Source organism: Dreissena polymorpha, chromosome 11, assembly GCF_020536995.1.
Source record: "Dreissena polymorpha isolate Duluth1 chromosome 11, UMN_Dpol_1.0, whole genome shotgun sequence".
Lineage (NCBI taxonomy): Eukaryota > Metazoa > Mollusca > Bivalvia > Myida > Dreissenidae > Dreissena > Dreissena polymorpha.
The window spans coordinates 35,938,691-36,200,370 of record NC_068365.1 but is presented as its reverse complement, the minus strand read 5'-3'; the positions used below and the strand labels follow the sequence as shown (position 1 = coordinate 36,200,370).

The following is a 261,680-nucleotide window of genomic DNA, read 5'->3' as shown; positions in this document are numbered from 1 at the left end:
GTTGCAAGCTTTAATGCAAAAATAAATTTAGTGTTTAAAGTTGCGTTTATTCAAAGTTATCCTTCAAATGTCTCTGTAATTGAACAAAAATTGTAGATGTCAAGCATAGAAAGATAAATATTCCTAAACAATAAAACATTGATATGGTTTTGGAATCATAATATATAAATCATGTTCACACATCCTAACATTTTATTTATTTATCCTAAGAGCACACTTTAGATATGTAGCATTTATTTAATGATTTTCACCTTTTATCCAAATAAAGAATACACCAAAAATAATTCCAAGCATTATGAAAAAAGTATTTTTTTTGTTTATCGCACGTTCCCAAGCCCTTTAAAGAGAATTGAAATGATGAATGCAAGACATTCATATATATTTCCTTATTTCGGTGATTGTTATTATCATAGCAAGGAATTATTTAATGCATCGGATAGATCGAGGTAACACGACGCAAAACCCTGTATTAACACTCGTATTGGTTAAGACATGAAGCTTGATATTTTGTGGTTGTTTTCGTTCAGGCGCATTTTTATGGATATGTTCCTACCGATGATCATATTGTATCGAAAGATGTCAACACTAATTCGCTGCTGGCTGATTTTATCATTATTACTTTTGATACTCATATAGAGAATACTAGGTTAGCGTTGAATACAGAGAAGTTTATGTTGCGAGGCTTAGAACGCCGGAAGCGCGAGCCTTGGCGAGCGCTTTCGGTGTTCGAGCCGAGCAACATAAACTTCTCTGTATTCAACGCTAATCCTAGTATTCTATTTATCCCATTTGATTTTTTCAACGTGACATTTAACATATATAGATCTAATAACCTTAACATAAATTTTAATTCAGTCATAAAAGCGCTTAAAATCTAACAAATGTAACCATGCGTAGTGATATACATGTATTTGTTCTGGTACGCAAAATAGTCTTTAAAAAATTCACACACAAACTGTAAAACAAGTAAAAATATCACCATATGCCTACATTCAATTTTACGCAGTTTGCGAATTTTAATACATTACGACCGCGAAAAGATGATTTTACTTTACTATAATTCATTTTATTTTCGAAAGAAAATGATCAAAATCCAATATGGCGGCGATTGCTCCTGACAAAATGCTGTCGATGTCAACATTTATGTACACCATCGACGACCTAGTTCTGGCTACCATAACTTTAAATGTCACTTTTTATGATATTTGACTGGCGCGACTTTGTACAGGTCTGTCAATACTAAATAAACTGTACGCTGAAGTTTCTTTAGCTATCGACGACCTTGACAATTTTGACGAGTAAACAGACCATTGCAGCGACTGACACTTCATTTGACAAAATATACAGGGCAATACGTTTTCCGACTTCGAACGACGAATTTAAGGGCGCGCAGAACGTGTTTTTTATATAATGTTATAGGTATGCCGTGTGTGATCCGATGCATCAATTGCGCCCATGTTAAAATCATTTCCCCGAGAACAGGGAACGACAAAAGTACAAACAAAAATCAAAACACGTAAGACTAAGAACTAGTATCTTACCTTTAATTATCCTTTAAAATCCATCTATTAATCCATTTAACTCAATAATTGACGATATTGCATCTAGGGTCTTTAGTTATTATTTTAGCATACTTAAATAAAGACCCTTATGCCATTCTATCACTTAATTCAAATGAGTTTATGAACGCGATAAACTTTCTTCTTCGTCACACGCTACGTCATACATTACTGCTGTTCAAATGAACCGGAGCAGTTTATCTAATAATAGCCGTTGGTAAATTCGGTTGCATTTGCAGATTTCTGCATACAAACATAATTATGTTTAAACTTGCACAATGTTTTATTTATCTATGGTAAATGCCCTTGTTGTACGAAAAAATAATTTAATATATAAATACACAAAGAATGGAAAACATTCCAGTACACAACAGATAAATGAGTAGAAAATACCCGTATACAAAATGGGACGTTCCCAATTCCAGTGTGGTGCTATTTTTACCATCTTATACTTTACACAGCTCTATGCCTAACGTGAATTAAATAGGAAAGCAAACATAGCAGATTATTCATGAACTGTGCGATATGTGTATGGCTTGTTGTACATTCTTAATATTTAAGTTAAATGTCAAAAGTAGATCTATATGCTTTGGTTATAAACAATGCACATTACACGAAATAAGTCAAATGTGATCAATTGACAATTCAGATATGTCGACATACAGTACATGAAGAAAACATGTGAAATAAGTCGCGTTTATAATAAATCGTCAAAAAAAAATGGGGAAAATGACGCAATAAGTATGTCATTTTATGACGCCATCAATCAGCTGATTCATTATACGGATGGCGAAAAATTATGTCATATGACTAGATTTAAAGGTTGAAGGTCGTATAATTTTGAAGCTTAAGTTTTGTCGACTTTGTTTCTTATGAAAAATCATTCAGTGGTAAATTAAATATAAATAAAAAAATAACAAAACAAAAATTGTGTAATTTTATATTTTATTTCAACATTTCTTTTGGTGAATGTGTCATATATATTTTTTTCTGCAAAATATGCACATTTTCTTCTAATGGGTGACCTAAAAATTCGACCAATGAACCAAACAATATCGACTAATTTTAGCGCATATCGCATGACGTCATTTAAAAAGTAGTCCGTGCACGCGACAGGTATATTCCACAGTGTTGAATACAAGCAAGTATATTCCACAACGTGTTATACTGTCAATGTCGCGGTGAAAATGGGATAAATTGGCATCTCTCAACTCCCGTTTAAGTACTAACAGGCTCTCAGCATTATATCATTTATTGTAAAACAGTTATGGTATTTGTTACATAATAGGCACGAGATCTATTCTACATTAAGGTTCATGGAGTACTCCGGATGCTAATGGACACATCGCGTGTGTATGTTTTGGCTTTGTGGTCTATGTAGACGTGATATATAAGTTGATTCTAGCCCGGATTTTGCAACACTGAATAAATCGTTTAGTTAATCTAATGACATTAGTACTAAGTTATTTTCATAAATAAATGACTAGCTGTGTGTATTATAATCGCAGAGATAACTTACATCGGATTACAACAAAATTACAATATTGACATCGCGTTCTATGTATATATTACGTAAAGTACGCTTAATGTTTCATAATCTAATTCGCAGAAGTAATGCGCTGAGGGCGATTGTTGGACCCCAAAATACACTAACGTGGTACATTTAATCATATAAAGAACCTTCTCATGTGTATGATGTAAAACATAAGGCGTATAATGCTACACATAAGATTGAGCAGGTAATCCAAAACAAATCGCGCGCTTTTGAAAAGTCCCTTATTAGCGAGATCAGATAATGTTCTCTGTCTACTATTTGCATACAGTTTTCATCTGTTAACCAGCGTTTATGGACCCACTTTTATTTACTACACATGCTGTTAATAATTAACTAAAAATAAAAAGCCCCCAAAATGATTTCATGTGAGCATTTCGAAAGTATCTTATTTAAGGCAAGATACAAATTGTCTTTAAACTATTGGGCAATAAATGTAACAACATTTAACCGAGTTCCGAATTTAACACGTATCAACAAAATAAGAAAAAGGTAATCGTTTGCAATTGACAGTAAAATCTGCATCGTTCATGTGCATTAAAAGTTCTTAAATGTTACGAAATTAATAATAAGGTCATATCGTGTACAGTGAGCCTCATAGCAGTTAGCTATATAACATTTTAAAAATCAAATAACTGTATATTAGCAGTACGCCTAATAATTAGGCTTGACGCCAATTGTATAAATTATTTGTTAGTTTGTTGTGCACATGTTTGTTGTGTCGTGTACATTTATTTTGTCGTTTCACTGTTTTGGAATAGTCGGCTTGCCATCAAGAAGGGCAACATGTTATGATATACCTGTAGTTCTTCTGGTGTCGAAGCTGAAGTTTAGCTTCATTAATTTTGAACGACTATCAGTTATCATGCTGCCGGGAACGGGAATCGAACCCGGGTCGCATAGGTGAGAAGCTAGTGTACCAACCACTGCGCTAGCATAACAGCCGCGACAAACAGGTTTGAACTTTCAATGTTTCTGAAACAATTGTAAACACAAAATCAACATTGAAATAAAACTGCAAAATAGGTTAATGTATTTAATAGATTCATTGACAAGTGATCGACTGAAAAGGAATTGTCAGCAAATGAATGTCTTTTGAAGAAGGCTTTAGAAGGGCGACATGTGCTTATTCGGGTTATATTACACACAAACCATCAACATTCAAATAATGCTTAAATGTGATAATAAGTTTACAGAATTGCATGTTATTTAGTTAATGAATTCTGTATTCATAATGATGCAGTAAAATATAATATTTATAAAAGATAACAATTATATTTTACTTTTTCATATATGTAACATATATATTATATACATATGTATTTCATTAAATTATCATTCATCATTCTTATAATGTGAACGTCAAATTTTGTATCGCTTTGATTGCGCCTGAGTGCAATTTATTGTGTATTGCCCGTTCGGCTTTTAATCGACAATTTCCATAATTTTCAAGTCAAGTGCAAACTTATCTTTCATAAAAGGTCATTAGAATATATACTTTGTTGAAACTAGACTCATTGCTGATTTGCAAAAACCTTTTTATTAAGCCCCGCATACAATATGCTTATAATAACATTATTAATATTGTCTTCGTAATTCTTTACTTACATTATTTTTCATTGTGTATAAGATAAAAAGGGTATTTAAGAACTCTGTGTACAATACTCTTGGTATTTGTGTACACGTAAACAGCTGGCACGCTCACTAAGGACTCGCCTCGCCTAATATGGTATGTCAACTGAAATCGCCCTTATTATCACCGCATTTTTAGCATCGCTGTTACATAACCATATATTATATATAAAACATGTTGTTACGAAAGTATTCTGCATTAATAGTTTATTTCATTTAACGAGATTTAGTTAGTAGATTCACGCATAAGTATGTTCAGAAAAACAGAAAACTTTTTTGTAATGAAACTTTTAAACTCCGTTATCAACTTTAATACCTAGAATGTCAAAAAGATGTATTTTGTAAAAGATAACTGCATGTCGACTGTATTAGAATTTATTTTAAAATGCAGAACATTCCTCGATGATATGATCGGTGTCTTTTGTATTCACGTAATAACCAATCGTGATGGTATTTTTGTCGGGATGATCTGTCATATAATTATATCCGCCATTGCCCCATCCATGTACGCAGTCTGGTGCAGCAACATCGTTCGCGTCAGGAATGACCTTGGCATACACAACTGAACCATAAACGAAGACGGCGTCCGATCATTTCTTAGCCAATTCATTTTTGGTCGCATGGGAAACCGAATGTGCTTTCTTAAGCGCTTCATTGCTGTTCATTTCACCACCTCTTAAAGAGTTTGCTGACTTTAAAGACCGTCGTTCTAGTGAAATGCTAGTCACGCCCGATATGGTATTTAATCTCGAGGTCAAAGCATCGGTAATTTTCCATGGCGGCTTTCCAGGAGTCCGTGGTGGTCCATTTGGGAATTCTTAGTGTGCCGCCTGTGCTCCATATCGGAGTCTTAGGAGCGTCTTCGTCGCTTACCGTGTAACCACTGTTGATGAACCTTAAATTATCAAACGGAATTTTTTTGCATGATCAAGTGTGCAAACACGAATTTTCTGTTTGGTTAAAGTTGTGACAACAAAACCATGTTTCGTATGCAATTTTGATTTGATGTCAGACACGTAAAAACTGAAATGTTCATGTATTATAAGGCATGACAGGTATTTACAAAGCATCTTAATTAAGTATTTAGTCTTTTTCTTTGTCGATATTTGTTCATTGTGTATGATATTAACTTTTTGACCTTGCTATTTATAAGAATGACACAAAAAAGGAAAGCATTTGCATCCTTTAAGTAAAAGCAGTCCTTAATCTTCTTTTGATCGAATCTGTCATGTTTTTGTTTTTAAATTAAAAACGTATTCAGTCCATTTGTGTTAAGTTAAATGTTTGGTATTACTGTTTTATAATTGTTGTTCTGTTAAAGTGAAACAAGTGAGGCCCAAATTTATATTTGTTTTATTTGTTTTATTTTTCCCAAAGATGAACTTATTTCATTCATATTTTACATTTTGTATATTCTTAAATGATAAGTTTTTCTTAATAAAATGTTTTATTAATTTTTTGAATTTTTTGAATTAAGTTTGTTTACATTTTAACGACGTAAGCAACATTCCACGCCTACAAGAGAGTAGTTCTCAGTATGGGCGGACTAAGCAAACATTGAACGCTACACATGGGGATGATGGACTCAAATGTGGGCGGAGTTAAAAAATTATATTGATGGGCGGAGCTTAAAAGCGTCATCGAATGGGGTATCCGATAATAATTTAAAATATCAGGAAACTCATGTAGATTTGTGTTTGTGCTTATGTTTTTATAAAGAAATTTATATCAAATACATTTTAAAATAAACCATTTAAATCGAGTTTTCCTTCCAATTTGTTTTAATGAAATTTGATAATTTTAATAAATCTTTATATGGACGAGTTCATATGTTTAAATGTTTGAATGGACAGCCACGTATGATTGTTCAAACACAATACGTGTAAATACCCTACTTGTTTATATACTGGCGATGGCAACTTCATTTATAAAACAAAACACCAACATCATATTAGTAACGCTTGTATTTCACCGAATTAAAAACAAACAGTTGTTTTACACTAAAAAAGCATTGGTTACGGTTTCATTACAACACAATTGTTAATTAATGGTTGTATTAAATCAGCATTATATCCGGAACAGTTGTTTGTCTCCAAAATATTAGCAGAAACATTTATTTTTTAACCAAAATATATCAGTACTGGCTGTTTTTCCCAGATAAAATAATTAACGGTTGTATTTCAATACAATAAATCCGCAACGGTTTTTTTCACCAAAATAATATCAGTGACGGTTGTATTACACAAAAATAATACTGTTACTTAAATAGAGATTAACATGTTACTGCATGATAGTAATGAAATATATAAGGCGAGGCTTAGAACTAAAATTAATGGCGAGGCTTGCCGAGTCGTTATTTTATTCCTGCCGAGCCTAATATATATATTTTTTTCTGTTTATGTTGCTTTTTGTGTATTATATATATTTCATCTTGGTATCTAATTGTTTGTTTTGTTGAATCTGATTCAATGTTACTTGAAATGACGGCTTTATAATTCGTTCCGAGCATTATGAACTACCTCCAAACATTAACTGATATAACTAGTTCCTGTTGAACAGATATAGAAAATAATTATCATGCCACGTTGTTTCAGACATATATCAACGTAGCGGTATGATAAAATATACTACAGTGACACATGAAACGTCTAGTAAGATATAGAACATATGCAATATTTCAATATTTAACTTCCGTTTGTTTGTGAATATAATCTTTATAATTATCAGTTTACTTCGTTTGTTCTGTTTTTAAGATATCGTAGAAGCTAAACACTTTTAAACAGAACAATTATTATGTAAATCCTTTCGGGATCAGATAATTTTAGAAAGTGTTTCATCACGTTTGCTAAAGCACTTCTGCAAATGAATCTACACGTTTAAGCCCTCCATACGCATACACTGTGGAAGGCTTTAATTCTAGCTGAAAGAATGAGTTGGAATTTCATATCCATGGTTAACAAAATTCGACCCTTAAACCCCCAATGACGTGTATAATCATTAAATGTACGTAGCTTGCATATTTGTGTTTTACTTGCAATTCAACTTTTCCACAGACAAACGTTTCGGAAAGTCTACAAATTAATGGAATGTTAGAGACAGTTAAGTATGTTCATGTGCAAGTCCATTTATAGGTAGCAATAAACAATCAACAATAGTTATTCCTCAAAACCAAACATTTTAGCGACTTCAATTGAAACACAATATATAACTTCCGTGACTCATTTTCGTCGTTTTTAAGGTGTGGTTCAACAAATACAGACACGGATGTAAAGTGAACAATCGATGCTGTTTAACAATTTATGGTGTTTGTGTTCAAATGATGCATAGTGTCATACTTTTATCTAGGCCACAGCAATTTCAAAATTTGTAAATGCATTATATTTCGAACACATACGCATGTAAATAGGTATTGCGGTGCAAATCAAAAACACGGCATTGTATATGATTTTTTATCACACATGACATTGTACGTGAGGATTTACATCGACATGTTTTGTCTGGAAATGCATAACGATAAACATGAAGTAAAACACATTAATACGCACTAACTGTCCCTTACTAGATTTTTAATTTCCTGCCAATAAAGACAAAAACAAAGGTTACGAGTAAGTAGCAAAGAAGGACATTATTGAATGGATGGCGCTTTTTTGCACTGAAGTCCTCTGTCTTTTATGTTTGAACTGACATGATTTGTGTACATGACAGTACGTGGAATGTCTAAAGCAGCAAGCGTGTTTATATTTATGTATGTACATGTATACTTATGCAAACCTGATTGTAATGAACAGTTTTATTTTATCAAGGTATAAAAAATACATGTGTATTTGATAAACATTTATCCATATATGCATACACTATTATTGTTTACTGTTTTTGTTATTCTATACTTTTTTATAGTTTCAATTTGTTGAGGTATTTATTAATTATTCATTCGTACGATAACAGTCGTGATCGCATGCACACTTGGTAGATCGATTCTAAATATAAGATAAGGACTTGCTACTGTTATTAAAAAGGCGTTGTAGCAGCACGTTGTATATATGTTCATAAACCTATACATAGGAGTAAAAAACATAAACATGAACATCAAAGAATAACACACATTGATTAATCGACGCAAAAATATTTGTCTTACTCATTTGTCTACTTCGGTTACGTAATAAAAGGAAATACATTATCGTTATGTTTCTTAAGTCAGTCATTCCGTGTTCGATATCGAGTGTAATAAAAATGACAACTCAAGCCTTATGATATTTCTCCGTGTTCCTAAAGACACATTTATTTTACGCAACAGTAACCAATTATGGTAAAACACGCGCTAGTTATGTTACAAACACAAGTTATGCATTTAAGATGTCTTTTATGGGTTGTCACAAAGCTCTGATTGAAAAAGACGGGATCAAAGATTAATATTATGTTTTCGAGGAAGAAGAGATTGAAACCGAAATGTTGTGTCCCTGACAATGACACATTTGTTTCTTTCAAGTGATATCTCAATTCAGACCATGCTGCAAACCATGACGATGTGAAGGTTGCAGTGAACCTATCTCACTTAGCAACGTTCACTCTAATTTCTTTCACACCGGAAGTAACATGGTTTGAATCGTTACAGCACCACAAATGTGTCTGGGAGTACAAAACCACATGCGCGAAGCAAATTTAGTTCATATTTAAATTTAAAAATGACTATAAGGAAAAATATTTTTTTAACAAATTAAGCCCAAAGACTCAACGTGTTTCAGCATTATTGTAACTTTGCATTGAATATTCCAATGTGGTTAGATACTTTGTAATAATTGTTATTTGTTATATTGTATTCCCGATTGTATTTCCTCTTTGGTAAAGGCGATTGTGCACTTATCTTAAATAAAGGAAGTTTGGATTGTGCCGTGATTATGACACCTGGGGAGGAAGATGGGGGTTTCAATATCAATTTGATAGTTTTTCGATTTAGGAGCACAGCAGCTCCGTTTGATATGCGGCTGAATACAAATCATGTACTTTGTCACCTTATATAATAATAAATATTTACATTATTTCCAGTTAACATTTTATGTTTAAATAACCGTGGAAATAATTGTGTTTAGGATCATGTTTAACAGTATAATTCTGTTTTTATTAGCAATTTCGGTATTATAGAAATTCATTATATGTGATTGTGGACCGACACAAACATCCTTCGTTATGTCATAAATGTATGTCAGCATGTGAAAGATGTATAACGAAATAGCTTAAATCTTCACCTTTTGGGTTGTTTTACAGTCTTAAATTAAAACAAGATCATCAACTGTTTAATACTATTATGTACTGGCCCTGTTTTCAAAATTAATCAACCTCTCTTATGGTTACAATGCTAAAGACTTAATTAAGGTCTAAAAGGTTGTACATTAAATGTACAAATCATAACACTCACTAGGACAAAACAACAAAAACTGTCACGTGTCCCCAAAAAGTAAACGTCAGTAGGCGTTTTATGATGGAGAACAGCCGCGCCAGGTATAGTTTGTGTCAATATCTTTGCTTATCGTCCTCTAGTTTCCATACGACATAGTGCAGGCAATAAGGTATGAATAAATATTGCGATCGGTATATAACGCGTTGCTTTGGTTTTCAAAAAAGCTTCGAAACAAATTTCCATGGTTGAAGCAAACGTCAGTAGTAAAACATACAATAAGTCCGTGTTCACACAAATAAACGATAGCAGAACTGTCTATGCGTTACCGGACGAACATATTATTAAATATTATTTTCATCCATAAACAAACGCAAGTATATACCGGATAATAAACATACGTTTCAAGAGTAGAAACAAATATGGCAAACGTCAGTAATAGGTATAAGAATGGCAAATTTCAGTAGCAAAATGCAAACGGTAGTTGACAAATATATGCAGGCGTTCCTTTTACTTTTTAGGCATATCCATTTCTATGTTAACTAATTTAATTGCGTTTACTTTGACACGTATTATATATCTGTACCTAACAGTACGATTTAGAAGCTTGATAGTATTTATTACCACGCACGCATACGAACTGCAGCTGTACTGTGCTAATCAAAACGAACAAAAAGTGAAAACGTTCCGTTGAAATTGGAAGTTTGTGAACGAATATGGTAACTTATATGGTGCGAGCGCGACACGCATGTATGTGTTGTGCATGTTAATTGTCCTTAAAGTCATCGCCAGCTGTTATAAATAATAAATATATGCCATACAATCGTATAATTTACGTTGAATGATGTTCGAGCGCATGGTACTAATATATTCCTATTCAACACACCTTTTTGGATCCTAAAACACATCGAAAGCGATAGATACACTTGAGCGATTATTTAGCCAAATGCGTGAATGGCGCTTGCAAATCTAACAGTTCAATGTTTATTGCGGGTTGAAAGCGCAATTTCTAACTCAAAAGCCAAGCTCAGTTGTTGTTGTTGTTTGTATGTTTTTAAATTATGTTGCAATATTTATATTTTATGTGGCAGTAATATATATATTGAATACAATATCGCGCCCACCAATGAATCTCCTGTAGACACAGGTTCTATGGTGGTTGTGTATTGCTGATCGACATTCATCATCATCATTTACAGTTATTCGATTTTTTCAAATGTTCTATAGCTAACTGTGCATGAGACTACCCGTACACGATATTACATTACTAGTAATTGCTTAACAATTAAGAACGTTTAAATGCACATTGTCGATGGAGATTTTTTTTGTCAATTGCAAACGATTTACTTATTAGTATTGTGTTGATTATTATTAAGTTCGGTACTCGGTGTAATATTGTTACATTTATTGCCCAGTTTTGTAAAGACAACACATATTTTGCCTTTAATACAATACTTTCGAATTGCTCACATGAAAAAAATTTGTTTTGTTTTCATTTCTAGTTACTTATTTTTAACTGCATGTGTAGTAAATAAAAGTGGGTCCATAAATGCCAACGCTATTAAACAGTTTAAAACCGTATTATAATAATAGACAGAGTGCATTATCTTGATTTCGATATTAAGGGACTTTTCAAAAGCGCGTGATTTGTATTGGATTACTTACTCAATCTTATGTGTAATGTTTAACATCGTACGCGTGGGAAGGTGCTTAATATTATAATATGTGCGTCGTTAGTGTATGTCGGGGTCAAACTATCGCCCCTCGACGCATTACTTCTGCGAAATTGATTATAAAACAAATAGCATGTGTACTTTGCGTACTATTGACATAGAGCGCGATGGCACATATTAATTTTGTTGTAATCCGTTGTTATCTTCTTCAATTATAACACAAAACAACTAGTAATTCTTTGATTTAAAGAACTTAGAACTAATGTCATTAGATTCAATAACCGAACAATGCAGTACTCGGGATAGTATATAGCTAATATCAAACGCCTATATAGACCAGAAAGCCCGAAATATGCACGCAATGTGTCTATTAGCAACCGGAGTACCCTATGCACATTTATGCACAATATATTTCGTAACTATTAAGTAAAAAGAACCATTACTGTTTGATCATTAATGTTAGAATGTTGAGAATCTGTTGGTTCTTTAAATGTAGAGATGCCAGTATGAGCATGACAAGTACAAATGATAAAATCAGCCATCAGCGACTTAATGTTAACATTAGTCGATACATTATGATCATCGATATAAACTTTTCCATTTAAAAAACTCCCGACCGACAACAACCACAAAATATCAAGTTCCATGTCTTAACGAATACGAGTGTTTAAAACGAGGCTTTTCATCGTGTTACTTCAATTTATCTGATGCATTAAATTAATTCCTTGTAATGATACTAACAATCACCGGAATAAGGAAAAGATATATGAATGTCATTTAGTCATTATTTCAGTACTGTTAAAAAGTTTTGGGAACGTCAGATAAACAAACAAAAAATGTGTTCATAATGTTTGGAATTATTTTTTGTGTATTCTTTATTTGGATAAAAGGTGAAACTAATTAAATAAACATGTGTTACATCTTTACGTTACGCTTCATAAACAAAACGTCAGGATGTGTAAAAACTATTAATATTTACTGATCCTAAAGCAATGTCCATAATTTATTTTTTGGAAATATTCATCTTTTTATGCTTGATATTAACAATTTGTATTCAATTACAGGGGCATTTCAATGACAATTTTAGATAAACACAAGTTTAAACACTTAAATTGATTTTTGCATTCAAGATTGCAACACTTAGAACTGCAAGAAGAACATTTGGCTATAAATTCTATCTAAAACAAAAGACTAAAATGTAAACTACAATAAACTTTACTTATGCCAGCAGGACATAAACATTTTGATACCTTCGATGTCAACATATTATATAAACAGACACAACAAAACAAATCAATAGCATCATAATCATCAGCATACCCTTGATCGATCTTGCCGCAGGACGTCGACCTCCCTCTAGCATGATCATAGAGGACAATCTTGCACAGACATTTAAGCCTGGTGACGTGTCCAAACAAAACCATATTTGTCGTTTGACGGTCGCCAGTAGGGGTTCTTGTGGACCAACAAGTGTTGCAGTCATGTTCCTAATATACTCGTAGGTTTTTGCTCTGTGTATGATATATAGAACACTCTTCTCGGACATAATCCTGCATTATCTTCTCAAGGAAAAGGTTAAACAGGACGGTAGCATACATCCATGACGGACGCCCACTGATATCCTGAAAATGCCCCCCCCCCCCCCCTGCTTTCCATTAAGAAGTAATGCGCTGCTATCGTTTCCGTAGAGTTCTTGGATGATTTGAACTAGCCCTTCGTCAGTGTTGATTCCTCTCATACCAGACCATTAGCCATCAGGCCACACGCGAGCAAAACTTGTTTTAAGTCGATGAATTTTTGGAGCTGACGTTGATGTTGCAGATGTTTCTCAATTAAGATTTCAGTTAATGATCTCTTCCACTGTGCTCCGCTCAGTTCTTAATCCAGATTGCTCTTTTGAAAGCAGTTCCTCAAGCTTACTATTCAGACGATTGAGGATGATGCGTAGCATGACTTTGCTAGGCTGACTGATAAGGCTAATGGTGCGGTTATTCTTGCACAATTTGAGGTTGCCCTTCTTCAGTAGGGGGTTTACAAATGACTTGGTCCACTCCTTTGGCAACTCGTTTTCCTGTCATATATTTTGGAATAGTGTCGTCATTGTTGAAGTAATTGCCTCTCCTCCTTGATTAAACATCTCGGAAAGAAAGTTGTCCACACCCGGCAATTTGTCTGCCTTACGACTATATCCTTCCTCCTTCACCTCTTCCTTAAGTATGGACGGACTTCCGTCGGCAAAGAAATAACGCTGCAGCAGTGGCATTTAAATGATCAAGGCAAAAGATAGGTTGACACTTAACCTCGTTAAAAATTATTCACGAAATCAAAACATATAAAATAGGTAATAAACAGTTTAGTACAATCAACATTACAATAATTATACACAAAACTCAATGTGTTTAATTTGTAAATTGTCATGTTAAAATCAAATTTTAACTAAGTTTTAATAATTGTCTTTTGAAGGTGTCTTTATAAGTTCGTCAGATGGCGTTGTGCTTACACTGACTCCGTGCCAGAGAGTGTGCACTGTTATTGCTGGGTCAGCTTTTAATATCACGTGTCAACGTACAGACGCTGCTGTGGCATGGTTCACGTGGTCCCTTGAAAATGGTCATACACGTGATAGCTCTAACGCGCTAACCAAAACCCAGGCATCACCAACAAAGGGCGTCAACAGTACCCTTAGTTTTTTTCCTGAAAGAAAACACCATGATTGGAACCTTTACTGTTCAGTACATACAATAGAGGGTGAACGCCATTTTTATTCAGAGAAGACACGACTACAAGTGTTATGTAAGTATACCTTCGTGTTATTGGTCAGCTAAGCAAGCCATCTAGCTAGAAATATTGATTTAGCAATCAATTTGCTGCATGCAATTCTGTGCTACGAAAAACAAAACTTGTACATTTTGTCATACAGTTAAATTGTTTAAAACGCCTGCACAGAAATGTACAAAGTGCGTAACAATAGATGTCAATTTTATAAATTGCACGGGTTTTCAGATGGACCAGACAAACCCATTTTCAAAGTAGGAGTACAATACATGAACTATACCACTGTAAATATAATAGAAGGAAAAAACATCTCCGTAGAGTGCTGCGGAAACAGCAACCCCTTGGCCGCAGTAACTTGGTACAATAAACGTTCACAAACAAATGGGGCTTGGCTTAACTTTACGAACATTAGCCGCAATAGCGATGGAATATTCACATGTACATTGGAAAATCAAATGAAAGCCTCAGACAACAACGAGCGATATGGGAAAAACGAAAGTGATCTAAATTTGGAAATTCTCAGTAAGATTTATTTATATTTGTACTTTTTGAAAGGAAAGTATTTTTATTACCTACTTTATTTTATAAGTTTTGTTTGACAATATATTGTTATGCATCTGTGTTGGAAACGTATATTTTTATTATAACACATGTATAATAACTATTTATATTTTAACATAATTATGTATTAGCACCACCAACGGCACCTACCATAAGTTACAGCGGTAATCACATTCTAAAGAGTATCAACATCATCGAGGGAAAAGACTATGACTTTTACTGTACTAGTTCAGGAAAACCATCACCTCAGATTGATTGGAAACTGTTGAATAGTACGACAGAACATGTCGTATTGCAAATCCGTAAAGTTGGCGCATTACACAACACGACAATCACCTGCTGCGCCAAGAACCACATGATACCAGCAGTTGGTGTTCCGGAGCATGGGTTGGAGTGCACACATCTAAATCTGAATGTTTTACGTAAGTTATTTCTTAATCAACATTCCATTGTAGATTTACTATTTGCTTTACTATTGACGAAAAAGTATTATCACTTAAATTTCAGAATCCAAGACTACCTTAATGACATTTCTTCGTCATCATGTCAATCTGATAAGACTAACACGGATGCAATATGATTGTTGCTTAGATGATGTCGACATTAATATTTCTTTAATTAATAAAGATAAACTATGGTTTACTTATGTTTCCAGATAAGCCAACGTTTGCTTTCAATGACACGTATGATGTCAAGGAGAACGATTCGTTCAACGTAACATGTACACAGCAAAACATGAACACGGTGGTCACGTGGGTGAGGCAAGGAGACGACAAGTGGTCAGAGAGCAACAACACAATATACTGGACAGATGTCAGAAGGGAGCAATCTGGCAATTATACATGCAAATTACGATATTCGATCACGGATTCATTTAAGAATTTCAGCAGCGGTGACTCTGAACATTCATTCCATTTAAATGTTGAATGTAAGTGATTCATGTTAATCTAAAATAATTGCATGATTTATTTCTGTATTTTGTAAATGGGACGAAGATTAAATAAATATGTTTTGAATTTACTGCTACTATATTAATATTGCTATTTACATAATGATTTTTAATACAACATTTAGTTTCTATGACCAAAGCCCGATATGCGCTTAGTGCACTAATACAGATTAATATATGTTTAACTTTGGTATGTAGCAATTCAAACAGTGTAGATGTTTGTATATATTAAATAGTAAGCAAACACATAAACGACAAATGTCAAAACAGTTTGCTTTAATTTATGTATAATATATACACCTTAAATTAAGCTCGATTGTATTTATACAAGTTCAGAAGATGACTCATTTTATTTGAAATCTACTTGCCTTTTCTTTAAATTTTGGCTACGCTCTTTGAGAAAGGGGTTAACTACATATGCTTGTAGTGACGTATCAGAATAACCTGTGCAGGCTGCAGAGGCTTAACAGGGACGACACTGTCCACTTTAATGATATGTTTCGTTTTTCGTTTACAGAAGGTCTCTTCTAACCACAGGCTTATCTAGGACGACAGTTAACGCAAATGCATGAAACCTCCTTTTTACAGACGGCGACATATTTTTATGTCAATAGCATAACCTTGACATAAGTCTGATAAACAATATGTACATATACACGTTTTTTTATTTGTTAACCTTTTTGTACGGTACGAAGATAAGCAGACATGAAGCAAAGTTTGTTTATTGAAAATTATTAGATTCATATAGTGTCAGTCCATGTTTCATTAAACAAACTTTTTTCCGAATAACACTGTAGATCCGGCGAGTGTTATTACCTTTGAGGCTGTGAGACACAGTGACTCTATCGTTGTAAATGAGAAAGAAAGCGTGACCTTCAGATGTAATGCCACGGGAAACCCTAGTCCAAAGATACAAATAAAGAACACCAATCGTGTACAAAAGCAACGAAATGCGGTTTCTCTCAGATATACGGAAAACATGACATGCACACACACGGGCAAATACTCGTGCTATGCCAGGAATATCATAAACGAAGAAGAGTCAAAATCTAAAGACATCGACGTTGTCGTTAAATGTATGATTTTGTTTTTTAAGTTGCCATATACATTAATATACATGCACATTATAATTATACAACTTGTATGTACGATCTTAATGATATATTAAGTAAAGTCATGTTTAAAATCACCCTTAATTGTGAAAGTTTTTATCTATATCCCATTTGTGTATGTCGATGGTTTTCTTTAAGGCTCCCCGCGACCTGCTTCAAACATGCCTTCAGAGCTCAACTTCACGACTACCCTACATTCAATTGTTATACTGAACTTCACAGTGATTGCGTATCCAGAACCACAACCTTCAGACTATGTTTGGAAGAAATGTGATGTTGAAGAATCGAATGGACATTTACAATGCTTCCCACTTGTTGATGAAGGGCACTTTAACGTCTCAATAGTTGATTTAACGTCGTATCTAACGATTTCAGATTTCATTCAGCATGATATTGGGCGATATGTGTTGACTGTGCAAAATGGTGTTGGTAACGCATGGAATCAGACGTTCCTCGTCGTGATCAAAGGTACACATTACGTTAGTTCAATATTCTCATGATACCTAAATATTTAAAACGGATTTAGTTTATTTGTTTTCAGGATAAGTCTAGAACTACCATCATAAACACATACAACCAACGAAAATCATCCATAATTGGCATTCCTTTCGTTTTACTAACCTTAACCTGAAAACAAAGAAATTGTCTTTGAACTGCGTACTTCCATATTTGGTTATGTATTTTTTGTCGCTTCAGATAAGCCTGAAGCACCGCTGTTGTTTTATGAAAGCACAGCTCCGCATTCCGTCATTCTAACAACGACTGCAGGCTATAGCGGTGGCATCTCACAGTCAATAATACTCCTTTACAAAAACATACACGCTTCGGAATGGATCAAAGTAGATGCGATAAGTGATGTTCCCACAAACTATACCTTTTCGTGCACATTAACTGGGTTAGATTCCAATATGAACTACAGTGCAATGACATATGCTAGCAACGAATTAGGGAATTCCACAACTGTGTCGATATACTTCACACTTGCGGTACTCGAAAAATCATGTAAGCTAAATAACATGTAGACGCTGTTTTAGTAAAACAATGTGATCTTATTTGCGACGATGACGAAAATCGTCAATATTGTAACTAAAAAAATGATTTTTAACAACTTGTAACTACTATTATAAACACATACAACCAACGAATATCATCCCTAATTGGCATTGCTTTCGTTTTACTAACCTTATCCTGAAAAGAAATATATTGTCTTTGAACTGATTACTTCCATATTTGGTTATGTAGTCTTTGTCGCATCAGATAAGCCCGAAGCACCGCTGTTGTTTTATGAAAGCACAGCTCCGCATTCCGTCATTCTAACAACGACTGCAGGCTATAGCGGTGGCATCTCACAGTCAATAATACTCCTTTACAAAAACATACACGCTTCGGAATGGATCAAAGTAGATGCGATAAGTGATGTTCCCACAAACTATACCTTTTCGTGCACATTGACTGGGTTAGATTCCAACATAAACTACACTGCAATTACATATGCCAGCAATGAATTAGGGAATTCCACAACTGTGTCGATATACTTTACACCTGCGGTACTCGAAAAAAAATGTATGCTAAGTAACATGTAGACGCTGTTTTAGTAAAACAATGTGATGTTATTTTGTGAAGGTGAAGGACATATTAAATATTGTTTCTACAAACACTTAATGATGTTGAACATCTTGTCGTTTATGTTATCATCGATTAACAAGCAGGCTGTTGTATTAATCATATATGACCAGAAAATTTATAGGGCTGGTAAAACACATTTGCTGAGATTTTCATGACTTTCAATAAGTTTAAACCCCAATGCTTTTAGTTGGTCCTTCAAATGTTTAATGTTGTGTTGATTGTATTGCTCAGTTATGTACAGGACATTGTCAAGTGTTAAATAAATAAATAAAATACAAGCGGATGGATAACATTAACAAAGCTCTTCTGCAATACGTGTTTTGCAATGTTGTTTCAGCACTGACGTATTCACTTGCTGGCGGCGGTATTGGTTTGTTGGTCTGTATTGTTGTGGCATTTGTGGTTTACAAGTTCAAATGTCGTCATCATAGCGGAGTTATCAAAATCAAAGCGGACAGGGGTAAGTTTTGACCAAGGCTGACTGATTAAATTTGCTCGTTCAAGCATCGTTCTAAAGTTAATTATTTGCAATTCGTTAAAATATCATAACCGTTCTTATGAGAGTAAATGACGTTAATTGTCCTTAAGTATTTTGTGGTATGAATGCAATTAGTTATGTTTCGGTTCAAAATCACTGGTGGTAATGAAATATATAAAGTATACATATTTCGTACGAACGGATTGTAATTCCTCTATATAGTCCTGCGTCATCACATGTGTATCACAAGTGGAAAATTTATAAGATTGTTTATTAACATTTTTTTTAATTAGTTCTTAAATTCGTGTGCGTGTTTTGTATTTGGTATATGCGAAAACAATCAGTTTGGTACTTTAAAACAAAATTTGTGTGACTCGTTTATTTTTTACCACTTTAATTTTAATATTTAAATTACGATTATGTCACACCGCATAATTATTAATCATGTGTGTTTGTTTTTGAACATTAGATGAGGTCGTTGAGAACCCAATGTATATTCCTGCTGGCGATTCTTTCTTGTACCAAGTTTCCCTAATTATTCCAGGTACTGTTTTTAATTTATAATACAACCTTTTCCCGGCCTAGTGTGACACATAAACAGTCGTGCATTTTCGAAATGAGTAAAAGCAGTGTTTTTAAACGCGACAAAATGACGTCATTGTGTTTATTTACATGGCGTCACAACACGTTTATTGGTGTTTCTAGACACTATGTCCATTTTATTTTGTTTATTTGCAAAATAAATTGCTCCGCACTGAAACACGATCACTACCCAATCAACAAGGCTGGTTTTCTAAGCTTCTGTAAATAAACGTGTCTCTATCTAACACTAAATTAGTAAGTTATTAATAAACATTGCAAAATGACAATGACCCAATGTATACTTGCCACCTAACTTAAATTCATAAAGGTATTATATGTGTTCCTAAGAATTAATGTGAACAGGTTTAAATTGTGCTTTAATGCCTTTCAGAATTACCTCATCCTTCGGCGGATGATGCAACAATATACAGCTCTCCATACTCTTATGGGGTATTTATAATTCCTTGTTCAAACGTTCAGTTCGTTAGTATTGTCGTTTAACAAAAACTTTAAACACGAGTGCCTTTCATTATATTTCAACGTAATCAAACAAAATGTGTCGCTATAAAATCGTAATTAGTCTTAATTTATCTTAAATGAGGTTATACTCTTGTGGTTTTAGAAAGAAGCACCGTACAATGCAGAGAAAAATGTTTCGGAAAACATTTACCATAACGTTTATGATGATGTTCAATGTGGCGAGTTTGAGGAAGACGAATTCTGGTCTGACTTTAGTGATGAAGATTGCGAGGTCAACCCTTCTGAAGTCGGACAATCAGTCACAACACTTTAAAGTCAAACAATTAATTTATGATAATTGAATACTTATGTTCAAAATGCAATGTGTTAAACGAAACTTAGATAATACGTTGTATCAAAAATATTGTAAGCTATATTATACTGGCAAAATATATGTATACAAAAAAGAAACACGAGATGTGTTTGCCAGAAACACAATGCCCCCTAATGGGCCACTTTGTAGCCATATATTTGACCTTTGACTTTGAAGGATGAACTTGACCTTTCACCACTCAAAATGTGCAGCTCCATGAGAAGTAAGATATTGAAAGCAGAAATGAATTAATTTTTTTTTGACCTTTTACCTTGAAGGCTGACAATGACCTTGATCAAATATCAAGTTGTTATCTTCAATATTTAAATAGTTATGGCCAATGTTAAAGTTTTCGGACGGACGAAATATGTGACATTTGACCTTGAAGGATGACCTTGACCTTCACCTTTCACCACTCAAAATCTTTAGCTCAAGGAGATACAGATGCATGCCAAATATCAAGCTGCAATCTTCAATAGTGAAAAAGTTATGGCCAATTTTAAAGTTTTCGGACGGACGGACAGACGCCATATATTAGACATTTGACCTTGAAGGATAACATTGACCTTGACCTATCACCACTCAAAATGTGCAGCTCTATGAGATGCACATGCATGCCAAATATCAAATTGCGACGTTAAATATTGAAAAAGTTATGACCATTAAAGGGGCCTTTTCACAGATTTCGGCATGTTTGAAGTTTGTCATTAAATGCTTTATATTGATAAATGTAAACATTACATTTTAAAAGCTCCAGTAAAAAATCAAAAATAAAATAAAAAAGGGGGAAAAAAAGTAGCATGCAGCAGGGCTCGAACCAGAGACCCCCGGAATCCTGAAGTTAAAACGCATTGGCCAACTGAGCTATCCTGCCAAGCACACATAAGCTGCGTATTGTATACCTTATATAAGCAATCTTCGTAGTTTCTCAAATTTAAACGACAACAACAGAACTTTCCAAATTATTCAATCGTTTCGCGTTGCAACGCTTTATAATTTTTAGGTTTTTAAATCGTCAAAAGATGCATATATTTGCTATATTAGACCATGGCAAATGTTCAGTAATACTATTTTCTCACAAATACCATAACTAAACCGAAAATTTGCGAATCTGAAACAACAGTTTTCAATTTTGTCAATTTACCAAACCGTGAAAAGATCCCTTTAAAGTTTTTGGACAGACGGACAGATTGACATACTGACTGACTGACGAACAGTTCAACTGCTATATGCCACCCTACCGGGGGCATAAAAAACACATAATAACATTCAAGTAAAATGTAATTAACGAATTAATGTCCACATAAAATAGATGGTCAAATCACAACACATTTTAATCCAAATCCTTCTGTATTGCTTAAATGTTTGTTTAGAGCTGGTTCATCGTGATGAAGTACAATGGTGCATAACCATCTTGTCATATGTAAACGGACCTTAATATGCGTGTCAGGTCGTTGCTGTTGCATTTATTATTAACCCGTTTTACACTTTTGTATGTAACACTTACTTATACTGTTTTATGTATACTTGTTGCACACATTTCTCCTTGCAAGTACTACTTTCAAACGATAGTGTCTATGGTTTTATGAAGCTCTTTTTTTAATAAAGCACTAAAACAGAAGTCTTAAACGTTAACTATCTTAGTCTTATTGAAGCCAATATTAAATAGAAATATATTATTTATTATATAAGAGATTTATTTCGTAAATGATATATTTAAATGAGTGAGCTAATTAATGGAATGGTAAACCGTTGGGTATTATATACGACCGGTTGTTTTATATGGAATACGTCAACTGAAACATACCGACAATTATTTTATGTCAGGTGTAAAATTCTATAATTTAAATGTCAAACATGTAAACATAAGTATTATCCTAACAAAAGGGAACTACGTTTTCGCACAATACGTTAAATGTTAGCAGTCATTTATCACTGCATGTTTCTGTGATATTTCGTTTTTATATGTGCACTATATACAGTTTTAGAGCCATTTGTTTTTATATTAATCGCATATTTCAATACTGTATGTAAACATATAAGTCAGTCTGTCTTTATATATATTGCATGTTCCGTTCTGGTCTGGTCTCTAGTGTCATGCCGATTGAGAAGATAGCACGCCGTCGATTTCTAACCCATTACGTTTGTAATAGGATGAATATCATTAGCTTAAATCAAATCCATTGATTCAATAATTCTGAGTGATTTTTTTATATTCATCTTATACATGTATTCCTTAATTTCTGAAAAATTCTAAAATGAACATGTTTTGTTGAATACCAACGTGAATTGCAATATTAAAGTTTTTTGGCCTCTGATTCTGTATCCGTGCATATGGTACAACTTTATACGTTCCGGTACTTAATTCTCGGTTCTTTTTATTATACATGTTTGTATTGGAAGTAGTGTACTCACAAGGTTAAGAAAAGAAAACACAAGAAAGGGAAAATAATTTAAGTAAGTTATTTTGATTGTGACTGTCATCTTTTTAGATAAAAATCATTCAAGGTTTCTTATCGTGTTCAAACTCCATTATGTTCAAGTGTATGTCAAATTATATCGTACACTCAACAATCAACACTGTTTAAACCTAAAACAATGACTTTAGTAGACTTCACATAGAAGAAAGATATTTCCACAATCCTTATTTTATTGCGTGGTCAGATGAAACAAACACAGACACGGATGTAAAGTGTACAATCGTCGTATTTGTAATATTTATCCTGTTGCTATTCGAAACAATGACCTAGAAAATCTTTGAACGTATAACGTGTTTATATTCGGTCGTAGATCATGTGACTCTTGTAACATGTTTTCCATCTGTGTATCTGTGATGATCAAAGCTTGCCTCCGAAAGGAGAGATCTTCCAAGGATCAGATCGCAACCCTGTTCAACATTCTGTAACATTTCCTAGCGTAACATTCGCCTCTGTGAGTCCAATTCATCGACTATCAGAAGGCGTCCGACAGCATTGAACTTTAGTCGCTCTGGAGACTACTCAGACTATTGGGAGCGATAAAAATATCACCGATATCACCAGAAAGTCATTCAAAAGGATGTCCTTGAGAATCGTTTATGGAAGACACATTACTTTTCTGCTTCTGCTTGCCTTACACTGGGCCATGAAGACTTCGACGGACCAAGAGCAGAACGGAATCCAGTGAACACCCTGGAAACAGTTAGACGACCTTGTCTTTTCCGATGATCTGGCTCTTCGTTGACACACCGTACAATATAAGCAGGAAAAGACCAACATGGTAGCGGATAGCGAAAATAAAATGTTCAAGATAGACGCATCTAATGACACACCATTCACAGACTAAGCGAGGTGCTGGATGAGATGGACAGCTTTCCTTATATCGGTATCATCCTTGACGGAGAGGGAGGAACAGGATGCAGACGTCGAAGCTCGAATTGGTAAAGCACAGTCTTCCATACGCCGAATAACATCTGGAAATCCAGCGCGGACATCATCACCACTAAGATCAGGCTATTCAATACCATCGTGCGGCTAATACGTCTCTATGGAGCAGAAACCTGGAGAACCATCGTCACAACCATAAAGTAAATCCAGGTGTTTATTAACATCTGTCTTAGGATGATTTCGAGATCCATTGGGTAGACAAATTCACCAACGAAGAATTATGGGGAAGACCAACACTGAAGCCCATTGACGAAGACATCCTTCAGAGACCTTGGTGATAGATAGGCTACACCCATCGCGTGCTTGCGTCAAATACAACAAGACATCTGGAACCACCACGGGGATTGCAATAAAGGGCGGCCTAGAAACACTTGGCGGCGAGACCTTGATGCAGATGCAGTTCCGCTCGCACAGGACCGAGACGCGTTGAGTGAGCTGTTCAGAGGAACCATAGGCGAAGATGAGATGAAATCATGCGACTTTGATGTAAAATCAATGGACAGTATTAAGATACGTTAACCTCTTTATTGAATGAGACATATGATAAAGCTACTGATAAATTTATTGAAATATCCAATATAATACAAAGCAGAGATTGCAAATGCAATCTTTTATCAATACTACACCACGTAGAAGATAATAAAACGCATTATCAGCCCTAGAATGTTTCTAAGTTGTTGATTTGTTTTTCGTTATTCTAATTTAGCTACACGCAAGAGCAAAATTATTAATTGCTGCCAAGTGACATAACCTACGGTCTATTTGAAAAGTTCACATATTGATCACATTAGATAAACATATACACATATATTTGAAGACACTTGTCCGATTTGTTTAATCATATGAATTTGTATCGAGTCAATAACACATACAATTCTGCAGTGCGAGATCAGTGAACTAGATGTAATCTCCATTTTATGTTTTTTGGTGGTGTTTCGTTATACAAATATTGAATTAGAACAAACATTTCTGCCCTGATTTAGTTTCTTAAGTTTCAATGTTTTTAATATTCAATACAACAATAGTTTGATTTGTGCAGTGTGGCTGCATTTAAACGTATCCTCGTACATATCTTCAATCGGATTATATTTCCGTTTTCGGAGGCTGTCAGCAGTAGAGCTTATTAAGTGGATCGAACATATTAGTGATCTTTCTTACACCTTGTGTGTTTGACACATTTCTGTAGATAAATTGCTGATAGTTAAACAATATCTAGATAGATATGGACAAAACTTCGTTGTATACTATTATTCTTAAAAACGTTACCAAAAATTGTCACAATAGATATCCGATACTTATCCCATTAGAAGACTAACAGTGTAATATTTGATTCTTAACGAATAAGAGCAAGCTTTTCTATCCGTATACCGTTTAGCTTCTTTAGTGTCATTTATTGTTATGTTGATCCGATATCTAACACGCGCTTGTGATATATGATTTATGATAAACTAACACTAAAACGAGTATGTTCTCATGTTTATGATGGGACACATTAAGACAAACAGTTTTATATATAACTAAGTTAATCAAGTTCTGATTTCCCGTCATTTTTTTTGGAGCGAAAAACACGAGCTCTGTTTTCCCGTCTTTTTTTTGCAGACGGGAAAACATGACTTGTGTTTTCCGCTCCCCCTAAAAAATTGGGAAAACACAAGTTCTGTTTTGCCGAGTACCAAAAAAATTAACTCGTGAAAACCGACTTATTTTGTGTTACCCTGATTTTTGTTTTTTACCCGACTGTTTTGTTTTTGGAGCGGTGATATCACCTTAGTGCCACCGTAGTATCCTGTTGATTATCATAACGCTTTTAAATACAGCTTCTTAAACTTGTTGTTCAACATGCAATTTTCATTTGATGCACCAAGACCGAATTTGTTATCGTTTAGAAGGTCATGTGAACGTAACTTGTTGTATGATGCATTTAAATCTTAATAATGTTTACAATTTATTTTTCTTATATTGTTTGGTTTACAACCGCAAGAAAAACGTGTGCAAATTATAAACGTATAAGGGTTAATATTTTCTGCTTACATAGTTCTTCATAATATACAAATTTAATTCAAACTGGGATAGTGAGCGTTAGACAGAAGCTTAAAGAGAAACACATGCCGACTTGTTCTGGTACAATATAATCACACTTTGTGGCCGAAACTGGAAAAGGGGAAGTAAAATGTCATTATGAGATACGAAACCGTTTGTTTGTGGTGAAACATCATGTGCCACTTTATCACACGTACACTTTCTTTGATTCTGTATACAGTTTAATTGGTTCACATCTTTCTTATTGGTGGGTCAAGTTTCCTTGACCGTTATCTTTCAATTTGTCTATACAACAGTTTTGAACATACAGATTTTTATGTAAAAACATTTCCTCATTGGTAATACGAACATTATTTTATTTTAAATTTTTTTAGTTAATCTGAAAATTTTAAAATGAATGCTTAAATTGATGTGTACAAACTGGATCAGTCTCACCAAATCAAAGGTGTTCAACATATTTGTTCTAAGTGATAAACATTTTGTTTGTCATGTTAAGTGTCAGGTTATGAATGCCCAATATAGCCCAAAGACATTATAAGGAGATTAATGGTTGTTAACCTCCAGTATCATTATGTTTAAGGCATTAAACAAATAGCCTAGTATACGATAGAGAACAATAAATTCAACACAAACAGCAAACACAAAACAATCCATAAAACATGGTTCATTGCCTTCGGATGTCAATGCAAACCATTATGGCTAGCCTTACCGAATACATAGCCAAGAATGTATCCCAAAACACACGCGTGAATGATCATACACATTAAACTCATAGCAGCGTGTAATTCATATTACAAAGCAATAACATAAAATAATAATTTGATAAGCTTTCGACAGCATGACCTAGTGGTTAAATCACACCAGAGCAACAGCGTTGCTACTTTTTTGAGGCACGGTGAAATGACACAAGTATACAAATTCTACGATAAATTCAATTTTGACATCAATCAAGCATCATTAAGTACAAATGTCAGATCAACGAAATGTATATCAGGCAGAAGTAGTAAAACAATCTGTTAAATACCCCCATTATGTAATAAGCAATACTCGTAGTATCCCAAAAGAAAACGACAACAACAGAACTTTCCAAATTATTCAATCGTTTCGCGTCGCACGACTCTTAATAATTTTCAGGTTTTCAAATCATCAAAAGATGCATATAATAGATATTTAAAAGCATGGTAAATGGTCAGTATTACTATTTTCTCAAAAATATCATAACTAAAACGAAAATTTGCGAATCTGAAAAACCTTTTTTTCAATTTTGTCAATTTACCAAAAAGGGAAATCTGTTGGGCGGTCCCTTTAAGTCTGTTTCAACTATACAGGTTGTGCACGAAATTCGTGCATTCCGAATGTTTAAACACCATGGTTTCCTCTATATTCATTGCTTTATATCTTGCCTCTTGAACTTGTTCAACACGCAAATTCATTTGATGCACCAAGACCGAATGTGTTATTGTTCAGAAGGTCATGTGAACGTAACTTGTTGTATTTTCCAAAACTGGAAGAGTGGAAGTAAAATGTAATTATGGAATACGAAACCTATTGTTTGTGGTGAAACATCATGTTCCACTTGATCACTCTGTGTGATTGTATGAACAGTTTAAGTGGTGCCCATCGTTTTAATTGGTGGGTCATGTTTTATTGACCGTTTCCATTAAATTTGTCCAAACAACCATTTTGAACAGACAATTTTTATATGTAAAAACATACGCATTCAGAATAAATTAAATATTAAAATGTGAGCATAACGATTCTCTATAATGATGCCAACTTACTTGAGGAGGGATATTTTCAATCGCTCTTTCGGGTTTATCTAAATGGATGTGACGCAGTAAGAAAATGACTTTTATGTCACTTTCTTATTCCTGTGACTGTTACAATTAATAAATTATAGTAATATTAGTTTTATTTCCTATTTGTTAATACTAAAATTATTTAATTTTAAAACAGTTGCGTTATTCTGAACATTTAAAAACAAATGCTTAAATCGACCGTACCAACTGCTGCAGTCTCACCAAATCAAAGGTGTTCAACATCTTTTTTCTTAGTGATAAGCATTTTGCTTGTCATGTTAAGTTTCAGGTTTGGAATGCCCAATATAGTCCAGAGGAATTATAAGGAGATAAATTGTTGTTAATCTCCAGTTTTGATATATTTAAGTCATTAAACAAATAGCCTGGCATACGATAGAGGACACAAAATTCAACACGAACATCAAACACAAAGCAATGATTTAAACTTCGAACGGTCAATGCAAAACATTATAGCTCGCCTTATCGAATAAATAGCCCAGAATCTATCTTAAAACACACGCGCGAACGATCATAAGCATTAACCATATAGCATCATGTTTTAATTTATATTCATATTACAAAGCAATACAATAAAATAATAATTTGATGAGATTCCGACAGCATGACTCAGTGGTTTAATCACACCAGGGCAACAGCGTTTGCTACATTTTTGAGGAACGGTGAAATGACATGAGTATAAAAACGCTGCGGTAAATTCATACTTGACATCAATCAAGCATCAGTAAGTACAAATGTCAGATCATCGAAATGCATATCAGACAGAAGAAGTAAAAAATGGTGTAAAAACTCATTTTGTCGTTTGGATAAATGTACGCAATGTATGCAACTCTGAACTACTGTTCTGTCTTCATTAGACCTAGTATCAGTTGAAGCAGCAATTGACCGAAAAACGCATATCTGATCTGCGCAATTTTCCTTAATACATAAGAACGTTCATCTATTAGTAAACTAGTTGGTAATTCATTCGATCCATTACATAATAATTAAAACGTGTATTAACTGAAAAAGAAAAGGCAAAGACTTATTCGTATCACGTTTTGAAATTGTTTTTGTTTCTTTTAACAGGGAAAATTAGTAATTTTATAAAATCATTGAACTATTATTAAATCTCCAACTTTGTGCTGAAAGTTTTGCATTTTGCTTTGATATTTCTGTTCCATTATATTTTGATCGTTTAGTTCTTAGATATATATATATTCTATATATATATATATATACAATATTCGCACATGACAATACCGTTAGTAAATGTGTATGTACATGTCCCTTAATAAAATATTAGGTTTGTTTCGTTCAGTCATTTTTGTTCTGTCAAATCAGCAAACTAAACAGAATATTCTCTAGAGTATTTATGCGATTCGTAACTTGCGTAAAATAATACGATTGAATTAGTGAAAGGAAGATAATTATATAGAATCATATGTCGTTATAAAATAGTTACATGCTCTGATACTGTCATCGCTATCAGAACCGGATACTCGGTTAATTGTAAGACATATTTCTTCCTTATTTAGAATTGGACGTTTATGTTTTAGTTTGTTAAGCTTTAGGAAACAAAAACACGATAAGCACATGAAGACATATCATGAACGACCGTGTATTATTGCTGAGACACTTGCCCATTAAGAGAATCGATAAGTTTAGATCTTGCGTTCATTCTTTATGATATTCAAGTGCATGTCCATTTATTCTCGAACGAAAAACACTCAAAAATTTATTGTAAAACCTCAAAACCTGACTATGGTACAAATTAATTTAAAAACACATATTTTAATTGCTTAATTGTCATTGTGTATATGGTCTAATTAATCAAACATCGACAAGGATGCAAAGTGAACAATCGGTACTTGTGTTATATATAGGCTTTGTTTGTTTTTAATGTGCACAGTGTCAAACCAATTATTTATAAAATTTGTAAAATGCATAATTTAAGACATCAGCAAATAATTAAGTAGTGCGGTGCAGGAACATAGCATTATATTCAATTTTAAGTGTCCATTCATTGACATTGCAAGTAAGTTTGCTATCTACCCTAGTAAAGGTAGATAGCAAAATTTTCCGTCTTGTAATGCAGTTCTATAATCATTTTGTGAAACACAACATGTTTAGGCTCTTTGCATAACGATAAAATACTTGATTTATATATATTTATAACTAATATAGTTGTATTAGAAGTGAAACACAACATGTTTAGGCTCTTTGCATAACGATAAAATACTTGATTTATATATATATATATATATATATATATACATATATATATATATATATATATATATATATATATATATATATAACACTGAACTAATATAGTTGTATTAGAAGTAACATGCATACGCATTAACTCCTCCGGTTGATTTAATTTCCTGTCATTAAAACAGGCATAATTGATATGAGTAAGCAAAGAGGGAAATTTTCAATGCAAAAATGGGTTCCGCCCTTTTGCACTGAAGCCCTCTGTATTATATACTTATGATACTACGCTTATAGGAACATATATTTCTTCCTCAAGTGCTAACATCGGTAACTCAAGAAAAGGGCGTTACTTATAAAGTCGTACATGCCGTGTTCTACGTCGGATGTAATAAATAAGCCTAGGCAATACAATTTCTCCGTTTTCCTAGAGTATTGGTAACATTTCCATGTGAATTAAATAAAGGATAATCATGTTTAAAAAAAAACTATGACGTCATCAGAAAACCACACTTTTGCCAGATATAATTTGAAATGTATGTACATGTAGAATCTAGTTCTAGTTTAAACTCATGTATAAAAATGCTAAAAGTATAACCATTTATTTGTCAGAGCCACCTCCGGCAGCGATATTTAGTCATTCAGATTAACAAATTCTCAAACGACGACTTTATTGCAAACCAGTCATTGTGGCCTTCACCCTTTAAGAATCAGGAAATCCATTTCCAGAAATATTGGTCAATAATTGCAATGCTGTAAACAAAGAATGGAACGGAACTACTTCAGCCATGTAAGCTTAGTATTTTACGTGTATGTACGCATGGACATACGTTTGTTATGCGAGTAACACACTTAATTCAGAGATTGTGTGATTAAAACGCGGTGAAGTAATAGTTAGATGTAAGATTGTTTATTGGAATTAGTATTACATATTACTTATAAGCTCGCGTTTGCGTTAAAGCATATTCCCGAAAGCTGATCCTACTAACGTGTATGTTTGAATGGATATAATGCCATCAAGCAGGCTACGTCAATTTTCCAACAAACTAATCAAGCTCGAAAGAAGAGAAAATGCCTGTAACACCGACGGCTTTATTACAAGGTTTGTAAAGAATAGTGTAATTTGTTTAAAAAATGATGGCGAATAGATGTTTAAATGAATGTTGTACGAGATGGTATTAAGTACAATAATCGAAATGATGATTTCTGCTTAAAGGCTTACCTTGGTCAAATTATAAAATGCCTAAACATCTTGAGAAGATTTTCTATACGCAAATGTCATACCGAACTTCACAGCAATTGCGTTTACTTTACATGGTTGTGATCGAGAATTGCGAACGAAACCATCGATAACTTTTAGAATAATCAAATCCCAAGCACCACAACCAGCAAAATAAATCGGAACACTTAAAATGAGACTAGATAGAAAAAAAGGTTAAATTCCACATATAGCCAACGCCATGTTTTCACATAGAAAACATTATAGAGAAGCCGGTACATGACAAGCAATTGGCCTCACGCCTTTTATAAAAGACCTGTGCATGTCAACAAGAATATTACAAAAGATAATGCATCTTGAGATTCAGTATTTCTATATTTAGAAATCATGTCATTTCCTCACGAGGTAGCATATGGAATAAAAACGATATAGTGAAATATAATAAAATCTTACTCATTTATTTTTTATACCATTCACCTACGGTCGAATATTGCTATTTTTATTTTAATCATTATCACGTTTGCTCTATAATGTTTTCTATGTGAAAACATGGCGTTGGCTATATGTGGAATTTAACCTTTTTTTCTTTCTTTCATGTCATTTCCTCACGAGTCGTACCATATGGAATAAAAACGATATAGTGAATCAACCACAGAAGCAACGTTTTCTTAAATATATTCTTTTGACACCAATGAGTGAACCATGAGAGTTTAACTATTATTAGAACGGCGCCGTTTCTACGATTTTACATATTTTAAAGGGGCCTTTTCACGGTTTGGTAAATTTACAAAATTTTAAAAAGTTGGTTCAGATTCGCAAATTTTCGATTTGGTGATGATATTTGTGAGAAAACCTGAAAATTATAATGTGATGCAACGCGAAACGATTGAATAATTTGGAGAGTTCTGTTGTTGTCGTTTTATATTGTGGAACTACGAGGATTGCATACATATAATATAAAATACATCTTTCATTGCACGCGGAAGGATAGCCGAGGGGTTTAAGTGGTAGACTTTTTACTCCAGGGGTAAGTGGTTCGAGCCCTGTTGAGGGTTACATTAATTTTTTTTTTAATCTTATTCTTTATGTTTCACTGGAGGTTTTTAGAGCAATTTTTTTTTACAATTATCAATAGAAAGCATTTAATGACACACTTCAAAACATGCCCAAATCTGCGAAAAGGCCCATTCATATTGCCGCAGAACTGACGTGCGAAATCAGTTAAATTATCGCACGGAAAAGTGACGTTCAAATTTGCCCGATTTTTTTAGCACGAGAGCCTGACGCACAATGCACTGATGCCGCACGTGCTTCGTAAAGAGAGACCGGAAGTTAACAACACTGAGATCACAAGATTTCCGTACAACAATTGTATGTAGTATATTAACAAAAAAACATATGTATGCAAATGTGAATAATACGTTATAACAATTGAACATTTGAAATCAAACATAAGTCTGTTAGTACACGGAAGTTTTATTAATATATAATTTCCAGAAAGTATATCTAGTTAATACAGACAAGCAGGGCTCCTAAGTACTAGGTACTTCGTTGACGATATGGAAAACGCGTTGGGTATTCTATTTTGGATTCTAGCATACAGTGTTGAGCCTGGAGGTAATGAATAATATTATAGCAATTAAATTCTGCAGTGTTTTGTTGTTGATGATGTTTGTTTCTGATGGCGATCATGATGCTTAGAAGTGTGATTACATGTATAACCATCATTATCATCAATAACATTATGCCATCGGTTGTGCTTGTTTCGTTGAAATAAATGTTCACTTTCACAGGGGCAGCCCTAGACTTGCTAATGAGGCCATGCTATGATGTCTGCAATGATCAGGGTGATGCTACCACTGCAAAATTTTGTGATGCGCTCTTATTGTTTTACTTTATAAAATAACGTGCAGTCTGTATATTTCCCACTTTAAAATATAAAATATTATGTAACCTTAAAACCTGTTATCGAGTAACTTGTGTTTGAATAATATTAAACTGAATCTTTGTCCCCTAGATAAAATACGTACATGCTTCTTTATAACACAACATTTTTTACTGGCTAATCCATTCCCGTGTGCATAAAATAACTTGAAAAGTTGCTCGTTTGGGACAAACATTTTTGAATCGTTGTAAAAAGATCAGTGTTTTAATTAAGTTTAATTAACAGTGATCCTGCATGATAAAGTAATTTCGTAGTTCATACGTATGTATATCTAAATTTGGTCTTAATATGCGTTTTCAACCTATTGGCTTCTATTAATCAATTTTCTACTTGTGAGTTTTGATTCACATAAAACGAGCATGCATGCAATGTTAGTGTATATGTTATTGATCCCGGCCTTTCGAGTACTAATATAATATTTTTGAACAATGCAGTTTTTGAAAAGAGATTTCTGCTTAATTCAGTTTCGATTATCATCACGTTAAAGAGATAATTAGAATGTTACAAATTAAACATAGTTTACTTTACAGATCCACCGACAGTTCCGGAATTAATATATGACGGTGCAGTTATTGAGACTTTAGTTGTCAAAGTGATTTACCAACGTCCAATCGTAATTGAGTGTAGAAGTTCAGGCAAACCTGCCCCGTCAATACACTGGGAATATCATTCTAATTCTATTGTCTATTATTCAAGACTCGAATTTAATGATAAGTCCGGTATCATCAAGTGTGTGGCAACAAACCTGATGCCTGTTTTTTATTTTAATCAGTACATACTAGGAAGATGTGAGAAGTCCATTTATGTAGATGTTTTACGTACATATACCGGTTTATAAAGGAAACTTAAAGTTTTAAATGTACTAATACAATGTTTGCACTGTCACAACAGACCCTGCAAATTAATGAATTTATGACTTTTTATGGATATATTTTAAACATTAAAACTGATTCGTAGGTAAGTTTTTTTTTACGGTTTTATTAAACTAAATTGTGTAAATCAGAGAAGTCGCTAACCATAGAGACGTTATGTAAGTATGAATAATATACTCAAACGATTTATTTCAAAATGTAATAATGCATTAATGACAACACTAGCCTAGTATAAATTATTTTCATTTTCCAATAGAGCTACGAAATCATTCGTAGACGTTCTGTAATAGTTCCGTATCCTAATTTGCCTGACAACATGACAAGCTCTACTTCAATACTGTTGGCAAGGCGAGCTAAAATTCGCTTTTTAAATCATATAAAACACAAGATTAACAGCTCGTTTAGACTTGTTTGCACGAATAAACATAACCAATGTGTTAAAAAGGTTCACGGTTTTTTAAAACACGATTGGATATGCACTGAGGCACTAAAGTACTTTTTTACTCTTTTTCCCCGAACAATCACGTGTGTTTTTTTAATCCCACAAAACATCCAGTACAATGTTAATCATATGTTTCCAGCTAATGAAATCAATAAAATAGCATATCTAAAAATAATTTTCTATGTGGGCACTGAAGGTTGGGTTACACTGTTTCATATTCCGTAGGGTCCCATTATATAAGTACCAGCGTTTAAAGTTTTTTTTCCTTTCCGATGTATATAATTTTGCATTTTAAAGATATATCTGTCCTCTTTCAATAATTGCAATCAACAAGGTGCAACTTCTAAGAAAGTAAAATTCGCCCGGTGAGTTGTATCGCACGTATACATTTTTTGAGCATATACCACAGTATTGATTTATACCACTTATTATATCTGTATTTACCACAATTGGAAATGATCTTGAAAATTTGAAATCGGTACATTCGCAAATAAAACCACATGCCATATAAAAACTTCATGAGTAATTCGCACGACGCATATAATCTTTGCGTATATAAAAATAAAACGTTACGGAAATGTACGATACATAACCTAAAATAAGTCCGCTTTACAAGCCGTTTATTATGGGATTTCATACTGTGAAGTACCGATTCCCATTCCAGCAACTATTATATAGTGAACTATTATTTAATAAAGAACTTGTATAGGTAAACCAAAATATATTGTCCAACGATATTTTACTTTAACTAAACACGTATAAAACCGACTTTATTGTAAAAACAACAACACATGTTTAAATATTTAATTGTTATCGTCTATGCTGGCATGCATTTGTATATTAGCAACAGTAAAAGCCGTTTCAAAATGTCCCAATCAATAATGCAGTTCCACCGACTGAACTTGCTCTATCCATGGACGGGGGTCGTCTTGACAGTACAACACTAAGCGTTGTGAATGCAAATAACGTGTCCATAGAGTGCACAAGCGACGGCTACCCACCTCCAACCATACGCTGGGAATATGGGTTAAATATATACAATGGAATCTTGCTAACCCTTACCAACATCCAAGCGACCGATGCGGGAATATATATTTGCGTTGTTGAAAACACGATGACCCCTACGTTTGGACCAGAAACTATCGGGCGGTCTAACCTATCGATACAGTTAGTCGTACAAGGTAAATATATTTGCCACTGATTTATCATTGTAAATGCTTTGCAGATGGTGTGAATCAATTTTATTTTAATAAGTCAAAACGTTCATAGGATTGTAGCCTGGTATACATTATGTATTGTGTTTTGTTTGTGTTGTGTTTGTGAAATGGTTTATTGTTGTTTGCCATTAATAATGCACCCAAGGGCTATTATACGGTTTCTCTCTTTCTAGTGCAGCTGATGTTTCACTTGTTGTTTGAGTTTATATTAAGTGATAGACGAATTTGAGAAATTTAATGTACGGACTAAATAATAAGAACTATACATAAAGTATACATTAATTTATATATCTCTGCATACAATATAAAGAACATCGGTGTTATTGCACATAGGTGTGAACACGCGTGTATATCTATTGTATAGATGCCCGTTCTATCTCTCTCTACCAACCTGGGATCTTCTGTTTTCGCTAATTGGTGCTGGCTGTGGATTGTTGTTGCTCGCAGCAATAGTACTTGCATTCGTTTGCAGAACACGGAAAATACGAGGTATGTGTAATGAATAGAACAACCATCGTTATATTGGGATGTGCTTGGCACAAACTGTTCCACTTCGATCATTGTATGAATTGTATAATCGTGTCATTATGTGTATCTTTCTGCGAAGGTAAATATATGTTGCATGAACAAGTCTACTCTTTAAATCGTTTATACATGTTTTATTTATTTTCAGAAATCCCAGTGGCGAACAAAAGGTGACTTGTATTATTGTTATTGTATTTACATTAAACTAAACTTTAAAGGTTAAGCAATCCATTTAACGTTAACTAAACGTACGCACTGCAAAGACACCACATTCACCCTACAAAGATATATGGAACGGATCTTTTAATTAATCCAATAAAAGCAGTCTGTTGGAATGTAATCGTTTGTTTTATTTGCAAATATAGCACTGTATCTATGTTTCAGAAATGTTGAATTACAACCATGGAAAGAACGGAAACGAGTGGAAGGTTATACTTCTAATGATTACTGTTGATGCTGTGTGTGTATATAAATGATTAGTTAGTAGCTACGTGTTACGCTCGAAGCGTCATTCAACCGGTTTAAGCCCCCAAAGCTTCGCATTGACTGTTTTGTGGCGGTGATCTGACCCTTAATTATCTTTTAATGTTATGTATTGTAAGTATTGTCCTGTATTGTTAACTATATTGTTCACTTACCTTTAATTAAAGACTAACGGATGTTTGTAAAAATTTGCTTTAGTAATGTTTCAACAGTTTTTTTAATTATTATATGTTCTTGCACATATGCAGCGTACTTTATTATGTAAAACCTAATCAATATAATATATATGTGTTTTAAACAAAACAATATATTTTGCTAGATTTTGACGACGTTGTGGAGAATCCGATGTACATTTCTGCAGACGATGTTTTGGCGCATGAGCATTCATCGTCTCAGGGTAAAACTGTACATTGCTGTGCGAATGAATTTAATGAGTCACTTTTATTCAATAAATAATTTATTGTATAAACATGCTTTAAAATAGATTCAGTTTTATTGGTATGTTTCGTTTAAGAAAATGTTAGAATATTAAGAAAATGTTGATCTAATTACCGCCGATAGACGATGATGTGGAGAACCCCATGTACATTTCTGCGGATGATATTGGACAGAGGAAAGTTGCACAACAAGCAAACGGTATGTGTTTATTATTGTTATCTGAGTTAAGTTAGCCTGTATCAGAAGTTTGTTTTAAGTTGCACTCCAATAACTGAAACAATTTGTTGTTGTTTTTTGCAGCGAACGGTCAAGTGGGACAAACCAAAATTTACAGTATTCCATATGATGTTCATAAGGTTTGCAATTTTTCTTTCAAAGTATCACAAGTCTATCCATTCCTTAATATTAACGAACAAAATAACCATGCTTCCATCGTTGCTGGTATATAAAGTCTACAATATTTTGTATTGTATGCATACGTGTTTGAAACGCTCGTTTTTATATAAATTAATGTATATTGATATAATAGAAATAACGAAATAAGTTTATACAATAGTATTATGCAAATGATTTTTTCTCTGTTAAATACTTTCAAGTTTGCTACTTTTAAGTTGTGCAATATTCTTCTAAGGTCGACACTGTTGTTGATGAAGTTTATAACCATTATGCAGAGATAATCGACTAGTTGGACGTACCTAAGACAACCTCAAAATCATCGCAGCGGCTAGTTCTCCGTAACCACAAGTTGCAATGTTAACCGTCACCAAATGTGTATCGTTCGTTTGTTACCACAAGCATATCAGCTGGACGTTACCACAATTGGGTTCCCGCAAGCACTTACGTATTCGTTTCCCGTAAAAAAAAACAAGTCAGTTATTAGCAATCACAGGTGCATCAGTATTTGAAGCAGATCGGATATCTGTAACCACAGGTCTTCTTTTTGTTTTCTGTAACCACAAGTAACATCATCCATGATCCGGAATGATTTGTGTTTGTAACGTAATACACCGTAATTCGACTGGGTGTATTTTTTTACGTTATAATACTGTTTACATACATTTTGTTTACTCAAAAATAATAATAAAAAAGCAACAAATGGATTGCATACGTGTATATTAATATAACTTTTGTTCAACTATCACCATCAAGGTTAGGAGGTATGTAGCAGATTCAATATTCGGAACATGTTACATCTATACGCAGAAATTTGGTCATACTTTTTCTGTTGTATGTGAATCTAAGAGTATTACCAAGTGTTGCTATGGTATCAAACGATTCGAGAAATTTCAATGGAAAAAATTGTTTGCGCTTGTCGATTTTTCCAAACATTATTGCTGACAGGTATACACTTAAGCACTGAAATTATCATAATAATGTAAATATTGTATCACAGTTTTTTATGAAATGGACAATGATTAGCATGAGTAAACTGTTTTAAAGCAATTAATTTTTGGAACAAAAATACTGACATAATTTGTTAACGTAGATACACATTGGTATTTCGTGACAGTGAAAATATATTGTATGTACAAGAATCATTCATAACTATTTCGCAGCATGATGAGACTAATATGTGTCTCCTAAGACAGGTGTTGAACTCGAGTTTAGCGGTAATTTTTTTGTTTGTTTTTGTTATTAGAAGTTTGACATATTTTGTACAAAAGTTCTAATACTGACTAGGTTTTTGAACAATTTTAAAGCATTTGAGTTGATATCAAAATGACAATTTCATTAGCAGCAACAATTGAACTATTTTATTAAGACTTAAACAATGACCCCGTCAAATGTATAGCAATGTTGCAATTTACGGGTTGGAAAGTTATTTACATTCTAAAGTTAATATCTGCGCGTCACGTCTGCCTTATGGTGGATTTGTAATGTTCATAGTAAAAATTGTGACATTATTCACGATTTTTGAAAAAAAAATCTAACCAATATGAAACAGTATAATATCAAATTTGATGAAGCTTTTATTTCATTTTTATAATTGTTCACAAACGCCTTTTAATGCCGTGAATAAATTATAGATGAAGAGTAATACAAACTCTAAAAAGACAGCTTCTGTCTATAGCTAACGCGCGGCTTTGTTTATTCTAATGCATTTAATTTGTGTATTTATTAATTTGTTATTAACTTGTGGTCCCGCGCAACGATTTAATGTGACTTTTTATAATTGAACTTAATAATAATTTCGTTAGTCGGTCACCTTTCTTAGAGTCGTGTTTGTTGTAAGAAATGTTGTTCATAAAGTTTGTGTATATGTGTGCCAAGTTCTATATCGCACTGATGTTGTCATAAGTAAGGAACGCGTGTTACAATGTGGTATTCTTTTTGCTGAATCTGCTAAGGGTTCACTCTGTTGTTGCTGTTTTTTGTAATTCGTCGGAATGTATTTTTCTTATTAGACGCACATAAAAACACTAGTTACATTATGCATGGTTCACATAATATATTACTTACTATTACTAGTTCTAAATATATTTGATTGGTTGCTAATCACTTTCATATGCCCCTACTTTATTTTGGAACCAAGTTAATTGTGTTCCATTTGCCTTACAATTATTGAATACTAGTAATTCAATTATGAGGTAATTGTCAGTTATGGAAATTTGACATAGTATATGATCGCATTATTTAATATTAAGATGTAAATCATGATGGAGTTATAATAAACTAAATAAATAAAATATGGATAATGGAGTCTAGTGTTGTGGAATTCGTGTGAATAGCTGGGGGCAACAATCGGGATCCCAGAAGACGCATAATCAATGATCTTCGTCCTGCAGTTGTTTATTATGATGTCAGTATTAATGTCAACGCAATGTCTTCGCTTTCTTTCTTTTTAGAAGACATTTCTTGCTTTATGTAAAGTTATGTTTATACCTAACTATACAGGATACTTAAAACTTGTCGCGAATAGTCATTTCAAACCACAGTTTATTACATTACACGGAAATTTTATTAATCATTCTCGTCCTAGACCAGTTAATGACTAAATTTTAGCAGTCGTTTTTATGAACAAAAACTTCCAGTATTTCAAAAAGAAACATGGATATTTATAAGTTTGTATAATGACTTTGACATTATAATTTATCTACATTTATTTATCTGAAATAATAGCATGCGATTGGACCTAAATAACTTTTGAATTTCACGGGAAACAAATTATCATCGTCGTCATCTTTTCTTGTGCACAAAGGCCAAATGCCCATCCACAAATATGCACTCAGATCAAATAGGCGAATCACGTGACTTAGAAACCTCCATTTATAACAAAATTAACAAAATTACATTGTCCTAAGAGCACTGGTTATATACAACATACATACAAGAAACAATTTGACAGTTAATTTAAACATGAAAGATATTACTCTCTTATCCTTGGAATAAAAAAAAATATACTAAGTCACATTACGAATAATTTGCACACATTCGGACGACATTAAGTAAAGGAAATGTAGTTGATGTCAAAGTGACGTTTGTATTATTATCAACAATATAAGCCTAATATTTGATGCTTAGGCCATTGTACAAATAACATATCAACAACAAAATTGCATTCATCCTTTATGTATACTGCACAGAACGAGCGTGTAAACATATACAGAAAACCAGAGCTATCATTCATGGCATTTACTAAATTTATAAACTTCTTTGGATACCTTTGTCTTGATATTCGATGTCTAAGTATGTGTCGACTTGAAAGTAACCATGACATCAAGGCAAAAATTGTCTCATTAAGGTTGGAAGAAGGACAAACTGCAAGACATCCATCCTAAATCTGTTCCACGTATAACATTATGTCACGAACTTTACTAATTTAACCGAAAAAAATGTCCGAGAAGCCTTCGGCAATATAGGATATTATGTTAGTGTCATTGTGCATATTGTTCGTCAACTGTTTTAATTCCATGAAAATCTGCCACTCCGTAAAACAAATCAAACACAGATGAGACGTTTCGTGTAAATCAAATAAAAAAGAATAAAACTATTAAAGACACAATTTCAACGCAGATGGCTGAAAGATGTTCATGTTTAATTTAATATAATAAGCATCCATGTAATACTGATCTTTATTAAAATAGAATGCCATGTAAACCTAACATAGTTCGAAGGACATTAACTGATTCTGGACCAAAAGACAATCAACATAATTTATAACAAGTTTGGTGAATCTTGCTTTATTTGATTATATTACAATTATTTGAACATTGATTTCCTTCATGCATGTAATGTACCAAATACGTGAAAACGAAATCTTTTTAGCAAGCTCACGATAGCTGTTACAATAAAAACAGGCTAATTTAATAATTGGTTGTTGCGTATGAAATATTCAACTGTATGAATGTGTTTTTCATTGTTAATCAAAATTCACGGTGAAAACAATATAATTAGTTTACTTATTTTACAAAATAACAATTGATTCTGTAAAAATTAAAACATAAAAAACTGCTTGGCCAATTCGACAAATTATTGGGGTATCTGGTACATAAGTCACATCGTGAATGATTTATCGTAATACGAGCTTTAATGATCTTATTCAGTTATTTTATCCGACATGGCGTAAAACAAATCAATTAAAATGTTTGAAAAATTACATTTAAAGGGGCCTTTTCACAGATTTTGGCATATATTGAAGTTTGTCATTAAATGCTTTATATTGATAAATGTAAACATTGGATCTTAAAAGCTCCAGTAAAAAATCAAGAATACAATTAAAAAAATTAAAACAGTAGCCGGTACCAGGGCTCGAACCAGTGACCCCCGGAGTCCTGGAGTAAGTCTGAAGTAAAAACGCATTAGCCCTCTCGGCTATTCCGCAAGGTTTACACAAGTTAAGTATTTTATACCTTATATAAGCAATCTTCGTAGTTTCGTAAATTTAAACGACAACAACAGAACTCTCAAAATTATTCAATGGTTTCGCGTTGCAACGCTTTATAATTTTTAGGTTTTCAAATCGTCAAAAGATACATATAATTGCTATATTGGACTATGGTTAATATTCAGTAATACTATTTCCTCACAAATATCATAACTAAAACGAAAATTTGCGAATCTGAAACAACTTTTTTTTTGTCAACTTACCAAACCGTGAAAAGATCCCTTTAAACTTCACATCTCATATTTGATGTGTAATGATTTTCATATAAAGTAACCTTTTAAGAAAATGTCGTTTAACTTTGCTATGATTATAAACGTAATAAAGTTACATAATTTTTAGATTGATGTTTGGCTACTCAGTATTTGTATACAATACTAAATTAAAATTTGTAGCAGTGATAAACATGCAGCCACGACAGGTTTTCGATAATTTACATGTACAAAATATGGAAAGAAACGCGATAGTTGTGATGTGTCGTCATGTGTTATAAATGAATGCAAATATGGAGATGAAACGGTAAGTTTAAATCGGGTACATTTAGGTTACTTTTTTACGATTGAAAGACATACATAAGCCTTCAAAAGAAAATGTTTGCTAAATCTGCAACACAGATATTTTAAGTTTATAAATGAAAGAAAGCTAAGTTTGACTTAGCATTTTGGACGTCTTTACATCTTGCATTCACTGCTCTTCAAAAACATGTCAGTTATACATTCCGTTAATCAAGTAGTCCAACTTGCTGTAATGGCGTCTCTGCCAACCATCAAATAGTCGCTTTCCAAGCACAACCATGAGAACAAAGGTCAGGAAGATCCTGATGGACAAAACAACAATCACGCCTGCAGACATCTGGACTGAATCCTTCATCATATTACCAGAGTGCGAATAATGACCGGCCCACGTATTGTGTTCGGTATCGCTGCTTGCAGGTGGTGTTCCTGAAAGTATGGAATGGATAAAACTGTAGAAACATTACAACAAAAACAATACTTTTTAACATCAGCCTCTAAATTCGATTAAATTGCAATATATTTACTCAATGGTTTAATATATAACACAGCAACAGAATAACTACTTTTTGATGCACGAAATGAGGTCGTAAAGAGACTTACATCTGATGTAGCGTGTTATTTACGGGTATTTAGTCTGTGTCATGGAAACATTAAATGTTTAGTTATTCTTTGCAATGAAGATACATAACTCTCATTTCAGGCTTATTGAGTTTTATTTAGGACGAATCGACAAAGCAGCTTGGTATCAAATAATCTTCCAAACAGATTATATGCCATTTATAATCGAACACAATGTATTATGATTGAATGACATTAAAATAAAGTATTCTTATACCGGTATATTCTAAATCAAAACATGCAAGTTTACCCAATGGTAAAAATCGCAGACATTATCGTATCGCTTTCGTATTCAATATATGAGATTGTGGTCGTTGTGGTTTGATCAGAGGATGAAGTTTTCGTCGTGGAATCTAATGTGGTTGACCCACTTGGCCGGTGAGTATTTTTTCCTTACAATCCAAACGTCTATGCATGGTTAAATTACAAAAAATAATATGTTAATATATTAAAATGACATGTAAGGCTCAAAGCTCATCACCCGATTTATTACTTATTTCATAAAAGACACGTATTTCAGAGAAAGAATGGAATGTTAAACACAACTTAAATACTACCAAAAATGCTGGAATCGTTATTTGATAAATAATGTAACGTGTCGTTTTCGAAAGCCAAATGTGTCAGAAGATGTAGTCGTACGTTCCGTTGATTATAAAACCGATATTGTCCCAGATTGCACGACATTTTTACCGTGTTACCATATAAAACCGTTTCATTATGTGCAACATTACCAGGTGAGAGTTGTTTGTTCATCGCACATTTCCAAGCCTTATTAGAAGTTTTATAACAATTAGTTTCATATAGCTTGTCCGTATTCCGTTCATTTGTATTATCATTTAAGGAATAAATTAATAACCAATTCATCCATTGGTATTTTAGTTAGGGAACAAAACTCAGTGTACTGTTGATACCCTCGGTCGCCAATTCCTGTGTTTGGTTAAGCACTTTAAAACGCTCACCATAAGAACCATTTTCAAGGTACAACGTGAAAGATGCCGCTGCATTGTCTGAGCATTGGCCGTTAATGGTAAAGAATGACCCAGCAAAAACAGTACATCGTCTGAGGCAAGGAGTCAGTGTAAGCTTTCCGCCATCTGACGAACTAATTATGATACATCTAACGCTTGGATGATTGCATTGGAACGTCGATGCAAATCAAAAAAAGTTTTAAGTTGATGGATAGCATAATTGAATACTTAGACGAGAATTTATCGCAAATCACACAACAAACATAAGCATTAACCCCATAGCATCGTTATTCATATTAAGAAGCATTAAAAGAAAAATAATAATTTGATTAACTTGTACTAGTATTTCTCAGTGGCTAAGATAAAAAAGAGCAACATAGTTGCTACCTTTGTGTAGGAGCGATGTTATGAAATAAGTATAAATGCATTAAATGAATATCTTTTTTAAACAACCAAACATCATATTATACACAGTTCAAATCATCGTAAAGTATATCATACAGAAGTAGTAAAATATGGTTAAAATCCCGCATTACGTTGTTTGGATAAAATTACAAGTATGCAACTCTAACCTATTGTTCTGCATATTAAATACACATCATATCAAATTAAGCATCCATTGATCAGGAAACGTATCAGATCTGCGCATTTTTGTTCAATGGTTGTGAAAGATCATCTATTAGTAAACCAGTTGGTATTTTATTCGATCAGTTGTATAATAACAAATTCGCCATCAGGCGAAACGGGTATTAACTGCAAAAAAGACTAAGACTTAATCGTTATCAAGTTTTCATGTCTCTTAATAAAATGTTATTTCGCATACGTTCACGCGGTTCTGTTCTGTCAAATAAGCAGATAAACTGAACAAAATTTCAAGCAATTATTGTAGTAATTAGGATGATTTCGTTTAACAATCAAATAATTGAATTGAATCAAAATAATTGAAATATTTTTGTCGTATGTGTAATTTAAGAGGCAAAATTCATACGCATTAACTCCTCCGGGCGATATATTTAATTTCCTTCCAGTAAAACGAAGACAATTTCTATATATTAGTTTCCGAAAAAAAGGAAATATTCAATTTCCTTACGGATATCGATTTGTTGCACTGAAGCTCTGTGTCTTAGATGTCTAAACGGCATCAATTGTGGTGTACATGAAAGTTCAGGCGGAAACTTAAGCAGCCAGTTTTGTTTTAACTTACATGTAGACTAATCAACTTCTGATCCTAATGACAACTGTGTGTCTAGGTTTCTTATAATATTTATATTTGGTTATCAGCTATCCATTTATGAACAATTATATGCAGCACATTATTTTGTATTCTTGGTATTCTTTTTTTCAATTGTACCAGCTTTGCTCGGGAATTTATAAATTTCAGAATATTCATGTTATTCCAATCACGATCGCAAACACAGTTATTAGATCGACTGTAAATATATAACAGGGGCTAGTAAGTCTAATTAAGTGGGCGATTTAACAACGTTCGTATTTATTACGATATTTTATGTAAGTGTCTAGACATACATCTTTGTATTTTGTTCATATCTTGAATATAACCCACGATGATGAGATATGCAAACCAAGTATATATATCTATTATAAATAACGAAATAATTAGTTATAAAAATGCGGTTTGCCGCACATTTTTCCATTCAGTCGATCATGCATATATAATGAAAACTCGACCCAAACATATATAATATATTTTCTTCCTCAAGCTTGAACATCTGTTACGTAATAAATGGGATAAGTTATATTTATGTTGCGACAATCAGTCATGTCGTTTATTCTGTATTATTGAGAAAGAAGCAACTGAAAGCATAAAAAAATGACAATAACGCATGTTTCTTGAATTTATTTATCGATGCTGGCGTTGCTGCAATTAACGTTTGGGTTCATGCAATGTTCGATACCTTTATAAATGTTGAAGACGACTGCAAATCTTATAAACTTAGAACATATGTGTGGCCAAACGTACAGCAACTATGTCGTGACCTTCATTTCTACAAACTATTTTCAGTAACAATTCGATGGTTGTTAATTTAAGACATACCTGAAGTAGTTTTATTATTTAAAACGTATAGCGACTCGGATTTAAGGTTAATATATGCATGTGCAGAAATGCATATACGTGTACGAAACTAGTGAAAATAATAAATACAAGAAATATATCGTATAATACATTTTTATAAGGTTTTGGTTTCATATTCTCAAAACAAGCTGTGCAGATCAGATTAATTTCATGAAAACTACTTTTTACAAGGATGAGTGTACATTTTTCAAAACAAAACATGTAAACAAAACCAGTTTATTCCGAATTAAATTTCCTCTTTGTCATGGTTTCCATACATTCAATAGAAATTTTAATTTCTATTAAATGTATGCAGAACAGACGAGGGAAATAAGTTAAATCATGGCACGGACATGTTGAAATTTCACCTGATAGATCTTATCGCACGGGAGCCTCTCGCACTTTGCACGGATGCGCACGTGCTCTGTACCATCGTATCGAAAGTAAAATCGTAAGCCAACCACAAGGAAATCACAGGATTCCAGTTTAACAATGATTTATAGTCTATGTGTATACAATTATAGATTTAAGTAAGATATTGTGTTATCAGTCGTTAAAACAATTGCACATTTTAAATGAAACACACGCCTCTTCGTACACGGAAGATTTTATGAATATATTATTTCCAGAAATAATATATATTTTATACTAACATGCAGGGCTCGTAAGTAAGATACATGGTAAAAGTGACGTTATGGAAAGCGCGTGGGTTGTTCTGTTTTGGATTGTGGCTTACGGTGTTAAATCTAAAGGTAATAAGAAATGTATTTCACAGTAAACAACTTCGTCATTAGCTTATTTAAAATAATACCGAGAACTAGGTTCATTTTAATAGCAACTATACAGTATACAAAATATTTGTTGTTGCTGTTGTTGATCATGTTGTAACTGATAATAGTCATGATGTTATTACGAGTGTGATTGTATTCATCATTATCATTTTGGTCATGATATCGTCGGTTTTTCTTTTGTCGTTGAAATAAACATTCGATTTCAATGAGGCAGCCATGAAATTGGTTATGGAGCCATGCACAGATGTTTGAAATGTTCAGGCTGGTGCTTTTATAAATATTACATGTTCACTACTGAATCGCGTGATGGCTTTAAGGTTTCAGTGGTGTTTACGTAACGGACCAAAACAAATCGTGCTCAAAACAGAAATAAATCAGGACTTTAAAAAAAAACCTACACTAAGTTCGCTGCGGGATCAGGCCAGTAGAGAACATCATGGCTTGAATTTTTAATGCACAGCTCATACAACACGAGGTTATCTCGAATTTAAGTCAACACTCAACGTGTAAATATATGAAGAGTAAATTTAATATTAAATAATTTAAATAACGGACATAACATTACATATATGTACACAAATATTTTTAGCAAACAATTATGAAATCAAATGTTTTAATTAATTTAAATGAATGTGTCAAGAAAATTAATGTATATGAATATACAGAAAAAGATGTTGTATTTAAGAGCACAAACACACTAATTTAGAGACATTCTGTTAACAGATCCCCTGCCAGGCCTCAGTTCTGAGTCGATAAAAATGTAATGATTGATAACCATTTTAATGCAATTGATGATCGCAAAGTTGTCGTTGAATGCGATGTCGACAGAAATCCCCCGTCAGAAGAACTCTGGAACCACAATTCAACAAAAACAAAACTCTAGTTCTTCATAACGCCAAACGAAACGATAATGCATATGTATGTTTTGCGAGAAATACGGTACGACTTACCTCTGGAGAAACAAGTTATCGAAATTCAAGCAAAAGTCTGCACATCAAATTTTGGTGTATCTGTTGTAACTGTTTTAAGTTTTTGTTTTATACTTTTTATTTTTGATTTACTTGATGACACCCTATAATGCACGATGCAATAGAATACATGACCATGGACACCGTTTGAAAACTGAGTAATTATAATTACTTCAACAACTGTGAGGTGCGTGAAGTTGGCACTGACATCGACAATCGACATTCCAAATTCGATAATCGAGCTGGGGCAAATACCCAATATCCAATATCGAGCTGGGGCGAATGTCGAGCCACGTCTGACATCGATATTCGGCAAAAGTCCCCAATATTGAGCTGGAGCGAATGTCGAGCGAGCTCTGACATCGACATTCGGCACTAGTCTTGAATATCGAGCTGGGATGAATGTCGAGCCAGCTCTGACATCGACATTCGACAAAAGTCCCGAATATCGAGCTGGGGCGAATGTCGAGCCAGGTCTGCTATTGACATTCGGCAAAAGTCTCGAATATCGAGCTGGGGCGAATGTCGAGCCAGCTGTGACATCGACATTCGGCAAATGTCCCGAATATCGAGCTGGGGCAAATGTTGAACCAGCTCTGACATCGATATTCGGTACTTGTCCTGAAAACCGAGCTGAGACGAATGTCGTTCTAGCTCTGATATCGACATCCCGAATATCGAGCTTTTGCAAATGTCGAGCCAGCTCTGACATCGACAATCGGCACTAATCCCGAATTTCGAGCTGGGGCGAATGTCGTGCCAGCTCTGACGTCTACATTTTGCAAGTCCCGAATTTTGTGCTTGGGCGAATGACGAGCAAGCTCTGACATCGACATTCGGCACTAGTCCCGAATATCGAGCTGGAGCGAATGTCGAGCCAGCTCTGACATCGACATTCGAAACAAGTCACGAATATCAAGTTGAGGCGAATGTCGAGCCAGCTCTGACATATACATTTTGCAAAAGTCCGAATATCGAGCCGGTTCGTATGTCGAGTCAACTCTGACATCGACATTCGGCACTTGTCCCGAGTATCGAGCTTGGATGAATGTCGAGCCAGCTATGATATCGACACTTGGCAAAAGTCCCGAATATCGAGCTGAGGTGAATATCGAGCCAGCTGTGTCTTATACATTCGGCAAAAGTGCCGAATATCGCGCTTGGACGAATGATGAGCCAGCTTTGACATCGACAGTCGGCACTTGTCCCGAATAACGAGCTGGAGTGAATATCGAGCCAGCTCTGACATTAATCAGGTAGGAAATCGACATTCGACAAAAGTCCCGAATCGAGCTGGGGCGAATGTCGAACAAGCTTTGACATCGACATTCTCCAAAATTCCTGAATATCGAACTGGGGCGAATGTCAAACCAGCTGTGACATCGTCATTCGACAAAAGTCCCGAAGATCGAGCTGGGGCGAAAGTCGAGCCAGCTCTGACATCGACATTCGACAATAGTCCCGGATATCGAGCTGGGGCGAAGGTTGAGCCAGCTCTGACATCGAGACATTTAGCACTAGTCCTGAATATCTAGCTGGGGCGAATGTCGAGGCAGCTCTGACATCGGCATTCGGCAAGTCCCGAATATCGAGCTGGAGCGAATGTCGAGCCAGCTCTTACATCGACATTCGGCAATTGTCCTGAATATCGAGCTGGGACGAATATCGTGCAGCTCTGACATCCACATTCGGCAAGTCCCGAATACGAGCTGGGGCGAATGTCGAGCCAGCTCTGTTATCAACATTCGTTAAAAGTCCCGAATATCGAGCTGGGGTAAATATCGAGAAAGCCCTGACATCTACATTCGGCAAAAGTTCCGAATATCAAGCTGGGACGAATATCGAGCCAGCTCTGACATCGACGTTTGACACTAGTCCCGAATATCCAGCTGGGGCGAATGTCGAGCTGTGACTCCTTAACATTCATTAGGTACGAAAAGGAATTTGGCCTAATATCGCAGGCAAACAGAGCCTTTACTAATTTACACACAGGCTTTGCTCTTCCAAATTTTAGTATGACAAATGAAAGTAATGAAATACAATAATCAATTTTGTAATTTAAATCAATGAAATAAATACGTTAACATAAGCAACAGGTAGTCTTTTTGCATCCGGCCATGTCACAACGCACTTTCGGGTTGAACCCCAAAGTATGATTCGTAATTTGGGGTCAAGTTTCAACCCTGAAGTGCTTTGCACAGATTCATGTGAAATTTTATTCTCACTCACACGACCGAACTTTGGGGTTTCATAAACAAGAAGAAGTAAATTTAAGGGATATTTATAGGGCATACCTTATAACTGAGGCAGATGCTTGGATTTATTGTTTGTTAAAAAATGATAATGCCTGTTAAAAAAATGCCGGAAATATTTTTATAGTATTAACTAGTATCATTAACGCAGATATTTCTTTATTTAATTTTGTTAACTTAAAAAAAAGAACTTATATATAAATTTGTATACAAGCCAAACAAGAACCATTTTTATAAAAATAAGAGCACTACAGGAGTTATTGTTACATCTCTATAATATACATGTAGAAACAAAGTAGATGAGGTCCATTCAATACAAGAGGCACGCTCATCAAACACATTCGCCCCAGCTCGATATTCTGGACTTTTTCCGAATGTCGATGTCAGAGCTTGCTCGAAATTTGTCATAGCTCGATATTCGGAACTAGTGTCGAATGTCTATGTCAGAGCTGGCTCGATATTTGCTCCAGCTTGATATTCGGGACTAGTGCCGAATTTCGATGTCAGAGCTGGCTTGACATTCGCCAAAGCTCAATTTCGGGACAGGTGCCGAATGTCGATGTCAGCGCTGGCTCGATATTCGCCCCAACTTGATATTCGGGACTTTTGCCCCGAATGTCGATGTCAGAGCTAGTTCGATATTTTCCGTAGCTCGATATTCGGGACTAGTGCCAAATGTGGATGTCAAAGCTGGCTCTATATTCGCCCCAGCTCGATATTCGGGAAATTTGCCGAATGTCGTTGTCAGAGCTGGCACGAAATTCGCCCTTTCTCGATATTCAGGACAAGTGCCGAATGGCGATGCCAGAGCTGGCTAAATATTCGCCCAGCTCAATAATCGGGACTTTTGCCAAATGTCGATGTCAGAGCTGACTCGACATTCACCCAAGCTCAATATTCGGGACTTTATCCGAATGTCGATGTAACATCTGGCTCGCCATTCGCGCCAGCTCGATATTCGGGACAAGTGCCGAATGTCGATGTCAGAGCTGGCTCGACATTCGCCCCAGCTTGATATTCAGGACAAGTGCGGAATGTCGATGTCAAGATGGCTCGATATTCGCCGTAGCTCGATATTCGGGACTAGTGCCGAATGTCGATGTCAGAGCTGACTCAGCTTTCGTCCCAGCTCGATATTCGGGACTTTATCCGAATGTCGATGTCAGATTTGGTTTGACATTCGCCCCAGATTGATATTCGGGACAAGTGCCGAATGTCGATGTCAGAGCTGGCTCGACATTCGCCCCAGCTCGATATTCAATACAAGTGCGGAATGTCGATGTCAAGATGTTTCGATATTCGCCGTAGCTCGATATTCGGGACTTGTGCCGAATATCGATGTCAGAGCTGGCTCAGCTTTCGACCCAGCTCAATATTCGGGACTTTATCCGAATGTTGATTTCAGATCGTGCTCGTCATTCGCCCCAGCTCGATATTCGGGACAAGTACCAAATGTCGATGTCAGAGCTGGCTCGACATACGTCCCTGCTCGATATTCAGGACAAGTGCCGAATGTCGATGTCAAAGATGGCTCGATATTCGCCGTAGCTCGATATTCGGGACTAGTGCCGAATGTCGATGTCAGAGCTGGCTCGATATCCGCCCCAGCTCGATATTCGAGACATTTGCCGAATGTCGATGTCAGAGCTGGCTCAATATTTGCCTCAGCTCAATAATCGGAACTTTTCCCGAATATCGATGTCAGAGCTGGATCGACATTCGCCCCAGCTCTATATTCAGGACAAGTGCGGAATGTCGATGTCAAGATGGCTCGATATTCGCCGTAGCTCGATTTTCGGGACTAGTGCCGAATGTCGATGTCAGAGCTGGCTCAGCTTTCGCCCCAGCTCGATATTCGGGACTTTATCCGAATGTCGATGTCAAATTTGGCTCGACATTCGCCCCAGATCGATATTCGGGACAAGTGCCGAATGTCGATGTCAGAGCTGGCTCGACATTCGCCCCAGCTCGATATTCAGGACAAGTGCGGAATGTCGATGTCAAGATGGCGCGATATTCGCCGTAGCTCGATATTCGGAACTAGAGCCGAATATCGATGTCAGAGCTGGCTCAGCTTTCGCCCCAGCTCAATATTCGGGACTTTATCCGAATGTCGATTTCAGATCTGGCTCGACATTCGCCCCAGCTCGATATTCGGGTCAAGTGCCGAATGTCGATGTCAGAGCTAGCTCCACATACGTCCCAGATCGATATTCAGGACAAGTGCCGAATGTCGTTGTCAAAGATGGCTCGATATTCGCCGTAGCTCGATATTCGGGACTAGTGCCGAATGTCGATGTCAGAGCTGGCTCGATTTTCGCCCCAGCTCGATATACGGGACTTTTGCCGAATGTCGATGTCAGAGCTGGCTCAATATTCACCTAAGCTCAATAATCGGGACTTTTGACGAATATCGATGTCAGAGCTGGATCGACATTCGCCCCAGCTCGATATTCAGGACTCGTTCGGAATGTCGATGTCAAGATGGCTCGATATTCGCCGTAGCTCGATATTCGGGACTAGTGCCGAATATCGATGTCAGAGCTGGCTCAGCTTTTGCCCAAGCTCAATATTCGGGACTTTATCCGAATGTCGATTTCAGATCTGGCTCGACATTCGCCCCAGCTCGATATTCGGGACAAGTGCCGAATGTCGATGTCAGAGCTAGCTCGACATACGTTCCAGCTCGATATTCAGGACAAGTGCCGAATGTCGATGTCAAAGATGGCACGATATTCGCCGTAGCTCGATATTCGGGACTAGTGCCGAATGTCGATGTCAGAGCTGGCTTGATATTCGCCCCAGCTCGATATTCGGGACTTTTGCCGAATGTCGATGTCAGAGCTGGCTCAATATTCGCCTCAGCTCAATAATCGGAATTTTTCCCAAATATCGATGTCAGAGCTGGATCGACATTCGCCCCAACTCGATATTCAGGACACGTTCGGAATGTCGATGTCAAGATGGCTCGATATTCGCCGTAGCTCGATATTCGGGACTAGTGCCGAATGTCGATGTCAGAGCTGGCTCAGCTTTCGCTCCAGCTCGATATTCGGGACTTTATCCGAATGTCGATGTCAGATCTGGCTCGACATTCGCCCAAGATCGATATTCGGGACAAGTGCCGAATATCGATGTCAGAGCTGGATCGACATTCGCCTCAGCTCGATATTCAGGACAAGTGCCGAATGTCGATGTCAAGATGGCTCGATATTCGCCGTAGCTCGATATTCGGGACTAGTGCCGAATATCGATGTCAGAGCTGGCTCAGCTTTCGCCCCAGCTCGATATTCGGGACTTTATCCGAATGTCGATTTCAGATCTGGCTCGACATTCGCCCCAGCTCGATATTCGGGACAAGTGCCGAATTTGGATATAAGAGCTGGCTCGACATACGTCCAAGCTCGATATTCAGGACCAGTGCCGAATGTCGATTTCAAAGATGGTTTGATATTCGCCGTAGCTCGATATTCGGGACTAATGCCGAATGTCGATGTCAGAGCTGGCTCGATATTCGCCCCAGCTCGATATTCGGGACTTTTGCCGAATGTCGATATCAGAGCTGGCTCGACATTCGCCCAAGCTCGATATTCGGGACTTTTGCCGAATGTCGATGTCAGAGCTGACTCAATATTCGCCTCACCTCAATAATCGGGACTTTTCCCGAATATGGATATCAGAGCTGGATCGACATTCGCCCCAGCTCGATATTCGAGACAAGTGCCGAATGTCAATGTCGGAGCTGGCTCGACATTCGGGACTAGTGCCGAATGTCGATGTCAGAGCTGGCTCGACATTCGTACCAGCTCCATATTCGGGACATGTGCCGAATGGCGATGTCAGAGCTTGCTCGACATTGGCTCCAGTTCGATATTCGGGACTAGTGCCGAAAAAATTTGTCGATGTCTGAGGTGGCTCGACATTCGCCCCAGCTCGATATTCAGGACTTTTGTCGAATGTCGATGTCAGAGCTGACTTGACATTCGTCCCAGCTTGATATTCGGGATTTTTGCCGAATGTCGATGTCAGAGCTTGCTCGACATTCGCTCCACCTCGATATTCGGGAGTTTGGCCGAATGTCGATATCAGAGCTGGGTTGACATTCGCCCCAGCTCGGTATTCGGGTCTTTAGCCATATGTCGATTTCAGAGCTGGCTCAACATTCGTTCCAGCTCGATATTCGTGACTTTTGCTGAATTTCGATGTCAGAGCTGGCTCGACATTCGCCCTAGCTCGATATTCAAATAAACCTTTATCATTCCACATGTCTAAGCCGCCCTGATTAAAATGCATCTAGTGTATTTTGTTTTAAATATAAGTCACGAATGTTACGTCGCTTTACACAGGCATTAGACTTACGCTACCGAATAGAAGTGAAACTTTTATTTAAAAAATAATAAAGTACAGTCTAACTCTCGTTATCTCGACATCGGATATCTCGATGTTCTCGATATGTCGAAGAAAGCTCAATGTCCCAATTTTTTTCCATCTTGATCTATAACAATAAATATCGCATATCTCGATTTTCGTTATGTCGAATAATTCAATATCTCGATATAAAAATTTGTCCCGAGTCCCGATTTTACATGTATTTACTGTGGTTTATCTCGAAGTGCGAATAACTGTCCCAGTGTTGGCAAAGGTGAGAAATTTGCTCTTTGATACTTCACCGTCCCGCTTCGCCCGACTGCTCCCGATACTGTGCCGTACATAATTGATCCGTTAATTACATCAATGACCACACGTGTGTAATGTCTTTAGCCATTAACACTTGAGTAAGACCTGTCACTTAAACTGTCACTTTAACTGCAATTAATACACATTCTGCCGAAAGGCCGAAAGACTTATTGTTTTTACATACAACATTCCAAAATGCATTGAGTTATATTTTTGCGTAATTAAACCGTCGCAAATTTGCAGAATGTTGTTCTATCCTTGAACTCAAACAGTCATTATCATGGCTAACTTGAAAATCTAATCGATTGAACTTTGCATTTCAAACTACAAAATGTACATGTTCAGTTCAGTATTCAGGAACGTGATTTACGCATGTTCAGATCGAAAACCCTAGTCTTGATTGGACGTCAATTGCATCATAACTTTAAATAGCAACATTACCGGATGTTTACTCGACAGTTTAGAAAAATGATAATCGCATGTGTTTTAATGCAATTCTGTAACACTTAAAACGTCATTTTAAGCATTTAAATAGCAATTTTAATCTTGCCTCGTATACACGCGTATATATCAGGTAATAGATATGGTAGTAGAGAGTATTATGCCACATGGTGACGGCTTTAGTTAGACCACTTAGCAGGTATTAAGATGTTAAAAACAAGGCAAATTTTCGTCTATTTTTTTCGATGAAAACGCCTAATCGGATATCTCGAACTCTCGTTATCTCGATATTTTTTCTTGGTCCAGCCGACTACGATATAACGAGAGCAGACTGTAAATTATTAATGAGGTAAACATACTTATTTATAGGTCTTTGATTTAAATAACTAAATTGTCAAATGAACAAAAACTGCGGTTTTTGTTCACTAATACGGTGTTTCTTTTTAAAATGTTCAGATTTATTGTATTACCTTTGCCAGTTATACACTTGTTTTGTTTAACATGGTGTTATAACTGCTAATAGTTATGAGGTTAACATATTACTTATATATTACCCCCCTGAATCGTAAATACCTTTAGTTGCGTTTTTCGAGGCGAAACAAGACTGTCCATTTATATTTTTGTAATGCATAATTCATCTTAAACGCTATATCAAAACAATTCTAGATGGTTGACAACATATGGCAGTCTCATTCTAATCCTAAGGTCCATTAAGTTGATGATGTTGCCCCCAAGCTTTGAAATATGGATAGGGGGTAAATAGATTGGATTAATCCGCAAAATGTTATCATTTCAACACCCCCGGCCAATGACATTATCGTGTGCGTTTACACTTCTATAATATCATCATTTATTCCGCACATCACATTTCGGGCAAAAAACACGCACCCACGCGAAACATCATTCCTTTGGTTTTTATTGATCATCTTTTATTTTCTTTTATTTCTACTTCATCAACATTTATTCTACATCGAAGTATAGTTATTTGACAAAAAAGCTGAAATTAGGCATATAATCATAGGAAATAATGCTACTCATGACAGTGATCTAAGTAAAGAAATACAAGTCAAAGATTGGATTGATATTGCATGGTTAAACCAGACTTTAAATATGAATACAGAGAATGTTAGCTTAAATAAAATATTATCCTTGACACCTATCCACTATTGATAAAATAATTTAATATTTTTTTGTTTTGTATGACCACCAAATCATTTCCTTTAGGTATGTAATTTGGTTTTGCATCCCACACTACTCGTACGCGAGTTTAATTTTGTCTTACTCTTTCTATCAATATAAAACCAAATTCACCGCGTAAACAATACATGATTTGAGATGTTGATTAATGTTCTGTGCTTTGTAATTGTTAATATATCAATGCTATATGTCATTCAAAAAAAAATGTTTAAAGGGGTTTTCGATTAAATGTGGTTTTCTAGAGATTCGTATTGACTACTTGGTTTAGATTTTCAGCAGCTTCTATGACAATATAAATTTCGCATTATACGCCATTTGCAATTCTTAGAAATTAAAACATGAAAAATAATATTATAGCGTTATAAAATGGATAATAATTATAACAAAATCAAAACAGATCAGAACTTAAATAACCTCTCATGAATACCAGTATGCAGTATGAAGAAGAATATACATGTATTTACACAAACATCATGGAGTAGGTGTTTCATGGTTAACCATGTTTATGTTGTGAGTATTGTGAGTATACATTTGAGCCGTGCTCTGTGAAAAAGGGGTTTAATGCGAGTGCGTAAAGTGTCATCCCAGATTATCCTGAGCAGTCCGCACAGGCTTATCAGGGACGACACTCCGCAAAACGTTATTTTTGCTAAGAATAGACTTTCTTGAAATGAAAAATATTATAAAAGCCGAAAGTATCGTCCCTGATTAGCCTGAGCGGACTGCACATGCTTATCTAGGACGGCAATTTATGCACATGCATTTAACCCCCTTCACAGAGCACGGCCCATTTTTATAAGAACAATCATACTTTAATTCCAAAATAAATTTAGAAAAAGTGTAATTATGTATGAATACCACTTTGTTTGCAACGCTAAATGTCACTATAAATGAAAACTCCTACGGCACATGTTTTTCTCAAACAGGCTTACCATCTCAGTGTTAAATATTTTGTTTAAGGCATTGACAATAGTATCTGTTTTTTTAGAAATACAAATTGTGTCATAGCGCTGTATGCAGTCAATGGACACTGGTAATTTTAGTATGATTAAAGCACCTTATAATGAGCGAGTTTTTAAGTTCAGTGTATCTTGCTCCTGTAATGACCGAACCTCCCTTCGTGCTGGCTTCTACCCGCGTTAAAGTCAATCTTGTAGGAGTTCATATGTTTCAATTGTAAGACGGCAGTACGCATATGTAAGGGTTGCAATAATATAGTCCTAAAATGTTAGTTTTGTGTTTGCCAATTAATAAAAAATGACTATAATTGTGTAATAAAAGTCCATCAGTTAAGAAATTATTCAGTTATTCATCAAACATATCAGTAAAGAAATGAATGTATTCATATATATTTGAATGTGCCTTATATTTATACGTTATAAAGTTCTATTTAATTTAGCGCGATTTCACAGAAATCCTTATCCTTAGAAAATATACGAATACTGAACTCCCATGTCCTGTCAATATGGAAATTCTCGAAACGTAAACTTCATTTTATTAACCGTCTTTATGCATGTCCGACCGTCCGTGTGTCTGTTTACCTGTCTGACTGTCGGTACATACAGAAAGGCATAGAAGCGAACAAAATATATTTGCTTCTCCGTATATACGTCTGTCCGTGTTAACGTCGGCTGTCTCTGTTTCCGCTTGTATGCCTTTCTATATGCGTGCCTGGTCGGCAATCGTAAGCTCATCTTCCCGCCAACCGATCTACCTAGCCGAACGACTTTCCGCATGTCCGAACGTCTGTCTACGAGTATTTAACTTGTTTGTCTGTCTGTCTGTTTGTCTGTCCATCTTACACAGTATTTTATACATTACTAATAATTTTACAGTTCAAAACGCTGCTCCAGTTTTCTCAAAACCCCAGACAAATGACCAACAGACTTCATGCTTTGAAAACATTGGCTTATCATTGAGCATATACCGCGTGTCCGCAAGTGACGCTGATGGAGATACTGTTACTGTGGGATTCCACAGCCAGAATCCACCAGAGCCGCCATTCCAATTAACGAAAGCAATTATTGGATGGAATCTGATGACTCCAGCATCGACCACGATCGACCGAGAAACTACACCAACATTTAGATTTGTATTTAGGTATTTGATACTATACCGGTTGGAACAAATGTTGAATACCGTAAACAAAATTTTATAATTATAACGGCCCATATATTGTGTATAAATATAGCAGAATACCGTAAATATAAGCATAGTTTGTATGGAACTTGGTCGTTTAAAATTATTATTTACATCATCGGACTTAATTTTAATCAAATAAATATGCTGTGAGAGTTCAGTGTTGAACGATGGACAATAGATAGATAGAGGGAAAGAAATACCATTTTGATTTGATCAAAGTCTTTAAATCTCGCTTACCAAATTCTAACCCGCAAACGCCATCTTGAATTCATCAGATATAACATTTGTTCAATAGTATGCATATTTTAATTTCAAGTGTACAACCCTTTACAAACCAAATTAACGATAGCTATTACACCGCAATACATATAAGAGTTTAAACAAATTTTGACAAGTTTACGCATCATACTGTTTGAGATTACCGTAGCTCAATCAATGTCTCAATCTCGCTGTTTGCAAAACTGGTTATAAGGCATTTGCGTAAAGTATCGTCCCAGATTAGCCTGTGCAATCCGCATAGTCTGATCAGGGACGATACTTTCCGCTTTTAGGACTTTTTATTTCAGGGAAGTCTCTTCTAAACGAACATTCAGACTAGGTGGAACGTGCCGTCCCTGATTAGCCTTTGCGGATTGTATTCGCTTATCATGAATGTCAAGTTATCCTAGAACTAGACTCATTATATATTTATGAAGGAAGTTTTATATAGAAATCATGCAACACCAGAAAGGTTATAAAATATAACCACAAAAATGTAGAGACAATATTATTTTCATAGCATCCGCAAATCCGCCATTGATTTATGATCTCTACAGCGCAGAAAAACACATACACCATAACATTACTTTTTAAACAAACACAAATTGACCGTTGCTTAGAACGGATACAACATTCCAAATACCTTTTTTAAAATTATATATTATGCAAAAGACTTTGTTTACAGTTCGTATGTATAAATTTCAATTTTGTATTGATATGTTTCTCTCTCTATTGTTTTCTTTTGCTTTCATTCAACAGTGCCACCGATGGTACTAATACTGTACAAAGCGTTGAGCTGACTTTGATTTTAACGGACCAGAACGACAACAGCCCCCAGTTCACCGCCACCTCGTACTCAGCTTCTGTCTACGATACAGCGTCTGCTGGTATGCTAATATAGGCCTCGTTCTAGAAACACTGGACTAAGTGCATGTTCGTAGAGTGTGATCCCAGAGTAACATGCACAGTCGGCAAAGGCTAATCAGGATTAGTGGCGACACTTTCCGCTTTTATGGAATGTGTCGTTGAAGGAAAGTCTCCTCTTAACGAACATCTAGACGACTCAGAAGCATTGTCCCTTATTAGCCTGTGCGAACTGCAAAGACTTATATTGGATACCAATTTGCGCACATGCACTAAGCCAAGTCACGCGGCTAAAATTTTCGACGAGAAGCTGCCGTTGTATGTTGTAATGAATCGGTTTACTTACTGCTGGTACTTTTAAATCGTCCACGAGAGTTTGCTGTTGCGCATGCTATTAAAATGATAGTTCATAATCCGTGTCAATTTGAGTGTTCATTTAAGAAATACTTTTTGATTACGTATGAATTTGTTGTTTTTGTTTAAAACTTCAAGAGAATAAAATTTCTGCTAACTTTTTCATTATTAGAATTATACATTTATGTTTGATGCACAATATAACGCTTATGTTGTTCGGAAGCTGGCGCGTACAATATATTGGAGCCTCTTTCCTGAATACACGGACATGATGCATGTGCGTTAAGTGTTCTCTCTGTATAAGAATGCGCAGTCCGCACAGGCTAATCAGGAATGACACTTTCCGCCTAATACGAGCTTCCTTTTAACGAAAAAAAGCAAAAAACGCGGAAAGTGTCGACACTGATAAGCATGTTCAACTGCACAGACTAATCTAGGACGACACTTGACGCATATACATTAACCCCGTTTTCCTAGAGCGAGGCTTATTTTTGTTCATTCAATAGGTGCAGTCATATTAACAATACACGCCACGGATGCAGATGTTTCTGCATCTAGTACGTACACAATAACAGGTATGACCTATCAATACTAGCATAACTTACCGGGTCTCGCAAAATACACTTAGGCCAAGTAAAAGCCATATCGGCGATTTTCCCCATTTTATCTAAACATGTATTAAAACACTGCATTTTCCCTTTAAATAAGCCTCTGTGCATCTAGTAATAATTTTTTATACAAATTACGAACACGATCAAGTCGAATGGGCATTTTCATTACATTATATGTGGTTGTTTTGAATTATACTAATGGTAGATAAGGAAACTCGTGTATTTTACAAAAGAGTAATTGTTTTATCTGTGTTGTCTATGTGTGCGGTTAATACAAAAGAGAAGCTTTTGATACATAAAGATAGTTCAGTGATCGAAAAATTGATTTCGGACATAATGACTCACATCATTTTAAGTTGTTTTTATGACATTTTTATATAATAACGCAAACTACTTGTCTACCGATTTCATTCTGTGCCGTATGTTTGAGCGTTTTCAAACAAGCTTCTATGACGCATTGCTATATTAACTTGAAAATGTATTGAGCTTTCTATAAAGCCAGTATTTCCACGGCATTAGGATTGAAGAGAAATGGCATAGTATGTGTAATTTAACACATCCATTCTTAATAAGGGATAAAACAGTCTTGAATAATGAAATTAACTCGCAAATCGGTTCGTCTGAAATTGTTTGGCAGCTGTCTACTCGTACACATATGTTACCGTGTTGTACTCAACACTGTTGAATAAACTTATCGTATTACATGATACAGAGGGAAATGTCGCAGGAACATTTTCCATAGCGTCAGAAACTGGAGAACTGAAACTTGACACACCTGGCAACCTCAACTCAGCCACCACAGCCACATATAGCCTTACCGTAGAGGTCAGTGACGGTACAAATACCAACGCCACTACAGTGACCATACATGTTTTAGGTAAGTAAAACGATTGTTATATATGTTTTCAGCAATTTTTTCCTTCTTTAAAAAGTACCGAAAAACGGTACTTTGCCCTTTGGGAAAAAAACTACAAATTTCCCAATTGCTGTCCGAAAAATTCCAAATTCAAGGTTTCCCTAAAAATCTAAGTTAATTAAATATTGACAACTTGACAACACTTGCTTATCAATTTTTTAAGTATTTGAGAGCAAAAAAAAAAACCAATATTTTTCCCATTTTCATGTTTTTTCGTGCAATGTTTTCTCAATTGGGATAAACAAATCGCTGGTTATTGACATCGCAAAGTAAATATTATATATGTATTGACGTTTAAATGTGTACAGGTAATATACGTGATTGATTGAAAACGCTGTCACAGTAAACGTGTTTTCGTTAACAACGTTAATATTTAATTATGTACTCTTTTTGAAAAAATGAGTTATTATTATTATCCATGAATGTTTTGTTTAGCGGCTTTTTGTTTTGGCACGCGCAACACATAAATCAAGAGACATTGTTATATGTACAACATGTCTTAAAATATATACTTTATTCTGAACTCAAATGAACCTTTTCTTGAAAAAAGAGTTTGACAGAAACACATTGCCCCCTACTGCACCGCTTTAAAGCAATATATTTGACCTTTGACCTTGAATGATGACCTTGACCATTCAACACTCAAAACGTGCAGCTTCATGAGATACACATGCATGCCAAATGTCAAGTTACTATCTTTAATATTGCAAAAGTTATGACCAAGGTTAAAGTTTTAGGACAGAATAACAGAATGACAGACAAACACATACAATGACGAACAGACAGGCCAAAAACAATATACCCCGATCATTCGATCAGGGGGCATAAAAACAGGCTTTAATGAATGTGCGTAGTTTAATCCCAGATCAGTATACACAAGATAATCATGGACGACCACTTATATGGTAGCCTGTGAGACAATTTACATACATGATTTAAGGCCTGTTTTCCCAGACTCAACTGATCCTTTTTCATAATAAACTGGGTACTGTGATGCACTTATGTTTTTTAAATATGTGTATGTTAACAAAATATTTTAGAGTTCTTAAGTTCGCATGACAATACATAACTTCGATGTCAATGTCAGAGCTGGCTCGATATTCGCCCAAGCTCATTATTCGGGACTTTTGCCGAATGTCGATGCCAGAACTGGCTCAATATTCGCCCCAGCTCAATAATTGGGACTTTTACCGAATGTCGATGTAAGAGCTGACTCGACATTCGCCCCAGCTTGATATTCGAGACTATTGCCGAACGTCGATGTCAAAGCTGGGTCAGCATTCGCCACAGCTCGATAATCGGGACTTTTGGCCAATGTCGTTGTCAGATTTGGCTCGACATTCGCCCCTTCTCGATATTCGGGACTAGTGCAGAATGTCGATGCCAGAGCTGGCACGACATTCGCGCCAGTTCGATATTCGTTTCTTTTACCGAATGTCGATGTCAGAGATGGCTCGACATTCGCCCCAGCTTGATATTCGGGACTAGAGCCGATTGTCGATGTCAGAGCTGGCTCGACATTCGCCACAGATGGATATTCGGGATTTTTGCCGAATGTCGATGTCAGAGCTGTATCGACATACGCCCAAGCTCGATATTCGGACCTTTTGAAGAATGTCGATGTCAGAGATGGCTCGACATTCACCCCAGCTCGATATTCGGGACTAGTGTCGAATGTCAATGTCAGAACTGGCTCGACATTTGCCCAAGCTCGATATTCGGGACTAGTGCCGAATGTCGATGTCAGAGCTGGCTCGACATTCTCCCCAGCTCGATATTCGGGACTTGCCGAATGTCGATGTCAGAGCTGGCACGACATTCGCCCCAGCTCGATATTCAGGACTAGTGTTGAATGTCGCTGCAGAGCTGGATCGACATTCGCTCTAGCTCGATATTTGGGATAAGTGTCGAATGTCGATGTCAGACCTTAGCCCCAGCTCGATATTCGGTATTTTTGACGAATGTCGAGCCAATTCTGACATCGACATTCGCCCCAGCTCGATTATCGGGACTTTTGCCAAACGATGTCAGATTTGGCACGACATTCGTCCCAGCATGATTTTCGGGACTTTTGCCGAATGTCAATGTCAGAGCTGAACGGACATTCGTCCCAGCTTGATATTCGGGACTTTTAACGAATGCCAATGTCAGCTCTGACATCGACATTCGCCCCAGCTCGATATTCGGGACTTTTGCCGAATGTCGATGTCAGAGCTGACTCAACATTCGTCCGAGCTCTATATTTGGGATTTTTGGCCGAATGATGATATCACAGCTGGCTCGACATTCGTCCATGCCCGATATTCGGAACGTTTGCCGAATGACGATGTTGAAGCTGGCTCGACATTCACCTCAGCTCGCAATTCGGGTCAGAGCTGGCTCGACATTCGCCCCAGCTCAATATTCAAGACTTTTGCCGAATTTCGAGGTCAGACCTTGCTCGACATTTGCCCCAGCTCGATATTCGAGTCTTTGGCCGAATATCAATGTCAGAGCTGGCTGGACATTCGCTCCAGCTCGATATTCAGGACTTTTGACGAATGTCGATGTCAGAGCTGGCTCGACATTCGTCCCAGCTTGATATTCGGGACTTTTGCCGAATCTCGATGTCACAGCTGGCTCGACATTTGTCCCAGCTCGATATCCAAGACCTTTGCCGAATGTCGATTTCAGAGATGGCTCGACATTTGCCCCAGCTCGATATTCGGGACTTTCGCCGAATGTCGGTGTCTGAGTTGACTCGACATTCGTCCCAGCTCGATATTCGGGACATTTGCCGAATGTCGATGTCAGAGCTTGCTCGACATTCGACCCATATGGATATTCGAGACTAGTGTCGAATGTAGATGTCAGAGCTGGCTCGACAATCGACCCAGCTCGATATTTGGGACTTTTTCCAAATGTCGATTTCAGAGCTGGCTCGACATTCGCCCCAGGTCGATATTCGGGACAAGTGCCGAATGCCGATGTCAGAGCTGGCTTGAAATTCGCCCCAGCTCAATATTCGGGACTTTCGCCGAATGTCGATGTCAGAGCTGGCTCGACATTCGCCCCAGCTCTTTATTCGGTACTTTTGCCGAATATCAATGTCAGAGCTGGCTCGAATTTCACCCCAGCTTGATATTCGAGACTTTTGCCGAATGACGATGTCACAGCTGTTTCGTCATTCGTCCCAGCTCGATTTTTGGACTTTTGCCGAATGTCGATGTCACAGCTGGCTTGACATTCGCCCCAGCTCGATATTCGGGACTTTTGCCGATTGTCGATGTTAGATCTTACACTACTTTCGTCCCAGCTCAATATTTGGAACAAGTGCCAATTATCAATGTCAGAGCTTGCTCGACATTCGTCTCAGCTCGATATTCGGGACAAGTGCCGAATATCAATGTCAGATCTGGATCGACATTCGCCCCAGCTCGATATTCGGGATTTTTACCGAATATCAATGTCAGAGCTGGTTCGACATTCGCCCCAGTTCGATATTCGGGACTTTTGCCGAATGTCGATGACAGAGCTGGCTCGACATTCGTCCCGGCTCGATATTCGGGACAAGTGCCGAATGTCGATGTCAGAGCTGGTTCGACATTCGTCCCAGCTCGATATTCGTGACTTTTGCCGAATATCGATGTCACAGCTGGTTCGACATTCGCCACAGCTCGATATTCTGGACTTTTGCCAAATGTCGATGTCAGAGCTGGCTCGACATTCGTCACAGCTCGATATTCGGGACTTTTGCCGAATGTCGATGTCAGAGCTGGCTGGATATTTGCCCCAGCTCGATATTCGAATGTCGATTGTCGATGTCAGTGCCAACTTCACGCACCTACAACTGTGTATTTACATATTTTTTTACTGCGTTAAATAACGTCAAAACTGTATTTTTGTCACTATAAAATAAAATGTATTACGCAATCTGAACACCTATTATTGAATGACCGGTACTTTGGTTAATATCACAAGAGTTTTCATAGGCTGTTTCATTCTCATGTAAACTACATAACTGGAAAATCGTTCTTTTGAGACCAATGGTTTTTTATCGTTGCCAAGTAGGTCAGTGTTTTAAATGAGTTAAATCAACACTGATCCTACATGATACAGTTACTGGTCATTTCCGTAGCCTATTTATTCTAATTTTCGACTTCGCTTTAGACTTGACATATGATGTCAAGAATGTATGAATGCTTGCTTACCTATTTGCTTCTGTTCTCCATTTTTGTATTGTGAGTTTAGATTCTCATCAAAACGGGTATGTTTAGCAATTTTAATCGTAAACATTAATTATTGACATCGGCCTTTCGGGTACGAATATGACATTTTACTTTGTTCGGTTTCCATAAACATAACAGCAACGCAAAAATGGCAAAAGGACATAGTCACACTTCTCTACATGTATTGATATAAAGATGTATTTACTTTACAGTTACACCGACAGTTCCCGAAGTTACATATGACGGAAGAGTTATTGACAGCAAAGTTTTAAATGTCATTTACAAACGCTCAATCGAGCTTATGTGTAAAAGTTATGACAAACCTACTCCGTCAATATACTGGCTAGATTGTCATAATGCTTTTGTCCATTCCACAACACTAAAAATAACCGATCCAACGTCCGGTATCTACACGTGTGTGGCAGTAAAACGGATGCAACCATCATATGACCAGTTCATACGTGGACAGTCTGAGAAGTACATTCCCGTATATGTATTGCGTACGTATATCGGTTGATAAAGGCACATTACAGTTTTAAGTGTCCTGACATGATGTTTGCAATAATTCAATCAATAATTGAATAACTTTATCGTGTATCTATTTTAACAATAGGCTAATCCTTAATTATTTCTATTTCCCCTCGAGCTGCAAAAGGTTTCCAATAAACAGAAGACAGTGTTTAAGATTTAATTTGCAAACTTAATTTAAATATATTCTCTTGACTATTACGTACATTTTTATCAAATATGCAAATGTAAATGAACATTTAAATATGAAGCAGTTCCTTACTTTAACGAATTTAATTCTACAACTGAAGTCCGCAAAATGTGTCCCCTGTACAACATTTCATATAAATAAAACGCATTATACCGCGTGTTTATCAAAACCCTCATTTAATATCAAGCAGTAATTTAATAATGACGAAGTAAAGTACCAATACTTAAAATGTAAATATACATTTGGAAAATCAATACTTCATGGTTTGTGTCAGTGATAAGATTGCAACAAGCATTGTGATCTGACAATTACGACGTATGTACTCGCAAACATCTATTTTTGCGGACATTCGCATTTTACAACAATATAATTCTTTTTGAAATTGACTCAATAAATAAATGCAGTTCCACCGACTGAACCCATTTTATCCATGGACGGAAGTCGAGTTGACAATACTACACTGAGTATTATGAGTGGAAACAACGTGTCCATAGAGTGCGCAAGCGATGGCTACCCTAGTCCAACTGTTCGCTGGGAACATGGGTTTAATATTTACAATGGCAGCTTTCTAAACCTTACCAACATCAAAGAGACCGATGCAGGAACGTATATGTGCGTTGTTGAAAACACGATGAACCCTACGTTTGGACTTGAAACAATCGGGCGGTCTAATCTGTCCTTACAATTAATCGTACAAAGTAAATAAATATGTATATATGCCACTAAAATTGGATTTGAATACTTTAGATATAGTTTAAATAATTTTTATTTAACTTATTTAAACCGTTCCAAGGCCTTAGCCTGTGTTTTATACATCATGTTTTGTTGTGTTTTTGTTCATATTGCTTTTGTGATGTGTCAAACGGTTTATCGCTGCTTACCGTTTATAATGAACTAATGTCTACTATATAGTTTATTTCTTGCGGATGCAGTTAAAGTTTCAATTTATTGTACGATTTCATATTGAGAGATAGACGAATAGAAGTAATACACTGTATGGAATACAAAATAAAATCTACAAACACGACTATAAATATTTGACCATGTATTGTATACAGTATTTTAAATATCTCTATATGCAATATATAGAAAAGCATTTGCTATTTCAAATCGATTGTACAAACATGTATATCTATTTATAGCCGCCCGTTCTGGCTACTCACACAACTTGGATCCGCGTCTTCCGCTTGCCCGTTCTGGCTACTCACACAACTTGGATCCGCGTCTTCCGCTTATTGGTTCTGGCTGTGGCACGTTGTTGTTGCTCGCAGCAACGGTACTTGTATGCCTTTGCAGAAAACGGAAAATGTTAGGTAAGTGTTATATATGAAACAACCATTATTTACATTTGCAAATATTGCCAGGCGCTCTGAAGAAACGGTTTTAATTTGATCACGGTGTGTATTGGAACATTTAGTAATATTTTCTGTAATTACTAGTATGTTGCGCGAACAAGTCCACCCCATAAATCGATGTACATACATTAACATTTGCTTTCAGAAAACTCAGGGGCGAAGAAAAGGTATTTTGTTTTATTGTTGTTGTATTTACATTTTATTAACTGTTAAGGTTAAGCATGGTATATATTGTTTAATAAACGTACGCACTGTGAAGACACTACGTTCATATTACATACAAATATGGAACGGATCTTTCAATTAAGCAAATAAAAACCGGCTGTTGGGATATTATCGATTGTTTTATTTGCTATTATTGAACCGTATCTATTTTTCAGATTTGTTGAACTTCAAGCACGGAAAGGAAAGCAACGAAAGGAAGGTAATTCTTCTAGCAATTACTGGGTGAACTAATAAAGATGTTGTGTGTGAATGAAAGTGATTAAATCTTGGATACGCGTGAGGCGTGACGCGTCATTTAACCGGTTTAAATCCCCAATGCTTCGCATTGACTGTTGCAACGCGGCGATCACAGCCTTAATTATTTTTTAATGGTATATCTTATATTCATTTATTGTCCTGTATTGTATGGCCAATTGGTCATTTGCCTTATATTAAAAACAAGCGGATGTTAACAAAACTTTGCTCTTGTGAATGTATGCGGAGATTTTTATCCTTATTTATTCTTTAACATATACAGCGTTCTTTATTAGGTTAAACCTAATCAATATTATATATTGTGTATGCGTTTAAAATTAAACAAAATATATTGCTAGATTTTGACGAGAATGTGGAGAATCCAATGTACATTTCTGCAGACGATGTTTTGGCGTATGAACCCTCAGAGTCTCAAGGTAAAGCTGTTATCGTTTTGCCAATTAATTTAGTTAGTCACTTTTATTCAATAATTAATGTATTGAATAAATATATGATTAACACAATACACACATGCTTTAAAATAGATCCAGTTTTACTGTTATGTTTCATGGAAGAACATGTAAGAATTTTAAGAAAATGTTGATCTTATTACCACCGATAGACGATGTTGTGGAGAACCCCATGTGCATTTCTGCGGAGGATATTGGACAGAAGAAAGTTGCAAAACAAGCAAACGGTATGTATTTATTTTTGTTATCTGAGTGAGTTAAGTAAGCATGTACCAAACGTTTGTTTCAAGTAGAACTCCAATTGTTGAAACTATTTGTATTTTTTCAGCAAAAAGTCAAGTGGGACAAACCAAAATTTACAGTATTCGATATGATGTTCATAAGGTTTGCAATTTCTATTTCAAATTATCCCAAATCTATATATGCCTGAATATTAACAAACACATTAACCATGTTTCCATCGTTGCTAAGATATAAATTTTACAATATGCTGTATTGTATGCATACTGTTGGAAACGCTCCTTTTTATATACATTAATGTCTATTGATATAATAGAAATAACGAAATAAGTTTATACAATAGTATTACGCAAATGAATGTGTCTCTGTTTAATATACAACATATACTTCCAAGTTTGCTACTTTAAGTTGTGCAATATTCTTCCAAGGTCGACACTGTTGTTTATGGAGAGGATAACCACTATGCGGAGATAATCCACTAGTTGGACGCACCTAAGGCAACCTCAAAATCATCGCAGCGGCTAGTTCTCCGTAACCACAAGTTGCAATGTTATCCGTCACCAAATCTTTATCGTTCGTTTGTTACCACAAGCATATCAGCTGGTCGTTACGACAATTGGCTTCCAGTAATCGATAATGTATTAATTTTTTAAAACCAAAAGTCTATCAGTTATTAGCAACCACATGTTTTTTTTTTGTTTTCCGTAACCACAAGTAAAATCATCCCTGATCTGGAATGATTTTTGTTTGAACCGTAATACACCGTAATTCGACTCGGTGTATTTCTTAACGTAATAATACTGTTTACATACATTTTGTTTGCTCAAAAATGACATTAAAAGAAAGCAACAAATGGATAACATGCATGTATATTAATAAAACTTTTTTTTTCAATCGTCACCATCAGTGTTAGTAGGGATGTAGCAGATTCAATGCTCGGAACATGTTATATCTATAAGCAGAGATTTGGTCATACTGTTTCTGTTGTATAAGTGAATCTAAGAGTTATTACCAAGTGTTGCTATGGTATCAAACGATTCGAAAAATAAATAGAAAAAGATTGGCGAGCTTGTCTCTTTTTCCAAACATTATTGCTGACAGGTATACGCTTAAGCACTGAAATTATCATAATAATGTAAATATTTTATCACAGTTTTTTATGTAATTGACAATGATTAGCATGAGTATAGTGTTTTAAAGCAATTTATGTATTGAACAAAAATATCTGACATCATTGGTAAACGTAGATCCACACTGGTATTTCGTAATCGTGAAAATATAGTGTATGTACAAGAATCATTTATAACTATTTCGCAGGCATGATGAGTTTTTCTTAGCATTTGTCGCCTAAGACAGGTGTTTAACTAGAGTTAAGCGGTAATTTGTTTGTTTTTTATCAGAAGTTCAATTTTTGACATATTTTGTACATAAATTATAATACTGACTAGGTTTTTGAACAATTTTTACGCATTTGAGTTGATATCAAAATGACAATTCTTTAGCAGCAACAATTTAACTATTTTATTAAGCCTTAAACAATGACCACGTCAAATGTATAGCAATTTTGCAATTTACGGGTTGGAAAGTAGTTTACATTGTACAGTTAATATCTACGCGACACGTCTGCTTTATGGTGGATTTGTAATGTTTATAGTAAAAAATTTGATATTATTAACGATTTTTCGAATGTTTTTTCTTACCAATATGAAACAGTATAGCAAATTTGATGAAGCTTTTATTTCCTTTTTATAATTGTTCACAAATGCTATTTCACGTCTTTTAATACCGTGAATAAATTATAGATGAAGAGTAATACAAACTCTAAAAAGACAGCTTCTGTCTATAGCTAACGCGCGGCTTTGTTTATTCAAAAGCATTTAATTAGTGTATGTATTAAATTGTAATTAACTTGTTGTCCCGCGCAACGATTTATTAGGACTTTTTATAATTGAACTTAATAACAATTTCGTTAGTCGAACACCTTTCTTTCTTCTGTTGTTCATGAAGTTTGTGCATATGTGTGCCTAGTTCTATGTCGCACTGATGTTGCCATAAATAAGGAACACGTGTTACAATGCGGTATTCTTAGTGTTGATTCTGCTAAGGTTTCACTCTGTTGTTGTTGTTTTTTGTAATTCGTCAGAATATATTTTTCTTATTAGACGCACATAATAACACTATTTTCATTATGCATGATTCACATAATATATTACTTACTATAACTAGATCTAAATATATTTGATTGGTTGCTTATCATTTTCGTATGCCATTACTTTATTTTGTAACCATGTTAATTGTGTTCCATTTGCCTCACAATTATTTAATTAGTAATTCAGTTAAGAGGTTATTGTCAAGTGACGGAAATATGACAAAGTATATGATCGCATCATTTAATATAAGGATATTAATCATGATGTAGTTATTAGGAAATAAAATATGGATCATGGCGTCAAGTGTTGTGAAATTCGTGTAAATAGCTAGAGGGGCAACAATCGGGATCCCACAAGACACGTAATCAATGATGTTTGTCATGCAGTTGTTTTTAATGGAAAAAATGATGTCAGTATTAATGGAAACGCAATGCCTTCGCTTTCTTTCTTTTTCGTTTTAAAAGACATTTCTTGTTTAATATAAAGTTATTATTATCCTTAACTATACAGGATACTTAAAACTTGTCTTGAATAGTCATTGCAAACCATATTTTATTACATTACACGGAAATTGTATTAAGCATTCTCATCCTTGACTAGTTAATGACTACAGTTTAGCAATCGTTTTTATGAAAAGAAAAACCTCAAGTATTTACTTAAGAACATGGATATTTCCGATAAGATTTAATACTGACTTTGGCATTATTATGTATCTAAATGTATTTATCTGAAATAATAGCATGCGATTGGAACTAAATAACTATTGAATTTCACGGGAAACAATTTATCATAGTCGTCATCTTTTCTTGCGCAAGAAGACCAAAGGCCCGTTCACACATATCAATTCCGATCAAATATGCGAATCAACATTCATAAGTTACTCGGAGACCAACATTCATTGCAAAATAATATTGTCCTAAGAGCACTTGTAGTATACAACATATATAAAACAATTAATTTAACAGTCAATTAAAACGTGAAATATATTTCCCTCGCATCATTGATATATAGAAAAATACACGTAGTCACATTACGAATAATTTGCATTAATTCAGACGACATTTCGTGAAGGTAATGTTGTTTGTGTCAAAGTGATGCATTGTTGTCAAAATATAAGGTATATATTTAATGCGTATGCTTTGTTAAAATAGCATATCAACAACGATCTGAAAATCACCCTTTATGTATACTGCACAGAACGGGCATTTAAACATATACAGTAAACCAGAGCTATCACTTATGACGTTAAATAAGCTTATAAACCTCTGTCAAAACCTTCCTTTTGACATTCGATGTCAAAATTTGTGTCGACTTGAAGGTAACTAACCGATCAAACCAATAAATTGTCTCATAAAGGTTGGAATAAGGACGAACTGCAAGACATCCATCCTAAATCTGATCCACGTAACTATACCATTATGTCACGAGCTTTACTTATTTAACCGAATAAGATGTATGAAAAGACCTCAGCCATTTTGAATATTATGTTATCGTCATTGTTCATATTATTCGTCAACTGTATTAAGTTCCATGGAAATCTGCCACTCCACAAAACAAATCAAAGACAGCGACAAGTCGGCCAAATTGAATTTTATCAAAATAAACATTATGTCACACACTACGATTCCTCCTTTCATGTTTAATTTAATATAATAAGCTTTCATGTAATACTGATTTTTATTAAAATAGAATGCCATGTAAATCTAACATAGTTCGAATGACATTAACTGCTTCTGGACTAAAGGCCAATGAGCATAATTTATAACAATTTTGGTGCTTCTTGGTTTATTTGATTTCATTACAATTATTTAAACATAGAATTCCTTATTGTATGTTATGTACCCAAATACGTGAAAACATTTTTTTCGCAAGCTTAAGATGGCTATTACAATAACAATAATCGGTTGTTGCGTATGAATTATTCAACTGAATGAATGTGTAAAAATATAATAAGTTAACTTATTTTACAAAAGAACATTGATTCTGTAAAATTTAAAACATATAAAACCTGCTTGGCCAAATCGACATATTATTGGGGTATCGGGTACAATAGTCACATCGTGAATGATTTATACGAGCTTTAATGACCTTATTCAGTTATGTATCAGACAAGGCGTAACATACATCAATTAAAATGTTTGAAACATTTACACTTCACATATCATATTTGCTGTGTGATGATTTTCATAAAAAGTAACCTTTTAAGAAAATGTCGTTTAAATTGGTCATCATTATAAACGTAATGAAGTTAAATAATGTTATATTGATTTTCGGTTGGTCAGTATTTGTATACCATACTGATTAAATTTTGTCGCAGTGATAAACATGAGGTTTTCGATGATATACAAAATATGGAAAGAAAAGCAATAGTTGTGATATGTCTTCATATGTTATAAATAAAAGCAAATATGGAGATGAACGGTAAGTTTATTACAGAAAAGGTACATTTAAGTGACTTTCTTACGATTGAAAGACTTAAATAGGCCTTCAATAGAAATGTTTGACAAATCTGCAACGCAAATATTTGTAAGCCTATGAATGAAAAAAAAGCTAATTATGACTTAGCATTTTGGACGCCTTTACATCTTGCATTCACTGCGCTTCAAACAAATGTCAGTTATACATTCCGTTAATCAAGAAGTCCAACTTGCTGTAATGGCATCTCTGCCAACCATCAAATAGTCGCTTTCCAAGCACAACCATGAGAACAAAGGTCAGGAAGATCCCGATGGACAAAACAACAATCAGGCCTGCAGACATCTGGACTGAATCCCTCATCTAACTACCAGAGTGCGAATCATTACCGCCAAACGTATTGTCTTCGACATCGCTACTTGCAGGTGGTGTTCCTGAAAGTAATGAATGGATTAATATGCTTGTCGTGCATTAATAAAATCGCTGATTAATGGTGTTCATGAACACATATGAACACGAACATATGTAGAAATAATGAAACTATAGAAACAATACCAGGAAAACAATTCGTTTCAACATCAGCCTTACAATTCGATTAAATTGCAATATAATTACTCAATGGTTTAATATGTAATACAGCAACATACAACTACTATTTGATGCAGGAAACGAGGTCGTAAAGAGACTTCATCTATGTAGCGTTTTATTCACGGGTATTAAGGCTGCGTCATGGAAACATGTAGTGTTTCTGCATTCTTTGCAATGAAGATATATAACTCGCATTTAGGCTTAATGAGTTTTATTAAAGGGATCTTTTCACGCTTTGGTAAATTGACAAAATTGAAAAAAGTTGTTTCAGATTCGCAAATTTTCGTTATAGTTATGATATTTGTGAGGAAACAGTAATACTGAACATTTACCATGGTCTAATATAGCCATTATATGCATCTTTTGACGATTTTAAAACCTTAAAATTATAAAGCGTTGCAACGCGAAACGATTGAATAATTTGGAGAGTTCTGTTTTTGTCGTTACATTTTGTGAAACTACGAAGATTGCTTATATAACGTATAAAAAACATCATGTATATGTACACGGCGGAATAGCTCAGTAGGCATGACAAACATCATTGATTACGTGTCTTGTGGGATCCCGATTGTTGCCCCTCTAGCTATTTACACGAATGACCTGAAAAGAAAGAAATTGTCTTTGAACTGTGTACTTCCCTATTGGGTTATGTATTCTTTGTCGCATCAGATAAGCCCGAAGCACCGCTGTTGTTTTATGAAAGCACAGCTTTGCATTCCGTCATTCTAACAACGACTGCAGGTTATAGCGGTGGCATCTCACAGTCAATAATACTCCTTTACAAAAACATACACGCTTCGGAATGGATCAAAGTAGATGCGATTAGTGATGTTCCCACAAACTATACATTTTCGTGCACATTGACTGGGTTGGATTCCAACATAAACTACACTGCAATTACATATGCCAGCAATGAATTAGGGAATTCCACAACTGTGTCGATATACTTCACACCTGCGTTACTCGAAAAATCATGTAAGCTAAATAACATGTAGACGCTGTTTCAGTAAAACAATGTGATCTTATTTGCGAAGATGACAAAAATCGTCAATATTATAACTACAAAAAATGATTTTTAACAACTTGTAACTACTATTATAAACACAAACAACCAACGAAAATCATCCATAATTGGCATTTTCTTTCGTTTTACTAACCTTAACCTGAAAAGAAAGAAATTGTCTTTGAACTGTGTACTTCCATATTGGGTTATGTATTCTTTGTCGCATCAGATAAGCCCGAAGCACCGCTGTTGTTTTATGAAAGCACAGCTCCGCATTCCGTCATTCTAACAACGACTGCAGGATATAGCGGTGGCATCTCACAGTCAATAATACTCCTTTACAAAAACATACACGCTTCGGAATGGATCAAAGTAGATGAGATTAGTGATGTTCCCACAAACTATACATTTTCGTGCACATTGACTGGGTTAGATTCCAACATAAACTACACTGCAATTACATATGCCAGCAATGAATTAGGGAATTCCACAACTGTGTCGATATACTTCACACCTGCGGTACTCGAAAAATCATGTAAGCTAATTAACATGTAGACGCTGTTTCAGTAAAACAATGGATCAAAGGTACTAGGTTGCTCAATGTTTAAATATTGTTTTTATGTGTATGTATCAACTTTTAAGCGAACGCATACATGATCACTATGAAACATTTTGCCTTAATTTATGTATGATATTTACACCTTAAATGAAGCTCGAGATTATTTATACGACTTCACGAGATGGCTCATTTTATTTAAAACGTACTTTTTATCACATTTATATTGCAAAAGCATAAGCTTAACAGAAGTCTGAGAAACAATATTTACATATACCCGTACTTTTTATTTGATAACCGTTATTACCGTACGTAGAAAAGCAGACAATTATAAAAGTTAAATGTATGACAATACATTGATTGATTCCAATATGTGTTTCATTAAAAAAATATATTTATGAATAACAATGTAGATCCAGCGAGTGTAATTCAATTTGCGGCTTGTCATTATAATGTAGCGAGGGTAATTATAAGCTTTCTCTTTTGCTGGTTCTGTTGAGTTTCATTTTGATATCTTATTCTTATTGATAGATAGATGAATAGAAGAAACGCATTTAACTGACTACAGAATAGAACATACAAGACAACTAACCATATTGTGCATTGTATTGTATACATTAATTTATATTTCTCTACATAAAATATATAAAACAACTTTAAATATTGCAAGAAGGTGTGAAAAAACTTGTAAATATATTAAATAGCTGCCCGTTCTGTCTCCACACTCAATGCGGATGTGCTGCTTCCGCTAATTGGTGCTGGCTGTGGCGCGTTACTGTTCCTAGCAACAACGGTACTCGTATGCGTTTGCAGAAAACGGAAAATGCGAGGTATTTGTAATGTACTTATTACATTAATAAGTACTAAATATTTTAAAATGGTCCGCATAAAGAGTTCCAATCTTAAAATAAAGCTTATACTACAAACATGTAACGGTATTATGTTGTGATGTATGGCTGTATTTCGTTCTCCACGCCGTTAAATACTTTGTTTCAGGAACACGTCCATCCTATAAATCGTTGTTTACTTATTTTCATTTTTCAGAAAACTCTGTGGCGAACAAAAGGTATTATTCCTGCTGTATTTTCATAATCATTAAATATTGAGGTTAACCATGCTATATACCTTTTAAGAAAAGTATATTTCAATTAAGCCAATTAAAACGTGTATTTTTATAGTATGTGTTATTTGAAACTGTTGTACCGCATGTATGTTTCAGAAATGTTTCACTACTAGTATGTAAACGAAGGACACGAAATGAAGGTAATACTTTTGATTACTGGTTGATGCATTGTTATTGATGGAGTATGTAAGTGATAAATTCTGGGCTACGTGTGAGGGTCGACATATCATTTAACCATTTTAAACCTACAGCTCTTTTAATTGACCATTTCAAGGTGGTGACCGCAACCTTAATAATGTTTTATGTGTTATTATTGTTTTGTATTGTAGGGCAATTAGTCACTTTCCTTAAGTAACATACTAGAGAGGACTTCTATGAATTTCTTTTCCTATAATACTTATGGATTTTGTTTATGTGTATATATTCTTAAACATATGCATCGTTATTTACAGTGTAAAATCGCATTGATAGTTTGCATAAACACATTGTTTAATTGAAAAGTGTGGTATTATGTATGTCTTTTAAACTCGGCAAAATATATCCATAGATCAGATGTACATTACTGCAGTCGGAGTTTTGGAACACGAACCCCCTACAGCGTCTCAAGGTTAGGTTGTATATCGTATAGTTTTACTTTTGTCTATGAAATAGTTCAACTTTTGTTAATGAATTCAGTTTGCTACGTTCATGTAGTACATTATATATAGTATATATATATTAATGTTAAACTCAGCAAAACATATTCATAGATCAGATGTACATTACTGCAGTCGGAGTTTTGAAACATGAACCCCCTACAGCATCTCAAGGTTAGGCTGTAAATCGAATAGTTTCACTTTTGTCTATGAAAGAGTTCAACTTTTGTTAATGACTTCAGTTTGCTACTTTCATGGAGTAACTTATATATAGAAAATTCCTTTTGAGATTAACTTCATAGACGCATATATTAGAATCGTTAAACATTTTAGAACAAGCGGTATACGAGGTTGAGATTGTCCATATCAGATGTCTGTTTGATGTTTTACTTAGATTGTTGAAACATTTTGTTCTTTATCAGGAAATTGTCAAGTTGGGCAAAGCGACACTAGCAGCGTTTCAAATGCTGTTCATAAGGTTTGATATTTTGTATTACAGTAAAGACACGTCTTGTAGTTCTTAAGTATTTACTAACATTTTAATCATGTTACGTTCATCGTGGCTCGTATATAAAATCTAGAGTGTTTTTATTCCACCTGCAGGTAATTATACAGTTTATAAATGCATGCAATTTCAAATGTGTAAATGCATGTTTTTTCATATGTGTAAAGGCATATTCACATAATATAAATCATGAAATTCGTTTATGAAATAGTATTTGACATCAAATATATTATTTCTTCCATATATTTGTTTAAATGATTTATATACTAATGACTTACTTTCAAGTTTTCAACATTCAAAGTTCTTCAAGATTCTTCAGAGGTCGAAACAGTTGTGGGGAAAGAGGATAAACACTATGCTGAGATAATTGACTTGTTGGTCGCACCTACAACAACACCAAACTCATTTTAGCGATTTGTTCTCAGTAACTTCAAGTTTATCAGTTATACGTTACACGTTAATCGTTATACGGTGATTTGTAAAAACTTGTCTGTCGGTTACCAGTTACCATACGTCCGTAAACCACTAGTTCATCTATTACATTCAACCTCAAGTCTTTCAGTAGTATCCAGCTATAAGTCTATCAATGATCTGCAACCACAAGTTTATCAGTAATATGTTACATAAAGAATGTCGGTTACCAGTTACAATATGTCCATCGGTTATCCGTAACAATAACTATGTGTAATCACATGTTTAGCGGCTATCCGTTGCCACGAGTTTATCCTTGTTCTGATACTATAAGTTTATCGTTTAGCCGTGACCGCACGTATATCGGTTATGTGTACACACAAGCAAATTTATTCTTGAATTGAATATTTGTAAACCCAGTGCATTTTCTGTACGTAATTTGACTTTGTATATTATGTGTAGTAGGCAAAAATAATTGAAAAAACACAAACAAAAACCGTACATAGTAATGAAATATATTTATTCGACCATTAGCACTTGTGTTTGCAGATATATTTAAGAGCTATGCTCGGAACCGGTGATATCTGTATGCAGAGATTTCGGCATACTAATTATGATGAGCATAAGATGTGAATAAACGTGCAATTTTCAATTGTTTATATTGTAACATTCGCTAAGAAAAACTAAAACAAAAGCTCCGGTGTGAATGCCGTTTATTTTAAACAACATAGCTGACAGGTAATTAAATTAAGTAGCAACTGACTGTGTAATTAAAGTAACAGTAATAATTATATATCAATGCTAATATTGTTTCACATTTATTTATGTTATTCTGCACGAAACTCATGTAGATTTATGCTTGTGCTCATGTTTTTATAAAGAAATTTCTAACAAATACATTTTAAAATTAACCATTTAAATCAAGTTGTCCTTCCAATTTGTTTTAATAAAACGGTCATTTGATAATTTTTAATCAATCTTTATATGGACGAGTTCATATGTTTAAATGTTTGAATGGACACACACGTATGATTGTACAAACACAATACGTGTAAATACCCTACTTGTTTATATACTGGTGATGGCAACTTCATTTATAAAAAAATTCACCAATATCATATTAGTTACGCTTGTATTCCACCGAATTAAAAACAAACAGTTGTTGTACACTAAAAAATCATTGGTGACGGTTTCATTACAACACAATTGTTAATTAATGGTGTATCAAATCAACATAATATCCGGAACAGTTGTTTGTCTCCAAAAAATTAGCAGAAACATTTATTTTTTAACCAAAATATATCAGTACTGGCTGTTTATCCCAGATAAAATAATTAACGGTTGTATTTCAATACAATAAATCCGCAACGGTTTTATTTCACCAAAATAATATCAGTGACAGTTGTATTACACAAAAATTATATTGTTACTATAAATATAGAATAACATGTTAGTGCATGATAGTAATGTAATATATCAGGCGAGGCTTAGAACTCAAATTAATGGTGAGGCTGGCCGAGCCGTTATTTTATTCCTGCCGAGCCTGATATATTGTGGTTTTTTTTGCTGTTTATGTTGCTTTTTGTGTATTAAATATAGAACATCTTGGTATCTAATTGTTTGTTTTGTTGAATCTGATTCAATTTTACTTGAAATGACGGCTTTATATTTCGTTCCGAGCAATATGAACTATCTCCAAACATTGACTGATATAACTAGTTCCTGTTGAACAGATATAGAAAATAAGTATCATGCCACGTTGTTTCAGACATATATCAACGTAGCGGTATGATAAAATATACTACAGTGACACATGAAACGTCTAGTAAGATAAAGAACATATGCAATATTTCAGTATTTAAATTCCGTTTGTTTGTGAATATAATCTTTATAATTATAAGTTTACTTCGTTTTTTCTGCTTTTAAGATATCGTAGAAGCTAATAATTTTTAAACAAAACAATTATTATGTAAATCCTTTCGGTATCAGATAATTTTAGGAAGTGTTTCATCACGTTTGCTAAAGCACTTCTGCAAATGAATCTACACGTTTAAGCCGACCATACGCATACACTGTGGAAGGCTTTAATTCTAGCTGAAAGTATCAGTTGGCTTTTCATATCCATTGTTAACAAAATTCGACCCTTAAACCCCCAATGACGTGTATAATCATTAAATGTACGTAGCTTGCATATTTGTTTTTTACTTGCAATTCAACCTTACCACAGACAAACGTTTCGGAAAGTCTACAAATGAATGGAATGTTAGAGACAGTTAAGTATGTTCATGTACAAGTCCATTTATAGGTAGCAATAAACAATCAACAATAGTTATTCCTCAAAACCAAACATTTTAGCGACTTCAATTGAAACAATATATAACTTCCGTGACTCATTTTCATCGTATATAAGGTGTGATTCAACAATGCAGACACGGATGTAAAGTGAACAATCGATGCTGTTTAACAATTGATTGTGTTTGTGTTCAAATGATGCATAGTGTCATACTTTTATCTAGGCCACAGCAATTTCAAAATTTGTAAATGCATTATTATTTCGAACACAAACGCATGTAAATAGGTATTGCGATGCAAATCAAGAACACGGCATTGTATATGAGTTTTATCACTCATGACATTGTCGAGAGGATATACATCGCCATGTTTTGTCTTGAAATGCATAACGATAAACATGAAGTAAAACACATTAATACGCACTAACTGTCACTTACTAGATTTTTAATTTCCTGCCAATACAGAAACAAACAAAGGTTACAAGTAAGTTTGCAAAGAAGGACATTATTGAATGGATGGCGCCTTTTGCACCGAAGTCCTCTGTCTTTTATGTTTGAACTGACATGATTTGTGTAGATGGCAGTACGTGGAATGTCTAAAGCAGCAAGCGTGTTTATATTTATGTATGTACATGTATACTTATGCAATACTGATTGTAATGAACACATTTATTTTATCAAGGTATAAAAACTATATGTGTATTTGATAAATATTTATCCATATATGCATACATTATTATTGTGTATTATTTTTGTTATTCTATACTTTTTATAGTTTTAATTTTGTTGAGGAATTTATTAATTAGTCATTCGTACGATAACAATCGTGATCGCATGCACACTTGGTAGATCGATTCTAAATATAAGATAAGGACTTGTTACTGTTATTAAAAGGCGTTGTAGCAGCACGTTATATATAGGTTCATATACCTATACATTGTAGAAGAAACATAAACATGAACATCAAAGAATAACAAGCAAAAATATTTGTCTTACTCATTTGTCTACTTCGGTTAAGTAATAAAAGGAAATACATTATCGTTATGTTACTTAAGTCAGTCTTTCCGTGTTCGATATCGAGTGTAATAAAAATGACAATTCAAGCCTTATGATATTTCTTTGTGTTCCTAAAGACACATTTATTTTACGCAACAGTAACCATTTATGGTCAAACAAGCGCTAATTATGTTACAGCACAAGTTATGCATTTAAGATGTCTTTTATGGTTGTCACAAAGCTCTGATTGAAAAAGACGCGATCAAAGATTAATATTATGTTTTCGAGGAAGAAGAAATTGATAGCGAAATGTTGCGTCCCTGACAATGGCACATTTGTTTCTTTCAAGTGATATCTCAATTCAGACCATGCTGCAAACTATGACGATGTGAAGGTTGCAGTAAACCTATTTCACTTATCAACGTTCACTCTAATTTCCTTCACAACGGAAGTAGCATAGTTAAAATCGTTACAGCACCACAATATTTTCTGACAGAAATGCAGCACTCCCATCTGAGAGTACAAAACTACACGTGCCGAGCAAATATAATTCATATTTAATTTAGAAATGATAATAAGGAACAATATTATTTAAAGAAATTTAGCCAAAGACTCCACTTCTTTCAGCATTATTGTGTCAGTGGTATAATTATCATTTCACTCATGTCTCATACGAATTATTGTTTTAAAATTAAGGGGATTGTATGCGGTTAGACATGATTTAAGACGTTTAAAAACCATTTTGAATTGAATATTCCAATGTGATAACACAAGTTGTAATAATTGTTATTTGTTATATTGTATTCGCTATTGTATTTCATCTTTGGTAAAGACAATTGTGCACTTATCTTAAACAAAGTAAGTTTGGATTGTGCCGTAATTATGAGACCAGGGGATGAATATGGGGTTTCAATATAAATTTGATTGTTTTTCTATTAAGGAGCACAGCAGCTCCATTTGATATGCGGCTGAACACAATACATGTACGTTGTAACCTTATATAATAATAAATATTAACATTATTTCCACTAAACATTTCATATTTAAATAGCAGTCGAAATAATTGTGTTTAGGATGATGTTTAACTGTATAATTCTGTATTTCTATACAATTGCGGTTTTATAAAAAATTCATTATATGTGTTTGTGTACGGACACAAACAGCGTTCATTATGTCATACATTTATGGCAGCGTATGAAAGATTTAAAACGAAACAGCCTAAATTTTCACCCTTCGGGTTGTTTTACAGTCTATAATTAAACCAAGATCATCAACTGTTTTATACTTTTATGTACTGGCGCTGTTTGCAAAAATAATCAACCTCTCTTATGGTTACAATACTTAATACTTACTTAAGGTCTAAAAGGGTGCACATAAAATGTACAAGTCATATCACTCATTAAGGTAAACAAACACTGTAACAAGACCACAAAAAATAAAAGGTCAGTAGGCTTTTTATGATGGAGAACAGCCACGCCAGGTAGGGTTTGTGTCAAAATCTTTGCTAATCGTACTCTAGATTTCGTACGACATAATGCAGGCAATAAGGCATGCATAAAGATTGCGATCGGTAAATAACGCGTAGCTTTGGTTTTTGATAAAGCTTCGACAAAAAAAATCAATTGTTGAAGCAAACGTCAGTGTTAAAGCATACAATGAGTCCGTGTTCACAAAAATCAATGATAACATAACTGTATATGCGTTACCGGACGAACTTATTATTAAATATTATTTCCATGCATAAACAAACGAAAGCATATACCGGATAATACATATACGTTTCAAGAGTAGAAACAAATATGACAAACGTCAGTAGAAGGTATAATAATGGCACACGTCAGTAGCAAAAAATGCAAACGTCAGTTGACGAATATATGTAGGCGTTCCTTCTACTTTTGAGAAACATACATAACTATGTTAACTAATATAATTGCATTTTCTTTAACAAGTATTATATATCTGTTCCTAAAAGCACGATTTACCAGCGTGATAGTATTTATTACCACGCACACATGCGAGCTGCAAATGTACTGTGTAAATCAATATGTATGGAAATTTAAAACGTTCCGTTGAAATTGGACGTTTGTGAACGAAAATGGCAAATTATATGGTGCGATCGCGACACGCATGTATGTGTCGTGCATGTTAATTGTCCTAAAAGCCATCGCCAGCGGTTATAAATAATAAATATTTGCCATCTAATCGTATAATTCATTTTGAATGATGTTGGTACGCATTGTACTAATATAATCCTAATCAACGCACCTTTTTTGATCCTAAAACCATGAACACATCGAAGGCGATATATACACTTGAGCAATTATTTAGTCAAATGCGTGAATGGTGCTTGCCAATCTAACAGTTCAATGTTCATTGCGGGTTAAAAGCGCAAGTTCTAACTCAAAAGCCAAGCTCAGTTGTTGTTGTTGTTGTTTGTATGTTTTTTTTTAAATTTATGTTGCAATATGTATATTTTATGTGTGAGTTATATATATATATTATTTTTCAACACCAAACTTTTTCATTTTTTTTTTCATTGTTTAAGTTGAAAACAATATCGCACCCACCCATGAATCTCCTGATGACTCTACAGGATGGAGTCCCTCCGTCGTCAATGTTTCGCCCCTGAACCATTGATATCTCGGGAGGGTGGGGCCATCATAGGTTCTGTGTGAATGTCGATAGCTTTACTTCTTCCAAGCTGCATCATCTCGCCTCAGCTTCAGCCAGCTGGACGACCGCTCTGCAGCTAAGCTTTGTTTCTGGATAGTCCGCCGCCTATCCCTGCAAGTAGACCCGACTGTTGACATCAGTCGGCACACGGATTGTGCACAGAACCCTCTAGCTCCTACTTCTATGGGGAACAACCAAGTACGCCAGCCTCTTTGGTTGCAAGCTTCTAGCAGCTCTGTATATTTGGATTTCTTCCTCTCGTAAGCCTCATCGCATCTGGTTTCCTGAGGTACAATAAACTCGATTATGATGAGTCGTTTCCCTGCCTCTGATCACAACACGATGTCGGTCCTTAGGTTTATCTGCCCGATACTTGGGAAGACCAGCTTGTTGTCAAGGTTAATCTTCATGCTCCATCCAGTTGCTCCGTTGAGGATTGAGGTTTTCTGTGTCGGCTGTTTTTGTGCAGTTTCATCTGGCTTCACGAAGTTGATCAAATGTCGTCGCGGTGTGAGGACATTTTCGTGGCGCCAATTGTATCTTCCTTGTGGCAGAGCTGTAGGGCAGCAAGAAAGGACATGCTCTAGAGTGCCGAGACGGTCACACAGTTGACACTTTGGGTCTGGTACGAGTCCCCAACAGCAGAGGTTTGCGGGTGATAATATCTACTTATATCACATATATTTTATTTTCATAATATCTACTTCTATAACATTTGTTGTGAAAAACAATTCTTTGGCACAAATTAAATAGAATTAGATATTATGAAAATAAAATATATTATGGTGTTGATGAATTACATCGGCTTTCATCCTTTAAAAGCCTTTTCGTATGGAAGTAAATAGTCTTCATAATAAATTAATTTACTTGCGACAACTTGTATGGAACTGATTTAAAATATACGTATAGATATTTCAAGCCTGATTCTCAGGAGCACTGCTTATTTACAGTTATTCGATTTTTGACGATGCTGCTTCAGCGAAGCAGCTCGTCTAAGTTATCATACCATGAAAGAAATCTTCATAATGGCAACCTATGTAAAAGACCGAGCCAGTCCGATTGAGATATTTCTAATCGGTTACCTCGATTATTATCATTGGTAACATTCTCCTAGCAGAGTTGTCGTTCGTGCCTAAACATACAACAATGGTCGCGCCCATGAGAGAATGTTGACACTCGTGTCAAAACTTTCTTACAGCAATAATCGGCTTGTTTGGCTATTTAGAAACTGTCATTTAGGATATTTGAGTTATTTATTCACTAAATCTCCGCTTATGACAACAATTGATGGAATTCGAAGGATATATTCGATGTGAATGAAGAACTTTCTGGATCTTGACAGCTTGACACGGAAAAACTGGCATACTGGTATTTTTTCCGTTATCAATTTAAGTCTCATTTTGCTTTATAAATTGTATTCGAGCATTTTGCGACTTATTGAATAACTATGATACCCGATATCAACATATCATAGGGGATTTGCAGATCACCAAGCTGTCCTGAAATTCAACATTGAAAACAAAATCTTTACTGGTTTGTACTGTTTCTTGTTTCTATGTTAGTACCTTATATCATTTTAAAGTGTCACAGTAAAAGAGGCATTAAGGCGATTGTGGCCAGTTTGGATCCAGATCAGCCTGCGGTCGATTGAAAGCTGTTTCCTTAAAAGCGGTTTTCTGACAATAACAAATAGTTTAATTCGATACTGATTGGACTGCGCTTTTTCTGTGACCTGGCTCTAATAATAGAATTAGCATTAATCAAATGATTTTATTTCGAAGATTAATCACGTGTTTTTTTTCTGGTCCCTTGGGATCAATGACTCCAGCACTTTCCTGTTGATATTTCAATACTGCTTAAGGCGATGCTAGGGGGCGTGAGAGATGTTGCACCTTCCATTATCGCTCGATTGGTCATTGTCGGCTACATGTAAGTATACGTAAGTACTACCCGAGACAAAAATGACCAATCGAGCACCATTATCTCTCATGAACCGACTCAATAAAACCGAGTCTGCAATATTTGACTTAATTTTTGTTTTTTTTTTGGTTTGGTTTCTCTGGAGGGATCCGAAAATTTCAGAATCTTCCTAGTGGTAGAGTGTCGACTTTGATTGAAGGAGGTTGCGCTGCGGGTTTGATCCCCAGAAGCGACATTGAACAGTAGCCAACTTTGTTATCTAAAAGGCTGCTACACCTGATCTACTATGATAATGTGAATTTTCTCACTCATGATGGTCATCAGTTATACTATATAAAAACTCACAGCAGTAGTAAACAATTGGACAATTATTAATGAACGCATCTTTAATTTGTCTTTGACACTTTGATTTTGACATGGCCTAGATTTAAATATGTGACTTGACTTTACCAGCACTATTGTAACAGAGCTTAAGTTTAAATGTACCATTGGAGATAACATAAATCCTGATTTGCTATTATAGAAGTGTGGAAAGTTTTAAGGGTGTGACAAATAAGCAAAAATGGGTCATTACCGAGAGGTCACAACTGATATATGACTGTTTTAAAACAAGGAAAATCAGTTCCTGATTTAGATTTCCTTACATATCGATAAAAACTAATTTCAGAAGCATGGTAATAGTTTAAAGTTTATGGTACCAATGTGTCAGACTAGGGCATTGATTTTGAAATCTAGGACATGCATGGTCAAGTCTTCATGAAATCAGGACAAACACTTGTATTTTAAGTCCTTAATTGACCTGGCTATAGTTCTCAGATTAGTATAAGCTCAATCAGTATATTTATTATTATTTTTGCTTTGTGTATTCTAAACATATACACAATCATGCAGTTACACGATAACAATAAATAATAACAAAGCTTCCTATACTATAAAGGTCATTGACAAAGCCTATGGTAAAAATATGAACACATTGAATGTAATCGCCCTCTCGTGCCAGCAAAAACAACTCGTTGACAGGTTGTCATTTTTGACAGTTCTACTTTCATTTTCATATTGTGATATCAAACTAATAACAATTTTGTGGCTAAGAAAAATATCGCCATTGCTTATTTAATATATTTTCTGCTTATTTCTTCAAAAAACTTACACCAATACACGATTTTCTTTGTTAATGCAAACATTCATGACAGGCTACCGCTTTGTTTACATATTTCGCTTACATTTTGACGCGCATAGGTAGGCCCGCATTTCCGCTTCCGAATTGTGTATTTATACTATTGCCTTCGAGGTACTTATCCGATGTTTGTCGGAAAGGGCCGAAAATGTACGATTGTGGGTCAAGTTCCCCTAAGGTACTACTTCCCCGTTCCCCCATTTTTTTCCGTAACCAAAAATGTTTCGTACCCAATTTTTGTTCGTACCCAAATTTATTTTCGTACCCAAATTTGTATCGTACCCAAATTTGTGTTCGTACCCAATTTTTTTGTACCAACATTTTGTTTCGTACCCCAATTTTTTGTTGGCATATTTTTTTCGTTCCCAAAATTGTTGTACCCAAATTATTTTTTTTTGTACCCACATACACAATTGTGGTGATGTAGATAAACTTAAATTGATGCTTTTATATCAATCCTATTCAAAAGCATCGTCACACCAGTACTGTCAGTACTTTGATTTCTAATGTTCTATAGCTAACTGCGCATGCGACTACCCGTACACGATATTACATTACTATTAATTGCTTAACAATTAAGAACTTTTAAATGCACATTGTCGATGGAGATTTTTGTGTCAATTGCAAACGATTACTATTATTGTGTTGATTATTGTTAAGTTCGGTTCTCGGTGTAATATTGTAACATTGATTGCCTAGTTTTGTAAAGACAACACGTATCTTGCCTTTAATACAATACTTAATACATGTACTTTCAAATTGCTCCCATGAAAACATTTTATTTTCATTTTTAGTTACTTATTTTAACTGCATGTGAAGTAAATAAAGTGGGTCTATAAATGTCAACGCTATTAAACAGTTTTGAACCGTATGCTAATACTAGACAGAGTACACTATCTTGTTTCGCGAATAAGGGACCTTTCAAAAGCGCGTGATTCGTATTGGATTACTTACTCAATCCTATGTGTAATCTTAAACATCGTACGCGTGGGAAGGAGCTAAATATGATAATAGAACATAGAACGCGATGTCACAATTGTAATTTTGTTGTTATCCGTTGTTATCTCCTTCAATTATAACACACAACAACTAGTAACGCTTTGAATAAAAGAACTTAGTACTAATGTCATTAGATTTAATAACCGAATAATGCAGTGTTTAAATACTCGGGATAGTATACAGCCAATATCAAACGTCTATATAGACAAGAAAGCCCAAAATACACACGCACTGTGTCCATTAGCAACCGGGGTACCCCATGAACCTTTATGCACAAGATATGTCTCGACTATAAAGTAAAAATAACCATTACTGTTTGATCATTAATGTTATAATGTTGAGAGTCTGTTGGTACTTTAAATGGAGAGATGCCTGTGTGAGTATGAAAGTACAAATGATAAAATCAGCCAACAGCGACTTAATGGTAACATCAGTCGATACAATATGATCATCGATATAAACTTTTCCATTTAAAAAACGCCCGACCGACAACAACCACAAAATATCAAGCTCCATGTCTTAAATAATACGAGTGTTTATACAGGGGTTTTGCATCGGGTTACTTCGATCTAGTTGATGCATTAAATTAATTCCTTGTAATGATAATAACAATCACCGGAATAAGGAAAGATATATGCCTGTCATTTAGTCATTATTTCAGTACTGTAAAAAAGTTTTGGGAAGGTGGGATAAACAAAAAAATGTTTTCATAATGTTTGGAATTATGTTTTGTGTATTCTTTATTTGGATAAAAGGTGAAACTAATAAAATAAAGATGTGTTACATCTTTACTTTACGCTACATAAATAAAACGTCAGGATATGTAAAAATTATTAATATTTACTGATCCCAAAGCAATGTCCATAATGTATTTTTTAGTAATATTCATCTTTCTATGTTTGACATTAACAATTTGTATTCAATTACAGGGACATATCAATGACAATTTTAGATAAACACAACTTTAAACACTAACATTGATTTTTGCATTAAAGATTGCAACACTTAGAACTGAAGGAAGAACACTTGGCTATGAATTCCTTTATTAAATCTTTTATCTAAAACAAAAACACTAAAATGCAAAATACAATGAACTTAACTTATACCAGCAGGACATAAATATTCTGATAAATTCGATATCAACATATACAAACAGACACAACAAAACAAATCAATAGCATTATCATCATCATCATTCCCTCTACCGGTCTTGCCGCAGAACGTCGACCTCCCTCTAGCATGCTCATGGAAAACAATCTTGCACAGAGATTCGTGCCTGGTGACGTGTCCAAACCAGACCATATTTTGTCGTTTGACGGTCGCCAGTAGGGGTTCTGATGGACCAACAAGTGTTGCAGTCATTCTCTAAATGTACGCGTAGATTTTTTTGCGCCGTGTAGGAGATATAGAGCACTCTTCTCGGACATTATCCTGCATTATCTTCTCAAGGAAAAGGTTAAACAGGACGTTAGCAGACATCCATGCAGGACTCCCACTGATATCCTGAAAAAGTCCCCCCCGTCTGCTTTCCATTAATAAGTACTGCGCTGCTGTCGTTTCCGTAGAGTTCTTGGATGATTTGAACTAGCCCTTCGTCAGTGTTGATTCCTCTCATACCAGACCATAAGCCATCATGCCACACGCGAGCAAAAGATTTCTTTAAGTCGATGAATTTTTGATAGAGCTCACATTGATGTTGCAGATGTTTCTCAATGAAGAGTTCAGTAGATGATCAGTTCCACTATGCTCCGCTCATGTCTTAATCCAGATTGATCTTTTTAAGCAGTTCCTCGAGCTTACTTTTCAATCGATTGAGGATGATGCGTAGCATGACTTTGCTTGGATGACTGATGCTGCGGTAATTCACGCACAATTTAATGTTGCCCTTGTTCAGTAGGGGGTTTACCAGTGACTGGGTCCACTCCTTGGGTCACTTGTTTTCCTCCAATATATTTTGGCATAGTGCCGTCATTGTTGAAGTTCTTGCCTCTCCTCCGTGATTAAACAGCTCGGAAAGGACCTTGTCCACACATGGCGATTTTTCCGCCTTACGACTATGCACTTCCTCCGTCACCTCTTCCTTAAGTATGGACGGACTTTCGTCGTCAAAGCAATAACGCTTCAGCAGTGGCATTTGAATGGTCAAGGCAAAAATAGGTTGACACTGTACCTCGTTCAAAATAATTCACGAAATCATAACATATAAAATAAGTAATAAACAATATAGTACAATCAACATTAAAATAGTTATACAAAAACAGTGTGTTTCATTTGTAAATTGTCATGTTAAAATCAAATGTAAACAAAGTTTAAATAATTGTCTTTTGAAGGTGTCTTTATAAGTTCGTCAGATGGCGTTGTGCTTACACTTACTCCGTGCCAGGGACGATGCACTGTTATTGCTGGGTCAGCTTTCAATATCACGTGTCAACGTTCAGATAATGCTAAGGCCTTGTTCAGGTGGACCCTTGAAAATGGTCATACACGTGATCGCTCTAACGCGCTTACCCAAACACAGGCATCAGTAACAGAGGACTTAAACAGTACACTTAGTTTTGTTCCCGAAAGAAAACACAATGGATGGGACCTTTACTGTTCGGCATATTTAATTGAGGATAGAAGCCATTTTTATTCAGAGAGGACACGACTACAAGTGTTATGTAAGTATGCCTTCGTGTTAATGATCAACTAAGCAAGCCATCTAGCTAAAACTTTTGATTTAGCAGCATTCAATTGGCTGCAATCAACGCTGTACTTCGAAAAATTAAACTTGTATATTTTGTCAGAGAGTTAAATTGTTAAAACGCGATTATTCAAACCTTGTCCGCACACAAATGCCCCAAGTGCGTAACAATAGATGTCATTTGTTAAAACTGCACGGGTTTTCAGATGGACCAGACAAACCCGTTTTCAAAGTAGAAGGACAATACATGAACACAACCACTGTCAGTATAATAAAAGGAAAAAACATCTCCGTAGAGTGTTGCGGAGACAGCAACCCGTTGGCCGCAGTAACTTGGTATAATGAACGTTCACAACCAAATGGGGCGTGGCTGAACTTTACGAACATTAGCAATAGCGATGGGATATTCACATGTACTTTGGAAAATCAAATGAAAGCCTCAGACAACAACGAGCGATATGGGAGAAACGAAAGTTATCTAAATTTGGAAATTCTCAGTAAGATTTATTTTCATTTCAATACTTCTTGAAAGGAAAGTATTTTGACTACGTACTTTATGTTTTAAGTTTAGTTGACATTATTTTGTTATGCATGTGTGTTGGAAACGTATATTTTATTATAACACATGTATAAGGAATATTTATATTTTAACATAATTATGTTTTAGCACCACCAACTGCACCTACCATAAGTTACAGCAGTTATCACATTCAAAACAGTATCACCATCATCGAGGGACAAGATTATGACTTTCGCTGTACTAGTTCAGGAAAACCATCACCTAAGATTGATTGGAGACTGTTTGATAGTACGACAGAACATCAAGTATTGCAAATTCGTAACGTTGGCGCATTACAAAACACGACAATCACCTGCTGCGCCAAGAACCTCATGATACCATCCGTTGGTGTTCCGAAGCAAGGATTGGAGTGCACACATCTAAATCTGACTGTTTTACGTAAGTTATATATAAAATTACATTTGAGCTTTAATATTTGCTTTAGTTTTGACGTAAAAGAATTATTCCTAAAATTTAAATCTTAGACTAACTGAATGACATTTCTACATCGGCATAATCTTGTAAATCTGGTAAAACTAAAATATAGGAAATTTGACCACTCGTTAAATGATGTTGGCATAATAATTTCTTTAATATTTTTTTCATAATATAATTAATAAAGATAATCTAAATAAGTGTAATGCTTCCAGATAAAGCAACGTTCGCTTTCAATGACGCGTATGATGTCAAGGAGAACGATTCATTCAACGTAACATGTACACAGCAAAACATAAACACGGTGATCGCGTGGGTGAGGCAAGGAGACAACGATTGGTCAGAAAGACACAACACAATATACTGGAAAGAAGTCAGAAGGGAGAACGCTAGCAATTATACCTGCAAATTACGATATTCGATCACGGATTCGTTTAATCATTACATCAGCAATGACTCTGAACATTCATTCCATTTAAATGTTGAATGTAAGTGATAAGTGTCAAATATTATTGCATCATTTACTTCTGTATTTGTTCTTAATGGAACGTCGATTAAAGTCGTATGTTTAAAGTTAATGGCATGTAACAAGGCACACATTGTAGATATGTATAATATATACTTCTCAAAGTAAGCTCGAGCTCATTTATACGAGTTCGCGAGAGAAATCATTTTATTTGCGAAGTAGTTGTCTTGTCTTTTCATTACATTTTCTCGCTCTGTGGAAAGGGAATTTAATGCATGTGCGTAAAGTGTCGTTCCAGATTAGCCTGTACAGTCTGCACAGGCTAATCAGGGTCGACACTTTGCACCTTAACTTGATTTTTGCTAAAACTATACTCTCTTTAAACGAAAAATATCATTTAAGCGGAAATTGTGCGGACTGCTTAGGCTAATCTTGGACGACACTTTGTGCACATGCTTTGAACCCCCTTTTCACAGAGCGATGCTCATTTATATGTCAAAAGCATAAGCTTGACATAAGTCTGGGAAACAATATGCATATATACACGTATGTTTTATTTTATAACTTTATTACGGTACGTAAATAAAAAGAAAAGTAGGAAAGTTTACTTTATGAAAATGTATTGGTTCCCATAGTTTTAATCATTTTAAATTAAAAACATATTTATGAATAACACTGTAGATCCAGCGAGTGTTATTAACTTTGAGGCTGTGGGACACAGTGAATCTGTCGTTGTAAATGAGAACAAAGGCGTGACCTTCAGATGTAACGCCACAGGGAATCCTAGTCCAACTATACGAATAAAGAACAACAATCGTGTACTAAAGCAACGAAATGCGATTTTTCTCGGAAATAAGGAAATCATGACATGCGCACACACGGGAAAATATTCGTGCTATGCCAGGAATATCATAAACGAAGAAGAGTCAACATCTAAAGACATCGACGTTTTCGTTATGTGTATGATTTTGTTTTTTTAAGTTGCCATATACATTAATATATATGCACATTATAATTATACAACTTGTATGTGAGATCTTAATAATATATTTAGTAAAGTCATGTTTAAATTCACCCATTATTGTGAAATTTTTTATATATATCCCATTTGTGTATGTCGATGGTTTTCTTTTAGGCTCACCTCGACCTGCTTCAAACATGCTTTCAGAGTTTAACTTCACGACTACTCTACATTCAACTGTAATACTGAACTTCACAGTAATTGCGTATCCAGAACCAAAGCCTTCAGATTATGTTTGGAAGAAATGTGATGTTGAAGAATCGAATGGAACTTTTCAATGCGTCCCACTTGTTGACGAAAGGCACTTTAACGTCTCGATAGTTAATTTAACCTCGTATCTAACGATTTCTGATTTCACTCAGCATGATATTGGTCGCTATATGTTGTCTGTAGAAAATGGTGTTGGTGACGCATGGAATCAGACGTTCCTCGTCGTGATCAAAGGTATACAATAAGTTAGTTCAATGTTATCATGACATCTAAATATTCAAACGGATTTAGTTTATTTGTTTTCAGGATAAGTCTAGAACTACTATTATAAAAACATACAACCAACGAAAATCATCCATAATTGGCATTCCTTTCGTTTTACTAACCTTAACCTGAAAAGAAAGAAATTGTCTTTGAACTGTGTACTTCCATATTGGGTTATGTATTCTTTGTCGCATCAGATAAGCCCGAAGCACCGCTGTTGTTTTATGAAAGCACAGCTCCGCATTCCGTCATTCTAACAACGACTGCAGGCTATAGCGGTGGCATCTCACAGTCAATAATACTCCTTTACAAAAACATACACGCTTCGGAATGGATCAAAGTAGATGAGATAAGTGATGTTCCAACAAACTATACCTTTTCGTGCACATTGACTGGGTTAGATTCCAACATAAACTACACTGCAATTACATATGCCAGCAATGAATTAGGCAATTCCACAACTGTGTCGATATGCTTTACACCTGCGGTACTCGAAAAATCATGTAAGCTAAGTAACATGTAGACGCTGTTTTAGTAAAACAATGTGATGTTATTTTGTGAAGGTGAAAAACGTATTACATATTGTTTCTACAAACACTTAATGATGTTGAACATCTTGTCGTTTATGTTATAATCGATTAAAAAGCAGGCTGTTGTATTAATCATATATGACCAGAAAATGTATAGGGCTGGTAAAACACATTTGCTGAGATTTTCATGACTTTCAATAAGTTTAAACCCCAATGCTTTTAGTTGGTCCTTCAAATGTTTAATGTTGTGTTGATTGTATTACTCAGTTCTGTACATGACATTGTCAAGTGTTAAATAAATAAATAAAATACAAGCGGATGGATGACATTAACAAACCTCTCCTGATAGTTCATTGCAATACGTGTTTTGCAATGTTGTTACAGCACTGACGTATTCACTTGCTGGCGGCGGTATTGGTTTGTTGGTCTGTATTGTTGTGGCATTTGTGGTTTACAAGTTCAAATGTCGTCAGCATAGCGGTGTTATCAAAATCAAAGCGGACAGGGGTAAGTTTTGACCAAGGCTGACTGATTAAATTTGCTCGTTCAAGCATCGTTCTAAAGTTAATTGTTTGCAATTCGTTAAAATATCATAACCGTTCTTATGAGAGTAAATGACGTTAATTGTCCTTAAGTATTTTGATGTATGAATGCAATTAGTTATGTTTCGGTTCAAAATCACTGGTGGTAATGAAATATATAAAGTATACATATTTCGTACGAACGGATTGTAATTCCTCTATATAGTCCTGAGTCATCACATGTGTATCACAAGTGGACAATTTATAAGATTGTTTATTAACAATTTTTTTAATTAGTTCTTAAATTCGTGTGCGTGTTTTGTATTTGGTATATGCGAAAACAATCAGTTTGGTACTTTAAAACAAAATTTGTGTGACTCGTTTATTGTTTACCACTTTAATTTTAATATTTAAATTACGATTTTGTCACACCGCATAATTATTAATCATGTGTGTTTGTTTTTGAACATTAGATGAGGTCGTTGAGAACCCAATGTATATTCCTGCTGGCGATTCTTTCTTGTACCAAGTTTCCAGAATTATTCCAGGTACTATTTTTAATTCATAATACAACCTTTTCCCGGCCTAGTGTGACACATAAACAGTCGTGCATTTTCGAAATACAAGCAAGGTGAGTAAAAGCAGTGTTTTCAAACGCGACAAAACGACGTCATTGTGTTTTTTTACATGGCGTCACAACACGTTTATTGGTGTTTCTAGACACTATGTCCATTTTATTTTGTTTATTTGCAAAATTATTTTTTTTAAATGGTTCGATTATTAGACCACCAGTTAATTTTCGAACACAAATAATTTCAATTGCTCCGCACTGAAACACGAACACTACGCAATCAACAAGGCTGGTTTTCTAAGCTTCTGTAAATAAACGTGTCTCTATCTAACACTAAATTAGTAAGTTATTAATAAACATTGCAAAATGACAATAACCCAATGTATACTTGCCACCTGACTTACATTCATAAAAGTATTATATGTGTTCCTAAGAATTAATGTGAACAGGTTTGAATTGTGCTTTAATGCCTTTCAGAATTACCTCATCCTTCGGCGGATGATGCAACAATAAACAGCTCTCCATACTCTTATGGGGTATTTATAATTCCTTGTTCAAACGTTCAGTTCGTTAGTATTGTCGTTTAACAAAAACTTTAAACACGAGTGCCTTTCATTATATTTCAACGTAATCAAACAAAATGTGTCGCTATAAAATCGTAATTAGTCTTAATTTATCTTAAATGAGGTTATACTCGTGTGGTTTTAGAAAGAAGCACCGTACGATGCAGAGAAAAATGTTTCGGAAAACATTTACCATAACGGTTATGATGATGTTCAATGTGGCGAGTTTGAGGAAGACGAATTCTGGTCTGACTTTAGTGATGAAGATTGCGAGGTCAACCCTTCTGAAGTCGGACAATCAGTCTCAACACTTTAAAGTCAAACAATTAATTTATGATAATTAAAGACTTATGTTCAAAATGCAATGTGTTAAACGAAACTGTCTTAGATAATGCGTTGTATCAAAAATATTGTAAGCTATATTATACTGGCAAAGTATATGTATACAAAAAAGAAACACGAGATGTGTTTGCCAGAAACACAATGCCCCCTAATGGGCCACTTTGTAGCCATATATTTGACCTTTGACTTTGAAGGATGACCTTGACCTTTCACCACTCAAAATGTGCAGCTCCACGAGAAGTAAGAGATTGAAAGCAGAAATGAATTTTAAAAAATTGACCTTTTACCTTGAAGGCTGACATTGACCTTGATCTTTCACCACTCAAAATATTCAGCTCCAAGAGATACACATGCATGCCAAATATCAAGTTGTTATCTTCAATATTTAAATAGTTATGGCCAATGTTAAAGTTTTCGGACGGACGGAATATTTGACATTTGACCTTGAAGGATGACCTTGACCTTCACCTTTCACCACTCAAAATCTTTAGCTCTATGAGATACAGATGCATGCCAAATATCAAGCTGCTATCTTCAATAGTGAAAAAGTTATGGCCAATTTTAAAGTTTTCGGACGGACGGACAGACGCCATATATTAGACATTTGACCTTGAAGGATGACCTTGACCTTGACCTATCACCACTCAAAATGTGCAGCTGGTTTATCGTGATGATGTACAATGGTGCATAACCATCTTGTCATATGTAAACGGACCTTAATATGCGTGTCAGGTCGTTGCTGTTGCATTTATTATTAACCCGTTTTACACTTTTGTATGTAACACTTACTTATACTGTTTTATGTATACTTGTTGCACACATTTCTCCTTGCAAGTACTACTTTCAAACGATAGTGTCTATGGTTTTATGAAGCTCTTTTTTTGATAAAGCACTAAAACAGAAGTCTTAAACGTTAACTATCTTAGTCTTATTGAAGCCAATATCAAATAAAAATATATTATTTATTATATAAGAGATTTTTTTCGTAAATGATATATTTAAATGAGTAATGGAATAGTAAACCGTTGGGTATTATATACGACCGGTTGTTTTATATGGAATACGTCAACTGAAACATACCGGCAATTATTTTATGTCAGGTGTAAAATTCTATAATTTAAATTACAAACATGTAAACATAAGTATTATCCTAACAAAAGGGAACTACGTTTTCGCATAATACGTTAAATGTTAGCAGTCATTTATCACTGCATGTTTCTGTGATATTTCGTTTTTATATGTGCACTATAAACAGTTTTAGAGCCATTTGTTTTTATATTAATCGCATATTTCAATACTGTATGTAAACATTTAAGTCAGTCTGTCTTTATATATATTGCATGTTCCGTTCTGGTCTGGTCTCTAGTGTCATGCCAATTGAGCAGATAGCACGCCGGCGATTTCTAACCCATTACGTATGTAATAGGATGAATATCATTAGCTTAAATCAAATCCATTGATTCAATAATTCTGAGTGATTTTTTTAAATTCTTCTTATACATGTATTCCTTAATTTCTGAAAAATTATAAAATGAACATGTTTTGTTGAATACCAACGTGAATTGCAATATTAAAGTTTTTTGGCCTCTGATTCTGTATCCGTGCATATGGTACAACTTTATACGTTCCGGTACTTAATTCTTGGTTCTTTTCATTATACATGTTTGTATTGGAAGTAGTGTACTCACAAGGTTGAGAAAAGAAAACACAAGAAAGGGAAAATAATTTAAGTAAGTTATTTTGATTGTGACTGTCATCTTTTTAGATAAAAATCATTCAAGGTTTCTTATCGTGTTCAAACTCCATTATGTTCAAGTGTATGTCAAATTATATCGTACACTCAACAATCAACACTGTTTAAACCTAAACAATGACTTTAGTAGACTTCACATAGAAGAAAGATATTTCCACAATCCTTATTTTATTGCGTGGTCAGATGAAACAAACACAGACACGGATGTAAAGTGTACAATCGTCGTATTTGTAATATTTATCCTGTTGCTATTCGAAACAATGACCTAGAAAATCTTTGAACGTATAACGTGTTTATATTCGGTCGTAGATCATGTGACTCTTGTAACATGTTTTCCATCTGTGTATCTGAGATGAGCAAAGCTTGCCTCCGAAAGGAGAGATCTTCCAAGGATCAGAACGCAACCCTGTTCAACATTCTGTAACATTTCCTAGCGTAACATTCGCCTCTGTGAGTCCAATTCATCGACTATCAGAAGGCGTCCGACAGCATTGAACTTTAGTCGCTCTGGAGACTACTCAGACTATTGAGAGCGATAAAAAATATCACCGATATCACCAGAAAGTCTTTCAAAAAGATGACCTTGAGAATCGTTTATGGAAGACACATTACTGTTCTGCTCCTGCTTGCCTTACACTGGGCCATAAAGATTTCGACGGACCAAGAGCAGATCGGAATCCAGTGAACACCCTGGAAAGAGTTAGACGACCTTGTCTTTTCCGATGATCTGGCTCTTTGTTGACACACCGTACAATATAAGCAGGAAAAGACCAACATGGTAGCGGATAGCGAAAATAAAATGTTCAAGATAGACGCATCTAATGACACACCCTTCACAGACTAAGCGAGGTGCTGGATGAGATGGACAGCTTTCCTTATATCGGTATCACCCTTGACGGAGAGGGAGGAACAGGATGCAGACGTCGAAGCTCGAATTGGTAAAGCACAGTCTTCCATACGCCGAATAACATCTGGAAATCCAGCGCGGACATCATCACCACTAAGATCAGGCTATTCAATACCACCGTGCGGCCAATACGTCTCTATGGAGCAGAGACCTGGAGAACCATCGTCACAACCATTAAGTAAATCCAGGTGTTTATTAACATCTGCCTTAGGATGATTTCGAGATCCATTGGCCAGACAAAATCACCAACGAAGAATTATGAGGAAGACCAACACTGAAGCCCATTGACGAAGACATCCTTCAGAGACCTTGGTGATAGATAGGCTACACCCATCGCGTGCTTGCATCAAATACAACAAGACATCTGGATCCACCACGGAGATCGCAATAAAGGGCGGCCTAGAAACACTTGGCGGCGAGACCTTGATGCAGATGCAGTTCCGCTCGCACAGGACCGAGACGCGTTGAGTGAGCTGTTCAGAGGAACCATAGGCGAAGATGAGATGATATCATGCGACTGTGATGTCAAATCAATGGATAGTATTAAGATACGTTTACCTCTTTATTGAATGAGACATAAAATAAAAGCTATTGATAAATTTATTGAAATATCCAATATAATACAAAGCAGAGATTGCAAATGTCATCTTTTATCAATACTACACCACGTAGAAGATAATAAAACGCATTATCAGCCCTAGAATATGTTTCTAAGTTGTTGATTTGTTTTTCGTTATTCTAATTTAGCTACACGCAAGAGCAAAATTATTAATTGCTGCCAAGTGACATAACCTACGGTCTATTTGAAAAGTTCGCATATTGATCACATTAGATAAACATATACACACATCAATATATTTGAAGACACTTGTCCGATTTGTTTAATCATATGAATTTGTATCGAGTCAATAACACATACAATTGTGCAGTGCGAGATCAGTGAACTAGATGTAATCTCCATTTTATGTTTTTTGGTGGTGTTTCGTTATACAAGTATTGAATTAGAACAAACATTTCTGCCCTGATTTAGTTTCTTAAGTTTCAATGTTTTTAATATTCAATACAACAATAGTTTGATTTGTGCAGTGTGGCTGCATTTAAACGTATCCTCGTACATATCTTCAATCGCATTATATTTCCGTTTTCGGAGGCTGTCAGCAGTAGAGCTTATTAAGTGAATCGAACATATTAGTGATCTTTCTTACACCTTGTGTGTTTGACACATTTCTGTCGATACATTGCTAATAGTTAAACAATATCTTGATAGATATGGACAAAACTTCGTTGTATACTATTACTCTTAAAATCGTTACCAAAAAGTGTTCCAATAGATATCCGATACTTATCCCATTAGAAGACTAACAGTGTAATATTTGATTCGTAACGAATAAGAGCAAGACATTCTATCCATATACCGTTTAGCTTCTTTAGTGTCATTTATTGCTATGTTGATCCGATATCTAACACGCGCTTGTGATATATGATTTATGATAAACTAACACTAAAACGAGTATGTTCTCATGTTTATGATGGGACACATTAAGACAAACAGTTTTATATATAACTAAGTAAATCAAGTTCTGATTTCCCGTCATTTTTTTTGGAGCGAAAAGCACGAGTTCTGCTTTCCCGTCTTGTTTTTGCAGACGGGAAAACATAACTTGTGTTTTCCGCTCCCCCTACAAAATCGGAAAAACACAAGTGCTGTTTTGCCGAGTACCAAAAAAAATTAACTCGTGAAAACCGACTTATTTTGTGTTTCCCTGATTTATGTTTTTACCCGACTTTTTTGTTTTTGGAGCGGTGATATCACTTTAGTGCCACCGTAGTATCCTGTTGATTATCATAACGCTTTTAAATACAGCTTCTTAAACTTGTTGTTCAACATGCAAATTCATTTGATGCACCAAGACCGAACTTGTTATCGTTTAGAAGATCATGTGAACGTAACTTGTTGTATGATGCATTTAAATCTTAAAAATGTTAACAATTTATTTTTCTTATATTGTTTGGTTTACAACCGCAAGAAAAACTTGTGCAAATTATAAACGTATACGGGTTAATATTTTATGCTTACATAGTTCTTCATAATATACAAATTTAATTCAAACTGGGATAGTGAGCGTTAGACAGAAGCTTAAAGAGAAACACATGCCGACGTGTTCTGGTACAATATAATCACACGTTGTGGCCGAAACTGGAAAAGGGGAAGTAAAATGTCATTATGAGATACGAAACCGTTTGTTTGTGGTGAAACATCATGTGCCACTTTATCACACGTTCATTTTCTATGATTCTGTATACAGTTTAATTGGTTCACATCTTTCTTATTGGTGGGTCAAGTTTCCTTGACCGTTATCTTTCAATTTGTCTATACAACAGTTTTGAACATACAGATTTTTATGTAAAAACATACATATTCAAATTATAATATAAGAAACATTTCCTTATTGGTAATACGAAAATTATTATTTTTTTAAACAGTTTAGTTAATCTGAAAATTTAAAAATGAATGCTTAAATTGATGTGTACAAACTGGACCAGTCTCACCAAATCAAAGGTGTTCAACATATTTGTTCTAAGTGATAAACATTTTGTTTGTCATGTTAAGTGTCAGGTTATGAATGCCCAATATAGCCCAAAGACATTATAAGGAGATTAATTGTTGTTAACCTCCAGTATCATTATGTTTAAGGCATTAAACAAATAGCCTGGTATACGATAGAGAACACTAAATTCAACACAAACAGGAAACACAAAACAATCCATAAAACATGGTTCATTGCCTTCGAATGTCAATGCAAACCATTATGGCTAGCCTTACCGAATACATAGCCAAGAATGTATCCCAAAACACACGCGTGAATGATCATAAACATTAAAGTCATAGAAGCGTGTAATTCATATTCATATTACAAAGCAATAACATAAAATAATAATTTGATAAGCTTTCGACAGCATGACTCAGTGGTTAAATCACACCAGAGCAACAGCGTTGCTACTTTTTTGAGGCACGGTGAAATGACACAAGTATACAAACGCTACGATAAATTCATCCTTGACATCAATCAAGCATCATTAAGTACAAATGTCAGATCAACGAACTGCATATCAGGCAGAAGTAGTAAAACACTCTGTTAAATACCCCCATTATGTAATAAGCAATCCTCGTAGTATCCCAAAAGAAAACGACAACAACAGAACTTTCCAAATTATTCAATCGTTTCGCGTCGCACGACGCTTAATAATTTTCAGGTTTTCAAATCATCAAAAGATGCATATAATAGATATTTAAAAGCATGGTAAATGGTCAGTATTACTATTTTCTCAAAAATATAACTAAAACGAAAATTTGCGAATCTGAAAAACCTTTTTTCAATTTTGTCTATTTACCAAAAAGGGAAATCTGTTGGGCGGTCCCTTTAAGTCTGTTTCAACTATACAGGTTGTGCACGAAATTCGTGCATTCCGAATGTTTAAACACCATGGTTTCCTCTATATTCATTGCTTTAGATCTTGCCTCTTGAACTTGTTCAACACGCAAATTCATTTGATGCACCAAGACTGAATGTGTTATTGTTCAGAAGGTCATGTGAACGTACTTTGTTGTATTTTCCAAAACTGGAAGAGTGGAAGTAAAATGTAATTGTGAAATACGAAACCTATTGTTTGTGGTGAAACATCATGTTCCACTTGATCACTTGTACACTCTGTGTGATTGTATGAACAGTTTAAGTGGTGCCCATCGTTTTAATTGGTGGGTCATGTTTTATTGACCGTTTCCATTAAATTTGTCCAAACAACCATTTTGAACAGACAGTTTTTATATGTAAAAACATGCGCATTCAGAATAAATTAAATATTAAAATGTGAGCATAACGATTCTCTATAATGATGCCAACTTACTTGAGTAGGGATATTTTCAATCGCTCTTTCGGTTTTATCTAAACGGATGTGACGCAGTAAGAAAATTACTTTTATGTCACTTTCTTATTCCTGTGACTGTTACAATTAATAAATTATGGTAATATTAGTTTTATTTCCTATTTGTTTATACTAAAATTATTTAATTTTAAAACAGTTGCGTTAATCTGAACATTTAAAAACAAATGCTTAAATCGACTGTACCAACTGCTGCAGTCTAACCAAATCAAAGGTGTTCAACATCTTTTTTCTTAGTGATAAGCATTTTGCTTGTCATGTTAAGTTTCATGTTTGGAATGCCCAATATAGTCCAGAGGAATTATAAGGAGATAAATTGTTGTTAACCTCCAGTATTGATATATTTAAGTCATTAAACAAATAGCCTGGCATACGATAGATGACACAAAATTCAACGCAAACATCAAACACAAAGCAATGATTTAAACTTCGAACGGTCAATGCAAAACATTATGGCTCGCCTTATCGAATAAATAGCCCAGAATCTATCTCAAAACACACGCGCGAACGATCATAAGCATTAACCATATATCATCATGTTTTAATTCATATTCATATTACAAAGCAATACAATAAAATAATAATTTGATGAGCTTCCGACAGCATGACTCAGTGGTTAAATCACACCAGGGCAACAGCGTTGCTACTTTTTTGAGGAACGGTGAAATGATATGAGTATAAAAACGCTGCAGTAAATTCATACTTGACAATCAAGCATCAGTAAGTACAAATGTCAGATCATCGAAATGCATATCAAACAGAAGTAGTAAAAAATGGTGTAAAAACTCATTTTGTCGTTTGGATAAATGTACGCAATGTATGCAACTCTGAACTACTGTTCTGTCTTCATTAGACCTAGTATCAGTTGAAGCAGCCATTGACCGGAAAACGCATATCTGATCTGCGCAATTTTCCTTAATACATAAGAACGGTCATCTATTAGTAAACTAGTTGGTAATTCATTCGACCCATTACATAATAATTAAAACGTGTATTAACTGAAAAAGAAAAGGCAAAGACTTATTCGTATCACGTTTTGAAATTGTTTTTGTTTCTTTTAACAGGGAAAATTAGTAATTTTATAAAATCATTGAACTATTATTAAATCTCCAACTTTGTGATAAAAGTTTTGCATTTTGCTTTGATATTTCTGTTCCATTATATTTTGATCGCTTAGTTCTTAGATATATGTTCTATATATATACAATATTCGCACATGACAATACCGTTAGTAAATGTGTATGTACATGTCCCTTAATAAAATATTAGGTTTGTTTCGTTCAGTCATTTTTGTTTTGTCAAATCAGCAAACTAAACATAATATTCTCTAGAGTATTTATGCGATTCGTAACTTGCTAAAAATAACACGATTGAATTAGTGAAAGGAAGATAATTATATTGAATCATATGTCGTTATAAAATAGTTACATGCTCTGATACTGTCATCGCTATCAGAACCGGATACTCGGTTAATTGTAAGACATATTTCTTCCTTATTTAGAATTGGACGTTTATGTTTTAGTTTGTTAAGCTTAAAGAAACAAAATCACGATAAGCACATGAAGACATATCATGAACGATCGTGTATTATTGCTGAGACACTTGCCCATTAAGAGAATCGATAAGTTAAGATCTTGCGTTCACTCTCCATGATATTCAAGTGCATGTCCATTTATTCTCGAACGAAAAACACTCAATTTATTGTAAAAACTCAAAACATGACTATGGTACAAATTAATTTAAAAACACATATTTTAATTGCTTAATTGTCATTGTGTATATGTTCTAATTAATCAAACATCGACATGGATGCAAAGTGAACAATCGGTACTTGTGTAATATATAGGTTTTATTTGTTTTTAATGTGCACAGTGTCAAACCAATTATTTATAAAATTTGTAAAATGCATCATTTAAGACATCAGCAAATAATTAAGTAGTGCGGTGCAGGAACATAGCATTATATTCAATTTTAAGTGTCCATGCATTGACATTGTAAGTAAAGGTAGATAGCAAAATTTTCCGTCTTGTAATGCAGTTCTATAATCATTTTGTGAAACACAACATGTTTAGGCTCTTTGCATAACGATAAAATACTTGATTTATATATACATATATATATATATATATATATATATATATATATATATATATATATATATATATATATATATATATATATATATACTGAACACTGAACTAATATAGTTGTATTAGAAGTAACATGCATACGCATTAAATCCTCCGGTTGATTTAATTTCCTGTCATTATAACAGGCATAATTGATATGAGTAAGCAAAGAGGGAAATTTTCAATGCAAAAATGGTTTCCGCCCTTTTTCACTGAAGCCCTCTGTATTATATACTTATGATACTACGCTAATAGGAACATTTATTTCTTCCTCAAGTGCCAACATCGGTTACTCAAGAAAAGGGCGTTACTTAGAAAGTCGTGCATGCCGTGTTCTACGTCGGATGTAATAAATAAGCCTATGCAATACAATTTCTCCGTTTTCCTAGAGTATTGGTAAAATTTCAATGTGAATTAAATAAAGGATAATCATGTCTTAAAAAACTATGACGTCATCAGAAAACCACACTTTTGCCAGAAATAATTTGAAATGTATGTACATGTAGTTGTAGTTTAAACTCATGTATGAAAATGCTAAAAGGATAACCATTTATTTGTCAGAGCCACCTCCGGCAGCGATATTTAGTCATTCAGGTTAACAAATTCTCAAACGACCACTTTATTGCAAACCAGTCATTGTGGCCTTCACCATTTAAGAATCAGGAAATCCATTTCCAGAAATATTGGTCAATAATTGCAATGCTGTAAACAAAGAATGGAACGGAACTACTTCAGCCATGTAATCTTAGTATTTTACGTGTATGCACGCATGGACATACGTTTGTTATGCGAGTAACACACTTAATTCAGAGATTGTGTGATTAAAACGCGGTGAAGTAATAGTTAGATGTAAGATTGTTTTACGATTGGAATTAGTATTACATATTACTTATAAGCTCGCGTTTGCGTTAAAGCATATTCCCGAAAGATGATTCTACTAACGTGTATGTTTGAATGGATATAATGCCATCAAGCAGGATACCTCAATTTTCCAACAAACTAATCAAGCTCGAAAGAAGAGAAAATGCCTGTAACACCGACGGCTTTATTACAAGGTTTGTAAAGAATAGTGTAATTTGGTTAAAAAATGACGGCGAATAGATGTTTAAATGAATGTTGTACGAGATGGTATTAAATACAATAATCGAAATGATGATTTCTGCTTAAAGGCTTACCTTGGTCAAATTATAAAATGCCTAAACATCTTGAGAAGATTTTCTATACGCAAATGTCATACCGAACTTCACAGCAATTGCGTTTACTTTACATGGTTGTGATCGAGAAGAATTAGAAACAATAAAATCTTACTCATTTATTTTTTATACCATTCACCTACGGTCGAATATTGCTATTTATATTTTAATCATTATCACGTTTGCTCTTTAATGTTTTCTATGTGAAAACATGGCGTTGGCTATATGTGGAATTTAACCTTTTTTTCTTTCTAGTCTCATTTTAAGTGTTCCGATTTATTTTGCTGGTTGTGGTGCTTGGGATTTGATTATTCTAAAAGTTATCGATGGTTTCGTTCGCAAATATCGATACAAATGCATAGGTAAACAGCGTTAATGAAGCATGGCTGAAAATTACCTCAGATTAATAAAGTATCAGATGTTCGATCTAAACGTATTTTCTTACCAATGGGATAATATGACTTTTAACACTCCAATTTAAAACAAAAAATAGCCGGTACAGGACAAGCAATTGGCCTCATGCCTTTTATAAAAGACCTGTACATGTCAACAAGAATATTACTAAAGATAATGCATTTGGAGATTCAGTATTTCTATATTTAGTAATCATGTCATTTCCTCACGAGTCGTATCATATGGAATAAAAACGATATAGTGAATCAACCACAGAAGCAACGTTTTCTTAAATATATTCTTTTGACACCAATGAGTGAACCATGAGAGTTTCACTATTATGAGAACGGCGCCGTTTCTACGATTTTACATATTTTAAAGGGGCCTTTTCACGTTTTGGTAAATTTACAAAATTTTAAAAAGTTGGTTCAGATTCGCAAATTTTCGATTTGGTGATGATATTTGTGAGAAAACAGTAATATTGAACATTCACTATGCTCTAATATAGCCTTTATATGCATCTTTTGACGATTAAAAACCTGAAAATTATAAAGTGATGCAACGCGAAACGATTGGATAATTTGGACAGTTCTGTTGTTGTCGTTATATATTGTGGAACTACGAGGATTGCATATATATAATATAAAATACATCTTTCATTGCACGCGGAAGGATAGCCGAGGGGTTTAAGTGGTAGACTTTTTACTCCGGAGGTAAGTGGTTCGAGCCCTGTTGAGGGTTACATTAATTTGTTTAAAATCTTATTCTTTATGTTTCACTGGAGGCTTTTAGAGCAAATTTTTTTTACAATTGTCAATAGAAAGCATTTGATGACACACTTCAAAACATGCCCAAATCTGCGAAAAGGCCCATTCATATTGCCGCAGAACTGACGTGCAAAATCAGTTAAATTATCGCACGGAAAAGTGAAGTTCAAATTTGCCCGATTTTTTTAGCACGAGAGCCTGACGCACAATGCACTGATGCCGCACGTGCTTCGTAAAGAAAGACCGGAAGTTAACAACACTGAGATCACAAGATTTCCGTACAACTATTGTATGTAGTATATTAACAAAAAAACATATGTATGCAAATGTGAATAACACGTTATAACAATTGAACATTTGAAATCAAACATAAGTCTGTTAGTACACGGAAGTTTTATTAATATATAATTTCCAGAAAGTATATCTAGTTAATACAGACAAGCAGGGCTCCTAAGTACTAGGTACTTCGTTGACGATATGGAAAACGCGTTGGGTATTCTATTTTGGATTCTATCATACAGTGTTGAGCCTGGAGGTAATGAATAATATTATAGCAATAAAATTATGCAGTGTTTTGTTGTTGATGATGTTTGTTTCTGATGGCGATCATGATGCTTAGAAGTGTGATTACATGTATAACCATCATTATCATCAATAAGATTATGCCATCGGTTGTGCTTGTTTCGTTGAAATAAATGTTCACTTTCACAGGGGCAGCCCTAGACTTGCTAATGAGGCCATGCTATGATGTCTGCAATGATCAGGGTGATGCTACCACTGCAAAATTTTGTGGTGCGCTCTTATTGTTTTACATTATAAAATAACGTGCAGTCTGTATATTTCCCACTTTAAAATATAAAATATTATGTAACCTTAAAACCTGTTATCGAGTAACTTGTGTTTGAATAATATTAAACTGAATCTTTGTCCCCTAGATAAAATACGTACATACTTCTTTATAACACAACATTTTTTACTGGCTAATCCATTCCCGTGTGCATAAAATAACTTGCAAAAGTTGCTCGTTTGGGACAAACATTATTGTATCGTTGTAAAAAGATCAGTGTTTTAATTAAGTTTAATTAACAGTGATACTGCATGATAAAGTAATTTCGTAGTTCATTAGTATGTATATCTAAATTTGGTCTTAATATGCGTTTTCAACCTATTGGCTTCTATTAATCAATTTTCTACTTGTGAGTTTTGATTAACATAAAACGAGCATGCATGCAATGTTAGTGTATATGTTATTGATCCCGGCCTTTCGGGTAATAATATAATATTTTTGAACAATGCAGTTTTTGAAAAGAGATTTCTGCTTAATTCAGTTTCGATTATCATCACGTTAAAGAGATAATTAGAATGTTACAAATTAAACATAGTTTACTTTACAGATCCACCGACAGTTCCGGAATTAATATATGACGGTGCAGTTATTGAGACTTTAGTTTTCAAAGTGATTTACCAACGTCCAATCGTGCTTGAGTGTAGAAGTTCAGGCAAACTTGCCCCATCAATACACTGGGAATATCATTCTAATTCTATTGTCTATTCTTCAAGACTCGAATTTAATGATAAGTCCGGTATCATCAAGTGTGTGGCAACAAACCTGATGCCTGTTTTTTATTTTAATCAGTACATACTAGGAAGATGTGAGAAGTCCATTTATGTAGATGTTTTACGTACGTATACCGGTTTATAAAGGAAACTTACAGTTTTAAATGTACTAATACAATGTTTGCACTGTCATAACAGACCCTGCAAATTAATGAATTTATGACTTTTTATGGATATATTTTAAACATTAAAACTGATTCGTAGGTAAGTTTTTGTTTTTTACGGTCTTATTAAACTAAACTTATTTAGAATCGCCTTCCACACCTTCATTCATCATCAACGGGATATATCCCATCCTTAACACAGACAAAGTTGCAGTGATTAAAGGTACACCAATATCGTTGGAATGCACGAGTCAGGGTAATCCGGTTCCTGTTATTATCTTGAAAAATGAAACATCACAACATGTTGCATTTGGATCAATTACTGTGAAAGACATGCATATTGCAACTACAGGAACTTTTCATTGCATTGCTGCAAATTTTATCAATCAAACGTTTGGACCGAACGAAACTGGTAAATCAGAGAAGTCGCTAACCATAGAGACGTTATGTAAGTATGAATAATATACTAAAACGATGTATTTCAAAATGTAATAATGCATTTATGACAACACTAGCCTAGTATAAATTATTTTCATTTTCCAATAGAGCTACGAAATCATTCGTAGACGTTCTGTAATAGTTCCGTATCCTAATTTGCCTGACAACATGACAAGCTCTACTTCAATACTGTTGGCAGGGCGAGCTAAAATTCGCTTTTTAAGTCATATAAAACACAAGATTAACAGCTCGTTTAGACTTGTTTGCACGAATAGACATAACCAATGTGTTAAAAAGGTTCACGGTTTTTTAAAACACGATTGGATATGCACTGAAGCACTAAAGTACTTTTTTACTATTTTTCCCCGAACAATCACGTGTGTTTTTTTAATCCCACAAAACATCCAGTACAATGTTAATCATATGTTTCGAGCTAATGAAATCAATAAAATAGCATATCTAAAAATAATTTTCTATGTGGGCACTGAAGGTTGGGTTACACTGATTCATATTCCGTAGGGTCCCATTATATAAGTACCAGCGTTTAAAGTTTTTTTTTCCTTTCCGATGTATATAATTTTGCATTTTGAAGATATATCTGTCCTCTTTCAATAATTGCAATCAACAAGGTGCAACTTCTAAGAAAGTAAAATTCGCCCGGTGAGTTGTATCGCACGTATACATTTTTTGAGCATATACCACAGTATTGATTTATACCACTTATTATATCTGTATTTACCACAATTGGAAATGATCTTGAAAATTTGAAATCGGTACATTCGCAAATAAAACCACATGCCATATAAAAACTTCATGAATAATTCGCACGACACATATAATCTTTGCGTATATAAAAATAAAACGTTACGGAAATGTACGATACATAACCTAAAATAAGTCCGCTTTACAAGCCGTTTATTATGGGATTTCATACTGTGAAGTACCGATTACCATTCCAGCAACTATTATATAGTGAACTATTATTTAATAAAGAACTTGTATAGGTAAACCAAAATATATTGTCCAACGATATTTTACTTTAACTAAACACGTATAAAACCGACTTTATTGTAAAAACAACAACACATGTTTAAATATTTAATTGTTATCGTCTATGCTGGCATGCATTTGTATATTAGCAACAGTAAAAGCCGTTTCAAAATGTCCCAATCAATAATGCAGTTCCACCGACTGAACTTGCTCTATCCATGGACGGGGGTCGTCTTGACAGTACAACACTAAGCGTTGTGAATGCAAATAACGTGTCCATCGAGTGCACAAGCGACGGCTACCCACCTCCAACCATACGCTGGGAATATGGGTTAAATATATACAATGGAAGCTTGCTAACCCTTACCAACATCCAAGCGACCGATGCGGGAACATATATTTGCGTTGTTGAAAACACGATGACCCCTACGTTTTGACCAGAAACTATCGGGCGGTCTAACCTATCGATACAGTTAGTCGTACAAGGTAAATATATTTGCCACTGATTTATCATTGAAAATGCTTTGCAGATGGTGTGAATCAACTTTATTTTAATAAGTCAAAACGTTCCTAGGATTGTAGCCTGGTATACATTATGTATTGTGTTTTGTTTGTGTTGTGTTTGTCAAATGGTTTATTGTTGTTTGCCATAAATAATGCACCCAAGGGCTATTATACGGTTTCTCTCTTTCTAGTGCAGCTGATGTTTCACTTGTTGTTTGAGTTTATATTAAGTGATAGACGAATTTGAGAAATTTAATGTACGGACTAAATAATAAGAACTATACAAATGGTCGAAAAATATACATGATAAAGTATACATTAATTTATAAATCTCTGCATACAATATAAAGAACATCGGTGTTATTGCACATAGGTGTGAACACGCGTGTATATCTATTGTATAGATGCCCGTTCTAGCTCTTTACCAACCTGGGATCTTCTGTTTTCGCTAATTGGTGCTGGCTGTGGATTGTTGTTGCTCGCAGCAATAGTACTTGCATTCGTTTGCAGAACACGGAAAATACGAGGTATGTGTAATGAATAGAACAACCAAAATATCGTTATATTGGGATGTGCTTGGCACAAACTGTTCCACTTCGATCATTGTATGAATTGTATAATCGTGTCATTGTGTGTATCTTTCTGCGAAGGTAAATATATGTTGCATGAACAAGTCTACTCTTTAAATCGTTTATACATGTTTTATTTATTTTCAGAAATCCCAGTGGCGAACAAAAGGTGACTTGTATTATTGTTATTGTATTTACATTATACTAAACTTTAAAGGTTAAGCAATCCATTTAACGTTAACTAAACGTACGCACTGCAAAGACACCACATTCACCCTACATAGATATATGGAACGGATCTTTTAATTAAGCCAATAAAAGCAGTCTGTTGGAATGTAATCGTTTGTTTTATTTGCAAATATAGCACTGTATCTATGTTTCAGAAATGTTGAATTACAACCATGGAAAGAACGGAAACGAGTGGAAGGTTATACTTCTAATGATTAATGTTGATGCTGTGTGTGTATATAAATGATTAGTTAGTAGCTACGTGTTACGCTCGAAGCGTCATTCAACCGGTTTAAGCCCCCAAAGCTTCGCATTGACTGTTTTGTGGCGGTGATCTGACCCTTAATTATATTTTAATGTTATGTATTGTAAGTATTGTCCTGTATTGTTAACTCTATTGTTCACTTACCTTTAATTAAAGACTAACGGATGTTTGTAAAAATTTGCTTTAGTAGTGTTTCAACAGTTTTTTTTAATTATTATATGTTCTTGCACATATGCAGCGTACTTTATTATGTAAAACCTAATCAATATACTATATATGTGTTTTAAACAAAACAATATATTTTGCTAGATTTTGACGACGTTGTGGAGAATCCGATGTACATTTCTGCAGACGATGTTTTGGCGCATGAGCATTCATCGTCTCAGGGTAAAACTGTACATTGCTGTGCGAATGAATTTAATGAGTCACTTTTATTCAATAAATAATTTATTGTATAAACATACTTTAAAATAGATTCAGTTTTATTGGTATGTTTCGTTTAAAAAAATGTTAGAATATTAAGAAAATGTTGATCTAATTACCGCCGATAGACGATGTTGTGGAGAACCCCATGTACATTTCTGCGGATGATATTGGACAGAGGAAAGTTGCACAACAAGCAAACGGTATGTGTTTATTCAATAATAACTTATCTGAGTTAAGTTAGCCTGTATCAGATGTTTGTTTTAAGTTGCACTCCAATAACTGAAACAATTTGTTGTTGTTTTTTGCAGCGAACGGTCAAGTGGGACAAACCAAAATTTACAGTATTCCATATGATGTTCATAAGGTTTGCAATTTTTCTTTCAAAGTATCACAAGTCTATCCATTCCTTAATATTAACGAACAAAATAACCATGCTTCCATCGTTGCTGGTATATAAAGTCTACAATATTTTAAATTGTATGCATACGTGTTTGAAACGCTCGTTTTTATATAAATTAATGTATATTGATATAATAGAAATAACGAAATAAGTTTATACAATAGTATTATGCAAATGATTTTTTCTCTGTTAAATACTTTCAAGTTTGCTACTTTTAAGTTGTGCAATATTCTTCTAAGGTCGACAATGTTGTTGATGAAGTTTATAACCACTATGCAGAGATAATCGACTAGTTGGACGTACCTAAGACAACCTCAAAATCATCGCAGCGGCTAGTTCTCCGTAACCACAAGTTGCAATGTTATCCGTCACCAAATGTGTATCGTTCGTTTGTTACCACAAGCATATCAGCTGGACGTTACCACAATTGGCTTCCCGCAAGCACTTACGTATTCGTTTCCCGTAAAAAAAAAACAAGTCAGTTATTAGCAATCACAGGTGCATCAGTATTTAAAGCAGATCGGATATCTGTTACCACAGGTCTTCTTTTTGTTTTCTGTAACCACAAGTAACATCATCCATGATCCGGAATGATTTGTGTTTGTAACGTAATACACCGTAATTCGACTGGGTGTATTTTTTTACGGTATAATACTGTTTACATACATTTTGTTTACTCAAAAATGATAATAAAAAAGCAACAAATGGATTGCATACGTGTATATTAATATAACTTTTGTTCAACTATCACCATCAAGGTTAGGAGGTATGTAGCAGATTCAATATTCGGAACATGTTATATCTATACGCAGAGATTTGGTCATACTTTTTCTGTTGTATATGTGAATCTAAGAGTATTACCAAGTGTTGCTATGGTATCAAACGATTCGAGAAATTTCAATGGAAAAAATTGTTTGCGCTTGTCGATTTTTCCAAACATTATTGCTGACAGGTATACACTTAAGCACTGAAATTATCATAATAATGTAAATATTGTATCACAGTTTTTCATGAAATGGACAATGATTAGCATGAGTAAACTGTTTTAAAGCAATTAATTTTTGGAACAAAAATATCTGACATAATTTGTTAACGTAGATACACATTGGTATTTCGTGACAGTGAAAATATATTGTATGTACAAGAATCATTCATAACTATTTCGCAGCATGATGAGACTAATATGTGTCTCCTAAGACAGGTGTTGAACTCGAGTTTAGCGGTAATTTTTTTGTTTGTTTTTGTTATTAGAAGTTTGACATATTTTGTACAAAAGTTCTAATACTGACTAGGTTTTTGAACAATTTTAAAGCATTTGAGTTGATATCAAAATGACAATTTCGTAAGCAGCAACAATTGAACTATTTTATTAAGCCTTAAACAATGACCCCGCCAAATGTATAGCAATGTTGCAATTTACGGGTCGGAAAGTTATTTACATTCTAAAGTTAATATCTGCGCGTCACGTCTGTCTTATGGTGGATTTGTAATGTTCATAGTAAAAATTGTGACATTATTCACGATTTTTGAAAAAAAATCTAACCAATATGAAACAGTATAATATCAAATTTGATGAAGCTTTTATTTCATTTTTATAATTGTTCACAAACGCCTTTTAATGCCGTGAATAAATTATAGATGAAGAGTAATACAAACTCTAAAAAGACAGCTTCTGTCTATAGCTAACGCGCGGCTTTGTTTATTCTAATGCATTTAATTTGTGTATTTACTAATTTGTTATGAACTTGTGGTCCCGCGCAACGATTTAATGTGACTTTTTATAATTGAACTTAATAATAATTTCGTTAGTCGGTCACCTTTCTTTGAGTCGTGTCTGTTGTAAGAAATGTTGTTCATGAAGTTTGTGTATATGTGTGCCTAGTTCTATATCGCACTGATGTTGTCATAAGTAAGGAACGCGTGTTACAATGTGGTATTCTTTTTGCTGATTCTGCTAAGGGTTCACTCTGTTGTTGCTGTTTTTTGTAATTCGTCGGAATGTATTTTTCTTATTAGACGCACATAAAAACACTAGTTACATTATGCATGATTCACATAATATATTACTTACTATTACTAGTTCTAAATATATTTGATTGGTTGCTAATCACTTTCATATGCCACTACTTTATTTTGGAACCAAGTTAATTGTGTTCCATTTGCCTTACAATTATTAAATACTAGTAATTCAGTTATGAGGTAATTGTCAGTTATGGAAATTTGACATAGTATATGATCGCATTATTTAATATTATGTCACATTATGGTTAGAAATTGTAGGTAGAATATGTGGGTTTACCTCATGTAAGAAATATTGAAAATTTTATCAAAAGGGCCAGTAAACATGACGGTCACAAAGTGCACATATGTTCAAATAAGCTTATCGATTAGGTAGAGATTAAAGAATAGTATAGTTGACACAAGGCCGGGTATGTTTGTATTGGTCAGGCAAAAGTGTTTATTCAGTTAAATCTCTCATCAAAAGGTTGGATAAAGCTTGTTAATATTTGGGTGGTTTGTTTATCCCGTTCCCAGGGCTTCATTGATTCAGTATCTTAAGTAATCCATCCAACCAGAAACAAGCACGTATAGAACACTGACCAATGGGATTCATAACTGAGTTTCACGGGTCAGGTGTTAGAGGGAAACAAGACAGTTAGCGTTTAGACTTGGAGACGTACGGATCGAGAAAGATACGATCATGTAGCAATCACAACGTATTTGTATAACTGAAAATATTAAGTATGTTAGACATTAAATTGGACTAGAAACTGATACATGGTGTTGTTGAATATTTTATTCTGTATTATGCAGAGAAATTAACATAAATAGAGATGGACCGACTTGTCCCATGCGCGGCACGAAAAAATGGGAGTTAATGCAAAACTCGTCATCTTGACAATTCGCGCATGACGAGATATCGAATGATAGGCTACATACCGGTAATTTAAGAGTAATGAACATTGTTAGTAACTATGTGTCGTCCATGAACTATGAACGATTACGGGACAATTAAGATGTAAATCATGATGGAGTTATAATAAACTAAATAAATAAAATATGGATAATGGAGTCTAGTGTTGTGGAATTCGTGTAAATAATTGGGGGCAACAATCGGGATCCCAGAAGACGCATAATCAATGATCTTCGTCCTGCAGTTGTTTATTATGATGTCAGTATTAATGTCAACGCAATGTCTTCGCTTTCTTTCTTTTTAGAAGACATTTCTTGCTTTATGTAAAGTTATGTTTATACCTAACTATACATGATACTTAAAACTTGTCGCGAATAGTCATTTCAAACCACAGTTTATTACATTACACGGAAATTTTATTAATCATTCTCGTCCTAGACTAGTTAATAACTAAATTTTAGCAGTCGTTTTTATGAACAAAAACTTCCAGTATTTCAAAAAGAAACATGGATATTTATAAGTTTGTATAATGACTTTGACATTATAATTTATCTACATTTATTTATCTGAAATAATAGCATGCGATTGGACCTAAATAACTATTGAATTTCACGGGAAACAAATTATCATCGTCGTCATCTATTCTTGTGCAAAAAGGCCAAATGCCCATCCACAAATATGCACTCAGATCAAATAGGCGAATCAACATAATTACGTGACTTAGAAATCTCCATTTATAACAAAATTACATTGTCCTAAGAGCACTGGTTATATACAACATACATACAAGAAACAATTTGACAGTTAATTTAAACATGAAAGATATTACTCTCTTATCCTTGGAATAAAGAAAAATATACTAAGTCACATTACGAATAATTTGCACACATTCGGACGACATTAAAGAAAAGAAAATGTAGTTGATGTCAAAGTGACGTTTGTATTATTATCAACAATATAAGGCTAATATTTGATGCTTAGGCCATTGTACAAATAACATATCAACAACAAAATTGCATTCATCCTTTATGTATACTGCACAGAACGAGCGTGTAAACATATACAGAAAACCAGAGCTATCATTTATGGCATTTACTAAATTTATAAACTTCTTTGGATACCTTTGTCTTGATATTCGATGTCTAAGTATGTGTCGACTTGAAAGTAACTATGACATCAAGGCAAAAATTGTCTCATTAAGGTTGGAAGAAGGGCGAACTGCAAGACATCCATCCTAAATCTGTTCCACGTATAACATTATGTCACGAACTTTACTAATTTAACCGAAAAAAATGTCCGAGAAGCCTTCGGCAATATAGGATATTATGTTAGTGTCATTGTGCATATTGTTCGTCAACTGTTTTAATTCCATGAAAATCTGCCACTCCGTAAAACAAATCAAACACAGATGAGACGTTTCGTGTAAATCAAATAAAAAAGAAGAAACTATTAAAGACACAATTTCAACGCAGATGGCTGAAAGATGTTCATGTTTAATTTAATATAATAAGCATCCATGTAATACTGATCTTTATTAAAATAGAATACCATGTAAACCTAACATAGTTCGAAGGACATTAACTGATTCTGAACCAAAAGACAATCAACATAATTTATTACAAGTTTGGTGCATCTTCCTTTATTTGATTATATTACAATTATTTGAACATTGATTTCCTTCATGCATGTTATGTACCAAATACGTGAAAACGAAATCTTTTTAGCAAGCTCACGATAGCTGTTACAATAACAACAGGCTAATTTAATAATTGGTTGTTGCGTATGAAATATTCAACTGTATGAATGTGTTTTTCATTGTTAATCAAAATTCACGGTGAAAACAATATAATTAGTTTACTTATTTTACAAAATAACAATTGATTCTGTAAAAATTAAAACATAAAAAAACTGCTTGGCCAATTCGACAAATTATTGGGGTATCTGGTACAAAAGTCACATCGTGAATGATTTATCGTAATACGAGCTTTAATGATCTTATTCAGTTATTTTATCCGACATGGCGTAAAACAAATCAATTAAAATGTTTGAAAAATTACATTTAAAGGGGCCTTTTCACAGATTTTGGCATATAATGAAGTTTGTCATTAAATGCTTTATATTGATAAATGTAAACATTGGATCTTAAAAGCTCCAGTAAAAAATCAAGAATACAATTAAAAAAATTAAAACAGTAGCCGGTACCAGGGCTCGAACCAGTGAACCCCGGAGTCCTGGAGTAAGTCTGAAGTAAAAACGCATTAGCCCTCTCGGCTATTCCGCCAGGTTTACACAAATTAAGTATTTTATACCTTATATAAGCAATCTTCGTAGTTTCGTAAATTTAAACGACAACAACAGAACTCTCAAAATTATTCAATGGTTTCGCGTTGCAACGCTTTATAATTTTTAGGTTTTCAAATCGTCAAAAGATACATATAATGGCTATATTGGACTATGGTTAATATTCAGTAATACTATTTCCTCACAAATATCATAACTAAAACGAAAATTTGCGAATCTGAAACAACTTTTTTTTTGTCAACTTACCAAACCGTGAAATGATCCCTTTAAACTTCACATCTCATATTTGATGTGTAATGATTTTCATATAAAGTAACCTTTTAAGAAAATGTCGTTTAACTTTGCTATGATTATAAACGTAATAAAGTTACATAATTTTTAGATTGATGTTTGGCTACTCAGTATTTGTATACAATACTAAATTAAAATTTGTAGCAGTGATAAATATGCAGCCACGACAGGTTTTCGATAATTTACATGTACAAAATATGGAAAGAAACGCGATAGTTGTGATGTGTCGTCATGTGTTATAAATGAATGCAAATATGGAGATGAAACGGTAAGTTTAAATCGGGTACATTTAGGTTACTTTCTTACGATTGAAAGACATACATAAGCCTTCAAAAGAAAATGTTTGCTAAATCTGCAACACAGATATTTTAAGTTAATAAATGAAAGAAAGCTCATTTTGACTTAGCATTTTGGACGTCTTTACATCTTGCATTCACTGCTCTTCAAAAACATGTCAGTTATACATTCCGTTAATCAAGTAGTCCAACTTGCTGTAATGGCGTCTCTGCCAACCATCAAATAGTCGCTTTCCAAGCACAACCATGAGAACAAAGGTCAGGAAGATCCTGATGGACAAAACAACAATCACGCCTGCAGACATCTGGACTGAATCCTTCATCATATTACCAGAGTGCGAATCATGACCGGCCCACGTATTGTCTTCGGTATCGCTGCTTGCAGGTGGTGTTCCTGAAAGTATGGAATGGATAAAACTGTAGAAACATTACAACAAAAACAATACTTTTTAACATCAGCCTCTAAATTCGATTAAATGGCAATATATTTACTCAATGGTTTAATATATAACACAGCAACAGAATAACTACTTTTTGATGCACGAAATGAGGTCGTAAAGAGACTTACATCTGATGTAGCGTGTTATTTACGGGTATTTAGTCTGTGTCATGGAAACATTAAATGTTTAGTTATTCTTTGCAATAAAGATACATATCTCTCATTTCAGGCTTATTGAGTTTTATTTAGGACGAATCGACAAAGCAGCTTGGTATCAAATAATCTTCCAAACAGATTATATGCCATTTATAATCGAACACAATGTATTATGATTGAATGACATTATTAAAAGTATGTCTTATACCAGTATATTCTAAATCAAAACATGCAAGTTAACCCAATGGTAAAAATCGCAGACATTATCGTATCGCTTTCGTATTCAATATATGAGATTGTGATCGTTGTGGTTTGATCAGAGGATGAAGTTTTCGTCGTGGAATCTAATGTGGTTGACCCACTTGGCCGGTGAGTATTTTTTCCTTACAATCCAAACGTCTATGCATGGTTAAATTACAAAAAATAATATGTTAATATATTAAAATGACATGTAAGGCTCAAAACTCATCACCCGATTTAATACTTATTTCATAAAAGACACGTATTTCAGAGAAAGAATGGAATGTTAAACACAACTTAAATACTACCAAAAATGCTGGAATCGTTATTTGATAAATAATGTTACGTGTCGTTTTTGAAAGCCAAATGTGTCAGTATTTGAAGATGTAGTCGTACGTTCCGTTTATTATGAAACCGATATTGTCCCAGATTGCACGACATTTTTACCGTGTTACCATATAAATCCGTTTCATTATGTGCAACATTACCAGGTGAGAGTTGTTTGTTCATCGCATATTTCCAAGCCTTATTAGAAGTTTTATAACAATTAGTTTCATATATCTTGTCCGTATTCAGTTCATTTGTATTATCATTTAAGGAATAAATTAATAACCAATTCATCCATTGGTATTTTAGTTAGGGAACAAAACTCAGTGTACTGTTGATGCCCTCGGTCGCCAATTCCTGTGTTTGGTTAAGCACTTTAAAACGCTCACCATAAGAACCATTTTCAAGGTACAACGTGAAAGATGCCGCTGCATTGTCTGAGCATTGGCCGTTAATGGTAAAGAATGACCCAGCAAAAACAGTACATCGTCTGAGGCAAGGAGTCAGTGTAAGCTTTCCGCCATCTGACGAACTTATTATGATACATCTAACGCTTGGATGATTGCATTGGAACGTCGATGCAAATCAAAAAAAGTTTTAAGTTGATGGATAGCATAATTGAATACTTAGACGAGAATTTATCGCAAATCACACAACAAACATAAGCATTAACCCCATAGCATCGTTATTCATATTAAGAAGCATTAAAAGAAAAATAATAATTTGATTAACTTGTACTAGTATTTCTCAGTGGCTAAGATAAAAAAGAGCAACATAGTTGCTACCTTTGTGTAGGAGCGATGTTATGAAATAAGTATAAATGCATTAAATGAATATCTTTTTTAAACAACCAAACATCATATTATACACAGTTCAAATCATCGTAAAGTATATCATACAGAAGTAGTAAAATATGGTTAAAATCCCGCATTACGTTGTTTGGATAAAATTGCAAGTATGCAACTCTAACATATTGTTCTGCATATTAAATACACATCATATCAAATTAAGCAACCATTGATCAGGAAACGTATCAGATCTGCGCATTTTTGTTCAATGGTTGTGAAAGATCATATATTAGTAAACCAGTTGGTATTTTATTCGATCAGTTGTATAATAACAAATTCGCCATCAGGCGAAACGGGTATTAACTGCAAAAAGACTAAGACTTAATCCTTATCACGTTTTCATGTCTCTTAATAAAATGTTATTTCTCATACGTTCACGCGGTTCTGTTCTGTCAAATGAGCAGATAAACTGAACAAAATTTCAAGCAATTATTGAAGTAATTAGGATGATTGCGTTTAACAATCAAATAATTGAATTGAATCAAAATAATTGAAATAGTTTTGTCGTATGTGTAATTTAAGAGGCAAAATTCATACGCATTAACTCCTCCGGGCGATATATTTAATTTCCTTCCAGTAAAACGAAGACAGTTTCTATATATTAGTTTACGAAAAAAGGAAATGTTCAATTTCCTTACGGATATCGATTTGTTGCACTGAAGCTCTGTGTCTTAGATGTCTAAACGGCATCAATTGTGGTGTACATGAAAGTTCAGGCGGAAACTTAAGCAGCCAGTTTTGTTTTAACTTACATGTAGACTAATGAACTACTGATCCTAATGACAATTGTGTGTCTAGGTTTCTTATAATATTTATATTTGGTTATCAGCTATCCATTTATGAACAATTATATGCAGCACATTATTTTGTATTCTTGGTATTCTTTTTTTCAATTGTACCAGCTTTGCTCGGGAATTTATAAATTTCAGAATATTCATGTTATTCCAATCACGATCGCAAACACAGTTATTAGATCGACTGTAAATATATAACAGGGGCTAGTTAGTCTAATTAAGTGGGCGATTTAACAACGTTCGTATTTATAACGATATTTTATGTAAGTGTCTAGACATACATCTTTGTATTTTGTTCATATCTTGAATATAACCCACGATAATGAGATATGTAAACCAAGTATACATATCTATTATAAATAACGAAATAATTAGTTATAAAAATGCGGTTTGCCGCACATTTTTCCATTCAGTCGATCATGCATATATAATGAAAACTCGACCAAAACATATATCATATCTGTTCTTCCTCAAGCTTGAACATCTGTTACTTAATAAATGGGATAAGTAATATTTATGTTGCGACAATCAGTCATGACGTTTATTCTGTATTATTGAGGAAGAAGCAACTGAAAGCATAAAGAAATGACAATAACGCATGTTTCTTGAATTTATTTATCGATGCCGGCGTTGCTGCAATTGACTTTTGGGTTCATGCAATGTTCGATACCTTTATAAATGTTGAAGACGACTGCAAATCTTATAAACGTAGAACATGTGTGTGGCCAAACGTACAGCAACTATGTCGTGACCTTCATTTCTACAAACTATTTTCAGTAACAATTCGATGATTGTTAATTTAAGACATACCTGAAGTATTTTTATTATTTAAAACGTATAGCAACTCGGATTTAAGGTTAATATATGCATGTGCAGAAATGTATATACGTGTACGAAACTAGTGAAAATAATAAATACAAGAAATATATCGTATAATACATTTTTATAAGGTTTTGGTTTCATATGCTCAAAACAAGCTGTGCAGATCAGATTAATTTCTTTAAAACTACTTTTTTACAAGGATGATTGTACATTTTTGAAAATAAAACATGTAAACAAAACCAGTTTATTCCGAATTAAATTTCCTCTTTGTCATGGTTTCCATACATTTAATAGAAATTTTAATTTTTATTAAATGTATGCAGAGCAGACGTGGGAAATAAGTTAAATCATGGCACGGACATGTTCAAATTTGACCGGTTAGATCTTATCGCACGGGAGCCTCTCGCACTTTGCACGGATGCGCACGTGCTCTGTACCATCGTATCGAAAGTAAAATCGTAAGCCAACCACAAGGAAATCACAGGATTCCAGTTTAACAATGATATATAGTCTATGTGTATACAATTATAGTTTTAAGAATGATATTGTGTTATCAGTCGTTAAAACAATTGCACATTTTAAATGAAACACACGCCTCTCCGTACACGGAAGATTTTATGAATATATAATTTCCAGAAAGAATACTTTATATATTTTATACTAACATGCAGGGCTCGTAAGTAAGATACATGATAATAGTGACGTTATGGAAAGCGCGTGGGTTGTTCTGTTTTGGATTGTGGCTTACGGTGTTGAATCTAAAGGTAATAAGCAATGTATTACAAAGTAAACAACTTCGTCATTAGCTTATTTAAAATAATACCGAGAACTAGGTTCATTTTAATAGCAACTATGCAGTATACAAAATATTTGTTGTTGCTGTTGTTGATCATGTTGTAACTGATAATAGTCATGATATTATTACGAGTGTGATTGCATTCATCATTATCATTTTGGTCATGATGTCGTCGGGTTTTCTTTTGTCGTTGAAATAAACATTCGATTTCAATGAGGCAGCCATGAAATTGGTTATGGAGCCATGCACAGATGTTTGAAATGTTCAGGCTGGTGCTTTCATAAATATTACATGTTCACTACTGAATCGCGTGATGGCTTTAAGGTTTCAGTGGTGTTTACGTAACGGACCAAAACAAATCGTGCTCAAAACAGAAATAAATCAGGACTTAAAAAAAAACTGCACTAAGTTCGCTGCGGTATCAGGCCAGTAGAGAACATCATGGCTTGAATCTTTAATGCTCAGCTCATACAACACGAGGTTATCTCGAATTTAAGTCAACACTCAACGTGTAAATATATGAAGAGTAAATTCAATATTAAATAATCTAAATAACGGACATAACATTACATATATGTACACAAATATTTTTAGCAAACAATTATGAAATCAAATGTTTTAATTAATTTAAATGAATGTGTCAAGAAAATTAATGTATATGAATATACAGAAAAAGATGTTGTATTTAAGAGCACAAACACACTAATTTAGAGACATTCTGTTAACAGATCCCCTGCCAGGCCTCAGTTCTGAGTCGATAAAAATGTAATGATTGATAACCATTTTAATGCAATTGATGATCGCAAAGTTGTCGTTGAATGCGATGTCGACAGAAATCCCCCGTCAGATAAACTCTGGAACCACAATTCAACAAAAACAAAACTCTAGTTCTTCATAACGCCAAACGAAACGATAATGCATATGTATGTTTTGCGAGAAATACGGTATGACTTACCTCTGGAGAAACAAGTTATCGAAATTCAAGCAAAAGTCTGCACATCAAATTTTGCTGTATCTGTTGAAACTGTTCTATTTTTTTGTTTTATACTTTTTATTTTTGGTTTACTTGATGACACCCTATAATGCACGATGCAATAGAATACATGACCATGGACACCGTTTGAAAACTGAGTAATTATTATTACTTCAACAACTGTGAGGTGCGTGAAGTTGGCACTGACATCGACAATCGACATTCCAAATTCGATAATCGAACTGGGGCAAATATCCAGCCAGTTCTGACATCGGCATTCGGCAACAGTCCCGAATATCGAGCTAGGACGAATGTCAAGTCAGCTCTGAAATCGACATTTGGCAAAATTCCGAATATCGAGCTGGGGCGAATGTCGAGCCAGCTCTGACATCGACATTCGGCAAAAGTCCCGACAATCGAGCTGGGACGAATGTCGAGCCAGTTCTGACATCGACATTCGACAAAAGTCCCTAATATCGAGCTTGGGCGAATGTCGAGCCACGTCTGATATCCATATTCGGCAAAAGTCCCCAATATCGAGCTGGAGCGAATGTCGAGCGAGCTCTGACATCGACATTCGGCACTAGTCTTGAATATCGAGCTGGGACGAATGTCGAGCCAGCTCTGACATCGACATTCGACAAAAGTCCCGAATATCGAGCTGGGGCGAATGTCGAGCCAAGTCTGCCATCGGCATTCGGCAAAAGTCTCGAATATCGAGCTGGGGCGAATGTCGAGCCACGTCTGACATCGATATTCGGCAAAAGTCCCCAATATTGAGCTGGAGCGAATGTCGAGCGAGCTCTGACATCGACATTCGGCACTAGTCTTGAATATCGAGCTGGGATGAATGTCGAGCCAGCTCTGACATCGACATTCGACAAAAGTCCCGAATAACCAGCTGGGGCGAATGTCGAGCCAGGTCTGCCATTGACTTTCGGCAAAAGTCTCGAATATCGAGCTGGGGCGAATGTCGAGCCAGCTGTGACATCGACATTCGGCAAATGACCCGAATATCGAGCAGGGGCAAATGTCGAACCAGCTCTGACATCGATATTCGGTACTTGTCCTGAATACCGAGCTGAGACGAATGTCGTTCTAGCTCTGATATCGAAATCCCCAATATCGAGCTTTGGCAAATGTCGAGCCAGCTCTGACATCGACAATCGGCACTAATCCCGAATTTCGAGCTGGAGCGAATGTCGAGCCAGCTCTGACATCGACATTTGGCATTAGTCACGAATGTTGAGCTGGGGCGAATGTCGAGCCAGCTCTGACATCGACATTTGGCATTAGTCACGAATGTCGAGCTGGGGCGAATGTCGTGCCAGCTCTGACGTCTACATTTGGCAAGTCCCGAATTTTGAGCTTGGGCGAATGACGAGCAAGCTCTGACATCGACATTCGGCACTAGTCCCGAATATCGAGCTAGGGCGAATGTCGAGCCAGCTCTGACATCGACATTTGAAACAAGTCACGAATGTCAAGTTGGGGCGAATGTCGAGCCAACTCTGACATATACATTCTGCAAAAGTCCCGAATATCGAGCCGGTTCGTATGTCGAGCCAACTCTGACATCGACATTCGGCACTTGTCCCGAGTATCCATTTGGGACGAATGTCGAGCCAGCTCTGACATCGACATTCAACAAAAGTCGCGAATATCGAGCTTGGATGAATGTCGAGCCAGCTATGATATCGACACTTGGCAAAAGTCCCGAATATCGAGCTGTGGTGAATATCGAGCCAGCTGTGTCTTATACATTCGGCAAAAGTGCCGAATATCGCGCTAGGAAGAATGATGAGCCAGCTTTGACATCGACAGTCGGCACTTGTCCCGAATAACGAGCTGGAGTGAATGTCGAGCCAGCTCTGACATTTATCAGGTAGGAAATCGACATTCGACAAAACTCCCTAATCGAGCTGGGGCGAATGTCGAACCAGCTTTGACATCGACATTCTCCAAAATTCCTGAATATCGAACTGGGGCGAATGTCAAACCAGCTGTGACATCGTCATTCGGCAAAAGTCCCGAATATCGAGCTGGGGCGAAAGTCGAGCCAGCTCTGACATCGACATTCGACAATAGTCCCGGGTATCGAGCTGGGGCGAAGGTTGAGCCAGCTCTGACATCGAGACATTTAGCACTAGTCCTGAATATCTAGCTGGGGCGAATGTCGAGGCAGCTCTGATATCGGCATTCGGCAAGTCCCGAATATCGAGCTGGAGCGAATGTCGAGCCAGCTCTTACATCGACATTCGGCAATTGTCCTGAATATCGAGCTGGGACGAATATCGTGCAGCTCTGACATCCACATTCGGCAAGTCCCGAATACGAGCTGGGGCGAATGTCGAGCCAGCCCTGTTATCAACATTCGTTAAAAGTCCCGAATATCGAGCTGGGGTAAATATCGAGAAAGCCCTGACATCTACATTCGGCAAAAGTTCCGAATATCAAGCTGGGACGAATATCGAGCCAGCTCTGACATCGACGTTCGACACTAGTCCCGAATATCCAGCTGGGGGGAATGTCGAGCTGCGACTCCTTAACATTCATTAGGTACGAAAAGGAATTTGGCCAAATATCGCAAGCAAACTGAGCCTTTACTAATTTACACACACAGCTTTGTTCTTCTAAATTTCAGTAGGACAAATGAAAGTAATGAAAGACAATAATCAATTTTGTAATTTAAATCAATGAACTAAATACGTTAACATAAGCAACAGGTAGTCTTTTTGCATGTGGTTATGTAACAACGCACTTTCGGGTTGAACCCAAAAGTATGATTCGCAATTTGGGGTCAAGTTTCAACCCTGAAGTGCTTTGCACAGATTCATGTGAAATTTTATTCTCACTCACACGACCGAACTTTGGGGTTTCATAAACAAGAAGAAGTAAATTTAAGGGATATTTATAGGGCATACCTTATAACTGAGGCAGATGCTTGGATTTATTGTTTGTTAAAAAATGATAATGCCTGTTAAAAAATGCCGGAAATATTTTTATAGTATTAACTAGTATCATTAACGCAGATATTTCTTTATTTAATTTTGTTAACTTAAAAAAAAAGAACTTATATATAAATTTGTATACAAGCCAAACAAGAACCATTTTTATAAAAATAAGAGCACTACAGGAGTTATTGTTACATCTCTATAATATACATGTAGAAACAAAGTAGATGAGGTCCATACAATACAAGAGGCACGCTCATCAAACACATTCGCCCCAGCTCGATATTCTGGACTTTTACCGAATGTCGATGTCAGAGCTTGCTCGACATTTCTCATAGCTCGATATTCGGAACTAGTGTCGAATGTCAATGTCAGAGCTGGCTCGATATTTGCTCCAGCTTGAAATTCGGGACTTGTGCCGAATTTCGATGTCAGAGATAGCTCAATATTCACCCCAGCTCGATATTCGGGACTTTTGCCGAATGTCGATGTCAGAGCTGGCTTGACATTCGCCAAAGCTCAATTTCGGGACAGGTGCCGAATGTCGATGTCAGCGCTGGCTCGATATTCGCCCCAACTTGATATTCAGGACTTTTGCCCCGAATGTCGATGTCAGAGCTAGTTCGATATTTGCCGTAGCTCGATATTCGGGACTAGTGCCAAATGTGGATGTCAAAGCTGGCTCTATATTCGCCCCAGCTCGATATTCGGGAAATTTGCCGAATGTCGTTGTCAGAGCTGGCACGACATTCGCTCTTTCTCGATATTCAGGACAAGTGCCGAATGGCGATGCCAGAGCTGGCTAAATATTCGCCCAGCTCAATAATCGGGACTTTCGCCGAATGTCGATGTCAGAGCTGACTCGACATTCACCCAAGCTCAATATTCGGGACTTTATCCGAATGTCGATGGAACATCTGGCTCGACATTCGCGCCAGCTCGATATTCGGGACAAGTGCCGAATGTCGATGTCAGAGCTAGCTCGACATTCGCCCCAGCTTAATATTCAGGACAAGTGCGGAATGTCGATGTCAAGATGGCTCGATATTCGCCGTAGCTCGATATTCGGGACTAGTGCCGAATGTCGATATCAGAGCTGACTCAGCTTTCGCCCCAGCTCGATATTCGGGACTTTATCCGAATGTCGATGTCAGATTTGGCTCGACATTCGCCCCAGATTGATATCCGGGACAAGTGCCGAATGTCGGTGTCAGAGCTGGCTCGACATTCGCCCCAGCTCGATATTCAGGACAAGTGCGGAATGTCGATGTCAATATGGTTCGATAATCGCCGTAGCTCGATATTCGGGACTAGTGCCGAATATCGATGTCAGAGCTGGCTCAGCTTTCGACCCAGCTCAATATTCGGGACTTTATCCGAATGCCGATTTCAAATCGTGCTCGTCATTCGCCCCAGCTCGATATTCGGGAAAAGTACCAAATGTCGATGTCAGAGCTGGCTCGACATACGTCCCTGCTCGATATTCAGGACAAGTGCCGAATGTCGATGTCAAAGATGGCTCGATATTCGCCGTACCTCGATATTCGGGACTAGTGCCGAATGTCGATGTCAGAGCTGGCTCGATATTCGCCCCAGCTCGATATTCGGGACTTTTGCCGAATGTCGATGTCAGACCTGGCTCAATATTTGCCTCAGCTCAATAATCGGGACTTTTCCCGAATATCGATGTCAGAGCTGGATCGACATTCGCCCCAGCTCTATATTCAGGACAAGTGCGGAATGTCGATGTCAAGATGGCTCGATATTCGCCGTAGCTCGATATTCGGGACTAGTGCCGACTGTCGATGTAAAGGCTGGCTCAGCTTTCGCCCCAGCTCGATATTCGGGACTTTATCCGAATGTCGATGTCAGATTTGGCTCGACATTCGCCCCAGATCGATATTCGGGACAAGTGCCGAATGTCGATGTCAGAGCTGGCTCGACATTCGTCCCAGCTCGATATTCAGGATAAGTGCGGAATGTCGATGTCAAGATGGTTCGATATTCGCCGTAGCTCGATATTCGGGACTAGTGCCGAATATCGATGTCAGAGCTGGCTCAGCTTTCGAACCAGATCAATATTCGGGACTTTATCCGAATGTCGATTTCAGATCTGGCTCGTCATTCGCCCCAGCTCGATATTCGGGACAAGTACCAAATGTCGATGTCAGAGCTGGCTCGAAATACGTCCCTGCTCGATATTCAGGACAAGTGCCGAAAGTCGATGTCAAAGATGGCTCGATATTCGCCGTAGCTCGATATTCGGGACTAGTGCCAAATGTCGATGTCAGTGCTGGTTCGATATCCGCCCCAGCTCGATATACGGGACTTTTGCCGAATGTCGATCTCAGAGCTGGCTCAATATTCGCCTCAGCTCAATAATCGGGACTTTTCTCGAATATCGATGTCAGAGCTGGATCGACATTCGCCCCAGCTCTATATTCAGGACAAGTGTGGAATGTCGATGTCAAGATGGCTCGATATTCGCCGTAGCTCGATATTCGGGACTAGTGCCGAATGTCGATGTAAGAGCTGGCTCAGCTTTCACCCCAGCTCGATATTCGGGACTTTATCCGAATTTCGATGTCAGATTTGGCTCGACATTCGCCCCAGATCGATATTCGGGACAAGTGCCGAATGTCGATGTCAGAGCTGGATCGACATTCGCCCCAGCTCGATATTCAGGACAAGTGCGGAATGTCGATGTCAAGATGGCTCGATATTCGCCGTAGCTCGATATTCGGAACTAGTGCCGAATATCGATGTCAGAGCTGGCTCAGCTTTCGACCCAGATCAATATTCGGGACTTTTTCCGAATGTCGATTTCAGATCTGGCTCGTCATTCGCCCCAGCTCGATGTTCGGGACAAGTACCAAATGTCGATGTAAGAGCTGGCTCGACATACGTCCCTGCTCGATATTCAGGACAAGTGCCGAATGTCGATGTCAAAGATGGCTCGATATTCGCCGTACCTCGATATTCGGGACTAGTGCCAAATGTCGATGTCAGAGCTGGTTTGATATCCGCCCCAGCTCGATATACGGGACTTTTGCCGAGTGTCGATCTCAGAGCTGGCTCAATATTCGCCTCAGCTCAGTAATCGGGACTTTTCCCGAATATCGATGTCAGAGCTGGATCGACATTCGCCCCAGCTCTATATTCAGGACAAGTGTGGAATGTCGATGTCAAGATGGCTCGATATTCGCCGTAGCTTGATATTCGGGACTAGTGCCGAATGTCGATGTAAGAGCTGGCTCAGCTTTCGCCCCAGCTCGATATTCGGGACTTTATCCGAATGTCGATGTCAGATTTGGCTCGACATTCGCCCCAGATCGATATTCGGGACAAGTGCCGAATGTCGATGTCAGAGCTGGATCGACATTCGCCCCAGCTCGATATTCAGGATAAGTGCGGAATGTCGATGTCAAGATGGTTCGATATTCGCCCCAGCTCGATATTCGGGACTTTTGCCGAATATCGATGTCAGAGCTGGCTCAATATTCGCCTAAGCTCAATAATCGAGACTTTTCCTGAATATCGATGTCAGAGCTGGATCGACATTCGCCCCAGCTCGATATTCAGGACACGTTTGGAATGTCGATGTCAAGATGGCTCGATATTCGCCGTAGCTCGATATTCGGGACTAGTGCCGAATGTCGATGTCAGAGCTGTCTCAGCTTTCGCCCCAGCTCGATATTCGGGACTTTATCCGAATGTCGATGTCAGATTTGGCTCGACATTCGCCCCAGATAGATATTCGGGACAAGTGCCAAATGTCGATGTCAGAGCTGGCTCGACATTCGCCCCAGCTCGATATTCAGGACAAGTGCGGAATGTCGATGTAAGATGGCTCGATATTCGCCGTAGCTCGATATTCGGGACTAGTGCCGAATATCGATGTCAGAGCTGGCTCAGCTTTCGCCCCAGCTCAATATTCGGGACTTTATCCGAATGTCGATTTCAGATCTGGCTCGACATTCGCCCTAGCTCAATATTCGGGACAAGTGCCGAATGTCGATGTCAGAGCTAGCTTGACATACGTCCCAGCTCGATATTCAGGACAAGTGCCGAATGTCGATGTCAAAGATGGCTCGATATTCGCCGTAGCTCGATATTCGGGACTAGTGCCGAATGTCGATGTCAGAGCTGGCTCGATATTCGCCCCAGCTCGATATTCGGGACTTTTGCCGAATGTCGATGTCAGAGCTGGCTCAATATTCGCCTCAGCTCAATAATCGGGACTTTTCCCATATATCGATGTCAGAGCTGGATCGACGTTCGCCCCAACTCGATATTCAGGACACGTTCGGAATGTCGATGTCAAGATGGCTCGATATTCGCCGTAGCTCGATATTCGGGACTAGTGCCGAATGTCGATGCCAGAGCTGGCTCAGCTTTCGCCCCAGCTCGATATTCGGGACTTTATCCGAATGTCGATGGAACATCTGGCTCGACATTCGCCCCAGCTCGATATTCGGGACAAGTGCCGAATGTCGATGTCAGAGCTGGATCGACATTCGCCTCAGCTTGATATTCAGGACAAGTGCGGAATGTCGATGTTAAGATGGCTCGATATTCTCCTTAGCTCGATATTCGGGACTAGTGCCGAATGTCGATGTCAGAGCTGGCTCAGCTTTCGCCCCAGCTCGATATTCGGGACTTTATCCGAATGTCGTTTCAGATCTGGCTCGACATTCGCCCCAGCTCGATATTCGGGACAAGTGCCGAATGTCGATGTAAGAGCTGGCTCGACATACGTCCCAGCTCGATATTAAGGACAAGTGCCGAATGTCGATGTCAAAGATGGTTCGATATTCGCCGTAGCTCGATATTCGGGACTAGTGCCGAATATCGATGTCAGAGCTGGCTCAGCTTTCGCCCCAGCTCAATATTCGGGACTTTATCCGAATGTCGATTTCAGATCTGGCTCGACATTCGCCCCAGCTCAATATTCGGGACAAGTGCAGAATGTCGATGTCAGAGCTAGCTTGACATACGTCCCAGCTCGATATTCAGGACAAGTGCCGAATGTCGATGTCAAAGATGGCTCGATATTCGCCGTAGCTCGATATTCGGGACTAGTGCCGAATGTCGATGTCAGAGTGGCTCGATATTCGCCCCAGCTCGATATTCGGGACTTTTGCCGAATGTCGATGTCAGAGCTGGCTCATTATTCGCCTCAGCTCAATAATCGGGACTTTTCCCAAATATCGATGTCAGAGCGTTCGCCCCAACTCGATATTCAGGACACGTTCGGAATGTCGATGTCAAGATGGCTCGATATTCGCCGTAGCTCGATATTCGGGACTAGTGCCGAATGTCGATGTCAGAGCTGGCTCAGCTTTCGCCCCAGCTCGATATTCGGGACTTTATCCGAATGTCGATGTCAGTTCTTGCTCGACATTCGCCCCAGCTCGATATTCGGGACAAGTGCCGAATGTCGATGTCAGAGCTGGATCGACATTCGCCTCAGCTCGATATTCAGGACAAGTGCGGAATGTCGATGTCAAGATGGCTCGATATTCTCCGTAGCTCGATATTCGGGACTAGTGCCGAATGTCGATGTCAGAGCTGGCTCAGCTTTCGCCCCAGCTCAATATTCGGGACTTTATCCGAATGTCGTTTCAGATCTGGCTCGACATTCGACCCAGCTCGATATTCGGGACAAGTGCCGAATGTCGATGTAAGAGCTGGCTCGACATACGTCCCAGCTCGATATTCGGGACTAGTGCCGAATGTCGATGTCAGAGCTGGCTCAGCTTTCGCCCCAGCTCAATATTCGGGACTTTATCCGAATGTCGTTTCAGATCTGGCTCGACATTCGACCCAGCTCGATATTCGGGACAAGTGCCGAATGTCGATGTAAGAGCTGGCTCGACATACGTCCCAGCTCGATATTCAGGACAAGTGCCGAATGTCGATGTCAAAGATGGTTCGATATTCGCCGTAGCTCGATATTCGGGATTAATGCCGAATGTCGATGTCAGAACTAGCTCGACATTCGCCCCAGCTCGATATTCGGGACTTTTGTCGAATGTCGATCTCAGAGCTGGCTCAATATTCGCCTCAGCTCAATAATCGGGACTTTTCCCGAATATCGATGTCAGAGTTGGATCGCCATTCGCCCCAGCTCGATATTCGAGACAAGTGCCGAATGTCAATGTCAGAGCTGGCTCGACATTCGGGACTAGTGCCGAATGTCGATGTCAGAGCTTGCTCGACATTCGTACCAGCTCCATATTCGGGACAAGTGCAGAATGGCGATGTCAGAAATTGCTCGACATTGGCTCCAGCTCGATATTCGGGACTAGTGCCGAAAAAAGTGTCGATGTCTGAGGTGGCTCGACATTCGCCCCAGCTCGATATTCAGGACTTTTGTCGAATGTCGATGTCAGAGCTGACTTGACATTCGTCCCAGCTTGATATTCGGGATTTTTGCCGAATGTCGATGTCAGAGCTTGCTCGACATTCGCTCCACCTCGTTCTTCGGGAGTTTGGCCGAATGTCGATATCAGAGCTGGGTTGACATTAGCCCCAGCTCGGTAATCGGGTCTTTAGCCATATGTCGATTTCAGAGCTGGCTCAACATTCGTTCCAGCTCGATATTCGTGACTTTTGCTGAATTTCGATGTCAGAGCTGGCTCGACATTCGCCCTAGCTCGATGTTCAAATAAACCTTTATCATTCCACATGTCTAAGCCGCCCTGATTAAAATGCATCTAGTGTATTTTGTTTTAAATATAAGTCACGAATGTTACGCCGCTTAACACAGGCATTAGACTTACGCTACCGAACAGAAGTGAAACTTTAATTAAAAAAATAATAAAGTACAGTCTACTCTCGTTATCTCGACATCGGATATCTCGATTTTCTCGATTGTCGAAGAAAGCTCATTGTCCCAATTTTTTTCCTTCTTGATCTATAACAATAAATATCGCATATCTCGATTTTCGTTATGTCTAATAATTTAATATCTCGATATAAAAATTTGTCCCGAGTCCCGATTTTACATGTATTTACTGTGGTTTATCTCGAAGTGCGAATAACTGTCCCAGTGTTGGCAAAGGTGAGAAATTTGCTCTTTGATACTTCACCGTCCTGCTTCGCCCGACTGCTCCGGATACTGTGCCGTACATAATTGATCCGTTAATTACATCAATGACCACACGTGTGTAATGTCTTTAGCCATTAACACTTGAGTAAGATCTGTCACTTTAACTGTCATTTTAACTGCAATTAGTACACATTCTGCCGAAAGGCCGAAAGACTTATTGTTTTTACATACAACATTCCAAAATGCATTGAGTTATATTTTTGCGTAATTAAACCGTCGCAAATTTGCAGAATGTTGTTCTATCCTTGAACTCAAACAGTCATTATGATGGCTAACTTGAAAATCTAATCGATTGAACTTTGCATTTCAAACTACAAAATGTACATGTTCAGTTCAGTATTCTGGAACGTGATTTACGCATGTTCAGATGGAAAACCCTGGTCTTGATTGGACGTCATTTGCATCATAACTTTAAATACCAACATTACCGGATGTTTACTCGACAGTTTAGAAAAATGATAATCGCATGTGTTCTTGCAATTCTGTAACACTTAAAACGTCATTTTAAGCATTTAAATAGCAATTTTAATCTTGCCTCGTATACACCTGTATATATCAGGTAATAGATATGGTAGTAGAGAGTATTATGCCACATGGTGACGGCTTTAGTTAGACCACTTAGCAGATATTAAGATGTTAAAAACAAGGCAAATTTTCGTCTATTTTTTTCGATGAAAACGCCTAATCGAATATCTCGAACTCTCGTTATCTCGATATTTTTTCTTGGTCCAGCCGACTACGAGATAACGAGAGCAGAATGTAAATTATTAATGAGGTAAACATAATTATTTATAGGTCTTTGATTTAAATAACTAAATTGTCAAATGAACAAAAACTGCGGTTTTTGTTCACTAATGCGGTGTTTCTTTTTATTATGTTCAGATTTATTGTATTACCTTTGCCAGTTATACACTTGTTTTGTTTAGCATGGTGTTATAACTGCTAATAGTTATGAGGTTAACATATTACTTATATATTACCCCCCGGAATCGTAAATACCTTTAGTTGCGTTTTTCGAGGCGAAACAAGACTGTCCATTTATATTTTTGTAATGCATAATTCATCTTAAACGCTATATCAAAACAATTCTAGATGGTTGACAACATATGGCAGTCTCATTCTAATCCTAAGGTCCATTAAGTTGATGATGTTGCCCCCAAGCTTTGAAATATGGATAGGGGGTAAATAGATTGGATTAATCCGCAAAATGTTATCATTTCAACAGCACCCGTCGAATGACATTATCGTGTGCGTTTACACTTCTATAATATCATCATGTCTTCACACAACTAAGCACAAAACACAACACGTTTTGCATTGGGCAAGGCTTGCGATAGAACTTTAACATTTTTGCTATATCCACCCTTCCCATCTGTAATCAAAGGCCAGAAAGCTGCAGATTCCCACTCGGGAACAACTAAAGTACCGACACATTCATCGTGCTCCATTTTCTTTAAACACTTTACAATGACCTGAGGTGGAGGAACCAGCCAATTTTTAAAACATGACCAATTTTGGGTGAAACAGTTCACAGCCTCAGTTCCAGGTACCCACCATTTCGAATTAAACCGTGCACATTTGTTGTTATAATGTGTAGCACAACGATCAATCGTATGCGGACCCCATTTTACGTCTAATAAAGAGAATATAGATTCTTGAATGGACCAATCATCGCTATCTTGATATCTACTAAGCTGATCAGCAATAGTATTATCTTTCCTTGGTATCCATATCACAGATAAATTAATATTGTACAAACTACAAATTCTGTGAACATCTAAACATTTACAATGTAACTCATCTACATTACTGCCTGAGTGAAAAATATACAATACGTTCTTATTATCAGAATATAACATGACATTTTTGTTTTGTAGAATTACAACGTTACTTTTAATAACTCTATAAGCAGCTTCGAGTTCTCTCCAAGTAGAACTAGCAACTGACTCTTGCTCTGTCCATGACCCGTATACCTGTGTGCCTGCTACTTTGTGTTCACTTCCGGAAGCCATTGTATTAACCATCTCACCTCTGAGAGCAACTTTACCCGAGTGTTCACTTCCGGGAACCACTGTATTTACCTGTCCACCTTTGAGAACAACTTTGCTCATGTGCTCACTCCCGGGAGCAACTGTGTTTACCAGCTTATCTGTGAGAGCAACTTTACTTACGTGCTCACTTCCGGGAGCCACCATATTAACATGTTCACCTCTGATATTATCTAGGTGCACGTACTCACTTCCGGGAGTCAATGCATTTACTTGCTGGAGAGTAATCATATCTAGATACTCAACACCAGGTACAAAATAATTTACCTGCTCCTGCCCGGGAGCTGCATACATCAAATCTATGGGTGAAATCTTGCCACCAGATATAATTTCTGCCCGATTGCTAGAAACATAACCTCCGTACCCAACTGAACTTGCGTCTGTGAAAACACATAAATCAACTGTTTTTTCTTGTGATAAACTTTTACCTTCTGAATTTAAGCTTCTAACGTTGTCTAACCAAAACTGAAGCTCTTTTGCCGCTTCTAAACTAACCATAACACGAGCTTTCCAACTGGCTCGAGATAAAATACACTTGTACATAAACCTTGTCATACGGCATACAACACTCCCTAGTACGCTTTTTTAATGATACTATTTGTCCTACAACGCCGGCTAATACACGCACGTGTAATAAGCAACTATCGTCTTTCAACGACTGAAACAACGCGGACTTAATGGCGATTTCCAGCCTACAAATTCTTTCTTCTGTAATATATAGCCGATCTAGACAAAAGTCTAACTTATGCCCCAGCCAAATGGCATGCAAATTTGGTTTCCAAATGCATTTATCTTCTGCCAACAAAAAACCTGTATCTAGCAAAGTCTGCCTTACATAATAACTAGTCTGCACAGCTTTATCGAAAGAATTATCTCCTCCTATACCGTCGTCTAAAAAACATTATAACTTTAAAACCGAGTGACCTCCAGTGTCTAATCAAAACTCTGAGAACCTTTGTGAATATGTGTCCCGCCGAACTAATTCCAAACGCTAAAGAATTATAGACGTAATATTTAACGTCACCGTCAACAATCCAACTGAACCCTAAATAAGTTGTATGTTCTGCAAAAATATATATGTGGTAATAAGCTCCTTTCAAATCAAACGTGAACATAAAAGTACCTTTATCAAAAAGGTTTTGTGCAATATTTATGTCATCGAATTTTATTTTGAACAGATGTAAACATGGATTTATGTGCCGACAATCCAAAACAAGCCTATGTTTTCCGCTACGATTATAGGCAACCGTTAAAGGATTCACAACATGAGGTTGTTCACAAACCTCAGAAATTACACCTTTTTGAAGCAAACTGCTTATCTCTTTACTCACAAAATCGGGATTTTCAAGTGCTGACTTATTATTTTTAAGGAATACCTGTTCCGGAATAACCTTGAAGGGCAATTTGTAACCGAAACGTACAACATTTAAGATATAAACATCGTCTGTTATTTCTACCCACCTTTGAATACAATTTCTTAAACGCCCTACTGGTGATGCTCTCTCGTCAGAAAAACTAGGAAATATATTGTGCTTACTATCATGCACCAATTCTGACTCACCTTGCAAACTTCCGGTTGCTATATGAACGTCCTTTGATATATTTAAACATTCTAATTCTGCACAATATGATAAGCTACTTATCTTGTTATTCGTTGCAACGGACTGCGGACATTCGTTTTTCCAGTGGCCCGGTTTACCACACATGAAGCACAAGCCTGTCCGAGACTTAACGAAACCCGTCTGCACAGACGCCCCATGAACAGTCAACCCTTCCGGACGGCGATATGGCCAGTTTCGACGCGGCTTCTTCCCCTTGTCAGATTTCGCTTTACGGATAGCGCGCGCCTCCGCCTTTTGGATGCGTTTTTCATCCTCGCCTACCTTGTATTTTTCTGCAAATAACATTACATCATCAGACTCGTAAAACATTTATACACATATACATATAGAATGTATACAACACCATAAAGAATAGCAATTTATTCCCCAAAAAATTCGAAAACTTTTGTCGTGTTTTACCATTAATGACCTGTGAATTTTTGATCACGTGCCATCAATATTTCTATTTGTAAATTGATCGGCTTTCTCTATTGCTGACATTTTTACTTGAAATATACATCGTTTCAACTCTGTTACTACTTCGTAACACTCGATACTATGCTCGAGATTCAGTATAACGGATTTAACAGATTTACGTTTCTTTTAGCACTTATCTTTTCTATGATGCGTTCCAAATCTTGCAGCATTGACACCCTGTGTTCTGCTAAAGTCGACAACACGATGTAGGATTTGTACACGAACACAAGTTTACTGATCGAAGTCTAGCGTAGAACTGACCAAACAATGCACACCCCGTGCAAATTCCCGCCTATGTCCACCTGAGTGACCATCACTCACGTGACAACCACACGCATGAACGAACCGCACTGTTTTGTGCGGTGCGTTATGTTTAGACATACGTTCTGTGCTATACTCCGTAAGGCCACGACTTTTTTTTGTATTGGTTTACAAAAATTATTTTGAAAATGGTCCATCGGGCGGTCGAAAAAAAAAAAAAAAACATCATTGGAAAAAAAAGTTAATACTAATAACATCAGAACAAAGACAACATATCTTTTATAACCTTAAACACAGAGACAAAAAATCAAATTATGCAATGAAACACATCTATATCTTCAAATAAAATGAGTCCTAACAGCACATTATGTAACATCAGGCAATTTTAAACACTGCATTACATGACATGCGTTCTTCTCCCATTAAAACGAAAAACTGCGCTTCATTTCCATAATTGGATGCGCACCATTACGCAATGCGATGCCCGTTGCATAAATCTTATATAAGATAAACTACTCATACACAAATTACCCGGTATGTGTTTGCTCTTACTCGACTTATGAGATCGTACATGAAAAAAAAAATCGAGGTAGATCGATCCATGCGTCGTCGCGGTAATGTTTGTCAAAGTTGTTGTTGTCATGAAAACTCGTTGATTTACAACACAAAACGTCTTATTTGAACTGACGCGAATTAATTTAATCATATTTGTCAACTTCGCTTTTGCTTTATTTTGATAATTTAATCCAAAGTTTAATGTTAGCAAGTGTTTTTTTTTTACTGGAATTGTAAACAAGGAGTCTTCCGAAAATGTGCAGTCTGTGTGAATTGACAGTTTGACGTCATCAAAGGAAAGCCGCTTTCTGTCGGAAGCAATAAAGCGACAAATTTCGCGCCGAAAAAATTGGCTTCCTTTGTCTAGTAATCAACATGCCGAATCAATTGTATGTTTGGTTCTCAATTGCAATCCTCCAATTTAATAAAAGCACGTGCATAGCTCCGCCTTCGAATCTTTTGCAGAGAACGGAGGCGGAGTTTAACGGTTAATTGAGCTAGTGTTTTACACAAGTTGAGTTCCGATTTGCCGAAATTACTCGGCCCAAAGCGTTGAAACGACAAATACATTTATCAATGATTTTTCGAGATATACCGATTTGTTCCGATTTTCAAACTTTCTGTACAGTTCCTATAAACTATGGCGGACGTGTTTACAAAATTCCTAAACACATATATCGTAAATAATGGCAGTGTTTTATTGGATTATTTATACTAATTATCAAATACTATCGGGTTTGTTTAATATAATTAACATGTTAAACAATATAGTTGCGTCACAGACACGGAAATAAATTTTGATGGGGTCGACATTTGACTGACGCTGATTTTCTTATTGTCTGTAATTTTTACCCGAAATAAATTTTGAGAAGTGCCCATAAAAGGACTGGTACATAATGTGTCACATTGAAAAATATCCCGATCTCTGCAATTGAATATATGTGAACCAATCGTTGATTGTACTTACTTGATTTTATTCGCAACCGTACTCAAACCGGATCGTTTTTTTTCTCGTTTCGCTCGTTTTGCAGTGCGGTCGGGAATAAAATATTTAAAAAAAAAACGATTTTCCGATTTTATTTTTTTTCCCATTTTCCAAAAATTAGGGTCGGCGGTTTTGTAAACCAAGAAATATAAAAGTCGTGGCCTAACGCACAGAACTGAAAATTATTCCGCACATCACATTTCGGGCAAAAAACACGCACCCACGCGAAACAACATTCCTTTGGTTTTTATTGATCATCTTTTGTTTCTACATCATCAACATTTATTTTACATCGAAGTATAGTTATTTGACAAAAGAAGCTGAAATTAGGCATATAATCATAGAAAAAAATTCTACTCATGACAGTGATCTAAGTAAAGAAATACAAGTCAAAGACTGGATTGTTATTGCATGGTTAAACCAGACTTAAAATATGAATACAGAGACTGCTAGCTTAAATAAAATATTATCCTTAACACCTATCCACTATTGATAAAAGAATTTAATATTTTTTTGTTTTGTATGACCACCAAATCATTTCCTTTAGGTATGTAATTTGGTTTTGCATCCCACACTACTCGTACGCGAGTTTAATTTTGTCTTACTCTTTCTTTCAATATAAAACCAAATTCACAGCGTAAACAATACATGATTTGAGACGTTGATTAATGTTCTGTGCTTTGTAATTGTTAATATATCAATGCTATATGTCATTCAAAAAAATGTTTAAAGGGGTTTCCGATTAAATGTGGTTTTCTAGAGATTCGTATTGACTACTTGGTTTAGATTTTCAGCAGCTTCTTTGACAATATAAATTTCGCATTATACGCCATTTGCAATTCTTAGAAATTAAAACATGAAAAATAATATTATAGCGTTATAAAATGGATAACAATTATAACAAAATCAAAACAGATCAGAACTTAAATAACCTCTCATGAATACCAGTATGCAGTATAAAGAAGAATATACATGTATTTACACAAACATCATGGAGTAGGTGTTTCATGGTTTACCATGTTTATGTTGTGAGTATTGTGAGTATACATTTTAGCCGTGCTCTGTGAAAAAGGGGTTTAATGCGAGTGCGTAAAGTGTCATCCCAGATTATCCTGTGCAGTCCGCACAGGCTTATCAGGGACGACACTCCGCAAAACGTTATTTTTGCTAAGAAGAGACTTTCTTGAAATAAAAAATATTATAAAAGCCGAAAGTGTCGTCCCTGATTAGCCTGAGCTGACTGCACATGCTTATCTAGGACATCAATTAATGCACATGCATTTAACCCCCTTCACAGAGCACGGCCCATTTTTATAAGAACAATCATACTTTAATTCCAAAATAAATTTAGAAAAAGTGTAATTATGTATGAATACCACTTTGTTTTCAACGCTAAATGTCACTATAAATGAAAACTCCTACGCCACATGTTTTTCTCAAACAGGCTTACCATCTCGGCGTTAAATATTTTGTTTAAGGCATTGACAATAGTATCTGTTTTTTAGAAATACAAATTGTGTCAAAGCGCTGTATGCAGTCAATGGACACTGGTAATTTTAGTATGTTTAAAGCACCTTATAATGAGCGAGTTTTTAAGTTCAGTGTATCTTGCTCCTGTAGTGATTGAACCTCCCTTCGTGCTGGCTTCTACCCGCGTTAATGTCAATCTTGTAGGAGTTCATATGTTTCAATTGTAAGACGGCAGTAAGCATATGTAAAGGTTGCAATAATATGGTCCTAAAATGTTAGTTTTGTGTTTGCCAATTAATAAAAGATGACTATAATTGTGTAATAAAAGTCCATCAGTTAAGAAATTATTCAGTTATTCATCAAACATATCATTAAAGAAATGAATGTATTCATATATATTTGAATGCGCCTTATATTTATACGTTATAAAGTTCTATTTAATTTAGCGCGATTTCACAGAAATCCTTATGCTTAGAAAATATACGAATACTTAACTCCCATGTCCTGTAAATATGGAAATTCTAGAAACGTAAACTTCATTTTATTAACCGTCTTTATGCATGTCCGACCGCCCGTGTGTCTGTTTACCTGTCTGACTGTCGGTACATACAGAAAGGCATAGAAGCGAACAAAATATATTTGCTTCTCCGTATGTACGTCTGTCCGTGTTAACGTCGGCTGTCTCTATGTCCGCTTGTATGCCTTTCTATATGCGTGCCTGGTCGGCAATCGTAAGCTCATCTTCCCGCCAACCGATCTACCTAGCCGAACGACTTTTTGCATGCCCGAACGTCTGTCTACTAGTATTTAACTTGTTTGTCTGTCTGTCTGTTTGTCTGTCCATCTTACACAGTATTTTATACATTACTAATAATTTTACAGTTCAAAACGCTGCTCCAGTTTTCTCAAAACCCCAGACAAATGACCAACAGACTTCATGCTTTGAAAACATTGGCTTATCATTGAGCATATACCGCGTGTCCGCAAGTGACGCTGATGGAGATACTGTTACTGTGGCATTCCACAGCCAGAACCCACCAGAGCCGCCATTCCAATTAACGAAAGCAATTATTGGATGGAATCTGATGACTCCAGCATCGACCGCCATCGACCGAGAAACTACACCAACATTTAAATTTGTATTTAGGTATGTGATACTATACCGGTTGGAACAAATGTTGAATACAGTAAACAAAACTTTATAATTATAACGGCCCATATACTGTGTATAACTATAGCAGGATACCGTAAATATAAGCATAGTTTGTATGGAACTTGGTCGTTTAAAATAATTATTTACATCATTGGACTTAATTTTAATCAAATAAATATGCTATGAGAGTTCAGTATTGAACGATGGACAATATATAGATAGAGGGAAAGAAATGCCATTTTGATTTGATCAAAGTCTTTAAATCTCGCTTACCAAATTCTAACCCGCAAACGCCATCTTGAATTCACCATCATCAGTTCGAAAAACAGCCCGATGTTGCACGACTGATATAACATTTGTTCAAAAGTATGCATATTTTAATTTCAAGTGTACAACCCTTTACAAACCAAATTTACGATAGCTATTACACCGCAATACATATAAGAGTTTAAACAAATTTTGACAAGTTTACACATCATACAGTTTGAGATTACCGTAGCTCAATCAATGTCTCAATCTCGCTGTTTGCAAAACTGGTTATAAGGCATTTGCGTAAAGTATCGTCCCAGATAAGCCTGTGCAATCCGCATAGTCTGATCAGGGACGATACTTTCCGCTTTTAGGACTTTTTATTTCAGGGAAGTCTCTTCTAAACAAAAATTCAGTCTAGGTGGAACGTGCCGTCCCTGATTAGCCTTTGCGGATTGTATTCGCTAATCATGAATGTCAAGTTAACCCAGAACTAGACTCATTATATATTAATGAAGGAAGTTTTATATAGAAAGCGTGCAACACCAGAAAGGTTATAAAATATAACCACAAAAATGTAGAGACAATATTATTTTCATAGCATCCGCAAATCCGCCATTGATTTATGATCGCTACAGCGCAGAAAAACACATGCACCACAACATTATTTTTTAAACAAACACAAATTGACCGTTGCTTAGAACAGATACAACATTCCAAATAACTTTTTAAAAAGTATATATTATGCAAAAGACTTTGTTTACAGTTCGTATGTATAACTTTCAATTTTGTATTGATATGCTTCTCTCTATATTGTTTTCTTTTGCTTTCATTCAACAGTGCCACCGATGGTACTTATACTGTACAAAGCGTTGAGCTGACTTTGATTTTAACGGACCAGAACGACAACAGCCCCCAGTTCACCGCCATCTCGTACTCAGCTTCTGTCTACGATACAGCGTCTGCTGGTATGTTAATATAGGCCTCGTTCTAGAAACACTGGACTAAATGCATGTGCGTAGAATGTCATCCCAGAGTAACATGCAAAGTCGGCAAAGGCTAATCAGGATCAGTGGCGACACTTTCCGCTTTTATGGAATGTATCGTTGAAGGGAAGTCTCCTCTTAACGAACATCTAGACGACTCAGAAGCATTGTCCCTTATTAGCCTGTGCGAACTGCAAAGACTGATATTGGATACCAATTTACGCACATGCACTAAGCCAAGTCACGCGGCTAAAATTTTCGACGAGAAGCTGCCGTTGTATGTTGTAATGACTCGGTTTACTTAATGCTGGTACTTTTAAATCGTCCACGAGAGTTTGCTGTTGCGCATGCTATTTAAATGATAGTTCATAATCCGTGTCAATTTGAGTGTTCATTTAAGAAATACTTTTTGATTACGTATAAATTTGTTGTTTTTTGTTTAAAACTTCAAGAGAATAAAATTGCTGCTAACGTTTTCATTATTAGAATTATACATTTATGTTTGATGCACACTATAACGCTTATGTTGTTCGGAAGCTGGCGCTTACAATATATTGGAGCCCCTCTCCTGAATACACGGACATAATGCATGTGCGTTAAGTGTTCTCTCTGTATAAGAATGCGCAGTCCGCACAGGCTAATCAGGAATGACACTTTCCGCTTAATACGAGCCTTCCTTTTAACTAAAAATAAACGCGGAAAGTGTCGACACTGATAAGCATGTTCAACTGCACAGACTAATCTAGGACGACACTTGACGCACATACATTAACCCCGTTTTCCCAGAGCGAGGCTTATTTTTGTTCGTTCAACAGGTGCAGTCATATTAACAATACACGCCACGGATGCAGATGTTTCTGCATCTATTACGTACACAATAACAGGTATGACCTATCAATACTAGCATAACTTACCGGGTCTCGCAAAATACACTTAGGCCAAGTAAAAGCCATATCGGCGATTTTCCCCATTTTATCTAAACATGTATTAAAACACTGCATTTTCCCTTTAAATAAGCATCTGTGCATCTAGTAATAATTTTTCATACAAATTACGAACACGATCAAGTCGAATGGGCATTTTCATTACATAATATGTGGTTGTTTTGAATAATACTAATGGTAGATAAGGAAACTCGTGTATTTTACAAAAGAGTAATTGTTTTATCTGTGTTGTCTATGTGTGCGGTTAATACAAATATGTTTGAGCGTTTTCAAACAAGCTTCTATGACGCATTGCTATATTAACTTGAAATGTATGGAGCTTTTTATAAAGCCAGTATTTCCACGGCATTAGGGTTGAAGAGAAATGGCATAGTATGTATAATTTAACACATCCATTCTTAATAAGGGATAAAACAGTCTTGAATAATGAAATTAACTCGCAAAACGGTTCGTCTGAAATTGTTTGGCAGCTGTCTACTCGTACACATATGTTACCATGTTGTACTCAGCACTGTTGAATAAACTTATCGTATTACATGATACAGAGGGAAATGTCGCGGGAACATTTTCCATAGCGTCAGACACTGGAGAACTGAAACTTGACACACCTGGCAACCTCAACTCAGCCACCACAGCCACATATAGCCTTACCGTAGAGGCCAGTGACGGTACAAATACCAACGCCACTACAGTGACCATACATGTTTTAGGTAAGTTAAACGATTGTTATATATGTTTTCAGCGATTTTTCTTTCTTTAAAAAGTACCGGAAAACGGTACTTTGCCCTTTGGGAAAAAAACTACAAATTTCCAAATTGCTGTCCGAAAAATTCCAAATTCAAGGTTTCCTAAAAAAGTTAATTAAATATTGACAACATGACAACACTTACTTATCAATTTTTTAAGTATTTGAGAGCAAAAAAAAATCAAATACATCTATTTCCCATTGTGAAGACTTCATGACGAAAAAATTTCCAATTTCATGTTTTTTCGTGCAATGTTTTCTCAATTGGGAAAACAAATCGCTGGTTATTAACATCGCATAGTAAATATTATATATGTATTGACGTTTAAATGTGTACAGTTAATAAACGTGATTGATTGAAAACTATGTCACAGTAAACATGTTTTCGTTAACAACGTTAATATTTAATTATGTACTCTTTTTGAAAAAATGAGTTATTATTATTATCCATGAATGTTTTGTTTAGCGGCTTTTTGTTTTGGCACGCGCAACACATAAATCAAGAGACATTGTTATATGTACAACATGTCTTCAAAATATATACTTTATTCTGAACTCAAATGAACCTTTTCTGGAAAAAAGAGTTTGACAGAAACACATTGCCCCCTACTGCACCGCTTTGAAGCAATATATTTGACATTTGTCCTTGAATGATGACCTTGACCATTCAACACTCAAAACGTGCAGCTTCATGACATACACATGCATGCCAAATGTCAAGTTACTATCTTTAATATTGCAAAAGTATTGACCAAGGTTAAAGTTTTGGGATAGAATAACAGAATGACAGACAAACACATACAATGACGGACAGACAGGCCAAAAACCCCGATCATTCGATCACTTGAATGGGCTACTAGTAAATATAGACTGTCCTTCTGGTACATTTTATACATTGGTTATTTTCATCAATTACCTATACATGAAATATTTATTTATAGATCTTTGTTTTCAAATGGTAGTGATTAAATACAATGCCTTTCCATGGAAATTGAACGTGTATTACGTAGCGCTAAATATTCAGCATATCGGTTGCTCGTTTTTCCAATTTCACAAAGGCTTAATACGGACCTAAAGTGTATTGCAATTAAGAAAATTAATAGTTTTTAGTTTATGTCGCATAGAGTACAAAATTTGACACATCCGGCAGCTTGATAAAGAGGAGTTATCTATGAAATAGAGAATGCATGTGACGACGTATCGTGAATAAAAAAGCGAGTATAAATGCTTTTCCAAAAAACTAAAATGTGGTTGAAATACGACATCTCGTAGTGGGTTTAGTTCATCGCAATTTTAGCATCGTTGTGGTTTGCAGCAACGCCTGGATCGAGATATCAATTGACGGAAACACATGTGTAATTGTCCGGGACACTATAGTATTCTTTCACTTCCTTCTTCCTAAAAATACCGCGTTAGTCTTTGCACGCGTCTATTTCAACCATAACATCTGGAGAAAAGCTATCATACTGTTGAATACATTAGTGTTTGTAACGTAATCATCGCGTGATTGACCATAACGTTGTACTATTTTGTAAGTTACATTTGTCTTTCTTTAAATACAAACGAAAATGTTACCAATACTGTAGGAAAACGGAGTAATTGTTTTGTATAGGCATTTTAATTAAAGGGGCCTTTTCACAGATTTTGGCATTTTTTAACTTATTCATTAAATGCTTTATATCGATAAATGTAAACATTGGATCGTAAAAGCTCCAGTAAAAAATCAAGAATAAAATTAAAAAAAGGAAAAGAACATTGCCCGGACCAGGTTTCGAACCAGTGACCCCTGGAGTCCTGCCAGAGTCCTGAAGTAAAAACGCTTTATCCTACTGAGCAATTCCGCCGTGTACACATACTGAACGTATTTTATACCTTATATAAGCAATCTTCGTAGTTTCACAAAATTTAACGACAAAAACAGAACTCTCCAAATTATTCAATCGTTTCGCGTTGCAACGCTTTATAATCTTTAGGTTTTAAAATCGTCAAAAGATGCATATAATGGCTATATTAGACCATGGTAAATGTTCAGTATTACTGTTTCCTCACAAATATCATAACTAAAACGAAAATTTGCGAATCTGAAACAACTTTTTTCAATTTTGTCAATTTACCAAAGCGTGAAAAGATCCCTTTAAGATGCGGCCAAACACAATATGCAAGATTTAATAATTGTATAAGTGTTGATGTATGGACAACTGTTACCCAATTATAAATATATTAAGAAATCTAGATACGCAATTTTGCAAGAGGATCATGCCCATTAGCCTACATTAATGTAGGTATACAAACTCTGGCCGCTTTATCTTCTGCTTGAATTTTAATGTACACCCCACTTGATGCCGTTTAAATATCAAACACAGAGAGCTTCATTGCACACAAGCCGCATCCGTATGGCAAGACAATGTCCTTGGATGAATGCGCGCTTATGTTTAAATATCTAAGGCAGTGAACGTGACTGCAAAAAGGCGCCATCACTTTCGCATTGAAAAATACCTTCTTTGCATACTCATTTATAGCAATATTGCTTTTTGTTATAGCAGGAAATTAAATTTTATCAACTGGGTGAGTTCATTAGTTTGCATCTTGCTTCTTATATAACAATAATAGGTTAGTTATTTATATTTAAATCAATTATTTAATTGCGTAAAACAGAGCCAAATCATGCCGTGTTTTACACAATGTATATATCGAAAGGCATTTTAAACGGAAAATTTGCTATTAAACTTCACTTACAATGTCAATGAATGGACACTTAAGACTAAATAGATTTCTCCTACCCTGTTTTCATCAACACATTGTCAGACTTCAGAATAAAGAATAGTCTTAGACTCAATAAAAATACATCAAAGTGTGCATATTTCCATGCTGAACATGGTGCGCATATCAATAACATGTTGTTCTTACGGAGAAGTATACAATTATGGGTGTTAAGTGCAATATAGATTTGCCTTTTTAGTAAGTAATTTTAGTACATTAAAGTTTTAAGAATATTCTTTATATGTAGACTTATGTCTGAGAATCGGTTGTTGAATACGGGCCCTGTTCCTTATTCGCAGCGCACTACTACATTAGACGTTAATGTTCTAATTATGCATTTTACAAATTTGAAAAAAGTCAAGCTTATACGGATCGCCAATTTTAATTTGCTGTGGCTTAGTTAGAAATGTGGCATTGTGCAATGTATACAATAAACACAACCTATTTATTACAAAAACATCGATTTTTCACTTGGCATCCTTGTCGGCGTTCGTTTAATCAGAACGAAAACAAGACGAAAATGGGGCAATAAAAATTAATTGTGTTCTTAATTTTATTTGAATCAATCTAAGATTTTGAGGCTTAACCATGTTTTAGTGTTAATTGTTGAAGATAAATCGACACGCACTTGAAAATTATAGAGAGTTTACGCACGATCTGAAACATTTATTCTGAGCTTCTGTTCTGATAACGGTTGTAGTATCGGAACATGTAGCACTTAAATATTTCCATTTGCGATACGATTCAATATAGATTGCCAAGCATATACGGATCGCCAATTTCAATTTGGTACACGTGGATGCGTTAAGTTAGGAGAAGCTGTTTTAAATATGTTAAAATTTGTTTCAAATAAACAGTATTCATCGCGTAATGAAACAATGTATTTGATATAGAAAATGTATAGTTGTTGAAGTTATATTTCATAGGCAGGCTTCTCGGTTCGACACTGATTTTCTAACGACAGGGATTGTTAATTTTGCTCGTTAGTAAATGCTTAAAAATTCGAATCTGTTATCAAAACGTTTACCTATCCATATATTTGTTTTTACACAGTTAAAATCCCGATTGAAGCAAGTAATAGTATGAGTAAAAACGATCCAGTTAAAACTCGGTATATTAAAAAAGCATAGACATTATCAATACTGTATTTTATTGAAAAAGTACGAATCCATTTGGTGTGAGCATCACCGTTCAACTGTGTAGAGTTTGTCGAAACTTGACGCCGATGTCACGGTCAACCTTGCGTTAAAAAAATAGAACATCCATCGCTGAATCAAGAATTTTATTGATTTCACAGCGACATTAAACTGCTTATGTGTCATTCGTTTTTCACAATATATTATTTTGAGTTCTTGAATAAGTTAAATCAGTGGTGAATACTTATGTAGATATTTCAATTTTATAATGAGACGACAAACACGATGTATAATACACGTTATTTAGTATACAAATGATTATATTTTATGTGTATGTCTTGTTATCGCTTACAAAAAATATATAAACATGCGATCTTATGACATACACATTTGTAACGTAAGAGAAAATATTGGTAGATGTAACCCCTCCGTATATGGAACCGGTATCCGCTTCGTTAAATACATATTTTGGAATTTATGATTATCATCATAATCATCAATTATCAAAGAACATATAGGACATGCTCATAAATATTTTCTGTATGTTGCAAAATGGTGATTATGATGCTTTGCAAATGGACTTGGCGAACGACCAGTAGGGGAACTTAACAGATATATGTTTCTCAATTTATATACCTATATACCAAACCAGGGAGGTTATTATACATTTTTAATCCCGTAATTGTTTGGTAACTGTTTTGTTACCGTTGGGAATTTCCTACACAGTAATGCCCTGGACCGTGATATTCCGCCCCGCATGGTCAATAAATACATAAAATACAATTGTTTGTCCTGATTTTACGAAGACTTGAGATATTTATGCACATAGAGTATCAAGATATGGGGTGATCCACAAATAAAAAGTATTTTTGATCTGTGCTGTGCAGGCTCTTTTTCCATGACTGTGAAAGTTAAATTTTCATGTGAAAAGGATGTCATTTTTTTTCTATAGTATTTCATTCAACCATTGAATAAAATGAACTGTTCTGCATACAATTTGCCATTTTGTAAAAGTGGTTAAATGGTATACATTTTATATCTGGCCAGTGCTCAAGAGAAAATGCGTACATTTCAGAACATTTTACCATTTAAAAATGTTTAAATACCGCTTGACTAAGGCTCTTAATTCATCTAGCATGAACATTTGTAATATATCTTTTTAACACTAAAAAATAATATGTAATGTACAAATTTAATCTACCAATGTGTACAGATACTACTTAACAAATATTTGTATTGAATGTAAAAAATTCAGGGGGTGAAATATTCATTGCCTGAAGCTCTGACGCTGGAGCTATGTTTATATATCTTTAAACACATTGATTAAAGAAGTAAAAAAATACAATGATACAACAGAGGGAAAATTATCCCCTCTAAACAACATGATACATAATTATGTATAATATTTTTGGATCTGGATCTCGATCTGGATAGGTACACAGCAGGACCTTTAGGTATGCGCGCTGCGGGAGAGAGATGGGAGTGACTTACATTTTGGATTTAATTTAATCACTGAAATTCATCACTAAAGTTACAGCATGATCTCATTTGATATAGATGTACATGATTGTATCAAGCAACATAATTAAATAATTATCAGTATAAAGTACTGTCATGATTTCAGAATCATTTAAATGATTTCAGTCAAGTTTATCATTCATATACATTAATTTTGTAAATATTATCAATATAAGTATACTAGATGCAAACATATTTGAAAAAATACAGTTTGATTTACTGTATTTAATGTAACAACACATCCAAGCAGTCCATCAAACCATTGCAACAGATCCACCTGGTGTGCCAACGCACCAGCAATGCAGACAAGTCAAATGCCTTCTGACTTAGTGCATTTTGCTATTTATAACATCTACATTCGTTAATGATACATGTTTACATTTGTTTGTGTTTTACAAAAATGTATACTCTTTAATGACATAATCTGACCATGCATGTCCTCGATTTCAAAATCAAGGCCCTGGTCTGACACATTGGTAACATTAACTGTTACCAGTCTTCTGAAATTAATTTTTATTAAACTATATAATGAAATCTAAATCGGGCACTGATTTTTCTTGTTTTAAAACAGTCATAGATCAGTTGTGGCCTCTCGGTAATGACCCATTTTTGCTTACTTGTCACACCCTTAAAACTTTTCACACTTCTCTAATAGCAAATCAAGATTAATGTTATCTCCAATGGTACATTTAAGCTAAAGCTCTGTTACAAGAGTGCTGGTTAAGTCAAGTCACATATTTAAATCTAGGCCATGTAAAAATCAAAGTGTCAAAGACAAATGAAAGATGCGTTCATTAATAATTGTCCAATTGTTTACTACTGCTGTGAGTTTTTATATAATATAACTGATGACCATCATGTGAGAGAAAATTTACATTATCATAGTATATCAGGTTTAGCAGTCACGTAGATAACAAAGTTGGCTACTTTTCAATGTCGCTTTTGGGGATCAAACCCGCAGCGCAACCTCCTGCAATCAAAGTCGACACTCTACCACTAGGCTTTTATGAAGATTCTGAAATTGTTGGATCCCTACAGAGCAACCAAACTAAAAAGTAAGTCAAATCAGTGCCTGATTTAGATTTCCTTACATAGTTCAATAAAAACTAATTTCAGACGCCTGGTAACAGTTTAACGTTAATGTTACCAATGTGTCAGACCAGGGCCTTAATTTTGAAATCTAGGACATGCATGGTCAAGTCTTCATGAAATCAGGACAAAAAATTGTATTTTAAGTCCTTAATTGACGTGGCTATAGTTCTCAGATTATTATAAGCTCAATCAGTATAATGATATCATTATTTATGCTTTGTGTATTCTAAACATATACACAACCATGCAGTTACATGATAACAATAAATAATAACAAAGCCTCCTATACTATAAAGGTCATTGACAAAGCCTATGGTAAAAATGTGAACACATTGAGTGTTATAGCCCTCTCGTGCCAGCAAAAACAACTCGTTGACAGGTTGTCATTTTTGACAGTTCTACTTTCATTTTCATATTGTGATATCAAACTATTAACAATTATGTGGCTTAGAAAAATATCGCCATTGCTTATTTAATATATTTTCTGCACATTTCTTAAAACAACTTTCATCAATACACGATTTTCTTCGTTAATGCAAACATTCATGAACGGCTACCGCTTTGTTTACATATTTCGCTTACATTTTGACGCGCATAGGTAGGCCCGCATTTCCGCTGCCGAAATGTGTATTCATACTATTGCCTTCGAGGTACTTATCCGATGTTTGTCGGAAAGGGCCAACCTGTGCGATTGTGGGTCAAGTTCCCCACAGGTATTACTTCCCCGTTGCCCCATTATTTTCCATACCCAAAATGTTTCGTACACAATTTTTTTTCGTACCCAATTTTATTTTCGTACCCAAATTTTTTTCGTACCCAAATTTGTGTTCTTACCCAATTTTTTTTAACAAAATTTGGTTTCGTACCCCAATTTTTGTTGGCATAATGTTTTCGTTCCCAGAAGTTGTGTACCCCAGTTTGTTTTTTTCGCAACCACATACACAATTGTGGTGATGTAGATAAACTTAAATTGATGCCTTTATATCCATCCTCTTCAAAGCATCGTCACACCAGTACTGTTAGTACTTTGATTTCAATGTTATATAGTTAACTGTGCATGCGACTACCCGTACACGATATTACATTATTATTAATTGCTAACAATTAAGAACTTTTAAATGCACATTGTCGATGGAGATTTTTATGTCAATTGCAAACGATTAACTTACTATTTTTGTGTTGATTATTGTTATGTTCGGTTCTCGGTGTAATATTGTTACATTGATTGCCTAGTTTTGTAAACACAACACGTATCTTGCCTTTAATACAATACTTATGTTTTCATGTTTACAATTAATTATGATCATCGATAGAAACTTATACATTTAAAAAACGCCCGACCGACAACAACCACAAAATATCAAGCTCCATGTCTTCAATAATACGAGTTTTTAAAGAGGGGCTTTGCATCGTGTTACTTCGATCTATTTGATGCATTAAATTAATTCCTTGTAATGATATTAACAATCATCGGAATAAGGAAAGATATATGCCTGTCATTTAGTCATTATTTCAGTACTGTAAAAAAGTTTTGGGAACGTGAGATAAACACACAAAAAAGTTGTCATAATGTTTGGAATTATTTGTTGTGTATTCTTTATTTGGATAAAAGGTGAAACTATTTAAATAAAGATGTGTTGCATCTTTACTTTACGCTACATAAATAAAACGTCAGGATGTGTAAAAATTATTAATAGTTACTGATCCCAAAGCAATGTCCATAATTTATTTGTTGGGAATATTCATCTTTCTATGTTTGGCGTTAACAATTTGTGTTCAATTACAGGGACATTTGAATGGCAATTTTAGATAAACACAACTTTAAACACTAAAATTGATTTTTGCATTAAATATTGCAACACTTAGAACTGCAGGAAAAACACTTGGCTATGAAGTCCTTTATTAAATCTTTTATCTAAAACAAAAACACTAAACTGCATATTACAATGATCTTTACTTATGCCAGCAGGACATAAACATTCTGATAAATTCGATGTCAACATATTATACAAACAGACACAACAAAACAAATCAATAGCATCATCATCATCATCATCATCATTCCCTTGACCGGTCTTGCCGCAGGACGTCGACCTCCCTCTAGCATGCTCATGAAGAACAATCTTGCACAGAGATTCGTGCCTGGTGACGTGTCCAAACCAGACCATATTTTGTCGTTTGACGGTCGCCAGTAGGGGTTCGTGTGGACCAACAAGTGTTACACTCATTCTCCTAATGCACTCGTAGATTTTTTGCGCCGTGTAGAAGATATAGAGCACTCTTCTAGGACATTACCCTGCATTATCTTCTCAAGGAAAGGGTAAAACAGGACGGGAGCAGACATCCATGACGGACTCCCACTGATATCCTGAAAAATCCCCCCTCTGCTTTCCATTAAGAAGTACTGCGCTGATGTCGTTTCCGTAGACTACTTGAATGATTTGAACTAGCCCTTCGTCAGTGTTGATTCCTCTCATACCAGACCATAAGCCATCATGCCACACGCGAGCAAAAGCTTCTTTTAAGGCGATGAATTTTTGGTAGAGCTCACGTTAATGTTGCAGATGTTTTTCAATGAAGAGTTCAGTTGATAATCTGTTCCACTGTGCTCCGCTCAATCCAGATTGCTCTTGTTTAAGCAGTTCTTCAAGCTTACTATTCAAACGATTGAGGATGATGCGTAGTATGACTTTGCTAGGATGACTGATGAGGCTAATGGTGCGATTATTCTTGCACAAGTTGAGGTTGCCCTTGTTCAGTAGGGGGTTTACAAATGACTGGGTATACTCCTTTGGCAAGATGTTCTCCTCTCATATATTTTGGAATAGTGTCGTCATTGTTGAGGTAATTGCTTCTCCTCCTTGATTAAACAGCTCGGAAAGGACGTTGTCCACATCCGGCAATTTTTCTGCCTTTCGACTATAAACTGCCTCCTTCACCTCTTCCTTAAGTATAGACGGACTTCCGTCGTCAAAGCAATAACGCTGCAGCAGTGGCATTTGAATGGTCAAGACAAAAAATAGGTTGATATTGTACTTCGTTCAAAATTATTCACGAAATCAAAACATATAAAATAAGTAATAAACAGTTTAGTACAATCAACATTAAAATAATTATACACAAAACTCAATGTGTTTCATTTGTAAATTGTCATGTAAAAATCAAATTTAAACTAAGTTTTAATAATTGTCTTTTAAAGGTGTCTTTATAAGTTCGTCAGATGGCGTTGTGCTTACACTGACTCCGTGCCAGAGAGGATGCACTGTTATTGCTGGGATAGCGTTCAATATCACGTGTCAACGTTCAGACGCTGCTGTGGCATGGTTCACGTGGGACATTGACAATGGTCATACACATGTTCGCTCTAACGCGCTAACTCAAACACTGGCAATAGCAAGAGCGGGCGTCAACAGTACACTAAGTTTTGTTCCCGAAAGAAAACACCATGGATGGAACATTTACTGTTCGGCATATAAAATAGAGGATAAAAGCCCTTTTTATGCAGAGAGGACACGACTACAAGTGTTATGTAAGTATACCTTCGTGTTATTGGTCAGCTTAGCAAGCCATCTAGCTAGAAATTTTGATTTAGTAGCATTCTATTGGCTGCATTCAATGATGTACTACGAAAAAAAAAAACTTGTACATTTTGTCAAACAGTTAATTTGTTTAAAACGCCTGCACATAAATGTCCCAAATGCGTAACAATAGATGTCATTTGTTAAAACGGCACGGGTTTTCAGATGGACCAGACAAACCCATTTTCAAAGTAGGAGGACAATTCATTAACTCAACCACTGTAAGTATAATAGAAGGAAAAAACATCGCCGTAGAGTGCTGGGGAGACAGCAACCCCTTGGCCACAGTAACTTGGTACAATAAACGCTCACAAACAAATGGGGCGTGGCTTAACTTTACGAACATTAGCCGCAATAGCGATGGGATATTCACATGCACATTGGAGAATCAAATGAAAGCCTCAGACAACAACGAGCGATATGGGAGAAACGAAAGTGATCTAAATTTGGAAATTCTCAGTAAGATTTATTTATATTTCAATACTTTTTGAAAGGAAAGTATTTTATTACCTGCTTTATTTCATAAGTTTTGTTTGACAATATATTGTTATGCATCCGTGTTGGAAACGTATATTTTTATTATAACACATGTATAATAACTATTTTTATTTTAACATAATTATGTATTAGCACCACCAACGGCACCTACCATAAGTTACAGCGGTAATCACATTCTAAAGAGTATCAACATCATCGAGGAAAAAGACTATGACTTTTACTGTACTAGTTCAGGAAAACCATCACCTCAGATTGATTGGAAACTGTTGAATAGTACGACAGAACATAACGTATTGCAAATCCGTAATGTTGGCACGTTACACAACACGATAATCACCTGCTGCGCCAAGAACCTTTTGATACCAGCAGTTGGTGTTCCGGAGCATGGATTGAAGTGCAAACATCTAAATCTGATTGTTTTACGTGAGTTATAACTTAATCAACATTCCATTGTAGATTTAATATATGCTTCACTATTGAGGAAAAAAATATTATCACTAAAATTTAAGAATCCATGACTACCTCAATGATATTTCTACACGGCATCATTATGCTAATCTGGTAAAACTCAAACGGATGCAATATGACTGCTGCTTAGATGATGTCGACATTATTATTTCTTTAATCATTCTATATAATATAATTAATACAGATAAACTAAGTTTTAGTTATATTTCCAGATAAGCCAACGTTTGCTTTCAATGACAAGTATGATGTCAAGGAGAACGATTCGTTCAACGTAACATGTACACAGCAAAACATAAACACGTTGGTAACGTGGATGAGACAAGGAGACGACAAGTGGTCAGAGAGCCACAACACAATATATTGGACAGATGTCAGAAGGGAGAACGCTGGCAATTATACCTGCAAGTTACGATATTCGATCACAGATTCGTTTAATCATTCCATCGACGGTTTCTCTGAACATTCATTCCATTTAAATGTTGAATGTAAGTGTTTCATATTTATCTTACATAACTTCATGACTTATTTCTGTATTTTTTTAATGGGACGTAGATTAAATTTATGTTGCTGCTACTATATTAAATGCTATTGACATAAGGATTTTCAATATATCAGTTTCTGAAGCTAGATATACTCTTAATGAACTTACACCAATTAAAAAAAGTTTCAATTTTGGTATGTAACAATGCAAACATTGTAGATATTTGTATGTATCAAAACATCAAAAAGGTGTTGTTTTAATATGTGTATGATGTAAACACCTTAAACTAAGCTCGAGATAATTTATACAAGTTCACAAATTTGGGCCACGCTCTTCGATCAAGGGGTTTTATACATGTGCGTGAAGTGCCATCTCAGATAAGCATGTGCAGTCCGCACAGGCTAATCAGGGACGGCACTTTCCGCTTTTATGATTTTTTTCGCTTACAGAAGTTCTCTTCTTAGCAAAAATCCAGTTTCGGCCGAAAGTTTCGTCCCTGATTAGCCTATTTGGACTGCACAGGCTAATCTGGGACGACACCTTACGCACGTGCTTTTAACCCTATTTTCACAGAGCGATGCTCATTTTAATATTAAAAGCGTAAGCTTGATTTCAGTCTGGGAAACAATATGCATATAATACACGTATGTTTTATTTGATAACCTTTATAACGGTTAGTAGATAAGCAGAACAGAAAACAGTTTACTTTATGAAAATTAATGGCTTCACATAGTTCCAATCGGGTGTGCATTAACAAAGACATATTTATGAATAACACTGTAGATCCAGCGAGTTACAGATGTCTGCCAAGCAATATGTATATATACACGTATTTGTTAAATTTATAACCGTTATTACTGTACGTAACTACGCAGACAAGTAGAAAAGTTTATTTTATGAAAATTGAGTGATTCACATTGTGTCAATCAGTTGTTCATTAAAAAACTATTATGAATAACACTGTAAGTCCAGCGAGTGTAATTACCTTTGATGCTTGCCATTATTAATGGAGCGATGGCAATTATACGCTTTCTCTTTTGCTGGTGCATTGCGTTTCACGTTGATATCTTATTCTTATTGATGGATAGATGAATGGAAGAAACGCATTTATCGGGCTACAGTATAGAACCTACAAGGCAACTTACCATATTTTGCAATGTATTGTATACATTATATATATCTACATACAATATATAAAACAACTTTAAATATCGCAAGAAGGTGTGTAAAAACATGAACATCTATTGAATAGCTGCCAGCTCTGTCACCACACACAACTCGGATGTGCTGCTACCGCTAATTGGTGCTGGCTGTGGAGCGTTAACGTTCCTCGCAACAACAGTACTTGTATGCGTTTGCAGAAAACGGAAAATGCGAGGTATTTGTAATGTATTTAACGAATATATATCGAAATATTTTAAGATGGTCCGCATAAACAGTTCCAATTTTAAAAAAAAGCTTATACTGCAAACATGTAACGGTATAATGTTGTGATGTATGGCTGTATGTCGTTCTCTACGCCGTTAAATACTTGGTTTTAGGAACACGTCCATCCTATATATCGTTGTTTACTTATTTCATTTTTCAGATAACTCTGTGGCAAACAAAAGGTATTATTCCTTCTGTATTTTCATAATGATTAAATATTGAGGTTAAACATGCTATATACCGTTTAAGAAACGTATATTTCAATTAAGCCATTAAAAACGTGTATTTTTATCGTATGTGTTATTTGAAAATATTGTACCGCATGTATGTTTCAGAAATGTTGCACTACTAGTATGTAAACGAAGGACACGAAATGAAGGTAATACTTTTGATTACTGGTTGATGCATTAATTTTGATGGAGTATGTAAATGATCAATTCTGGGCTACTTGTGAGGGTCGACCTGTCATTTAATCATTTTAAACCTACAGCTCTTTTAATTAACCATTTCAAGGTGGTGACCGCAACCTTAATCATGTTTTATGTGTTATTATTGTTTTGTATTGTAGGGCAATTGGTCAATTTCCTTAAGTAACAGACTAGAGAGGACTTGTAGGAATTTCCTTTCCAATAATGCTTTTGGATTTTGATCATTTGTATATATTCTTAAACAATTGCATCGTTATTTACAGTGTAAAATCGCATTGATAGTTTGCACGAACACGTTTTTTAAATTGAAAAGTGTGTTATTATGTATGTCTTTTAAACTCGGCAAAATATATTCATAGATCAGATGTACATTACTGCAGTCGGAGTTTTGGAACATGAACCTCCTACAGCGTCTCAAGGTTAGGCTGTAAATCGTATAGTTTCACGTTTGTTTATGCAATCGTTCAACTTTTGTTAATGACTTCAGTTTGCTACTTTTACGTAGTAAATTATATATAGTATATGCCTTTTTAGATTAACTTCATAGACGCATATATTGGAATCGTTAAACATTTTAGAACAAGCGGTTTACGATGTTGAGTTTGTCCATATCAGATGTTTGATTGATGTTTTACTTAGATTGTTGGAACATTATGTTCTTTATCAGGAAATGGTCAACTTGGGCAAAGCGACACTAGCAGCGTTTCAAATGCTGTTCATAAGGTTTGATATTTGTTTTTGCAGTAAAGACGCGTCTAGTAGTTCTTAAGTATGTGCTAACCTATTAATCGTGTTACGTTCATCGTGGCTCGTATATAAAATCTATAGTGTTTTATTACACATGCACGCGCTTATAAATTTTATAAACGCATGTAATGTCAAATGTGTAAATGCATGTATTTTCATATGTGTTAATGCATATTTACAGAATATAAATCATGAAATTCGTTTATAAAATAGTATTTGACATCAAATATGATATTCCTTCCATATATCTGTTTAAATGATTTATATACGAATGACTTACTTTCAAGTGTTCAACATTCAAAGTTCTTCAAGATTCTTCAGAGGTCGAAACAGTTGCGGGGGAAGAGGATAAACACTATGCTGAGATAATTGACTTGTTGGTGGCACCAACAACAATACCAAACTCATTGTAGCGATTTGTTCTCAGTAACTTCAAGTTTATCAGTTATACGTTACACGTTAATCGTGATACGGTGATTTGTAAACACTAGTCTGTCGGTTACAAGTTACCATACGTCCGTAAACCACTAGTTCATCTATTACATTCAAGCTCAAGTCTTTCAGTAGTATCCAGCCATAAGTCAATCGATTATCTGCAGCCACAAGTTTATCAGTCATATGTTACAGAAAGAATGTCGGTTATCTGTAACAATAACTATATGTAATCACATGTTTGGCGGCTATCCGTTGCCACGAGTTTATCCCTGTTCTGATACTATAAGTTTATCGTTTAACCGTGACCGCACGTATATCGGTTATGGGTAAACACACGCACATTCATTATTGAATTGTATATGTGTTAACCCAGTGCATTTCAGTACGTAATTTGACTTTGTATATATTATGTGTAGTAGGCAAAATTAATAGGGAAAAACACAAACAAAAACCGAACATAATAATTAAATATATTTATTGGACCATAAGCACTTGTGTTTGCAGATATTTTTAAGAGGTATGCTCGGAATCAGTGATATCTGTATGCGGAGGTTTGGATACACTTATTATGTTGAACATAAGATGTGAATAAACGTGCAATTTCCAACTGTTTCTGTGGTAAGATTCGATTAGAAAAATTTAAACAGAAAATCTGCGGTGTGAATGTCGTTTTTTAAACAACATTACTCACAGGTAATTACATTTAGTAGCAACTGACTGTGTAATTAAAGTTACAGTAACAATTATAAATCAATGTTAATATTGTTTCACATTTATTAATGTAATTATTCACGATACGCATGTTGATTTTTGTGTTTACTTATGTTTTTTTATAAAGAAATGTATATAAAATACATTTTAAAATTAACCATTTAAATCGAGTTGCCCTTCCAAAATTTGATAGTGAAACGGCCATTTGATAAATTATCAATCTTTATTTGGACGAGGTCATTTTCCAAATTTTGTTAGTGAAACGGCCATTTGATAAATTATTAATTTTTATATGGACGAGTTCATGTTTATGTTTAAATGTTTGAATGGACACACACGTATGATTTTACAAACACAATACGTGTAAATACCCTACTTGTTTATATACTGACGATAGCAACTTCATTTATAAAAAAAATCACCAACATTATATTAGTAACGCTTGTATTCCACCGAAATTATAAAAATACAACAGTTGTTTTACACTAGAGTAACATTGGCGACGGTTTCATTACAACACAATTGTTAATTAATGGTTGTATTAAAACAACTTAATATCCGGAACAGTTGTTTGTCTCCAAAATTTTAGCAGAAACATTTTTTACTTCAACCAAACCAATCAGTACTGGCTGTTTTTCCCAGATAAAATAATTAACGGTTGTATTTCAATACAATAAATCAACAACGGTTTTATTTCACCAAAATAATATCAGTGACGGTTGTATTACACAAAAATAATATTGTTTCGATACATAGAGAATAACAGGTTACTGCCTGATAGTTATGTAATATATCAGGCGAGGCTAGCCGAGCTGTTATTTTTTTTCGTGCCGAGCCTGATATATCACAAAACAATCAGGCAGTAATCTGTTTTTCTGTTTATCATACCTCTACGTCCCACATTTAATAAGAACTTGTGAAAAATAATCACTGCGACGCTGCATTTTGCGGGAATGGATATAATTTTCGACGCTTGTTGTGTTAATAATGTCGCGCTTAATATTTGTAAAACATGTTTTTTGTTTTGCTGTTTATGTTGCTTTGGTACATAAAATATATAACATCTTGGCATGTAATTGTTTGTTTGTTTTGTTGAATCTGATTCAATTTTACTTAAAATGACGGCTTTATAATTCGTTCCGAGCAATATGAACTACCTCCAAACATTGACTGATATAACTAGTTCCTATTGAACAGATATAAAAAATAGCATGCAACATTGTTTCAGACAGATCAACGTAGCGGCATGATAAAATATACTACATTGAAACATGAAAGGTCTAGTAAGATATAGAACATATCAAATATTTGAGTATTTAACTTCGGTTTGTTTGTGAATATAATCTTTATAATTGTAAGTTTAACTTCATTTGTTCTGTTTTAAGATATCGTAGAAGTTATATTTTATGAAACAAAACAATTATAACGTAAATCCTTTCGGGATCAGATAATTTTAGGAAGTGTCTCCTCACGTTTGCTGAAGCACTTCTGCAGATGAAGCTACATGTTTAAGCTCTCCATACGCATATCCTGGGGAAGGCTTTATTTCTAGCTGAAAGTATGACTCAAGTTATCATATCAATTGTAAACAAAATTCGACCCTTAAAACCCTATTGACGTGTATTGTAATTAAATGTATGTAGCTTGCATATTTGTGTTTTTACTTGCAATTCAACCTTACAAACGTTGCGAAAAGTCGAAAAATGAATGAAATGTTAGAGACAGCTATTCATGTTCATGCGCAAGTCAATTTATCTGCAGCAATAAACAATCAACATTAGTTATTCCTCAAAACAAAACATTTGTGCGACTTTAATTGAACCACAATATACTTCCGTGACTCAGTTCCATCGTATATAAGGTGTGATTCAACAAATACAGACACGGATGTAAAGTGAACAATCAATGCTGTTTAATATATTGATTGTGTATGTGTTCCAATGATGCATAGTGTCATACTTTTAACAAGGCCACAGCAAATTCAAATTTTGGAAATGCATTATATTTCGAACACATACGCCAGTGAAAATAGGTATCGCGGTGCAAATCAAGAACAGGGCAGGGTATTTAGTTTTTATCGCTCATGACATTGTACGTGAATATACAGGGCGACATGTTCTGTCTGGAAATGCATAACGATAATCATAAAGTAAAACACATGAATACGCACTAACTGTCCCTTACTTGATTTTAAATTTCCTTACAATTAAGAAAAAACCATGGTTATGAGTAAGTATGCACAGAAGGACATTATTAAATGGATGGCGCATTTTTGCACTGAAGTTCTCTGTCTTTAATGTTTGAACTGACATGATTTGTGTATATGACAGTACGTGGACTGTTGTAAGCAGCAAGCGTGTTAATATTTATGTATGTACATGTATACTTATGCAACATTGAATGCAATGAACAGTTTTCTTTTATCAAGGTTTAACAAATATATGTGTATTGGATAAACATCTATCCATATATGCACCTTAACACACAAACTATTATTTTGTATTATTTTTTGTTATTTTATATTTTCTATTGTTGCAAATTCGCTCAGTTATTTATTACTGATTATACATTCACACGATAACTATCATGATCGCCATGATGGTAGAGTGATTCTAAGTATAAGATAAGGTCTTGCTTCGGTTATTAATAGTGCGTTTTAGCAGCTCTCGTATTAATAAAGATGTTGTATATATGTTAATTTACATACACCTTTTGTGTTTATTAAGATGATGAGATGTGAAAATATATACATTAACATCAAAGAATTGTGATTAAGCAGATCAATTATTTATGAACTTACATTGACAATTCGACGCACAAATATATTTTCTTACTCATGTATCTACATCGATTACGTAATAAAAGTAAATAAGTTATCTTTATGTTACTATGGTTCAATGACGCGATGATTATGTTGCAAACACGATTTAATTGTGCATTTAAAGAGGTCTATTGTGGGTTGTCACAAAGTAAGGATTGCACTCGACGCATTCAAAGAGTAATGTTTTGTTTTCGAGGAAGAAGAAATTGAAAGCGAAATGTTATGTCCCGGACAATGACACGGATGTTGTTTTTTTCAATTGGTAATTCTATTCAGACCTTGCCGCAAACCATGACGATGCAAAGGTTTCAGTGAACCTATCTCACTAAGCTATATTCAACTTTTTACAAAGTCCAATCGAACTTCCTTCTTACCGGAAGAAACATGGTTGGATTAATTACTACACAACACTCCCACATGAGAGTACAAACCAACATGTGCTAATTGAGTTCATATTCGCTTTAAAAATGATAATAGGGAAGAATTGTCTTAAAACAAATAAGCCCAAAGGCTCAAAATGTGTCAGCATTATTTTAACTCGGTGGTATAATTATCAATTCACTTATGTCTCATATGAATTATTCTTTTAAAATCTGGGGGTTCGACATGCCTTCAGACCTTAAAAACCCCTACGGTTTACATGTACTGTTACATTGTGATGACAACAGTTGTAAGCATTGTAATTTGTTATGTTCTTTCGCCTGTTGTTTATCATCTTTTGTAAAGTTAAGTGTTCACTTATCTTAAAGAAAGAAAGTTTGGATTTTGCCGAGATGTTAACACCGGGTGATGTAGATGGGGTTTAAAAATCCATTTGATTGTTTTTCGATTGAGGAGCACAATCGCTCCGTTTGATATGCGTCTGAATACAAGACATGTACTGAGTCAGCTTTTAGAATAATAAATACAATGTATTGACTTCATTTTATATTCATGCCATCCTCTCAAGTATTTATGTTTAAATTACGGGCGAAACAATTTTGTTAAGGATCATGGTTAATATAGTAAGTCAGTATTTCTTGACAGCTTAGGTTTTACAGAAATTGGTTATATGTGATTGTGGATTGACACACAATCTCACAATTATATGAAATTGCATGAACGATTTAGGAAAGATACATATTAAATCCTCATTTTCGTTTTTTACTTGCTCTAATGATCATCCACTGTTTAATATTATAACATTGGGTAATGGCATTGTGAACATAACTTATCATCTTCTGTGTAAATTATGGTTAATGCTAAAGTCACAAAGTCGTAAAGGTGGATGTTTGGCTACTAAAACGAGTACGTGCCATAACACTGTCACCTTTCTTAGATAGTATTAGCTTTCTTTGCATATTAAATATGTTTCAGACTTACCCCTAATCATAAGATCAAATTAGGCTATGTTGATTTTAACTTGTCTATTACAAGTGTGCAAAACGTGTCAGTTGAGTATTCGGGTGACAGCTATCCAAGTGCATGTGTAACATGGTATGATTTCTAGTTGATTCTATACTAACATCACGACACTTAACTGATTGTTACTATTCTTGTGTAATTAATGGGGCGCTTAAAAATGTATGTACATGTAGTTGTAATGTATTCTTATGTATGAAAATATTAATGATACAAGTATATGCATTTATTTTCTTCTGAATTTTTAATTCCGATTTTGATTTTTTTTTAAATTAACAAACTACCAAACGATGACCTTTATTGACAACAAGAACGCCAGTGTGACCATCACTTGTTAAGCACAAAGAAAATCTCCAGACACAAGGGCAATGATGTATACAAATAATGAAACAGAACTACCTTACTAAAAATTTCACTGAATATCTGAAGTGTACGCACACAGGGACATACGAAGGTTTTGGGAGTAACAGACTTATCGCACTGATTTTGTCATAAAAACGTGTGAATGTAACAGTGAGATGTCAGACTGTTTTACGTTTGCAATAAATATTTTATATTACTGGGTTTATATACTCGCATTTGCTTCAGAGCATATTCACGAAAGACGATGATATAACAGCTAATGTTCAAATCGATACACTGCTGTCCATTATCATATATTTGGACATAACGTTTTGCGTAAACTTTTAAGAACGCCTAGAAAATGTTGAATGAAGGTTAATTGTGATGCAATGAGCTACATATATCTATATGCTGGTTTATTGCTAAAGGTTCACCTCGGCAAGACTAAAAAACGTCTACAAATCATGAGACGTTGACCACTATATGTGCAAATGTCAAACTGAATTTCACATTCATTTCTCGTCCAGTAACGGGAGACTGTATTTGACTTTAGTCGAGCTGAAATGGCATCATGAGCGCTTGGTGCGGATAGAATGTATACTTCACCGTACGCTATGAAGAAACCGCAGTCGTTTTACCGGTTTAGGCCAGAATTATAACACGCTGACTCGTATTTATCAACAATTTAATAACTAATCGTGCTGTTTGTATTATTAACTCGATTGTCATTAGTTTAGTTTTTATTTTTGTCGGTAAATTGGCCATAAGAAATCATTTTGCATATTTTTACAGCGTTTATAAACTGGCAAAATCTATAAGTCCATTTCATTTAAACTTAACCAGTTTACAGACACTGTATCGATGAAATCAGGTTACGGTACAGGTTGTACGGACACGATCTATATACTTTTCAGAATAATTAAATCTAAATGGTCATATAATAATCTGATACCTCATGCTAGTTCCGACTCAACATTTTCAAGTATGTAATAAGACTTAAATGTTACCTACTCAACTTAAGGTTATGCATTTAACGCATGTGAGAATAGTTCGTTCTTTAAAGACTGCGAAACATGAAAACTTAAGTAAACATCGTTCATAAGTCGTTGTATCTTTTTACTGAGACATTTCTATCACGAATACCCAATTATTTTAATATACACTACAATATTATAACAAATGGATAGACAACACATACACGGATATATGCACAACGCATGTTTTACTCATAGATTAAATGTATTTATGTCGAATTATACAACGAAGAAACCATCACTACGTTTATCGAAACACGTTTGAAAATTGACATAAACTTTATATAGTATCATATGTTAGCTTTAAAAGTTATCTTTTCCCAATAGGATAAGATGATTTTTACAGGCTACTCTAAAACACACCCTGAATTGTAATAGATATTGGTCACTTGCCTTAAATTATGACTAATTTATGTAAATACGAATTGAAGTTCAGATAATGCATCTGTGCTACTAGAGTTTCATTATTCCTTTATACAGAATTCAGGGCTGGTATTCACCAACCGGTTCTTAGACTTACAAATAAAGAATAGTCTAAGATTCAACAAAAATATCTCTGAGATTACACACACAAACATATATATTTATATAGGCTCAAAATGGTGCTTATATCATTAACATATTGTTTTTAACGAATAATAATTCAATTAAAGGTGCTTATTGCCACACTTGACTTGACTTCAAGTAGTTTTCAGTACGTTAACATTTTAAGAAAATTCTTATTTTTAGAATGAAGTGTAATAATCGGTTGGCGAATACGCGCCCAGGGGTGGTATTCCAGAAACATCTAAAGTCATTTCTTATATAATTTCACATAAGTTCAAAATTACAATGTTTTGTATTTCTTTACATAATAAGGAAACACATGTTTTTTTGGTATTCCTAAAATAACATTGGCATAATGATGTTATTTTAATGTATATCTTGATGCCAATATGTTGCAATATGAAATGAAACGCTTAAGAAAATTTCCCAATTAAAGGATAAGAATAAAATTTAACTTGATATGCTTCTGGAATACGAACCCTGATCATTTTGTCACGAATCTCTACCTTATGTGATAATGTATTGGCAGTTAATGCTCTAACGAGTAAAACGTGCTCTAAATGTATAATTAAGAACGTGTATAATTTCAAAAAATCTGAATAGATTATTGTAACTTGTTTGTTAAAATATATTTCTTGAAGTTGTCACTGAGCATACCATTTTTACCTATCTGAACGTTTCAATATACACTTGCTTTATTTAGAACGCCTGCATATATTCGTCAAATGACGTTTGCATTTTTTGCTAGTGACGTGTGCCATTCTTATACCTTCTACTGACGTTTGTCATATTTGTTTCTAATCTTGAAACGTATATTTATTATCCGGTATATACTTTCGTTTGTTTATGCATGGAAATAATATTTAATAATAAGTTCGTTCGGTAACGCATAGACAGTTATGTTACCATTGATTTTTTTTAACACGGACTCATTGTATGCTTTAACACTGACGTTTGCTTCAACAATTGAATTTTTTTGTCAAAGCTTTATCAAAAATCAAAGCTACGCGTTATATACCGATCGCAATCTTTATGCATGCCTTATTGCCGGCATTATGTCGTATGAAATCTAGAGTACGATTAGCAAAGATATTGACACAAACCCTACCTGACGCGGCTGTTCTCCATCTTAAAAAGCCTACTGACCTTTTATTTTTTGTGGTCTCGTTACAGTTTTTGTTTACCCTAATGAGTGATATGACTTGTACATTTTATGTGCAACCTTTTAGACCTTAATTAGTATTTAGTATTGTAACCATAAGAGAGGTTGATTATTTTTGCAAAAAGCGCCAGTGCATAATATTATAAAACAGTTAATGATATTGGTTTAATTTGAGACTGTAAAACAACCCGAAGGGTGAAAATTAAGGCTGTTTCGTTTTAAATTTTTCACACGCTGTCATAAATTTATGACATAATGAAGGATGTTTGTGTCGGTACACAAACACATATAATGAATTTCTATAAAACCGCAATTGCATAGAAATACAGAATTATACAGTTAAACATGATCCTAAACACAATTTTTTCGACTGTTATTTAAACATGAAATGTTTAGTGGAAATAATGTTAATATTTATTATGATATAAGGTGACAACGTACATGTATTTTGTTCAGCCGCATATCAAACAGAGCTATTGTGCTCCTAAATCGAAAAACTATCAAATTGATATTGAAACCCCCATCTTCATCCTCAGGTGTTACAATCACGGCACAATCCAAACTTCCTTTATTTAAGATAAGTGCACAATCTCCTTTACCAAAGAGGAAATACAATCGGGAATACAATATAACAAATATTACAACTTGTGTTACACCATTGGAATATTCAATCCAAAACGCATGGTTTTTAAACGTCTTAATTCATGTCTAACCGCATACAATCCCCCTAATTTTAAAACAATAATTCGTATGAGACATGAGTGAAGTGATAATTATACCACTGAGTTACAATAATGCTGAACTAAGAGGAGTCTTTGGGCTAAATTTCTTTAAATAATATTGTTCCTTTTTATCATTTTAAAATTTAAATATGAACTTAATTTGTTTGGCACGTGTAGTTTTGTACTCTCAGATGGGACTGCTGCATTTCTGTCAGAAAATATTGTGGTGCTGTAACGATTCCAACCATGTTACTTCCGTTGTGAAGGAAATTAGAGTGAACGTTGATAAGTGAGATAGGTTCACTGCAACCTTCACATCGTCATAGTTTGCAGCATGGTCTGAATTGAGATATCACTTGAAAGAAACAGATGTGCCATTGTCAGGGACGCAACATTTCGCTTTCAATTTCTTCTTCCTCGAAAACATAATATTAATCTTTGATCGCGTCTTTTTCAATCAGAGCTTTGTGACAACCCATAAAAGACATCTTAAATGCATAACTTGTGTTTGTAACATAATTAGCGCGTGTTTGACCATAATTTGTTACTGTTGCGTAAAATAAATGTGTCTATAGGAACACGGAGAAATATCATAAGGCTTGAATTGTCATTTTTATTAAACTCGATATCGAACACGGAAAGACTGACTTAAGTAACATAACGATAATGTATTTCCTTTTATTACGTAACCGAAGTAGACAAATGAGTATGACAAATATTTTTGCGTCGATTTATCAAATCTGTGTCATTCTTTGATGTTCATGTTTATGTTTTTACTCCTATGTATAGGTTTATGAACATATATACAACGTGCTGCTACAACGCCTTTTTAATTACAGTAGCAATTCCTTATCTTATATTTAGAATCGATCTACCAAGTATTATGTACACAAATCATGTCAGTTCAAACATAAAAGCCAGAGGACTTCAGTGCAAAAAGGCGCCATCCATTCAATAATGTCCTTCTTTGCAAACTTACTCGTAACCATTGTTTGTTTCTGTATTGGCAGGAAATTAAAAATCTAGTAAGGGACAGTTAGTGCGTATTAATGTGTTTTACTTCATGTATATCGTTATGCATTTCCAGACAAAACATGTCGATGTAAATCCTCACTTACAATGTCATGAGTGATAAAAGCTCATACACAATGCCGTGTTCTTGATTTGCAACGCAATACCTATTTACATGCGTATGTGTTCGAAATATAATGTATTTACAAATTTTGAAATTGCTGTGGCCTATATAAAAGTATGACACTATGCATCATTTGAACACAAACACAATCAAAAGTTAAACAGCATCGATTGTTCACTTAACATCCGTGTCTGTATTTGTTGAACCACACCTTAAAAACGATGAAAATGAGTCACGGAAGTTATATATTGTGTTTCAATTGAAGTCGCTAAAATGTTTGGTTTTGAGGAATAACTATTGTTGATTGTTTATTGCTACCTATAAATGGACTTGCACATGAGCAAACTTAATTGTCTCTAACATTCCATTCATTTGTAGACTTTCCGAAACGGTTGTCGGTGGTAAGGTTGAATTGCAAGTAAAAAACAAATGTGCATACTACGTACATTTAATGATTATACACGTCATTGGGGGTTTAAGGGTCGAATTTTGTTAACAATGGATATGAAATTCCAACCCATACTTTCAGCAAGAATTAAAGCATTCCACAGTGTATGCGTATGGAGGGCTTAAACGTGTAGATTCATTTGCAGAAGAGCTTGAGCAAACGTGATGAAGCACTTCCTAAAATTATCTGATCCCGAAAGGATTTACATGATAATTGTTTTGTTTAAAAATGTTTAGCTTCTACGATATCTTAAAAACAGAACAAATGAAGTTAAACTGATAATTTTTAAGATTATATTCACCAACAAACGGAAGTTAAATATTGAAATATTGCATAAAATTATGTTCTTTATCTTACTAGACGTTTCATGTGTCACTGTAGTATATTTTATCATACCGCTACGTTGATATATGTCTGAAACAACGTGATTTTATCATACCGCTACGTTGATATATGTCTGAAACAACGTGGCATGATAATTATTTTCTATATCTGTTCAACAGAAACTAGTTATATCAGTCAATGTTTGGAGGTAGTTCATAATGCTCGGAACGAATTATAAAGCCGTCATTTCAAGTAACATTGAATCAGATTCAACAAAACAAACAATCAGATACCAAGATGTTATATATATAATACACAAAAAGCAACATAAACAGCAAAAAAATGTATATATTAGGCTCGGCAGGAATAAAATAACGGCTCGGCAAGCCTCGCCATTAATTTTAGTTCTAAGCCTCGCCTTATATATTTCATTAATATCATGCAGTAACATGTTATTCTCTATTTAAGTAACAGTATTATTTTTGTGTAATACAACCGTCACTGATATTATTTTGGTGAAAAAAAACCGTTGCGGATTTATTGTATTGAAATACAACCGTAAATTATTTTATCTGGGCAAAACAGCCAGTACTGATATATTTTGGTTAAAAAATAAATGTTTCTGCTAATATTTTGGAGACAAACAATTTTTCCGATTATTATGCTGATTTAATACAACCATTAATTAACAATTGTGTTGTAATGAAACCGTCACCAATGCTTTTTTAGTGTAAAACAACTGTTTGTTTTTAATTCGGTGGAATACAAGCGTTACTAATATGATGTTGGTGTTTTGTTTTATAAATGAAGTTGCCATTGCCAGTATATAAACAAGTAGGGTATTTACACGTATTAGGTTTGTACAATCATACGTGTGTGTCCATTCAAACATTTAAACATTTGAACTTGTCCATATAAAGATTTATTAAAAAATATCAAATGGCCGTTTTATTAAAACAAATTGGAAGGAAATATCGATTTAAATGGTTTATTTTAAAATGTATTTGATATAAAAAAAATTATAAAAACATAAGCACAAACACAAATCTACATGAGTTTCCCGATATTTTAAATTGTTATCAAATACCCCATTCGATGACGCTTTTAAGCTCCGCCCACTCAGGTGCAATCAAAGCGATACAAAATTTGACGTTCACATTATAAGAATGATGAATGATAATTTAATGAAATACATATGTATATAATATATATGTTACATTTATGAAAAAGTAAAATATATTTGTTATCTATTATAAATATTATATTTTACTCCATCATTATGAATATAGAATTCATTAACTGAATAACATGCAATTCTGTAAACTTATAATCATTGTTACTGATGCCTGTGCTTGTGTAAGCGCGCTAGAGCGATCACGTGTATTTTCAAGATACCACGTAAACAATGCCTCAGCATTATCTGAACGTTGACACGTGATATTGAAAGCTGACCTAGCAATAACAGTGCATCTTTTCTGGCACGGAGTCAGTGTAAGCACAACGCAATCTGACGAACTTATAAAGACACCTTTAAAAGACAATTATTTAACTTTTTTAATTTGATTTTTTTACATGACAATTTGAAAATAAAACATATTGATTGTTTTTTTTCATTTTAATGTTGATGGTCATATGATGTTTATTTTGTATTATATATTTAATGATGTTGTGAATCATGCTGAACGAGGAACGGTGTCAACCTATTTTATTGACTTGACCATTCAAATGCAAATGCTGCAGCTTTATTTATTTGACGACGAAAGTCCTCCATACTTAAGTAAGAGGTCAAGGTGGCAGTGCGTAGTTGTAAGACAGGAAAAAAGCCGGGTGTGGACAACGTCCATTTCGAGCTGATTAAGCACGGTGGAGTGGCAACGACTTCAGAAATGACGGCACTATGCCACCGCATATGGGAGGAGAAGAAGTGGTCCAAGGAGTGGACCCAGTCACTGGTCATTCCCCTATCGAACAATGTCAACCTCGAATTGTGCGAGAATTACCGCACCATCAGCATCATTAGTCATTCCAGCAAAGTCATGTTACGCATCCTTCTCAATCGATTGAAAAAAATATATGGAGGAACTGCTGGAAGAATAGAATGTTCGAGCTGAGAGGAGCACAGTGGACTTTTAATTGCAATCATCATTGGGAAACAACTGCAACACCAATTTTAGCTCTTCCACAACTTCATCGACTTTACGAAAGCTTTCGACCGCGTGTGGCATGATGGCGTATGGCATGTTATGATAGGATTCATCACTGAAGGGCTGGTGCAAATCATCAAAGAACTCTACGGAAACGCAAGCAGCGCAGCATTTCTTAATGGAAAGCAGGAGGACTTCTTCAGGACATCAGTGGGCGTCCGTCATAGATGTCTTCTCTCGATCGTCTTGTATAACCTTTTCCTTGATACGACAATGCAGGAGACTCTCCATGGCCAACACACCTCTATATGAATCGGTGGAAGACCCATCTCTATTTTAAGATTCGCCGATGAAATTGACCTAATGAGTGGCACCAGCAGTGAACTTCAAGAAATCACCAACAGACTCTATGAACGAGCAGGAGCATACGGGATGGAGGTCAGCACGGAGAAAATCATGGTGAACAATATGACCAACACCAGTTCCAACATCACCATGAACGGCGAGAAGTTAGACGAAGTGACAAACTTCAAATACTTTGGCGCAATCCTGTCCAAGGATGGTACCAGTACCGCTGAGGTCCGAATTAAACTTACTATTGCAACCGCAGCGATGGCCGGACTGAGCAGGTTGTGGACAAGCTGTCCCAACAGCTTCCTCACCAAGCACAGGGTCTTCAAGTCCTTCGTAGTTTTCTTCCTACTGTACGACTGTGATATCTGGACGCTTCACACGGACACAGAAAGCAGGATATAGGCATTTTAACACAAATGTCTCAAAAGACTGATCTGCATCTCCTACACGGAGCACAATACCTATGAGTACGTCTGGTACATGACTTGTTCGCCCACAAGAGCCCCTACTGGCGACCGTTAATCGACAAAATCTGGCTTGCTTTGGACACGTCACAATGCACAAATCTTTGTGCAAGACTGTTATCCATGGGGATGCTAGAGGTAAGTCGACGTCGAGGCCGTCAGAAGAAAAACTGGATGGACATTGTGAACGAGGGGACATTCCTTCCCATGGATGAATTACTCACAGCACACAACAGAACTGGCTGAAGGTGGATTTCTGTAACGTCTTTCTTTATCCCCCACAAACGGCCTGCTAATGATTTGTTTTGTTGTATCTGTTTGTTTGATGTCGTATGACATCGAATTTATCATAAAATATTTGTCTCTCTGGCATAAGTAAAGTTGAATTTTGTTTATATTTAAGTGCGTTTTGTTTAATAAAAGATTAAATAAGGAACTTCATTTCGAATTGTTATAACTGCAGTTTTTAGTGTTGCAATCTTTAATGCAAAAATAAATTTTTTTGTTTAAAGTTGTGTTTATTTAAAGTTATCCTTCAAATGTCTCTGTAATTGAACACAAATTGTAGATGTCAAGCATAGAAAGATGAATATTCCTAAACAATAAAACATTGATATGGTTTTGGAATCATAATATATAAATAATGTTCACACATCCTAACATTTTATTTATGTATCCTAAGAGCACACTTTAGATATGTAGCATTTATTTAATGATTTTCACCTTTTATCCAAATAAAGAATACACCAAAAATAATTCCAAGCATTATGAAAAAAGTATTTTTTTTTGTTTATCGCACGTTTCCAAGCCCTTTAAAGAGAACTGAAATGATGAATGCAAGACATTCATATATATTTCTTTATTTCGGTGATTGTTATTATCATAGCAAGGAATTATTTAATGCATCGGATAGATCGAGGTAACACGACGCAAAACTCTGTATTAACACTCGTATTGTTAAAGAAATGAAGCTTGATTTTTTGTGTTTTTTTTCGTTTAGACGCATTTTTTATGGATATGTTCCTACCGATGATCTTATTGTATCGAAAGATGTCAACACTAATTCGCTGCTGGCTGATTTTATCATTATTACTTTTGATACTCATATTGGCATCTCTCAACTTCCGTTTAAGTACTAACAGGCTCTCAGCAGTATATCATTTATGGTAAAACAGTTATGGTATTTGTTACATAATAGGCACGAGATCTATTCTACATTAAGGTTCATGGAGTACTCCGGATGCTAATGGACACATCGCGTGTGTAAGTTTTGGCTTTGTTGTCTATGTAGACGTGATATATAAGTTGATTCTAGCCCGGATTTTGCAACACTGAATAAATCGTTTAGTTAATCTAATGACATTAGTACTAAGTTATTTTCATAAATAAATGACTAGCTGTGTGTATTATAATCGCAGAGATAACTTACATCGGATTACAACAAAATTACAATATTGACATCGCGTTCTATGTATATATTACGTAAAGTACACTTAATGTTTCATAATCTAATTCGCAGAAGTAATGCGTTGAGGGCGATTGTTGGACCCCAAAATACACTAACGTGGTACATTTAATCATATAAAGAACCTTCTCATGTGTATGATGTAAAACATAAGGCGTATAATGCTACACATAAGATTGAGCAGGTAATCCAAAACAAATCGCGCGCTTTTGAAAAGTCCCTTATTAGCGAGATCAGATAATGTTCTCTGTCTACTATTTGCATACAGTTTTCAACTGTTAACCAGCGTTTATGGACCCACTTTTATTTACTACACATGCTGTTAATAATTAACTAAAAATAAAAAGCCCCAAAAATGATTTCATGTGAGCAATTCGAAAGTATCTTATTTAAGGCAAGATACAAATTGTCTTTAAACTATTGGGCAATAAATGTAACAACATTTAACCGAGTTCCGAATTTAACACGTATCAACAAAATAAGAAAAAGGTAATCGTTTGCAATTGACAGTAAAATCTGCATCGTTCATGTGCATTAAAAGTTCTTAAATGTTACGAAATTAATAATAAGGTCATATCGTGTACAGTGAGCCTCATAGCAGTTAGCTATATAACATTTTAAAAATCAAATAACTGTATATTAGCAGTACGCCTAATAATTAGGCTTGACGCCAATTGTATAAATTATTTGTTAGTTTGTTGTGCACATGTTCGTCGTGTCGTGTACATTTATTTTGTCGTTTCACTGTTTTGGAATAGTCGGCTTGCCATCAAGAAGGGCAACTTGTTATGATATACCTGTAGTTCTTCTGGTGTCGAAGCTGAAGTTTAGCTTCGTTAATTTTTAACGACTATCAGTTATCATGCTGCCGGGAACGGGAATCGAACCCGGGTCGCATAGGTGAGAAGCTAGTGTACCAACCACTGCGCTAACAGCCGCGACAAACAGGTTTGAACTTTCAATGTTTCTGAAACAATTGTAAACACAAAATCAACATTGAAATAAAACTGCAAAATAGGTTAATGTATTTAATAGATTCATTGACAAGTGATCGACTGAAAAGGAATTGTCAGCAAATGAATGTCTTTTGAAGAAGGCTTTAGAAGGGCGACATGTGCTTATTCGGGTTATATTACACACAAACCATCAACATTCAACATATTATATACATATGTATTTCATTAAATTATCATTCATCATTCTAAAATGTGAACGTCAAATTTTGTATCGCTTTGATTGCGCCTGAGTGCAATATATTGTGTATTGCCCGTTCGGCTTTTAATCGACAATTTCCATAATTTTCAAGTCAAGTGCAAACTTATCTTTCATAAAAGGTCATTAGAATATATACTTTGTTGAAACTAGACTCATTGCTGATTTGCAAAAACCTTTTTATTAAGCTCCGCATACAATATGCTTATAATAACATTATTAATAGTGTCTTCGTAATTCTTTACTTACATTATTTTTCATTGTGTATAAGATAAAAAGGGTATTTAAGAACTCTGTGTACAATACTCTTGGTATTTGTGTACACGTAAACAGCTGGCACGCTCACTAAGGACTCGCCTCGCCTAATATGGTATGTCAACTGAAATCGCCCTTATTATCACCGCATTGTAAGCATCGCTGTTACATAACCATATATTATTTATAAAACATGTTGTTACGAAAGTATTCTGCATTTATAGTTTATTTTATTTAACGTGATTTAGTTAGTAGATTCACGCATAAGTATGTTCAGAAAAACAGAAAACTTTTTTGTAATGAAACTTTTAAAACTCCGTTATCAACTTTAATACCTAGAATGTCAAAAAGATGTATTTTGTAAAAGATAACTGCATGTCGACTGTATTAGAATTTATTTTAAAATGCAGAACATTCCTCGATGATATGATCGGTGTCTTTTGTATTCACGTAATAACCAATCGTGATGGTATTTTCGTCGGGATGATCTGTCATATAATTATATCCGCCATTGCCCCATCCATGTACGCAGTCTGGTGCAGCAACATCGTTCGCGTCAGGAATGACCTTGGCATACACAACTGAACCATAAACGAAGACGGCGTCCGATCATTTCTTAGCCAATTCATTTTTGGTCGCATGGGAAAGCGAATGTGCTTTCTTAAGCGCTTCATTGCTGTTCATTTCACCACCTCTTAAAGAGTTTGCTGACTTTAAAGACCGTCGTTCTAGTGAAATGCTAGTCACGCCCGATATGGTATTCAATCTCGAGGTCAAAGCATCGGTAATTTTCCATGGCGGCTTTCCAGGAGTCCGTGGTGGTCCATTTGGGAATTCTTAGTGTGCCGCCTGTGCTCCATATCGGAGTCTTAGGAGCGTCTTCGTCGCTTACCGTGTAACCACTGTTGATGAACCTAAAATTATCAAACGGCATTATGTTTGCATGATCAAGTGTGCAAACACGAATTTTCTGTTTGGTTAAAGTTGTGACAACAAAACCATGTTTCGTATGCAATTTTGATTTGATGTCAGACACGTAAAAACTGAAATGTTCATGTATTATAAGGCATGACAGGTATTTACAAAGCATCTTAATTAAGTATTTAGTCTTTTTCTTTGTCGATATTTGTTCATTGTGTATGATATTAACTTTTTGACCTTGCTATTTATAAGAATGACACAAAAAAGGAAAGCATTTGCATCCTTTAAGTAAAAGCAGTCCTTAATCTTCTTTTGATCGAATCTGTCATGTTTTTGTTTTTAAATTAAAAACGTATTCAGTCTATTTGTGTTAAGTTAAATGTTTGGTATTACTGTTTTATAATTGTTGTTCTGTTAAAGTGAAACAAGAAAGGCCCAAATTTATATTTGTTTTATTTGTTTTATTTTTCCCAAAGATGAACTTATTTCATTCATATTTTACATTTTGTATATTCTTAAATGATAAGTTTTACTTAATAAAATGTTTATTAATTTTTTGAATAAAATATGAATCGCTAAGTTTGTTTACATTTTAACGACGTAAGCAACATTCCACGCCTACAAGAGAGTAGTTCTCAGTATGGGCGGACTAAGCAAACATTGAACGCTACACATGGGGATGATGGACTCAAATGTGGGCGGAGTTAAAAAATTATATTGATGGGCGGAGCTTAAAAGCGTCATCGAATGGGGTATCCGATAACAATTTAAAATATCAGGAAACTCATGTAGATTTGTGTTTGTGCTTATGTTTTTATAAAGAAATTTCTATCAAATACATTTTAAAATAAACCATTTAAATCGAGTTTTCCTTTCAATTTGTTTCAATGAAATTTGATAATTTTAATAAATCTTTATATGGACGTGTTCATATGTTTAAATGTTTGAATGGACAGCCACGTATGATTGTTCAAACACAATACGTGTAAATACCCTACTTGTTTATATACTGGCGATGGCAACTTCATTTATAAAACAAAACACCAACATCATATTAGTAACGCTTGTATTCCACCGAATTAAAAACAAACAGTTGTTTTACACTAAAAAAGCATTGGTTACGGTTTCATTACAACACAATTGTTAATTAATGGTTGTATTAAATCAGCATTATATCCGGAACAGTTGTTTGTCTCCAAAATATTAGCAGAAACATTTATTTTTTAACCAAAATATATCAGTACTGGCTGTTTTTCCCAAATAAAATAATTAACGGTTGTATTTCAATACAATAAATCCGCAACGGTTTTTTTCACCAAAATAATATCAGTGACGGTTGTATTACACAAAAATAATACTGTTACTTAAATAGAGATTAACATGTTACTGCATGATAGTAATGAAATATATAAGGCGAGGCTTAGAACTAAAATTAATGGCGAGGCCTCCCGAGTCGTTATTTTATTCCTGCCGAGCCTAATATATATATTTTTTTCTGTTTATGTTGCTTTTTGTGTATTATATATATTTCATCTTGGTATCTAATTGTTTTTTTTTGTTGAATCTGATTCAATGTTACTTGAAATGACGGCTTTATAATTCGTTCCGAGCATTATGAACTACCTCCAAACATTAACTGATATAACTAGTTCCTGTTGAACAGATATAGAAAATAATTGTCATGCCACGTTGTTTCAGACATATATCAACGTAGCGGTATGATAAAATATACTACAGTGACACATGAAACGTCTAGTAAGATATAGAACATATGCAATATTTCAATATTTAACTTCCGTTTGTTTGTGAATATAATCTTTATAATTATTAGTTTACTTCGTTTGTTCTGTTTTTAAGATATCGTAGAAGCTAAACACTTTTAAACAAAACAATTATTATGTAAATCCTTTCGGGATCAGATAATTTTAGGAAGTGTTTCATCACGTTTGCTAAAGCACTTCTGCAAATGAATCTACACGTTTAAGCCCTCCATACGCATACACTGTGGAAGGCTTTAATTCTAGCTGAAAGTATGAGTTGGAATTTCATATCCATGGTTAACAAAATACGACCCTTAAACCCCCAATGACGTGTATAATCATTAAATGTACGTAGCTTGCATATTTGTGTTTTACTTGCAATTCAACTTTTCCACAGACAAACGTTTCGGAAAGTCTACAGATGAATGGAATGTTAGAGACAGTTAAGTATGTTCATGTGCAAGTCCATTTATAGGTAGCAATAAACAATCAACAATAGTTATTCCTCAAAACCAAACATTTTAGCGACTTCAATTGAAACACAATATATAACTTCCGTGACTCATTTTCGTCGTTTTTAAGGTGTGGTTCAACAAATACAGACACGGATGTAAAGTGAACAATCGATGCTGTTTAACAATTGATTGTGTTTGTGTTCAAATGATGCATAGTGTCATACTTTTATCTAGGCCACAGCAATTTCAAAATTTGAAAATGCATTATATTTCGAACACATACGCATGTAAATAGGTATTGCGGTGCAAATCAAAAACACGGCATTGTATATGATTTTTTATCACACATGACATTGCACGTGAAGATTTACATCGACATGTTTTGTCTGGAAATGCATAACGATAAACATGAAGTAAAACACATTAATACGCACTAACTGTCCCTTACTAGATTTTTAATTTCCTGCCAATAAAGACAAAAACAAAGGTTACGAGTAAGTAGCAAAGAAGGACATTATTGAATGGATGGCGCTTTTTTGCACTGAAGTCCTCTGTCTTTTATGTTTGAACTGACATGATTTGTGTACATGACAGTACGTGGAATGTCTAAAGCAGCAAGCGTGTTTATATTTATGTATGTACATGTATACTTATGCAAAACTGATTGTAATGAACAGTTTTATTTTATCAAGGTATAAAAAATACACGTGTATTTGATAAACATTTATCCATATATGCATACACTATTATTGTTTACTGTTTTTGTTATTCTATACTTTTTATAGTTTCAATTTGTTGAGGTATTTATTAATTATTCATTCGTACGATAACAGTCGTGATCGCATGCACACTTGGTAGATCGATTCTAAATATAAGATAAGGACTTGCTACTGTTATTAAAAAGGCGTTGTAGCAGCACGTTGTATATATGTTCATAAACCTATACATAGGAGTAAAAAACATAAACATGAACATCAAAGAATAACACACATTGATTAATCGACGCAAAAATATTTGTCTTACTCATTTGTCTACTTCGGTTACGTAATAAAAGGAAATACATTATCGTTATGTTACTTAAGTCAGTCTTTCCGTGTTCGATATCGAGTGTAATAAAAATGACAACTCAAGCCTTATGATATTTCTCCGTGTTCCTAAAGACACATTTTTTTTACGCAACAGTAACCAATTATGGTCAAACACGCGCTAGTTATGTTACAAACACAAGTTATGCATTTAAGATGTCTTTTATGGGTTGTCACAAAGCTCTGATTGAAAAAGACGGGATCAAAGATTAATATTATGTTTTCGAGGAAGAAGAAATTGAAACCGAAATGTTGTGTCCCTGACAATGACACATTTGTTTCTTTCAAGTGATATCTCAATTCAGACCATGCTGCAAACCATGTCGATGTGAAGGTTGCAGTGAACCTATCTCACTTAGCAACGTTCACTCTAATTTCTTTCACACCGGAAGTAACATGGTTTGAATCGTTACAGCACCACAAATGTGTCTGGGAGTACAAAACCACATGTGCGAAGCAAATTTAGTTCATATTTAAATTTAAAAATGACTATAAGGAAAAATATTATTTTAACAAATTAAGCCCAAAGACTCAACGTGTTTAAGCATTATTGTAACTTTGCATCGAATATTCCAATGTGGTTCCATAATTTGTAATAATTGTTATTTGTTATATTGTATTCCCGATTGTATTTCCTCTTTGGTAAAGGAGATTGTGCACTTATCTTAAATAAAGGAAGTTTGGATTGTGCCGTGATTGTAACACCTAAGGATGAAGATGGGGGTTTCAATATCAATTTGATAGTTTTTCGATTTAGGAGCACAATAGCTCCGTTTGATATGCGGCTGAATACAAATCATGTACTTTGTCACCTTATATAATAATAAATATTTACATTATTTCCAGTTAACATTTTATGTTTAAATAACCGTGGAAATAATTGTGTTTAGGATCATGTTTAACAGTATAATTCTGTTTTTATTAGCAATTTCGGTATTATAGAAATTCATTATATGTGATTGTGGACCGACACAAACATCCTTCGTTATGTCATAAATTTATGTCAGCATGTGAAAGATGTATAACGAAATAGCTTAAATCTTCACCTTTTGGGTTGTTTTACAGTCTTAAATTAAAACAAGATCATCAACTGTTTAATACTATTATGTACTGGCCCTGTTTTCAAAATTAATCAACCTCTCTTATGGTTACAATGCTAAAGACTTAATTAAGGTCTAAAAGGTTGTACATTAAATGTACAAATCATAACACTCACTAGGACAAAACAACAAAAACTGTCACGTGTCCCCAAAAAGTAAACGTCAGTAGGCGTTTTATGATGGAGAACAGCCGCGCCAGTTATAGTTTGTGTCAATATCTTTGCTTATCGTCCTCTAGTTTCCATACGACATAGTGCAGGCAATAAGGTATGAATAAATATTGCGATCGGTATATAACGCGTTGCTTTGGTTTTCAAAAAAGCTTCGAAACAAATTTCCATGGTTGAAGCAAACGTCAGTAGTAAAACATACAATAAGTCCGTGTTCACACAAATAAACGATACCAGAACTGTCTATGCGTTACCGGACGAACATATTATTAAATATTATTTTCATCCATAAACAAACGCAAGTATATACCGGATAATAAACATACGTTTCAAGAGTAGAAACAAATATGGCAAACGTCAGTAATAGGTATAAGAATGGCAAATTTCAGTAGCAAAAATGCAAACGGTAGTTGACAAATATAAGCAGGCGTTCCTTTTACTTTTTAGGCATATCCATTTCTATGTTAACTAATTTAATCGCGTTTACTTTGACACGTATTATATATCTGTTCCTAACAGTACGATTTAGAAGCTTGATAGTATTTATTACCACGCGCGCATACGAACTGCAGCTGTACTGTGCTAATCAAAACGAACAAAAAGTGAAAACGTTCCGTTGAAATTGGAAGTTTGTGAACGAATATGGTAACTTATATGGTGCGAGCGCGACACGCATGTATGTGTTGTGCATGTTAATTGTCCTTAAAGTCATCGCCAGCTGTTATAAATAATAAATATATGCCATACAATCGTATAATTTACGTTGAATGATGTTCGAGCGCATGGTACTAATATATTCCTATTCAACACACCTTTTTGGATCCTAAAACACATCGAAAGCGATAGATACACTTGAGCGATTATTTAGCCAAATGCGTGAATGGCGCTTGCAAATCTAACAGTTCAATGTTTATTGCGGGTTGAAAGCGCAATTTCTAACTCAAAAGCCAAGCTCAGTTTTTGTTGTTGTTTGTATGTTTTTAAATTATGTTGCAATATTTATATTTTATGTGGCAGTAATATATATATTGAATACAATATCGCGCCCACCAATGAATCTCCTGTAGACACAGGTTCTATGGTGGTTGTGTATTGCTGATCGACATTCATCATCATCATTTACAGTTATTCGATTTTTTTAAATGTTCTATAGCTAACTGTGCATGAGACTACCCGTACACGATATTACATTACTAGTAATTGCTTAACAATTAAGAACTTTTAAATGCACATTGTCGATGGAGATTTTTTTTGTCAATTGCAAACGATTTACTTATTAGTATTGTGTTGATTATTATTAAGTTCGGTACTCGGTGTAATATTGTTACATTTATTGCCCAGTTTTGTAAAGACAACACATATTTTGCCTTTAATACAATACTTTCAAATTGCTCACATGAAAAAAAATTGTTTTGTTTTCATTTCTAGTTACTTATTTTTAACTGCATGTGTAGTAAATAAAAGTGGGTCCATAAATGCCAACGCTATTAAACAGTTTAAAACCGTATTATAATAATAGACAGAGTGCATTATCTTGATTTCGATATTAAGGGACTTTTCAAAAGCGCGTGATTTGTATTGGATTACTTACTCGATCTTATGTGTAATGTTTAACATCGTACGCGTGGGAAGGTGCTAAATATTATAATATGTGCGTCGTTAGTGTATGTCGGGGTCAAACTATCGCCCCTCGACGCATTACTTCTGCGAAATAGATTATAAAACAAATAGCATGTGTACTTTGCGTACTATTGACATAGAGCGCGATGGCACATATTAATTTTGTTGTAATCCGTTGTTATCTTCTTCAATTATAACACAAAACAACTAGTAATTCTTTGATTTAAAGAACTTAGAACTAATGTCATTAGATTCAATAACCGAACAATGCAGTACTCGGGATAGTATATAGCTAATATCAAACGCCTATATAGACCAGAAAGCCCGAAATATGCACGCAATGTGTCTATTAGCAACCGGAGTACCCTATGCACATTTATGCACAATATATTTCGTAACTATTAAGTAAAAAGAACCATTACTGTTTGATCATTAATGTTAGAATGTTGAGAATCTGTTGGTTCTTTAAATGTAGAGATGCCAGTATGAGCATGACAAGTACAAATGATAAAATCAGCCATCAGCGACTTAATGTTAACATAAGTCGATACATTATGATCATCGATATAAACTTTTCCATTTAAAAAACTCCCGACCAACAACAACCACAAAATATCAAGTTCCATGTCTTAACGAATACGAGTGTTTAAAACGAGGCTTTTCATCGTGTTACTTCAATTTATCTGATGCATTAAATTAATTCCCTGTAATGATACTAACAATCACCGGAATAAGGAAAGATATATAAATGTCATTTAGTCATTATTTCAGTACTGTAAAAAAGTTTTGGGAACGTCAGATAAACAAACAAAAAATGTGTTCATAATGTTTGGAATTATTTTTTGTGTATTCTTTATTTGGATAAAAGGTGAAACTAATTAAATAAACATGTGTTACATCTTTACGTTACGCTTCATAAACAAAACGTCAGGATGTGTAAAAACTATTAATATTTACTGATCCCAAAGCAATGTCCATAATTTATTTTTTGGAAATATTCATCTTTTTATGCTTGATATTAACAATTTGTATTCAATTACAGGGGCATTTCAATGACAATTATAGATAAACACAACTTTAAACACTTAAATTGATTTTTGCATTCAAGATTGCAACACTTAGAACTGCAAGAAGAACATTTGGCTATAAATTCTATCTAAAACAAAAGACTAAAATGTAAACTACAATAAACTTTACTTATGCCAGCAGGACATAAACATTTTGATACCTTCGATGTCAACATATTATATAAACAGACACAACAAAACAAATCAATAGCATCATAATCATCAGCATACCCTTGATCGATCTTGCCGCAGGACGTCGACCTCCCTCTAGCATGATCATAGAGGACAATCTTGCACAGACATTTAAGTCTGGTGACGTGTCCAAACCAAACCATATTTGTCGTTTGACGGTCGCCAGTAGGGGTTCTTGTGGACCAACAAGTGTTGCAGTCATGTTCCTAATATACTCGTAGGTTTTTGCTCTGTGTAGGATATATAGAACACTCTTCTCGGACATAATCCTGCATTATCTTCTCAAGTAAAAGGTTAAACAGGACGGTAGCATACATCCATGACGGACGCCCACTGATATCCTGAAAATGCCCCCCCCCCCCCTGCTTTCCATTAAGAAGTAATGCGCTGCTATCGTTGCCGTAGAGTTCTTGGATGATTTGAACTAGCCCTTCGTCAGTGTTGATTCCTCTCATACCAGACCATTAGCCATCAGGCCACACGCGAGCAAAACTTTTTTTAAGTCGATGAATTTTTGATAGAGCTGACGTTGATGTTGCAGATGTTTCTCAATTAAGATTTCAGTTAATGATCTCTTCCACTGTGCTCCGCTCAGTTCTTGCTCCAGATTGCTCTTTTGAAAGCAGTTCCTCAAGCTTACTATTCAGACGATTGAGGATGATGCGTAGCATGACTTTGCTAGGCTGACTTATAAGGCTAATGGTGCGGTTATTCTTGCACAATTTGAGGTTGCCCTTCTTCAGTAGGGGGTTTACAAATGACTTGGTCCACTCCTTTGGCAACTAGTTTTCCTGTCATATATTTTGGAATAGTGTCGTCATTGTTGAAGTAATTGCCTTTCCTCCTTGATTAAACATCTCGGAAAGAAAGTTGTCCACACCCGGCAATTTGTCTGCCTTACGACTATATCCTTCCTCCTTCACCTCTTCCTTAAGTATGGACGGACTTCCGTCGGCAAAGAAATAACGCTGCAGCAGTGGCATTTAAATGATCAAGGCAAAAGATAGGTTGACACTTAACCTCGTTCAAAATTATTCACGAAATCAAAACATATAAAATAGGTAATAAACAGTTTAGTACAATCAACATTACAATAATTATACACAAAACTCAATGTGTTTAATTTGTAAATTGTCATGTTAAAATCAAATTTTAACTAAGTTTTAATAATTGTCTTTTGAAGGTGTCTTTATAAGTTCGTCAGATGGCGTTGTGCTTACACTGACTCCGTGCCAGAGAGTGTGCACTGTTATTGCTGGGTCAGCTTTTAATATCACGTGTCAACGTACAGATGCTGCTCTCGCATGGTTCACGTGGTCCCTTGAAAATGGTCATACACGTGATAGCTCTAACGCGCTAACCAAAACCCAGGCATCACCAACAAAGGGCGTCAACAGTACCCTTAGTTTTTTTCCTGAAAGAAAACACCATGATTGGAACCTTTACTGTTCAGTATATACAATAGAGGATGAACGCCATTCTTATTCAGAGAAGACACGACTACAAGTGTTATGTAAGTATACCTTCGTGTTATTGGTCAGCTAAGCAAGCCATCTAGCTAGAAATATTGATTTAGCAATCAATTTGCTGCATTCAATGCTGTGCTACGAAAAACAAAACTTGTACATTTTGTCATACAGTTAAATTGTTTAAAACGCCTGCACAGAAATGTACAAAGTGCGTAACAATAGATGTCAATTTTTAAAATTGCACGGGTTTTCAGATGGACCAGACAAACCCATTTTCAAAGTAGGAGTACAATACATGAACTCAACCACTGTAAATATAATAGAAGGAAAAAACATCTCCGTAGAGTGCTGCGGAAACAGCAACCCCTTGGCCGCAGTAACTTGGTACAATACACGTTCACAAACAAATGGGGCTTGGCTTAACTTTACGAACATTAGCCGCAATAGCGATGGGATATTCACATGTACATTGGAAAATCAAATGAAAGCCTCAGACAACAACGAGCGATATGGGAGAAACGAAAGTGATCTAAATTTGGAAATTCTCAGTAAGATTTATTTATATTTGTACTTTTTGAAAGGAAAGTATTTTTATTACCTACTTTATTTTATAAGTTTTGTTTGACAATATATTGTTATGCATCTGTGTTGGAAACGTATATTTTTATTATAACACATGTATAATAACTATTTATATTTTAACATAATTATGTACTAGCACCACCAACGGCACCTACCATAAGTTACAGCGGTAATCACATTCTAAAGAGTATCAACATCATCGAGGGAAAAGACTATGACTTTTACTGTACTAGTTCAGGAAAACCATCACCTCAGATTGATTGGAAACTGTTGAATAGTACGACAGAACATGACGTATTGCAAATCCGTAAAGTTGGCGCATTACACAACACGACAATCACCTGCTGCGCCAAGAACCACATGATACCAGCAGTTGGTGTTCCGGAGCATGGGTTGGAGTGCACACATCTAAATCTGAATGTTTTACGTAAGTTATTTCTTAATCAACATTCCATTGTAGATTTACTATTTGCTTTACTATTGACGAAAAAGTATTATCACTTAAACTTCAGAATCCAAGACTACCTTAATGACATTTCTTCGTCATCATGTCAATCTGATAAGACTAACACGGATGCAATATGATTGTTGCTTAGATGATGTCGACATTAATATTTCTTTAATTAATAAAGATAAACTATGGTTTACTTATGTTTCCAGATAAGCCAACGTTTGCTTTCAATGACACGTATGATGTCAAGGAGAACGATTCGTTCAACGTAACATGTACACAGCAAAACATGAACACGGTGGTCACGTGGGTGAGGCAAGGAGACGACAAGTGGTCAGAGAGCAACAACACAATATACTGGACAGATGTCAGAAGGGAGCAATCTGGCAATTATACATGCAAATTACGATATTCGATCACGGATTCATTTAAGAATTTCAGCAGCGGTGACTCTGAACATTCATTCCATTTAAATGTTGAATGTAAGTGATTCATGTTAATCTAAAATAATTGCATGATTTATTTCTGTATTTTGTAAATGGGACGAAGATTAAATAAATATGTTTTGAATTTACTGCTACTATATTAATATTGCTATTTACATAATGATTTTTAATACAACATTTAGTTTCTATGACCAAAGCCCGATATGCGCTTAGTGCACTAACACAGATTAATATATGTTTAACTTTGGTATGTAGCAATTCAAACAGTGTAGATGTTTGTATATATTAAATAGTAAGCAAACACATAAACGACAAATGTCAAAACAGTTTGCTTTAATTTATGTATAATATATACACCTTAAATTAAGCTCGATTGTATTTATACAAGTTCAGAAGATGACTCATTTTATTTGAAATCTACTTGCCTTTTCTTTAAATTTTGGCTACGCTCTTTGAGAAAGGGGTTAACTACATATGCTTGTAGTGACGTATCAGAATAACCTGTGCAGGCTGCAGAGGTCTAACAGGGACGACACTGTCCACTTTAATGATATTTTTCGTTTTTCGTTTACAGAAGGTCTCTTCTAACCACAGGCTAATCTAGGACGACAGTTAACACAAATGCATGAAACCTCCTTTTTACAGACGGCGACATATTTTTATGTCAATAGCATAACCTTGACATAAGTCTGATAAACAATATGTACATATACACGTTTTTTTATTTGTTAACCTTTTTGTACGGTACGAAGATAAGCAGACATGGAGCAAAGTTTGTTTATTGAAAATTATTAGATTCATATAGTGTCAATCCATGTTTCATTAAACAAACTTTTTTCCGAATAACACTGTAGATCCGGCGAGTGTAATTACCTTTGAGGCTGTGAGACACAGTGACTCTATCGTTGTAAATGAGAAAGAAAGCGTGACCTTCAGATGTAATGCCACAGGAAACCCTAGTCCAAAGATACAAATAAAGAACACCAATCGTGTACAAAAGCAACGAAATGCGGTTTCTCTCAGATATACGGAAAACATGACATGCACACACACGGGCAAATACTCGTGCTATGCCAGGAATATCATAAACGAAGAAGAGTCAAAATCTAAAGACATCGACGTTGTCGTTAAATGTATGATTTTGTTTTTTAAGTTGCCATATACATTAATATACATGCACATTATAATTATACAACTTGTATGTACGATCTTAATGATATATTAAGTAAAGTCATGTTTAAAATCACCCTTAATTGTGAAAGTTTTTATCTATATCATATTTGTGTATGTCGATGGTTTTCTTTAAGGCTCCCCGCGACCTGCTTCAAACATGCCTTCAGAGCTCAACTTCACGACTACCCTACATTCAATTGTTGTACTGAACTTCACAGTGATTGCGTATCCAGAACCACAACCTTCAGACTATGTTTGGAAGAAATGTGATGTTGAAGAATCGAATGGACATTTACAATGCTTCCCACTTGTTGATGAAGGGCACTTTAACGTCTCAATAGTTGATTTAACGTCGTATCTAACGATTTCAGATTTCATTCAGCATGATATTGGGCGATATGTGTTGACTGTGCAAAATGGTGTTGGTAACGCATGGAATCAGACGTTCCTCGTCGTGATCAAAGGTACACATTACGTTAGTTCAATATTCTCATGATACCTAAATATTTAAAACGGATTTAGTTTATTTGTTTTCAGGATAAGTCTAGAACTACCATCATAAACACATACAACCAACGAAAAGCATCCATAATTGGCATTCCTTTCGTTTTACTAACCTTAACCTGAAAACAAAGAAATTGTCTTTGAACTGCGTACTTCCATATTTGGTTATGTATTTTTTGTCGCTTCAGATAAGCCTGAAGCACCGCTGTTGTTTTATGAAAGCACAGCTCCGCATTCCGTCATTCTAAAAACGACTGCAGGCTATAGCGGTGGCATCTCACAGTCAATAATACTCCTTTACAAAAACATACACGCTTCGGAATGGATCAAAGTAGATGCGATAAGTGATGTTCCCACAAACTATACCTTTTCGTGCACATTAACTGGGTTAGATTCCAATATGAACTACAGTGCAATGACATATGCTAGCAACGAATTAGGGAATTCCACAACTGTGTCTATATACTTCACACTTGCGGTACTCGAAAAATCATGTAAGCTAAATAACATGTAGACGCTGTTTTAGTAAAACAATGTGATCTTATTTGCGACGATGACGAAAATCGTCAATATTATAACTAAAAAAATGATTTTTAACAACTTGTAACTACTATTATAAACACATACAACCAACGAATATCATCCCTAATTGGCATTGCTTTCGTTTTACTAACCTTATCCTGAAAAGAAAGAAATTGTCTTTGAACTGATTACTTCCATATTTGGTTATGTAGTCTTTGTCGCATCAGATAAGCCCGAAGCACCGCTGTTGTTTTATGAAAGCACAGCTCCGCATTCCGTCATTCTAACAACGACTGCAGGCTATAGCGGTGGCATCTCACAGTCAATAATACTCCTTTACAAAAACATACACGCTTCGGAATGGATCAAAGTAGATGCGATAAGTGATGTTCCCACAAACTATACCTTTTCGTGCACATTGACTGGGTTAGATTCCAACATAAACTACACTGCAATTACATATGCCAGCAATGAATTAGGGAATTCCACAACTGTGTCGATATACTTTACACCTGCGGTACTCGAAAAAATATGTAAGCTAAGTAACATGTAGACGCTGTTTTAGTAAAACAATGTGATGTTATTTTGTGAAGGTGAAGGACATATTAAATATTGTTTCTACAAACACTTAATGATGTTGAACATCTTGTCGTTTATGTTATCATCGATTAACAAGCAGGCTGTTGTATTAATCATATATGACCAGAAAATGTATAGGGCTGGTAAAACACATTTGCTGAGATTTTCATGACTTTCAATAAGTTTAAACCCCAATGCTTTTAGTTGGTCCTTCAAATGTTTAATGTTGTGTTGATTGTATTGCTCAGTTATGTACAGGACATTGTCAAGTGTTAAATAAATAAATAAAATACAAGCGGATGGATGACATTAACAAACCTCTTCTGCAATACGTGTTTTGCAATGTTGTTTCAGCACTGACGTATTCACTTGCTGGCGGCGGTATTGGTTTGTTGGTCTGTATTGTTGTGGCATTTGTGGTTTACAAGTTCAAATGTCGTCATCATAGCGGAGTTATCAAAATCAAAGCGGACAGGGGTAAGTTTTGACCAAGGCTGACTGATTAAATTTGCTCGTTCAAGCATCGTTCTAAAGTTAATTGTTTGCAATTCGTTAAAATATCATAACCGTTCTTATGAGAGTAAATGACGTTAATTGTCCTTAAGTATTTTGTGGTATGAATGCAATTAGTTATGTTTCGGTTCTAAATCACTGGTGGTAATGAAATATATAAAGTATACATATTCCGTACGAAATTATTGTAATTCCTCTATATAGTCCTGCGTCATCACATGTGTATCACAAGTGGAAAATTTATAAGATTGTTTATTAACATTTTTTAAATTAGTTCTCAAATTCGTGTGCGTGTTTTGTATTTGGTATATGCGAAAACAATCAGTTTGGTACTTTTTTATTTTTTACCACTTTAATTTTAATATTTAAATTGCGATTATGTCACACCGCATAATTATTAATCATGTGTGTTTGTTTTTAAACATTAGATGAGGTCGTTGAGAACCCAATGTATATTCCTGCTGGCGATTCTTTCTTGTACCAAGTTTCCAGAATTATTCCAGGTACAATTTTTAATTTATAATACAACCTTTTCCCGGCCTAGTGTGACACATAAACAGTCGTGCATTTTCGAAATACAAGCAAGGTGAGTAAAAGCAGTGTTTTTAAACGCGACAAAATGACGTCATTGTGTTTATTTACATGGCGTCACAACACGTTTATTGGTGTTTTTAGACACTATGTCCATTTTATTTTGTTTATTTGCAAAATTATTTTTTTTAAATGGTTCGATTATTAGACCACCAGTTAATTTTCGAACACAAATAATTTCAATTGCTCCGCACTGAAACACGAACACTACCCAATCAACAAGGCTGGTTTTCTAAGCTTCTGTAAATAAACGTGTCTCTATCTAACACTAAATTAGTAAGTTATTAATAAACATTGCAAAATGACAATGACCCAATGTATACTTGCCACCTGACTTACATTCATAAAGGTATTATATGTGTTCCTAAGAATTAATGTGAACAGGTTTGAATTGTGCTTTCAGAATTACCTCATCCTTCGGCGGATGATGCAACAATATACAGCTCTCCATACTCTTATGGGGTATTTATAATTCCTTGTTCAGTTCGTTAGTATTGTCGTTTAACAAAAACTTTAAACACGAGTGCCTTTCATTATATTTCAACGTAATCAAACAAAATGTGTCGCTATAAAATCGTAATTAGTCTTAATTTATCTTAAATGAGGTTATACTCTTGTGGTTTTAGAAAGAAGCACCGTACGATGCAGAGAAAAATGTTTCGGAAAACATTTACCATAACGTTTATGATGATGTTCAATGTGGCGAGTTTGAGGAAGACGAATTCTGGTCTGACTTTAGTGATGAAGATTGCGAGGTCAACCCTTCTGAAGTCGGACAATCAGTCTCAACACTTTAAAGTCAAACAATTAATTTATGATAATTGAAGACTTATGTTCAAAATGCAATGTGTTAAACGAAACTGTCTTAGATAATACGTTGTATCAAAAATATTGTAAGCTATATTATACTGGCAAAATATATGTATACAAAAAAGAAACACGAGATGTGTTTGCCAGAATGGGCCACTTTGTAGCCATATATTTGACCTTTGACTTTGAAGGATGACCTTGACCTTTCACCACTCAAAATGTGCAGCTCAATGAGAAGTAAGAGATTGAAAGCAGAAATGAATTAATTTTTTTTTACCTTTTACCTTGAAGGCTGACATTGACCTTGATCTTTCACCACTCAAAATATTCAGCTCCAAGAGATACACATGCATGCCAAATATCAAGTTGATATCTTCAATATTTAAATAGTTATGGCCCATGTTAAAGTTTTCGGACGGACGGAATATTTGACATTTGACCTTGAAGGTTGACCTTGACCTTCATCTTTCACCACTCAAAATCTTTAGCTCTAGGAGATACAGATGCATGCCAAATATCAAGCTGCTATCTTCAATAGTGAAAAAGTTATGGCCAATTTTAAAGTTTTCGGACGGACGGACAGACGCCATATATTAGACATTTGACCTTGAAGGATGACCTTGACCTTGACCTATCACCACTCAAATTGTGCAGCTCCATGAGATGCACATGCATGCCAAATATCAAGTTGCGACGTTAAATATTGAAAAAGTTGTGACCATTAAAGGGGCCTTTTCACAGATTTTGGCATGTTTTGAAGTTTGTCATTAAATGCTTTATATTGATAAATGTAAACATAACATATTAAAAGCTCCAGTAAAAAATCAAAAATAAAATTAAAAAAGGGGAAAAAAGTAGCCCGCAGCAGGGCTCGAACCAGAGACCCCCAGAATCCTGAAGTTAAAACGCATTAGCCAACTGAGCTATCCTACCCAGCACACATAAGCTGCGTATTTTATACCTTATATAAGCAATCTTCATGGTTTCACAAATTTAAGCGACAACAACAGAACTTTCCAAATTATTCAATCGTTTCGCGTTGCAACGCTTTATAATTTTTAGGTTTTTAAATCGTCAAAAGATGCATATACTTGCTATATTAGACCATGGCAAATGTTCAGTAATACTATTTTCTCACAAATACCATAACTAAACCGAAAATTTGCGAATCTGAAACAACAGTCTTCAATTTTGTCAATTTACCAAAGCGTGAAAAGATCCCTTTAAAGTTTTTGGACGGACGGACAGATTGACATACTGACTGACTGACGGACAGTTCAACTGCTATATGCCACCCTACCGGGGGCATAAAAACACATAATAACATTCAAGTAAAATGTAATTAACGAATTAATGTCCACATTAAATAGATGGTCAAATCACAACACATTTGAATCCAAATCCTTCTGTATTGCTTAAATGTTTGTTTAGAGCTGGTTCATCGTGATGAAGTACAATGGTGCATAACCATCTTGCCATATGTTAACGGACCTTAATATGCGTGTCGTATTTGCGGTCGTTGCTGTTGCATTTATTATTAACCCGTTTTACACTTTTGTATGTAACACTTACTTATACTGTTTTTTATGTATACTTGTTGCACACATTTCTCCTTGCAAGCACTACTTTCAAACGGTAGTGTCTTTGGTTTTATGAAGCTCTTTTTTTAATAAAGCACTAAAACAGAAGTCATAAACGTTAACTATCTTAGTCTTATTGAAGCCAATATTAAATAGAAATATATTATCTATTATATAAGAGATTTTTTTCGTAAATTATATATTTAAATGAGTGAGCTAATTAATGGAATAGTAAACCGTTGGGTATTATATACGACCGGTTGTTTTATATGGAATACGTCAACTGAAACATACCGACAATTATTTTATGTCTGGTGTAAAATTCTATAATTTAAATGTCAAACATGTAAACATAAGTATTATCCTAACAAAAGGGAACTACGTTTTCGCATAATACGTTAAATGTTAGCAGTCATTTATCACTGCATGTTTCTGTGATATTTCGTTTTTATATGTGCACTATAAACAGTTTTAGAGCCATTTGTTTTTATATTAATCGCATATTTCAATACTGTATGTAAACATATAAGTCAGTCTGTCTTTATATATATTGCATGTTCCGTTCTGGTCTGGTCTCTAGTGTCATGTCAATTGAGCAGATAGCACGCCGGCGATTTCTAACCCATTACGTATGTAATAGGATGATTATCATTAGCTTAAATCAAATCCATTGATTCAATAATTCTGAGTGATTTTTTTTAAATTCATCTTATACATGTATTCCTTAATTTCTTTAAAATTCTCAAATAAACATGTTTTGTTGAATACCAACGTGAATTGCAATATTAAAGTTTTTTGGCCTCTGATTCTGTATCCGTGCACATGGTACAACTTTATACGTTCCGGTACTTAATTCTTGGTTCTTTTCATTATACATGTTTGTATTGGCAGTAGTGTACTCACAAGGTTAAGAAGAGAAAACACAAGAAAGGGAAAATAATTTAAGTAAGTTATTTTGATTGTGACTGTCATCTTTTAAGATAAAAATCATTGAAGGTTTCTTATCGTGTTCAAACTCCATTATGTTCAAGTGTATGTCAAATTATATCGTACACTCAACAATCAACACTGTTTAAACCTAAAACAATGACTTTAGTAGACTTCACATAGAAGAAAGATATTTCCACAATCCTTATTTTATTGCGTGGTCAGATGAAACAAACACAGACACGGATGTAAAGTGTACAATCGTCGTATTTGTAATATTTATCCTGTTGCTATTCGAAACAATGACCGAGAAAATCTTTGAAAGTATAACGTGTTTATATTCGGTCGTAGATCATGTGACTCTTGTAACATGTTTTCCATCTGTGTATCTGTGATGATCAAAGCTTGCCTCCGAAAGGAGAGATCTTCCAAGGATCAGATCGCAACCCTGTTCAACATTCTGTAACATTTCCTAGCGTAACATTCGCCTCTGTGAGTCCAATTCATCGACTATCAGAAGGCGTCCGACAGCATTGAACTTTAGTCGCTCTGGAGACTACTCAGACTATTGGGAGCGATAAAAAATATCACCGATATCACCAGAAAGTCTTTCAAAAGGATGACCTTGAGAATCGTTTATGGAAGACACATTACTTTTCTGCTCCTGCTTGCCTTACACTGGGCCATGAAGACTTCGACGGACCAAGAGCAGAACGGAATCCAGTGAACACCCTGGAAACAGTTAGACGACCTTGTCTTTTCCGAGATCTGGCTCTTCGTTGACACACCGTACAATATAAGCAGGAAAAGACCAACATGGTAGCGGATAGCGAAAATAAAATGTTCAAGATAGACGCATCTAATGACACACCCTTCACAGGCTAAGCGAGGTGCTGGATGAGATGGACAGCTTTCCTTATATCGGTATCACCCTTGACGGAGAGGGAGGAACAGGATGCAGACGTCGAAGCTCGAATTGGTAAAGCACAGTCTTCCATACGCCGAATAACATCTGGAAAGCCAGCGCGGACATCATCACCACTAAGATCAGGCTATTCAATACCACCGTGCGGCCAATACGTCTCTATGGAGCAGAGACCTGGAGAACCATCGTCACAACCATAAAGTAAATCCAGGTGTTTATTAACATCTGCCTTAGGATGATTTCGAGATCCATTGGCCAGACAAAATCACCAACGAAGAATTATGGGGAAGACCAACACTGAAGCCCATTGACGAAGACATCCTTCAGAGACCTTGGTGATAGATAGGCTACACCCATCGCGTGCTTGCATCAAATACAACAAGACATCTGGAACCACCACGGGGATTGCAATAAAGGGCGGCATAGAAACACTTGGCGGCGAGACCTTGATGCAGATGCAGTTCCGCTCGCACAGGACCGAGACGCGTTGAGTGAGCTGTTCAGAGGAACCATAGGCGAAGATGACATGAAATCATGCGACTGTGATGTCAAATCAATGGACAGTATTAAGATACGTTTACCTCTTTTTTGAATGAGACATATGATAAAGCTATTGATAAATTTATTGAAATATCCAATATAATACAAAGCAGAGATTGCAAATGCAATCTTTTATCAATACTACACCACGTAGAAGATAATAAAACGCATTATCAGCTCTAGAATATGTTTCTAAGTTGTTGATTTGTTTTTCGTTATTCTAATTTAGCTACACGCAAGAGCAAAATTATTAATTGCTGCCAAGTGACATTACCTACGGTCTATTTGAAAAGTTTACATATTGATCACATTAGATAAACATATACACATATATTTGAAGACACTTGTCCGATTTGTTTAATCATATGAATTTGTATCGAGTCAATAACACATACAATTCTGCAGTGCGAGATCAGTGAACTAGATGTAATCTCCATTTTATGTTTATGTGTATGTCAAATTATATCGTACACTCAACAATCAACACTGTTTAAACCTAAAACAATGACTTTAGTAGACTTCACATAGAAGAAAGATATTTCCACAATCCTTATTTTATTGCGTGGTCAGATGAAACAAACACAGACACGGATGTAAAGTGTACAATCGTCGTATTTGTAATATTTATCCTGTTGCTATTCGAAACAATGACCTAGAAAATCTTTGAAAGTATAACGTGTTTATATTCGGTCGTAGATCATGTGACTCTTGTAACATGTTTTCCATCTGTGTATCTGTGATGATCAAAGCTTGCCTCCGAAAGGAGAGATCTTCCAAGGATCAGATCGCAACCCTGTTCAACATTCTGTAACATTTCCTAGCGTAACATTCGCCTCTGTGAGTCCAATTCATCGACTATCAGAAGGCGTCCGACAGCATTGAACTTTAGTCGCTCTGGAGACTACTCAGACTATTGGGAGCGATAAAAAATATCACCGATACCACCAGAAAGTCTTTCAAAAGGATGACCTTGAGAATCGTTTATGGAAGACACATTACTTTTCTGCTCCTGCTTGCCTTACACTGGGCCATGAAGACTTCGACGGACCAAGAGCAGAACGGAATCCAGTGAACACCCTGGAAACAGTTAGACGACCTTGTCTTTTCCGAGATCTGGCTCTTCGTTGACACACCGTACAATATAAGCAGGAAAAGACCAACATGGTAGCGGATAGCGAAAATAAAATGTTCAAGATAGACGCATCTAATGACACACCCTTCACAGGCTAAGCGAGGTGCTGGATGAGATGGACAGCTTTTCTTATATCGGTATCACCCTTGACGGAGAGGGAGGAACAGGATGCAGACGTCGAAGCTCGAATTGGTAAAGCACAGTCTTCCATACGCCGAATAACATCTGGAAAGCCAGCGCGGACATCATCACCACTAAGATCAGGCTATTCAATACCACCGTGCGGCCAATACGTCTCTATGGAGCAGAGACCTGGAGAACCATCGTCACAACCATAAAGTAAATCCAGGTGTTTATTAACATCTGCCTTAGGATGATTTCGAGATCCATTGGCCAGACAAAATCACCAACGAAGAATTATGGGGAAGACCAACACTGAAGCCCATTGACGAAGACATCATTCAGAGACCTTGGTGATAGATAGGCTACACCCATCGCGTGCTTGCATCAAATACAACAAGACATCTGGAACCACCACGGGGATTGCAATAAAGGGCGGCATAGAAACACTTGGCGGCGAGACCTTGATGCAGATGCAATTCCGCTCGCACAGGACCGAGACGCGTTGAGTGAGCTGTTCAGAGGAACCATAGGCGAAGATGAGATGAAATCATGCGACTGTGATGTCAAATCAATGGACAGTATTAAGATACGTTTACCTCTTTATTGAATGAGACATATGATAAAGCTATTGATAAATTTATTGAAATATCCAATATAATACAAAGCAGAGATTGCAAATGCAATCTTTTATCAATACTACACCACGTAGAAGATAATAAAACGCATTATCAGCCCTAGAATATGTTTCTAAGTTGTTGATTTGTTTTTCGTTATTCTAATTTAGCTACACGCAAGAGCAAAATTATTAATTGCTGCCAAGTGACATTACCTACGGTCTATTTGAAAAGTTTACATATTGATCACATTAGATAAACATATACACATATATTTGAAGACACTTGTCCGATTTGTTTAATCATATGAATTTGTATCGAGTCAATAACACATACAATTCTGCAGTGCGAGATCAGTGAACTAGATGTAATCTCCATTTTATGTTTTTTGGTGGTGTTTCGTTATACAAGTATTGAATTAGAACAAACATTTCTGCCCTGATTTAGTTTCTTCAGTTTCAATGTTTTTAATATTCAATACAACAATAGTTTGATTTGTGCAGTGTGGCTGCCTTTAAACGTATCCTCGTACATATCTTCAATCGGATTATATTTCCGTTTTCGGAGGCTGTCAGCAGTAGAGCTTATTAAGTGAATCGAACATATTAGTGATCTTTCTTACACCTTGTGTGTTTGACACATTTCTGTAGATAAATTTCTTATAGTTAAACAATATCTAGATAGATATGGACAAAACTTAGGTGTATACTATTACTCTTAAAAACGTTACCAAAAATTGTTACAATAGATATCCGATACTTATCCTATTAGAAGACTAATAGTGTAATATTTGATTCGTAACGAATAAGATCAAGACATTCTATCTATATACCGTTTAGCTTCTTTAGTGTCATTTATTGCTATGTTGATCCGATATCTAACACGCGCTTGTGATATATGATTTATGATAAACTAACACTAAAACGAGTATGTTCTCATGTTTATGATGGGACACATTAAGACAAACAGTTTTATATATAACTAAGTAAATCAAGTTCGGATTTCCCGTCACTTTTTTTGGAGCGAAAAACACGAGTTCTGTTTTCCCGTCTTTTTTGCAGACAGGGAAACATAACTTGTGTTTTCCGCTCCCCCTACAAAATCGGAAAAACACAAGTTCTGTTTTGCCGAGTACCAAAAAAATTAACTCGTGAAAACCGACTTATTTTGTGTTACCCTGATATATGTTTTTTACCCGACTTTTTTGTTTTTGGAGCGGTGATATCACCTTAGTGCCACCGTATTATCCTGTTGATTATCATAACGCTTTTAAATACAGCTTCTTAAACTTGTTGTTCAACATGCAAATTCATGTGATGCACCAAGACCGAATTTGTTATCGTTTAGAAGGTCATGTGAACGTAAATTGTTGTATGATGCATTTAAATCTTAATAATGTTTACAATTTATTTTTCTTATATTGTTTGGTTTACAACCGCAAGAAAAAACGTGTGCAAATTATAAACGTATACGGGTTAATATTTTCTGCTTACATAGTTCTTTATAATATACAAATTTAATTCAAGCTGGGATAGTGAGCTTTAGACAGAAGCTTAAAGAGAAACACATGCCGACTTGTTCTGGTACAATATAATCACACTTTGTGGCCGAAACTGGAAAAGGGGAAGTAAAATGTCATTATGAGATACGAAACCGTTTGTTTGTGGTGAAACATCATGTGCCACTTTATCACACGTACACTTTCTATGAATCTGTATACAGTTTAATTGGTTCACATCTTTCTTATTGATGGGTCAAGTTTCCTTGACCGTTATCTTTCAATTTGTCTATACAACAGTTTTGAACATACAGATTTTTATGTAAACACATACATATTCAAATTATAATATAAGAAACATTTCCTAATTGGTAATACGAAAATTATTTTATTTTAAATTTTTTTAGTTAATCTGAAAATTTAAAAATGAATGCTTAAATTGATGTGTACAAACTGGACCAGTCTCACCAAATCAAAGGTGTTCAACATATTTGTTCTAAGTGATAAACATTTTGTTTGTCATGTTAAGTGTCAGGTTATGAATGCCCAATTTAGCCCAAAGACATTATAAGGAGATTAATTGTTGTTAACCTCCAGTATCATTATGTTTAAGGCATTAAACAAATAGCCTAGTATACGATAGAGAACGATAAATTCAACACAAACAGCAAACACAAAACAATCCATAAAACATGGTTCATTGCCTTCGAATGTCAATTCAAACAATTATGGCTAGCCTTACCGAATACATAGCCAAGAATGTATCCCAAAACACACCCGTGAATGATCATAAACAATAAACTCATAGCAGCGTGTAATTCATATTCATATTACAAAGCAATAACATAAAATAATAATTTGATAAGCTTTCGACAGTATGACTCAATGGTTAAATCACACCAGAGCAACAGCGTTGCTACTTTTTTGAGGCACGGTGAAATGACACAAGTATACAAACGCTACGATAAATTCATTTTTGACATCAATCAAGCATCATTAAGTACAAATGTCAGATCAACGAAATGCATATCAGGCAGAAGTAGTAAAACAATCTGTTAAATACCCCCATTATGTAATAAGCAATCCTCGTAGTATCCCAAAAGAAAACGACAACAACAGAACTTTCCAAATTATTCAATCGTTTCGCGTCGCACGACGCTTAATAATTTTCAGGTTTTCAAATCATCAAAAGATGCATATAATAGATATTTAAAAGCATGGTAAATGGTCAGTATTACTATTTTCTCAAAAATATCATAACTAAAACGAAAATTTGCGAATCTGAAAAACCTATTTTTCAATTTTGTCTATTTACCAAAAAGGGAAATCTGTTGGACGGTCCCTTTAAGTCTGTTTCAACTATACAGGTTGTGCACGAAATTCGTGCATTCCAAATGTTTAAACACCATGGTTTCCTCTATATTCATTGCTTTAGATCTTGCCTCTTGAACTTGTTCAACACGCAAATTCATTTGATGCACCAAGACCGAATGTGTTATTGTTCAGAAGGTCATGTGAACGTAACTTGTTGTATTTTCCAAAACTGGAAGAGTGAAAGTAAAATGTAATTGTGAAATACGAAACCTATTGTTTGTGGTGAAACATCATGTTCCACTTGATCACTTGTACACTCTGTGTGATTGTATGAACAGTTTAAGTGGTGCCCATCGTTTTAATTGGTGGGTCATGTTTTTTGACCGTTTCCATTAAATTTGTCCAAACAACCATTTTGAACAGACAATTTTTATATGTAAAAACATACGCGTTCAGAATAAATTAAATATTAAAATGTGAGCATAACGATTCTCTATAATGATGCCAACTTACTTGAGGAGGGATATTTTCAATCGCTCTTTCGGTTTTATCTAAACGGATGTGACGCAGTAAGAAAATGACTTTTATGTCACTTTCTTATTCCTGTGACTGTTACAATTAATAAATTATATTAATATTAGTTTTATTTCCTATTTGTTAATACTAAAATTATTTAATTTTAAAACAGTTGCGTTAATCTGAACATTTAAAAACAAATGCTTAAATCGACTGTACCAACTGCTGCAGTCTCACCAAATCAAAGGTGTTCAACATCTTTTTTCTCAGTGATAAGCATTTTGTTTGTCATGTTAAGTTTCAGGTTTGGAATGCCCAATATAGTCCAGAGGAATTATAAGGAGATAAATAACGCGCGAACGATCATAAGCATTAACCATATAGCATCATGTTTTAATTCATATTCATATTACAAAACAATACAATAAAATAATAATTTGATGAGCTTCCGACAGCATGACTCAGTGGTTTAATCACACCAGGGCAACAGCGTTTGCTACTTTTTTGAGGCACGGTGAAATGACATGAGTATAAAAACGCTGCGGTAAATTCATACTTGACATCAATCAAGCATCAGTAAGTACAAATGTCAGATCATCGAAATGCATATCAGACAGAAGTAGTAAAAAATGGTGTAAAAACTCATTTTGTCGTTTGGATAAATGTACGCAATGTATGCAACTCTGAACTACTGTTCTGTCTTCATTAGACCTAGTATCAGTTGAAGCAGCCATTGACCGGAAAACGCATATCTGTTCTGCGCAATTTTCCTTAATACATAAGAACGTTCATCTATTAGTAAACTAGTTGGTAATTCATTCGACCCATTACATAATAATTAAAACGTGTATTAACTGAAAAAGAAAAGGCAAAGACTTATTCGTATCACGTTTTGAAATTGTTTTTGTTTCTTTTAACAGGGAAAATTAGTAATTTTATAAAATCATTGAACTATTATTAAATCTCCAACTTTGTGCTGAACGTTTTGCATTTTGCTTTGATATTTCTGTTCCATTATATTTTGATCGTTTAGTTCTTAGATATATATATTCTATATATATACAATATTCGCACATGACAATACCGTTAGTAAATGTGTATGTACATGTCCCTTAATAAAATATTATGTTTGTTTCGTTCAGTCATTTTTGTTCTGTCAAATCAGCAAACTAAACAGAATATTCCCTAGAGTATTTATGCGATTCGTAACTTGCGTAAAATAATACGATTGAATTAGTGAAAGGAAGATAATTATATTGAATCATATGTCGTTATGAAATAGTTACATGCTCTGATACTGTCATCGCTATCAGAACCGGATACTCGGTTATTTGTAAGACATATCTCTTCCTTATTTAGAATTGGACGTTTATGGTTTAGATTGTTAAGCTTAAGGAAACAAAAACACGATAAGCACATGAAGACATATCATGAACGATCGTGTATTATTGCTGAGACACTTGCCCATTAAGAAAATCGATAAGTTTAGATCTTGCGTTTACTCTCCATGATATTCAAGTGCATGTCCATTTATTCTCGAACGAAAAACACCCAATTTATTGTAAAACCTCAAAACCTGACTATGGTACAAATTAATTTTAAAACACATATTTTAATTGCTTAATTGCTTAATTGTCATTGTGTATATGTTCTAATTAATCAAACATCGACAAGGATGCAAAGTGAACAATCGGTGCTTGTGTAATATATAGGTTTTGTTTGTTTTTAATGTGCACAGTGTCATAATTCAACCAAGACCACGGCAAGTTGAAACCAATTATTTATAAAATTTGTAAAATGCATAATTTAAGACATCAGCAAATAATTAAGTAGTGCGGTGCAGGAACATAGCATTATATTCAATTTTAAGTGTCCATGCATTGACATTGTAAGTAAAGGTAGATAGCAAAATTTTTCGTATTGTAATGCAGTTCTATAATCATTTTGTGAAACACAACATGTTTAGGCTCTTTGCATAACGATAAAATACTTGATTTATATATATATATATATATATATATATATATATATATATATATAACACTGAACTAATATAGTTGTATTAAAAGTAACATGCATACGCATTAACTCCTCCGGTTAATTTAATTTCCTGTCATTAAAACAGGCATAATTGATATGAGTAAGCAAAGAGGGAAATTTTCAATGCAAAAATGGGTTCCGCCCTTTTGCACTGAAGCCCTCTGTATTATATACTTATGATACTACGCTAATAGGAACATATATTTCTTCCTTAAGTGCCAACATCGGTTACTCAAGAAAAGGGCGTTACTTATAAAGTCGTGCATGCAGTGTTCTACGTCGGATGTAATAAATAAGCCTAGGCAATACAATTTCTCCGTTTTCCTAGAGTATTGGTAACATTTCCATGTGAATTAAATAAAGGATAATCATGTTTTAAAAAACTATGACGTCATTAGAAAACCACACTTTTGCCAGAAATAATTTGAAATATATGTACATGCAGTTGTAGTTTAAACTCATGTATGAAAATGCTAAAAGTATAACCATTTATTTATCAGATCCACCTCCGGCAGCGATATTTAGTCATTCAGGTTAACAAATTCTCAAACGACGACTTTATTGCAAACCAGTCATTGTGGCCTTCACCCTTTAAGAATCAGGAAATCCATTTCCAGAAATATTGGTCAATAATTGCAATGCTGTAAACAAAGAATGGAACGGAACTACTTCAGCCATGTAAGCTTAGTATTTTACGTGTATGCAAGCATGGACATACGTTTATTATGCGAGTAACACACTTAAGTCAGAGATTGTGTGATTAAAACGCGGTGATGTAATAGTTAGATGTAAGATTGTTTTACGATTGGAATTAGTATTACATATTACTTATAAGCTCGCGTTTGCGTTAAAGCATATTCCCGAAAGCTGATCCTACTAACGTGTATGTTTGAATGGATATAATGCCGTCAAGCAGGCTACCTCAATTTTCCAACAAACTAATAAAGCTCGAAAGAAGAGAAAATGCCTGTAACACCGACGGCTTTATTACATGGTTTGTAAAGAATAGTGTAATTTGTTTAAAAAATGACGGCGAATAGATGTTTAAATGAATGTTGTACGAGATGGTATTAAATACAATAATCGAAATGATGATTTCTGCTTAAAGGCTTACCTTGGTCAAATTATAAAATGCCTAAACATCTTGAGAAGATTTTCTATACGCAAATGTCATACCGAACTTCACAGCAATTGCGTTTACTTTACATGGTTGTGATCGAGCAGAATTAGAAACAATAAAATCTTACTCATTTATTTTTTATACCATTTACCTACGGTCGAATATTGCTATTTTTATTTTAATCATTATCACGTTTGCTCTATAATGTTTTCTATGTGAAAACATGGCGATGGCTATATGTGGAATTTAACCTTTTTTTTCTTTCTCATTTTAAGTGTTCCGATATATTTTTTGACTGGTTGTGGTGCTTGGGATTTGATAATTCTAAAAGTTATCGATGGTTTCGTTTGCAAATATCGATACAAATGCATAGGTAAACAGCGTTAATGAAGCATGGCTGAAAATTACCTCAGATTAATAAAGTATCAGATGTTCGATCTAAACGTATTGTCTTACCAATGGGATAATATGACTTTTAACACTCCAATTTAAAAAAAAATAGCCGGTACAGGACAAGCAATTGGCCTCATGCCTTTTATAAAAGACCTGTGCATGTCAACAAGAATATTACTCAAGATAATGCGTCTGGAGATTCAGTATTTCTATATTTAGAAATCATGTCATTTCCTCACGAGTCGTACCATATGGAATAAAAACGATATAGTGAATCAACCACAGAAGCAACGTTTTCTTAAATATATTCTTTTGACACCAATGGGTGAACCATGAGAGTTTAACTATTATGAAAACGGCGCCGTTTCTACGATTTTACATATTTTAAAGGGGCCTTTTCACGTTTTGGTAAATTTACAAAATTTTAAAAAGTTGGTTCAGATTCGCAAATTTTCAATTTGGTGATAATAATTTGTGCGAAAACAGTAATATTGAACATTTACTATGCTCTAATATAGCCATTATATGCATCTTTTGACGATTAAAAACCTGAAAATTATAAAGTGATGCAACGCGAAACGATTGAATAATTTGAAGAGTTCTGTTGTTGTCGTTATATATTGTGGAACTACGAGGATTGCATATATATAATATAAAATACATCTTTCATTGCACGCGGAAGAATAGCCGAGGGGTTTAAGTGGTAGACTTTTTACTCCAGGGGTAAGTGGTTCGAGCCCTGTTGAGGGTTACATTTTTTTTTTTAAATCTTATTCTTTATGTTTCACTGGAGCTTTTTAGAGCAATTTTTTTTACACTGATCAATAGAAAGCATTTTATGACACACTTCAAAACATGCCCAAATCTGCGAAAAGGCCCATTCTTATTGCCGCAGAACTGACGTGCGAAATCAGTTAAATTATCGCACGGATAAGTGAAGTTCAAATTTGCCCGATTTTTTAGCACGGGAGCCTGACGCACAATGCACTGATGTCGCACGTGCTTCGTAAAGAAAGACCGGAAGTTAGCAACACTGAGATCACAAGATTTCCGTACAACAATTGTATGTAGTATATTTACAAAAAAACATATGTATGCAAATGTGAATAACACGTTATAACAATTGAACATTTGAAACAAACATAAGTCTGTAAGTACACGGAAGTTTTATTAATATATAATTTCAAGAAAGTATATCTAGTTAATACAGACAAGCAGGGCTCTTAAGTACTAGGTACTTAGTTGACGATATGGAAAACGCGTTGGGTATTCTGTTTTGGATTCTAGCATACAGTGTTGAGCCTGGAGGTAATAAATAATATTATAATAATTAAATTATGCAGTGTTTTGTTGTTGATGATGTTTGTTTCTGATGGCGATCATGATGCTTAGAAGTGTGATAACATGTAAAACCATCATTAGCATCAATAACATTATGCCATCGGTTGTGCTTGTTTCGTTGAAATAAATATTCACTTTCACAGGGGCAGCCCTAGACGTGCTAAAGAGGTTATGCTCTGAGGTCTGCAATGATCAGGCTGATGCTACCACTGCAAAATTTGGTGGTGGGCTCTTATTGTTTTACTTTATAAAATAACGTGCAGTCTGTATATTTCCCACTTTAAAATATAAAATATTATGTAACCTTAAAACCTGTTATCGAATAACTGGTGTTTGAATAATATTAAACTGAATCTGTGTCCCCTAGATTAAAATACGTGCATACTTCTTTATAACACAACATTTTTTTACAAGCTAATCCATTCCCGTGTGCATAAAATAATTTGAAAAGTTGCTCGTTTGGGACCAACATTATTGTATCGTTGTTAAAAGGTCAGTGTTTTAATTAAGTTGAATTAACAGTGATCCTGCATGATAAAGTAAGTTCGTAGTTCATACGTATGTATATCTAAATTTGGTCGTAATATGCGTTTTCAACCTATTGGCTTCTATTAATCAATTTTCTACTTGTGAGTTTTTGATTCACATAAAACGAGCATGCATGCATTGTTAGTGTATATGTTATTGATCCCGGCCTTTCGGGTACTAATATAATATTTTTGAACAATGCAATTTTTGAAAATAGATTTCTGCTTAATTCAGTTTCGATTATCATCACGTTAAAGAGATAATTAGAATGTTACAAATTAAACATAGTTTACTTTACAGATCCACCGACAGTTCCAGAATTAATATATGGCGGTGCAGTTTTTGAGACTTTAGTTGTCAAAGTGATTTACCAGCGTCCAATCGTGCTTGAGTGTAGAAGTTCAGGCGAACCTGCCCCGTTAATACACTGGGAATATCATTCTAATTCTATTGTCAATTCTTCAAGACTCGAATTTAATGATAAGTCCGGTATCATCAAGTGTGTGGCAAAAAACTTGATGCCTGATTTTTATTTCAATCAGTTCATACCAGGAAGATCTGAGAAGTCCATTTATGTAGATGTTTTACGTACGTATACCGGGTTATAAAGGAAACTAACAGTTTTAAATGTACTTATACAATGTTTGCACTGACATAACAGACCCTGCAAATTAATGAATTTATGACTTTTTATGAATATATTTTAAACATTAAAACTGGTTTGTAGGTAAGTTTTAGTTTTTTTACGGTTTTATTAAAGTAAATTGTGTATATAAACTTATTTAGAATCGCCTTCCAAACCTTCATTCATCATCAACGGGACATATCGCATCCTTAACACAGACAAAGTTGCAGTGATAAAAGGTACACCAATATCGTTGGAATGCACGAGTCAGGGTAATCCGGTTCCTGGTATCATCATGAAAAATGAAACATCACAACATTTTGCATTTGGATCAATTAATGTGCAAGATATTCACATTGTAACTAAATGAACTTTTCTTTGCATTTCTACAAATTTTATGAATCCAACGTTTGGATCGAAAGAAACTGGTAAATCAGAGAAGTCGCTAACCATAGAGACGTTATGTAAGTATAAATAATATACTAAAACGATTAATTTCAAAATGTTATAATGCATTTATGACAACACAAGCCTAGTATAAATTATTTTCATTTTGCAATAGAGCTACGAAATCATTCGTAGACGTTCTGTAATAGTTCCGTATCCTAATTTGCCTGACAACATGACAAGCTCTACTTCAATACTGTTGGCAAGGCGAGCTAAAATTCGCTTTTAAGAGATTAACAGCTCGTTTAGACTTGTTTGCATGTATAGACATAAGTAATGTGTTAAAAAGGTTCACGGTTTTTTAAAACACGATCGGATATGCACTGAGGCACAAAGGTACTTTTTACTCTTTTTCCCCGAACAATCACGTGTGTTTTTTAAATCCCACAAAACATCCAGTACAATGTTAATCATATGTTTCCAGCTAATGAAATCAATAAAATAGCATATCTAAAAATAATTTTCTATGTGGGCACTGAAGGTTGGGTTACACTGTTTCATATTCCGTAGGGTCCCATTATAAAAGTACCAGCGTTTAAAGTTTTTTTCCTTTCCGATGTATATAATTTTGCATTTTAAAGATACATCTGTCCTCTTTCAATAATTGCAATCAAAAAGGTGCAACTTCTAAGAAAGTAAAATTCGCCCGGTGAGTTGTATCGCACGTATACATTTTTGAAGCTGTATACAATGAGCATATACCACAGTATTGATTTATACCACTTATTATATCTGTATTTACCACAATTGGAAATGGTCTTGAAAATTTGAAATCGGCACATTCGCAAATAAAACCACATGCCATGTAAAACTTCATGAATAATTCGCACGACGCATATAATCTTTGCGTATATAAAAATAAAACGTTACGAAAATATACGATACATAACCTAAAATAAGTCCGCTTTCCAAGTCGTTTATTATGAAAAAGGAATTCACAATGTGAAGTACCGATTTCCATTCCAGCAACTTGTATTATATAGTGAACTATTATTTAATAAAGAACTTGTATAGGTAAACCAAAATATATTGCCCAACGATATTTTACTTTAACTTAACACATATAAAACCGACTTTATTGTAAAAACAACAACACATGTTTAAATATTTGATTGTTAACGTCTATGCTGGCATGCATTTGTATATTAGCAACAGTAAAAGCCGTTTCAAATTGTCCCAATCAATAATGCAGTTCCACCGACTGAACTTACTCTATCCATGGACGGGGGTCGTCTTGACAGCACAACACTTAGCGTTGTGAATGCAAATAACGTGTCCATAGAGTGCACAAGCGACGGCTACCCACCTCCAATCAAACGCTGGGAATATGGGTTAAATATATATAATGGAAGCTTTCTAACCCTTACCAACATCCAAGCGACCGATGCGGGAACATATATTTGCGTTGTTGAAAACACGATGACCCCTACGTTTGGACCAGAAACTATCGGGCGGTCTAACCTATCGATACAGTTAGTCGTACAAGGTAAATATATATGCCACTGATTTATCATTGAAAATGCTTTGCAGATGGTGTGAATCAATTTTATTTTTATAAGTCAAAACGTTCCTAGGATTGTAGCCTGGTATACATTATGTATTGTGTTTTGTTTGTGTTGCGTTTGTCAAATGGTTTATTGTTGTTTGCCATTAATAATGCACCCACGGTCTATTATACGGTTTCTCTCTTTCTAGTGCAGCTGATGTTTCACTTGTTGTTTGAGTTTATATTAAGTGATAGACGAATTTGAGAAATTGAATGTACGGACTAAATAATAAGAACTATACAAATAATCGAAAAATATACATGATAAAGTATACATTAAATTATATATCTCTGCTTACAATATAAAGAACAACGGTGTTATTGCACATAGGTGTGAACACGCGTGTGTATCTATTGTATAGATGCCCGTTCTAACTCTTTACCAACCTGGGATCTTCTGTTTTCGTTAATTGGTGCTGGCTGTGGATTGTTGTTGCTCGCAGCAATAGTACTTGCATGCGTTTGCAGAACACGGAAAATACGAGGTATGTGTAATGAATAGAACAACCAAAATATCGTTTTATTGGGATGTGCTTGGCAAAAACTGTTCCACTTCGATCATTGTATGAATTGTATAATCGTGTCATTGTGTGTATCTTCATGTATTTTCATGTATTTTGTTTTCCACGAAGGTTAATATATGTTGCATGAACAAGCTTACTCTTTAAATCGTTGGTTTATACATGTTTTATTTATTTTCAGAAATCTCAGTGGCGAACAAAAGGTGACTTGTATTATTGTTATTGTATTTACATTATACTTAACTGTTAAGGTAAAACAATCCATTTAATGTTAAATCAACGTACGCACTGCAAAGACACTACATACACACAACATAGATATATGGAACGGATCTTTTTATTAAGCCAATAAAAAGCAGTCTGTTGGAATGTAATCGTTTGTTTTATTTGCAAATATAGCACTGTATCTATGTTTCAGAAATGTTGAATTACAACCATGCAAAGAACGGAAACGAGTGGAAGGTTATACTTCTAATGATTACTGTTGATTCTGTGTCTGTATATAAATGATTAAATCGTAGCTACGTGTTACGCTTGAAGCGTCATTCAACCGGTTTAAGCCCCCAAAGCTTCGCATTGACCGTTTTGTGGCTGTGATCTGACCCTTAATTATCTTGTAATGTTATGTATTGTCCTGTATTGTAAACTCTAATGTTCACTTACCTTTAATTAAAGACTAACGGATGTTTGTAAAAATTTGCTTTAGTAATGTTTCAAGAGGTTTTTTTATTATTATATGTTCTTGCACATATTCAGCGTACTTTATTATGTAAAAGCTAATCAATATAATATAAGGTGTATGTGTTTTAAACTAAACAATATATATTGCTAGATTTTGACGACGTTGTGGAGAATCCGATGTACATTTCTGCAGACGATGTTTTGGCGCATGAGCATTCATCGTCTCAGGGTAAAACTGTACATTGCTGTGCGAATGAATTAAATGAGTCACTTTTATTCAATAAATAATGTATTGCATAAACATACTTTAAAATAGATTCAGTTTTATTGGTATGTTTCGTTTCAGAAAATGTTAGAATTTTAAGAAAATGTTGATCGTATTACCTCCGATAGACTATGTTGTGGAGAACCCCATGGACATTTCTGCGGATGATATTGGACAGAGGAAAGTTGCACTACAAGCAAACGGTATGTGTTTATTATTGTTATCTGAGTTAAGTTAGCCTTTATCTGATGTTTGTTTCAAGTTGCACTCCAATTACTGAAACAATTTGCTGCATTTTTGCAGCGAACGGTCAAGTGGGACAAACCAAAATTTACAGTAGTCCATATGATGTTCATAAGGTTTGCAATTTTTCTTTAAAAGTATCACAAGTCTATCCATTCCTGAATATAAACGAATAAATTAACCATGCTTCCATCGTTGCTTGTATATAAAGTCTACAATATTTTGTATTGTATGCATACGTGTTTGAAACGCTCGTTTTTATATAAATTAATGTATATTGATATAATAGAAATAACGAAATAAGTTTATACAATAGTATTATGCAAATGATTTTTTCTCTGTTAAATATACATCATATACTTTCAAGTTTGCTACTTTTAAGTTGTGCAATATTCTTCCAAGGTCGAAAATGTTGTTGATGAAGTTTATAACCACTATGCAGAGATAATCGACTAGTTGGACGTACCTAAGACAACCTCAAAATCATCGCAGCGGCTAGTTCTCCGTAACCACAAGTTGCAATGTTATCCGTCACCAAATGTGTATCGTTCGTTTGTTACCACAAGCATATCAGCTGGATGTTACCACAATTGGCTTCCCGCAAGCACTTACGTATCCGTTTCCCGTAAAAAAAACAAGTCAGTTATCTGCAATCTCAGGTGCATCAGTATTTGAAGCGGATCGGATATCTGTAACCACAGGTCTTCTTTTTGTTTTCCGTAACCACAAGTAACATCATCCATGATCCGGAATGATTTGTGTTTGTAACGTAATACACCGTAATTCGACTGGGTGTATTTTTTTACGTTATGATACTGTTTACATACATTTTGTTTACTCAAAAATGATAATAAAAAAGCAACAAATGGATCGCATACGTGTATATTAATATAACTTTTGTTCAACCATCACCATCAAGGTTAGGAGGTATATAGCAGATTCAATGTTCGGAACATGTTATATCTATACGCAGAGATTTGGTCATACTTTTTCTGTTGTATATGTGAATCTAAGAGTATTACCAAGTGTTGCTATGGTATCATACGATTCGAGAAATTTCAATGGAAAAAATTGTTTGCGCTTGTCGATTTTTCCAAACATTATTGCTGACACTGTCACAGGTATACACTTAAGCACTGAAATTATAATAATAATGTAAATATTGTATCACAGTTTTTCATGAAATGGACAATGATTAGCATGAGTAAATTGTTTTAAAGCAATTAACTTTTGGAACAAAAATATCTGACATAATTTGTTAACGTAGATACACACTGGTATTTCGTGACAGTGAAAATATATTGTATGTACAAGAATTATTCATAACTATTTCGCAGCATGATGAGACTAGCATGTGTCTCCTAAAACAGGTGTTGAACTCGAGTTTAGCGGTATTTTTTTTTGTTTGTTTTTGTTATTAGAAGTTTGACATATTTTGTACAAAAGTTCTAATACTGACTAGGTTTTTGAACAATTTTAAAGCATTTGAGTTGATATCAAAATGACAATTTCATAAGCAGCAACAATTTAACTATTTTATTAAGCCTTAAACAATGACCCCGTCAAATGTATAGCAATGTTGCAATTTACGGGTTGGAAAGTTATTTACATTCTAAAGTTAATATCTACGCGTCACGTCTGCCTTATGGTGGATTTGTAATGTTCATAGTAAAAATTGTGACATTATTCACGATTTTTGAAAAAAAAATCTAACCAATATGAAACAGTATAATATCAAATTTGATGAAGCTTTTATTTCATTTTCATAATTGTTCACAAACGCCTTTTAATGCCGTGAATAAATTATAGCTGAAGAGTAATACAAACTCTAAAAAGACAGCTTCTGTCTATAGCTAACGCGCGGCTTTGTTTATTCTAATGCATTTAATTTGTGTATTTATTAATTTGTTATTAACATGTGGTCCCGCGCAACGATTTAATATGACTTTTTATAATTGAACTCTATAATAATTTTGTTAGTCGGTCACCTTTCTTTGAGTCGTGTTTGTTGTAAGAAATGTTGTTCATGAAGTTTGTGTATATGTGTGCCTAGTTCTATATCGCACTGATGTTGTCATAAGTAAGGAACGCGTGTTACAATGCGGTATTCTTTTTGCTGGTTCTGCTAAGGGTTCACTCTGTTGTTGCTGTTTTTTGTAATTCGTCGGAATGCATTTGTCTTATTAGACGCGCATAATAACACTAGTTACATTATGCATGATTCACATAATATATTACTAACTATTACTAGTTCGAAATCACTTTCAAATGCCACTACTTTATTTTGGAACCAAGTTAATTGTGTTCCATTTGCCTTACAATTATTGAATACTAGTAAGTAATTCAGTTATGAGGTAATTGTCAGTTATGGAAATTTGACATAGTATATGATCGCATTATTTGATATTAAGATGTAAATCATGATGGAGTTATAATAAACTAAATAAATAAAATATGGATAATGGAGTCTAGTGTTGTGGAATTCTTGTAAAAAGCTGGGGGCAACAATCGGGATCCCAGAAGACGCATAATCTATGATCTTCGTCCTGCAGTTGTTTATTATGATGTCAGTATTAATGTCAACGCAATGTCTTCGCTTTCTTTCTTTTTCTTTTAAGAAGACATTTCTTTCTTTATATAAAGTTATGTTTACACCTAACTATACAGGATACTTAAAACTTGTCGCGAATAGTCATTTCAAACCACAGTTTATTACATTACACGGAAATTTTATTAATCATCCTCGTCCTAGACTAGTTAATAACTAAATTTTAGCAGTCGTTTTTATGAACAAAAACTTCCAGTATTTCACAAAAAAAACATGGATATTTATAAGTTTTTATAATTACTTTGACATTATAATTTATCTACATATATTTATCTGAAATAAGAGCATGCGATTGGACCTAAATAATTATTGAATTTCACGGGAAACAAATTATCATCGTCGTCATCTTTTCTTGTGCAAAAAGGCCAAATGCCCATCCACAAATATGCACTCAGATCAAATAGGCGAATCAACATCATAATTACGTGACTTAGAAACCTCCATTTATAACAAAATAACATTGTCCTAAGAGCACTGGTTATATACAACATACATACAAGAAACAATTAGACAGTTAATTAAAACATGAAAGATATTACTCTCTTATCCTTGGAATAAAGAAAAATATACTTAGTCATATTACGAATAATTTGAACACATTCGGACGACATTAAGTAAAGGAAATGTAGTTGATGTAAAAGTGACGTTTGTATTATTATCAACAATATAAGGTTAATATTTAATGCTTAGGCCATTGTACAAATAACATATCAACAACAAAATTACATTCATCCTTTATGTATACTGCACAGAACGAGCGTGTAAACATATACAGAAAACCAGAGCTATCAGTTATGGCATTTACTAAATTTATAAACTTCTTTGAATACCTGTGTCTTGATATTCGATGTCAAAGTATGTGTCGACTTGAAAGTAACCATGACATCAAGGCAAAAATTGTCTCATTAAGGTTGGAAGAAGGACGAACTGCAAGACATCCATCCTAAATCTGTTCCACGTATAACATTATGTCACGAACTTTACTAATTCAACCGAAAAAAATGTCCGAGAAGCCTTCGGCAATGTAGGATATTATGTTAGTGTCATTGTGCATATTGTTCGTCAACTGTTTTAATTCCATGAAAATCTGCCACTCCGTAAAACAAATCAAACACAGATGAGGCGTTTCGTGTAAATCAAATAAAAAAGAAGAAAACTATTAAGGACACAACTTCAACGCAGATGGCTGAAAGATGTTCATTTTTAATTTAATATAATAAGCATCCATGTAATACTGATCTTTATTAAAATAGAATGCCATGTAAACCTAACATAGTTCGAAGGACATTAACTGATTCTGGACCAAAAGATAATCAACATAATTTATAACAAGTTTGGTGCATCTTGCTTTATTTGATTATATTACAATTATAACGCATCGGAATTCTATGAGGGAATATCAAAGGATATTCCCTTTTTTCGTTGCAAAATGAAGAAAAACAGGTGTTTTTTTCTCACTTTTATTGCACACAAATTTAACCTTGAATCAAAATGCATGAACAGGAATTATCAAACTTGTATATTTCCTAAAAAAAAAGTGCGTAAATTTACGAACATTTTTAATGCATAAAGAACACATTTGACATCAACTAAGAAATTATTCGTAAATTTACGAACATTTTAAGGGAGAAAAATCAGTAGTTTTTTTCATTGCTTGTCACCATGTGGCATAAATTTATTTATTTATTTATTTATTAAACTTCTTTTTTTAAAAGAAATATATGATTAACAAAACCATTTTTCGTAAATTTACGCACTATTAAAAATGTTCAGAAATACTTGGTGAATTCATAGATTCTTACCAAAACTATACTTTGTTAATTTACGCCTCAAAAAACCCAGACATACTTGTTTAATTCATAGACTTTTAACAAAACCATTCTTCGTAAATTTACGCACTATTTAACATTTTCATTGGCAAATTCATATTCTTCTAAATAAAACCATACTTCGTAAATTTACGCAATATTAAAACTTTCCAGAAATAATTCATCAATTCATTAACCATTTTCGAAAATATGAGGTCAATTCATATTTTCTTAACAAAACCATTCTTCGTAAATTTACGCACTATTATATATTTTCAGAAATACTTTGTAAATTCATAGATTCTTAACCAAAAAATACTTCATAAATTTACGCACTTTAAAAAAACCCAGAAATGCTTGAGATTCTTAACAAAACCATACTTCGTAAATTTACACACTATTTAAAACTTCCAGAAATACACTTGGTAAATTCATAGATTCTGAACAAAAACATACTTCATGAATTTACGCACTATTAAATACTTTCAGAAATACTTGGTGAATTCATAGATTCATAACAAAACATACTTCGTAAATTTGCGCACTATTAAAAACTTTCAGAAATACTTGGTGAATTCATAGATTCTTACACAAAACATACTTCGTAAATTTACGCACTATTCAAAAATTTTAGAAATACTTGATTTCAATTCTTAACAAAAACAGACTTCGTAAATTTACGCACTATTTAACCTTTTCAGAAATACTTGGTAAATTCATATTCTTCTACATAAAACCATACTTCGTAAATTTACGCACTTTTAAAACTTTTCAGATATAATTGGTAAATTCATATTCTTAATAATACCATACTTCGTAAATTTACGAACTAGTAAAACTTTTCAGAAATACTTTGTCAATTCATATCCTTAACAAAACCATACTTCGTAAATTTACGCACTATTATTTTTTTTCAGAATTACTTCATCAATTCATATATTCTCAGGAAAACCTTACTTCGTAAATTTACGCACTTTTAACAATTTTCAGAAATACCAGGTCAATTCATATATTCTTAACAAAACCATACTTCGTAAATTTACGCACTATTATATTTTTTCAGAAATACCCCGTACTTTGTCAATTCATATATTCTCAAAAAAATCATATTTCGTAAATTAATGCTCCATTAAAAATTTTCTGAAAATCAAAGTCATGTACTTGGTCAGTTCATATATTCTAAGCATACGTCGTACATTTACACACTATTATATATTTTCAGATATACTCGGTACTTGGCAAATTCATAGCAAAACAAGATTTCCTAAATTTACGCATTATTAAACAATTTCAGAAATATTTGGTGAATTCATAGATTCTTAACAAAACCAGACTTCGTAAATTTACGCACTTAAAAAAAACAGAAATACTTGTTTAATTCATAGATTCTTAACATAACCATTCTTCGTAAATTTACGCACTTAAAAAACCCAGAAATACTTGGTAAATTCATAGATTCTTAACAAAACCAGACTTCGTAAATTTACGCACTTAAAAAAAAAACAGAAATACTTGTTTAATTCATAGATTCTTAACATAACCATACTTCGTAAATTTACTCACTATAAATTTTTTTCAGAAATACTTGATAAATTCATAGATGTCATCATTGTTGGTATTTATACGAACATTTTCAGGGAAAAGGTCTTGTTTTGCATTAACAATCAACATTTTTGATATTTCGTATTAATACTAACTATTATTAACTGTCATCTGTGTTCGTATTAAAACGAACATTTTCACAAACAAAGTCATTTTTGCATTAAAAATCAACATTTTTGATACTTGTATTAATACAGCTATTATAAATTGTCATCATTTTACATATTAATAAAAACATTTCCAGGGATAAACAGTCAGTTTTGTCACTAAATATAGTCAGTCGCGAGAGAGCCTAGTCTTTTTTAAGGAGAAATTTGCACAGATTTTCTCCCATATTAGTGTCAGATACTGTTGGATTGTTTGTGGATTTCTTGATGAATTCTTGAACTAGATTGTCAGGTTTTACAACAGGCAAAGTTTGCAATTTGAATTAAATGTCTGGTGCAACATGACTTTTTGACCCATCAGAGCCTTCGACATCATGCTCTTGTAGTACCTTTACTTCTGCAGCGTCGGCTTCAAACGCTTTTTGCTGAGAAAGAACTTGAAGATTCGCTTCTGATTCTGCCTTTTGTTTCAAAAGAGCTGCTTCTTGTTGAGTATATTTCAGTTTTAACTTGGCAGATTCGGCGTCTGCTTGTTTCAATGCGATGAGTTCACTCCTACGACTAGAGGATCTCGAACTGTGTGTCTTCACACCACCATGGACAGAGTTTGGCTTCATGCTGAAAATGATTTTTTTAAATATTGATTGTTTATTTTGGTCAATCTTTTCCAGCGCGTGTAACTTTGCTTTTTCCTGTAGCGACACGTCTGTAGTGAGAGCCGATAATTCTTTAAAGTAGCATTTGTACTCAAAATCAACGAAAATTTCGTACAATATTTTGTAAAATAAACTTAACCAATTAAAAATCAGTGTTCCTTATGACAATAGCCGAAATTTCAACGCCAGATCTGGTCTGGTAAAATAGATGTTTGTAGATACAAAATGCTTGCTGTTTTTTTTCCATTTTAATTTCCCGCAACGATACCTATTCATACGACACATTAACACTAACATGGTGTTCGTGTGTCGTATCAATAGATATATTCGCAGGAAATAAGCATGTAATTTATTGTGCCCACAAATAAATACAAACGAGCATTTTTTATCTACAAAAATCTGTGTTATCATACCACATCTAGCGCTGAAATTGTGGCTATTGCTATAAGGAGCACTGCGTGTTTAGGTGTTAACTTTATTTTACGAAATAATTTACGAAATATTCGTTGTTTTTGAGCGTTATAGAGACTTTAAGACTTGCTTCACTTTTCACATTTTTTAAGTACACTTCAAATTCGTCTGTTAATTTGCCTTTGATAACTGTTCTGTTCTGTGTGTTTTCTAAATCACCGTCATTTGATTGCTTTATTTGCAGTTAGATACCTTTTAACATAAAATAAGCGTTAAGTGTTCACACATCATATAAAACCGATAAGTAAGAAAAAAAGACGTTGATGAATCACGGTTTTAGATAACTTACTTTAAGTTACAGTCATTTAAAGTATTTTTGTATTACAATACCTCATTTTCATTGTTCTTTACTGCAGAACTGAACGTCTTTTATTTTGTTTTATTGCAGCAATTTTACCACACACATCGAGTTGAATCTAAGATTAAATACTGAATACCACCACATACAGTGTTCTTTTTCGACACGATCGGTCCGCTATCTGTTTCCAGAACAGAAAAGTAAATTGACCTACACTTCGCTAGTAGCAGATGGAGATGACTGGTACTGGACATCGAACTAAATCCACGTTCAAAATTGGTCGCACTAAAGTCTCATCTGTATTTCAACCGGCTTAAGAAAGTTTATTGTATGTCAACACGGCATGTACGTCCGTTTTCTGCAAAAGGAAGGGCTCTTTATGAAGAGAGAATTGATGACTTTAGGAAGCGCTGTTCTGCTTCATGGCGCAAAGTGACTGAAAGTTTGTGCATAGTAAGTAGTTTAACTTATGAGAGTAATGTTGGTGAAATTAACCTGATTGAACAGCAATTATCTATGAAAGTTACATAAAAGTTAAAGACGAATTTGAAGTGTACTTAAAAATGTGAAAAGTGAAGCAAGTCATAAAGAATTATCGGCTCTCACTAAAGACGTGTCGCGACAGGAAAAAGCAAAGTTACACGCGCTGGAAAAAGATTGACCAAAATAAACAATCAATATTTAAAAAAACTCATGTCCAGCATGAAGCCAAACTCTGTCCATGGTGATGTGAAGCAACACAGTTCGAGATCCTCTAGTCGTAGGAGTGAACTCATCGCATAGAAACAAGCAGAAGCCGAATCTGCCAAGATAAAACTAAAATATACTCAACAAGAAGCATCTCTTTTGAAACAAAAGGCAGAATCAGAAGCAAATCTTCAAGTTATATCTCAGCAAAAGGCTTTTGAAGCCGACGCTGCAGAAGTAAAGGTATTAACAGAGCATGATGTCGAAGGCTCTGATGGGTCAGAAAGTCGTGTTGCACCAGACATTAAAATCAAATCGCAAACTTTGCCTGTTGTAAAACCTAAATTTGCGAAATATGATTTTGTTGAGAATATATGAATTGACAAAGTACCGGGTATTTCTGAAAAAATATAATAGTGCGTAAATTTACGAAGTATGCTTTTGTAAGAATATATGAATTGACCTGGTATTTCTGAAAATTGTTCATAGTGCGTAAAATTACGAAGAATATATGAATTGATGAAGTAATTCTGAAAAAAATAATAGTGCGTAAATTTACGAAGTATGGTTTTGTTAAGGATATATGAATTGACAAAGTATTTCTGAAAAGTTTTACTAGTTGGTAAATTTACGAAGTATGGTATTATTAAGAATATGAATTTACCAATTATGTCTGAAAAGTTTTAATAGTGCGTAAATTTACGAAGTATGGTTTTATGTAGAAGAATATGAATTTACCAAGTATTTCTGAAAAGGTTAAATAGTGCGTAAATTTACGAAATATGTTTTTGTTAAGATTCACCAAGTATTTCTGAATATTTTTAATAGTGCGTAAATTTACGAAGTATGTTTTGTTAAAAATCTATGAATTCACCAAGTTTTTCTGAAAGTTTTTAATAGTGCGTAAATTTACGAAGTATGTTTTTGTTCAAAATCAATGAAATTTCCAAGTATTTCTGAAAGTTTTTAATAGTGCGTAAATTTACGAAGTATGATTTTGTTAAAAATCTCATGTATTTCTGTGGTTTTTTTTAATAGTGCGTAAATTTACGAAGTATTTTTTGGTTAAGAATCTATGAATTTACATAGTATTTATATTTAATTGACCTCATATTTCGGAAAAATGTTAATAGTGCGTGAATTTACGAAGTAAGATTTGGTTGAGAATATAGATGAAGTATTTCTGAAAGTTTTACTAGTTCGTAAATTTACAAAGTATGGTATTGCTAAGAATATGAATTTACCAATTATGTCTGAAAATTTTTAATAGTGCGTAAATTTACGAAGTATGGTTAAAAGAATATGAATTTACCAATGAAAATTACCAAAACCATACTTTGTTAATTTGCACCTCAAAACACCCAGACATACTTGTTCAATTCATAGACTTTTAACAAAACCATACTTCGTAAATTTACGCCTATTTAGAATCTCTGAATTCACCAAGTATTTCTGAACATTTTTAATAGTGCGTAAATTTACGAATAATGGTTTTGTTAATCATATATTTCTTTAAAAACAAGAAGTTCATAAATTTATGCCACATGGTTACAAGCAATGAAAAAAACTACTGATTTTTCTCCCTTAAAATGTTCGTAAATTTTACGAATAATTTCTTAGTAGATGTCAAATTTGTTCTTTTTGCATTAAAAATGTTGGTAAATTTACGCACTTTTTTTAGGTAATAAACAAGTTTGATAATTCCTGTTCATGCATTTTGATTCAAGGTTAAATTTGTGTGCAATAAAAGTGACAAAAACACCTGTTTTTCTTCATTTTGCAACGAAAAAAGGGAATATCAAAGGATATTCCCTCATAGAATTCCGATGCGTTCTATTTGAACATAGATTTCCTTCATGCATGTTATGTACCAAATACGTGAAAACGAATCTTTTTAGCAAGCTCACGATAGCTGTTACAATAACAACAGGCTAATTTAATAATTGGTTGTTGCGTAAGAAAAATTCAACTGTATGAATGTATTTTTCATTGTTTATCAAAATTCACGGTGAAAAATTATAATAAGTTTACTTATTTTACAAAAGAACAATTGATTCTGTAAAAATTAAAACATAAAAAACTGCTTGGCCAATTCAACAAATTATTGGGGTATCTGGTACAAAAGTCATATCGTGAATGATTTATCGATATACGAGCGTAAATGATCTTATTCAGTTATTTTATCCGACATGGCGTAAAACAAATCAATTAAAATGTTTGAAAAGTTACATTTAAAGGAGCCTTTTCACAGATTTTGGCATATTTTTAAGTTTTTCATTAAATTCTTTATATTGATAAATGTAAACATTGGATCCTAAAAGCTCCAGTAAAAAATCAAGAATACAATTAAAAAAATGAAAAAAGTAGCCGGTACCAGGGCTCGAACCAGTGACCCCCGGAGTCCTGCAGTAAGTCTGAAGTAAAAACGCATTAGCCCTCTCGGCTTTTCCGCCAGGTTTACACAAGTTAAATATTTTATACCTTATATAAGCAATCTTCGTAGTTTCGTAAATTTAAACGACAACAACAGAACTCTCCAAATTATTCAATCGTTTCGCGTTGCAACGCTTTATAATGTTTAGGTTTTCAAATCGTCAAAAGATACATATAATGGCTATATTGGACAATTGTTAATATTCAGTAATACTATTTCCTCACAAATATCATAACTAAAACGAAAATTTGCGAATCTGAAACAACTTTTTTTGTCAACTTACCAAACCGTGAAAAGATCCCTTTAAACTTCACATCTCATATTTGAAGTGTAATGATTTTCATATAAAGTAACCTTTTAAGAAAATGTCGTTTAACTTTGCTATGATTATAAACGTTATAAAGTTACATAATTTTTAGATTGATGTTTGGCTAGTCAGTATTTGTATACGATACTAAATTAAAATTTGTAGCAGTGATAAACATGCAGCGACGACAGGTTTTCGATGATATACATGTACAAAATGTGTTATAAATGAATGCAAATATGGAGATGAAACGGTAAGTTTAAATCGGGTACATTTAGGTTACTTTCTTACGATTGAAAGACATACATAAGCCTTCAAAAGAAAATGTTTGCTAAATCTGCAACACAAATATTTTAAGTTTATAAATGAAAGAAAGCTAATTTTGACATAGCATTTTGGACGTCTTTACATCTTGCATTCACTGCGCTTCAAAAACATGTCAGTTATACATTTCGTTAATCAAGTAGTCCAACTTGCTGTAATGACGTCTCTGCCAACCATCAAATAGTCGCTTTCCAAGCACAGCCATGAGAACAAAGGTCAGGAAGATCCCGGTGGACAAAACAACAATCACGCCTGCAGACATCTGGATTGAATCCTTCATCTTACTACCAGAGTGCGAATCATGACCGGCCCACGTATTGTCTTCGGTATCGCTGCTTGCAGGTGGTGTTCCTGAAAGTATGGAATGGATAAAACTGTAGAAACATTACAGACAGACAGACAGACAGACAGACAGTTTATTTTGACTTATACAATGTACATCGTCAACAACAAATTATGAAAACAGTACAATGTCAATTGTGATAGGTACAAACTTTTACACGTATTTACAAATGATCTACTTAGCTAACAAAGTAAATTAAATATAAAAACAACAAAGACAGAAAAAAGGAAAAAGAACAAAGAAAAGAGGATGAACATCTAAAGCATTATTGCGTTAATAATAGATGTTCGAACTTTAAGTGATTCTTTAACAAAGAGACATACTTTTATAAGTTCTATTTTATTATTCGATTGCAGTAAACTTAAATATTTATACATAGATGGCCTTTTGTAATAACATGGTTTTATGTATTTTTTTCTAATGTTTCTAAACGCCGGGCAAATGCAAATAAAATGAAATTCATCTTCAATATCGGTCGAATTGCAACACATGCAGTGACGCTGATGTCTAGCGACGTCTCTTGCATAACGACCGGTTTGAATATGCAGTGGATGAGCTGACAATCTTAATCTGGTAAAAAAGTATCTTAAACTTCTTGGTAAAATGTCTAAGTACGACTCATATTCAAAATTGATTTTAAAATTTCGATAAACATCTAACATCGAACTATTATTTAAGGTTCTATACCAGTCCTGTGTGAAGTTATCATAAACTCTCCGTTTAAATTCCTCTACAAATGAGTTAATCTCAATATTAATAGTGTTTATATCATCAAATGCATAACTAAAACCAAAGTCATCAAACAATTTTTTAACATTAAATATCCAATTATGACAGCCTTTATGATAATCTGAGACGGCCAAATTATATATGGTTTAAATAATGATATTTTCAGATCTACATATCTTAAACCAATATTTAATTACACGTACATATCTATGTATATACATGGGATATCTACCCAGCTCACCATAAACACAAGCATTACATGTGTTAAGTTTTACCTTTAGTAATCGTTTGCAAAATTTCAAATGGATTCTTTCAAGTTCCTTACTTTTAGTATAGCCCCAGACTTCCGAAGCATAATTTAAAATGGATCCAACAAATGCGTCAAATAATTGACAAAGTATCTTGGGTTTTAAATCGTAGTCATTACATTTAGACAATAAAATATTCATTGCTTTTAAAGCTTTACCCGTTAGGTGTTCCTGATTCAATGTGAAACTGCCAGTATAATTAAAAACAACCCCAAGATAATTAAAATCATTCACAACTTGTATGTCATGGCCATTGTAGGTCCATTTTTCATTTGGCAATAATCCGCCTCTTTTCCGAAATACTGTAATTTTTGTTTTCTCTGTATTTACTTTCAATCCCCATAAATTACAATAATAATATAGATTATCTAAGTGGTTTTGAATTTCATTGGGCGTTTTACATACAATAGCCATATCATCAGCAAATAACAGTAAAATCAATACAATGTCGTCAATATTCAATCCGGATTGTAAATCATTTTGTAAAAACAACTCAAGATCTTCTACAAACAAAGAAAATAATAAGGGGGACATAACTTCGCCCTGTCTGAGCCCCACTGCGTAAGAAAAATAGTCAGAATATGAAGACAATGACTTAACACAAGATTTAACTTTTTGATACATGTCCCTAACAATTCTAAGAATTTTACCCTGTATTCCACATTTATACATTTTTAACCATAATGCATTTCTATATATAGTATCAAAACATTTCATCATGTCCACAAAAATTACATATAATCTCTTATTTTCAAATAAAAAGTTTTGAACAAGAGAATGAAGAATAAATATTGCATCTGTCGTAGCCCGCCCTTTCCGAAATCCGAATTGGGAGTCCGAAATAGTATTATTTTCGTAACAAATATTTTCAATGCGATTGTTTAAAACGGTTGTAAAGAGCTTAGATAAACAGCTAACTAAAGTAATCCCTCTATAATTATTTACATCTTCTTTTGAACCTTTCTTGTGTAGAGGGACAATAATTCCCTCGGTCCACTTTTCAGGATAATATCCTGAGTTCAATACACAATTAAATAAATCACATATATGTAAGGCTAATATATCAACACTTTCAATACAATACTCGTTCACAAGATTATCACTGCCACAAGATTTGTTCCGCTTCAGTAGCTTAACAGCATTTATTATTTCTTGAACTGTAATTGGATCATCAAGCTCCGGGTAAACAGTATTAGGATTATCAAAGTTATAAAAACTATTAAAACTTTCAGCATCATTATTCTTATCCGTAGCAATGTCTGCGCTTAAATTTTCAAAATAATGTTTAAATTCATCTAGAGAAATTTTGGAAGATGTTTTGGAAGATCTAGATTTAAAATGTTTCCAAAAGTCTCTTGGCCTACTTTTGCGTAAATTAGCTAACTCGGACATACGTTTATTATAATCGGCGTGCTTTTTCTTTCTAACAATATTTTTGTAATTAGTTTTTGCATCACACAAAATAGACCTGTTTATATTACTTTTGTCTACATTAAACAACCTTAGCGCTTCTAAATACATATTACGCGCAACTCTACAATCAAGATCAAACCAATCTTTATCTCTTTTACTGTAACCCCCAAAATAAACATCATTTGAATAAAAACATTCTTTGGCAAACAATGGATCCGCAACATCGCGGATAGTATTTGAAAACTTATCAATCAAAACATTAATTACAACAAAAACAATACTTTTTAACATCAGCCTCTTAATTCGATTAAATTGCAATATATTTACTCAATGGTTTAATATATAACACAGTAACAGAATGACTACTTTTTGATGCACGAAATGAGGTCGTAAAGAGACTTACATCTGATGTAGCGTGTTATTTACGGGTATTTAGTCTGTGTCATGGAAACATTAAATGTTTAGTTATTCTTTGCAATGAAGATACATCTCATTTCAGGCTTATTGAGTTTTATTTAGGACGAATCGAAAAAGCAGCTTGGTATCAAAAGCTCGATTTCCAAACAGATTATATGCCACTTATAATCGAACACTATGTATTATGATTGAATGACATTATTAAAAGTATGTCTTATACCGGTATATTCTAAATCAAAACATGCAAGTTAACCCAATGGTAAAAATCGCAGACATTATCGTACCGCTTTCGTATTGAGATTGTGGTCGTTGTGGTTTGATCAGAGGATGAAGTTTTCCTCGTGGAATCTAATGTGGTTGACCCACTTGGCCGGTGAGTATTTTTTCCTTACAATCCAAACGTCTATGCATGGTTAAATTACAAAAAATAATATGTTAATATATTAAAATGACATGTAACCTCCAAACTCATCACCCGATTTATTACTTATTTCATAAAAGACACGTATTTCAGAGAAAGAATGGAATGTTGAACACAACTTATATACTACCAAAAATGCTGGAATCGTTATTTGATAAATAATGTTACGTGTCGTTTTCGAAAGCCAAATGTGTCAGTATTTGAAGATGTAGTCGTACGTTCTGTTGATTATGAAACCGATATTGTCACAGATTGCACGACATTTGTACCGTGTTACCATATAAATCCGTTTCATTATGTGCAACATTACCAGGTGAGAGTTGTTTGTTCATCGCACATTTCCAAGCCTTATTAGAAGTTTTATAACACTTAATTTCATATATCTTGTCCGTATTCCGTTCATTTGTATTATCATTTAAGGAATAAATTAATAACCAATTCATCCATTGGTATTTTAGTTAGGGAACAAAACTCAGTGTACTGTTGATGCCCTCGGTCGCAAATTCCTGTGTTTGGTTAAGCACTTTTAAACGCTCACCTTAAGAACCATTTTCAAGGTACAACGTGAAAGATGCCGCTGCATTGTCTGAGCATTGGTCGTTAATGGTAAAGAATGACCCAGCAATAACAGTACATCGTCTGAGGCAAGGAGTCAGTGTAAGCTTTCCGCCATCTAACGAACTCATTATGATACATCTAACGCTTGGATGATTGCACTGGGACGTCGATGCAAATCAAAAAGAGTTTTAAGTTGATGGATAGCATAATTGAATACTTAGACGAGAATTTATCGCAAATCACACAACAAACATAAGCATTAACCCCATAGCATCGTTATTCATATTAAGAAGCATTAAAAGAAAAATAATAATTCGATCAACTTATACTAGTATTTCTCAGTGGTTAAGATAAAAAAGAGCAACATAGTTGCTACCTTTGTGTAGGAGCGATGTTATGAAATAAGTATAAATGCATTCAGTGAATATCTTCTTTAAACAACCAAACATCATATTATACACAGTTCAAATCATCGTAAAGTATATCATACAGAAGTAGTAAAATATGGTTAAAATCACGCATTACGTTGTTTGGATAAAATTACAAGTATGCAACTCTAACCTATTGTTCTGCATATTAAATACACATCATATCAAATTAAGCAAACATTGATCAGGAAACGTATCAGATCTGCACAGTTTTGTTCACTGGTTGTGAAAGATCATCTATTAGTAAACCAGTTGGTATTATATTCGATCAGTTGTATAATAACAAATTCGCCATCAGGAGAAACGGGTATTAACTGCAAAAAAGACTAAGACTTAATCCTTATCACGTTTTCATGTCTCCTAATAAAATGTAATTCTCATACGTTCACGCGGTTCTGTTCTGTCAAATTAGCAGATAAACTGAACAAAATTTCAAGCAGTTATTGTAGTAATTAGGATGATTTCGTTTAACAATCAAATAATTGAATTGAATCAAAATAATTGAAATACTTTTGTCGTATGTGTAATTTAAGAGGCAAAATTCATACGCATTAACTCCTCCGGGCGATATATTTAATTTCCTTCCAGTAAAACGAAGACAATTTCTATATATTAGTTTACGAAAAAAGGAAATGTTCAATTTCCTTACGGATATCGATTTGTTGCACTGAAGCTCTGTGTCTTAGATGTCTAAACGGCATCAATTGTGGTGTACATGAAAGTTCAGGCGGAAACTTAAGCAGCCAGTTTTGTTTTAACTTACATGTAGACTAATGAACTACTGATCCTAATGACAATTGTGTGTCTAGGTTTCTTATAATATTTATATTTGGTTATCAGCTATCCATTTATGAACAATTATATGCAGCACATTATTTTGTATTCTTGGTATTCTTTTTTTCAATTGTACCAGCTTTGCTCGGGAATTTATAAATTTCAGAATATTCATGTTATTCCAATCACGATCGCAAACACAGTTATTAGATCGACTGTAAATATATAACAGGGGCTAGTTAGTCTAATTAAGTGGGCGATTTAACAACGTTCGTATTTATTACGATATTTTATGTAAGTGTCTAGACATACATCTTTGTATTTTGTTCATATCTTGAATATAACCCACGATGATGAGATATGCAAACCAAGTATACATATCTATTATAAATAACGAAATAATTAGTTATAAAAATGCGGTTTGCCGCACATTTTTCCATTCAGTCGATCATGCATATATAATGAAAACTCAACCCAAACATATATAATATATTTTCTTCCTCAAGCTTGAACATCTGTTATGTAATAAATGGGATAAGTTATATTTATGTTGCGACAATAAGTCATGTCGTTTATTCTGTATTATTGAGGAAGAAGCAACTGAAAGCATAAAGAAATGACAATAACGCATGTTTCTTGAATTTATTTATCGATGCTGGCGTTGCTGCAATTAACTTTTGGGTTCATGCAATGTTCGATACCTTTATAAATGTTGAAGACGACTGCAAATCTTATAATCGTAGAACATATGTGTGGCCAAACGTACAGCAACTATGTCGTGACCTTCATTTCTACAAACTATTTTCAGTAACAATTCGATGATTGTTAATTTAAGACATACCTGAAGTATTTTTATTATTTAAAACGTATAGCGTCTCGGATTTAAGGTTAATATATGCATGTACAGAAATGCATATACGTGTACGAAACTAGTGAAAATAATAAATACAAGAAATATATCGTATAATACATTTTTATAAGGTTTTGGTTTCATATGCTCAAAACAAGCTGTGCAGATCAGATTAATTTCATGACAACTACTTTTTACAAGGATCATTGTACATTTTTTTAAACAAAACATGTAAACAAAACCAGTTTATTCCGAATTAAATTTCCTCTTTGTCATGGTTTCCATACATTGAATAGAAATTTTAATTTCTATTAAATGTATGCAGAACAGACGTGGGAAATAAGTTAAATCATGGCACGGACATGTTCAAATTTGACCGGTTAGATCTTATCGCACTGGAGCCTCTCGCACTTTGCACGGATGCGCACGTGCTCTGTACCATCGTATCGAAAGTAAAATCGTGAGCCAACCACAAGGAAATCACAGGATTCCAGTTTAACAATGATATATAGTCTATGTGTATACAATTATAGATTTAAGTAAGATATTGTGTTATCAGTCGTTAAAACAATTGCACATTTTAAATGAAACACACGCCTCTCCGTACACGGAAGATTTTATGAATATATAATTTCCAGAAATAATATATATTTTATACTAACATGCAGGGCTCGTAAGTAAGATACATGGTAAAAGTGACGTTATGGAAAGCGCGTGGGTTGTTCTGTTTTGGATTGTGGCTTACGGTGTTGAATCTAAAGGTAATAAGCAATGTATTTCAAAGTATACAACTAGCTTATTTAAAATAATACCGAGAACTAAGTTCATTTTAATAGCAACTATACAGTATACAAAATAGTTGTTGTTGCTGTTGTTGATCATGTTGTAACTGATAATAGTCATGATATTATTACGAGTGTGATTGTATTCATCATTATCATTTTGGTCATGATGTCGTCGGTTTTTCTTTTGTTGTTGAAATAAACATTCGATTTCAATGAGGCAGCCATGAAATTGGTTATGGAGCCATGCACAGATGTTTGAAATGTTCAGGTTGGTGCTTTCATAAATATTACATGTTCACAACTGAATCGCGTGATGGCTTTAAGGTTTCAGTGGTTTTAACGTAACGGACCAAAACAAATCGTGCTCAAAACAGAAATAAATCAGGACTTTTTAAAATAAACACATGCACTAAGTTCGCTGCGGTATCAGGCCAGTAGAGAACATCATGGCTTGAATCTTTAATGCTCAGCTCATACAACACGAGGTTATCTCGAATTTAAGTCAACACTCAACGTGTAAATATATGAAGAGTAAATTCAATATTAAATAATTTAAATAAAGGACATAACATTACATATATGTACACAAATATTTGTAGCAAACAATTATGAAATCAAATGTTTTAATTAATTTAAATGAATGTGTCAAGAAAATTAATGTATATGAATATACAGAAAAAGATGTTGTATTTAAGAGCACAAACACACTAATTTAGAGACATTCTGTTAACAGATCCCCTGCCAGGCCTCAGTTCAGAGTCGATAAAAATGTAATGATGGATAACAATTTTAATGCAATTGATGATCGCAAAGTTGTCGTTGAATGCGATGTCGACAGAAATCCCCCGTCAGAAGAACTCTGGAACCACAATTCAACAAAAACAAAACTCTAGTTCTTCATAACGCCAAACGAAACGATAATGCATATGTATGTTTTGCGAGAAATACGGTATGACTTACCTCTGGAGAAACAAGTTATGGAAATTCAATCAAAAGTCTGCACATCAAATTTTGGTGTATCTGTTGTAACTGTTTTAAGTTTTTGTTTTATACTTTTTATTTTTGGTTTACTTGATGACACCCTATAATGCACGATGCAACAGAATACATGACCATGGACACCGTTTGAAAACTGAGTAATTATAATTACTTCAACAACTGTGAGGTGCGTGAAGTTGGCACTGGCATCGACAATCGACATTCCAAATTCGATAATCGAGCTGGGGCAAATATCCAGCCAGTTCTGACATCGACATTCGGCAACAGTCCCGAATATCGAGCTAGGACGAATGTCAAGTCAGCTCTGAAATCGACATTTGGCAAAATTCCGAATATCGAGCTGGGCGAATGTCGAGCCAGCTCTGACATCGACATTCGGCAAAAGTCCCGACAATCGAGCTGGGACGAATGTCGAGCCAGTTCTGACATCGACATTCGACAAAAGTCCCTAATATCGAGCTGGGGCGAATGTCGAGCCACGTCTGACATCGATATTCGGCAAAAGTCCCCAATATCGAGCTGGAGCGAATGTCGAGCCAGCTCTGACATCGACATTCGACAAAAATCCCGAATATCGAGCTGGGGCGAATGTCGAGCCAAGTCTGTCATCGACATTCGGCAAAAGTCTCGAATATCGAGCTGGGGCGAATGTCGAACCACGTCTGACATCGATATTCGGTAAAAGTCCCCAATATCGAGCTGGAGCGAATGTCGAGCGAGCTCTGACATCGACATTCGGAACTAGTCTTGAATATCGAGCTGGGACGAATGTCGAGCCAGCTCTGACATCGACATTCGACAAAAGTCCAGAATATCGAGCTGGGGCGAATGTCGAGCCAGGTCTGCCATTGACATTCGGCAAAAGTCTCGAATTTTGAGCTGGGGCGAATGTCGAGCCAGCTGTGACATCGACATTCGGCAAATGTCCCGAATATCGAGCTGGGGAAAATGTCGAGCCAGCTCTGACATCGATATTCGGTACTTGTCCTGAATACCGAGCTGAGACGAATGTCGTTCTAGCTCTGATATCGAAATCCCGAATATCGAGCTTTGGCAAATGTCGAGCCAGCTCTGACATCGACAATCGGCACTAATCCCGAATTTCGAGCTGGAGAGAATGTCGAGCCAGCTCTGACATCGACATTCGGCATTAGTCACGAATGTCGAGCTGGGGCGAATGTCGTGCCAGCTCTGACGTCTACATTTGGCAAGTCCCGAATTTTGAGCTTGGGCGAATGACGAGCAAGCTCTGACATCGACATTCGGCACAAGTCCCGAATATCGTGCAGGGGCGAATGTCGAGCCAGCTCTGACATCGACATTCGAAACAAGTCACGAATATCAAGTTGGGGCGAATGTCGAGCCAGCTCTGACATATACATTCTGCAAAAGTCCCGATTATCGAGCCGGTTCGTATGTCGAGCCAACTCTGACATCGACATTCGGCACTTGTCCCGAGTATCCATCTGGGACGAATGTCGAGCCAGCTCTGACATCGACATTCAACAAAAGTCGCGAATATCGAGCTTTGATGAATGTAGAGCCAGCTATGATATCGACACTTTGCAAAAGTCCCGAATATCGAGCTGTGGTGAATATCGAGCCAGCTGTGACTTATATTTTCGGCAAAATTGCCGAATATCGCGCTAGGACGAATGATGAGCCAGCTTTGACATCGACAGTCGGCACTTGTCCCGAATAACGAGCTGGAGTGAATGTCGAGCCAGCTCTGACATTTATCAGGTAGGAAATCGACATTCGACAAAAGTCCCGAATCGAGCTGGGGCGAATGTCGAACCAGCTTTGACATCGACATTCTCAAAAATTCCTGAATATCGAACTGGGGCGAATGTCAAACCAGCTGTGACATCGTCATTCGGCAAAGTCCCGAATATCGAGCCGGGGCGAAAGTCGAGCCAGCTCTGACATCGACATTCGACAAAAGTCCCGAATATCGAGCTGGGGCGAAGGTTGAGCCAGCTCTGACATCGAGACATTCAGCACTAGTCCTGAATATCTAGCTGGGGCGAATGTCGAGGCAGCTCTGACATCGGCATTCGGCAAGTCCCGAATATCGAGCTGGAGCGAATGTCGAGCCAGCTCTTACATCGACATTCGGCAATTGTCCTGAATATCGAGCTGGGACGAATATCGTGCAGCTCTGACATGCACATTCGGCAAGTTCCGAATACGAGCTGGGGCGAATGTCGAGCCAGCCCTGTTATCAACATTCGTTAAAAGTCCCGAATATCGAGCTGGGGTAAATATCGAGCAAGCCCTGACATCTACATTCGGCAAAAGTTCCGAATATCAAGCTGGGGCGAATATCGAGCCAGCTCTGACATCGACATTCGACACTAGTCCCGAATATCCAGCTGGGTGAATGTCGAGCTGCGACTCCTTAACGTGCATTAGGTATGAAAAGGAATTTGGCCAAATATCGCAGGCAAACTGAGCCTTTACTAATTTACACACACAGCTTTGCTTTTCTAAATTTCAGTGTGACAAATGAAAGTAATGAAAGACAATAATCAAGTTTGTAATTAAAATCAATGATCTCAATACGTTAACATAAGCAACAGGTAGTCTTTTTGCATGTGGCCATGTAACAACGCACTTTCGGGTTGAACCCCAAAGTATGATTCGCAATTTGGGGTCAAGTTTCAACCCTGAAGTGCTTTGCACAGATTCATGTGAAATTTTATTCTCACTCAAACGACCGAACTTTGGGGTTTCATAAACAAGAAGAAGTAAATTTAAGGGATATTTATAGGGCATACCTTATAACTGAGGCAGATGCTTGGATTTATTGTTTGTTAAAAAATGATAATGCCTGTTAAAAAAATGCCGGAAATATTTTTATAGTATTAACTAGTATCATTAACGCAGATATTTCTTTATTTTATTTTGTTAACTTAAAAAAAAATGAACTTATATATAAATTTGTATACAAGCCAAACAAGAATCATTTTTATAAAAATAAGAGCACTACAGGAGTTATTGTTACCTCTCTATAATATACATGTAGAAACAAAGTAGATGAGGTCTATTCAATACAAGAGGCACGCTCATCAAACACATTCGCCCCAGCTCGATATTCTGGACTTTTGCCGAATGTCGATGTCAGAGCTTGCTCGACATTTGTCATAGCTCGATATTCGGAACTAGTGTCGAATGTCGATATCAGAGCTGGCTCGATATTTGCTCCAGCTTGATATTCGGGACTAGTGCCGAATTACGATGTCAGAGATAGCTCAATTTTCGCCCCAGCTCGATATTCGGGACTTTTGCCGAATGTCGATGTCAGAGCTGGCTTGACATTCGCCAAAGCTCGATTTCGGGACAGGTGCCGAATGTCGATGTCAGCGCTGGCTCAATATTCTCTCACAACTTGATATTCGGGACTTTTGCCCCGAATGTCGATGTCAGAGCTAGTTCGATATTCGCCGTTGCTCGATATTCGGGACTAGTGCCAAATGTTGATGTCAAAGCTGGCTCTATATTCGCCCCTGCTCGATATTCGGGAATTTTGCCGAATGTCGTTGTCAGAGCTGGCACGACATTCGCCCTATCTCGATATTCAGGACAAGTGCCGAATGGCGATGCCAGAGCTGGCTTAATATTCGCCCAGCTCAATAATCGGGACTTTTGCCGAATGTCGATGTAAGAGCTGACTCGACATTCACCCAAGCTCGATATTCGTGACTTTATCCGAATGTCGATGTCAGATCTGGCTCGACATTCGCCCCAGCTCGATATTCGGGACAAGTGCCAAATGTCGATGTCAGAGCTGGCTCGACATTCGCCCCAGCTTGATATTCAGGACAAGTGCGGAATGTCGATGTCAAAATGGCTCGATATTCGCCGTAGCTAGATATTCGGGACTAGTGCCGAATGTCGATGTCAGAGCTGGCTCAACTTTCGCCCCAGCTCGATATTCGGGACTTTATCCGAATGTCGATGTCAGATTTGGCTCGACATTCGCCCCAGATTGATATTCGGGACAAGTGCCGAATGTCGATGTCAGAGCTGGCTCGACATTCGCCCCGACTCGATATTCAGGACAAGTGCGGAATGTCGATTTCAAGATGGCTCGATATTCGCCGTAGCTCGATATTAGGGACTTATGCCGAATATCGATGTCAGAGCTGGTTCAGCTTTCGACCCAGCTCAATATTCGGGACTTTATCCGAATGTCGATTTCAGATCGTGCTCGTCATTCGCCCCAGCTCGATATTCGAGACAAGTACCGAATGTCGATGTCAGAGCTGGCTCGACATACGTCCCTGCTCGATATTCAGGACAAGTGGCGAATGTCGATGTCAAAGATGGCTCGATATTCGCCGTAGCTCGATATTCGACACTAGTGCCGAATGTCGATGTCAGAGCTTGCTCGATATTCGCTCCAGCTCGATATTCGGGACTTTTGCCGAATGTCGATGTCAGAGCTGGCTCAATATTCGCCTCAGCTCAATAATCGGGACTTTTCCCGAATTTCGATGTCAGAGCTGGATTGACATTCCTCCCAGCTCGATATTCAGGACAAGTGCGGTATGTCGATGTCAAGATGGCTCGATATTCGCCGTAGCTCGATATTCGGGACTAGTGCCGAATGTCGATGTCAGAGCTGGCTCAGCTTTTGCCCCAGCTCGATATTCGGGACTTTATTCGAATGTCGATGTCAGATTTGGCTCGACATTTGCCCCAGCTCGATATTCGGGACAAGTGCCGAATGTCGATGTCAGAGCTGGCTCGACATTCGCCCCAGCTCGATATTCAGGACAAGTGCCGAATGTCGATGTCAAGATGGCTCGATATTCGCCGTAGCTCGATATTCGGAACTAGTGCCGAATATCGATGTCAAAGCTGGCTCAACTTTCGCCCCAGCTCAATATTCGGGACTTTATCCGAATGTCGATTTCATATCTGGCTCGACATTCGCCCAAGCTCGATATTCGGGACAAGTGCCGAATGTCGATGTCAGAGCTGGCTCGACATACGTCCCAGCTCGATATTCAGTACAAGTGCCGAATGTCGATGTCAAAGATGGCTCGATATTCGCCGTAGCTCGATTTTCGGGACTAGTGCCGAATGTCGATGTCAGAGCTGGCTTGATATTCTCCCCAGCTCGATATTCGGGACTTTTGCCGAATGTCGATGTCAGAGCTGGCTCAATATTTGCCTCAGCTCAATAATCGGGACTTTTCCCGAATATCGATATCAGAGTTGGATCGACATTCGCCCCAGCTCGATATTCAGGACACGTTCGGAATGTCGATGTCAAGATGGCTCGATATTCGCCGTAGCTCGATATTCGGGACTAGTGCCGAATGTCGATGTCAGAGCTGGCTCAGCTTCCGCCCCAGCTCGATATTCGGGACTTTATCCGAATGTCGATGTCATATTTGGCTCGACATTCGCCCCAGATCGATGTTCGGGACAAGTGCCGAATGTCGATGTCAGAGCTGGCTCGACATTCGACCCAGCTCAATATTCAGGACAAGTGCGGAATGTCGATGTAAGATGGCTCATATTCGCCCCAGCTCGATATTCGGGACTAGTGCCGAATATCGAAATCAGAGCTGGCTCAGCTTTCGCCCCAGCTCAATATTCGGGACTTTATCCGAATGTCGACTTCAGATCTGGCTCGACATTCGCCCAAGCTCGATATTCGGGACAAGTGCCGAATGTCGATGTCAGAGCTGGCTCGACATACGTCCCAGCTCGATATTCAGGACAAGTGCCGAATGTCGATGTCAAAGATGGCTTGATATTCGCCGTAGCTCGATATTCGGGACTAATTCCGAATGTCGATGTCAGAGCCGGCTCGATATTCGCCCCAGCTCGATAATCGGGACATTTGCCGAATGTCGATGTCAGAGCTGGCTCAATATTCGCCTCAGCTCAATAATCGGGACTTTTCCCGAATATCGATGTCAGAGCTGGATCGACATTCGCCCCAGCTCGATATTCAGGACACGTTCGGAATGTCGATGTCAAGATGGCTCGATATTCGCCGTAGCTCGATATTCGGGACTAGTGCCGAATCTCGATGTCAGAGCTGGCTCAGCTTTCGCCCCAGCTCGATATTCGGGACTTTATCCGAATGTCGATTTCAGATCAGGCTCGACATTCGCCCCCGACCGATATTCGTGACAAGTGCCGAATGTCGATGTCAGAGCTGGATCGACATTCGCCCCAGCTCGATATTCAGGACAAGTGCGGAATGTCGATGTCACGATGACTCGATATTCGCCGTAGCTCGATAATCGGGATTAGTGCCGAATATCGATGTCAGAGCTCGCTCAGCGTTCGCCCCAGCTCGATATTCGGGACTTTATCCGAATGTCGATTTCAGATATGGCTCGACATTCGCCCCAGCTCGATATTCGGGACAAGTGCCGAATGTCGATGTAAGAGCTGGCTCGACATTCGTCCCAGCTCGATATTCAGGACAAGTGCCGAATGTCGATGTCAAAGATGGCTCGATATTCGCCGTAGCTCGATATTCGGGACTAGTGCCGAATGTCGATGTCAGAGTTGGCTCGATATTCGCCCCAGCTCGGTATTCGGGACTTTTGCCGAATGTCGATATCAGAGCTGGCTCGCCATTCGCCCCAGCTCGATATTTGGGACTTATGCCGAATGTCGATGTCAGAGCTGGCTCAATATTCGCCTCAGCTCAATAATCGGGACTTTTCCCGAATATCGATGTCAGAGCTGGATCGACATTCGCCCCAGCTCGATATTCGAGACAAGTGCCGAATGTCATTGTCAGAGCTGGCTCGACATTCTTCCCAGCTCGACATTCGAGACTGATGCCGAATGTTGATGCCAGAGCTGGCTCGACATTCGCTCAAGCTCGATATTTGGGACTAGTGCCAAATGTCGATATCAGAGCTGGCTGGACATTCGCCCCAGCTCGATATTCGGAACTTCTGGCGAATATCGAAATCAGAGCTGGCTCGACATTCGTCCCAGCTCGATATTCGGTCCTTTTGCCGAATGACGATATCGGAGCTGGCTCGATATTAAGGACTTTTGTCGAATGTCGATGTCAGAGCTGGCTCGACATTCGTCCCAGCTCGATATTTGGGACTATTGCCGAATGTCGATGTTAGAGCCGGCTCAGCTATCACCCCAGCTCGACATTCGGGACTAGTACCGAATGTCGATGTCAGAGCTGGCTCGACATTCGTACCAGCTCCATATTCGGGACAAGTGCCGAATGGCGATGTCAGAGCTTGCTCGACATTCGCTCCAGCTCGATGTTCGGGACTAGAGCCGAAAAAATTTGTCGATGTCTGAGGTGGTTCGACATTCGCCCCAGCTCGATATTCAGGACTTTCGTCGAATGTAGATGTCAGAGCTGACTTGACATTCGTCCCAGCTTGATATTCGGGATTTTTGCCGAATGTCGATGTCAGAGCTGGCTTGACATTCTCTCCACCTCGATATTCGGGAGTTTGGCCGAATGTCGATATCAGAGCTGGGTTAACATTCGCCCCAGCTTGGTATTCGGGTATTTTGTCATATGTCGATTTCAGAGCTTGCTCAATATTCGTTCCAGCTCGATATTCGTGACTTTTGCTGAATTTCGATGTCAGAGCTGGCTCGACATTCGCCCTAGCTCGATATTCAAATAAACCTTTATCATTCCACATGTCTAAGCCGCCCTGATTAAAATGCATCTAGTGTATTTTGTTTTATATATAAGTCACGAATGTTACACCGCTTTACACAGGCATTAGACTTACGCTACCGAACAGAAGTGAAACTTTAATTAAAAATAATAATAAAGTACAGTCTACACTCGTTATCTCGACATCGGATATCTCGATTTTCTCGATATGTCGAAGTAAGCTCAATGTCCCAATTTTGTTCCATCTTGATCTATTACAATAAATATCGCATATCTCGATTTTCGTTATGTCGAATAATTCAATATCTCGATATAAAAATTTGTCCCGAGTCCCGATTTTACATGTATTTACTGTGGTTTATCTCGAAGTGCGAATAACTGTCCCAGTGTTGGCAAAGGTGAGAAATTTGTTCTTTGATACTTCACCGTCCCGCTTCGCCCGACTGCTCCCGATACTGTGCCGTACATAATTGATCCGTTAATTGCATCAATGACCACACGTGTGTAATGTCTTTAGCCATTAACACTTGAGTAAGACCTGTCACTTCAACTGTCACTTTAACTGCAATTAATACACATTCTGCCGAAAGGCCGAAAGTCTTCTTGTTTTTACATGCATCTTTCCAAAATGCATTGAGTTATATTTTTGCGTAATTAAACCGTCGCAAATTTGCAGAATTTTGTTCTATCCTTGAACTCAAACAGTCATTATCATGGCTAACTTGAAAATCTAATCGATTGAACTTTGCATTTCAAACAACAAAATGTACATTTTCAGTTCAGTATTCAGGAACGTGCTTTACGCATGTTCAGATGGAAAACCCTGGTCTTGATTGGACGTCAATTGCATCATAACTTTAAATAGCAACATTACCGGATGTTTACTCGACAGTTTAGAAAAATGATAATCGCATGTGTTCATGCAATTCTGTAACACTTAAAACGTCATTTTAAGCATTTAAATAGCAATTTTAATCTTGCCTCGTATACACGCGTATATATCAGGTAATAGATATGGTAGTAGAGAGTATTATGCCACATGGTGACGGCTTTAGTTAGACCACTTAGCAGGTATTAAGATGTTAAAAACAAGGCAAATTTTCGTCTATTTTTTTCGATGAAAACGCCTAATCGGATATCTCGAACTCTCGTTATCTCGATATTTTTTCTTGGTCCAGCCGACTACGAGATAACGAGAGCAGAATGTAAATTATTAATGAGGTAAACATAATTATTTATAGGTCTTTGATTTAAATAACTAAATTGTCAAATGAACAAAAACTGCGGTTTTTGTTCACTAATGCGGTGTTTCTTTTTATTATGTTCAGATTTATTATATTTTCTTTGCCAGTTATACACTTGTTTTGTTTAACATGGTGTTATAACTGCTAATAGTTATGAGGTTAACATATAACTAATATATTACCCCCCGGAATCGTAAATATCTTTAGTTGCGTTTTTCGAGGCGAAACAAGACTGTCCATTTATATTTTTGTAATGCATAATTCATCTTAAACGCTATATCAAAACAATTCTAGATGGTTGACAACATATGGCAGTCTCATTCTAATCCTAAGGTCCATTAAGTTGATGATGTTGCCCCCAAGCTTTGAAATATGGATAGGGGGTAAATATATTGGATTAATCCGCAAAGTGTTATAATTTCAACAGCACCCGTCGAATGACATTATCGTGTGCGTTTACACTTCTATAATATCATCATTTATTCCGCACATCACATTTTGGGCAAAAAACACGCACCCACGCGAAACATCATTCCTTTGGATTTTATTGATCATCTTTTATTTCAACATCATCAACATTTATTCTACATCGAAGTATAGTTATTTGACAAAAGAAGCTGAAATTAGGCATATAATCATAGGAAAAAATGCTACTCATGACAGTGATCAAAGTAAAGAAATACAAGTCAAAGATTGGATTGTTATTGCATGGTTTAACCAGACTTTAAATATGAATACAGAGAATGCTAGCTTAAATAAAATATTATCCTTGACACCTATCCACTATTGATAAACGTATTTAATATTTTTGTGTATTGTATGACCACCAAATCATTTCCTTTAGGTATGTAATTTGGTTTTGCATCCCACACTACTCGTACGCGAGTTTAGTTTTGTCTTACTCTTTCTATCAATATAAAACCAAATTCACCGCGTAAACAGTACATGATTTGAGATGTTGATTAATGTTCTGTGCTTTGTAATTGTTAATATATCAATGATATATGTCATTCAAAAAAAAATGTTTAAAGGGGTTTCCGATTTAATGTGGTTTTCTAGAGATTCGTATTGACTACTTGGTTTAGATTTTCAGCAGCTTCTATGACAATATAAATTTCGAAGTATACGCCATTTGCAATTCTTAGAAATTAAAACATGTAAAATAATATAACATTTATTAGCGTTATAAAATGGATAATACTTATAACAAAATCAAAACAGATCAGATCTTAAATAACCTTTCATGAATACCAGTATGCAGTATGAAGAAGAATATACATGTATTTACACAAACATCATGGAGTAGGTGTTTCATGGTTAACCATGTTTATGTTGTGAGTATTGTGAGTATACATTTGAGCCGTGCTCTGTGAAAAAGGGGTTTAATGCGAGTGCGTAAAGCGTCATCCCAGATTGTCCTGTGCAGTCCGCACAGGCTTATCAGGGACGACACTCCGCAAAACGTTATTTTTGCTAAGAAGAGACTTTCTTGAAATGAAAAATATTATAAAAGCCGAAAGTGTCGTCCCTGATTAGCCTGAGCGGACTGCATATGCTTATCTAGGACGGCACTTTAGGCACATGCATTTAACTCCCTTCACAGAGCACGGCCCATTTTTATAAGAACAATCATACTTTAATTCCAAAATAAATTTAGAAAAAGTGTAATTATGTATGAATACCACTTTGTTTTCAACGCTAAATGGCACTATAAATGAAAACTCCTACGCCACATGTTTTTCTCAAACATGCTTACCATCTCTGTGTTGAATATTTTGTTTAAGGCATTGACAATAGTATCTGTTTTTAAAAAATACAAATTGTGTCAAAGCGCAGTATGCAGTCAATGGACACAGGTTATTTTAGTATGTTTAAAGCACCTTATAATGAGCGAGTTTTTAAGTTCAGTACATCTTGCTCCTGTAGTGACCGAACCTCCCTTCGTGCTGGCTTCTACCCGCGTTAATGTCAATCTTGTAGGAGTTCATATGTTTCAATTGTAAGACGGCAGTACGCATATGTAAGGGTTGCAATAATATGGTCCTAAAATGTTAGTTTTGTGTTTGCCAATTAATAAAAAATGACTATAATTGTGAAATAAAAGTACATCAGTTAAGAAATTATTCAGTTATTCATCAAACATATCAGTAAAGAAATGAATGTATTCATATATATTTGAATGTGCCTTATATTTATACGTTATAAAGTTCTATTTAATTTAGCGCGATTTCACAGAAATCCTTTTGCTTAGAAAAAATACGAATACTGAACTCCCATTTCCTGTCAATATGGAAATTCTCGAAACGTAAACTTCATTTTATTAACCGTCTTTATGAATGTCCGACCGTCCGTGTGTCTGTTTACCTGTCTGACTGTCGGTACATACAGAAAGGCATAGAAGCGAACAAAATATATTTGCTTCTCCGTATGTACGTCTGTCCGTGTTAACGTCGGCTGTCTCTTTGTCCGCTTGTATGCCTTTCTATATGCGTGCCTGGTCGGCAATCGTAAGCTCATCTTCCCGCCAACCGATCTACCTAGCCGAACGACTTTCCGCATGTCCGAACGTCTGTCTACTAGTATTTAACTTGTTTGTCTGTCTGTCTGTTTGTCTGTCCATCTTACACAGTATTTTATACATTACTAATAATTTTACAGTTCAAAACGCTGCTCCAGTTTTCTCAAAACCCCAGACAAATGACCAACAGACTTCATGCTTTGAAAACATTGGCTTATCATTGAGCATATACCGCGTGTCCGCAAGTGACGCTGATGGAGATACTGTTACTGTGGGATTCCACAGCCAGAACCCACCAGAGCCGCCATTCCAATTAACGAAAGCAATTATTGGATGGAATCTGATGACTCCAGCATCGACCACGATCGACCGAGAAACTACACCAACATTTAGATTTGTATTTAGGTATGTGATACTATACCGGTTGGAACAAATGTTGAATACAGTAAACAAAACTTTATAATTATAACGGCCCATATATTGTGTATAACTATAGCAGATTACCGTAAATATAAGCATAGTTTGTATGGAACTTGGTCGTTTAAAATTATTATTTACATCATCGGACATAATTTTAATCAAATAAATATGTTGTGAGAGTTTAGTGTTGAACGATGGACAATATATAGATAGAGGGAAAGAAATGCCATCTTGATTTGATCAAAGTCTTTAAATCTCGCTTACCAAATTCTAACCGGCAAACGCCATCTTGAATTCATCATCATCAGTTCAAAAAACAGCCCGATGTTGCACGACTGATATAACATTTGTTCAATAGTATGCATATTTTAATTTCAAGTGTACAACCCTTTACAAACCAAATTAACGATAGCTATTACACCGCAATACATATAAGAGTTTAAACAAATTTTGACAAGTTTACACATCATACAGTTTGAGATTACCGTAGCTCAATCAATGTCTCAATCTCGATGTTTGCAAAACTGGTTATAAGGCATTTGCGTAAAGTATCGTCCCAGATTAGCCTGTGCAATCCGCATAGTCTGATCAGGGACGATACTTTCCGCTTTTAGGACTTTTTATTTCAGGGAAGTCTCTTCTAAACAAAAATTCAGTCTAGGTGGAACGTGCCGTCCCTGATTAGCCTTTGCGGATTGTATTCGCTAATCATGAATGTCAAGTTAACCCAGAACTAGACTCATTATATATTAATGAAGGAAGTTTTATATAGAAAGCGTGCAACACCAGAAAGGTTATAAAATATAACCACAAAAATGTAGAGACAATATTATTTTCATAGCATCCGCAAATCCGCCATTGATTTATGATCGCTACAGCGCAGAAAAACACATGCACCACAACATTATTTTTTAAACAAACACAAATTGACCGTTGCTTAGAACAGATACAACATTCCAAATAACTTTTTAAAAAGTATATATTATGCAAAAGACTTTGTTTACAGTTCGTATGTATAACTTTCAATTTTGTATTGATATGCTTCTCTCTATATTGTTTTCTTTTGCTTTCATTCAACAGTGCCACCGATGGTACTTATACTGTACAAAGCGTTGAGCTGACTTTGATTTTAACGGACCAGAACGACAACAGCCCCCAGTTCACCGCCATCTCGTACTCAGCTTCTGTCTACGATACAGCGTCTGCTGGTATGTTAATATAGGCCTCGTTCTAGAAACACTGGACTAAATGCATGTGCGTAGAGTGTCATCCCAGAGTAACATGCAAAGTCGGCAAAGGCTAATCAGGATCAGTGGCGACACTTTCCGCTTTTATGGAATGTATCGTTGAAGGGAAGTCTCCTCTTAACGAACATCTAGACGACTCAGAAGCATTGTCCCTTATTAGCCTGTGCGAACTGCAAAGACTGATATTGGATACCAATTTACGCACATGCACTAAGCCAAGTCACGCGGCTAAAATTTTCGACGAGAAGCTGCCGTTGTATGTTGTAATGACTCGGTTTACTTACTGCTGGTACTTTTAAATCGTCCACGAGAGTTTGCTGTTGCGCATGCTATTAAAATGATAGTTCAAAATCCGTGTCAATTTGAGTGTTCATTTGAAATACTTTTTGATTACGTATGAATTTGTTGTTTTTTGTTTAAAACTTCAAGAGAATAAAATTGCTGCTAACTTTTTCATTATTAGAATTATACATTTATGTTTGATGCACACTATAACGCTTATGTTGTTCGGAAGCTGGCGCGTACAATATATTGGAGCCTCTCTCCTGAATACACGGACATAATGCATGTGCGTTTAGTGTTCTCTCTGTATAAGAATGCGCATTCCGCACAGGCTAATCAGGAATGACACTTTCCGCCTAAAACGAGCTTCCTTTTAACGAAAAATAGCAAAAAACGCGGAAAGTGTCGACACTGATAAGCATGTTCAACTGCACAAACTAATCTAGGACGACACTTGACGCAAATACATTAACCCCGTTTTCCTAGAGCGAGGCTTATTTTTGTTAATTCTTCAGGTGCAGTCATATTAACAATACACGCCACGGATGCAGATGTTTCTCCATCTATTACGTACACAATAACAGGTATGACCTATCAATACTAGCATAATTTACCGGGTCTCGCAAAATACACTTAGGCCAAGTAAAAGCCATATCGGCGATTTTCCCCATTTTATTAGCATAGGTGCAACGCACCTATGCTTAAGGTATATACGACATTTCGAAAACCCACATCGATCGGTTGACCATTATGAAGCCTTACCTGATCAAAAATCAGACGAAATATCTATTTAATTTAGTATATGGTAATTCTTATAATTTTTTTGGAAACGATTTTCTAACGTTTTCTTCCAAGAATATTGCTGACACCGTTTTAGTGAATTTTTCTAAGACCGTTTTACGTGAAAAAACCTTCTAAGAAACTAAAACAAATTTCGTTCGTAAAACAATTCTGTTCTTGTTGATAGTGACCTCACACCTAATTTCTATTTCCTTTGTTTACTGTTCTGTGAGAGGTCAAATGTTTACATAACTGAATTCATAAGGCCCTGGTTTAAGGATATGTAACATTTCATCGGTTAATTATAAATAGAAATTAAAACATATTATCAGCAGGAAGTGGGGCATAAAGCACTTTTATTCTTTGAAAATGTGTAAAAAATGGCGGAGTACGATGAATGTTTTCTGATTTATGACATGGATTCCGACCTTCCTTTCTATGGATTTGATGAAGTAGAATTTGAAAGTAATAGAGATGTGTTAATTGAAGTTAAAATGATTTACTTTGAGCCAGAAATTAACGTTACGAGTAGAGCTAACGGATTAAATGTGGCATCGGATTTAATGGATTCGCGCGAATTCTGGACGAGTGTTGTGTCTGTAAAATATTAAATGGAAAGCTGTAAATGTATCAAGTCGGAAAAGAAAACGGATGGTTGCATAATGGTATGCGTGAAATAATGTAATTCTACGTATTTATTTTCATAGTTATGTCATTTTGTAACCATTCACATTCGTCACTCTTTGGAATTCCCGTTTCTAAAAATAGAACATTTTGGTAGCAACAACAAGGGGGGCGACTAGTGATAACAGATATCGTTAAGGTTACAATATACTAAATAATCGAGTCATGAAGGCTGTACTCTCTAAACAAATCATCATATTTTCCTCGAAGGCACGTTATACACTTTAGACTGTTGTCCTGGTTTTATCGTTTGGAGATATTGATAGGGTAAGCATAGGTGTTCACTACTAAATCCCTGAAATAGGATAAAGTTGGAGATTAAAATAAAAAATGGCACTGCAAACGGTTACAATCCACTAGAAAACGGCTGAAAAAAGGCGCAAACACAGTCGATTTTGATTTGAGTCGAATTCTTTTTTGGTTTGAACATGACATATCTTTTTTATTGCTTAAATCGATTCAGCTAAGAATGCCCGTCAAAAAAAGGTATGGTTATGGGGGTCTCTATGTGCAAAATGTTGTATTTATTTTCGCTCAAAGTTGTCGCTTTTACATCAAAACATATAAGGAAACTATTTAGTATATTTTGACCTTAACATTTACTTCAGCAGCAACTTCCCTGTATCTTGCAACTATGCTTTCAGCGCCATCGGCGCTCTCGTCTAAACATGTATTAAAACACTGATTTTCCCTTTAAATAAGCATCTGTGCATCTAGTAATAATTTTTCATACAAATTACGAACACGATCAAGTCGAATGGGCATTTTCATTACATAATATGTGGTTGTTTTGAATTATACTAATGGTAGATAAGTAAACCCGTGTATTTTACAAAAGAGTAATTGTTTTATCTGTGTTGTCTATGTGTGCGGTTAATACAAAAGAGCAGCTTTTGATACATAAAGATAGTTCAGTGATCGAAAAATTGATTTCGGACATAATGACTCACATCATTCTAAGTTGTTTTTATGACATTTTTATATACATTTGTGTAATAACGCAAACTAATTGTCAACCGATTTCATTCTGTGCCGTATGTTTGAGCGTTTTCAAACAAGCTTCTATGACGCATTGCTATATTAACTTGAAATGTATTGAGCTTTTTATAAAGCCAGTATTTCCACGGCATTAGGGTTGAAGAGAAATTACATTTTATGTGTAATTTAACACATCTATTCTTAATAAGGGATAAAACAGTCTTGAATAATGAAATTAACTCGCAAATCGGTTCGTCTGAAATTGTTTGGCAGCTGTCTACTCGTACACATATGTTACCATGTTGTAATCAACACTGTTGAATAAACTTATCGTATTACATGATACAGATGGAAATGTCGCAGGAACATTTTCCATAGCGTCAGACACTGGAGAACTGAAACTTGACACACCTGGCAACCTCAACCCAGCAACCCCAGCCACATATAGCCTTACCGTAGAGGTCAGTGACGGTACAAATACCAACGCCACTACAGTGACCATACATGTTTTAGGTAAGTAAAACGATTGTTATATATGTTTTCAGCGATTTTTTCCTTCTTTAAAAAGTACCGGAAAACGGTAATTTGCCCTTTGGGAAAAAAATACAAATTTCCCAATTGCTGTCCGAAAAATTCCAAATTCAAGGTTTCCCAAAATATCTAAGTTAATTAAATATTGACAACTTGACAACACTTACTTATCAATTTTTTAAGTATTTGAGAGCAAAAAAAAATCAAATACATCTATTTCCCATTGTGAAGACTTCATGACGAAAAAATTTCCTTTTTTCGTGCAATGTCTTCTCAATTGGGAAAAACAAATCGCTAGTTATTAACATCGCAAAGTAAATATTATATATGTATTGACGTTTAAATGTGTACAGTTAATATACGTGATTGATTGAAAACTATGTCACAGTAAACGTGTTTTCATTAACAACGTCAATATTTAATTATGTACTCTTTTTGAAAAAATGAGTTATTATTATTATCCATGAATGTTTTGTTTAGCGGCTTTTTGTTTTGGCACGCGCAACACATAAATCAAGAGGCATTGTTATATGTACAACATGTCTTGAAAATATATACTTTATTCTGAACTCAACTGCACAAACTAATCTAGGACGACACTTGACGCAAATACATTAACCCCGTTTTCCTAGAGCGAGGCTTATTTTTGTTAATTCTTCAGGTGCAGTCATATTAACAATACACGCCACGGATGCAGATGTTTCTCCATCTATTACGTACACAATAACAGGTATGACCTATCAATACTAGCATAATTTACCGGGTCTCGCAAAATACACTTAGGCCAAGTAAAAGCCATATCGGCGATTTTCCCCATTTTATTAGCATAGGTGCAACGCACCTATGCTTAAGGTATATACGACATTTCGAAAACCCACATCGATCGGTTGACCATTATGAAGCCTTACCTGATCAAAAATCAGACGAAATATCTATTTAATTTAGTATATGGTAATTCTTATAATTTTTTTGGAAACGATTTTCTAACGTTTTCTTCCAAGAATATTGCTGACACCGTTTTAGTGAATTTTTCTAAGACCGTTTTACGTGAAAAAACCTTCTAAGAAACTAAAACAAATTTCGTTCGTAAAACAATTCTGTTCTTGTTGATAGTGACCTCACACCTAATTTCTATTTCCTTTGTTTACTGTTCTGTGAGAGGTCAAATGTTTACATAACTGAATTCATAAGGCCCTGGTTTAAGGATATGTAACATTTCATCGGTTAATTATAAATAGAAATTAAAACATATTATCAGCAGGAAGTGGGGCATAAAGCACTTTTATTCTTTGAAAATGTGTAAAAAATGGCGGAGTACGATGAATGTTTTCTGATTTATGACATGGATTCCGACCTTCCTTTCTATGGATTTGATGAAGTAGAATTTGAAAGTAATAGAGATGTGTTAATTGAAGTTAAAATGATTTACTTTGAGCCAGAAATTAACGTTACGAGTAGAGCTAACGGATTAAATGTGGCATCGGATTTAATGGATTCGCGCGAATTCTGGACGAGTGTTGTGTCTGTAAAATATTAAATGGAAAGCTGTAAATGTATCAAGTCGGAAAAGAAAACGGATGGTTGCATAATGGTATGCGTGAAATAATGTAATTCTACGTATTTATTTTCATAGTTATGTCATTTTGTAACCATTCACATTCGTCACTCTTTGGAATTCCCGTTTCTAAAAATAGAACATTTTGGTAGCAACAACAAGGGGGGCGACTAGTGATAACAGATATCGTTAAGGTTACAATATACTAAATAATCGAGTCATGAAGGCTGTACTCTCTAAACAAATCATCATATTTTCCTCGAAGGCACGTTATACACTTTAGACTGTTGTCCTGGTTTTATCGTTTGGAGATATTGATAGGGTAAGCATAGGTGTTCACTACTAAATCCCTGAAATAGGATAAAGTTGGAGATTAAAATAAAAAATGGCACTGCAAACGGTTACAATCCACTAGAAAACGGCTGAAAAAAGGCGCAAACACAGTCGATTTTGATTTGAGTCGAATTCTTTTTTGGTTTGAACATGACATATCTTTTTTATTGCTTAAATCGATTCAGCTAAGAATGCCCGTCAAAAAAAGGTATGGTTATGGGGGTCTCTATGTGCAAAATGTTGTATTTATTTTCGCTCAAAGTTGTCGCTTTTACATCAAAACATATAAGGAAACTATTTAGTATATTTTGACCTAAACATTTACTTCAGCAGCAACTTCCCTGTATCTTGCAACTATGCTTTCAGCGCCATCGGCGCTCTCGTCTAAACATGTATTAAAACACTGATTTTCCCTTTAAATAAGCATCTGTGCATCTAGTAATAATTTTTCATACAAATTACGAACACGATCAAGTCGAATGGGCATTTTCATTACATAATATGTGGTTGTTTTGAATTATACTAATGGTAGATAAGTAAACCCGTGTATTTTACAAAAGAGTAATTGTTTTATCTGTGTTGTCTATGTGTGCGGTTAATACAAAAGAGCAGCTTTTGATACATAAAGATAGTTCAGTGATCGAAAAATTGATTTCGGACATAATGACTCACATCATTCTAAGTTGTTTTTATGACATTTTTATATACATTTGTGTAATAACGCAAACTAATTGTCAACCGATTTCATTCTGTGCCGTATGTTTGAGCGTTTTCAAACAAGCTTCTATGACGCATTGCTATATTAACTTGAAATGTATTGAGCTTTTTATAAAGCCAGTATTTCCACGGCATTAGGGTTGAAGAGAAATTACATTTTATGTGTAATTTAACACATCTATTCTTAATAAGGGATAAAACAGTCTTGAATAATGAAATTAACTCGCAAATCGGTTCGTCTGAAATTGTTTGGCAGCTGTCTACTCGTACACATATGTTACCATGTTGTAATCAACACTGTTGAATAAACTTATCGTATTACATGATACAGAGGGAAATGTCGCAGGAACATTTTCCATAGCGTCAGACACTGGAGAACTGAAACTTGACACACCTGGCAACCTCAACCCAGCAACCCCAGCCACATATAGCCTTACCGTAGAGGTCAGTGACGGTACAAATACCAACGCCACTACAGTGACCATACATGTTTTAGGTAAGTAAAACGATTGTTATATATGTTTTCAGCGATTTTTTCCTTCTTTAAAAAGTACCGGAAAACGGTAATTTGCCCTTTGGGAAAAAAATACAAATTTCCCAATTGCTGTCCGAAAAATTCCAAATTCAAGGTTTCCCAAAAAATCTAAGTTAATTAAATATTGACAACTTGACAACACTTACTTATCAATTTTTTAAGTATTTGAGAGCAAAAAAAAATCAAATACATCTATTTCCCATTGTGAAGACTTCATGACGAAAAAATTTCCTTTTTTCGTGCAATGTCTTCTCAATTGGGAAAAACAAATCGCTAGTTATTAACATCGCAAAGTAAATATTATATATGTATTGACGTTTAAATGTGTACAGTTAATATACGTGATTGATTGAAAACTATGTCACAGTAAACGTGTTTTCATTAACAACGTCAATATTTAATTATGTACTCTTTTTGAAAAAATGAGTTATTATTATTATCCATGAATGTTTTGTTTAGCGGCTTTTTGTTTTGGCACGCGCAACACATAAATCAAGAGGCATTGTTATATGTACAACATGTCTTGAAAATATATACTTTATTCTGAACTCAACTGCACAAACTAATCTAGGACGACACTTGACGCAAATACATTAACCCCGTTTTCCTAGAGCGAGGCTTATTTTTGTTAATTCTTCAGGTGCAGTCATATTAACAATACACGCCACGGATGCAGATGTTTCTCCATCTATTACGTACACAATAACAGGTATGACCTATCAATACTAGCATAATTTACCGGGTCTCGCAAAATACACTTAGGCCAAGTAAAAGCCATATCGGCGATTTTCCCCATTTTATTAGCATAGGTGCAACGCACCTATGCTTAAGGTATATACGACATTTCGAAAACCCACATCGATCGGTTGACCATTATGAAGCCTTACCTGATCAAAAATCAGACGAAATATCTATTTAATTTAGTATATGGTAATTCTTATAATTTTTTTGGAAACGATTTTCTAACGTTTTCTTCCAAGAATATTGCTGACACCGTTTTAGTGAATTTTTCTAAGACCGTTTTACGTGAAAAAACCTTCTAAGAAACTAAAACAAATTTCGTTCGTAAAACAATTCTGTTCTTGTTGATAGTGACCTCACACCTAATTTCTATTTCCTTTGTTTACTGTTCTGTGAGAGGTCAAATGTTTACATAACTGAATTCATAAGGCCCTGGTTTAAGGATATGTAACATTTCATCGGTTAATTATAAATAGAAATTAAAACATATTATCAGCAGGAAGTGGGGCATAAAGCACTTTTATTCTTTGAAAATGTGTAAAAAATGGCGGAGTACGATGAATGTTTTCTGATTTATGACATGGATTCCGACCTTCCTTTCTATGGATTTGATGAAGTAGAATTTGAAAGTAATAGAGATGTGTTAATTGAAGTTAAAATGATTTACTTTGAGCCAGAAATTAACGTTACGAGTAGAGCTAACGGATTAAATGTGGCATCGGATTTAATGGATTCGCGCGAATTCTGGACGAGTGTTGTGTCTGTAAAATATTAAATGGAAAGCTGTAAATGTATCAAGTCGGAAAAGAAAACGGATGGTTGCATAATGGTATGCGTGAAATAATGTAATTCTACGTATTTATTTTCATAGTTATGTCATTTTGTAACCATTCACATTTGTCACTCTTTGGAATTCCCGTTTCTAAAAATAGAACATTTTGGTAGCAACAACAAGGGGGGCGACTAGTGATAACAGATATCGTTAAGGTTACAATATACTAAATAATCGAGTCATGAAGGCTGTACTCTCTAAACAAATCATCATATTTTCCTCGAAGGCACGTTATACACTTTAGACTGTTGTCCTGGTTTTATCGTTTGGAGATATTGATAGGGTAAGCATAGGTGTTCACTACTAAATCCCTGAAATAGGATAAAGTTGGAGATTAAAATAAAAAATGGCACTGCAAACGGTTACAATCCACTAGAAAACGGCTGAAAAAAGGCGCAAACACAGTCGATTTTGATATGAGTCGAATTCTTTTTTGGTTTGAACATGACATATCTTTTTTATTGCTTAAATCGATTCAGCTAAGAATGCCCGTCAAAAAAAGGTATGGTTATGGGGGTCTCTATGTGCAAAATGTTGTATTTATTTTCGCTCAAAGTTGTCGCTTTTACATCAAAACATATAAGGAAACTATTAAGTATATTTTGACCTAAACATTTACTTCAGCAGCAACTTCCCTGTATCTTGCAACTATGCTTTCAGCGCCATCGGCGCTCTCGTCTAAACATGTATTAAAACACTGATTTTCCCTTTAAATAAGCATCTGTGCATCTAGTAATAATTTTTCATACAAATTACGAACACGATCAAGTCGAATGGGCATTTTCATTACATAATATGTGGTTGTTTTGAATTATACTAATGGTAGATAAGTAAACCCGTGTATTTTACAAAAGAGTAATTGTTTTATCTGTGTTGTCTATGTGTGCGGTTAATACAAAAGAGCAGCTTTTGATACATAAAGATAGTTCAGTGATCGAAAAATTGATTTCGGACATAATGACTCACATCATTCTAAGTTGTTTTTATGACATTTTTATATACATTTGTGTAATAACGCAAACTAATTGTCAACCGATTTCATTCTGTGCCGTATGTTTGAGCGTTTTCAAACAAGCTTCTATGACGCATTGCTATATTAACTTGAAATGTATTGAGCTTTTTATAAAGCCAGTATTTCCACGGCATTAGGGTTGAAGAGAAATTACATTTTATGTGTAATTTAACACATCTATTCTTAATAAGGGATAAAACAGTCTTGAATAATGAAATTAACTCGCAAATCGGTTCGTCTGAAATTGTTTGGCAGCTGTCTACTCGTACACATATGTTACCATGTTGTAATCAACACTGTTGAATAAACTTATCGTATTACATGATACAGAGGGAAATGTCGCAGGAACATTTTCCATAGCGTCAGACACTGGAGAACTGAAACTTGACACACCTGGCAACCTCAACCCAGCAACCCCAGCCACATATAGCCTTACCGTAGAGGTCAGTGACGGTACAAATACCAACGCCACTACAGTGACCATACATGTTTTAGGTAAGTAAAACGATTGTTATATATGTTTTCAGCGATTTTTTCCTTCTTTAAAAAGTACCGGAAAACGGTAATTTGCCCTTTGGGAAAAAAATACAAATTTCCCAATTGCTGTCCGAAAAATTCCAAATTCAAGGTTTCCCAAAAAATCTAAGTTAATTAAATATTGACAACTTGACAACACTTACTTATCAATTTTTTAAGTATTTAATGAGAGCAAAAAAAAATCAAATACATCTATTTCCCATTGTGAAGACTTCATGACGAAAAAATTTCCTTTTTTCGTGCAATGTCTTCTCAATTGGGAACAACAAATCGCTAGTTATTAACATCGCAAAGTAAATATTATATATGTATTGACGTTTAAATGTGTACAGTTAATATACGTGATTGATTGAAAACTATGTCACAGTAAACGTGTTTTCATTAACAACGTCAATATTTAATTATGTACTCTTTTTGAAAAAATGAGTTATTATTATTATCCATGAATGTTTTGTTTAGCGGCTTTTTGTTTTGGCACGCGCAACACATAAATCAAGAGGCATTGTTATATGTACAACATGTCTTGAAAATATATACTTTATTCTGAACTCAAATGAACCTTTTCTGGAGAAAAGAGTTTGACAGAAACACATTGCCCCCTACTGCACCGCTTTGAAGCAATATATTTGACCTTTGACCTTGAATGATGACCTTGACCATTCAACACTCAAAACGTGCAGCTTCATGAGATACACATGCATGCCAAATGTCAAGTTACTATCTTTAATATTGCAAAAGTTATGACCAAGGTTAAAGTTTTGGGACAGAATAACAGAATGACAAACAAACACATACAATGACGGACAGACAGGCCAAAAACAATTTACCCCGATCATTCGATCAGGGGGCATAAAAACAGGCTTTAATGAATGTGCGTAGTTTAATCCCAGATCAGTATACACAAGATAATCATGGACGACCACTTATTTGGTAGCCTGTGAGACAATTTACATACATGATTTAAGGCCTGTTTTCCCAGACTCAGCTGATCCCTTTTCATAATAAACTGGGTACTGTGATGCACTTATGTTTTTTAAATATGTGTTTGTTAACAAAATATTTTGGAGTTCTTAAGTTCGCATGACAATACATAACTTCGATGTCGATGTCAGAGCTGGCTCGATATTCGCCCAAGCTGATTATTCGGGACTTTTGCCGAATGTCGATGCCAGAGCTGGCTCAATATTCGCCCCAGATCAATAATTGGGACTTTTGACGAATGTCGATGAAAGAGCTGACTCGACAATCGCCCCAGCTCGATATTCGAGATTAGTGCCGAACGTCGATATCAAAGCTGGGTCAGCATTCGCCACAGCTCGTTAATCGGGACTTTTAGCCAATGTCGTTGTCAGATTTGGCTCGACATTCGCCCCAGCTCGATATTCGGGACTAGTGAAGAATGTCGATGCCAGAGCTGGCACGACATTCGCGCCAGTTCGATATTCGGTTCTTTTACCGAATGTCGATGTCAGAACTGGCTCGACATTCGCCCCAGCTTGATATTCGGTACTAGAGCCGAATGTCGATGTCAGAGCTGGCTCGACATTCACCACAGATGGATATTCGGGATATTTGCCGAATGTCGATGTCAGAGCTGTCTCGACATACGCCCAAGCTTGGTATTCGGAACTTTTGCCGAATGTCGATATCAGAGATGGCTCGACATTCACCCCAGCTCGATATTCGGGACTAGTGTCGAATGTCAATGTCAGAACTGGCTCGACATTTGCCCCAGCTCGATATTCGGGACTAGTGCCGATTGTCGATGTCAGAGCTGGCTCGACCTTCTCCCCAGCTCGATATTCGGGACTTGCCGAATGTCGATGTCAGAGCTGGCACGACATTCGCCCCAGCTCGATATTCAGGACAAGTGTTGAATGTCGCTGCAGAGCTGGATCGACATTCGCTCTAGCTCGATATTCGGGATAAGTGTCGAATGTCGATGTCAGAGCTGGCTCGACCTTAGCCCCAGCTCGATATTCGGGATTTTTGCCAAATGTCGAGCCAGCTTTTCCAAACGATGTCAGATTCGGCACGACATTCGTCCCAGCATGATTTTCGGGATTTTTGCCGAATGTCAATGTCAGAGCTGTCTGGACATTCGTCCCAGCTCGATATTCGGGACTTTTAACGAATACCAATGTCAGCTCTGACATCGACATTCGCCCCAGCTCGATATTCGGGACTCAACATTTGTCCGAGCTCTATATTTGGGATTTTTGGCCGAATGATGATATCACAGCTGGCTCGACATTTTCCATGCCCGATATTCGGAACGTTTGCCGAATGACGATGTTGAAGCTGGCTCGACATTCACCTCAGCTCGCAATTCGGGACTTTTGCGGAATGTCGATGTCAGAGCTGGCTGGACATTCGCCCCAGCTCGATATTGAAGACTTTTGCCGAATTTTGACGTCAGACCTTGCTCGCCATTCGCCCCAGCTCGATATTCGAGTCTTTTGCCGAATATCAATGTCAGAGCTGTCTGGACATTCGCTCCAGCTAAATATTCAGGAATTTTGACGAATGTCAATGTCAGAGCTGGCTCGACATTCGTCCCAGCTTGATTTTCGGGACTTTTGCCTAATCTCGACGTCACAGCTGTCTCGACATTTGCCCCAGCTCGATATCCAAGACTTTTGCCGAATGTCGATGTCAGAGATGGCTCGACATTTGCCCCAGCTCGATATTCGGGACTTTCGCCAAATGTCGGTGTCTGAGTTGACTCGACATTCGTCCCAGCTCGATATTCGGGACTTTTGCCGAATGTCGATGTCAGAGCTTGCTCGACATTCGACCCAGATGGATATTCGAGACTAGTGTCGAATGTAGATGTCAGAGCTGGCTCGACAATCGACCCAGCTCGATATTTGGGACTTTTTCCAAATGTCGATTTCAGAGTTGGCTCGACATTCGCCCCAGGTCGATATTAGGGACAAGTGCCGAATGCCAATGTCAGAGCTGGCTTGAAATTCATCCCAGCTCGATATTCGGGACTTTCGCCGAATGTCGATGTCAGAGCTGGCTCGACATTCGCCCCAGCTCTTTATTCGATACTTTTGCCGAATATCAATGTCAGAGCTGGCTCGAATTTCACCCCAGCTTGATATTCGAGACTTTTGCCGAATGGCGATGTCACAGCTGTTTCGTCATTCGTCCCAGCTCGATTTTTATGGACTTTTGCCGAATGTCGATGTCACAGCTGGCTTGACATTCGCCCCAGCTCGATATTAGGGACATATGCCGATTGTCGATGTTAAATCTGGCGCTACATTCGTTCCAGCTCGATATTCGGGACAAGTGCCAATAATCAATGTCAGAGCTTGCTCGATATTCGTCTCAGCTCGATATTCGGGACAAGTGCCGAATATCAATGTCACATCTTGATCGACATTCGCTCCAGCTCGATATTCGGGGTTTTTACCGAAAATCAATGTCAGAGCTGGATCGACATTCGCCCCAGTTCGATATTCGGGACTTTTGCCGAATGTCGATGACAGAGCTGGCTCGACATTCGTCCCAGCTCGATATTCGGGACAAGTGCCGAATGTCGATGCCAGAGCTGGTTCGACATTCGTCCCAGCTCGATATTCTGAACTTTTGCCGAATGTCGATGTCACAGCTGGTTCGACATTCGCCCCAGCGCGATATTCTGAACTTTTGCCAAATGTCGATGTCAGAGCTGGCTCGACATTCGTCCCAGCTCGATATTCGGGACTTTTGCCGAATGTCGATGTCAGAGCTTGCTGGATATTTGCCCCAGCTCGATATTCGAATGTCGATTGTCGATGTCAGTGCCAACTTCACGCACCTACAACTGTGTGTATACATATTTTTTTACTGCGTTAAAAAACGTCAAAACTGTATTTTTGTCACTATAAAATAAAATGTATTACGCAATCTGAACACCTATTATTGAATGACCGGTACTTTGGTTTATATCACAAGAGTTTTCATAGGCTGTTTCATTCTCATGTAAATTACATAACTGGAAAATCGTTCTTTTGAGACCAATGGTTTTTTATCGTTGCCAAGTAGGTCAGTGTTTTAAATGAGTTAAATCAACACTGATCCTGCATGATACAGTTACTGGTCATTTCCGTAGCCTATTTATTCTAATTTTCGACTTCGCTTTAGACTTGACATATGATGTCAAGAATGTATGAATGTTTGCTTACCTATTTGCTTCTGTTCTCCATTTTTGTGTTTAGAGTTTAGATTCTCATCAAAACGGGTGTGTTTAGCAATTTTAATCGTATACATTAATTATTGACATCGGCCTTTCGGGTACGAATATGACATTGTACTTTGTTTGGTTTCCATAAACATAACATTAACGCAAAAATGACAAAAGGACATAGTCACACGTCTCTCCATGTATTGATATAAAGATGTATTTACTTTACAGTTACACCGACAGTTCCCGAAGTTACATATGACGGAAGAGTTATTGACAGCAAAGTTTTCAATGTCATTTACAAACGCTCAATCGAGCTTATGTGTAAAAGTTATGACAAACCTACTCCGTCAATATACTGGCTAGATTGTCATAATGCTATTGTCCATTCCACAACACTAGAAATAACCGATCCAACGTCCGGTATCTACACGTGTGTGGCAGTAAAACGGATGCAGCCTTCATATGACCAGGTTATACGTGGACAGTCTGAGAAGTTCATTCCCGTATATGTATTACGTACGTATATCGGTTGATAAAGGCACATTACAGTTTTAAGTGTCCTGACATGATGTTTGCAATAATTCAATCAATAGTTGAATAACTTTATCGTGTATCTATTTCAACAATAGGCCAGTCCTTAATTATTTCTATTTCCTCTCGAGCTGCAAAAGGTTTTCAATAAACAGTAGACAGTGTTTAAGATTCAATTTGCAAACATAATTTAAATATATTCTCTTGACTATTACGTTCATTTTTATCAAATACGCAAATGAATATGAAGATTTAAATATGAAGCAGTTCCTTACTTTAACGAATTTAATTCTACAACTGAAGTCCGCAAAATGTGTCCCCGGTACAACATTTCATATAAATAAAACACATTATACCGCGTGTTTATCAAAACCCTCATTTAATATCAAGCAGGAATTTAATAATGACGTAGTAAAGTACCTATACTTAAAATGTAAATATACATTTGGAAAATCAATACTTGATGGTTTGTGTCAGTGATAAGATTGCAACAAGCATTGTGATCTGACAATTACGACGTACGTACTCGCAAACTTCTATTTTTGCGGACATTCGAATTTTACAACAATATAATGCTTTTTGAAATTGTCTCAATAAATAAATGCAGTTCCACCGACTGAACCCATCTTATCCATGGACGGAAGTCGAGTTGACAATACTACACTGAGTATTATGAGTGGAAACAACGTGTCCATAGGGTGCGCAAGCAATGGCTACCCTAGTCCAACTGTACGCTGGGAACATGGGTTTAATATTTACAATGGCAGCTTTCTAAACCTTACAAACATTAAAGAGACCGATGCAGGAACGTATATGTGCGTTGTTGAAAACACGATGAACCCTACGTTTGGACTTGAAACAATCGGGCGGTCTAATCTGTCCTTACAGTTAATCGTACAAAGTAAATAAATATGTATATGTGCCACTAAATTTGATTTGAATACTGTAGATATAGTTTAAATAATTTTTTATTTAACTTATTTAAACCGTTCCAAGACCTTAGCCTGTGTTTTATGCATCATGTTTTGTTGTGTTTTTGTTCATATTTCTTTTGTGATGTGTCAAACGGTTTATCGCTGCTTGCCGTTTATAATGAACTAATGTCTACTATATAGTTTATTTCTTGCTGATGCAGTTAAAGTTTCAATTTATTGTACGATTTCATATTAAGAGATAGACGAATAGAAGTAATACACTGTATTGAATACAAAATAAAATCTACAAACACGACTATCAATATTTGCCCATGTATTGTATACAGTATTTTATGTATCTCTATATGCAATATATAGAACAACATTTGCTATTTCAAATCGATTGTACAAACATGTATATATATTTATAGCCGCCCGTTCTGGCTACTCACACAACTTGGATCCGCGTCTTCCGCTTGCACGTTCTGGCTACTCACTTAACTTAGATCCGCGTCTTCCGCTTATTGGTGCTGGCTGTGGCACGTTGTTGTTGCTCGCAGCAACGGTACTTGTATGCCTTTGCAGAATACGGAAAATATTAGGTGAGTGTTATATATGAAACAACCATTTAACATTATTTAACTTTATTACGTTTATAATGATGACCAATTTAAACGACATTTTCTTAAAAGGTTACTTTTTATGAAAATCATCACACAGCAAATATGATATGTGAAGTGTAAATGTTTCAAACATTTTAATTGATGTATCTTACGCCTTGTCGGATACATAACTGAATAAGATAATTAAAGCTCGTATAAATCATTCACGATGTGACTATTGTACCCGATACCCCAATAATGTGTCGATTTGGCCAAGCAGTTTTTATATGTTTTAAATTTTACAGAATCAATGTTCTTTTGTAAAATAAGTTAACTTATTATATTTTTACACATTCATTCAGTTGAATAATTCATACGCAACAACCGATTATTTTTATTGTAAAAGCCATCTTAAGCTTGCGAAAAAAATGTTTTCACGTATTTGGGTACATAACAAACAATAAGGAAATATGTTTAAATAATTGTAATAAAATCAAATAAACCAAGATGCACCAAAGTTGTTATAAATTATGCTCATTGGCCTTTAGTCCAGAAGCAGTTAATGTCATTCGAACTATGTTAGATTTACATGGCATTCTATTTTAATAAAAATCAGTATTACATGAAAGCTTATTATGTTAAATTAAACATGAACATCTTGTAGTTTTCCTTCTCATACTTCATATTAAGAAGGAATCGTAGTGTGTGACATAATGTTTATTTTGATACAATTCAATTTGGCCGACTTGTCGCTGTCTTTGATTTGTTTTGTGGAGTGGCAGATTTCCATGGAACTTAATACAGTTGACGAACAATATGAACAATGACGATAACATATTATTCAAAATGGCTGAGGGCTTTTCATACATCTTATTCGGTTAAGTAAGTAAAGCTCGTGACATAATGGTATCGTTACGTGGATCAGATTTAGGATGGATGTCTTGCAGTTCGTCCTTATTCCAACCTTTATGAGACAATGTATTGGTTTGATCGGTTGGTTACCTTCAAGTCGACACAAATTTTAACATCGAATGTCAAAAGGAAGGTTTTGACAAAGGTTTATAAGCTTATTTAACGTCATTAGTGATAGCTCTGGTTTACTGTATATGTTTAAATGCCCGTTCGGTGCAGTATACATAAAGGGTGATTTTCAGATCGTTGTTGATATGCTATTTTTACAAAGCATACGCATTAAATATATACCTTATA

At 35.3% G+C, this 261,680-nt stretch overlaps 7 protein-coding genes across 12 annotated transcripts; all 7 read left to right on the top strand.

Annotated features, from left to right (window-relative positions):
* The first annotated feature begins 12,557 nt into the window (after nucleotides 1-12,557).
* Nucleotides 12,558-22,344, top strand: LOC127850070 (hemicentin-2-like). 2 transcript variants are annotated; one of them, XM_052382815.1, is made up of 13 exons: nucleotides 12,558-12,698; nucleotides 14,272-14,601; nucleotides 14,812-15,105; nucleotides 15,276-15,566; nucleotides 15,800-16,072; nucleotides 16,891-17,169; nucleotides 17,344-17,673; nucleotides 17,902-18,207; nucleotides 18,463-18,768; nucleotides 19,169-19,291; nucleotides 19,779-19,853; nucleotides 20,283-20,341; nucleotides 20,514-22,344. In XM_052382815.1, exons 1-13 carry the CDS (start codon nucleotides 12,656-12,658, stop codon nucleotides 20,682-20,684), a joined length of 2,880 nt encoding a protein of 959 aa, XP_052238775.1. In that variant the 5' UTR covers nucleotides 12,558-12,655; the 3' UTR covers nucleotides 20,685-22,344. The 2 variants fall into 2 exon arrangements, with proteins under 2 accessions (XP_052238775.1, XP_052238776.1); XM_052382816.1 differs by lacking the exon at nucleotides 18,463-18,768.
* A 12,021-nt stretch (nucleotides 22,345-34,365) lies between these two features.
* LOC127850075 (uncharacterized) lies at nucleotides 34,366-116,327 on the top strand. The gene is made up of 9 exons (XM_052382825.1): nucleotides 34,366-34,395; nucleotides 35,567-35,860; nucleotides 112,069-112,191; nucleotides 112,381-112,402; nucleotides 112,617-112,660; nucleotides 113,036-113,113; nucleotides 113,278-113,352; nucleotides 113,461-113,516; nucleotides 113,792-116,327. Exons 2-9 carry the CDS (start codon nucleotides 35,593-35,595, stop codon nucleotides 113,843-113,845), a joined length of 720 nt encoding a protein of 239 aa, XP_052238785.1. The 5' UTR covers nucleotides 34,366-34,395; nucleotides 35,567-35,592; the 3' UTR covers nucleotides 113,846-116,327.
* On the top strand, nucleotides 46,875-70,382 carry LOC127850071 (hemicentin-1-like). Of its 2 annotated transcripts, XM_052382817.1 has the most exons (14): nucleotides 46,876-47,151; nucleotides 58,561-58,825; nucleotides 59,885-60,012; nucleotides 60,850-60,918; nucleotides 61,667-61,831; nucleotides 66,291-66,578; nucleotides 67,201-67,494; nucleotides 67,939-68,109; nucleotides 68,297-68,318; nucleotides 68,532-68,575; nucleotides 68,970-69,047; nucleotides 69,233-69,307; nucleotides 69,409-69,464; nucleotides 69,749-70,382. In XM_052382817.1, the coding sequence occupies exons 1-14, from the start codon at nucleotides 47,094-47,096 to the stop codon at nucleotides 69,800-69,802; spliced, it is 1,767 nt and encodes a 588-aa protein (XP_052238777.1). In that variant the 5' UTR covers nucleotides 46,876-47,093; the 3' UTR covers nucleotides 69,803-70,382. The 2 variants fall into 2 exon arrangements, with proteins under 2 accessions (XP_052238778.1, XP_052238777.1); XM_052382818.1 differs by lacking the exon at nucleotides 60,850-60,918 and having other exon boundaries at nucleotides 46,875-47,151.
* On the top strand, nucleotides 76,743-79,850 carry LOC127850077 (uncharacterized). The gene is made up of 7 exons (XM_052382830.1): nucleotides 76,743-76,862; nucleotides 77,077-77,098; nucleotides 77,252-77,295; nucleotides 77,703-77,762; nucleotides 77,905-77,964; nucleotides 78,213-78,268; nucleotides 78,581-79,850. The coding sequence occupies exons 1-7, from the start codon at nucleotides 76,856-76,858 to the stop codon at nucleotides 78,704-78,706; spliced, it is 375 nt and encodes a 124-aa protein (XP_052238790.1). The 5' UTR covers nucleotides 76,743-76,855; the 3' UTR covers nucleotides 78,707-79,850.
* Nucleotides 116,328-123,587: 7,260 nt separating the features above from the next.
* On the top strand, nucleotides 123,588-195,098 carry LOC127850069 (roundabout homolog 1-like). Of its 2 annotated transcripts, XM_052382813.1 has the most exons (17): nucleotides 123,588-123,744; nucleotides 143,097-143,361; nucleotides 144,457-144,584; nucleotides 145,418-145,486; nucleotides 146,092-146,256; nucleotides 155,997-156,326; nucleotides 187,494-187,787; nucleotides 187,958-188,248; nucleotides 188,482-188,754; nucleotides 189,573-189,851; nucleotides 190,026-190,355; nucleotides 190,584-190,889; nucleotides 191,145-191,450; nucleotides 191,851-191,973; nucleotides 192,438-192,512; nucleotides 193,004-193,062; nucleotides 193,227-195,098. In XM_052382813.1, the coding sequence occupies exons 1-17, from the start codon at nucleotides 123,687-123,689 to the stop codon at nucleotides 193,395-193,397; spliced, it is 3,522 nt and encodes a 1,173-aa protein (XP_052238773.1). In that variant the 5' UTR covers nucleotides 123,588-123,686; the 3' UTR covers nucleotides 193,398-195,098. The 2 variants fall into 2 exon arrangements, with proteins under 2 accessions (XP_052238773.1, XP_052238774.1); XM_052382814.1 differs by lacking the exons at nucleotides 123,588-123,744; nucleotides 143,097-143,361; nucleotides 144,457-144,584; ... (1 more) ...; nucleotides 146,092-146,256; nucleotides 155,997-156,326 and adding exons at nucleotides 185,288-185,379; nucleotides 186,954-187,283.
* Nucleotides 195,099-208,453: 13,355 nt separating this feature from the next.
* LOC127850074 (uncharacterized) lies at nucleotides 208,454-214,747 on the top strand. Of its 3 annotated transcripts, XM_052382823.1 has the most exons (10): nucleotides 208,454-208,589; nucleotides 208,788-209,090; nucleotides 210,266-210,559; nucleotides 210,982-211,104; nucleotides 211,322-211,343; nucleotides 211,559-211,602; nucleotides 211,973-212,050; nucleotides 212,215-212,289; nucleotides 212,390-212,445; nucleotides 212,732-214,747. In XM_052382823.1, the coding sequence occupies exons 2-10, from the start codon at nucleotides 209,024-209,026 to the stop codon at nucleotides 212,783-212,785; spliced, it is 813 nt and encodes a 270-aa protein (XP_052238783.1). In that variant the 5' UTR covers nucleotides 208,454-208,589; nucleotides 208,788-209,023; the 3' UTR covers nucleotides 212,786-214,747. The 3 variants fall into 3 exon arrangements, 2 of the variants coding, with proteins under 2 accessions (XP_052238783.1, XP_052238784.1); XR_008035051.1 differs by lacking the exon at nucleotides 212,732-214,747 and having other exon boundaries at nucleotides 212,168-212,289; nucleotides 212,390-212,407; XM_052382824.1 differs by lacking the exon at nucleotides 212,215-212,289.
* Nucleotides 214,748-230,439: 15,692 nt separating this feature from the next.
* Nucleotides 230,440-259,864, top strand: LOC127849760 (cadherin-related tumor suppressor-like). The gene is made up of 7 exons (XM_052382511.1): nucleotides 230,440-230,633; nucleotides 243,201-243,465; nucleotides 244,561-244,688; nucleotides 245,525-245,593; nucleotides 254,038-254,202; nucleotides 258,653-258,940; nucleotides 259,563-259,864. Exons 1-7 carry the CDS (start codon nucleotides 230,576-230,578, stop codon nucleotides 259,862-259,864), a joined length of 1,275 nt encoding a protein of 424 aa, XP_052238471.1. The 5' UTR covers nucleotides 230,440-230,575.
* Nucleotides 259,865-261,680: the final 1,816 nt, after the last annotated feature.

What these genes read in the sequence shown, in the direction of transcription:
- LOC127850070 (XM_052382815.1), top strand. Translation starts at nt 12,656, where the DNA reads ATGTTTGGAATTATTTTTTGTGTATTCTTTATTTGGATAAAAG. An exon ending in TGCGGTACTCGAAAAAAAAT is followed by an intron (nt 18,769 to 19,168) that starts GTATGCTAAGTA and finishes ATGTTGTTTCAG; the next exon opens with CACTGACGTATTCACTTGCT. An exon ending in GCTCTCCATACTCTTATGGG is followed by an intron (nt 20,342 to 20,513) that starts GTATTTATAATT and finishes TTGTGGTTTTAG; the next exon opens with AAAGAAGCACCGTACAATGC.
- LOC127850075 (XM_052382825.1), top strand. Translation starts at nt 35,593, where the DNA reads ATGGACGGGGGTCGTCTTGACAGTACAACACTAAGCGTTGTGAATGCA. An exon ending in AGAACGGAAACGAGTGGAAG is followed by an intron (nt 112,661 to 113,035) that starts GTTATACTTCTA and finishes ATATTTTGCTAG; the next exon opens with ATTTTGACGACGTTGTGGAG. An exon ending in TGAGCATTCATCGTCTCAGG is followed by an intron (nt 113,114 to 113,277) that starts GTAAAACTGTAC and finishes TACCGCCGATAG; the next exon opens with ACGATGTTGTGGAGAACCCC.
- LOC127850071 (XM_052382817.1), top strand. Translation starts at nt 47,094, where the DNA reads ATGGAAAGCGCGTGGGTTGTTCTGTTTTGGATTGTGGCTTACGGTGTT. An exon ending in AGTGACCATACATGTTTTAG is followed by an intron (nt 61,832 to 66,290) that starts GTAAGTAAAACG and finishes TTTACTTTACAG; the next exon opens with TTACACCGACAGTTCCCGAA. An exon ending in AACTCAGGGGCGAAGAAAAG is followed by an intron (nt 68,319 to 68,531) that starts GTATTTTGTTTT and finishes TCTATTTTTCAG; the next exon opens with ATTTGTTGAACTTCAAGCAC.
- LOC127850077 (XM_052382830.1), top strand. An exon ending in ACCCCCTACAGCGTCTCAAG is followed by an intron (nt 77,763 to 77,904) that starts GTTAGGTTGTAT and finishes ACATATTCATAG; the next exon opens with ATCAGATGTACATTACTGCA. An exon ending in ACCCCCTACAGCATCTCAAG is followed by an intron (nt 77,965 to 78,212) that starts GTTAGGCTGTAA and finishes GTTCTTTATCAG; the next exon opens with GAAATTGTCAAGTTGGGCAA.
- LOC127850069 (XM_052382813.1), top strand. Translation starts at nt 123,687, where the DNA reads ATGGAAAGCGCGTGGGTTGTTCTGTTTTGGATTGTGGCTTACGGTGTT. An exon ending in AGTGACCATACATGTTTTAG is followed by an intron (nt 146,257 to 155,996) that starts GTAAGTTAAACG and finishes TGTCTTTTAAAG; the next exon opens with GTGTCTTTATAAGTTCGTCA. An exon ending in CATCGACGTTGTCGTTAAAT is followed by an intron (nt 189,852 to 190,025) that starts GTATGATTTTGT and finishes GTTTTCTTTAAG; the next exon opens with GCTCCCCGCGACCTGCTTCA.
- LOC127850074 (XM_052382823.1), top strand. Translation starts at nt 209,024, where the DNA reads ATGAATCCAACGTTTGGATCGAAAGAAACTGGTAAATCAGAGAAGTCG. An exon ending in ATCTCAGTGGCGAACAAAAG is followed by an intron (nt 211,344 to 211,558) that starts GTGACTTGTATT and finishes TCTATGTTTCAG; the next exon opens with AAATGTTGAATTACAACCAT. An exon ending in TGAGCATTCATCGTCTCAGG is followed by an intron (nt 212,051 to 212,214) that starts GTAAAACTGTAC and finishes TACCTCCGATAG; the next exon opens with ACTATGTTGTGGAGAACCCC.
- LOC127849760 (XM_052382511.1), top strand. Translation starts at nt 230,576, where the DNA reads ATGGAAAGCGCGTGGGTTGTTCTGTTTTGGATTGTGGCTTACGGTGTT. An exon ending in AGTGACCATACATGTTTTAG is followed by an intron (nt 254,203 to 258,652) that starts GTAAGTAAAACG and finishes TTTACTTTACAG; the next exon opens with TTACACCGACAGTTCCCGAA. An exon ending in CATTCCCGTATATGTATTAC is followed by an intron (nt 258,941 to 259,562) that starts GTACGTATATCG and finishes AAATAAATGCAG; the next exon opens with TTCCACCGACTGAACCCATC.